This window comes from Silurus meridionalis, chromosome 27 (genome assembly GCF_014805685.1).
Source record: "Silurus meridionalis isolate SWU-2019-XX chromosome 27, ASM1480568v1, whole genome shotgun sequence".
NCBI lineage: Eukaryota > Metazoa > Chordata > Actinopteri > Siluriformes > Siluridae > Silurus > Silurus meridionalis.
In genome coordinates, this window is record NC_060910.1 from 16,157,421 (window position 1) to 16,445,778 (window position 288,358).

The 288,358-nt window shown below is 39.1% G+C and overlaps 7 protein-coding genes and 2 long non-coding RNA genes across 14 annotated transcripts; 5 read left to right on the forward strand and 4 right to left on the reverse strand.

Annotated features, from left to right (window-relative positions):
* Nucleotides 1-322: 322 nt before the first annotated feature.
* On the reverse strand, nt 323-4,324 carry c27h9orf85 (chromosome 27 C9orf85 homolog). Its single transcript, XM_046841420.1, has 4 exons — nt 4,132-4,324; nt 3,929-4,035; nt 3,079-3,192; nt 323-1,152 (listed from the first exon to the last, which is right to left on the reverse strand). The coding sequence occupies exons 1-4, from the start codon at nt 4,231-4,233 to the stop codon at nt 999-1,001; spliced, it is 477 nt and encodes a 158-aa protein (XP_046697376.1). The 5' UTR covers nt 4,234-4,324; the 3' UTR covers nt 323-998.
* Nucleotides 4,325-4,982: 658 nt separating this feature from the next.
* On the forward strand, nt 4,983-20,007 carry abhd17b (abhydrolase domain containing 17B, depalmitoylase). 3 transcript variants are annotated; one of them, XR_006924706.1, is made up of 5 exons: nt 4,983-5,407; nt 8,801-9,268; nt 17,548-17,727; nt 17,821-19,754; nt 19,875-20,007. XR_006924706.1 is itself a non-coding variant. In XM_046841758.1 (4 exons), exons 2-4 carry the CDS (start codon nt 8,802-8,804, stop codon nt 18,038-18,040), a joined length of 867 nt encoding a protein of 288 aa, XP_046697714.1. In that variant the 5' UTR covers nt 4,983-5,407; nt 8,801; the 3' UTR covers nt 18,041-20,007. The 3 variants fall into 3 exon arrangements, 2 of the variants coding, with proteins under 2 accessions (XP_046697714.1, XP_046697715.1); XM_046841758.1 differs by having other exon boundaries at nt 17,821-20,007; XM_046841759.1 differs by lacking the exon at nt 4,983-5,407 and adding an exon at nt 8,142-8,694 and having other exon boundaries at nt 17,821-20,007.
* A 4,117-nt stretch (nt 20,008-24,124) lies between these two features.
* cemip2 (cell migration inducing hyaluronidase 2) lies at nt 24,125-51,454 on the forward strand. The gene is made up of 24 exons (XM_046841654.1): nt 24,125-24,367; nt 26,541-26,868; nt 28,225-28,365; nt 28,507-29,077; nt 34,356-34,525; nt 35,895-36,083; nt 38,034-38,203; nt 38,291-38,488; nt 38,584-38,789; nt 39,174-39,243; nt 40,008-40,136; nt 40,896-40,984; nt 41,867-41,998; nt 42,088-42,123; nt 42,381-42,536; nt 43,437-43,614; nt 44,722-44,937; nt 45,239-45,450; nt 45,537-45,719; nt 46,795-47,011; nt 47,282-47,383; nt 47,483-47,628; nt 48,135-48,241; nt 48,682-51,454. Exons 2-24 carry the CDS (start codon nt 26,562-26,564, stop codon nt 48,867-48,869), a joined length of 4,113 nt encoding a protein of 1,370 aa, XP_046697610.1. The 5' UTR covers nt 24,125-24,367; nt 26,541-26,561; the 3' UTR covers nt 48,870-51,454.
* On the reverse strand, nt 48,096-59,418 carry LOC124380555. Of its 2 annotated transcripts, none has more exons than XR_006924696.1 (3): nt 59,276-59,418; nt 58,513-58,634; nt 48,096-48,228 (listed from the first exon to the last, which is right to left on the reverse strand). It is a non-coding gene; the product is annotated as an uncharacterized LOC124380555 (long non-coding RNA). The 2 variants fall into 2 exon arrangements; XR_006924697.1 differs by lacking the exon at nt 48,096-48,228 and adding an exon at nt 48,709-48,845.
* An 8,252-nt stretch (nt 59,419-67,670) lies between these two features.
* trpm3 (transient receptor potential cation channel, subfamily M, member 3) lies at nt 67,671-232,711 on the forward strand. The gene is given in 28 exon segments (XM_046841693.1): nt 67,671-68,142; nt 165,530-165,609; nt 166,845-166,913; nt 166,915-167,044; nt 167,163-167,376; nt 168,218-168,342; nt 170,243-170,414; nt 183,913-184,087; nt 186,153-186,276; nt 196,505-196,577; nt 199,881-199,981; nt 200,436-200,570; nt 200,746-200,796; nt 204,811-204,846; nt 205,043-205,183; nt 207,015-207,044; nt 208,017-208,309; nt 208,854-209,082; nt 210,407-210,610; nt 212,318-212,458; nt 217,243-217,371; nt 220,404-220,655; nt 220,742-220,916; nt 225,341-225,448; nt 227,031-227,181; nt 227,615-227,808; nt 227,992-228,124; nt 228,356-232,711. Coding segments are annotated over 28 exon segments (5,340 nt in total). The 5' UTR covers nt 67,671-67,965; the 3' UTR covers nt 229,854-232,711.
* Nucleotides 150,580-154,785, reverse strand: LOC124380576 (protein NYNRIN-like). 3 transcript variants are annotated; one of them, XM_046841697.1, is made up of 3 exons: nt 154,551-154,785; nt 153,341-154,381; nt 150,580-151,419 (listed from the first exon to the last, which is right to left on the reverse strand). In XM_046841697.1, exons 2-3 carry the CDS (start codon nt 153,791-153,793, stop codon nt 151,417-151,419), a joined length of 456 nt encoding a protein of 151 aa, XP_046697653.1. In that variant the 5' UTR covers nt 153,794-154,381; nt 154,551-154,785; the 3' UTR covers nt 150,580-151,416. The 3 variants fall into 3 exon arrangements, with proteins under 3 accessions (XP_046697653.1, XP_046697652.1, XP_046697651.1); XM_046841696.1 differs by having other exon boundaries at nt 150,580-151,422; XM_046841695.1 differs by lacking the exon at nt 150,580-151,419 and having other exon boundaries at nt 151,439-154,381.
* Nucleotides 232,712-234,592: 1,881 nt separating the features above from the next.
* Nucleotides 234,593-236,670, forward strand: LOC124380710. The gene is made up of 3 exons (XR_006924717.1): nt 234,593-234,686; nt 235,002-235,092; nt 236,226-236,670. It is a non-coding gene; the product is annotated as an uncharacterized LOC124380710 (long non-coding RNA).
* A 23,101-nt stretch (nt 236,671-259,771) lies between these two features.
* On the forward strand, nt 259,772-265,148 carry klf9 (Kruppel-like factor 9). The gene is made up of 2 exons (XM_046842145.1): nt 259,772-261,060; nt 262,284-265,148. Exons 1-2 carry the CDS (start codon nt 260,724-260,726, stop codon nt 262,547-262,549), a joined length of 603 nt encoding a protein of 200 aa, XP_046698101.1. The 5' UTR covers nt 259,772-260,723; the 3' UTR covers nt 262,550-265,148.
* Nucleotides 265,149-266,837: 1,689 nt separating this feature from the next.
* Nucleotides 266,838-275,454, reverse strand: fam219ab (family with sequence similarity 219 member Ab). The gene is made up of 6 exons (XM_046841128.1): nt 275,107-275,454; nt 271,019-271,118; nt 270,538-270,640; nt 269,338-269,418; nt 269,178-269,232; nt 266,838-268,017 (listed from the first exon to the last, which is right to left on the reverse strand). Exons 1-6 carry the CDS (start codon nt 275,161-275,163, stop codon nt 267,859-267,861), a joined length of 555 nt encoding a protein of 184 aa, XP_046697084.1. The 5' UTR covers nt 275,164-275,454; the 3' UTR covers nt 266,838-267,858.
* Between the last annotated feature and the right edge of the window lie 12,904 nt (nt 275,455-288,358).

Here is a 288,358-nt window from a genome sequence, read left to right on the forward strand (position 1 = left end):
GTAATGCAAATATGTCAAAAAGAGGAAATTAGGAAGGTGCAAAGACGTTTTCACAGAACTGTATACAAACTATTGAAACTCCAATGAAGGAACAAAACAATTAAGCACCCAAAGGAATAGAAATTATTGGAATATAAAGGTCTAGAAGAACATCAATAGCCTATGCTGTTTGAATTTTTTTTTTTTTTTAGTCACATGGCTTATTCCAAGTTTCCACAACTAAGCACGAGGAGGTGACTTTTGCTTAAAATAGTAGCATCAGCTGTGAATTGGTCATACCCTGTCATGAGGTAAAGCCTCAAGATCACACGTTACATCAACGTACACTTTTTACACATTTTTTATTTTGTATGGTAATTTAAATATAGACTTTAAATACCTTAAAAACAGAGATCCCCAACCATCAGATAGCAACCAAGTACCGGGTATTGGAAGAGTTGCTAGAACTCCCTGGATGAAATGCCTTCCATAATTAAGCCTTCTTTTTTATTTGATTTCTTTCAATGAAAAGTTTGGTATTTCTGTTTTGTTATAAAACATTTTTCATATTCTTTCAGTTGGAATCTCTTGAACATTCTACTGGCAAAACATTAAACTTCTACTACTAACAATTAAAAAAAGAAGAAGAAAAATAATCTTAAAATCAGTTGGAAATCAAATGGAAATGGGTATTTTTAATAATAACAATATACAGAATATTTAAGCCGAGTAAAAAAAAAAAAAAAAAAAAAAGGAAGTAGCCCTGCAATAGCGATGGAGAAATTGTGAGATCAAATCCCCCATCACTGGTGCATCTCTGGGCACATCCCTTTAACTCTGAACTGCTCAGCTTTGTGTGTGGATTTAGGCACTTTTAAGATGCGTTGTACAAAAGCATACCCCAAAATACACAAGTCTTTAAGTCTTTCAGCTCTGCTATAGCGAGACGCCATGTTCAGGGTTCATGAGTCCTCATCTGTGTGACACCGAATTACATTTCCACTGGACGTGACGACATCTTATTTTTCAGTCTCCTCAGATTCACAATCGCTGTCCAGTTCACCGAAATCGTCCAAATCGTCCTCCTCGTCAGGTTCATGAGCGTCTCCCTTTTTCCTCCTCCTGTTCCCTTTTGGCTCTTCTTCCTCCATGACTTCTTCCTTTTTGTCCAACCTGCAACAAGTAAGCGTTATGATAATTTTTCACAATTACTGCGAAAACATCATTGGATTTAACTGAACAGACTTTAAATGAATGCAATACGCGATCGGTCCACTAGAGGGCAGTTTATGTACACAGCTCGACACTTCACTACATTTGACTCTACAGATCACCATCAGCTCGTTATCAAACCCTTTGTGACATCAAACACAGTGGCTTTTTCTCCATATAGTGTAGGAAAAAAAAGCATTAAAAAAAATACTATAAATCTAATTGAACATTTAAAAAATGTCTCTGAGAAAAAAAAACCCCGCAAACAAATGAATACGTTTTCGCAAAATTTCGCATAAGCACAAATAATCATGTATAGTGTCTATATGATGTATAGTCATTCTTTTTTTAGTTACCCTACGGCTGACCGTCAGCTTGGTGTGTCCCAGGCTTTAAGTTCTTATCCTTCATTCTTAATCTAGTCTTATATACTTCATTGGTTAAATATGAAGCTACTTTTGGAGAGAAAATGAAAATAACTAATTGGACCACAGCGGATCATACGTCTCCATACTACTCATTCCTCTTCATCTGCCTCTTTCAAATCTTCCATCTTAGCCTTCCTCTTTTCCTCAGCATTCTTCTACAGATATACCTCATGTCCCACCTCTGGACACGACCAAACCATCTCAATTGATCCTCTCTCTTTGTCTCTAAAACATCCTACATGCAGGATGCCCTAAAATAAACATCCTCGTCACTCCCAACGAAAACCTCAACATATTCAGCTCTGCTACCTCCAGCCTTTTACTCAATGCCATTGTCTCTAAACCATACATCTCAGGTCTCACCACAGTCCTATAAACTTTCCCTTTCACTCTCACAGATACTCTTCTATCACAATTTACTCCTGCTATCACTCTTCTTTACCCACTCCACTCTGCCTGCACTCTTTTCTTCACTTCTCTAACACACTCTCCATTAATTTGCACTGTTGACCCCAGGTACCTGAACTTCTCCACCACTTCTCCCTGCAACCGCACCATTCCACTGCCCTCCCTCTCATTCACACACATGTACTTTGTCTTACTCCTACTGACTTTCATTCCCCTTCTCTCCAGCGTGTACCTCCACCTCTCCAGGCTCTTCTCAACCCGCTCCCTACTCTTACCACAAATCACAATATCATCCGCAAACATCATTGTCCATGGAGACTCCTGTTTGGCCTTGTCCATCAACCTGTCCATCACCACTGCAAACATGAAAGGGCTCAGAGCCGATCCTTGATGCAGTCGAACGTTCACCTTGAACCAGTCTGTTGTTCCTACTGCACACTTCACTGCTGTCACACTGTCCTGACTTTCTCTATACTTTTCCACCAACATTTTCAAAGCAAATTTTGCATCCATAGTCACATTAAGTTCCTTTCTAGCTGTCTCTCATCACTTCTGCAGTAGTTGCCCAATCATCCAGCACCTCTTTACCACCACAGAGACCCTGTCTGACCTCTTCCCTGAATCTCACACTATAGTCTTCCTTCTTCGGTTACCACCATATTATTTTTCTTTCAGTCCTCACTCTCCTCCTCTTCTTCTTCATCTCCAAAGCCATCCCACAGACCACCATCTGATGCTGTCTAGCTATTATCCACTAGATTTAATAAGATGAAGGTGGAAAAGGAAAAAAAAAGGCAAACATACAAAAATGAGCATATCAACCATTGGCCGCCCTGATTTTTTTATATCTGTATCGGTCAGAGAAAAAAAAAAAAACAAAGAGCGACCTCATCTTAATTTATCCGTACTTTCCCAAAAAAATATTGACACAATAGACAAGAACTGAACATCACGGAAATACCTTCGGCGGTACCTGTGGCAGATGATTTATTTTATAAAAAACTTTTAATAAAGTTAATTAAGAAAAATCCTGCAGCTGTAAAATACTTACGGAATAACCACTTCTTCGCTTTTCCCACATTTAGCGCACAGCTGCAGCTGGAGTGCACACGACCTACACATGACGTAATACGCATCCGTCACCGTCTTTTGCAGGCACTTGACACTAGGGGGCGACAGAGCACCAGCAAAGAACATGGTATTTTAACATTCAAATCCTGTATCAATCGACAACCTTTAATATCAAGACAGATCAAGCGGGATTTACAGCTTTACACACACTCTGCCTCCAGAGAGTAAAATACTTTGCCATGCATCTTGACAAAAATGTTGGTTGGAGATTTTTTTTAAGCTTCTGATTCAGTTCATCCCAGAGCAGTTCAATAGAATTTAGGAATTTAGGACTTTAGGTGCAGTGACCGGGTAGATCATTCCATGATAGAGATCACTCCGGCTGACTGTTTGCTGTCTAAATAACAAGCTCGGATGTACACTTTATCTTGTTGCATGCTGAAGACGGTTCCAATGAGCCGCAGTCCAGACGGAATAGCATGGTGATGAAATATATATTCTCTCGGTTATTGTGGAATCAAACATATATATTTCAGCTCATGCGGTGTGTGAGCTTTCTGACCGTCCGATCAAAGGACGTGAAAATGTCGATGTTATTGTACGCCCGCTAGAGGGCTCCAGTGACTCCAGCCTGCAATCTGATTGGTTAAAGCGACCAGTTGCAGCACAACCAAAAAAAAACAGCTATGAAGAGAATCGAATATTAGGAATAAATTAATAAACATTCAAGAATGAATCATCTGAGTGTATTTTACTTAATATTATAATTAATAATTAAATGTCTCTTAATAGATATGTTGGAAAATAAAAAAGAAGTTTTCGTGTCTGACCATTTGCGAGGTTGCGTGAGGGACTTGTACTTGTTGTATTTGACCTTCCACTCCAGGATTTCTTTACAGCGCTGACACACTCCATCATGAACCTTCGCATTGGCTTTCTGCAGAACATCAGGAGAGAGAAGACGCCATGAGCTCACACCGACCAGCTCTGCATGCTCACTACCAGATCACGTGTTCACGTTAGAACCTCTTACCTTGACTTGAGGACTCGCGCCGTATTTATCATTCTTAAAAGCGGTGGCGTTTTGAAATTTTTGAGCTCGAGCTCGAGACCCAGAGCCTTTCTGAGAACTCATTTCCGGTCACTTAGTAGAAATACTGTAAACGACCAGGAACCACACGGCATGGTGTTTCACTCGGTGACGTAACGCACACATACCGGAAGTACACATTCTGACAAATCCCCCGGATGTACCCTCACGCGTCCGCCATATTGGAAAGGTCAACAGAGGGTCATCCCTGATCAATCCGATCAATTCAAATGACAGCAGCTCACTTTGTTTAAAACATTAATTAAAAATAAAGTGATTATTATTAACCATCAATTATTTAATTAACAATCGGATTTTTTATCAATCAACGAATGTCCACAAATATTTTATTCTTGAACCACTGCCAGCAATGATTTTTTATTTCTTCATATTAAATGACATTATATTTTTTCTCTGTTATTAAAAATCTGTAGCTTCTTTCAATATATTGTAGAAAGTCCATCAAATAAGTTCATTTTATCAGGTCCATTATAACACAGACCTGTTTCCCAGTTTGTTTCTCTCTCTCTCTCTCTCTCTCTCTCTCTCTCTCTCTCTATATATATATATATATAATTTCATTCTTTTACACACACACACACACACACACACACACACTATATATATATATATATATATATATATATATATTTTTTTTTTTTTTTTACCTTTTATTCTGTAACTATTCGTTTTTCCCCAGTAGTAAATGATGATTGGTTCGCCGAATCAACTCCCACCTCCAATGCCTTCTTATCATTGGCTGGAGCGAGCTGTCAATCATGTGATGTAGACATCCGGTACATTTCGGAGTAAAATAAGAAAGAACCGGAGCAGAGCGGGAGCTGAACGGAGTTCCTGTGGTTGTCACTGGTTTGTGTGTCGGCCGCGTCTCGAACGGAACACCGCGTTGGTTCTGTTTGAATTCCCCCGTGCTGGGACTGGGGTTTACTGTCAGATTTCTATCCGGATCCATTCGGAACACATGTTGTGGATCTCTTTACAGCTCGGCCCGGCGGAAAGGTTACCGAGGCGGCGGCGGCGGCGCATCACCGCGTCCCGAACGGAGGAGTGAAGAACCGGAGCGATACCGCGATCACGATATCCTTCATATCGTATCACTCGATACATCTGATAAAAAACAAAAAAAACAAAACAGTGATATCAGAAGATTTTTTTGCTCATATCAGGAACCAGAATATTTTGAATATTTCGTGTCCAGGTATGTAAACAATTATAATCAAATAATAATACTAAAAATATTGACACGTTAACACATTTATCAAGAAACACTATTACAGTGAAAAAAAAAAATATATAGCGGATCCTCCGCATGTTTGATTTGGCACATGTTTTTACGCTGGATGCCCTTCCTAACGCAACCCTCCCCAAATTATCCGGGCTTGGGACCGGCACTGAGAGTGGCTGGGGATGGTTCCCTGACCGGGAATCGAACCCGGGTCGCAGCGGTGAGAGCGCCGCACCTTAGAAGCCGAAAGAAAGAAAGAAATATATATATATATATATATATATATATATATATATATATATATATATATATATTTTATATATATTTAAATATATATATAAAACCACAAAAGTCACAGGACACCTTCGAGGAATTGTAGAAGTATTTATGGATGGAAATTATTTACTGATTGGAGCAACTCAAGAAGCATCTAAAGAACTACAATAGGGCTAAAATGACCGTTCTCTTGGTGTGTGTGTGGTGGGGGTTTATACACACACACGCTCTTTCTGCAAGTAAAATTTTTAACTAGTGGATTTAAATTGAAAATCAATCCGGGAATAAACTGGAGGTTTGAAAATGCTACAAGTCATTTTCTTTGAATCGCAGGTTAAAATCAAACTGTCAAAACTGGCTTCGTTCTGCTTCGTTTTGGTGTTGATGATAAAAGGTTAATGAATGCTTGTCAGTTTAGTCATTATGATGTCACTCTCGGGCGATGCTCTGAATGAAGATCGTTCGGAGATACGATCGAGGTGTTTCGCTAGCGTCGCCGTCGGCAGGACTTCGTTTCCTTGGTTGCCTGGTAGCTTTACCAACCTGAACCGCACAACGACGCTTTTCATCTAGGACACGAAACGTGATGCGTGACGAGAGCTGTAAAAAAAAAAAAGATATCACTTTATTAACCGTCTCTCTAAGTTGCGTAGCAGGTGTGTGTGTTTTTTTTTTTCCTGCGTCCAATCCAAATATGTACAAATTGAATCACGTGTGTCCAGCACTAATTTCCCCAATATACTCGCTCTGACTCTTAATGTAGTCAGCAGATTAAGTGTGTGTTTCCCCACACTTTGCCTTCAGGGCAGCGTTTTACACACACACACACACACACACACACACACACACACACACACACACACACACACTTTCAGTTTTATTATGATTGAAAGCAAGAGGTAATTCCTGTATGTCAGGCCTTTAACCCGGTTACATGACCACAAGCTTTCGGTGCTTCTGCTTGAAAAGCATTCTTTTTTTTAAACGGTAGAACCGTTGAGGCGGAAGGTGGAGATGAAGCACCTCGGGAAGGAGCGATCAGCTGAATCCTCAGACAGACTCTGCACACTTTAAGTATCAAGGATGTGACATTTAAACTCTCGTTGACTTGCAAAGTGTCTCGGTGCATGCACAAGCTCCACACCTGGGTGTCATTGTGTGCGTGTCCCGTCACATGACCATACATGGAGAGCTTGGAGCAACGTCCAGAGGGACAGGAAATATCCGGAGAAAGGGTCAAATCCTTTTTTTAGTTTTTCGTAGAGACGAAACGGGTTCACATCCGACTGCTTCCTGTTTACGTCTTCGCCTTCATCTGCGCTTTCTCTTTACGCTGCCAAATGATGTAGCTCAAGGTCCCAAAAGTAGCAGCCTAGCAATACTGGGGCTTCACCCCCGACCTTTTGATCAGTAACCCAGAGCCTTAACCACCGAGTTACCACCTTCCCCATGGTTTACCAACAAGCTGCCAGAGACATATAATATAATATCCCAATCCTGGTGATGGTGGGAAATAAATCAAGCGTATACATCCAATTCCACATTTAGTCCTTATTTCCTGTTAGGAAAAACCTCCACTCTTCTGGGAAGATGTTCTAGATTTTGAAGTGTGCTTTTGGAGATTTGTGTGAGATTCATTCATCCCGATTCTTTCCCAGATTCTGTCGGAGCATTTACACGCTTCCCTCGTTTCAAAGCGATTTCCCGCACGTCATTTTTATTTCCTATCGCATTAAACCTCGTCGTTTTCTTTTTTTCCTTTCACGAGTACGAGATAAGCGTCACGGCCACGTTTCTCCGAGACTCTGCTGTGGTTTCTCAGTTGTTTGTGTCACACGGCGTGGCAGGAAAAACACATTTCTAATCCGTAGTTTCGAATAAAGACATCTTTTATAGCATTTGCACGTCTTTGGTGTTTGGAATGCGACTACAGCTAGTTTGACGACTACGGCGTCTTGTGACTTATTTTACTTCAAAATGCATGACGCCGTCATTGCATGTTTGTTTGACAGAAGACTGTGGAACGTGGGGGGACAAACCTTTAGCTTCGGTGCGTCAAGATTTTCCATTACTTGTGGTAGAGAGTGAATAGGAAGCCTTCTTGGATTCAAAAGGCACTTTGCAAATCCCAGCTTGTTAGGACGCCAGAAGTGTCCTGTGCACAAAGCCAGGTCCATGAAGATACCATGGGGGAAATAATCATTTGAACCCCTGCTGAGTTTACCCCTTACACGTTTTTATGGCAGGGTTATTTTAACTGAGAGACAGAAAGGTTAGAAATTGAATTGCATTTGAAATACTAAATTAGCAAGAATTCTGCCTCCCACACACCCAAATTAGTCCTGTCCCTTTAAGAAAACTCCTAATATCAACTTGTGTGAATAAAAGTCACCCGTCACAGAATCAACCTCTCCACCACCATGGGCGAGACCAAAGAGCTGTCAAAGGACATCAGGGACAAGTTTGTAGACCTGCACAAGGCTGGAATGGGTTAGAAGACCATCAGCAAGAAGCTTGGTGAGAAAGAGACCAGTGTTGGCGCGATAATTCGAAAACCTACCATAAAAATCCTAGACTTTATTCTTTGTAAGCGGGTAAATTTACAAAAGCAGCATGGAATCAAATAATTATTTCCCCCACTGTGTGAGTTAAAGCTCTGACCTCAACATTTGACTGCACCCCAGGCCTCCTCACCTCACCTACATCAGTGTCTGACTTTATGAGCACATATTTTCATAAGCCAAACACTCCAAAATCTAGTGGAACATCTTCCCAGAAGAATGGAAGTTAATAAACAGCCAGGTTTGTGTTCGCCTGTAACATGAGCAAAAGCAGATGTTTAGCAGAACAGAACATGTGAGCCAACGAACTGACTGGGATCCTGCCTCAGGTGATGAGACAGTTGCAGTGTAGATGATTCACAGAATCAACATGAGAACTTGTTCGATTGTCGCGATGTGGGCGTGATTTCTTTTCTACTCCCAGTAAGTTTCCCAGTAAGCCGTGAAAGAATCACAACCGCATATCCTGGAAACAAGTGTGTTTAGTAATTAGTGAATCTTTGGTATGTTTATTTCTTCCTTTTATTAGAATGAATCACTTGTCGCTGAGTGAGCTGTGCTGCCTGTTCTGCTGCCCGCCGTGCCCGAGCAGGATCGCGTCGAAGCTGGCATTCCTGCCCCCAGAGCCGACGTACACGCTGCTGAGCGACGAGAGCGGCACGCGCTGGACGCTGCACCTGTCCGAGCGCGCCGACTGGCAATACTCCGCACGCGAGAAGGACTCGATCGAGTGTTTCATGACGCGTACGGTGCGCGGCAACCGCATCGCCTGCATGTTCGTGCGCTGCTCGCCGAGCGCTCGCTACACGCTGCTGTTCTCGCACGGCAACGCCGTCGACCTCGGCCAGATGAGCAGCTTCTACGTAGGCCTCGGCTCGCGCATCAACTGCAACGTCTTCTCCTACGACTACTCCGGCTACGGAGCCAGCTCAGGGAAACCGTCCGAGAAGAACCTGTACGCCGACGTCGAAGCAGCGTGGCACGCCCTCCGAACCAGGTGAGCGTTTACACCCGCCCACATTCACCAAGCCCCGCCCCCAGGATTTGCCCTGGCTCACAGCATCACGTATCTGAACACAGTATTCCAAATTGGAAGTTTGTATTCCAACAAGACCCTTAGAAAAAAAAAGAGAGATGGTGTGTGTGTGTATAATGTCAGTAAGCACAGCTGCGCCTCTCGGACCCTGTGTGTCCTTATTTCACAAAACATGTCTCAGAGGACCTGCGGACAAACACGCACAAGCAATAAACAGTGAAACTGCTGATGGGTGTTGTGTACAGTTTCAGTTCATCCTGAATGAGGAAGTAAGAGTTTAAAACTCTACTTCTTTAAATGTGCTTAAAATGTATTTAATAAAATGTAGGTCCAGTAGGCGGAGCTTCATGAACAATGCGTGGGAAATTGCTCATTACTAATACACTACAAAAATGTTGTGGACACCTGACCATAAGATCTGTATGTATGCTTTTTAGAAATCCCGCATTTTATAAGAATTTTCACTGTTCTAGGAAGATGTTCCACTAGATTTTGTGGAGATTTGGGCTCATTCAGCCACAAGAGTGTAAGTAAAGTCAGGTACTGATGTGGGAGGAGGTGAAGAGGTCTGGCGGCGTCAGCATTCACATTCATCTTCAGTAGGACTGAGCTCTAGAGCCATTTAAGATCTTCCAACCCATGTAATGCATATTGTCATGGAGATGTATTTGGACACAGGGACAGTGTCCTGCTGGAACAAGTTTAGGTCTCCTAGTTCAAGTAAAGAGAAAACTTCATGCTCCCACCTTCAAAGACATCCTATACAATTGTGGGCTTCCAGCTTTGTGGTAACGGTTTGTGGAAAATCCACACATGGCTGGAAAAGTCAGCTGTCCTAATAGTTTTCTCCAAAAAGTCCATTGTCCATTGCTGTATGACAAAGTAATAAAACACGTGTGGACATGTTGTTCCATAGAAATAATCAACAGCCCGGAAGCAAAGCGGAGAAACGATTCCTCCACAATTTCTATTAATTTTAAGTTACAGTTAACATTCTAGAAAGTCTGTGGGGGAAAAAAAGACAAACATTTCTGTGGAGCATCTGTCATAGGAGGGAGAGAGAGCGAGGGATAATTTATCTGACAGCTGGAGGAACGGCATAAGCGTTCAACATAATGCCTGTGATGTAACGTCCCTCGAAAATCATCTCGTCACTGTCAGGAGAAAGAGAGAGGCAGAGAAGATAAACGTGCAGTGTATTCCGTGCTCCACATGAAAATATAAAAAGCCAAGGCTTTCAGTTGCCAGTTCTTTCAGATCATTGGAGTGTTAGAGTGATCTCTAAAGCTCAATCAGGTTCTCAGACATCTCTTGCATCCCACTATCTGTCTGTTTTGAGGGGCGGGGGAGTCCTGGTTCGTCCAACGTCTGCTATTTAAGAATTATAGAAGCCATCATGCTCTTGGGAGCATTTCGTGCGGCAGAATAATTATTTTGTAGCCTCTGTGCCTCGGAGACACAATCATGTCTCCGAGCCCTGTACTCGGTTCCTTTACTGTGAGCAGCATTTGCACCCAATACAGACTGGTGCCTGCCTTTTCAAAAACCTGTCCAAATAATGAAGTAGCATGGAAAAGATAAGAGAAATAAAGGTGGTAACAAAAAGTATCAAGACTAGTAGTGCTAACTGGCCTTCTGACCACGTCTGCAATTTTATCATGATCAGGAAGAGATCTTCAACGAGATCAGCCGCCGGGAAAACATAAAAACCATTCAGCAACTTGTGCACGATGATCCATTTGGCGACTTCGCCCTCTTCCCGAAGAGGAAGATCCTGCTTAATGGTCACCATTTTGACACCATTGCGGAGATCCAGTGCCAATTGCAGAAGCTGCTGGACACGGTCCGAAAACTTTCAGGACACATTCCGCTCTGTAAAGACACAACTTTCCTAATGGGTCATAAAATTACTCAATTCAAAAATCCAATTAAACAAACTGAAACTTTAGCAAAATGCATCAATAGAGACAATTGGTCAGTAAACAATTAATAGAAATGTATTACCTTTTGGGAAATAAGTCACTGCAAAGACAAGGATTTTTAATCGCCTGTTCGATTTGCATTAAACAGACCAAGTTGACAAAACTCAAAGAAAGTGGCAGGAATGCTAGGGGCGCTGTATTTCTGTGCAAGGGGACCTTTTTGAAGGTGATGTGTAAATGTAGATAAATAGAGTACTTTCTTGTAAACGGGGCTTGTCTCCAAAACTTTTTTGATACCACCTCGTAAGATGCACATGTGCAAGGTTTTTTTTTCTTTTTCTTTTTTTTCTTTTTTTAAAACTGGGTTTATCCACCAATTTGTTTTTCTTTTCTTTTCCACAGGATTAATCCATCACCCTGACACCACAGACCATAATCCATATGAGAAAACTCCGGTACAAAAACGGGAGGCTTTAGGGAGAGCAGTTACATCTGCAAATTGCCACCGGGTGACGACGTAATACGAATTGCACCACGCTCAGCAAAACCCAAATGGTTACCTGTGAAGTTGCTCTATATAGAAATGACGACCCAGAACTGTTACGTGGTGAAATATGAAACGTCGCCGAGTCTTCTTTCAGCCGCGGCCCTTTATAATGTGCGCTGTAAAAACGTCTACTTGCACGACTTTATTTTTGTCCCCTGGTGTTGAAAAACAGGAAACCCGCAAGCGACGTTTTCTAGATTGGCTTGCGGTGCGTTAAATGCGATATACAAATAATCGCATGTAACGCAGCTGCCGAGAATTTAAACACATTTACACAGTGACAATGATGACTTCAGGAGAGAACAGCCGATAAACAACCCAGTTGTAAGACAGAGAAATTATTCGGGGCTCACTGATCTTCATCAGACGTTTTCATAGAAAGTACACCTTTAAATATAACACTTTGGTAACGGGGTGTGTGGCTAACTCTGTTCCATCACATTCATTTGAGCTGCATATCCTGTCTCTTTCTTTTTTTTATTTTATGCCATTCCTATGCCAAAATTCCTGTCTTGTCCTTCTTGTGAGTGGTGTCTTTGCTCCCTCTGAGGCCTCCTCCACAAGGGCTGGGGGTTCAAGGGGCGTTGTTGTCATTCCTGGCGGCTGGCGGAGCCGCTGTTCCAGTTTAGGGGTTGCAGCCCCACTGGGACGTGTTTGGCTTTAACCTAGCTGTGCTTTGAGTCCCTTATATTTCTCCTGCTTCTCATATTACTTCCTCTGGGATGGTTTCTGTGTCTGATGATCCTTTATCTAATGTAAAGTTCCCACAGGATTATAGCTTTGTACATGTGCTGCTCCCTGTGGTTTTGCGCTTTTGGCCCCAGGAGTGGTCAACAATCCATACACAATGCCTGCTATACAGTTCCTGGCCACATCTCACATGTATGCCGTATTTGTCTCCACCCAGGTACATTATTTAATTGTCTCTCGGTCTGTTTCATCTCTGATCCAGTCTGGTAGTAAACAGTGGAGACATCTGAGTATAGCTGAGCAGTAGATTTGAGCTAGTGGACTGGAGGTTGTGGATGGGGACATGTTAATGTGAAGACTGTTAAGAATGCAAGTTATACCGAATGGTGGGGTTGGTGGATCTTGAGGGTGTAAAGCAGTTGGATGGTGGGGTTGGTCGATCGTGAAGATATGAAAGGGTGGATGGTGGAGTTGATTGATCTTAATGGTATGGAGGAGTGGATGTTAGGAATAGTGGATTCTGAGGGTTTAAAGGGGAAGATGGTAGTTATGGTGTTTATTGAGGGTGGGAAGAGGTGATGTGAATGCGTGGATGGTAGGGATAGTGGATCTTGAGGATTTGGGGTTGGTGGAGCTTCAGTGTGTGGTTGGTAGGAATGGTAGATTGTGAAGATGTGAAGGGTAGATAGTAGGGTTGGTGGATCATAAGTTTGTGAAGGGATGAATGGAGGGTTGGTGAAACTTGAGGGTGTGGTTGGTGGGGTTGATGGATCTTGAGGATATAATGGGATGGACGGTGTAGTTGGTTGATTTTGAGGGTGTGAAGGGGTGGTTGGTGGGAGTGATTAATCTTTATTTTGGATATTGTACTGATTGGGGGGCAGTGGTGTGTCTGGTTGATTCAGGGATTTGTAGATGGGTACGATGTGGATGTGGATTAAATGATGCGGAAGGTGGCAGTGCTGTGGACAGTAGATTTGGTATGGAGACATTGTGGATGGCTGAGGCGCCGTGACTGGTTGAGTTAGTAGATGACTGAGTTGGGATGAATGTTGGATGTGATCTACATTAGACAGTTGTTGATTGAAGTTGTGATTTTTAGACATTTCTAAGTTGCCCCACAATAAAGCAACGTGGAATCACGTTTAAAGAGAAGACGTGTTAATAGGAATTCGATGCTCCGCTAGGGCATTTTTGCGGACCTCATCAAGTTTCGGCTCTCAAACTTCTAGTGATGCATGATGTTTACGATACAAAGTGTCCCGTTGTGTTTTTGCGCATGGTGTGCGTGGATGAGACTCGGACCTCTGTGTGTGTGTGTGTGTGTGTGTGTGTGTGTTCATGTAGTCAGGGGTGTTGCCTCAGTGTACACAGGATGTTCATTGAGCGAGATGGATCCACCCTGCTGCCTGTCTGTACAGGTGAGTCAGCCATGAGTAAGCAGGCGTGTCAGTTAAGACTGAGCATACACACACACACACACACAATTATAACATGCAGACACATTGTTGTGTGTATCTGGAGAACAGGTTCCTGTAAATGCACGATGGTAGAGTTTAACCAGCAGATACGCTGGAGTAAGTCTCATCTTGGAGGAAGTGAGAGAGAGATGCAGAGAAAGGAAACAGCTGAGAGCGACAGAGTGAACAGAGATAATGGGTAAAAAGTGAGTGAGAGATGGGGGAAAAAAATAGAGAACAAGCAAAAAGGATAATGTAATGATAGATTTTAGCATAGAGAAAAAAGAGATACGGAAAAGGAGGTTTTTGTTCGAGATCGAATAAAAAAAATGGGAAAAGAGAAGAAGGGGTGGGCCAGGAATAAAGGTAAGCAAAAAAAAAACTGTATAAAAGTAGGACATAAAAGGGCACTAAGGAATAAAAAAAAAAGGGGAAGAAAGAAATGACAAAGAAAAACGGAAATAAACAGAATTTGAATGGGGCAAAAAAGCATAAAATAAATTCTGAGATAGAAAACGAAAGAAAGAGAAAGATTGAAGAACGACATAAGGATAGGGGAAGAAATAAAGTGACAGACATGCATAAAAAATGACAAATAGATTAGAAGATGGGGACAGAAGACATAGTTGGGGGATGGAGGAAACATCGAAGATGGAGGAATAGAGAGAGAATAGATAGGGCATGTTGAGTCAAATATTGATTGGTTGCCTGGCAACCGATTTCCCGATGAGAAAGTTTTAATGGGGAGGGAGGGAATGGAGTGGAGGGGTCCTTTTCCAGAAAGTAGAGGGAGGGAAAAAAATCTTATTTGTACTGTTTCCCACAGCACACAGGGGGCAATTAAGTGTTCCTTTATATCTGAGACAGACATTCTGAATACATCAATGAGGAATTTGATGTTTCCTGGTGCTTCAAGCGAGTCTGTTCACTCAGGAACATTACATAATCACTTGCAGATAAGAACTCGCACACACTTGAGCGTAAAAAGAATATATTCGAATGAGATGTTCAAAATATTAAAAAGTTCTGCCATAATTTTGGTCAAAATCTCCAACCAGGATGTCGAATCAGACTCCGACCCCCTGTATCTGCTGAGCAGTTTTCATATTTTATACAGCAGGAGAACTTGAGAAATGATCAACAGATCTGAATTTCTGATAAGCCCTAGTGATGCAAGAGAAATTGTAACATTTATTGGCTAATGACTGGATATTAACACATGACTCATTCCTGCTAACTGGCACAAGGAAACTATTTTATCTAAAGATCTGTAAAGATCCTGCATCACTAGGATTGTCAGGATTACTTCCTTGTGTCCTCTTACAAGAAAGTGTAACTGATGATGATAATAATCATAAAGTAATAATAAAGAATAGCGAGCACTGGGGATCTGCGGGTCCAAGCGCTTTTTGCTAATTTGACGTTACGTAGATTTGATTGATACATGGTGGCCATGGTGTTTACGTTTTAAACAAGGTTTCGATTATTACTGACGTTTCAACCTCTTGCTTTGATTGGGTTTGGCTGGACTAATCATTTTCCCTCTGGCTTTTTTGACACCCTACATGTAAATAAAATTATTTTCGATTGGAGTCCACTGGCTGCAGCTGAGGACGGTTCCACATGAACAGTCTAAAGACCCCCGAGCTACTACTCATACACGTTTTCCAACAGTGAACACTTAATAACCTCAACACTGATGAAACAACAATGAATAGACATTCAAAGTCAATCCGTTTTGAGTCTGGTTCCTCTTAAGGTTTCTCCCTTGCCACTCTCTCCACTGGCCCATTAATAGGTATCTATCTGTCTGTCTGTCTATATTAATATCTATCTATCTATCTATCTATCTATCTATCTATCTATCTATCTATCTATCTATCTATCTATCTATCTATCTATCTATCTAATCTGTGCATACATGGAGACTTGGGCTAATGAATTAACAAGAAAAAAACATTTACTTACTAATTTATAGACCCTATCATGCCAAATATTGACACATCTGGAAGGAAAAAAATGTCAGTCTCTAAATTGCTTTGTAGAAAAATCCCAGCATGCGCAGTAGCAGGTCTAAGGAACGTCCAGTATTTCCCTGGAAGTAGCTGTTTAGACAAATCACTGAGATGTTTATTTTTTCCCATTGAATGCACATCAAATTCATCAGGTCCTCGTTTATAAAACGCAAGGCCGCGTTTCTTGGTTCGGATTTGTTCATGTGTCGTAGCTGTTGGCGTAGAAAAGTATGAAGCAGTAAGACTGGAATTTAAATCTTTCTAAACACCACATTTGTCCTCATTTGCTGTTATTAGTAACGGCCACTCTTCTGGGAAGATGTTCCACCAGAGTTAGGATTGTACTGGTAGAGATTAGTGGAGGTTTTTATAAGACACAAGGTTGTTAGTAAAGTCTCAGGTACTAAGGTAGGTGAGGTGATGAGGCCTGGAGTGCAGTCAGGTTTGAGGTCAGAGCTCTATAGCAGGAGATCTTCCACTCTAAATCATTTAAAGTGAAGGGAAAAGTTGATGATACCGCATCTAATACTACCTTAGTTCGGAATAAAACCAGATATGGCTAGAAAATCAGGTGTCTCGATACTATTGTCCATATTTTGCCTGATACTCGAGAGCGATCTTTCTGATTTAGCGCATACTTTCTGTAATGTCTTCTCCTGAACGCTGTACATTAGCAAATCAAATTAAATCAAATCAAATTTTATTCATCACATACATACAGGGTACGACATGCAGTGAAATGCTTTATACGGCGGTCCGGCAAGAGGGGAATAGGGTGGGGAGAAAGAAAAAAAAGCAGATAAATAAAGTATAAAAACTATATAAAATAAAATATAAGGTATAAAGGATATATAAAGATAGGTATGTAAACAAACAAAGAGAAAAAATGTATATACAAAGAAAATCCTTATGGCAGTAGACAGTGAAACAGTAAACAATGTATACCAAAGTGTAAACAATAGAAAACTTTAGTGGTGGGTTGTCCATAAAGTGTCCATGTGCAGTATGGTGTGGTGTAAAGTGTCCATAAAGTGGCCGTGTGCGGTATGGTGTGGTGTAAGGGTCCGTAAGTGTCCGTGTGCAGTATAGAGTGACCATAAAGTGTCCATGTGCAGAATGGTGTGGTATAAAATAAATAAATATAAAGTGCACTTTGCTGTGCAAGTCCAGAGTTTAAAGTGACGTGGTGCGAGAGGTGAGGTATGTACAGAGAAGAAGTGTGATGATGGAGAGAGTGGACCAGCTTTTAGATCCTGGGTGTTTCCTGGTTTAAACACCGAATGGCCTGTGGGAAGAAGCTCCTCCTCATTCTCTCTGGCCTTAGCAGCTAATACGACTGGCTTTAAAACTGGACGTGTGAGACGGAGTCTTTTTGCGTGACGTTTGGTCTGAAGGTTTACTTTTTATTTGCATGTCAAGGACAGTAACGTTTGCCTACCGGGCGTCGACCCATGCTCGTGATCAGTCAGTAATCCTCTGGCGTTCAGTAGCGTTGAAGGGCTTATTCACATTCAGGCATGCGATCGAGATGAACGAGGAAAACAAAATGATAATTTTTTTTTCACCGGAATAAAAAAATTCTTATTGGGTGTGTTTCATTTCTCAGGTACGGTATAAGGCCTGAGAACGTGATCGTGTACGGACAGAGTATTGGGACGGTGCCGTCCGTGGATCTGGCGGCCCGGTACGAGAGCGCCGCCGTCATCCTTCACTCGCCGCTCACCTCGGGTATGCGGGTCGCCTTCCCGGATACCAAGAAGACCTACTGCTTCGATGCCTTCCCAAAGTACAGCCTTTATTTCTATTCCAAAAAAGGCAAGGAAACTAATAATGATGTATTTTTTTTTAAGTTTTTTTTTTTTTTTGCTCCGTTCCACAGCATCGACAAGATTTCAAAGGTGACGTCACCGGTGCTGGTGATCCACGGCACTGAGGATGAAGTGATCGACTTCTCGCATGGCCTGGCCCTGTACGAACGCTGTCAGAAGCCAGTGGAGCCGCTGTGGGTGGACGGTGCAGGACACAATGACGTCGAGCTCTACGGCCAGTACCTCGAGAGACTTAAGCGGTTCGTCAGCCACGAGCTCGTAAACTTGTAGGACCGAATGGACAGAAAAACACACACACACACACACACACAGCTCCCGACTGCACCAACACTGACAACTCCACAGCAGCCTTTTTTTTTTTTTCTTTTTTCTCTTCCTCCTCTCCATTATAGACATATAGAGGAGTGACCCAAACTGCCTTTTCAAGTGTGTGAGAGAGACAAAGAGACAGGGGACGGGTCCATCCCAGTGAGGGTAACCATCTGTACAAGAGCTGTGTGTGTGTGTGTGTGTGTGTGTGTGTGTGTGTGTGTGTGTGTGTGTGTGTGTGTGTGTGTGTGTGTGTGTGTGTGTGTGTGTGCGCTGATAATCATATTTCCAGTGATGTCTAACACAAGATCGCTACATCAAACAGAACATTATTTCTACCTCTGTTTTTTTAGTTGGGATGGGGGGTTCCTGATGGGGGGGGGGAAATATCCCATAATTTCATTCTGCACACAATTTGGAGAAAACAGGTTGATAAAACAGTGACACTGATACAAGCTACTTTTTCTTTTTTTCCTTTTTTTTTTTTTTCTTTTTTTCTTTTTTAATGCAATATCATGTCAGTGTCATATACTGTGATGAAACTTGGTCCTGGTGCTGGCGTACACACTGTCCTGCACAAGTTAGTGTTCCTAACATGCATCAGCTGATTAATAGCGTTTCCTGATTTGTGTGTAAGTGTATGTGAGAGCAGGGAGTGTGTGTGTGTGTGTGTGTGTGTGTGTGTGTGTGTATATTTATATATATGTGTGTATATGAAGCAATTTGCATCAGAAATCCCCCATGTCTTTAATACTGTATTTTCATTTGTGTGTAAAACTCGCTGTGTAATATAGCTTGTGTGTGTGTGTGTATGTCTGCAGAAGTATTGCGAAAAAAAACTAAATGCACTCTCAGGTCGACTTTTTGAACCATGAAAAAGCTGCATGATTTGGTCGACGTTTCGAAATTTGAGCCGCACTGACTTGCAAAACAGTGACGTTTCAAAACTGTGAACTTCGCACGCCGAACGCTACTCTGTTTTAACGTTTCAGTTTAGTGAATGCTGCTTGTTTGGTGAAATGTTTCGGATCAGTGAACACTGCACATTTAGGGTGAGATCAGTGTAACGTTTTGGACCGGTGAACGCTGCACAGTGTAACGTTTTGGACCGGTGAACTCTGCACAGTGTAACGTTTTGGACCGGTGAACTCTGCACAGTGTAACGTTTTGGACCGGTGAACGCTGCACACTGTAACGTTTTGGACCGGTGAACGCTGCACACTGTAACGTTTTGGACCGGTGAACGCTGCACATTCTCTGTAGGGTTTCGGATCGGGAACAGTGGACATTCAGTGTAAAGTTCTGAATCAGTGAACGCAACACATCTGTAACATTTCAGATCAAATCTCATTAACGTGAGCAGATAAACGAGGCGTAGAAAGAGCAAGCCGAAGACTCTTTCACCTGCTTTAACCTGATAACGATGGCTTCATTATGATCCCGTTGTTTGGTGCGTTTCATCAGTTTAAATGTGGTTCAAGAGTATTAGAGGCTTTATTTTATCGAGACGCACCACACTGTCCGATTAAAACTCTTCGCCGTTCGCATCGAGGGTGCTGGAATTCCGAACACTCTGAACATGTTCTTATGTAGCTACACCCCTCTGGCTGATCCCATTTTGAAGATCTCTAGATGAAATACTGAACACGCTGACGACTGTTTGTACATAGCTTTGGTGTGTATGCTTTTCTTTTTTTAAGTCTTAAAAAATTGTAACAGAATAAATTGACTAATATTAATAGAACTTGAAATGATTCGTGTTAATAATAATTACAGTGCAGTGATTTTGTTCCAGGTGGACTCGATTATTATTTTTGAATTTGAAGACACCTTTCAGTTTTGGACGCAACGTGTCCCGTAGGTGCTGACGCTCTTTACGATAGTTCTAATAAAAGATTTAAAAAAATGGATGAAGGATGAAATTTAAACCTTTTGTTCACTCTCCTCTTTTGTTCATTCGCATTTGTGTTTCTAAGTGGCCCATTTATGTCATTATTGTGGGTGTCTTAGAATTACCCCCCACCCCACCACACACATTTTATACTCAACACACAATCATCCATAACCTAATAACAACCTTCCTAATATTATATAGTTCCTAGTTGTGCCACCAGAACAGACTCTTGGCTCATCAGCTTGGCCTACACAAGATCTCTAAAGGTTGTGCTGTGGGATCTGGGATCAAGACGACAGCAGCAGAGCTTTTAAGTCCTGTAAGTTTTCCTCCAGCAAAATGGAGATCTGTGGAATTTGAAGGGCAAGTCATCACCTTGACTCCCTTAAGAATTTGGGTGAGGCTGAAGGCATTGTCCTGCTGATAGAGGAGACATTGGTTAACACCATTGCTATGAAGCATCTGCCCAATCTCTGAACTGTTATTTTTTGTTTGTCTGGAATTCAATTGTATTTCGAAACGCTACTTTACATTCGGGAAGAGCTGGAAAATATTGACTGTAATTGCATGCTTTCATAAGTGCAGGTTTATATGGTTGGGGTACAAAATGCTTCGAGGCAAACTCTGTTTACAAGAAAGCACTTTGTTTATAGACGTTTATACACAATCACCTTCAAAATAGTCCCCTTGCACAGCAATCCAACTTTTGAAGAAGCGTATCAAGCACCTTCTGCGATTCACGCCAGACCTTCGCAATGGTGTCAAAAAGGCGACCTTCGAACTGGATCTTTATCTTCGGAGAGAGGGTGAAGTCCGCAGGAGCCGAATCCGGGGGTGAGATCATGTGGATTGTTCTCCGACAGTCTACGTCCACATTTGAGCATTTTTGTGGGTTGAGCTCGTCATCTTCAAGCGATGTTCTTCCACTCTTGAAACGCGTGTTTTGCTCAAAACAACTCAAATCGCCGAATTTCAAGCGTGTCTTTTCATGATGTAATCCCAGACGTGGTCAGAACAGCACCAGTTAGTGCCAATAGTCTCAAAACTTTTTAAAACCACCTCATATTCTGTACACAAGGGCTAAAAATGAAACCACTACTTTAGTCTCTGTGTTAAAAACAGCTAAAGATTGTGCTTTTTGAATTCCAAATTAAGTACCCATTTGCTGTTATTAAAACCTCCCCCATTTCCTGGGAAGATGTTCCAATAGATTTTCTGGAGATTTGTGCTCATTCAGTTACAATGGTGAAAGTAAAGTCATGTACTGATTTAGGTGAACTGAGGAGGCCTGTGGTGCATCCCAAAGGTGTATTAATACAGTTGAAGTCAGAGATCTATAGCAGGAGATTTTCCACTCTAACCAACATAAAGCATAGCTTCCTGAAGCTGGCTTTGTGCACAGGGTTATGTCATGCTGGAACAGATTTTGTGTATAGTTGTGTGTATCTATATGTAATCTTAATAGCAAAAAACGAAGAATTGTAGTAGAACATCTCCCCCTTGTGGAGAAGCTTCAATCAACCTAAAATGTGACCATTTTTTTATATATTATTTAAAAAAATCTTTAAACATGCAGAGAACAAATTCAACTAGTTTCACGTTTATTTTACAACCCCGAGGTCAAAAGGGTCACTACTTCATCAGCCTGAAAGTGCTGGCCTTTAAACTCTGGAGCCTGGATGATGAATGGAGATGAAGAGAACAGGAAGATAAAACCAGTTCTAAAGCTCTTTTTTGTGGATTACCTCTGGAGTTGCTGACTCGTGTGTCTCCTGAGGGTTAAGACTACCAGCAGGGTTCAGTAAAACAGAAGAGCAATGAGCTTATAGCAGTTTTTTTTTTGAAGGGCATTTTAGAGAGATGATGACAAAATCAATACTAACGTATCCCTAGCATGTATAGAGTTACATTTTAAATGCACAATCTCGACAAAAGAATTGGGACTCCTGTTTCCCCCCAAAACTGTTGTGGCTGAATGAACACAAATCTCCACAAGAACAGTCCAATATCTAGTGGAACATCTTAGAATATCTAGTTTACCATCTTGGGTGTCCACAAACTTGTATCTGTAGACGAAGATGTGTAGTAGACGTGCTGCTTAATTCACACACCTATTATGTTTCTCATCGTTTTCTAGGTCATTAAATCGACCATCTTATAGATCTACAAATCCTGGCTATAGATATCTGATTGGTCAGAAGGTGTTGGTTAGTTTACTATAGCAGCGGACCTAACGATGATAGAATTTCAAGGCAAATCGCAGGTTCCTCTGGTAACACAAACATCTTTTAAATGTATATTATAAATATGAAGACATTATATGTAAAAAGTCATTTATTTACCATGTATGGAAGAGGTCTCTAGTGTCAGTGCTTTGTAACACTCATTCACGATCAGTACTTGATCCTAGTCAGGGTCATGGTGGATCTCAGGTACAATGGGTTTGAAGCAGGAATATATATGTTTAGGGACGTATGCTCACCTCAGCTCTATATGCACACAAGTTCATGGCCAACTGTGATTCATTTTAACCGAGCCAGGTATTAGTTGGGAGTTGGGGGGCTGAGAATAAGAAAGAAACAAACATGGACATGGGAGAAACCTGCACAGAAACTCCTTACAGACAGTAACCTGAGCTCGGAATTAAAACGGAGCTGTGAGACGCCAACACTCTCAGCACTCCCCACTGGCAGAGGTAAAGCTGTAACTAACATTTAATGGGAAAGTCTACAGGACCAGTGTGGGGGGTTGTATGGGGTGAAAGGGGGGTCACTGCGGTTTCTCAGTAACACTATCGGGTTGTTTTTTTTGTGTAAACACAGAAGCTTGGCGAGGGGACGAGTAAATTATAGCTGCTATGAGGTAAGTGATAGTTTGCTTCACAGACATTGCGCAATGTAACCGCAAACAGATAAAAAAGTCGATTTTTTTTAGATGAAAATATTTAAAACTGGTAATTTGCTCCTGGGGATGTGTTATTGGAAGTCGTTTCATCACATCAACACATTTATGATTATCTTCTTATAACAGCATAAGATTGGCATGTGCTGTTTGAACATCCGGTTTTCCAATCCCTATTTTGCTGTTAGAATAACCTTCACTCTTCTAGGAAGATGTTCCACTAGATTGCGTGAAGACGTGTGCTCATTTAGCCACAAGTAAAATTAGCTACTGATGTAGGTATGGTGAGGAGGCCTGGGGTGCAGTTTAAATGTAGTTCAAGTGAAGGGAAAATTTCATGCACATTCAAAGACATTTTATACTTTTGTTCGCACTCCAAGTTTGTAGGAACAGTTTGGAGGAAGAACCTCATATTGGGGGACGTTATCGTGAAAAAAGCTTACCTTGGCTTAATAAAATGCTAATGTTTTTTTTTTTTTTTAAATGTCTCTCAAATTGGTGGGAAAACCAGATGTCCTGAAACATCTTTGTCCTCATAATGTATGAATGACAAACAAACAAACACACAATAATTGATATACAACTAAAATAACAGAAAAAAAAAAATGAATCTTCTTCTTTCGGCTTTTCCCATTAGGGGGCGCCACAGCGGATCATCCGTCTTTATACCCCCCTGTCCTCTACATCTGCCTCTTTCACCCCAATTACCTGCATGTCTTCCTTTACCACATCCATAAACCTTCTCTTTGGTATTTCTCTTTTCCTCCTTCCTAGTGGCTCCAATCTCGTCTCCCTCACCTTGTCACCAAAACGTCCTACATGCAATGTCCCTCTAATAAACTCGTTTCTAATCCTGTCCATCTTCATCACTCCCAACGAACATCTCAACATCTTCAGCTCTGCTACCTCCAGCTCCACCTCCTGTCTTTTACTCAATGCCACTGTCTCTAATCCATACAACATCTCAGGTCTCACCACAGTCCTATAAACTTTCCCTTTCACTCTCACAGATACTCTTCTATCACAAATCACTCCTGCTATCACTCTTCTCCACCCACTCCACCCTGCCTGCACTCTTTTCTTCACTTCTCTAACACGCTCTCATTTCATTCTTCTTCTTTAGGCTGCTGCCATTAGGGGTCGCCAATTATTTTCAATATCAATGACAATAATAAGAAAGACCCCGCCTTCGAGCTACGTTTAAGCACGTGTTGTTGTACGTGTGCGTTACAAGCTCCGCCCCCTGCTCGAGACGCTGCGCGCGGCTTCGTTCCGCTCATTTCCTCTCTGTAACGCTGTTGCGGAGACGCCGCTGCTCCGGGATTCAACAATAACCTACTCCAATAACACGCAACAACAACATGGAACCGAAATGAACAAATAGACACATAGAAACCGCATCGAAATCCTTTTTATTTGTGTCTTTTTTCCTCTTTATATTGGGTTACCAGGAGGCCTGCGGATGGTGAGAGCGGAGTGAGAGGTCGCGAAAGGTAAGAGGAGAAAGCGTGGGGTCCAGTCAGAGCGTCTCTGTAGGACACAGGGAAGTTTTACACTGCGGTCTAGGGGTAAAAAACCACACTTCCTGGGGTTATAACTTGGGTTTCAAGTTTGAGTTTGAATGAAATGTTTTGTGATGGAATCACTGCAGCTGAGCAAAAACCCTTAAACTGAAACAAAATCATCCAAAACTGACTGCTGACTTTAATATATGTTTACACACACACACACACACACACACACACACACACACACACACACATGCATACACTTGATTATTTTTGGTTGATTTTCAGTGCTTCTAAATTCTCCATCTCAATTGTTTCCAAAACACATGAAAATTTCTCTCATTTATGCAAAAACAAACAAATTTCAACGACTCATCCTGCACTAGTGTTGTTTTTGTCCAATAAAACACTCTTTAAACCGTGAAGCCCCGCCCATTTGGGCGTGTCTCGCCCTACATTAGTAGCTTGCAAACAGCCAGTACGGTTTGTGTGTTTTGCACACGCGCATCTTTTTTTTTTTCCCTCCAATTACGCCACAAGTATTTTTTTTCAATCAGTTTAGAGAAGAAACGTTCTTTCCGATATGCTCTTTGTCTCTCCGGCCGACTTTGGACGGGCAATCGCAGGATCCGTCAATGAGAAATCGTCAATAAGCTCTCGTGATCTCTTTACTGTGCTCAGTAAGCCTTCGGCACTCTGTCGTGTCGCTCTGACTTCCTGTATCAAAAGGAAATGTGTCGGCATACAGGCTCAAAAAATGTCTTCGGAGTTTAGGACCACAGTATAGGGATGAGCTGAAACCATTTACATTTATTGCCATTTGACAGACGCCCTTATCAGGAGCGACGCACAACTAAGCGGTTGAGTTTTTTTAGCCTTGTTTCAAGGCCCATCAGTGGCAGCTTGATGGTGCTGGTATCGTATCTGCACTCGTGAACTGTCGATGCCTAAACCCGTGAACTACCATTTTTTTTACAAACCAGGTATCCAGTTTTGATTTCAGATATCAGAGATAGAAACCGTATAAATTTGTCCTCTGATTCTGATGGGCCTGTCTGTGTTGATGAATCACCACAGCGACACGTCCTGACAGATATGAATCATATTTCCGAATAATCCCCAATAGCACTCGGGGACGGTTGGTGAATGTGTTTGCATTCTCAGCGTTGGACAAAACCGTTTCCTGAGCTCCATCCTTTTCGGATAGGATCTAATTGAATCCAGATGATCAGATTGGATAATTATCTGCATGTGACCTGTCCGATCAATCAGCTCACGTGAAGCACGGTTCATCTTCCATTTCCCCTCAGATAACTGGTATTAAAACATCGGCCTGCGCTGACATGTTCGGTAAGCATTTTTCCACAGAATCCATGAGGTTAAGGTTCAAGATAATTAGATTGTAGTGACATTGGGCGTCTGTATACATGTAGAGGCTTGAAATTACCAGCGAGGGAAGGATTAGATTTTTTTATTTCATTGTCTAAAACGCTGATCCAAGTTGTTCAAACATGTCTCTTAAATATCACATGCAGACGTGTGCCTTATAGGTCCAAAGAAAAAAAAAAAAAAACTACAATAGCTGCAAAAAGGGAGACCATTTGTGAATCCTTGATGAAACAGTCCAAGACTTGGAGAGCAAAATCATTGCTGAAGGTTTGTGACGGCAGCTTGTTCGTTTACCTCAAATATGACGTTTATTTTATTCTAACTACGTGCACATGCCACGTGAACAAGATGGTTTTTCGTTTGGAAAAGGCAGGTCATTTGAGGGCAGAGATCTGTTCACAAAGCAGGAAGGTTGAGTTTGAACAATCGGGAGAAAATCTGAACTGAGCAATAATGTGACCGTAGCCTTGGAGTGTGTTCGTCTAGGACTGAGGGAGTGTACTGTTTCTCTCTCTCTCTCTCTCTCTCTCTCTCTCTCTCTCTCTCACTAATGGGTGCCATGTGTTTGTGTAAATACTTTAAAAATGTAAGAAATCCCCAATGCCATCAAAAAAAAAAAAAAAACGGTGCCAAACAGCAGCCTGAAAACTGAGAGCCATTTAGCCACAGTAACGTTTCATAACCATCTGGACTGAATGTTCAGACTTGAAAACAAAAAAAGAAAAACAATAGAAAGTTTAAAATGCATTGTTTCCTTTTAATCCTGTAGAAAGTGCCAGCCGGCTTCACCATGCAGGGGAACAGAGGCCCCGGGCGTCTTCCCCAGTTAGTGACTCCGTCCAACGGGTCGACACCATACAACATGACCCGGGTCGTTCCTGTGAGGTCTCCTCCCCCTGTCAAGGCCTTGCCTCCGCCACCAGCACGTCTGAAACCGTTAGCTGTGGCACCAGAGCAACCACCTGCCATTCAACCCCCGGATTTCCAGAATCGGCAGAAGAGGAAAAACACGTACATCTGCACCGGAGTCTTTTTCAGCATGTTCTTCTTCGTGCTCATTCTTTATCTCTGCCTGAGCCCTGGCCAAGTCCTCGACGGTGAGACACCACTGTTGTCCTGCAAATACTGGAATGTCAAAATAGTCGTATGTTTTTTTTTTTTTTTGTTTTTTTTTTTTTTTGAGAATCTTCTGCATATTACAGTTATTCCACCACCACCATGCTTCACCATAGGGATGGTAATAGCCAGGTGTTTAGCAAAAGCTAAGTTTTCTTATTTGGTGCAGTTTTTGTCGCATCAGTGTCTCTCTGGGTCCACCATGACCACAATAAACTTAATTTTACTGTAATTTCCGGATTATTAAACGCACCCAAATATAAGCCGCACCCACTGAATTTTATGCCTACATTTAAACTTATGAACTTTACACAGGCTTTACTGAAAGACAGTGTCTGTTACATGGCTTGTATCTAAACAGTAGCCTACTAAGAAAGTCATTGTTCACTGTCTTCCTCCTTCCTTTCACAACTATTTCTCTTGAGAGTTTATCTTTTGGCATCATCATGCGTTTAAAAATCACCATCGGTGGAAGCTTTTCTCCCACTGCCGGGCAGCTCAGAACATAGGTGAAGTGCGTTTTTTCATGCCCGTTTTTTTTAGCGTGACGGCACCTTTCCTGATGACAGTCCAAGTAAGCGGCAGGTCAAATGTCAGAGGAACCTCATCCATATTTATGATGTGGTGCGGCCCGATTCAATGGGAGCGCATCTTATTTGACATAAAGAATTTCAATGGTTCACCTTAACCCATTTGGAAAATGTTAATTGGTCTAATGTTATGGGGCTCAGTATTTTGGCTTGAAGCTTATAAAACCGGGAAAAACCCAGGAAAAATCCATAAATTACCCGCTTCATTGTTTAAGCAGCGGGGTTCAAAGCGTGGGAAAAAAGTAGCGGCTTATAGTCCGGAAAATACTGTATTTATCTTTGTTTATTCAGTAATTCTTCCATAAAGTTCTGATTTATGGGTATTTCTGAGATGGTTGGTACCAGGAAGTTGAATTAAGCTTTATTAATTCTCACATACACCATCTTGGGAAGCAAAAGTCAAGAATTTGTCCCCAAATAGAAACATATGCTCCCCACCCCCGCATTTTAGTACGAAGAGTTATTGCAGGTTTTCATTAGCTCCATAAACACTCGGTAATCTCCCTCTAAATCCAACAGACAAAGCAGCACAGATTACATTTGCACACAGCACGAGAGACGTTTCATCCACCGAGTATTCAAAACGTGTTTGTTCTAATGAAGTCCAGTACTTTGTACCGTAAAGCACTGGTCTAGCGATGATGGTGATGGATGCCTAGTTTCTGACCCAAAAAAAGTTTCAGTTAAAGTCTTCTGTAACTATAAGCTGTTGTGATGAACATGAAGAGTTGTTTCGGTGTGTTACAGAGAACTGTCCTGACCACAACCTGAAACTGAGGAAATGGAACCCGGGACACATCCCAAAAAAGGATATGGTGGTACACAAGGGACAACTGTACAAATTGACAGCGTCGGCCACCTTCCACTCCCTGACCATCAAATCGGGTGGTAAGGCGTGAACATGTGACTTTGGACTCTGAAGCCTGAGTGATGTCTAATACAATGCAGCTGTGAATAAATGAGTTTTCACTCATCTTTTATTTTGCAGTCGTGTTCGCTTCATACTCTATCATTTTGGTGCCTTTACAGGGTTGGTGGTGTTTGCTGATAATCAAGACGGTTCAAACAACATTACTCTTCGTACCCACTATGTATTAATCGAAGGAGAGGGTGCGCTTCACATCGGTGCCCCGAAGTGTCGATATCGATCCCACGCCACCATCACGCTGGTGGGCCGTTCGGACGACGCCTCGGTTCCAGCTGTGCCCCATTTCGGACGCAAATTTGTAGGCGTGCTTCCGGGGGGCACTCTGGAGCTCCATGGAGTGCAGCGGCCATCCTGGACTCTACTCACACGCACTGTACCTGCCACGGGCCTGGAAGCAGGCAGCTACGTTTTCCAGAAGAACTTCAGTCGAGGGATCAACATTCGTGTAGTGGACCAGGACACCGGTGCTTTGTTAAAGTTTCCCGACCGTTTCGACACACACGACTCGCTGAATGACAGCAAAAGTCTGAACCAGATGCTGCAGTTGCTGCCAAAGGGTCGCATAGTTGCTCTCGCTGTGGGTGACTCGGCTGCCAAGAACCTCGAGAAGGATACCAGGGATACCATCCAGAAGCTTCTGGGCAGCCACTACGTTGGCCAGCTTAAATACAGGTAAGGATTTATATTGTGACAGACAAATTATAGTGAAAATAAAAGAAGCGTGAGCAAGAAAATGGAAGTATGGACACCCACAAGGTCCTGACAGTTTAGGGCAGGGGTGTCCAATCTTTTTTACAAAGGGCCAGTGTTAGTGCAGGTTTTCATTTCAGGTCTGGCCCTTGATTAGTTGGAATGAAAACCTGCACCCATATTGGCCCTTTGGGAGAAGTTTGGACCCCCTGGTTTAAGGGGTTTAAATACACTATATGTACAAAAGCACTGGGACTCCCATTGTTTCCAGCCAGATGTAGTTATTCCCCAAACTGTCACCACAAAATTGGAGACACAATTGTATAGGATGTCTTCGGATGCAGTAGCATGATTTTTCCCTTTAGATTAACTAGGAGACCCGAACCTGTTCCAGCCTAAAATAATGTCTTTATTTGTAGTCTAGTTGTAATCTGCCGAGAAAAGTAGCGAAGGAAATGAAACCAGCAAGTTTGCTTTGATATCTGTGGGTGAGGCTGAACGTGGAAATTTTCTTATTTTAACCATCCGGTTTGCTTCATTCAGTCCTACACACTTTTATGAATTATTGTCTCATTGTTCTTTTTTTTTTTTTAATGTCCCAATTCAAATAATCAGGTTTGACATTTCATTTGCAGACTTGATAAGCATTACACTTTTCACATACAGCTCTGCAACACTGCTCAGAAATACGTTAGAAGAGCATCTTGAAAATGACCGACATTCACGTATAATTGTATAAAGTATAATTATAACATGCAGCTTCCTGACACCTCTCATCACTGGCGTGTCGCTAATTTTGACATGAAATAGAACGGTACTGTGTGTTGCATTATCAATCACTTTTTATTTTTTTTAATTTTTTTTGTATATTGGCTTGAAAACGCTAGGCATAGAGATCTCGCTGAACTACAAGGACATCAAAGTGTACACACACGCGTACACACACAGAATCACAAAGTCCTCCAATGTGGAACCAATTGAGATATTTGCCATATCCGTGCTCTAATGTGTCGCTAATGGGCTTTAGATTCTCTGCAGCACAAAACCTAACCCCATCCTGGCATATTACCTTAAAAGGGGGGGGTGAACAGAAAATGGATTGGCAGCCTTTTCCATCTTTCCTCTCGGCATATTTGTACAGGAAAAGCACTGGAGGGTTTGGCCAGCGTGTTTCCAGGATGTGTACTGAAAAATGAGCTGACGTGTGTAAATTTCTGAACAAAACACACGGTCTCTTCTGACCTGGCAGTGTAAGGACAAGCTAAAAGGACACACACACACAGTGTGGAGTGACATTAAGGGTCTTGACGCAAACTTTTTGTACCCATTGAGCTCTAAAATGCTTACGCACACCCGGCCTTCATGCTTGCACTCTTTCCTTTCTCAGAAACTCTTTTTGTTTCTTTCTCTCACTCTTCTTCTTTTCTTCCACCCATCTTAGTAGTTCCAGTGTCTTTTGAAGGCTTGGCATGAACCCTCTCCTGTGACCCCCACCCCCCCCGCACAAACAGAAACATCTGGCTCAAACTTGTGTAACTCACAGGCCAAGTTCCCTCCTCTCTTTTCAGTTTTTGCCACACACACACATACGGATACCTCACTACACACCAGGGGGTAGTGTGTGTGTGTGTGTGTGTGTGTGTGTGTGTGTGTGTGTGTGTGTGTGTGTGTGTGTGCGCGCGTGCGGGCGCGCTTCATGAGCTTTCTGGTCAGAGAACTTAGATTTGAGTTTTACTGTGGAATAAGAAAAAAAAAGTCCACTACAGTTGTTATTATTAGAAGTTTTTCAACAGCTCTCTGGAAAACCGATGTAGAAATGTCCTCAATGTCCAGAAGGCAACACAAGATGTTGGGGTGTCTGCAGTTTTTTCATTATGATGCACAGATTATATTTCATCTGCATTGTAAACATTGTAACCGCACGTCTAATCAAGCTAAATCCGGCTCTGCTCGCCAACACGATGCAGTATTTAGATTAAAGCAACAATTTGATGTTTGATGATACCCCAGAACATGAGATGGGACCAGATGAGTGTGTGTGTGTGTGTGTGTGTGTGTGTGTGTGTGTGTGTGTGTGTGTGTGTGTGTATATATATATATATATATATATATATATATATATATATATATATATATATATATATATATATATATATATATATATATATATATATATATCCTGTTACATTATAGCAGCTATAAATTTCGTTAAATTTTGTCCTGAGGACTTTCCTTCAGCATTAAACATAAAGTTACAGCTTTACCTCTGGTTGGTGCAAATCACAACACTGGAGACTCCTCCTGTAAATTGCCATAAATGTTTCTCTGGTTTTTGTGAAGCCTCAATCACAGAAATCAACTTATTACTAACTGGATTAAAGTCTGGTAAAAAAAAAAAAAGAGAGATAAATTGCCAGGCAGTTATTGTGGTAAGAAACTGTAATGTTCACCTATTTCATTTGACATCTTTTTTCTTTTTTTTGAATATATAATCTGTTTAGAGAAACACTACACCTTTAAAAAATTAAAAAGAAAAAATTCCTGGCTCGCTGCCAGAACTATACCCAGGTGGCTCTACTTTTCATTAAACAGGAAATGGTTGTCATTGCGTTTTGTTGGACTTTGATGGGAAAATTTACCCTTTTTTTTTTTTTTTTTTTCCCCTTTCCTCATGATTTTTTCCTGGATAACCCCAAAAAAAATGTTGTGATCGTCAGAGGAAGGGCGTTTGCTTTTATTCTTTTGGAAGATCCACTATATAGACAAAAACATTTCCTGTGTGCTTTTTGAACACCCTGTTCAATATTTAGTCCCCATTTGCATTTATAATATCCTCCTCTCTTCTAGGAAGATGTTCTAGATCTTGGAACGTGCTTATGGAGATTTGTGCGAGATTCATTTAGACAGTAAAGTGGGGTAGTGATGTAGGTGAGGAGAGGAGGCCTGGGGTGCACTTAGAGTTCCAATTCATCGAACTCTATAGGCTTGAATCAGAGCTCTGGACTGGGCCACTGAAGATCTTCCAACCCATGTAAAGCATACTGGAGCAAAACAAGGTATTTGTGCATAGGGGTGTTGTCATGCTGGAACAGGTTTTGAGTCTCCTGTTTGGTGTGAAGGTAAAATCTCATGCTACCACAATTGGAAAGAGAAAAAACCCCGTGCTTACAAATGCTAGTCTTTGTCTTGCTGGAGACTTTCTACTCTTTGGTACTAGTGTTTCTGAGGATTGTAGCTGTTTTTAGGTACCCACAGAAGCAAAAATAAAGCATGACTAAGAATCATGTGTGAATGTTTAAAATAAGCATATAATAAAACTCACTCCAGTGGCACTGAACGTAATCATGTTGCTCTCTGTGTGTGTGTGTGTGTGTGTGTGTGTGTGTGTGTGTGTGTGTGTGTGTGTGTGTGCGCATGAGAGATGATATCCTGAAGACGACTGTGTAGCGAGTCTGGATTTCTACCCATGAAGTCAAGCATGATTACAATTTGCCTAATTTGCAGTTTATTCGGCATTAAAACTATACGTTACACCACGCTTATTTAAGCTGTGTCAGCTTTAGAGGAAGGAAGAGACTAATCTGTGTGCTTCATCTGTCATGAATTGTGGTGCTTGTGGTCACCCAGGGCCGTTTCCTCTTTCTCGTCGCGGACCGATCGACGTCAACACTTCGTAGCGCAGGGATCTGTGCGTGGCTCGGCTTCATTATAACTATAAAGAATGGGCAGTTTCTGTCGTCGGAGAAGCAGCGGGTTCACTTTCCCATATTCGTGATGAGAAGGAACAGAAATCATGCAGAACTGTGGAGTGAAAAGTGAAATGCTTAGATTTATAGGAGTCGTCTTGTGCCCAAGTGTTCCTCCACTGGAAGGAGTTCTAGTGCATTGTAGTTGATTTGGGGTAAAAAGGAAAAAAAAAGAAAAAAAAGAATGAGGCTGGTGAGGCTGGTGGCGTGGAGTTCTGTTAAGAGTCACATGATTTCAATAGAAACAAATCTGTTCCTGAAGGGTTTTAGAGAACATAAATAAACACCCAACGAGAAGAGTGGGATGAAGTTTAGGATTTACAACTCAGGGTTTGATAAAAAAAAAATGCCCCACTGTTAAACATGCTGTGGAGCACCATTAAAATCCATTATTTAAAAAAAAAATAGAAAGAATACGCAACCAAGCAGGCCAAGTGTAACTCTGAAAGGGACTAAAGAGATTCAGGACCCATAACCCAGACACTCAGGCATTGATTTATTTAATAGTGGAGAAAAGGATGCCACTATTTACACAAACTATATGAAATCTCTTTTGGTAAACAATTCGGTTTTATTTGTATAGCATATTTAACAATGAACAGTTTAGCAGAAACCCGGATATTAGACACTATAATGAATGAGCCGGAAAAATTCCTTAAGATTAAATGAGGAAAAATCTTTGAGAGGAACCACACTCAAAAGGGAACCCATTCTCATCTGGGTGACACCAAATGTCCATTCATTATAGTTCTCTTATTCTTGAGGTTGACACATCAGTTCAAAATCGTTAATGACAACTGCAGCCTTAATCCAGTGTAGGAACTGTTTCTATTAATTACAGTCCAAATCCATCTTCATGGTTCTTCGTAGTAACCTCATGAATCTTCAGGCTGTGTATGTGCAGCCTTTCTCAGCAGCGTCGACTGGTTTCCAATGTATAAGGACCATTTTGGCAGTGAAGCATGGTACTGCTTATCACCATTCGCATAGTGAAGCATGCTGGTGGTAGTGCACTGGTGCTTTTTATTAGAACAAACAAGTAAATTAGGCAGAATAAGGGGTAAGAAGGAAGGAAGGATGGATAGATTGTGGCAGGAGAATCCTAGAAGAAGCCATGTTCCAGTCTGCAAGAGACTTTAAACTATGGTGGAGGGTCGCCTTCTAACAGGAAAATGGCGCAAAACACTTTGTTAAATCTACACTTGAGTTGCTGCTCAGCAACTGTGCTCTCCATACAGTTGACAGCGGTTTAGGCGAGAAGAATCGAGGACAATTATATTCCATCAACCATGTTAGATCAAGATAACAGGCAGAAACAGAGCTGCATGATATGTACACAAATAGCATCGTCATTGTTTTGCTATACACCGTGATTGTGATGGTCTTGTGATAAAGTAAACCAGAAGATAAATACCAATACGAGATGCACTCATGATCAGACTGTAGTAGTTTGATTTAAGTGAGGGGAAACACTGATATTTTCCTTGGGGTTAAATAATTTTTTTCTTCTGCAGGCAGGCGTGGGCGCTGGTGTCGGTGGTCGGTGAAGGAAACAGCTTGTGCTCGGAGGACGTACGGGAGCACGAGAACCACGACACCGGGGGAAAGGCGCTGGCCCGTTGCGAATTCATCACCGTGGATGGCGGGCGCTTTTTTGTGTCGGCCTACAGCGAGTGGTGGAATGGCAAGTTACAAAATGCCATTGAATTGCACCACTTTTACTAACTTTAAATGGGTTTCAGCTGTAAATGACAACGTCGGTTAAAAGCATCATCACGATTCAGGGGAGCGCAGAGTTACCTGTTACTACTTGTTTAACCGTGTTCCATTGATCATTAGTGCTTCCAGAAGAAAACACTAATGATCACTGTGGCTTGACCTCAAGGTCACATACACACTCGCATGCTCGTTAAACACTTTTTTTTCTTCAAAGTAGACTTTTTTTAAGATTGCACTGCTTCTTCGTTCCAGCTGTATGCATGTTTTACTACCTATATTTGGCTTTCCTGCATTTCCAGTAACACTCCGGAGTTAGCATGCACTAATATTTAATGAACCGACCGGCTTTTTAGCATCTTATAATATAATGTGGGGCCGTTACATTTTCCATTAACACCATGGCCCCGATGTGTTTTATTCCTCTCATTGTTCTTGTTTTTTTTTCTTCATTGATGTTAAAACCAAAGAAATTTAAACCTATATGAATAAAGTTCCTATAGAAAAGAAAACGAATAAAAAACGCATATTACGCACCTTATTTTCTCAAACCAACGCCAAAATCGTGACCAAAATTCTGAATTGATCAATTGTTCAGACCCAGAGCCAGCGTTTCTCTTTAATAACGAGATAGTGTCTGTTTTATACGGTCAAAAATAAACCCCTTGTTGAAAATCCTGATGTCATATAAGTGATTACTGGAAGTGTCCTACCAAGACACAAAGAGCGCTCTGTGCATCAAGCTGTTTCTTCTCTACACTGAATTTATCCACCTCCAGCTTTTAACGCTGAATTAGGTCTAAACAGCATCGCTCTGAGCACTGCTGTTAGAAACGACGATGAAGCAGGCTGACCCGCTCGGAACGACGGCTCTTTGGTCTGGAAATGTTGCTTGTGGCGACAATTATGTCCAATTATATCCATTATAGGGTTGCCTCTGGGCTGAGAGTCAGACGCAGCGTTAAGACAGTTGTGGTTGATCTGTGGCTTCTCGAAAAGTACTCTTTGAGCAACACGTTTTGTATGCGTCGTGCAAGTTCCGCTTTTCGTTGCTCAAAATTTTCCGCTAATACCGATACGACTTGAGTATCGAGTCAGAAGGCCACAAAAATGGTGATTTCATTGGCACTGACACTCCATAAGAGCTTCTGAACCCCATTCATAAAAGACAGAATGTAATTCTCCCATAACCCTCATGTTTGACAAAAAAATCCCAGGAGCACTAAATGAGCAGAGTACATGCAGAGCTGATACAAATTTCTCCTGAGGAACATCATGCATTACTCCAGAGTCCTTTGTCAGCTGGCGTATTGTTTTAAAACCCGTTTATCTCCCAGGCTTCGCCACATCGGGATTCCAGGTGGACGTGGTGGACCAGATGGTGCTGAACGTGCAGGACAATGTGAGCAGCTGGAAACCAGGAGACAGGATCGTGGTCGCCAGCACGGACTATTCCATGCACCAGGCTGAAGAGTTCACACTGCTGCCCTGCCCCCACTGCACTACAACACAGCTCCGCATACAAGGTGAGAGAGGAGGAGGGGGTGTGTGTGTTTCTTTGTGTCTGTTTCTCTGTGTGTCTCTCTCATTGTATCTGAGTGTGGGTTTCTCTCTATGCTTTCCTCATTGTCTTTGTATCTGTCTCCCTGCCTGTTTATTTCGAGTCTCTTCTTAATGACGCACACATTTCACTTCGAGTGTCTGGAGACTTTTCTTGGGTGTTCCCTGGGTGGTTTTCTTTTTTTTTTATTTTATGAACCGCCTTTCTGTTCATTTAGTTCTGTACTTGCCTTCTGGGCGAGCTAATATATTTTTGGTTCGTCCACCTGCTATGTGTGTGAGAGGGCGTTGGCTTTACTGCAGGACGGGGATGTTGACAAATCAACTTGTTGGAAACCATTTTTTGGCAGATAATCAGCTTTTATCGCTGTGTTTTGGACGTAGGACGGCAGCTTTATGTCTCGATTAAAATGATTAAACGCTGGGAGAAAGGAGAGTTTCCCAGGGCAGGAGAGACATGCACTATCGACTACTGACTTAAACAGTCTTCCTAAGAAACAGGAAAAGGGTGTGAGGTCCATAAGGACCAATGTCCCGAGATTGTGAAGAGGCCACGATCTCTCCAGAGATACGCTTTGATGTTTTGGATGTCGCTGTGTGTGTTAGTGTGTGCATACACGCATGCAGTATGCTTTCTGTAGTATGCCGGAGTAATCGCAAATAGACATCGTATTTGCACGTGTGGTGAAGCAAGCTATGGGTGGAAACTAGAGTCACAGTTTCAACATGATAGCTCTATGTTTGCTTCGAGGCTGCAGCTAACAGTGCTAGCGGCCATTACACATCATCTCCACATAACAATGAGCCACCTGGACATTTTTTATAGCAGACTTGGTTGGTATGACCAGATCAACGGGACCCCAGTGGAGAGAGTAGAACGTTTCTGGTACCTAGGTGTTCACATAAAGCAGGATCTGTCTTGGTCCTGTCACATCAACACCTTGGTGAAGAAGGCCTGGTAGCATCTGTACCATCTGAGAGTCTTAACTGACTTTAAACTACTGCAGGTGTAGAAAAGGACCTTCTACACCTGCACCATTTGAGAGTGTCCTCAGACATCTACACCAAATGGGGCCAGACCAGGAAGATAGTGAAAAACCTCAGCCATCCCAACATTGCCTTACTTTTTCTTTCCTTACACAATTATCTTGCACAAATTATACAACTGTCACTTTAACGCTGGGCTGGCACAGCACCATTTTAAGTCGTTTCAAGTTTATTTCTATTGCGCTTTTCACAATGGATATTGTCTCAAAGCAGCTTTACAGAATTTAACAGTTAAGGTGAAAGATGTGTATTTATCCCTGATGAGCAGCCATGGCGACTGTTGCAATGGAAAAACTCCCTTAGATGTTATGAGGAAGAAACCTTGAGAGGAACCAGATTAAAAAGGGGAACCTCATCCTCATTTAGGTCATATCAAGAGTGTGATGAAGAGTGAGAATTAACATTAGCACTGAAATGTAAGATTTTGTGACCATCATAAAGCCAACACCAGCTTCTCCATGCCAGAGCCTTTAAACACTCAAAAAGGTCCAATATCCAAACTCCACATGAAGTGAAATCTAAATGGCGCTGGTACGTCTCTAGATGGTGACGGTATCAGTGTAACTTAAACATTAGCACATGGACACTTTTAATATGTACTTCTGTCAATAACATACATATAAATATCCACCCCTTCTGTCTAATTAGTTTGTTTATATTATATTATTTTTACCCCTATTGGATTTATTTTTAATCTTATCCTGTTTATACTTTTAATATACTTTATATATTATATGTGAACATGTAACGGGAGGACAAAAAGACTTTACACTTTTTTTGTCAAGACAACTTTACACCTGGTTTAGCAGCACACTGCTGGATCCTAACAGTGCTGTGTGTGTGTGTGTGTGTGTGTGTGTGGTGTTTAGGCAAGCCTCAGTTCACTCATATGGGCGAAATCGTGGATGGTGTGGACATGCGTGCTGAGGTGGCTCTGCTCTCCAGGAACATCTTGATTTACGGAGAGATGGAGAGCTCCTGCTACGGCAACAACTGGTGTCAGTTTTACAGCTATGACACCTTCGGAGGACACATCAAGGTTGGAGAATCAAACATGAGGAACACAAAATACATGTATTGCAGGATATTAGTTATCTCATCAATTGTATATAATTCTCTTGTGTAGATCCTGGGGAATGTCTCCTCAGTGCACATCTCTCAGGTGGAGCTGAAGCACATGGGTCAGCAGGCGGAAAGGGACAGCCACCCAGTCCACTTCCACATGTGTGGAGACGTGGACGAGAGCCACGCCTACCTCGACTCGCTCTCCATCCACCACTCGTTCTCCCGCTGCGTCTCCATTCATGCCACTAACGGCCTGCTGGTGAGTCACTAACTTTTAGGGGTCGTGCTGAACTTGGGAGACGTTCGCAGAAACACGCACGGTAGTGAAGTGCTGCTGTTCTTGTGTTGTCTTAGGTGAGGGACACTGTGGGATACGACACGCTGGGACACTGTTTCTTCCTGGCAGACGGCATCGAGCAGAGAAACACATTTTATCATAACCTTGGATTAGTGACGAGGCCGGGGACCATCCTGCCCACCGAGCGCAACGACACCATGTGCACCAAAATCCGAGACCGGGTGCACGGTGGATACACACCATCACCTGCCACTGAGTGCAAGTACGAACACACACACATTTATATCCACACTCGCTTTTTATATATGGTCTCTCCCACATAATATATCACAATAGGAGTAATGAATGTTTTAGAGCCAGTAGAAATATTATGTATAATAAACCAACCCCAGGAGTAAAACTATTCATCCTAGAGCAGTACTTTAATATGCAATAAAGCACACATCAGTGTATTATAAATTAATATGGGGGGGGGGTTATCCCAGAGGTTAAGATGTTGGACTTCTGATCGAAAGGTTGTGAGTTCAAATCCCAGCAACTGAGCGAGGCATTGTAGTAGACTGTTGATATTAATCACATTCCAAATCCATCCTCAAAGTTCTTGAGTTGCTCAGTAGCTCACTGTGTGTGTGTGTTGTGTTTCTAGGGCCGTGTCCACGTTCTGGATCGCCAACCCTAACAACAATCTGATCAACAACGCAGCCGCTGGCTCACAGGTAAATAGTCACCTCTGTTATCGCTGCTACCTGAATGACCTGCGAGTCTGTTGTATAGAACAGACATACAGGAAGTCTGACTTACCCTTCTGGTTCAGTTTTAGTAATCAAATCATAGCTTGAGGTTGTGGAAATGTAAAAGAGGTGCCTTCAGGAAAAAAAACATTAACCATTTATATTTTTAATGTGCAATGTGATATATTGTTTACTGATTCAATATGCTGCAAGACAGACAGCGAGTTCTTTTACATGTGCCAGACCACTTATAACTAAAGGAAAACAAGAATATAAAAGTTCTTCACTATCTGGGGTTTAAGAAGATACACATGTATGTTGCAAAATATTTATAGTAATAAAGAGGGTTACAGTAGGGTTTAAGGTCCTACGACTGTAATATTGCATGGTATTAATGGAGATTATGAGGACGCTGCGTATATGTTTCACTCTCTTATTAAAATTTTATTTGGCAGTAAACATTGTGTTGCATTCCCATGTCGGTTACTCTGTGCTTTATGAGCAAAAGCTTATGTAAACTTCGGCATGTGGCATCAGTTCATCCTACGGTTATTAGACTGTAGGCGATGAAAAAATGAGTAAAGAGCCATATGATTATGATTACAATAAACGATGAGGTTGGTGGTGTGTGTTCCAGTTTCTCCTACACCCCATGTGTTTGGCTGTTGTGCTTGGTGATGTCATTTCAGAATATTTAGTGTTGTACTGAAAAAGTGAGAACATGACTTGTATTCTTCGCCTCTCTCTAGGATGCAGGAATCTGGTACATCTTTCACAATTCTTCCACCGGAGACTCTCACGGGCTCGTACCAGAGACCAAAGCGGAACTCACTCCGCTGGGGATTTTCTACAACAACCGGGTTCATTCCAACTTCAAGGTATACCGGCGCTCGAGAAACAAAGCAGCTCCGAGTGCGTTAGTGTATAAATTCGAATGCTGAAGCGATCAGTGTTCTTATTTTTTGGTGTTGTGAAAAAAGCCCGTCTCGCTCGCTTTCTGGAAACCCGCCATTGTTTCCGATCGAACCGGGTGGCAGTTCCCCAGAGTGTAAACAAACACGCTCACTCTCTCACTTTATAATAGTCCTCTGTTTCAGCGTGCATTAGTAGGTCAGGAAATGGAAACGCGGTGTAACTAAGCCGCCTTTCTTCATATGCATATTACTTTGAATAAAATGACATTTAAAACGAAATCCTAATGACATCTGTAACATGAAAATCGACTTTTTACAAATCTCCACGTGACCTTGAGGTACTTGTCCTGCTGTGCAATCCGTTCCCAAGTTAAAAACCGCTCCAATCACTTGACTGGGCGTGTCACGGTTAGTCATGGTGTACGATCAGATGATTACCTCACAGCTCACTTTTTTCAGAACACAGATTAAAACACTTTTCCACCCATTACCATACTTTTATTTCCCTTAATCTCTTCTGGGTCCAGCTGCAAATTCCCTGTGGGCTCGGCCAAATAGCTCAACTCGGAGCAGAGGAAACTCCAGCGCTGAAAATCTTTGGCTGTTGTTCAGCCTGCTACTGTTGTAAACACGCTGTAAACGCTGATCATGAGTCCTTACCGTGTGAACACATAGTAGAATAGTAGATTTAAAAAGATCTAAATTTGCTGTCTTCTCCTCCAGGCAGGTCTTTTTATCGACAAGGGAGTGAAGACGAGCAACGCCAGCGCTGCAGATCCTCGCGAGTATCTCTGCCTCGACAACAACGCCAGGTCGGACCCTGATCACGTTTCAAAACAAAACACGCACTGTGAAAAATGCTTCTGTAAATACTTAACTTTGGGGGGAAAAAAGCTGCAAAACCTCACCAAATATTCCATTCCAGATCATTCTCAGCCCTTCATTTGGACTGGTTAGAAGGTTACAGGTTATTGATATGAATATTAAACCAAAATGAAATGAAAATAACTGAATAAATCCCATTACATTAAGTTGTCTAATAGGCCTGATTACTATTTTCCAGTAGTAAAAAAACGAGTAGTTTGTTTAAAGATGTCTGAAAACTTAGCGATGTGTGATTTCCTCCCACAGGGTCACCCTTTTATTATTTATAACTAGAAACATACAGTACCTGCTGTAGTAAAATAGACACACTGAAAGTATGTAATCTGGTACTTCGTAACACTGTGCCAGTACGAGGAAAACCATTTATTTCGGCAGACGATCAAGAAGGAAGGAAACAGATGAAGGAACGTACATTTCACAGCAGCTGAGGGAGAAGTGGCTAAAACCGAGATGTGATTTTTGGCAGCGTGATAAATGCGCACAAAATAATCACATTTTTGAAATAAAACCACAGTGAATCTAAGCAGTATTTTTAGATGTATTTATAGATTGTACCTTGTAAACTCGTATTCGCAACCCCTTGGGCTATTATTGATTTCTATACCTGAGAAACTTCGACAGTGTTCGCTGTAAAAACAAGTCGATGTAGAAGGAGTTTCCTCTGTGCCACTCACTGTGAAGTGTGTGAAAGTAAACAGAAAACCCCCCAAAGCCTTATGTTACACTGGTTTTGCTCTGTGGGTGTGTATTTGTGTGTCTGTGTGAAATAGGTTCTGGTTTAACCAATTTATAATGTGCCTATGCCTCAGGTTTCGTCCCCATGAGAACTCTGACCCGACCAGGCCACGTGTGGCGGCTCTGATTGACACACTGATCACCTTTAAGAACAACGATCTTGGCGCCTGGATCCGTGGCGGTGACATCGTCATTAGGAACTCAGGGTTGGTGACATCAAATTAACAGCGGCGTGATGTGTGTATGGGCTATAAAACAAAATAAAACATTGCACTTTTTTTTTCCACTGCCACAGATTTGCAGACAACGGTGTTGGACTGTCATTTGCAAGGTAACGTGTGTGTGTGTGTGTGTGTGTGTGTGTGTGTGTGTGTGTGTGTGTGTGTGAAGCATTTATCAAAGTAAAATATTTTAACGAAACGTCATAAAACGTCACCCAAACTGTACGGAAAAAAATGGTCATGGTGGGTCTGGCCTAATATTCTAATAAGCACACTTGATTGACAGTCCAAGGCTCCTCCTGTCATTAAACCTGTGATTTGTTATGTAATGAATGCATGAACAAGTGTGTGTCTGTATGTGTGATAGTGATGGCAGCTACCCTAAAGACGTGGGCTCCAGTCAAGAGGTGTCCGAATCTCTGTTTGTGGGCGAGAGCCGCAACCGCGGCACCAACGGAGGACAGAATAAGTACTGGGGTGTTGGAGGAGTGGACGGCATCCTCAGGACTCTACCCCGAAACAAGTGAGTGTGTGTGAGAGAGAGAGAGAGAGAGAGAGAGAGAGATATTTACCACCAAAAGACCCTTAACATCTATTTTATATATTTATATTATATATAATATATACACATACATACACACACTATATTTCCAAAAGACCTTTCCTGCTATACGTGGTCCTTTTCCGCTAGACACACTTAATCTTACAGGACGTCTTTAGATGCTGCTATAATATAAATTTTGCATTTACTTGAACGTGGAAACCCAAACCTGTTCCAGCATGGCGATGCCCCTGTGCACAAAGTGAGCTTCTTGAAGATTTGGTTTACATGCTTTGGAGAGGAAGATCTTGAGTGGCCTGCTATAGATCTTTGAGCTCATCCCTACTGAACACCTTTGGAATGAATGTGAATGCTGACTGCACCACAGGCCTCCTCACCTACATCACATTTCATAACGCCCTAGTCCCAGAAGAGTGGAGCGAATTATAAAAGCAAATTGGGACTAAATGTGAAATGCAATGCTCAAAAATCGCATACCGTGCTTATGACCAGGTGGCCTAATACTCCTGGAAATATAGTGTATCTTTTTTCTCACAGCAGTAGGGGAACTGGTGTTGATAATTAATTCTCATCTACCTGTTCGGGGCGCACTGGCAGCTGAACACACGTTCATTGAGAAAACCCTCTACAGGGTCCCCAAGTAGTGCAACTACATAGTCTGGTGGTAAATTTTCATGACAGACAACTGAAAGTAACAGAGTGATGCCAAGCAATGACGGGTGATGAATTGCTGCTTGTTGTAGTTGCAGGAAAACCACAAAGTGGGTGGTTAGGTTTTTTTTTTTTTTTCTGTGGAAAAAAGAAACCTGCTTTATAACATTTCAGAATTTTTTTTCCAAATGGGTGTTTTGTCGTGAACAGGACGTTCCCCATCCGGGGGTTTCAGATCTTCGACGGACCCTTGCGGCTGATGAAGAGCACTTTCAGGTCCTACACGTCGACACTGGATCGTTTCAGCAGTGCCATTGGCTTCAGCCTCAAAAACGCCTGGCAGCTCACGCCGAGGAACAACCTGTCTTCGCTGTCCTTCCTGCCCAGTGTAAGTCTCTCATACACACACAGAGTCATAAAAACAACATGTAAAATCCATTAATATACAGTTTGTGTCTCTAATGTCGCACTGCTGGATTGGACGGCTTGGGAAAGAAATGCACCAGAATGCTTTATGTGAAAACAGCAGGCCAGTGGAGACAGTGTGAAGCTCTAGGCAATGTTCTGCTGGGAAGTCTTGAGTTCTGGCATTCAGGTGGATGTTCGTTTGACACGTACCACCTGCTTAAACACCTGTCAAAGACCAAGTTACACCCCGTCATGGTAACGGTATACCCTAGCGAACTCTTTCAGCAGGATGATACTGCTTGATGCACTTAAAGTTCAGGAATTATTTGAGAAACATGGGTACAGGGTGGCCAGTAATTTCTTTGGATCTTTATCTAATTAAGCATCACAATCCAATCTTTGGAGGTTCTACCTCTCAATGAAGGATCTGAAGCGAATGCCTTATCAGATACCACAGCACCCCTTCAGAGGTCTTGTGGAGTCCATACTAAATAAGTCAGAGCTGCTTTATTTGGCACATGGTGGAACTGCACAATATGAAGCAAGTTGGTTTAAATGTATGGGTGTGTAGTGTTCGAACGTTTTCACTCAATGGCTTTCACAAAAAAAAAAAAAATCAATCCACACCGCCATCTAGAGGATTTGACTATTCAGTGTCACAGTCCATCCTTTTTCTGAATGGTGTTTGTACATCATCCATGCTTTAGTAGTGAAACTTTTTAGTAGTGATTTTGTAAGTGTAATTTTGTGAAAATAAAAATATTTTGCATATATTTTGGTGCTAAACTGAATGAGATTTCAAAACTTTGCTTATATTGGATCAAAAACTAAAATTGACCAATGCAATTTGCATATAAGTACATTTTAAATTTAATCATCTAAGAAATATCACAATACATATCCCTGTGAAGGGAACACTGGAAGATTTATCAATATGGTTTGAATTAAATCCAGATGTCAGTTACACACTCCTCCAAATTTGCCACACGTGCACTACACTACAAGTACCCAAAGAAACCCAAAAGTCAGTTTGCTGATAACCTTTGGGGACTTTAGTGACCCATTGCAACACCTCCTGTGTACCCAGGTGAGCCTTAGGGCGTTTTTTGGCCGTCCTGGTCAGTGGTTTGAGGATAACGACTTAGACGGAGATAAAAACTCGATCTTTCACGACCTGGACGGCTCAGTGACCGGCTACCCCGACACGTATGTGGTGAGAGCAGACAACTTCCTGCTCCAACACCGTGACTGTGTTAAAGTGCCGGAGTGGAACGGGTGTGTGTGCAGCGGCCGCTACGCTCAGGTGAGGACGAACAAAAAATAGATCAAGACACCATGGCATAGACTTAATGTACTGTTGTACCGCTACAACAGTTTTCATTTTACAAATTTGACTTATAATAATAATACAAATTATAGCATAGAGGTATAATCTTTGTATAAGCCTGTACAAACTATATACTGTTGATGTGCTTGTATTAGGGACTGATATAATCAGTTCTTTCTGTTATACCCAATGCAACTTAATAACATGAGCTAAAAATCTAAAGTGCATAAATGTTATAAATACCCTTCCTTTATGCTCCATTTCATTTTTGTACTAGGTGTACATAAAGACACAGGGCGTGCCCAACCTGAGCTTGTCGATCATCAGGGACGAGTATCCTGATAAGCCCTTGGTGCTAAGGGGCATTAACAGCCAGACGGCACCCTCACAGCAGTACCAGCCCGTTTTGATGCTGAGCAAGAGTTACACGCTGCACTGGAAAAACACAGCACCGAAAGAAATCGTCCTCTTACTCGCCAACTTTGACCCGTAAGCACTGGAGAACATGTGTAGCGTGATACAGGGCATCCCGAGCAGATGGTGTGATATTTAAAAACCGTGTTGTGTTCTTGTAGAGGAGAGTGGGCGCTCTTTGGTCTCTGCTACCCCTCAGACACGGTTTTCCAAGTGATGTCCGACATTTACGACCGTCAGAACAACGTGTTCGATGGCATGGAGGACTACGGAACCGTCTCCTCTCTGGCTGAACTGGAAAAGCGGCAGCAGGACAGGAAGTACTTTTTCGACCGGGAAACTGGGTAAGTGTGTCAAACTATTTTTTTTTCTTCTTTTAGAAGTCACATATACATTACAGCAGAGTGAAATTCATTTATTCCTATATCACATCGATTTTTAGGAAGCTGGGGTCCAGAGTGCAAGGTCAGCCACGATACAGACCCCTGAATCACAAAGGGGTTAAGGGCCCCAAAAGTGGCAGTTTGGTACCAGGGCTTGTACCCCCCTGACCTTCCCATTAGTAACCCAATATACAATTATGTAGCAGAGAACACTTTTAGACTCTACAAACACAATTTCCACAGACTGATTAAATTCCAGCAAGTGCTGAGGCATCAGTGAAAATCTAAATAAAGTTGTATTTAAAGTAATGCAATTAGAACATTCCTATCTGTATAATTCAATTAAACAGGATTATCTGATTAATAAGGATGATGTTCTCGAAGCTCTAGAGGAATCAGTGCATGAGGTTTAACCTGTCCTGCCACTGTGCTACATCAGTGGTTCAGGCTCTGGGTTACTGTTTGGAAGGTTGGGGGTTCGAGCCTCTGTATCGCAAAGCTGCCACTCTTGGGGGCCCTGGAGCAAGGCCCTCAATCCTCTGTATGCTCTGGGGGGCTGTAACATCGCTGACCCTGGCTCATCTTTCTGTGCTGTAAAGTACATTTGTCATATAAAGCAACTTTGTTTTCTCGTTTTCACAGCATCAAATATACAAGTAAAAGCAGACATACCTTTTAAATACTGATCACATTTACATTTAAAGGAAACTCCTGAGGAAACCTACACACATCCAGCTTTCATTTGCTTTCGTGATTATGCTTCATGATCCGGGCGGTTGGTAGATCACTCTGATCCGATCACAAAGTCCAGCTCACAACACCGTCGTCTTTTGTTCTTATTAAAACGTTGCTGGATGTTCGATATAACAGTATTAAAATGACTGAACTACACAACAATCAAGATTTCCTTTAATAGAAACACCAATTTTCCCACCTCTTTTAAATGTAGGTCTTCTATCATCGTACAGCGCTCAACATATATACGATGTAATAACCACCAGCCATTACACTTGATGATTTTCACTGTTCTCCCCAGTTTGCTGTGGCTGTACACTCGAGCACGGCATCCCCGTAACGGCCACAGTTACTGCTCTATTCGAGGCTGCGAGCGAGTGAAGATCACCGCCACCATGAGCAAACAAACGCACCAAACGTGTAACTTCACTACTGCTGCCAATGCCAAGGATCCCAGGGCGACAGTGCCCATGCCTGCAGCCGTCACAAAGCCCTGCGACAAGTGTGGCGCCTCAAAGGTGAAGATTCTCAAGATTTGTCCAACATAATTTCTCAAACAAGTTGCTGTTTATAGCTTATATAACAATTAATAACAAGAACGAACCTGTTCTGCTGCGGTACCGTAACATCTCCTGTATTTGCATTACCCTTAGCAAATTGCTGCAATTAAAGTGGAGCAAAACACAAATAATTCACTTTTCACATTTCTCCACCGTTGTTGATTATTTTTCAGTTGTTGACCACTGCTTTAAAGATGCATTTATAATCTGGTATTGGTCTTTGTGCAGCTGATCATTTCCAGTGACCCGTGGAACAACTACCTCCAAACACAGATCAAATCCCTCAGTGTCGCTGATGTGCAGAAAAACGACACGCAAGCCTTCATCACTGTGAGCTGCCACAATTTTCACCTGTAGTGTAGAAAGCAAAACTACATTATATAGCTGAAGATGCTTTATTTCTCTGTCTGTCTATCTATCAATCTATAGGTAAACAGCAAACAATTTAACCTCAGTACAACGGGTTTCCTCGCCGTCACAGTAGACGCCTGCACTGGCAAAGTCATCAAGAATACGTTTTTTCTGAAGCAGGACTCCAGAATGGCGCAATATTTCGCAGCAGGAATTCCAGCACGGTAAGCTTTATTGTAGTACAGTCATCTTCTAAAATTGATCAGGACACTGACAAGAGTTCTACTTCTATTCAACCCTATCTTTCCACCACTTCTATAAACATACTAGAGGTCAACCGATAGTGGACTGAAGCCATCTGATCAGCTCAAACGAGTTTTTCTGCTCTTCTGCTTCGATTCTTGATTTGACTTCTGTTTTCAAGTCCTAGAACTTTTATGAGAAATCAGTAAGTAGGTGAGTTGTGAGGCAGGACAAACGAGTTTGTAGAGGGGGTTTAAAAGCACTTGAATTACTCGGGTTGGCAGAACATCTTTTGGAGCCACATATGAAGCACTTCACTTTCTCAGCTGAGAATAACTGTGCCTCTCATCTTCCTCTGACCCAAATCAGCTTCCTGCAACCCAGTTCAATTTGTTCAGCTCTGCCCATTTCCTTGAATCCGTGGATGCCTGTTTCGCTAACTTAATGTAAATGGACAATATAAAAAAATGTCTAATTCCTCTCTCAGGTCGATTGTCCTGCTGGCCTCAAGAGGACAACCTGATGGATTTGCTGGTGTTGCGGCGTATCTCATCCCCCTGGGAGCAGCCAAAGTGGCAGATCTGCAAGGGAAAGGTTTGTTGTGAATGATTGTATGTGTGAAGCTGATCCTGTTCTCTATCTGGGCAGAGGTTACTTGTGTTTAGGTTGCACAAAGTTGTCTTGTGTATAATTATCATTTTAGAATTGGTGCCTTGATAGCCTTCATGAAGTTCGGAGAGATGTTTAAACTTCACAAAAATACATCCCAGGAGAATAAACGCATAAAATTGAGAGCACAGAATAAAACTGCCACAAATAAATAAATCATCAAGACAGTTGACAGGTTTGTTTTCTCTACAGTTTTATATTCCTCCCCTGAGAACATGTTTTCATGCTACAGGGTCTGCTCACGAGGGCTCCAGTGTAAAGAAGGGGGAAAATAAAAAGCATTTCAGTGCCATTTGGAACACATTTCTATGGACTGCCAACAGATCTGTATTTTTCTTTCTTTCTTTCTTTTTTTTTTCCTTCAGGGAGTCTGTCATTTTTTGGCTTCAAAGGAGCATTGTCGTCTCCGGCGTGGGTCTCCCTCCTGATGAATCAGGGTCAAGAGGTTGTGGAAAAATATATCCCTCTCGCCCTAGACGAATATACGTGCACTCCGGACAGGGAGGAACCACAGCGCAAAGATCTAGAACTGCTTAAGAAAGCTCTGAGTTAAAACCATACAATGTGAACAAGACAGATGACCCCCACACACACACACGCACACACACACAACCCAGAGAGAGAGAAAAAAAAAAAAACGATTGAATGTGAACTTTATTTATTTATGGCAAACAAAACACCATGGGGGTTATTATTATTATTATTTTTTTTATAGAATACACTGTGCGTTTTTATGCGTGTGTTTTGTCTCGCTGTTGTCTCATGTCCTCGGCACCGCGTGTTGCACTTTTAGGAAATTCAAGCAAACTGTCAGCAGAAAAGATTCAGATAAACAAAGAGGACATGGACAACCATTTCAAAGTACAGAAATGAACACTTCAATGAGCCTAAACAAGTCGAAAGCGAATAGCTGCACAGTAGACACAAGCAGGAAACCAAAACTAGTGAACAGCACTTAACCTGGAAAAAGCTAGAAGAAACACTTCACCAGTTCGAGCTCATTAAAAAAGAGAACATGAACCTCGGTAGTTACAGCAGGTTTCAGTTCAATTTTGCCTCAATCCTCATTTAATTCAATGCCAAACACTAGAGGGCACAGGGAAACCTTCTAACCATACTCTTTGAAGGTGTTTCAGTCGTGTCGTGTCTGTGGCCGGACTGTGTCTCTGGCTAGTTCCATTCGGGAGTGCGGATGTTCTTCAGGTTCTCGTTCCTACTCTGAGAGATGGCGTGTGAATGTTTGATTGTTGTGATCGAGGAATGTATTGCAGGATAACGTTAGCAGTGTATCTGCAACATCCAGCTAGAGATTGTATTTATTTAGTGACGTAATTACCAAAGCTGTTCCTGCAGATCTACTTTCTTACAGAATTGCCTAATCCAGTGCAGCAAAGTACATCAGAGTTCTGCTGTCCACGCAAATTCAAGCGGATATCCGACAGACGAGTGAAGAGCTGTATAGAGCTGGCTCAGGTCGCAGGCTGTTAATAAATCCACAACATGGCACAACTACATAACGCTCACTTGTGAGGAAGTGACTTCGCAATGGATTGGAACAACTTTTCCTCTAACACTAGTGTTTCTCTACTGTCCACACAAACTGCTCATCTTCCTGAAAGTCGTTGCTGTATCTATACTTAACGGTTCGGGTTTTGTTCGATTCGATCCTTTTATTTTTTTTTATTTATTACTCTGTATGTCATTTTTCTACTCAGACAGTATAGTATAAAAGAAATGCTGCTCAAAAAAAACCTTTCACACCTAATGCATCATTTCATAGTAGGACATAGGGTGGTATTACAGTTCATATCCTAATCATTGCCAAAGATCTGCAGTTGGAAAAAAAAAATTTTTTTTCAAAAGGTTTTCATTGTGTACAGTATTAGGAAATGCTGACGGAAAAATTATCTCCAAAATGAGGGTATTTGAAAGTGTCCACAATAAATATATGCACTGGACTCTTTTCTCATTAAAGAACCCCTAGACTGTCATGTTACAGAGAAACATCTCTGGTTGCAGCTTTACCTCCGTGCTGGCACAGATGTCTTGTTGCAGGAAACATCCTAGCATACATATTATACTGTTAAATAAACAGTATTTCACCGTTTTCTGCCCAATTAAATGTGAGAATTCAGCAGCGATAGTGTATAATTTATATAGTGTAACTGATAATTGGTGCATGCCTACTTTACAGTATTTAGAATATAATACACTGTGCTGGAGCGTGAAATCTAGCACTTTATACAACCCAGATTTTCATGCCGGATCGGAAATAAAACCTTCTGATGTTTTCAGTGTTCCTTTTATCGTAAATGAAATGCCGACTTGTCCGTATTGCTTTAAGAGAAATTGCCTGTTTGCTAACCACTGTATTGTTAAAAATAGTTGTGTCAATGTTTTTTTTTTTCTTTAGTTTTTTTGATCGGTGTTATTGTTAAAGGTATAAAGAAGCTTGCTCCGGTTTAAGGACTTGACATTATATACCAGTGCCTTTTGCCCCCTTTTCAAGTATTACTTATACTTTTTAAATGTTCAAATGCTGAGTTTGTTTTCTATATAATTGCTTTTGTGCTGAAATTTTGATAAACATTTATACTTTCTCGTAATTTTTGTAAACGCGTTTTATTTACACTGTTTTTGGCACGGTGGGATATTTTAGGGTTTTGTCCCCCTAAGTATTTATTAGTAGAAATGTAATTACAGACACTTTTGAATTTTAGAAATGGTCTGCATCTTTTTATCCGATTTATGACCATATTTAGAATATCCAACAGTTTAGAGCCATCCGAGGTATGACTAGGTGTTACTAATAAAAAGAAAATCCTTGTAGGTGACGTGCAGAGGCCATTGACATTAACAAGAGTTAGCATTTTTGGTATAATTTTACACAGACATTTATAATACTATTTATTTGTAACAGAAATTACCTAAATATTATAGTACAGCTGATAAAAAAAAAAAAAAGCCAAGGAGGATCACTCATCTGTGGTTGAAATGAGTTATAGAAAGCTCAGGTTGCTTATCATACAGGACAGCTTTCCTGTACTTGCAGGTCTGTTCTTATCCAAATGCAGCATATTTACATGTCAAGAAATGTCTCTGTTCACAGAAGGCGAGAATAAAGTTTTCTGAAATCTATTCAAACTGCTCCCCTTTCTTTTTCCTGTTCTGTCTCCAGGAAGATGCAGCTCTACCGCTGCCATGTTAATCTGTATTTTATGTGACTTTCAGGACACGCCTCGGTCTCCGTAGTTTTGTGAAAAGTTATAAATGTAGCAGCAGTGGTGCTGAGGGAACGCGCTCGAGAAACAGTTTAGCAAGAGGAAATCGATCTACATATGAAATGTAGGTCACTTTTTAATAATAATCGACTAATAATTATATATAAATAATTTGGTTTTACCTGATGTTACAAATGCCAACTTCTATCTGATGCACACTTTTTCAAAATCGATGCTTCACATCGTTAACTTTTATGCCGATGCGCCGATGAGAATCTTACCGTTCCTTATGTGACATAAACCCTTGTTACTTACTAATGCCCAGGACTGTTAAATGTTTTTTTTGCACTAGAGGGACATAAGTGTTTTGGAAATGATTTACCACTAAATGCCACTTGCGTATATAATACAATAATTCAATGGAAACATGCACTCATATTACTAAATGTTACTAATCTTCAAAGTAATGGATGTGACAAGTAGTGTAGCATTTTATATTGGTGAAAAATAAAATGACACTTGGTAGTTAAAGGACATGAATGTTTAGGCTGAGGGGTTTGCATGCGTTTCCTTTAGAAGGAAAAATAACTAGAATTTAGGATCACCACTGGGGGGCAGAGTGGTTTGTCTTTCTCAAAGGAATCTCTTCTCTCCCCCTTTCTCAGTCGCACAGGACACAACAGGTCTTCAATTCAGACCAAATTATCCTTCTGTATTACCTTCGAGGCGTGCGTAGCCTGCAGAGCGAGTTATTAATTTGATTTATTAATTCCTGAATGGATGTTGACAGGCGGTCCGCTTCGGCTCCATCAGACCTCGTTGCTTACATTTCGCCTGGTGATGGTGTTTTGCTTTGGCAGCTACATTCCCCCACATGCAGTCTGAATCCTATATTTTTTACATGTTTAACCTGGTAGGGCCCCAGACACTGACATCTGAGTTAGTTAGAGTTTCTAAGTCTGTTGACCTTCATCCTGTCATGAAACGTTGAAAAAAAAAAAGAAAGAAAAGCGACGTGAATAACACTTATCTCTTTACAATGGCACCTATCAAAGGTGGGCTCTATTAGGGAGCAGTTGATCAGTTAAAACATTGAAAAAAAAAAGAAAAGCGACGTGAATAACACTCATCTCTTTACAATGGCACCTATCAAAGGTGGGCTCTATTAGGGAGCAGTTGATCAGTCAGCGCTCAGTGTTGATGTGTTGGAAGCAGAAAAAAGAGCAAGAGTAAGGCTCTTAGCAACTTGAACATGGATCGAATTTTGATGGCACGACGTCTGGGTCGAAGCATATCCATAAAAAAAAAGCTCTTGTACCTGGTATGAAGGGATTAATACTTATGTGATGGGAGCAGAGGAGCACAGAATTCACAATGTGCTGCTATAATGTAAGCAATAACAGGAACATACAATTTACAGAGAGTCCACACATGAAATATAAACAGCTAAAAAAATTACAAATATAAATAGTGTTGGAACTGTCGACCAGTGGTGGTGTAAAAGAGCAGTAAAAGTAGCTCTGCTTCATGTTTATCCATGCCACTTTACCCCCCTCTGTTAATTTTTTTTAATTTTTTTTTTCTGTCCCCCAAAATATGTTTTCCAAATTAACTATTAGACTGGTGTAGTCTTTAATATTATTAGTATTGTATATGTTAGTAAAATGGCTTGAATCAAAAATCACCCTGATGTATACTGGAAATAGGACACTTTTCTTTCAGTTTTTTAGCTACAATAAACAAAATAGCGGACTCCATATTGCCAGCAATAAGAAGTTTCACCAACATTGAGAGTAATGCCACTAGCTAGTACCTGGCATGAGTGCATTTGTGGTGCTTTGTGCCTTTGTGTCGAAGTGTTCTAATGCAGGCTAATAAAATAGTAAAAGTGTCAATCAGGCTTTAGTTTAGTAAAAACCCATACAGTCTGACAAACCAGCCTCCTGCAGGTTATAGATAAACCGGTGCTTTTGTTGAAAAGACACTAAAATTCATTTGTATAGCTATAATGAAAAAGCTTCTTTTTTAAAAATAAATAAATAAAAAAGGAAGAAAAGAAAAGTCAGTTCTGATTGAACAATGCACACATTTCCTGACTGTAATTAAGGCTTAAATCAAAGCTCTCCAGGAACCAATATTAAAGCAAAAGGCACACCATGTCTTTCAGGGATTATGGCCAAATTAAGTTTGCTGTCAGGTGAAAGGTTTTAAATCGCGTTTGATTACACTGCCCTAAACCCACGGACTACATGGTGTAGTTATGTAATATATTCCATAGTACATATCATTATTACTAAACACTATTATTACTATTAATGATGATTACATATTGCAAACAAAATGAATGTTAATATAATTCTTTTTTTTTTTATATAAACAGGGGCATTGAAAGAAAAGAAAAAAGAGCACCAAATCATTTCCATGGTTATGGACTATAATATTTGACTTGCTAATTATCATAGTTGTATATGTGGCCATAGGGGAAAAAACCTTTGCCATGTTTACTGTCATTTTGAGCTCGCAAATGACCTTTACACACTGTGGGCCAAAAGAAAAACGCAACCTATAAAGCCTCAGTAATGGTGTTTCTTTAACGTGAAACCTGATTGTAGTGTGGATAATTAATAAAAGCGCTCTGTCGTGGAGTAAATGTTAACATACGTTACATTTTTTTTTTATTCTTAGCAACCAAAAATCAAAAGTGACCGCAGTGTTCGCACAAAGAAAGTTACTAATAAATTAGAAATGGGTTAAGTGTGTGTGAATGCACCGTTATTGCTTATGCAGGTTGTCCCGTATAGGGTTTGCTGTTTGAACCCAAGGGGTTTAAGACCACTGACCATTAACTCCTCCAGAGAAGCCCCCATATCCTAAAGCCCCCTTGAAGTCTCTGATTTTAAACCCTATAAATTATGGATTTCCTATATATTTCTATAAAGGGGGAAAAAAAGAGTGTTCAAGGATTTGGTGTCATGTGTGTGTTTTTTTTTTTTTTTATTGGATTCCATATTTCGAAGCATATTTACAGTTCAAAACATGAAGACGAATGTTGAACTTGCTACCCAATATCATGCAGGATGAATGTACTGGAATTTAAAGTCAGAATTTTACTCACTTAGCAATGTGTGTAACTCTGGCTAATTCCATATAACAACACAGTCTGCAATTTGGAATACTGCAGTGCATATATGGACAATTTTACTATACATGCCTGACACAGCTCGGTTTGCTAATAAAGCTGAATAATGTACTATAGATAGTTTGTTTTAATTTTATTAGTACTTATAGATCTTTGATTTGCCTTGTGAAAAACAGAGGCAAGACTATGGATCCTAAACTTGAGCATTTAATATTCATGCAATGTTGCTACAAGGTTGTAATATGACCAATTGTCTCTCATGCAAACAATGTTCTACTGACTCGTAATGAGTATCCGGGGATTTCACCCCACATTTTTGCATACATACTAACATCAGGACATCAGGGTTATTAGGAAGCTTGTTTAGTCTGTTTGTTCTATTATGCTGGTGAATATAGCCGACTTTGTACTGTGTGTGTGTGTGTGTGTGTGTGTGTGTGTGTGTGTGTGTGTGTGGTGCAGCAGTCGAGGATGTTCCCGCTTAGCCCAGGCATGGGGTTGTGAATAATTAAGTGGCCCTGAAAGCAGGATAAGGGGGCGCTGCCATGGCAACGACCTCCCATAGCCCTGGCACTTGGTGGGGTAATGTAAATGCCGCCACCTCTAATGTCAGCCAAGGATTTAATAAAACACACAAACTACTCCGTTAATCCTCCAAAAAATAAATCGGAATTATCCCGCTAAGGATCTCGGAGTTCATGTGTGCAGGAGATTCCTGGTCGGCTTTAAATGGCACAATCTACAGGGGTTTTTCCCTTTTCTGAAGTCGAAGATTTTCCAATAATGGCACACGCGCTTTATTTCCTCTTACACAACAGCAATTCGCCATCGAATTACAATCATATTCATAGAGCATCACGGATTTTTTTCTGTGTAGGATAAAACTACAAAATCCTGTCAGCAAGTCCACAAAAAGTTTGAAATATTTGCTGCCTCTCATTTCTCTCTCACTTTAGGTAAGAAGAGAGGCAAGTCCATGATATATACTTTTTTTTTTTACATTTATTTTATTCAGATCATCAAGCAAATTTTACTATCACACACAGATAACCCGAGTAAATACAAAATGTTTTTTTCCCCTCAATGATTTTATTTCTTTTAGTTGTCCGAACCTGCCTGGTCTTGTGTGAAAAGTAATTGCCCCTAAACCTAATAACTGATTGTGCCACCCATGGCGGCAACAACTGCAATCAAGCTTTCGTGATAACTGCCAATGAGTCTTTCACATCGCTGTGGATGAATTTGGGGGCAATTACTTTTTCACATCGGAGCAGGTAGGGTTGGACAGTATTCCCCAGCATATATATAAATCAGAATCATCAAAATCGTTTTTTCTAGTAATGCTGAAACGTGAATGAAATGTACACATAAATGTACTTTACACCACCTTCCATTTTGCTTCTGCATGCATTCAGGAGTGTAGGAGTCTGTGTGTGAGTGGGACACGTCTCATGTGGTCAAACACCTCTGACTGTGTTGTCATCATAACTAACAAGACCCTGGTCTTAGCAAAGCTTTCAGAGTCATGTCAGTATGCGGGATATGAGTGTGTGTTATGCTAGCTATAGTTGGCAGTATCGACACTGTGTAACTGTTTTCTGAGCTGAGAATTTCAGCCCTACGTGAATCTATCAAGAACCTCTAGGAATCCTTTTCCTTCGCCCCGGAAAGCGCCTGTTCCAATTACGGTTGCGCCGTGAGTCAGTAGCACAATGCCAGCTGGAAATGTAGACACAGTTAACATGGGCCTGATGCCACACTCCCATACCAGGCTTGACTCATCTTGTCTGCACCGAACTGTATCCACTACACGACCTAGTGATTCTCTGAATCACAAGTTGAGGTTTTCAAAAGAATTATTGTTGATACACTGTTCAGTGATGGGGCTTATAGGTGATGGATTTTATTGCCTGTTGCCATGGAGCCGTTCCTTGTATGCGGGTTCGGCGTTGCTCCATTTGGGCCTCTGATGGGTTATGGATTTTTTTTTTTATTTGTTGTTGTTTTTTTTTTTTTTGAGGTGGTTAGAAAAACACTCAGTGTTGATTGGATTTGGCATCGTTTAAGAGCTTCAGCTCACTCGCGTTCACTTTGCCTCTCTTGATTCATTTCATCTCGCCACGCTAATGTATCCGAGTCATCTAATTATGGAAATCACTAGGCACAATCGCCACCAGTTTCACTCTCGACGGCATCTTCGAAATGTTTCGGGAAAGGACCGAAATGATATCGCAGTAAGCGAGTTTTCCTTACTGCTTTTACGTTGCCACTAACTACAATTATATGGACACTTCAGAACTGATTGGAAGATTCTTTTTTTTTTTCTTTTTTCAGAGATTTAACGATTTCCGTCCTAAAAGAGACAAGAACTCTCTGCTGGATCACAATACAGCATTTATAATGCCAAATTATGCATTATAAAAGAGCACTTTTAAATTTGCATATAGCTCGGACGGTAGTTCTGCATGTAAATCAACGTCGCAAAGGTTTATATTAACGCTCTCATCCTCATAACTTATATTAATGTGTTAACACGGACACACTGAATTCGATGTTCCACATCACTGCATAACCAATAAGAATCAACCGCATGTGGGAGAACATCCACTTTACTGGCAGGAATTTGATCTTGCCAGCGTACAAATGGTAGATTTTATCAGCAGGAGGGTGCGTGTGTGTTTCCTAAATCAATAAACAATTATACAAATCTGCAAACTGCTCCCAAGCCAAACTCTGAGTGGACACAACACAGGCTCTATGAGGCAAAACAAAACAGTGCTAAACTCACTGAAACCCTTCTGAAGGGCTTATCGGATTTGGTAACGAGCATGTAAACACGGCTATGTGGAAAAAATCTGGCAGTACAATACACTAACACTGCGATACGATATTCTTCAATACTGTAAACAAGGTGATATACTGGGATATTAATATCACCAGCACTGAGCAGAGAGGGAGGAACTGTGCAAGATTCACTGAATTAAACTGAATCGCGTGGCAATATGACAATTCTGTAACAGATCTCGCTGGTTCCGGGTTGGAAGAAAGAGACAGCAGGTGACAGTTCAACAGACAAGAGCTTTCGTTTACTTTTCATTCACTTTTGCCTGCTACTTTTTTTCCTCAACGCCAAAACATAACCGACCCACCGTCACCTGGCAACCTCCGGTTTCCCACACGCAATTTCCTCGATAACCAACCAAGTGGACTCATGATTTTATTTACTATATCGCAATCGAATATCGCAATATAACCCACAACCCCAACTCGTGCAGCCCTGAGCAGCGCCCCCCAGGGAACTGGCGGATATCAATTAACGCTTAAGTAAATTGAAATATCAACAGTCGCAGAGAACCAGAGCGCAAAATTTTTCATATATTTCTCAAATGCCAGCACCATATTTCCATGCGTTCGATGCATCAGAACTACGGCTGTCAAAAGATTAGAATATTTCGTCGCAATTAATCGAAAGTAACGATGGTGTTATAAATCACGATCATCAGGACACCAAACGGAGCTTTTGCTACGTTTCCACACGGACTGAGGAAAGAAAGGACGTTGTGAATAAATGTGTGTTGCATTGAAAGTTTTCAGTCTGCCTCTTTTTGATTTATTTCTATTTTGAATAAAAACTAACTTGCGTTCGCGCATTATTAGCGCGGTCATTTTAATGGCCCTAGTCAGGAACCTGCATCTGAGACAAAGTAGGACTCAGAAAGACCAGCCTGTTACATCAGTAAACCAAAACTGCCTGTTGGTAAGGGTCATAGCTTTGTGTGTGTGTGTGTGTGTGTGTGTGTGTGTGTGTGTGTGTGTGTGTGTGTGTGTGTTCATACCTAGCAGTGATTGGTAAATGTCTTCAGTCATCAGTGGACTTGGTCAACATCCCTAGTGAGTGTATGTCCCCAACCGACAAGTCTCAATACTGGTGATCAAGTCATGAAGCGGTTCTCTGAGGCTGTGTTGAAAAAATGAACAAATTAAATCCATATTCAAGCAAATATTTTTTATTACTGACCCGAATTTGTTTATTTTATTATTTTTTTTTGGGGGGGAAAAAATGTCCTTCTTCACCACCTTAATCAATTCTGCAATGTATCAATGGCTCCACTGACAAATAAAGAATTAAATAGTTCAATTCAAGTATTTAATAACATTTACAACCTAAAGAATTCTTTAGAAACACTTTCTCCCAACACACTCAGTCACTCCTTTAAAATATCCACCAATGGAACAAAAATGGCGGCCGTTCTGAGAGAAAACTGAGAAAAAAAGTAACTTATTAGCTTTTTTGGACCACAGAACTCACAGTCAAGTCTCCCACCTTCTTTAATAAGTTTAAAACGATGTAAATCCACATTGCAAAGTGTTGCAGAACATTTCAATCAATTTTTAACTTGGTTTTTTTTTTTTAACACCTAAAACTCAGAAGTTTTTAGAAGTTTCCCTCACGGTGGACCCTAACAGGACTGATTAGCAACCAGGGCTAACAGTTACACAGGGGAAAAATGACAACTAAACGATGGAATTGAAACAAAAAAAAGACCTTTTATTTTTCAAAACAACCTTAAAGCATTTATATATATTATTTTACAATACCTGTGACTCAGAGAAGAAAGTATTCCTCATGTTCAAGCAAACGTCAGGTTAATTAATGAGCTGCGCATGCGCATAGCATCTAATTGAGCCACAGTGGGCGTAGAAGCGCCATCTATAGCCTAAACGGTGTAATTACACATTGGGCAAAAATATAAGGTTTAGCATGAGGTTCAAAATAAGAAAAATTGCTTGTTTTTATCTTTCTTTCGCTACATGCAGAATAAAGTCTTCTCCTCCATATTAAAGGATTATGCAGTTTGCATTTGCAAAATCTTTGAAATCGCAGTTGATCGGATGAAATAAAGGTTTTTATTTTGGTCCGTTCTTCTTCTTACATAAGGCCTCAGTAATAAAAGGGGCACAGAGGTTTTTTTTTTTTTTTTGTTCATCCAGAATTTTGTGGACACGACGGATTTAGAAGCGAAGTGAATCAAAGCCGAGGGATGCACTACAGTCAGCAGAGCATGGAAATGAACAGAAAAGCAAGAACGATAAAGAGAAAGAGAGAGAGAGAGAGAGAGAGAGAGTAAGAGGTGGAGAAATATTAAAGAATTTTTTTAAACTGAGAGAATGCAGTTAGTTAAGAACTAGTGCATAAATAAACGTAAATCGAACATATTTACAAATGCGGTCAAACTAATAGAAGCTTACTGTGATCATAGTATGCTGTTAGTCAGCAATAGCCAATCATATCCATCTGTGAGCTCCTGTATGTAAAAGAGGGCAGATAGCAAGTACCCTGTTTCTTTCTTTTAGCCATATTCCTTCCTTTCTTCCCTTCTTCCTTCATCCTTCTCTTTTTTGTCACAACCTCAACCTCACAAACCTTTTTTAAGGTTTTCTCGATTCCTTCACTTCTTTTATCACTCCATCCCAATTTATTCCATATATTTTATTAATTTATTTACTTTATTCTTTCTTTCTTTCTTTCTTTCTTTCTTTCTTTCTTTCTTTCTTTTGAAGGAGACCCCTTTTTAGGCTGTTATTATGTTAATAACGTCACACGACATCCCTGTCAAAAGTCCAGACGTTATCAAATGTGTATTGGTTGATCGTTTTATTGGATTTTGAAAATATCATGGTACTATTTTGTTGACCAACAAATTGATGCGAAATTGGGCATTAAAAAAAAAAAAAAAAACTCTAATTTTAAACAGCTTGTTGAAAATCGTTGTTGCGTATTGACTGCTGGTTGGACTTAAACACTGCATCAAGTCCCTGTTTTTAATAGACCATCTCTTTCTCCCTCTCTTACCCACTTATCCTCCTTCTCTCACAGGTCAGCAGGGAGCTCGTCATTTATTCATCACCCGATCCAAATTAGCACTCGTTAGCCTCCGACTGTTTGCTTTATTTTATTTGACATCATTAGCCCGTCCTCCTCCAAACAGGAGTGCTTATGACTCCCTCACCTAGCAACCTATACCGAGGTTGTGGCTTTTCCCCCCCTTGCCGGCTTTCCCCTGCACCCTCTCTGGGTGTTAAACGCCCATGTGCTGCCCAGGTGCCACCTCCCAATGACGCGTGACACACGTTCTCTCAGCTTCATCCCTCCTTTCCTGTCTCTCTTCTTCGTTTTCCATCTCCGGTGCAAGATTTTGCGGCCTTCTCAGCACGTTCACTGTACAGTAGAATGGGCCAACTCCAGTTAAAGTTGTGATGGAGATAAAGAGAAGGAGTCGACACTTTTAAACTTGGTATTTTTCACGATCGGACGTGACGCCGAGTCGAAAGGACACCTGCCAGTGTCATGGGGTCGGCGTGAACCTTTTTTTTTTTTAAACAATTTTTCGCCACAGCGAGGCCGTGACCTGTGGCCTTTGAACCAAACCTGCTGCCATTTCGCACACTCTTTTCTAGGACCTTGTGTGGGATTCACGAGAGAAGACTCGTGAATATTAAATAAAAAGAAGGACTTTGATACTGGTAGGTAGTCTGAGTTTAAATATATTAAAAAAACTATTGGGCGTAAATCATCAAAATCATAATCTCTGATATTATTTTAAAATATGAATGATTTTTGCTGTTTGCACTTGGCTACTCGAGTAACGCAATTCGCCCGGATGAGTCACGCGCCGTGTCGAATTCACAGTTGGGTCAAAAGAAAATCTGCTCCTGTTGATTAACCATCGTTGATTTTCCCTGTTGTGTGCGGTAAATAAATGATAGCTGTTATTCATTCACCATCTGTGGCAATGTGCTGTGTGATTAGAATGAGGGCTTCTCTACCATATGCTTCGTCTTGAGGAGAAATCACTCCATCCTAAGACTTTCCCTTTTAGCTCCATGACTAAAGCAGAAAATTGGTTATGATGTGTATTTATGTTGTGAGTCAGCAGCCTGACTGGAAATGTCAACGAAGATACGAGCATCTCTCTATTTCTCTTTCTCTCTTTCTCTCTTTCTCTTTCTCTCTCTCTCTCTCTTTCTCTCTCTCTCTCTCTTTCTCTCTCTCTTTCCCCCTCTCCCTCTCCTCCACTCATACACACAAACAGACACATATTTGTACACATGACTTCCAATGAGGAATGTCAAAATTCTTTTATTTTTTATTTTTATTCAAATCCATATAATTCCATACCCTGCTGCTGATATTACATCCATAATATCTGAGGCAAAATGTTTAAATTCTGGTTATTTTTGTTTCTCTACCGTAACAAATGACAAATTGTTTCACATCAACACCAGCATTTCCGTCATAGAAACAAACTATAAAACCAACGACTTATGGGTATAGTTTTGTTGCCATGACAACTCTCAAAAACTATTAGTTATGATCTCCAAGCCAGAAAATACAAATTTGTAAAAAAAAATCTTTCAGGTTTTTGTACTTTGGTATTCAGTTGTCCAGTTCTAAATGTGTTGGTTTTTGTCGTTGCAAAATTAAGTAGTTATCGAATTATCTGAGACGATCACGAACTGTTGGGAGGAGCGTTACCTCGTAAATATACGTCATTAATCGAGCACGACGTGAGCACTTTTTGAAAAATGGAAACCTGTCAAAAGTTTATTAGGCATTTGTTTTTCAATAATTGTATCAAATCGCTGTAGAATGTTTTCACGCTTTGAGCTACAGTGGTCCTTATGAGCAATTACTTTGTGCTTATATTGTAAATTGGGTACTATATCTCAAACTTAGAACTTCTAGTATTACCCATTGTGTAGTAATATGTCATTTGTGAAAAATTCGTCTGTTTGGGAAACTTTGAGAGCCAAATCTTTGTACAGATCTAGACATTGTTTAATATCAAAGATCTTACATTGTGGTGTGTCAATCAGATGCATGTAAGGATACTTTCCATAGATGCTTTCATAATTCCTTTATCGCCATAAGTTAAGTATTTTTTCGAATAGTAAAAAAATAATAATAAAATAAAGAAAAAAAAAATTAAAAATCAAAATTTTCATTAAATGAAAACAAAAGAAACATAAACATTCACAGTTTTTAGTGTAAAAAAAAAGTCACGTTGTGAAAAAAATACAAATAAATGAGTCATTTAATGATTTGTATTCATTAATTAAAAAAGAGCCTGAATTAAAAAATTTTACAGTATAAAATGTAGATATTTGATGACCTTGTTCAATGCTGATAAAGAAACTGAATGTGCATTGTTGACATATATGTGCATGTAACAATATAATAGCAATTACATACCAATAACTACTATTCATTGCTATATATTTCATTCTAATTCATGTCACCACTCTTTCAGAACTGCCGATCATGGACTCAGATCTTTTGAACTCTGCATGCTTTATTTATAAAATAAATATTCTTAGGAACTTGAAGAAAAAAAAAGAAAAAAATATATACTGTATATACATTTATATTATAATCCGAAAGACAATCAGAGCTCAACTGATTGAAAATCAGCAAGTGAGAAAAACAACTGTGTCCAATTTCATTTGCAATCGGAATGGTTTCATTACAGGCTTGCGCGAACATGCCGCCTTGTCGGTGAGGCCCCTGAATTATTGATGGCTGTACACTGTTCAAAAATGCAGCCCCAACCTCTTTAATCGTTCATCAAAAGGATGTGCCAATTAGACTGGCTGTTAGAAAAAGATAAGGCAATCGTACTTAAAGCTTGTGGATTGTGTGCTTGTGGATGACACAAATTCCTTAACACCGAAACGGCCGCCGAATCTAAAACAGAGCGAGGAAAGCGCAGTTTGTAATTAACATCAGTGCCGAACGGTACTGTCTGAGTCCTCGACAGATAATTGAGCTCGGAGGGCTGATCACCTGACAACTGTGTATGTGTGTGTGTGTATTTGTGTGCTAGGTAAGAGAGGAAAAATGACAGAAAAAGGGGAGATACTGTATAATGAGGGAGAGGAGCTGCAGAGGAATAAAGTGGCAATGGAGGTCGAGGGTCATGCACCCAACAGAGAGAGAGAGAGAGAGAGAGAGAATGTGAGTGATGAAAGAGATGAAGAGAAGTGCGAAAAAAAGGGGAAAAGCAGCCGAAAAAAAGACAAAGGGAAAGGCGATCGAGCACTCCCAGGTGTAACACCCACACTGTTCGCGCACTGAAACACAATTCTAGTGATGCCAGTGAATGTGGGTGGAAACTGACCACACACACAAACACACCTAAAACAAATTGTTGAAATATTAGAATTAGAAAATGAATCCAAAAGGTGACAAGAACATGTACATTTTATACACTGTGTATAGCAATTTTATATGATAGGATACATACAAATCGCTAGAACTGATCAACTTGGGTAGACTATGCAATGATGACATATTGTATTGTAGGCTACGACGCTAGCTAATTTGCAATTTTATTGGCTAGTCAGTAGATGTAGGCCTTAGAATGTCTGACACAAATCCAAGATCGTGACATAAGAAGTATTGACACCCATCTTTTACTGCCTCAGAAACCGCCTCTTGAAATCGGGAAGCTGGTGTTGACTGTAAACGTCTTTCTGCAACAAATTTAAAGAAAAGAGAGAAAGAAAGAAAATCTAAGACCAGCAATAACAATGTCAGGTTTAATGTTATAGTAAAAAACATTAGTTATACTACTGAAGTAACGTTATATTAATGAACCACAGTCATATTCCTGTTTGTAAATGTCGTAATGCAGTAGATATTGCAATATGTAAAGGAATCTTTAATGCAAAAACTGCGATACACATATTTTATTGGCAGGTTATTCATTAAATATAACTCTTTTGACATTTTGAACCTGGATTGCCAGGATTTCTGTTTCAAACCCCTTCTTTACTCCTACATGTTGCAATATCATCGAAGGTTCTGCTATGCAAATAACTTTGGCCTTTTGAAGTAAAACAAAATAATTTGCCATTTTCCTCTCATAATCCACTAGAGAACGAGATCCGATGAAAAGAAAACCCCAAAGCCGAAGAGTACTGCAGTCTCACGGCACCGACATGAAGGTAGGAAAAATGTCCAAAGCTTCCTGTTGGCATTGTCGATCCTGAGTGCCTTTTATTCAGCAGATAATATATTTTTTATGCTGGAAGATCAACAGGTTTACGAAAATTGCTTTCTGACTAAACACTTCCATTGGCAAACGTCAGGTTTTTTTTTTCTAATGGCAGCTGACCAACATCACCGAAGGGAGCTTAGCTGTTGTTTTGGTCTTGTATTCTTGGCTCTGACAACCACAGTTTTTTGTTTTCTTGAAGTAAAATGACTTCCAAGTGAGATGAATTAGACCGTCATCGAGGGATTAGCAGCAGGTTACTCGCACAGGTTAGAAAACAAAACTTTCCAAATCTTCAAACACACACAGACACCTCCTGTAGCTAAGGCAAGATGATGTGTGAGTCGGTCCTTTATTGCAATTGCCTTATGAGTCTTATTGAATCTCGTAAACGCAGCGCTGAAAGAAATGCTTTATGACCCGATATATGAAATCTTATCACATCAACATTGTAGCCTGGAAATATCTTAATATTCAAGCTGACATTTGAGAAAGATCTCAGGGAGATTATTCCCAGCTTATTTGTAATGTGTATGTTGAAGTGTTGAAGGGTTTATTGGTTAAATGGTTGATCTTTAACGTAATCAGTTCAGAAAAAAAAAATACTTTTCCCCCCAGTGGTCATCTGTCCAGTTTCGGTCAACGTTGTTGCATGAGATTCCTGTTCCTCAGCTGCTACAGCCTAAAGATTCAAAGTGTGCATTTTTGAATATTTTTCTGCTCACCACAGATGTAAAGAGTGTTTATTTGATTTACTTTAGTCTTCCTGTCAGCTCAATCCGGCCTGACCATTGAACTCTGGTCTCTCTCATCAACAAATCGTTTCAGTTCACAGAACTTCTGCTCACTGGAAGTTTTTGTAGCATTCTATGAAGAGATGGTTGCCAGTGTGGTCATAGTTACAGAGATCAGACTATTTCCCCATTCTGATGTCGGCTTGATTATATCAGAAGTGTAAAAGTATAGCCAACTTACCGCGAAACTTAGAAGTCACTAATTCCAATATGACTTGACTCTTTGACTCCAACATGCACTACTCCTCAACACCAAGGCACATGTTTAAAAAACAGTTGATTTGTGAGGTTTTATTTCCTAAAATACCAATTAAATTGTACACCTCAGCACTGCATTAACCAACACAACAGCCTCTTTAACATGTCAGAATGAAACAGATATCAAACAAGTCGGTGAAAAAAAATTCAAAGCAGCAAAGCAATCATTGAAAAATGTATCTTTAATTAACAAATACAATTACAGAATCATGTTACATAGTAAAATAACCATTAGTATTCAATGGACAAATACAATTAAAGTGAATCGTTTCAAATAAAGTAAAAACAAATATTCCGAGCTGACTGGGATTCGATGCAGCTCTCAGTCTTCAACAAATTCAACAAATGCTGGTTCTCAAAGTTTTTATGGTTCTGAAATTTATTATAGCACTTATTGGTTTGAAAATAAGGCCAGCAGAGTTAAATTGTCACTCACAGGGCAGCAAATTCAGGTAGGAGAGTGTTGACCCTTGATGACATCTTCAACAGAGGTGCAAAATGTAATTGGTTTTGAGTTAAAATATAGTGAACCATCTATTAAACCATAAATGTAGTGGACTGGAGAGTGAATATCTTTCAGACTCATTAAAAAAGTAGTAAAAAATAAATACACTACAGTAACGAAGAACATTTACAAATACTTTACCCCATTGGATTATATGCATTGTGCTGCTTCTATACAATTGGCTATTTAGAGTCGGAACAGACGTTATTCATCTGGTAAGGTTAGATTTTATGGCTATTTAATACACTAAACATATTATATCTGTTGAAACATGCAAAAGCAGGGATACATGTATTTCTGTTAATGGTAAGTGTACCGTTACAGTAACAAAGGTTTGAACATCTTTGCATGATGTATCAAAATAGGACCATCCAGTTCCAGTGGTGTTTTATTCTTTCCAACTTCAATGTTAAATTTTTTTGACAATTTTTTTCTCATTACGATAAATATACAATACAAACTGCAAACAGTTGCTTTGCTCCCTTCTCTGTTTATATCTCTGCTAATCTGTATATAATAATATAAGTATTAACTATAATGTTACAGAGATGAGGAAAAACCCCTCAGCTCACCCCTCCCGCCCTGCCTTGTTGTTATCTGAGACCACAGCACCAATCCCAATGGAGGGAGTCGTTTCTGTTTTCAGAAGGTAATGCCAGGAGGTCTTGAGAGACCCGTTCGGTAATAATAGCAACGGGCAGGCGAGTTTTGGGAGTTTTTGAGAACGTCGATGAATTGTGACGGCAGAAGAAGTGTTCATCGATAAATACTACTAGGGACGTCTTGGCTGGAAGGGCCTCTGTTTTAGGCAACTCCCAATCGAGGGTCTTAACTTTGGTGCTTAAGATTTGTTTTACGCAATCGGTATCCAGTGGGTTTTTTAATACAGGGAAAGTCTTGCTAGCTTTACAAATGGTTGGATTGCATTCTTGTGACGATTAAAAGCAACAGAGACACAGGAGGAAGCAAAGGAGACCGGTCAGGAAAACAACGAAGCAGAAACCTTATGGAACTGGAAACATTAAGCTTCCAAGCATCTGTTGTGAAGAACCCCTTGGATCTGAGTAAGGGATGGCAAAGCAATATGCAGGTTAAAAACTACCCTGAGGAACCGATGGAGTGGCAGGGAGGGGAGTAAGGGAAAGGGAAAGAGAGAGAGCGTAAATGAGGGTGGAGAGAAAGAGTGGGGGATGCTGCACTTGGATCACAAGTGACTTGCTCAAACGTGAAGATCGTCTTTGCCCGCTCAATTTGAAGACATCGGGAGGCTGAGGCGAGAGGAAATTTACCTACCTGGCAAGCCTGCAAACACACATACACTCACTTTCCAGGACTCTCTCTTTTCCTCTCTCTCTCTCTCTCTCTCTCTCACACACACACACACACACACTCTCAACCACATGCTCCCTTTTCTCTCTTACTCTCCCTCTGACTGAAACGATAACCGAGGCAGCAGTGGCACATGCAACAGGGTGCGGAAAGCAAACTCATCTCATCTTTTCCCCCTCTTTCCAAGAAGAGGAGGGGAATGAGGAGAGACAGAAGGAGCAAGAGTGGGATGCTGTAACACCCCTAAGCCAGCTTCAGGGAAAGAATTAACAAGATAAAAGTGTTAGACTGCTTTTCGAAACGATTCCAGATTCCGGTTCCAACGGCGCCTCGCCGTTCAAGGCCATGACCAAGCGCAAGTGGGAAGGAAGAAGAGAGGGTTTCAGGGTGAACACCACCCGTGAGGAGGCACAAGGGCCGGGCCGCCCCACCAGCAGGGGGCGTTTTTCCGAGTCCTGGAAGAGGCTGAGCTCCAGACAGGGGTCCACCAAGAGGTCAGGACTGGCAGCGCAGCAAGCAGCGGTAAGAACCGGAATGGCATCTGTCTGTGGCTTGACAGGTGGCTGGCATGGGTATGGCAAGGGAATATCAAGCTAATGTGTGAGGAAATGAGAGAAGGCGGAGGGCAAGTGGTGTGGTTGTCACATGGCGTGAAGGTCTGCAAGGGGGGCAGGAAAGAATCTGGGTTAGGCAGTCTCTCCTAAGGGTCCCTGATCATGCCTGATCAGTTTACAGGGCTGTATTTGGAGTACTGCCAATTTTAATTTTAATTTCTAGAATGCACATCTATCTGCAGAAAGACCAACAGGGTAACTGTTTAAAAAAAGCCGAATTCTTGGTCAATTTGTACATAATTTAGAGACGCATCAGAACCGAAGTTTTAAGGCTTGGCATGTCGATTGAGGAAGGGTGATAGAAACTTGAGCGAATGAATGAATGAATTAATCTATGTACACTATATTGGCAAAAGTATTGGGACACCTGACTTTTTACAGGCACATGTCGTTAGCACAATGTTGAAGATGGACATTTGGATGCGGTAGCATAAAACATTTAGTTCAAATGGAGTCCCAAACCTGTGTCAGCATAACAATGATTGGAAGTGTGTGGACGGTTTTAAATAACCTTCTATAGAACTCCAGACTGCATGTTTCCTCACCTCACCTACATTAATACCTGGCGGTTTACTACTGAATGGGCACAAATCTCCCTCAGAAGAGTGGAGATTATTATAACAGCAAATGGGGATCACATAGGAATATTATGGTCATGTGTCCACAAACTTGTGTCCATATAGTGTATGTGATCTAGTTTTTTTATGTATATCAGAAACAGATTATTCTTATTTCTTCAGAAGTAAAGCTTGTTGTTACATACCTGCAGATTTGCTTTGTACTTAAAACAAACCAAATGACAGTCACACTCTCTCTGCTGAGATTTAGAGTGTTGTGTTGAGTTATGTAAAGACACAGACTATCTTTTCTTGGAGTTGGGGGTTGTGCAGTGCTTCTTTGCTGGAATCCATCCTCTGTGAATTCGTTTGAAGTGTGTTCAGTCAGACCAGTGCAGCACGGGCCCTCTGAGTATCGCCGAACTACAAACTCAAAGTTTTCCCTCCAGTAACATACGATGCACTTCTCAGGGTGTTTATTGTGTTAGATGTCATGTGTTTGTGTGTGGATCAAAAATGTCCCTCTGGAAGATTTTGAGAGTCGACTGTTTAACTATATGTACCTGGAAGTTAGAGAGGGCGCCATCTCTCTTCAACTCCTTCTCTCTTCATCTTTTTTTGATTCAAGATCATGGCTAATTATAAAAAAATAAGTGTTCTCTCTCTCTCTTTCTCTCTTTCTCTCTCTCTCTCTCTCTCTCTCTCTCTCTCTGTGTGGTCATACCCTGCAGCAGTCCATGCATCCAGGACCATCTGTCTCGCATCATGCCCTTCAGCTTTTCTTTTCCCTCTGTTCCTATTCACGCTGTTCCACATCCAGCACTTTGCATTAAAACTTTATAGTAATATGTAACTTTATAGTATGTTGTTATTTAGGATTTTGACTTCATGGATTATTATTTCTGTGTAAAAGACCGTTAAATTGACTTACCTATTTTCGTGCTATTTCAACTTAACACCTCACAATCTATCATTAACACTAAATTATGTATCGTTAGCTGGCAGTTTTATTCCACATCCTGTTTCTCGCATTGGCTTTGACTGTTAATGTTGTACATAATGTCTGTAGGAATCATTTGGACCATTTCACATACTTATTTATGCAATACAATAACAAAAAAATGCGACAACTGATGATGATATTTTTGCCACACTGCTCAACCGAAATTGTACAGAATAAAGGGAATCAAATATGGGGGTGGTGTACTAAATGACACCACCCAACATTGTCATTTGGAGACATTGTAAAGAAAAATGCAAACATTTTTGAGAATCTTCACCGAAATGGTTGTGCCTCCAGATGCCATGCGAGAACTTTACAAGCTAGAGGAAAACCATTAGGTTGGAAGAGTCTTACTAAGGTGTCTTATGTTCTTTAATTGGCAGACTTATTTTATTACACTGTTCATATTATAATAAAATAATATGTCTAGAACGTGCCCACAAGCAAGAATGTAAGCATCAAGAGACTTCCATGCCTCCAATTTGTCTTTATTAAAAATCTAACTGATATATATGTATGGCATCATTGCAATTTAGGTGTAAACCATAAAGATGTTCAGAAGTTACGCCACTTGAAGGTGTACATGTAGACAAATAACACTGCCTGCATTTTACTGCTTATCAATAATAAACGACAACAGTTTAGTTAACTGGTTGGTAGCTGTTGTATAATAGTGAACTGACTGATGGATAGAAAATGTCCAAGTTTTGTCAGCACTTGGTATCGAAGATGATGTAATTGGAAATGATGTGACAGTGAAGGGGTATAAACATACATGAAGTCAGGGGGCACCTCGTTTCCGTGACCTTTAGTGCAGGAAGTGTGATTTTATGCTCAGCAGACTGAAAGAAAGTCATGAGCACTAAAGTCAACAGTAAAAAAAACAAGAAAAAAAATGCAGCATGCCAACACAGCTATGCTCAAACAGCACAAGTGTGTGTTTGTGTGCTATTCTTTAAAGGAGGAATGTGTGTATGAGAGTGTGTCCATGTGTACATACGTGTGCTAATAACGACCTTAGCAACTGTAACTTGGAAACTAGAGTTTTCCATGTACCAATTGTTCCTTCATATTAGCTAAGCAGCACATCATGTTGCATCGTGGGATGGTGTTATAGTGAGCAGTAAATAGGAGAACATTCTGTTTTAAAGGCAGCCACCTTTTTATGTACCAAAAATATCACACTGAGACAAATATTAGCGTGTCAGAGAAATGCAGAATGTGCAGCTAAGCTTTAGACCCAACAGGTCTTTCTCATCTCTGCTTTATCATATGATTCTAGCATTGGCAATTGACTGGATGTTTTTAGCTGTTTAAAGTAGTAAAGAAGTGCCACTCTGATTGACATGATTTATGATTTTCGCTAGCTCACACAAGTAAAAACTCTAGTGTACTGCCCAGCTTCGTCTTTGTGTGGGCTGGAATCTGACTGAGCTAATATAAGCAATGAAATAGTGTATTGTTAGCTAGTTGGCTAGTTAAGTTCATTAATTCGAGATAAGCTGTTAGTCTCTCTCTCCTTGCATCGAATCCAAAAGTCTGGCAAGAAATGACAAATCAATGGGAAAATGTTTATATAATATGTCCTGAATATAGTTTTGTTAAAATAAGATTGTCGTCTACATACAAACACACTAAACGTTAAATAAAAGGGAGGTGGGAGCTCAGTGGTTAAGACTCTGGTTTACTGAAGGTTGGGGGTTCAAGGCCCAGTATCACCAAGCTGCCACTCTTAGGCCCTTGAGGCTTCCTAACATAAAAATACAAAATTTCATACAAAAAATACTATTTCAGTGTTCTATAATGTAAATGTGACAAATAAAAGGCACCCTTTAAACTGCAATTCAATAAAGATAAAGGACCCAAGGGCCCAATCAAATTCCAGAGGGTCTAATAAAACCGTAACCTACTTTAACCTGTGTTACCCCTCTTTATTTACCCTCCCTCACTTTTGCTCCCTCTCTTGTTCGTTAATCCCTCTCGGTTCGATCGCAGCGAGGGGTAAACGGATCAGTTGGGAATTAGCTGCAGGTGCCCCCTGGAAGATTTGGAGTTGGGCTGCTACAGGGCATTAAGCTGGTTTGGATGTAGGCTACTTCTTTGTTGTCATGGAGACCATCTGGGATATAGCCCAACACAACACGACATTTTAATAGTTAGTCGAGCGGTGGACTCGCAGACGATCTTTATAATGTCTTAATAATAACGTTCTAATGATTTCTTCCGAGCCGTAATGCTTTATTCTCCGTTCACTCTCATTTTCTTCTGTGGTTAAAGATTCTCTGATTTATTCATCCGCCTTAAATAATTAATTTCACTCGACAAACAAATTCACATTGCTACATTTTCCCCACACAGAGCTCAGATGAATGATTGAGTATCTTACAAGATGCAACAGTTTTTAAATAAGTCAACATTTGGATTTTTTTTTCTCAAATTTCCCTTTTAAACTAGGCAAAGCAATAAATAGGTTTAGAATTTCTGCATCATTTTTTGTGTGTTGCTCAGATGGACCTCATTCTAATGTACTGCAGTTAGCATCTCAATTTCATTAAAGCACTGGACTCAATATTAACAGGAGGCATCTGATTATGTAATGTGAATATATAGTTACTACTTGCTTGTTGATGTAACACTAGACCACTGTACTTTTCTATAACAACAGATTGAACTAGCAGCCATCTCTGCTATGCTAGGGTTGTCGGATTGTATGCTGATTAGCATCTATGCTGGAGTGAAGACTACCTCCATTGTCAAAGATATATAAATAAATCTAATGTGAACTTGCTGGGACTTTGTTAAGACCTCAATAACTTTCTAGGATTGCTACATGTTTCTTGCTAATGTGCTATCTAGTACAATGCTTTCATGTTGGACAATATAAAAAGATCTGGCTAGCTAATCTAGCTCACTCAGATAGATTATTTCTAGCCTGGAAAACGTGTGAAGATTACAGGTGGGTCACTTGGGCCAGAAATGCTCATGTGTCTACATTGTTTCAGACATCAAATATAGATTTTATGCTTTATTTTGAATGGGTTTTTAAAATAAAATAAAAAAACCCCTAAAACTAAACAATTCTTGGGTTTGGTCCATACTTTATTTTTTCGTGACTACTACCTTGAAATGCATTATTCTCTTTTTACTTTGTAAGAGTGATCACAAACAAATTATTCTGTGAACCATGTAATTAAGTACAGTACCAGAAGTACTTTTTAACTTTCCACTGTGACACTGATGATGTTGTTTAAATTCACTTGACTTTCTTTTTAAGTCCTTTGATTTAACAGTGGGAAGCTAATCCGATGTAGGTTTTACCAGCTCCTTTTGGGTGTCAGCTCAGTTTTCACGACACGTTTTTTTTTTTTTTATAACAGGCGTGAATTGGAGAGTTACCCTGTGCTGCAAGAGGCTCCTGGTATCTAGAGACATAGAATCTGGCTTCTAAGCTGGTCCATTGGGATGCCATTGGTGCTCGTGGCATTCTAATGAGCTTACAGTCCTGCCAACACACTGTTGATGTAAGCCTCATTTGGAAGTCCAGGATCAACCACCAGTGACAGAAATGACTCTAGGCTTGGACACTTAGATAATTGGTTGTGGGCATATAACCTGCACAAACATAAAAGCCTGCAGTCAAGAGCTTCAGCCAGAAATATATTTACATTTATGGCGTTTGCCAGACACCCTTATCCAGAATGACTTACAATTATCTTAAGTCGTTGAGGGTTAGGGGCCTTGCTCATAGGTCCAACAGCTTGACATTGTTTTGAGTTGGGCCAGTGCACTTCCAATTAGAACCTTCCGACCAGAAGTCCCACATCTTAACCACTGAGCTACTGAACTAGACAGCTTATGATTACTGTTCTTGGCTAACGGGATGTACACCTGATGCAATTGACAAGTCTGTGGTAACTCAGATAACCAGAAATGTATCTCAGAACTTACAACAGGTGAAATACAACAATCATGCCCTAGTCATATTCTGTGAATCTTAAACAAAGCTCTTGACTTGAATCTATATGATTTTATGTGATGCTACCACGTGATTGACTGATAGTATAAATGACTAGATATATGGGGGTGTTGTTTAACTGGTCTATTAACAGTGGCCAGTGAATGTATTGTTAAAACAGACTATTTTTCAGCTGTTTTATATGAATTTTCCATCAACGGTGGAACGGCTATGGGGTTCGTACCCTGCATATCAAGCTTGTGCCAGAGACATTGCCACAGCTAATTATCCAGTGTCATTTACTGGTATGTGAGGCTGCTTTAGTCTGAGCCGAAGCAGGTCAAGTTCATATTAACATCCCTGCTAAATTCTATGAATATCTAAAAGTTAGTTTGCATATTCTTTCCTCATACTAATTACACACATTGCAAGACATCATGAAGTGAATTTGCATTGATTAAGCAAGGTCAAGGCTTATTTCCACATGGACCGTTTCGATTTTGATTGTGCCAATTAAGCCAAAGAAATGGCTAATGATTTCTGTCTTGACAACGAAGTACACATTAAATAGATTCTACTCAAAGAACAACCGGTCCAGCAATGACAGCATAATTTGTTGTTTTTTTTAAAGAACCTGATTTAAATAGAAATAACAAAAAAAGTTTCAAATGTAAACATAAAAAATTTAGGCTGATGCCTAAATTATTATTCAATTATAGACAAAAATAGTCAAATTTGGCTCGCCAATCCAATTCCTGGAAGATAATTAGCAATTTCGGCAAAAGAAAATTGGCTGCTGTGCCATCACATCTGCCTCCTGATTACTGGAAAAATGAAAAATCTAAGGAAGCCCCTAAAGGAAAGGGAAACTTTGGTCCTGGATGAACTACAATGATGCAGATTTTAGTTATGGAATTAAGTCATTGATTAATAAAAGTGAATAGTGACTATATATTGATTATACACAGGTCAAATGTTATACTTCACAGGATCAAATCGCGGAGTATAATAAAATTTTAAACTGCATAGCCGCAGATGTGGGAAAAGTTCATTCTTTCCATGCTGTTTAACAGCTGTTTCAGAGCTGAAAAAAAAAGTATGCAATTAGTTATTTAGAGTGAAGGGGTTTAAGCCACTGTCGATTTAAATGTTGGAATACTCATAACTGCAGGTCTGCTGCAAGTTTAGTTAGCTTGTTTTGCTAGCCTAAGTTTAGGTTAACATGAAATACAGTTTTATACCAAAATGACTACAATTTATATAAAAAAAATGGGGACATTATGAAAATTAGTCCCAATCAACATTAGCTTAAGCCAGTAAAAAATAAAGGCTTAGTGATAATCTCTGAGAGTCAAATTTGTTTTAAATACATTTTAAATTATATTTGATTTACACCATAATCACCTTATGGATCAATGATGTTAAAAAGGTGCTTATGTACTTTAATGTACTTTATACCAGGGCTTGTCCTAAACCTTAATTGCTGGTGCTAGAAGCAATCCTAAAGACCTGTAATGTACACTATATGAACAAAGGTTTGTAGACACCTGACCATAAGAATCAGTGCTTTTTTAAACATGGGAGGTTGTTTCACTAGATTGTAAAGTGTAGAGATATTCTGGTTTTGCTAGAAAATAATTAGTCAAGTAAGTAATGTAAGTCATACATAAGTCATGTACTGATATTGGTGATGTGAGGAGGCCTGGGGTGCAGTCAGTGTTCCAATTCATCCAAAAAGTATTCAATGGGGACGAGCTCAGAGTTTTGTAGCAGGCCACTCAAGATCTTGCACTCCAAACCAGAGGTCATCAACCTTTTGAAACTGGTGGCTACTTCTTGGCTACCGATTAATTTGAAGGGCTACCAGTTTGATACACACAAGTCGAAATAACACACAAGTTCTGAAATAACAAATTTGCTCAATTTACCTTTAATAATATGTTATCATTGATAATTAATGATATTCATCTATATCTAGTCATCTATATTTTAATATTGTCATTTTCAAATTCACACCAATGCGAGTGTGATTTTAAAGAAGGATAGCAAAAAAAAAACAATTTGATGCAGCTCACTGGTAAGTGGCGCTATGGTGAGCTATTTTTAGAAAAGGCCCGTGGGCGACTCATGCGGTGGGCGACCATGTTGGTGACCCCTGCTCTAAACTATCATAGAGCTGGCTTTCTGCACAAGGGCATTACCATGCTGGAATGTGTTTGAGTGGTAACAGTTTGGGGAAGGGCTACAAATGGCTTGGAAAAGTCATGTGTCCCAATATTTTGTCCAAATAGTGTATATAACTTTGAAACTTTTTTACACTTGGTCTAAACACTTCCGTTCAGCACCCAGGACCAGGGGCATATAATGCCAGGATTTCTTTTATCAAAGAATCCTGTCTAAACTATAGATCAATTGTGCAATTAATAATGACTACAGCGTAGATGCGATTTTTGAGCCTACAGGTTTCCAAAATGGTAGCGACTAGTTTCATACATTTTCTCTTATTTAGTATTTTCCTTTATAACACACTGAACAACCAGAGAACAGTGATTTTGGATCTATGGATCTACATATGGTTATAAATCAGTTTATGAATCATTCCAATTTTTCCACCAACCCTTTTCCTCAGATTAAGATACATGAAACAGGAAGTAACCTGCCAGGATAAGCGAATCCTGTCAACATGCAATGCAGCTTACACTTACCTTAATGAGTATCACACCATGCTTTGGTTGAAGCAGAGCCTAGACCCTAGCCTGGATGTACATTCAGTACGACCCAGATGAGGACAGGTTCCCTTTTGAGTCTGGTTTCTCTCAAGTTTTTTTTCCTCATACCATCTCAGGGAGTTTTTCTTGCCACCGTCACCCCTGGCTTGCTCATTAGGGATAAATTCATTTGAATTGAAAAAAAAATCATTTGAATGGAATAGACTCTTTTTTTCGAAAGGACCAGGGATTAATTCTGCCCCAAACCTTGAAACTGCTTTCACACTTCAAAGATTGTAGGAAACACTTTGGGGACATGGTCTCAAATCCAGATAAAAATGTGAAAAATGACAAATGTGCCCTGTCACTATAAGGGTTATCAGTGGACAAATCTGGGGTGGTACTTCTGGGTCTTCTGGTGACTGATGACCTCATAACTCAAAACGGAGATATTGAACTTATGGACTCACTGGTTGCAAGATGTAGGGTGAGATGTTGATGTGATGGACAGTTTTTGCCAGACCCTTGCAATGGAGACAATTCTGAAATGATTTCTCCCGGTGTATTTGAGTTTACACCACCGCTGATGACATTCACTTTAAAGCTTGAACAACCCAAATACTGATGACATCAGTGTGCTTTTGCCAGCAGCATGACTGGAATGGCCATAAACACCATTACATCCACCACATAGGTGCTGCAAGGGCTGATTTATTGTCCCTTGCCCCCATTATGGCTAATTGCATGGTTGCTTTGGTAACATGTCCAATGTAGGTAATGTGATGTAAAACTGATGCTAGGTGAACGTGGTATTTCCATGCAAGCCAGTGTGCCACAGGGTGGATAATTCCATATCTGAGGGTGACAGACACAACACTATTTGGATGTTTCCCTGCTTTTAGAGCTCAGCAGAAGTTAAACTGTTAGAGCATAGTGAGAATCGGAGCACTGCAGCACAGATGCACTCTGGGAAAAACATCTGCGGTTCACTGGCTGCAATATGGTGGAGATTGATCAATTATGTCATTTCCTTTGGGACATGCAATACATAATAGACACTTCAGAGATTTTCAGTCCAGTAGCACTGCTTTTCAACAAAATATATCTGAGAGCACATAGTTTCCTTGCTTTTTCTTTTTTTTCTTCATTTGTTCACTTCTTTTTTTTCATTCCTGAACTTTTTTATCACTCCAAATATTTTCTTTACTTCATTATTTTTTCTTCATTTCTTAACTCCATCTATCCTACTGTAACTTTCTTTCTTTCTTTCTTTCTTTCTTTCTTTCTTTCTTTCTTTCTTTCTTTCTTTCTTTCTTTCTTTCTTTCTTTCTTTCCATATTTAGATTCCTTCCTTTCATCCTTCCTTCACCCTCCTCTTTTTGTTCACAACTTCATTTCTTTTGCTTTTCTTCATACCTTCACTTCATTTTTTTTCTTCTTCATTATCATTTCTTTATTTTTAAATCCATCCATCCTATTAAAATGTTCTTTTTTCTTTCTTTGCTTACTTTCTGTTAAACCATATTTACATTCCTTCCTTCCTTCCTTCCTTCATCCTCCTTTTTTTTGTCACAACCTCATTCCTTCACTGTTTATTATACTTTGTTTCTTTCTGTATCTTCTTTTTACTTTTCCTCCACACCTTAAATTCCTTTATAATTCCTTTATTCTTCCTTCTTTCCCTTTAAATTATATAGTGTGCCTTATATAGCATTAACTAGCATTGACTGAGCATCACACATTGTTATAGAATTAATTAGTAGATGTACTGTTTTGTCGTATTATACAGAATGACATGCTGATCAGCTTTCCATCCCTTTCCATGCTGCATTAAAGTAAATGAGCCCTAACCTGATTAACTGACAGTTACGCGGTTCATAATCTTCACATAATGTCACAAGCTAAATATATTTGCATATTATTAAGGACCTGATTGCTCTTAATGGAGGAGAAGGAGCGCTGGAGAAGAATAGGGCAACAAAAACGGCTTCAAAGTCCTTAGTGCACTTAGAGCTCGAAAAAGTCAATTGATTTACACAGTAAACATGATCATTTTGTATTTCCCTCGAATGCATAAAACTCATGTCAGGTCAAATTAGTTTGCACAGCTCATAGCGACGAAGCAGAAGAGCAGCCGTAATTAAACATTTAACACTAGAACTGAACTGATGTCCACTCGAACGTGACCGAGTTTGCATAATGAGCTCAGTTGGCACTTCCGATTTATAATCAGATCCGTGATTAATTTTGAAACATTCTATGAATTTGGTTCTCGTGGACAGAGTCAAGAAGATGCATTTTTTTCCCCCTGACATATCAATCAAGTCAGATTAACGTTTAAAAACAAAAATATATGTAGCCTGTGCCATTTTTCTGCCACGATTAACCCAAACTAATTTGACTCTCAGAGATTATCACTGATCTTTTGTTTTAACGGCTTCACCTAATGTTGATGGACACCATTTTCAGCATGTTCATATTTAGTCAAATAGAATAAGATATCAAATACGATTCCTAGGTGTCTGTCATTTATGACACAATGTCATTATTGTAAGATATGAACAACTTCTTCAGTTATGGAAGGAGAAATATTTGAATATTTTTGTGTGTTGGGTTTTATTAATTAATATTGGAGCGACAATATTTCCAGAACTGACAGTAGGAATTTGGCTCGATTGGCTTTTGTTGCTTTCCAACTAATACTTTTACTATAATATCATGTAATTAAAAACGGTATTTGAGATCCTTACTGATTACAGAACACCTGTCACTTGGCAAAATGTGTGTTTCTGTGTGTGTGTTTGAGATTTTGACAGATTGTATCCTCCAGAGCGATCAGATATTACGGAGCTGACAGCTAGCCGGGGAAAGCCGATCTTTCCGAGCTCATGTTCAGAATGGCATCTATTGATTCTGTGTGCTTGGGAGGGAGAAAGGAAAAAGAGAACTAGAGAGAAAGTGAGAGAGACAGACAAATTCACAGACTTCTGTTCATCCCTCTGTGTTACACAGCTGCTACCCACCTACACACACGGGTTTCCTTTTTTGCCGTCATGCTTTTCATCTGCTAATTTATTGCCCTCTGTACTCTATACTGTCTCTTTTCTCTACTCTTTTTTTTTTTGTCTGCCTGTCCCTAGTCTCTGCCTTTTATCACCATCTCTGACCTGCTTCAGCTCTGGTTGTTTATACCACTACTAACATTCTCTTTTCCCATCAGATCTTTCTTCCTACCTTCAAAATGTAATGATCTGTTTTCTCTTCAGACCTTTTTTTTTTTTATCATTTTAGCAGAATGCTGGGGTGCTGGGGGAAAAAAGAAAAGAAAAAAAAAACACCACACAGAGCTTGGAATCAGTTTGTCGGTAATGAGATGGTCCAAGTCGAGGCACTGGAGGACAAAAAGGCAGAGCGCTAACCTGCTGTGGTCAGACCAGCTGTGAATTAAGTTTTGGATGTCCTTTGGGCAGCGTGACATGGCGACAGTGTTGCATTATTCACATATTCAGATACCAAGATTGCGCTTCATTATTTTAATCAGGCGCAGTCATTGTGCTGTTCTGCTTCCAGTGAAAGCTGATTAACATTTAAATTTTAGTATTTTTTTGTAGTGCGGAAAGTTTTATTTGGCAATGCAAGTGGACTGTTTTACGCACTACGTTGTGAGTGAGTGAAATCGGAATGCAACGTGAAATCATCTACATGACACGAGTGATTAAAAAAAACCTGTGATTTTAATGACTTGAGGTAGAAAGTGAAAAAAAAACTAGCCTCCGGGAACAAGATGAGTCGAAGTGCTGGAAAGTTAATAGCAGAAATTAGCAAAGAGTCATTAGCAAAAAGTTTGCTAATCATGTCCAAATTGGTTTATCAGATGTACATAGCTTTATCTTTTGTTGTCTTGGGGATTACATCAGCTAGTAATTATTCCAAAAGGGATTCAGTCTTAATCCAGATGCATGCTTAACACATGATTTTGGCCATGATTTGATAGTCTGAGACTAATTTAGCAAATCCTAAATGATTTCTAAAATCCTAAGCTAAAATCTGTAGTCTTTAATCGCTGGTTTGTTCGCTGACAGCCGATTAATGGCCAGTGTGACAATTTTTTTCCTCCGATGGAATTCTAGCAGTGTCAGAAGGTTTCAGGCACTTTCCTCCTACGACAACCGTCAAACTGAGAACCAATAAGAGCGCTGAACCTGATTAACACGACAACTTTAAACCACCTCAGGAAAAATGTCGAAACAAGTTGAGTGGACGGTACAGCAAGAAGTGAAATGTTACGGTATGGAGGAAAAACAGTGTTTTATGACGTTTTTATTATGAAGGCATTTCATTAACAAAATCAAAGCTACAAATTAGCAAGAGAACGCAGGTCTGAATGTGCCACGGATTGATGGCAACTTCGGATGATTGTCTTTCTTGTTTGTCAGTTTTTGACTGTCTGACACCGACAACTGAGATCCTACAGCATGACATGGCGATCATGTTCGTACAGACTGACAAGCAACAATCGCAAAGGACTATTAAAAATCGCATAGTGTGCACCAAGCATTAGATGCAGGAGAAATTGTTAAGCTAAGCTCATTAGTTCAATTCCAAACCAATACAATCTACTGTAACGTGGAAAATATAATCGAGGTTAATTCTATGTTTATATTAATGCAGGTCTTTTCAGCAATTTTTGTCCTGAAAGTTAATTGAAAAAGGACATCAAGGTGTATCCGTTTCCTCTCTCACAAATCTTATAAGGAAGCACTTCGATATCTACCAAAGGAAACAGTTTGATCTGGTAGTTGAATGCATCATTTGAACATCTCACCACATTGCCATGTTACTGATGTAGAGTATTACTTTGTTAGAAAATAATTTGTCCCTCTCTCCTAGGTTTCTGACGGGTGAACGCTGAAGGATTATGAGATATGTAGGGCAGCCAAGGACGCGAGTTTGCTGCTTCAAGAATCAGACAGATTAAAGCACTTGGTGATAGCAAATACGGTATTTGACCTCTCGCTTTGGTGATACAGGAGACACAGGAAGTCACGCAGTGGTCAGATTAAAAGTGGACACAATTGTCCTGGATGAAAAGTAAGTTCACTGAAGGGGAAAGGACATGATGTGGAAAAAAAAAAGTGCTTTATCTGTTCGACCTAAGACTGTGCAAGCCTCAGTCTTGGGGGAAAAAGAAGTCAATCAGACAGGGGGCAGTGTGATTTCCTTGTACGGAAAAAGCCTAGGGTAGAATGTGTTTTTTTGTTTGCAGTGACTCTCAAGTCAAGTCAAGTCAAGTCAAGTTTGTTTCTATAGTGCTTTTCACAACAGACATCGTCTCAAAGCAGCTTTAAAGAATTTAACAGTTAAGGTGAATGATGTGTATTTATCCTTGATGAGCAGCCATGGCGACTGTGGCAAGGAAAAACTCCCTTAGATGTTATGAGAAAGAAACGTTGAGAGGAACCAGACTCAAAAGGGGAACCCATCCTCATTTGGTGTCATCATTTAGAAATCACTGACTCTCCACTGATGCCTGTGGTGATATTCTGCATTGATTTGTTTCATTAATCATGTTTGCATCTGGGATGAACTCCAGTCTTGACCTGAATGGCAAATCTCATTAACTTGATACTGGTAACACGGTTTATGTCAACCTCTGATGCCACAACTCATAACATGTTTGATAATGCTCTCGTAATTTGAAAGTACTATGGTTCTGGCAAATAACAGATCAGAATATACACACAGGTGGGTGGTACTTCTTGATGGATATAGCATGTTTGTTTCAAAAACAAGGAACCAAAACATTAGTGACTACAACCTAGATCACGTCCTTAACCAATTGGATGTGGTAACTCAATTGTTTAAATGCTGGACTTGTGAGCAGATGAGGTTGTGATTTCTAATCCTAGCACCACCAAACTACCACTACTAGACTTGAGCAAGGCCTTTTAACTGCTCAGTTGTATAATTGTGATAATTATCAGTCGCTCTGCCAAATGCTATAAGTGAAATGTAACCGAATGCCATCGCATGGCTGTAAAAAGAATTATGACTGGAATTATTACTGGAATTCCTTCTTCATGACTTGAGCAGAAGTGGTTGAGTTAGACAATGTTTCGAATTGGAAAGGTATCGAAACATTGTTCACTTGTTAAAAAAAGAGAGATATGTATGAATTTATAGTTAACAGCACCAAAGCGGGGCTTCAGGCAGGGTCTTTCTGTCAAGCTTCAGCTATTGCGTGCTGCAGATGAAAATCTGATGCAATATGCGACAGAGAACACAGCAAGATGTTTTGCACTGACAGCCCATGATAAAATAGATTTGTTCAGGGCACATTTCTATCTACAATCTGACTAACCTGATACTCAGGAGTGTTTTCATGGTTCTTCTAAAATCATTTAATCCAACAGCAATCCAGGAAGTACACAATACGTGGATAAGCCAATCCTAACTTCACTGTGGGTTATACTGACAAAAGCGACAAGAACTGAATGAAAAGAATGGAGATAATAGTGAGAAAAGGAAAGGTACAGGAAGGGGGTTGTTAGAAAAGATCAACATAGATGGAAGCCAGAAATGATGCAAGTCACAGGTGAAGACCAATTTATTTTTTTCCTCACAAAAGGTTTTCTGAAGACATCTTAAGTAGAAGGTACAGTGTGATCTATTGCCAAGCTAAATACTGTTCTAAAGCATGTCACCATGTAATGACCTACAGGGAGATAAGTCAGAGAAGCTCAGAGATGCAGCCACCACCAGAATTATTGGCACCCTTAATAAAAATGAAATGTTTCAAATAATTGTTTGAACCTCCCCCATTTTTTGGGGGGGAGAAGGTTCCTCTGGAGACAATAACAGCACTGAGCTTGTTCTTGTTATGTCTTATAAGAAACGGTTGTTGTAAGGTATGTTCAACTCTTAAAAATACACATTTACCTCATTTGGCAGACACCCGTATCCAGAACGATGGAGCTCCTTATACGATTCAACAGTTTAGGGTCTTGCTCAAAGGCCCAGCACTGATGACATTCCAATCAGACGTCTAATCAGATTTAGTTTTGTCTTTATTGCCAAGTGTCATGGGTTGCATATACAAGCAATTTGTCATGGTGTGAAAGAGCTATAAAAATATGAAAAACTATGTATATAAAAAAAAACAATACAGTAATAACTCAAGAGAAACCTATAGTTACACCAACTATACAGTTGGTCCAGGGTATTTAAAGTGAGGCAGTGGAAATAATAATGTAAGTGAACCAGACGGTCCCCTGAGTAACAATGGTTCGACTAATGATTTTTTAATGTTTTGATGTCGTTAACGATACGATAAAAGTGCAGCATATGCTCCGCCCTTCACTTCCGAACCCACACTGGTCCACATGCCCGCTGCCACACACGTATATACTGTATAGTTTACACAGTACGGTACTGTAAATTGATCTGTTTAGCTAAATTATGTACTGTGATTCTAATAATAATTTATAGCAATATACAGTTTCTCACAAAAGTGAGAACACACCTCACATTTCAGCAACCATTTTATTATACCTTTTCAAGGGACAATACTATATAAATAAAACTTGGATATATTTGAATGTAGTCAATGTGCAGCTTGTACAGCGGTACAGACTTACTGTCCTCTGAAAATAACTCAAAATACAGCCATTATTGCCAAAATACCTGGTAACAAAAGTGAGTACAAAAGTGATAACTGCTGCACGTCGTGTAACAATGCGACACCACATCTCCTATTTATCATGTACTGCTATACAAGCTGCACATTGTCTAAAATATATCCGAGTTTCATTTCTTTTGTATTGTCCCTTAAAACGATCTACTAAAAAGGTTGCTGGAATGTAAGAGGTGTACTCTCTTTTGTGAGATACATTATTTAGTAATAAAGCATTATAATAGTCCTTGTTTGTGTTAATGTAACACATGAAATATACAGTGTAGGGTTTACATTATTAATATTAGTGTTTATGGAAGAAGGTCAAAGATGTCCTCATCAACAAGTACCCACCATGTGTTCACGTTTGTGTTTGTAAGTCATTTCTCAGGATTTCACTATGGCTCAAATCAGTTGCAGTACCCAGTGGAATCATTATGCGACATTGCCCTTTATGATTGGACTGGTTTGTCTTTTTTTTTTCCAGTGCTAGATAATTGTGGTTTGAAGAAAGTGTCCTTCTGTTTAAGCATGATGATGTTCTTGTATGCAAAGTAAATAAAATAGAAAAATGAACTTACTTGAGTGTACTGAGCTCTTAACCTCAACCCAAACAAATAGCTTTCGGATAAAACCGAGAGCCATTTGAGAGCCAGAAATAATTGCTAATAAACAGTGCTTGACTCGATGTTCTGCCTGAACGATTACAAATCATTCCCAAATATTAATGTCACGGTTCCAGTGGATCACAGAGTCTGCTAACCGGTTTACCATAACAATAATTACAAAGCTGCTGTTTTGAATTTACATACTTCACATTTAATTATTACTCATTGTCTGAATGATTGACTGTCTGATTGTTTGAATCTTTGACTGACCTACTGTCTGACTGACTGACCAACTGTCTGTCTAATTGCCTAAATATCTGTCTTATTGTCTGTGGGACTGTCTGATTGGCTGGCTAACTGAGTGTCTGACTCATTGCCTAATTGACTAACTGATTCTCAGACTAAATGTCTGACTATCTAACCAACACATCAGGTCACATGGTGTATTTCCCATCTCCTAATATACCAAACAATCAGCTAATTAACATTTACATTCAATATATTTAGCAGATGCCCTTATCAAGACATTTATCTCAGTTATACAGCTAAGCAATGTAGAAATCAGGACCTTGCTTAAGGACCAGCAGCATCTTGGTGGTGCTGGAATTTAAACCCATGACCTTCTGATTAGCTGAGTGTGTAAGAGCATGCAAATCGCTATGTTTTAATGATTGTCTGATTGACTGTCTGATTGTCTACTTAACTGTCTGACTTACCTAATTGTCTGATTGCGTGAATGCCTATCCAACTGACTGTCCGATTATCTGACTGACTGACCCTGATTGTCTAATTCACTATCCTTTTGACTGACTGACTCACTGGAAAGATCTCGACTGTAGACACATGCATCCAAATCATGAAAAGTCACATGAACTGAGTTGATTAAGCAAATGTCTTGTGACATTATAGAAATAATAAATAATAGTATTTTAGATACTTAAGTACACTTTGAAGGCAAATACTTTTTGTACTTTTACTCAAGTGAAAGTTTAAAGGAACACTTACATTTACTGGAGTAATATTTTAGCAGTGTATCTCATCCACCACTTGTGTATGTAAATTAATGATCCGCTGTGGCGACCCCTAACGGGAGAAGCCGAAAGAAAGTTTAGGTTCCCTGGTGGTCTAGTGGTTAGGATGCGGCCCGGGTTCAATCCCCGGTCAGGGAACCAACCCCAGCCATTAAGGTTGCACAAGTCCTAGTGCCGGTCCCAAGCCCGGATAAATGGGGAAGGGCATCCAGCGTAAAAACATGTGCCAAATCAAACATGCGGATGGTCCGCTGTGGCGACCCCAATAGGAGAAGTTGAAAGAAAGTTTAATATAAATTTTAATGTACACATTTGAGTTATAGTTAAAGAGTACAATTCGTTTTATATTAACAAGTGACAGTCCTACCTATCGGCTGTGTAATTCCCTGAAAAAAGAGCTGATGCTGTACTTCTCTTGGCCTACACACACACACACACACACACACACACACACACACACACACACTGCCTGGAACCACAGAGTAATGAAGTACTAATGACAGATTGTTATGCTTGTACAGGGACTACTGTCAGAGCCAAGCATGAGTGTGCATGTTCATGTAGACACACTTACATATTTCGATTAATGTGCAGTCACATTCCAATTTAGAGACAAAATACACCCACACACACACAAACAAATTCAAAAGTCTCTCAATCTCAGAAGTCATTCATGGTTCAATTGTATAAAAAATATACAGTATACGCAAAATACGGTACGTACCGAAGCACATACCTTTACACTGAGGATGACGCACTTGCGGTCAATGTCAGAACTTGTTCCATAATACATCCGAGATACCCTTCTAAGATAAAGCAGTGTTTTTTTTATCTCTTTTTTTATTTATTCCACCTCACACATGCACGCACGCACCGCAGAATATGAGGTGCGAGAAATTGATTTTCAAAAGCACTTCGCTCGAAGTCACCGTGAATGACAGGTGGGAATTGCTTTTTGAATTCACGCTTGTCATTTGCAAGTCCGCCTGGCATCCTCAAGTTAGTATTTCCTCAGGATATAGGGTTCAGCAGTGGCAACTTGACCTCAGGGGATTTTAGGGTAAAACTGTAGCATATATATTAGATTACAATCGGAGGGCAGTGTTTTCACTACCCCAGTGAGTTTCATAGTGATGCCCATTGAGGCCCATTGAGGCAGGAATCATGCTGTCCTGATGCCTTGGGTGGAGGGAAAAAGGTATAGCAACAGTGTAATGGTACACTAGTTGTTCGAACTACACATGTACCGAATGCAATTCTTGTTTTACATGTGGAACATAGTAAAAATCTGAGTTCCCTCACTAACATATTAAGGGGCAAACCACAAGTATGTTTTGTTTCCGCCTCGACACTCGATTAAATTGTTTTAAAAATGTAAATTGTTGATTTTCACAAATGTTAATAATAAAAAAAAAAAACTACAAGGAATTGAATGTTTTGCATTTCTCCCCCTAACTGTAATTAAACCGAACCGTTACTTGAAAACGTACACGAACCGTGAGTTTTGTGTATCGTTACACATATGTAACTTTACTAAACCTTTCATAAACCTTTCATTAGATTTGCATTATTCGAATAAATACGCATCAACTTGTCTCGCTTTTAATAAAAAAAAAAAAATACGAATGCCATTTGTATGTGTGGAATCTATAAATAAATGAATAAACACTCGTAATCAACAAATTCTGGAATATTAAGTATCATCTTAATAACATTCTGCATTATTGTTGGATAGCGAAATGAAAAACACGGTTGTTATAGGATCTTTATAATGAAAACCCGATCCTACAATAGAGCTCGCATTCTGAGGCTCTTTATGAGTTTCGCTCCAATCGGGACAACCGGATATTTTTAATTAGGATACGGAGCAGAAACGGGTCCTCCATGGGCACAGGGATGAGCTTCATAAATATTCAACCACAATCAGAGTATCCTTTCAACAGATGCTGTTCATTTGGATAGAACGCAGGCTGTGTAAAGTGCAAGTGGTCCTTGATGATTGTGATAATGACCTTATTTCTGGTCTTAGAACAGGGTGTACGGTACGGGATTTTTGTTAAAAGGAATTTATAATCTAGTGTTATTTTTTTATGTCTGAATTGAAGAAAGTTAGCTAATTAAAGCAACACTATATACACCAAAGTATTGAGACAACCTGACTTTTCCAGCCATATGCGGTTCTTCCCCAAACTGTTACCACAAAGGTGGACTTCGTCTTTGGATGTAGAAGCATCTAGGAGACCCAAACCTGTTCCAGTACAACAATGATCATATTTACAAAGCCAGCTCCCTGTAAATATGCTCTAAAAGAGTTGAAGTGGAAGATCTAATTGGTCTGCTTTAGAACTCTAATGGAATGTTGACTGCACCCCACATCTCACCCGACATCTGACTTTTCCAACACCCCGGAGATAGAATGAGCACAAATCTCCACAAGAACACTCCGAAATCTAGTGCTACTTCTCTGATCTTCTCAGAAGAGTGTAAATGGAGAAGAACACAGCAAAAAACAGTTTATAGTGTATTATAAATGTAAAATTCAACATAAAATAACAAAGAAACAAAGGAAAAAAATGGATATAGGATATAATTGGTACAAAAATGCTCGAACATCACCTCATAACGTAGTCACATTGTTTAGCTATCAAAAGAACATGGCATTTTATGATCAACAGCAATCTTCGTAAAAAAAATCCTGTCAGATTGTGCGCCACCTGAATCACTCCTACTTGTTTGAAAGTGGTTTTGTTGTACATGTCCTTTGGGAAATCATCACATGCTGCAGGATGGGAATTGTTTTTGGTTTAAAAGGGAAGCTGAATATTTTTTTTCTGAGTAAACGTAGTCAAGTCGTATCTATTTTTCCCTCACAAATCGAAAAACCATTACTTATTTCTTGTAATGTGTCTTATCGTGACTTGATTTTGCTTTCCCACCTGTTTTTCACCTTGTTAAACTACTACATTGTTCATCATTTTTATAAAGCGTTTTCATAAGTGATAAAAGACTTTGGGATGTGCTGGTATTGGAACATAATGAGGTATCAGATGAATGTAGAAACTTCTTCTTAACTTTTTTAACTTTAAGTAATCAGAAAAAAAATTGTATATTGCTTAATTTCTGAACTTCCAATTTATATTCTCACTCTATTTATTTCTGCTTATCAACGTCCACAAATCAAATGCCTAAGTAAAGCATACAAAGCCACATGACTTTCAAATCCAATTGTAATATTATCAGTGAATAAGTTTGATAACTGTGGATTCTTTAGTTAACCATATCCTCAGAGCTTGTACATAGATATAATACAATTCCCATTGCCATTAGTTTTGAACAGCCGTCTTTACTTTCGCTTGCTTTCTTGTTCTCTTTTTCTTGATGATAATAATAATAAAAAGTATAAAAGTATATTAAAAGTATAACTAAAGTATAAAAAATAAGGTTGAAAAGATGCAAAAATATATGTATATACGACAGAGGGTATGGATGTATATTGTATATTGCTAGAAGCCAAGATTTTGTCAATCATTTACCTGCTTCATTCTTGGTCCTGTGCTCATTGACATTATGAAAAAAATTGGTGAACTGGCAAGAGCCTCATTGGTGCACGTGGGGAGGGAAGGCTGGTCGGTGTGGTCTGATCCAACAGACGAGCTCCTGTAGCTCAAATTGCTGAAAAAGTTACTGCTGTTTATGCTCCATGAGTCAGGATTATTTTGGCGACAAAAGGGGGACCAACACAATATTAGGCAGGTGGTCGTAATGTTATGCCTGATCGATGTTTATTGATATGAATATGACAACATCTCAAATAAGAATTCTTTACTAATAAAAATAATGATCTAATAAGGCTTTATGAGAGGTATAATTATTTCTTTGACATACACACTTATAAGATTGTATGTGCTAATTTCTGAACATCCCATTCCACATTTAATTCCCATTTGCTCTTACAATAACCTTTACTCTTCTTGGGAAGAGGTTCCATTTTTGCATCCACAAGGGTGTCAGTAACATCAGGTACTGATGTAGGTGAGGTGAGGAGATCTGGGTTGCAGTCAGCATTCCAATTCATCCCAAAGTTGTTCAACAGGGTAACTCTATAATGGGAGATCTTCCAGTCCAAACATGCTGGAAGAGTTTTGTGTCTCCTCATTTAAGTGAAGGGAAATACAACTGTGTGTGTCCATATTTAAGATACTTAGAAGTATCACATACAGTATGGATGGAGAAGTCAGGTTTCCCAGTACTTATCAAGTATATAAATGATATTAGTGGAAATCATCCCAACATGTGTAAGATTAAAGCCTGATTCATATTTAAACTAAATTGAGTAACACCATTGATTATTCAAATGAATCATAATTTTAAGGGTTTATAAATTATCATATCAAGTACATTTTATTTTTACAGTTTACAGTACAGGATTCTATATTGTAACGGAAGACCTGCATATCCTTTGGCGTAACTCCTTCAAGAGCCGTATACTGTCAGTACTTCGTCTATGCTGTGGGGCATCATCAGATATTCATAGCACCCCGTTAATGTGGAGAAGGCTTTGACTCATCTCCTTAAGTTATATCCTCGGTATACTTGAAATAGCTCCACACAGTGACTGCGCTGCAGTAGCCACGTGACCTGATGCTAAATTCCCTGGTGACTGATGCAAGAACAAAGTTTTCCATCTATTTCTTTCTTTAGTTAGGGAAGAAAAAAATCCTTCAGAAATCCTGCAAGAGAGGCTAAAGACCGGAGGAACTCATGCCTCAGGGCTTCTGTGATGTATTCCTCTTTGGCTGTCTTTCTGTGATAAAAAAGAAGGTAGGCTCCGGAGAGTCAGAGAAACTCCTGGCATGAGGTTGACAGCAGATTCAAATTAACATGCCGCAAGACTACCCTGAGTGGAACGTACCGAAGCGCATAACTTCACCTAAACAATCTAAAAAGATTTTGCTAGGGTTATTCAGGCATTCTTGTACCTGTGTTTTAAGTGGTTTATAAAATTCATCTATAAATGGAGGTATTTTTTCAAATGTTCTCACCTCGAGCAAGCTGCTCCAAATCCAAATCCGTAGTGCTCTCCATGCGTTTCCTTAATATATGTTGGCAAATCCCTCCTTCATCAAAACCAATTCTAGAAAAGAAAAGCTTTTGCGAAGCCAATAGAAGCGTTTCATATTAAATGCGATACCGTCACCGTTTGATCACGTTAACGCAGAGATTAAGATCAAATTTGAATGAAAGTCCTTTGTGTTCAAATGTTTGATCCAAGAAATGGATCTACTCGATTCATTCTGGTGCTGTACTTCTGCAAGGATATTTGTACTCATTTTACATTTATGGCATTTTGGCAGATGCCCTTCGTCCAGAGGGAATTACATTTTGTCATCGTATACAACCAAGCAGTTGCAGGATCAGGGCCTTGATCAAGAGGTTCAGCAGTGACAGCTTGGTGGTGATGGGATTTAAACTCATGACCTTTCAATCAGAAGTGAAACATTTTACCCATTGAGCTACCACTTCCCTCTTGACTCACGTTCTGCTGCTGCAGATGATCACACGTGGAAGACTTGTGCTTTCCGAGGCCGATGACTTAGGAAAATCTAAATTAGACACTGTAAATTAGTACTTTCTTGTATATTCCAAGAATATCCTCTTTTTCCTTCTTCGTCTGGTTTTTGTTGTTATTAATAATGATATCAGGTTCTTTGTAGCCTGAATGTATTCAGACTCAGATTGATTATTTGTGTGACATCTGTTGATAATGTCAATTGCTCTATGTGTAGTTCACAATGTGGGTTCTTCCCAAGGTTCTGACCAATGTATAGTTCACAAGATTCTTCTCCAGTTGAAGCGTCAGAGATGGGATTTTTCAACAGCATCACAAGCACCCACTTATGCGTTTAGTAAAATAATGGCATCTTGCAGCAAAAAGAAACAATCTGCAGTGTTCATTTTTATTCATGACATGCCTTGATAATAAAAAAAGTCCTACAAACACTCCTTTTCCCTCTATAACCCAATACGTTTCTCTTCTTGCTATAGTGTACACCTGACTTGCTTCAACATTTTCTTGAGGTGCTTCGAAGTTGTCACCCTTATTGCATCATCTTAGCTTGGTGTACCTATTTGTTCTTGGTTTGACGCTCGTCGTAGGAGAAGGCGCTCTGCAGGAAAGAGTCTGAAATCTTCAGATCGCAAAAAAAAAGATCTAAGGTCAACAGCTGCTGGTGAACATGTCAAAAGAGCAATCAAAGACTACAGATTTTAGTTTAGGATTACAGGAATCTTTTACGCTTTTAAAGTAATCATTCTTTACTTAATATTAGACCCCAAATTGCATTCCACTGGTTATTTTTTTCTATTGACAGCTCAATACATGATATTCCTTGTGACATATTGCAAACTGCCCCACAGTTGCACAGGATGTAATCGTGACATATTGTAGCTACAAACTGTCAGACAGTAATGGTAGACTTTGCCTCTCCTTGCTCCAGGTGGTATCATGCAAGAAAAATGTGCTTTAGAATCACCTGTAACAGAGACGCACCACTGGTTCACCACTCCATTTCACAAATGGAAGCGTTTGCTTTACTTTCACCTGGGGTTTGCTCGTTAGACACTAAGGTTTACTGTACATCAGAATATCTTTAAAGCTGGTTCGGGAAAAAATATACGTGAATCGTGGTGAGCAATAACTTGTCTGTATTTTTGATCTCAGATTAAAGAGATGCTTTATTTTCTATATATATTTAGACATAATTTTTATATTGTATTTATGCTAATTATCGCATTTAAATGATGAGCGGTACCGAGTACCGAGCAGCTGCGAGCTAAGAGCTTTGAACGAGAGCCAAATTTTCAGGGATTTGAACTAACACACAAAATAAACCACTTAGAGGGAAAAAAAATTGTTTCACACCTTTTGGTTAATACATTTTGTAAACTGACCACATCAATTGTTTCACTGAACAAAAAACAAACACAAAATGTACATATTGCTTAGGTTTTTGGGTTATTTTCTCAAGTATGGTTGGTTTTAGGTGAATATAGTTTTTCCATCATCCTCATTCCCATCATCATCATCATCAGCTAAATAGGGTTTTGGTGTGGTCTTGAACACCTTTGAAAGATTTGGCAAGTGTGTGTGTGTGTGTGTGTGTGTGTGTGCAAGCGTGGGTGTGTGGGTGTGTTTTAGAGAGTATGTGTGCATAGGGGACAGGATTTGTTTTAGATGATTGCCATCTAGCGTTTGGAATAAAGTAGCACACTTTTTATTTAAAAAAAAAAAAAAAAAAAAACCTATGAGGAGGCAAAAGGAAACGACAGAAAATGGAGAAAGGTCAATGGAATGACAAGGGGGGAAAAAAAGAAAAATGTTTCAAAGGTGGTTTTAAAGAAAGACAGAGGACACGTTGGCATCCCGATGACATTTCTAGACGCCTACGTTGCGTGTGAAAAGCAAGGGAATTGACAGGATGAGTAATCCTTTCGAGCTTGAGGAAAAAAGACAAGGTCATAAAACATGCTTCATCCATGTGTATGAACAGCAACATGGTTGTATTTTTGTATTGTGGAAATTGTTCACATTTTTGGACTGATTGAGTGATTTTGCATCACAATGAAACCCGGCATTCAATATAACTATAAGATAAAATCGCAATGATACTTAAGATGGTGTTGCTTTTGAACATGTCTACCTTTTTTTTATTTTTTTTTTATCTTATGTTAAAGTTTTACTCTTATTGACAGCATGCTGCTTTAAAAAAGAGCCAATTGCATCAGATTCAGTAAAGTTCTGCTTTTGACATTTGCTATTAAATCGACTTGTTCCCATGGCGATCCAAGAGGTCTACCAAGCATCACCTGAGCAGACAAAATGCTGAAATATTTAAGGGAACTGCTTCGATGGGAAAGTTTCAGGTCAAATCAACAGAGAAACACTGACAGTACACGCCTGGTCACGTTTCAGTCATCGTCTCATCGGCTTGGAGTTAATTATCTCAAATTCGAAACACTACCCTTCTTTCAGGTTTGCAGCATCACCCATCCCCCTATATATACATAAATGGGGCAGATGCGATTCGCATTTCTATGCATAGCCAACGATATGATACATTAAAGATACCTATAAAGCAGCTACTGATGTGATACGATTCACCCCTATTACGATGTGGCGTGATTCGATTTCGATTTGATTCAACACAGATATGATATGGTACAGATCTTTGGTAAATAAAACCAGACATTCTTTTCCTGCTGTGTCTCCAGGAAGTTACAACTCTGTTTCTGCCATGTTAATCTCTATTCTATGTGACACTCAGGACACGCCTCGATCTCTGTAGTGTTGAATCATAGAAATCAATCGCAATCGCTCGATCTACATAGAACATGTTGGTCACAAATTATTGGTCACTTTTTAAATAATAAAAGTATAGCGAATCTGCTAATAATGAGATATAAATAAATCGGTTTTTACCGATGCAAAAATGTTCAAAACAAAGCATCGTGATTCAAATGCCAACTTGTATCCGATGCACAATTCTTAAAATGGATGCATTACATTGTTGACTTTTATGAACTGGTGAATCTTACCATGCCTTATATGCCATGCCATATATATATATATATATATATATATATATATATATATATATATATATATATATATATATATATATATATATATATATTCTGTCGGTTCAGTTATTACTTTTCCTCAACTGTAAGAACTTTATATCAGATGATGTCTATGATGTCCACCCGGCCGTTTCTTGCTTTCCCCATCCAATCCTGCTCCATTCGTTCCTCTCGGCTCTGAGCAAGAGAAAAGCAGAATTACAGATCAATATGGCGTTATTGAGCTGAGTGAGTGAGCCGTCAGAGGTGTTTCATTAGAAAAGCTCAAGGACAAACGCCGGGCTTCAGTGTTAGAGGATTAAATAGCAATGTACATGCTTGCAGATACAGTATACAGTCATACAAAAAAGACATAATTATATACGAATTTTTTTTTTTGCGATGTTTTTTTTTTTTTACCAAACAATGAAATGTAAATCCCTCCCCCAACATTTTCTTCAATGTTTCCAAAATCGAATGTATGGACCAATTTTTATTTAAAACATTTTCCATTTACCTTAGAAGAAAACCAGGACACAGCGGCAAAGCATGTTTCAAAGCAGGTTGAGATGTAAATACGAATACTAACGTGGAACAAGGGGGAAGAGGGTGGAGCTTTCAGAGCATCAGTTAATACCAGTTTGGTTAAAAAATTATAAAAAACATTAATTCATCAGTCCAGAAATCCACCCAGTTTTATATATCAGAAGTACTGGAGTCTTTTTAAGACAAAACGTGTAGGAGTGTACACCAGTGTTATAGAGCATTCTATGCATAATTCTTTCACTTGTTAAGACTTTCCAAGACTATAGCTTCCCCTCAGACTGACTCTTATACACTCAATCCTGACAGCTGCTTTGATGAATTTGTTCACTCCAAAGATCCATTTAAATCACACCGCAATCAACCTCAACCATGTGTAAGCTTACAGATCCGTCCAGGCATCAATCAATGAAACATGATGGTGAATACCGCTTTGGTCTGAGAACAAAACCTGGGTTAAGGACGGCTTATGTATGGCACAGCATTTGTCATTAATCTGATTAACATTACCTCTGCGTGTGAAATGGAATTGGCAGAATTGTGGAATGAGAAAGGCTTCGATCAGAGATTGCACAGGTGATGTGCTTGGGGTTCGCCGTGTCTTTTATTGCAAAATCAATGGTAATTTATGGAAAAATTCAGCTCAGTTTAATTGTATTTTATTTGTAGCGCTTTTAACAATTGTTCCAAAGCAGCGTTACAGAGAAGAGGTTATAAAGTTGAATGTATACGTTTTTTTTGGATGAGTTTGTTGCTTGTAAGTTTATCCCTAATAAATAAGCCAGTGGTAAAAATGACAAGAAAATACTGCCTTGTACCAAGTGGCCCAACTCTGAAAGGAGTAATTTTTCCACTTCAAAGTTAATAAAGTTGACTAATAGTCATTTCTAATTCATTAAGAAAAAAATTCCTTCAGGAATAATTAATAATATAAATAATATCGTATCTTATCTTATTACAAATGACTTTTAATCCATTTATAGTATATAAGTAAAGAAAAAGGAAAAAACAACTACACACTCCTTTATTCTGAAGACTTCCCCATCTCAGAAAACTGCCTGTAACAAAGCACTGGCACTGGAGACTCATTCTATAAATACACCTTTGTAGAAATCCAGTTCTCATCAGCCATTATCAAGGCCCCTAACCCACTGCTCTGGATAAGGGTGCCTACTATGCTGTAGGAAGTTTGCAGTTGAAATAATCGACAGTTCAAACCTGTGAGTTACTGTTACAGGGTTAATATTTTTCTTCTTTAATGAAACATTACTGTACATACTGTAGCTCTTCACTGAACCAAAAAACCTGCACTGACGTTAAATGCAGCCGAAGCTTCCCATTTATTAAAAAACCTGATTAAGCAGTCAGTTCAAGCTGGCATTTCTGCCCTGTCACCCCTGGCTTGCTCATTAGCTGTCTGAATCCACATTGAGTTTTTAGAAAAATATATATTTTTTTACACTGTTTATTGCTAGAAGCCCTGTACAAATCAGGCAACATTTAATCTAATCGAGTTCTCTGTAAGAATGAGCAAATGTTTTACTGAATGTATTTGCTTTTCCATTTAAAAAACTAGAGTGGTTTGCCAATGCAAGAGAATGCATTGAAACTTTAAATCATCATTTTGTCATTAACTACACTTTTACAAATTTTTAGCCATGAACCTTTATGGAACCATATTGGAACCCCTGACTTTCCCAGCCATATGTAGTTTTTTTATCAAACTTGCAACACAAATTTGCAGGCATACAGTTGTATAGGACTTCTTTGGGTGCAGTAGCATGACATTTTCCCTTCACTTGGACTATTAGACCCATACCTGTTCCAGCAAGACAGTGCACAAAGCCAGCTCTATGAAGATATGCTTTACATGAATTGGAGTGTGGGATCTTCTGCTTCAAAACTTCATCCCATTCCTTTTGAATTAATTGGAATGCTAATTACACCCCAGGCCGCTTCACCTCACCTACATCAGTACCTGACTTTGTTAACACTGTTGTGTCTGAATGAGCAAAAAAAAAAAATCCACAAGTCCAAATGTCCAAATCCTTCATTATGTATAAGTGATTTGTGCATGAAAATCTAAAAATCAATAAACCTCTGGTAGAATTATTATATAGAGTGGCTAAAAAGACTAAAACATTCTATTAACTCATTACGTCACAGTTTCTAATACTACAATTGTACACAATTACACAACTAGATTATCACTTATCCAACTTATAGACAAAGACACGCTGTGTGTGGGTGCACAGACCAAAGTGGCCTGAAAATCATCTGGGAAATAAAATCTATTTAATAAAATTTTTCCATTTCACACATCCAGGTTGTTCTGACCTGGAAAAAATGGTATGTCAGTTTGAATGTGAGGTTCCGTTTATGATGTGTGTAGCTGCAGGAAATATAAGTATAAATATCATACACAGTGGTACTCAAAAGGATAAAATCATGGGCCCCAGGAAGGTGCAAATTCAGTGCGCACGTCGACGTTGATGAGTTTATTCGAGAGTTTTCTCATTCCTATGTGCTTTTTGAACATCCCGTTCCACATCCATGTTCCTCGTTTGCTGTTATAGGAACTTCCATACTTCTGGGAAGATGCTTACTTAGATTTTTTGTGGAGATTTGTGCTCATTCAACCCACAGTCAGGTCTTGAATACAATATAGATTAGTGATAGTCCAGTTGTAATATTGTGCACAGTTATAGTAGAAACTGTGTATTATGTAGTGATGAATGAATGGGATGATTACATGATCTTCATGTAATAATGGTGATACATTTTCATGCTCAAATGAAGAAAATTAATTTAGTTATTTATACCAATTGTTTTTAAAATCTTAGAAACTAGTTTATTAGAGGGACAGCGCATGTAGGACGTTTTGGAGACAAGGTGAGGGAGGCGAGATTGAGATGGTTTGGACATGTGCAGAGGAAGGACATGGGGTAGAAGAATCTGTAGAAGAATGCTGATAGAGCCACCAGGAAGGAGGAAAAGAGGAAGACTAAGGAGGAGGTTTATGGATGTGGTGAAGGAAGACATGCAGATAGTTGGGGTGAAAAAGGCAGATGTACAGGACAGGGGGGTATGGAGAAGGATGATCCGCTTTGGCAACCCCTAATGGGAGAAGCCGAAAGAAAAAGAAGAAACCAATTTTTTAAATCATCGATACTTATTGGACAACTGGCCATGATACTGGTATGTGTTTTTTGATCATTTCATTTTTAACATTTCATCCCATTCCACATTTAGTCCCCATTTGCTGTTTCTGTGGATATTTGTGCTCAATCAGCCCACAAAGTATTAGTTAAGTCAGGTACTGATGTAGGTGAGGTGAGGGGGCTTGTGGTGCAGTCATTGTTCCAATTCATACCAAAGTGTTGAGGTCAAAGCTCTATAGCTGTGGAAATGGTATTAATAAATATTGTACATCAAGAGATGATTTGACCACAATTGGTGCATCAGGTTTACATTCCTGCCCATTATTCTTTAATTTGCATATCATTTGCATATAACATCTATATATACACTCTGGCCACTTTATTAGGTACACCTTACTAGTACCAGGTTGGACCCCCTTTTGCCTTCAGAACTCCCTTAATCCTTCATGGCATAGATTCAACAAGGTACTGGAAACATTCCTCAGAGATTTTGGTCCATATTGACATGATAGCATCACGTTTTTCCAATCTTCTATTGTCTAATTTTGGTGAGCCTGTGCGAATTGTAGCCTCAGTTTCCTGTTCTTAGCTGTCAGGATTGGCGGTGTGGTCTTCTGCTGCTGTAGCCCATCCGCCTCAAGGTTTGACGTGTTGTGCTTGTAGAGATGCTCTTCTGCATACCTCGGTTGTAACAAGTGGTTATTTGAGTTACTGTTGCCTTTCTATCAGCTCCAACCAGTCTGGCCATTCTTCTCTAAACTCTGGCATCAACAAGGCATTCGCGCCCTTGGCAAATGCATTTGGCAAATGCATTTGCGCTGTTGGACAGGTGTACCTAATAAAGTGGCCGGTGAGTGTATATTCACACGAACCAGATCCGAAAAACAAATATTCACCATAATAATCCCCATGTTTTATTTTTGGTGCTTTTTTGCGGGTTCTACTGTCCTGTCATTAGTTTGTTACCTGATTGTGTTCACCTGTTTTATGTTAGTCCATGATTCGTTTATTCAGATGCATTCCTTGCTACTTCTTCAGAGCATCCTGAATGACACTGTTTGTTCGGCAAGACTCAAAAACGATAGTATGCACTGCATTTCTTAAGGTGCTTTAATAATTTAACCCAGCGTCCCTCAGGGTGTCCAGTCGCCACTCATGCCCAACATATAATAATTTCCCGCTGGATGCCACCCGTGTACCAGTGAAATGAGTGTGCCCACTTCGAACTGGATTCTCTTTTCCTCCCTTCCACCTCGTACAATTTCTTTTGCTGTCTTTATTATTTCATGCTGCTTATGGGCACCTGAGGGATCACTTCTCCTGGTGCACCTCGGTAAAGAGAGAATAGAAAAGTGCAGAGTGTTTGTGAAAGCTGTGAGGATTCGCTGGTTTCGGTGAAATCCTGAGCAGGGGGAAGCTGGCGCTGGTTTCTCGGCTCACCGTCTGCTGGCTCTTGTTCTCAGAAAACAGCAATGCAGCATACGCTTGAAGAGGAGGAACTGTGTGGGTGGGTGGAGAGGAACGAGAGGTGGTCCGAATGCACTATGAACCAAACTTTTGTCTGTTTAGACCAGTCATGAAACTTGTATTCAAATAAATCACCTGTTCACACACAATTTGTGGTTGTACCCCAATAAATCACCCATTAGTTTTGCCGTTATATTGACACTTAGACTGTATCGTGTGGTATAGTTTCTAAGATTAATATGAAAAACATCCTTAGATACACATTTAGATTAAAAAAAAACTGCAACAGTCACAAAATGACCGCTTAGAGATTTCTAGAATTGTGTCAACAGTCACTTTTTATTGCTTAACCACTGTCCATTAACAAATATTTGAGGACCCCTGACCATAAGATTTGTAAGATTGGTGGTCATTCCACATTATTCATTTGCTGTTATAATACCATTCACTATGAAGATGTTCCACTAGATTTTGAAGATTTGTGCTCGATCAGCAACAAGGGCGTCATTGAAATCAGGTACTGATGTAGGTGAGAAAATGAGGAGGCCTGGGGTGCTGTCAACATAAACAATTCATCCCAATGGTGTTTAATAGGGTTTGTAGATTTATAGCAGGCCACTTAAGATCTTCCACACAATTCCAACCCATGTATGTTCATGGAACTGGCTTTGTGCACAGGAACATTGTCAGGCTGGAATAGGTTTGAGTGGCTTAGTTCAAGCAAAGGGAAAATTTCATGCTCCAACATCCAAAGACATCTTCTGCAATTGTGTGGCTCCGGCATTGGGATAAGACTTTGAGGAAGAACCACATATGGCTGGAAAAGTCAAGTGTCCCAATACTTTTGTGGAATACTGATCAAGCATGCATTTCTGTTTAGTCTTGTTTTAATCGTATGTTTTTCGTTGGACGTGTGTCGGTTGCGAAAAGGTTAGGTTGTGATCACCTTTACTTCAAAGTGAAATATTTGGAAAAGTTGCACTGTTGAATTTTTATCTGAAAGATCACTGGATGAAGAAATGCAAGATCTGACGTGGTGATTTCGAAAATGTTAATTAAGCAAAAATTTGCAAAGAATCTAAAGATCTTGAAAAAACATGATTTTAACCTGTTTATAAATATTTGCAGAGTTCCAAAGGCTAAATGGCTTCTCCAATTATGGAATCACCCTCGAAGCCTTTGTTAAATTTGCAGTTGATGATTCCGAACTTGACGAGTACAGTGGACTTTTTGGACTCAAACGTACAGCGGATCTGGTGGATCAGAGGCAGATGGAGCGAGGAGGGGGATCAAAGAGCGACTGGACATGTGAGAATTGGGGAGAAATAAAAAGAAAGAGTAGGAGTAGGGGAGTGGGAGAGCAAACGCAGGAAGCATTCATCCTTTTATCTTTGACCTCAAAGACACGGAGGTGGAAAAAAAAGGTCTCTGATCAGATGGGACAGAGGGAAAGAAGGGCATTTAGAAACGTTAGTCTCATATTAGTGCAATGCTTTTCATCATTTTTGTGTTAAAAAACTCATAAAAGGGGAACCCTTGTTAGTTTTTCTATCATTCCTCTTTTTTTCTCCTTTACCCTCTCTCTCTCTCTCTCTCTCTCTCTCTCTCTCTCTCACTCTCCCTCCTGTTCTCCATCTCCCGTCCCTTCCTTTCACACATCGTTCATGGAAAGAGCGCTCCGCTGCTCTACATTACAGCTGCTCTCCTGTTTCTCTTCGCTCTCGTTCGCACTTCCTCCCTCCCTTCCCCTCTTTCTTTCCTTGCCTCTCTCTGTCTCTTTTTTCCATCTCTATTGGCTTTTATCCGTTCATCTTGGTTCTCTTGGAAAGACCAAACACACGCATGCTTCCATTCGGTTCTGGAGTCGAGACGCTCCTCTGGGATCTAGCGCTTCTCCAGGACCCGCTGCTTCTTCTAGATCCAACGCTCATTACGGATCTTTCTATCTTTGGATCGAGGGAGGGTCATGCTCCCTGAGCCAAGCGGGATTATCAGGATTTGGCCGGAGCGATGTGGGGCCCTTTTCCGGATGCCGGGAACGGCCAGCTGGATGCTCCGCGCCCGCTCAACTGGACCATCCGAAAACTGTGTCATGCCGCCTTCCTGCCTTCCGTACGCCTACTAAAGGTATTATCAAAGCTTCAGGGAGGGAACTTGTGCGACTCATTGCTTGATTTATGCCTATTATTATCGTGCTTATGGTTAACGAATGTGCAATTTCAACTCTAAGGAAAGTTGTTCCATAGAAGCCTCAGAGACTCCTAATTGACCATTTTGTTTTTACTCTAAAACCTGTGGTCTCTTAATGCTTGTGTTGGGCTCGGTGCATCTCAGTGCCAAAACTTTGACTTGTAGAGAAGATTGAAAAAACGTTCTCGCTCGTGTGGTGTTCTAGATTTTTTTTTCCCTCTTCATCTTCTTCTTGCGAGCGTTCTAAAAGTAAATCAGTGTCTCTGAGGTCTGCCAGAATGCCCCTAACGCACAGATAGGACTGGAAACTGGGTTTCTCACGCTCATCAGAGCGAGGAATGTCCAGGCAGAGAAAAAGAGAGAGGGACAGAGAAGAGAGGAAAAGAGGGGGCAGGTGAAAGCGAAGCTTGTCTGATTATTGGCCGCCCAGTTTTCTTCATAATTGAATCCTATTCAAATATGCCCAATTATACATGTCCATTAGAAACGTCTTACGGTCTGTCAGGTTCGCTCGCCTACCTGGAACAAGCTGTGCATTCCTACACACACGTCTATTTTTGTCCTCACACACTGCAGTCGCAAAAAAAAAAAAAACCCACAATAATCCGAAACAAAATAATTATCTCACAGATTCAAGCTTTGTGAAAATGGACGAATGGTTTGCTTGTTTTATTATCCATGCGATATGGTTACTTTTGTGCTCCTGAGAAGAGACGTGCTTGTCATTGCCCTTGGGGGATGAGTGTGAGAAGATTGAAAATAACAGCCATGATGCAGGTCATGCGTCAGAAGATGAGAGAAGATGATTCTTGAGATTGAATATATATGTGTGTGTGGGGGTGGGGGGTATCAGGATATCTCAGGATATCAGGGTTTCATCGGCATCATTCCTTCTTGGGTGAATTAAAAAATGTATTCTTGTGAAGTCTTTCAATTTCAGCAACTACATGCAATTTAGATTGAGGAGATATTCTGAAATTTGGCATCATACATAAACATACAGGCAGTGGCTACATAAAGAATCACTGCTTATTAGGGGGTGTAACAATACACTTTGGTGTTGATTCAACTTTAGAATATTTTGGGAAAAGAATGCATTGACGAAAATGGGTGAATGCAACCATGTCTTAAAAAATAAATCCATAATTGTATATATTTTCCCCCAACTTTTTGAAAAATCAGCAAAGCCTCAGTGCTTCGGAAAATGATTGAACTAAAACATAATGAGCTAAATTGCCTCACTTCCACTGCCTTGTTTTTAGCATTATAGATCTCAGCCACACTGAACTGGTGTTAATTGTGGTTAACTGGTTAATTGTGTTAACTGGTGTTAACTGGTGTTAAAAGCTACTGAAGGACTGTTATAACTTTTATAACATGGTTGTGTAATATTATAATCTATAAGGTTTGTCATTCACAAGGAGCAGTCATGGTGCAATCATGTGATTAGCATGCTTACTCTCTATTTCAGCTACATGAGTTGTGAGGTTTGGGACCTCTGTTGTTCAAACAGTGCAATTGCATTAGAATTGTAATTAATGTAATGCTGATTAAATGGCAAATTTCCACAAAAATTTAAAATAACACTTTGACTTTTAAAAAAGTGTCCAAAGATCTTCCTGAATAATTATGTTTTTATTCCTTTTAAAAAGTGGATCCAAGGCTTGAGGTACAGATGATATTGACATTTCAAACATGGGAACCGCAGCCAGGGTTTGTGCTCGACCCTTTCCAGAGACTGGTGTAACCAGATCTCCGTTCACAGTGGGTATTGGCCAATATATTGTTACACTGTTAGAGGTGGAAAACTCTCAGTCTAACAAGGTCCCTCTAGAGGAACCATGTCAGGTTTTATGCAGGACCTTACAATCAGAGAATAGAAACAAAGTTCTGCCCAAACAAACCTTAAGGAACTATTTCCTTAAGTGTAATTTTATCACCTTAACATATATTTTCTTTAGCAACATATGCTGATCCTGATACTATTGATTACTAGGTTTTAGCTGTAGATCTGTAAACACTGTTTCACGCCAATATTCGAATCATCACTGGATGTGATATTGGCATTCATGGTGCATGGGTAATGACTTCTTATGTCATTAGCGGTGATGGTGATGGGAAAGCATTGATGGCTTTATGACTCCTGTCTAATCTCAATGACCCAAAAACTGTGTGGGATGAGCAGGAGAATGTGGGTGGCATCATAAATAAGGCCAATGAAAAGTCAAAAAAGCCTTTGCTGATTAAGCACTAATGAAGATACAAGTGAGGAAATTAAAGTTAAAGACCTGGGTGGAAGTCACCATCACGGCACAGTCTAATCTAATTTACGGCATCTTTCATTATTAATGAAGCATCGCTCGTGATAAATCAACGGTCCTGATAGGGTCTGTGTACAAATACTCATCCCAGGATGCTTATCAATGTAGCACAAAAAACTCAAATACCAACTCTCTGGTTAAGTGCCTTGGATCCAAAGATCTTAAGATTTACCAAATCAGATCCTGGGCTTATTCAAGGGTAGGAAGCATTTGATTGGCTACATATCACAGCACAAAAAAAAAGGTCAGACCTCTACAATAGGATGATTAAGCCATCTTGTGTATACTGTATTACCTGAAGTCTCATTCCTTTAGCATCAATACACCAGATATCTTTTTTCACTGGTGTGTTTTGCTGATGATGTGATTTACACCAGTAGACATGAAGTTTTGCATCGGATTCCATCATTTCTGATCTAAATGACAGCGTGAGATGTGTGTTATTGCGCTAGTGTTTGGCCAAATCGCCGCAGGTTAAAAAAAAGTCTGTCACTTCCACAATAATTAAGATGAATGAGATACAAGAATATACCTGGATTGTGCCAGGACCCACAGAGAGGAAAAAAAGATTTGGAGCCTAAGAGAGAAATAAATGCTGAGAGAAAAAGAATGTGATAACATAAGAAAGTTTAAGTGGAATTTAAATGCAAGAGCGTAGAGTTACAGATGTGGAACAAGTGAAAGAAAGAGAGAAAGATTCAGAGATGGCACAAGATAGGAAAAAAGTGGGGTAGCGGAAAAAGAAGGGGACTTAGTGGATGAATGCATGGATAGATAGATTAATTGATGGATCGATGGATTAATGGGTGAATGTAGATTTATGTCTTGGTAAATGTGGATAGGTGGTTTGATTGGTAGAAGGATGGATGGATGGATGGGTTGCTAAAAAGATATGAAAGTAATTAGATTGGTTGGTAGATGCAAGAATGGATGGATGGATGGTTGGGTGGATTGGTTCATGGTTGGATGCAAGGTGTAGTTGGTAGAGGGATGAATGGATGGATTGGAGGATGGAATGCGTGATTTGGTTGGCGGTTGGAATGCTAGATAGTTGGTGGATAGATGTGTGGGTGGATGGACAGTGGTTTGGTTGAACATAGCAACTAGAGCAATGAAAGCTCTTCTATATTGTTGAATGAACAACACAAACAGCTAAGTATCATTTCCACCTGCTTCTTGGTCTCCACCATGAAATATAATCTGAACTATTTTGAAAAGCAAACCAAGCTTTAGTTTGTCAGAGAAAAAAAATGTAAATTAATGTTTACTTGCAGCTTTATCTGCTGTTTATTACACCAGTGGAATTTTTGGACATGTTTGTTTTAGTGTTTCGTTTGTACTGTACGTGTGTTGAATGAAGACCCATGTGGTTTCGCTTGAAAGCAAGAAAGAGGACAGGACACAAACCCATACACAAGAGCCAACCTCCTTCTCTCTTTCTCAGTCTTTGTGTATAGTTTATAGTGTAAATAGACTTTATTTCATCCATATTTATATCTAATATGCATTTTTCCCCTAATTGCTCTGGAGATAATTGTATTTGACAGGCACTTTCTATAAAGCACTTTTTAAATGTAACTTTGCCATTTTTCCTGATTATTAATAAGACTGCTAGCGGATGGGGCCTCATTTATTTCAATTATCAATTAGCTCTCGAGGAAAAAGCGACACGCTGAAAATGTCTTGAGACGCTAAAACATCAGCCACTCAGGATGATGAGTAAAATATGGAAAAAACACATACTCATTAAAATTATATTCTGGATGTAGATTTTTGCTTTGAATTTCATGCAGTTTTATCAATTGAATGTTGGACTTTAATTTAATTGGATTCAATTGGATCTTTTAGGCTGAACACAGCAATACATTCGTCTCAAACCCATTGGTTTTTAACCTCAGCACACCGTTCCCATTAGGAAGCATGCCGATGGTAGCATCAAGTTTCCATTGGCATCCTGGTTACAATCCTGTCACCAAACAACTTCAGTATTATTTGTCCATGTTCATGACACATAACGTCTTATTAAAGTCTGTTCCAATTCTGAGTTGTAACACTGCAAAATGTGAATGGATCAAGGGGGTAAATACTTATGCAAACCACTGTAGTCATTCTGTATAAACAGGCCAGACATTAGAATCAATTGGAATAACATTATAAAGTGAATTAAGTGTTATCGAGGATTTTCTTCTTCTTCTTTTTCTTAATAGTCATGTTGTAAGATAATTTAACCAATGTGACTTCCACATCCATTGTACGCTAGAGGCACTGGGGCTACATGGTATAGAAAATGCCTTTGCGCATGACTTTCCTGGCGATTCAAGTAGAAAATAAGGCAGCAGAAATGGACAAGGTCAGTGCAGTGATTGGATACAGTTTTCACTTTTAAATCGACCTGATTTCTTGATTGACAGATTGAAAAAAAAAGTCAATAATTCACCAGAGGCAGTGGGGTGTACTGTACATGCAAAGTCTTTTCACAGAGTATAGTGCACTGCGATGTCGTTTCTTATCATGCAGGTGCACAAGAGCTTGGCTTGCTGTAACTAATTTGAAGTCGAAGCTTCGCTAGCATTAGCTATGTATTTGGGTCCAAAAAAAGCAATTTTAAAGGAAATGACAGAGGTGGACAAAGTACACAAACCAGCAGTGGCTTCTGCAAGGCCTTCTCTGCTGGCCTAAACACAATCAGAAGCACTGACCTACATTTACAACCTAAATTCTAATATTTGTTCCATGAAATTGTATTGTTTTATTCCCAACAGTTGTAGCGTTTCTCTTGGCAGCACTGCTTCCAGTACATGTATGTGGATGTTAGAATAATTATCCAATCAGATTTCAGCCTTATGTGCAGCCATGTCAATGCTCATGTACCTTAGACTATATTAGAAATAGGTCTGTTCCTTTAACCAATCGGATTTCAAATTCGTCTCACAGGGCCAGCTATCTGGCCCAGAATAGCGTCAGCATTTTCCTGTACTCTGATTGGTTGGTCAGAGGGAAACTGTTACAGCCGAATTTGACTGGCAAAACGCATCTGTAGCGCTCTGCACACAATAATACATCTAAAATACACCATTTTATTCCCACAATGGCTGATGGAGGAAGAGAAATTGATTTGGTCTGGGCAAAAAATTCATTTTGAAGAAAAGCTTGACATTGTAAGAAGTCGGCCAACCCCGAAGCTAGCTAGCTTATCTCATCCCAATAAAGGGTTTGTTTGCCACTTCCCGACAAATGCCTACGAGCGGTACCACTGGCTTACAGCCTACGAGGAGCGGTGCAAATTATGAGTATGCATGTCTGGTGAGTTGCGGTTGTGGTGTAGAGGTTTAGAGGTTGCTTTAATAAAATGGTATTCACCCTGCATATGCCAAATGCCTCTCTCTGTATTGCCACACATTGTTTATTGCGTTTTTGTATAGTATTGATGGTTTCTATAATTGTGATGTGTTGGTGGTATTAAGAGGGGGATTAAGTCAGGTAAGTCCCCACTAAAGGCCCAGGTACCAAATGCACGGCCCCCCACTGACACAAACCATGTAGTTAAGTTAAAGTAGAGATATTCTGTAAAATATTATTCCAGTTAAAGTAAAAGTGTCCCTTTAATCTTTCACTTGAGTAAAATTACAAAAGTATGTCTTCAAAAGTACTTGTCTTAAGACTCTTCCATTAATCAACTCCGCTTATGTGAAAAGACTCTAATGTTACTCTTAACACACCAATCTATTAATGGAATGATAAGTCAAACACTGATTGATATCTATTCAAATTATTATGAGCCCAAAACCTACTTCAAAATATGTGTAAATAAGGCCATAGGTGTTGTTGAGTCAGGAGTTTCTTCCCTCATTTATTCTTTTCAAAATGTTCTGCTTGCTGTTGAACGGACACTGAACTGTATGTTGGTAATAAGTAGATACCACCAAGAGGCAATTTACCCTGATTTGCTGCATATTTGACCAGTTAAGTTTTTATCCACTCATAAATAAAAAGGAACGACTGATTTTACAAAATGTAGGTAAGTAAAGTAAGATATTTGACCTTGAAATATAGTGAAGTTAAAGTAAAAGTCACCCCAAATATACTTTAGTAAGCTAAAGATACGTGTAAAAGCTACTTAGGTATAGTAACAAATTACATTTACTTTGTTTCTGTCCACCACTGGGAAACGAGCAAATGTGTGTTACACCTGACAAGTGTAAACAAGCTCACGTGCAGTTTTCTTGTTCGAAAAGTAACATTAAACAATTTTTCCAGCCACCTATTTTTTTTTCATTTGAGCAAGCGCTCTGCAAAGAACGCCTGGATCAATCAGGCGTCCATCAAGAAAACAAGTAAGGCCATTCGGAGCAATTGGTTTTCAACACTTTAGTTTGGAACAAGCTTACAAATGGCTGTTTTGAGTGTTCGGAGTGAAAAAAAAAGTCCCCTGTGAAGCCTTCAATTATTTGCTATGAAACACTCCAACAGACATGAAAAGCGTATATACTTGGATATACACAGGTTAACAAGATCAATTCTCAGGTAGAAAAGCCAAAGCTGTTCACCGTATTGTTGATAGATCGCAGATCCCAACCATGCCACCATTTCCCATAGACTGAAGTCCAGGAGAGGATAATTGGCCTGGCTTTCTGATTCTGATAGCTGTGCCCTGTCTCCCCTGACAATACAAGCCATACGAGCCAACTGCTGGAGTCAGTGAGCGGTCAGCCGGTCTGTAATGTGTTTGAAAAACATGCGATCTTAGAAGAAGGAGCTTTCATGAGCTCTGCTTGGTAGCTATGGGAGAACAAGTTAGTGGGAAAGAAAGAACAAAGAAACAAGCCTAGTCATTAGGAACCGGGTTGAAAAAAAAAAAAACAAATATTGCTGTTCTCTAGTTTAATATTGTTTTATGGTTGTTCTGTTTAGACGGAAATAGTACAGGGCTTCTGTTTAAACAAGGCTTTTAGTTTGGTTAATTTATAGATTTTGAGATGAGGCTCTAAAGAAGAATGCATTAAAGTAAAGATGCCTCTTCAAGACACTACTTACATGTAAAATTAGGTACATCTGTAATGAAAGTAAACAAGGAACAAACACATTCGGGATGTTTATCATGTAGTTCATAATTTTCTGACATTCAAATGAATGAATTTATGATTCAGCACAAGTTAGTGAAGGTAAGTTATATCAGAAAGATACACTATAGGGACAAAAATATCGGCTTTTCCACCCATGGTTCTTCGCCAAACTTTTACCACAAAGTTAAGGGCACATAATGGTACCGGATGTCTTTTAGATGTGGTAGAAAGAAAATTTCCCTTCACATGAACTAGGAGATCCAAATCTTTTCCAGCATTTAAATGATCTTGAACATATTGAAAGCCTTTGGGATGAATTGGAACTGATCTTGTGGAACATCTTTCCAGAAGAGTGGAGATTATTGTAACAGCAAATGGGGACTAATGCAAATCTTATGGTCAGGTGTGCACACACATTAGTTAATGTAGTGTATGGTAATTAAAAGTGGAAGTGTAGGTGGATTTCCATAAGTAAAAGCTGTAATACGAATATAATCAACATTATAAAAAAATTAAGCTACATAATTACAAATGAAGAAATCCAAATAAAAATACAAAGCAAAAAAAAAGTGGATATTTGTTTCTTCTTTGTTCATTCAATTAGCTATTGATCCCCCAAATCAAACTTTCTGAGGACACAGTTTGGCCTCGTCTTTGATCAGGAAAGTCTAAATAATAAAGATCGGGCCTTTTGATGAGTTATTCACAAGCTTTGAATATACAGTATATACATTGAAAGTAGCATAATCCCCATTCAGCGTACAGCATAGTTGCATTACTTCCACGAATACACGCTTGTAATCCAACACTACGTGTGTGCATTTACGTCTTTTAAAGTATTTTTTTTCTTATTTAAGAGTTTAGGATCTAGAATTTTATAATCCCAAGCTGCAAACATATTATTGTCTTTAAAAAAGCAACAGTTTGTGACTTATCAGAATTCCTTCCAAATGATCCCCCATAAAAACTGACGGAGGAACCATAATGCCAACTCCAGACGATTTGCCAAAAACCCAATATGAACATAAACCCCCATAAAACCAACATCAAAATCATAGAGATTCTTCATTGTATAATAAAAATTGTATTGGTTTAAATGGAAACTGTAATGACCTCTGTGAAGTCTTTAGTGGTAAATATTATATTTTAATTATTATATAATAGTATTATATACTGTTAAAGACCAAATAAGAACACTGGCGACTTATAAATCACATGTTGAAAACTACTGCACACCAATAGGAACCATTTAAACTCCATGGATTATCTGAGTTTCTACATTGGTTTCCTTTGGTTTGATTGTTCAGCCTGAATGATTTAATGATGTACGCAAACACACTACATAATAGAAACTATTCGGAAATAGTTTAAATGGTTAATCGCTCATGGTTTATAATGATAATTGTAGTGGAAATCATTAGAAGCTCTTTGATATAATACAGAGTGAAAATATATTGCTTGTGTATATTAAACACAAGAAGCGGAATTGGCATTGCTTGATTGAAAATTGACCAAAGTAACATATGAATTTAATAATAATAATAATAATAATCTTATATGATTAGAAATAGAACCAATATAAAATAAATAAAATCCATGCATTTTAGCAATTTACAATTACAATATTGTCAAAAATGTGAAGCCTATACACTTTTCTACATTTCTAGATAAATATATAGTATTTTTTTTGGGTGTAATATTGTGAAATGAATGTCAGATTTCAGACTTTAACCTTCATTCTATACTATTAAATGGCAGGAAACATGCGATCTGTTCAATATTTGCTTGGAAACAAGCTCCAAGAGCAGCTTGGAAAGCGGCCTATTTAGTCTTCGAAATTCAAAATTCTGTCTCTAAATAGACAAGTTTAATTTGGTGACACTTCCAAATCATTGGATCTTAACCTACCGTATTGACCAATCATATAGCATATGCCACTTCCATCAACTTTTAGTCCAAATGTAACATTTATTTGTAAAAGTGAAGATTTTTTTCAATTATTACAATATTAATGTACATTTTACACAAATACAATCATGTCGATATAGAAAGTGGGGCTGCTACTGCTTTTTTATTTTCTCAAGCGGACTTTACACGGTCTGTTGCACTCATTAGCTTTTAGATTCGCAACTGAAGAACAAAAATGTGGATTTCGGTGCCTTCGTTTCTTTTTTTAATTAAATATTATTGACTTTCATTATGATTTGGAGTACACAATATGTCTAATCTAACAGCTCAATCCTAACCTAGAAGTAAAAGGGAAATTCATTAGTGGTCTTTTCTTAGAAAAATCAGTCCACTCTGGAACCATTTGCACAAATGGAAAATAATATGATGCAAACTAGAGCAACATATTCAGAGATCGCAGACAATCTAATGGAAAATGGTGTGGGGTGGGGTTGTTCTGCTAAGAGTGAAGTTTTTGTGCATCGCATAACATTGTATGAATAGGACACGTGTCAGACTCCCATTTCCTGTGATGCTTTTTTTGCTTTTAAAAAGCACATAGTGATCTATATACTTCTCCAGAATGTAGAATGCAGCTGCTGATGGATTACATGCTCATGGTTGACCAAAAAGTAAAAAAGATGGCAAGCAACAAGAAATAAGGTGCATTTGAAATAGCGTACATTCTGAGCAAAATAAGGACTTTTTAAACGTAATGATGTTTAAAACATTACAAAACAAATGAAAGAATAAACACAATGTACAATTCCATTTTGTCCGTTTGGCGTAATCTCTGGATAATTATGTCTGTATATAATTCTGAATTCACATATCTGTATATACACTGTGTATAACCTTTGTACAGTTTTACATACAATGTACATATTCCATATTGTAAATTTATATACAGTATATCCCACATTCTTTACACATATTGTGCCTTACATATATCCTGCTCCAATCTAATTTCATATAAACACCGACCAGGCATAACGTTATGACCGTCTGCCTAATATTGCGTTGGTCCCCATTTTGTAGCCAAAACAGTTCTGACCCATCAAGGATTAACAGCAATAACGTCTTCAGCAATTTGAGATGGAGCTCGTCTGTTGGATCAGACCACACGGGCCAGCCTTCAATCCACACTTGTAATAATGAGCCTTGGCCGGTTCACCACTGTTCCTTCTTTAGATCACTTTTGATAGATACTGACCAATGCAGAGCGTGAACATGCCATAAGAGCTCTGACCCAGTTGTCTAGCCATCATCATTTGTATTAGTTTCTCATTAGGTCATAATTTTATAATGTTATGCCTGATATATATATATATATATATATATATATATATATATATATATATATATATATATATATGCTCCCAAATTACGATGTTTCGACTTACGATTTTTCGATCTTAAGATGAGGATAGCGATACGATAAAATTGTAAACTTGCAGCAGCGTACTATGTACTATATGTTGGATGTGCAGTTGGGATGAGGGTATCTCTCACCCTGTGAGATGCCCAACTCTCACCATGTGGTCGACAGAGTAAAGTTGTGTCAGTGTGTATGTACAGTCTGTTTCAAACTGTTTCAAACAGCAATTTCAGCAATAAAAGCATGTCTTCCAAGCACCCAAGTATGTCACCTGCTTGCAGAGAAAAAAAAGAAGAGGAAAGCCATCGGTTTGAAGCAGAAAATGAAAATGATAAATCAGCATGAAGCAGGAAAGACTGTCACAGTCATAGCACCATCTTTGAATTTTCATATTTTATGTGATGATGGGGTCGTCATAGTGTATTTTTGTTACATATACTGTATATATATATATATATATATATATATATATATATATATATATATATATATATATATATATATATATATATATATATAATTTATTTTTATATTTAGAAGAATAGACTTTATTTGTCACATTAAAATTGCAGCACAGTGAAATTCTTTCTTCGCATATCCCAGTTTGCTCAGAAGCTGGGGTCAGAGTGCAGGGTCAGCCATGATACTGCACCTCTGGAGCACAGAGGGTTAAGGGCCTTGCTCAAGGGCCCAAGAGTGCCAGCTTGGCATATATATTTTGCACAGATCTGATATTTTGCCGCAGAGGGTCTTTTGTATTTGTTTGCCTGAACACAAAACCTCATAGTGGGATCAGCACTGTTAAAAAACAAATGGATGATTTTTTTTTTTTTGCAGTTATTGTTATCCAATGATTGTGTCTCTTTGTATTTTGCCTTAAATTTGCCACTGGAATGTGGATTCTTTGATCCTTGATGTATTTCGGTTTATTTGATGGTTGTTCACCTCTGTGTCAAACACCAGTGGAAATATGGAAATTTGTTTGGTACTCTAAATGAAGCCTTGGACAATGGAAAGTACATGCACGAGAAACAAAAAGACAGTCAACCCAAGGCGTGATATCAGTGGGTTAATGGTTGCTATGGGTTACAGAAATCTTCCCACACCAAGGCTTTCCCCAGTGCAATAGAGTTCTCTGGGATTTGAAACGTCTCAGTGTCCTCTGTCTTTTTTTTTTTTCTTCCCACAAATATATACACTTAATTTCATGAATATGAATCGCAGATCTTCCCCAAAGGTGCAACTAACAAGCATGAACAACATCCCGGCGTCCGGCCCATAGCAATTTAAGACTCGCCGAATGAGGGAATGCGGCGTAGCTAATTTTATTTCCACGTCGCCTTTTTTTTCCCAAGGATAAACCGGTGCGTCTGCATCAAAAGAGGAAATGAAAGACAGGCTGCCCCGTCATTTATATCGATTCCTGTTAAGAGTTCAAAATGACTCATTTGGAGGAACCTCGTCCCGCTCCGGCATTCTTTTTAATGGACAATTTCCCTGTCCTCTCCCTTTCCAGATGTTTAATGGAGGAATTCTAAATCACCTTCTCCTCGTGCTCCTGAAAAACGGGCCACTCTTTGAAGTTTAATGCGTGCTCTGGTGTTTTACGCTGAATGGCCATGTCACAGGTTCTCAGCAGGGTTTTCATGGACAGAGGAAATCCCTCCATTTTTCTCACCGTTTCTTCCCTTCTTATTATTTTTTTTACTCCTTTCTGTACTGAACAGAGTCTCAGTGTCTGGGGGTGGTGGATTGGATCAGGCAGAGATGGGTTTGGGCTGCTGTGACAAGTGTGTGTGTGTGTGTGTGTGTGTGTGTGGTGTTCTTGTTCATAGCCATTGAATATTGCATGATTTGTGTGCTGAGGGTAAATGGGATGTGTGAGCATGGATAACTACATAGGGAGTTTGACTCGGAGCTGTCTCTGACCTACGTGTGTGTGTGTGTGTGTGTGTGTGTCCTAATGGTAGACTTTTATTCAAGTAGGCAGGCAGGTGTCTCACAGCATCCTCCATGCCTGAAGCTCACTCTTTGTTCTATGCCCCCAAACTACACTTCATTTCTACCCTTTAATTCCCTCCCACTGCTACTGCAACACCTTTAAATCCCCATTAGACACTAAAACCTCTCCAAACCTTTACTCTCAGACTACAAGTGTTCTTTGAAGGCTTGTACCTTCACTTTAAGAAGCTCAACACTACTTATGTCTTAGGAATTTTTTCCATTCACCTCCCCACCTTTGCACTCCAATACAGACCCTACAAATCCATCTATCCATCAATCCACCCAGCTATTTACCTACCCATCCATCCATTTAGCAATTTATGTATCCATTCAATTACCTGAACATCTATTCAACCTTCAATCTATTTCTTTGTACCTATCCTTAAACTTATACATTCATCATTTGTTCACCCACCCGTTCAAAAAAGGATTCATTCATCCATTTATTCATTAATTCATTCATAAATCCCCCCAACCTATACATCCATCCACCAAATTACCTCCACATCAATTCACTCAGCAGTTCCTCAACCAATTCATCCATCCATCTATCTATCTATCTATCTATCTATCTATCTATCTATCTATCTATCTATCTATCTATCTATCTATCTATCTATCTATCTATCTATCTATCTATCTGCTTTTCTGAGACTCTGTATTGTGAATGCTTCTCACACACTTTCTAGTTTCATTCCACATCTGTCTGGTGTATCTAAATCTATAACGGAATCACATCAATGCCACAACAATATGCGGATAATCTTCTGAAACTTGTTTATAGTGCAGTAAGTTGCATTCTATTTCACACAAGGCCTGACTGAAAGCACGTCACATGTCATCAGATCCTGAGAAAATCCATTACCTTTGTTTATTTTGTTCGTTTTATGCTGAAACGGACCTGCGCCATGCGTCGAAATAATGCTGTTATCTGGAAATCAGTACCACGTCATGAAGCTCATTCTCAGCAGCTTGTGCTTGAGGGAACTATGTCCATGGGAACATATTCTTATTATAAGTTTTTTATATTTTATTTTAAACAGCAGGCTGTGTTTCAGGTTGTATTAAGTGCATGGTAAGGATTTACATGCTGCATCAGCAATTCTGATCCATCATATACTGTAGTTCTTCTGATATCTGATATATTCTGATAAAGAGTAGAAGTAAATAATATGTCCTGCTTATTCAATGACAATGGCAGCCATGTTTTTAAACCGGCAGCCATTAATGCCATAATTACAATTAGGATTATTTATTTAGCAATCCACAAACAAACTATAGAATCCATTGGTTTTAGGATGTTGCTTCTTAAATTTCTTCAAAAAAAAAAATGTAAACACTTCAATTTCCGAAAGCAAGTTTGAGTATAAATGCTCCAAATTGAGCTTTTGAATTTTTTGTAGAGTCTCATCATTATCAGGATTATTACAGTTTTTCTCAGTCACTTTGGAGCGTTTCTCAGATCAGAAATGAAATTCTTCAAAATACTTTTTAACTCCACATCATTGAGTCATTTGTGCTCATCATAAGAACATTTCTCGTTGCGAATGCTTTGGTACATCATTTAATCGATTGTGTACGAGTGTCTGCTCTTTCCTACATTATCAGTTGTTTATGTCGTGTTGATCGAAATGTATTATACTGGTTTCACCTAAATGGTTTTAACCCCCAAAACATTTAGGCATCAGTTCATTGCATAAGTCATCAAGTGCGAAATGGTTAAACCAGTTGTCAAAATTTGTCAAGCTCTTCTTCTTCGCAGTTCTATTAAACTTTTTTGGTAAATGTGTCTTGAATTGATGAATTGTGCAGATGAACCTTGAATGTCACTAATGAAGGGGCGTGTTCACTTCCAGATCAAAGAATAATACAAATACAGATTTACAATTGTTGAAAATGGATGAACAACTAAGTAACGAACATGGTTCGAGAGCCAAGAATAAGGATGCATGCTGGAAGGGTAAGGAGGCAAAATAGAGAAAGAGGAAGAAAAGGCCAGAGAGACAGACACATTTCAGATGAAATTAGAGCCACTAGTGTGGACCATGTTGTCAATCATGGCCTCACAATGGTATCGCAAGGGATGATATCTGTTGTGATGTGGATGAAAATCTGTGGCCCATCAGACTGGGACGTCAGGGGGTAGAGACAGATTACACTGTATAGTCCGGCATGTGCAGTTCTGCCTAAGAAGTGTTTATGTTAACCTTTTGTTAGTGTGAAACCTGTCCAGTCTATTACAATCAATATCCCACATACAGTAATGTGTAAATCTGTGCTGTTGAAATTCATAGTTGCCAATTCAGCCTCGTGCATTTTCAATACTAATAATCCAAAACATAGTTTACATCAGGAAATACTCTAATAAAGCATTACCATATTGAAAAAATGACTAAACATTTTGACTATCTTATAATAAAAGGACTTGTTATTTTGATGGCAATGATATGTTCATTGACACAAATAGTTACTTTTGAGAGAAGTACTGAGGATTTTGAGCAAAAAACAGGCTTTTGCAAGAAATCCAATGTATTGTGCTGTTTGTACACATTGTTTTGAGAATGCACTTACTGATTGGCAAATCTTAAGGAGGATTCGAGAAATGCTCCAAAGCAACTGAGAAAAACTGTAAGAAAATGTGCAACAACTTTTTTTTTTTTTACCCTGGGAGAATATACTATACACTATATACAATGTCCCAGCTCCCATCAACCCATCAACCACCACAGAACAACCTATTAGAAGCACGATCCTTAACAAGCCCCCATACGTTACATTCACCTTTAAACATCTAGGGCAAAGCGGGGTAACGTGTTTTAATTTTATTTTTATAATTTCTGGAAGGAAAGGACATTCATAAGTTTCAGTAGAAGTGTTAGTTTCCGTTTACTTTCACACATGTACTGTATAATACAAATTAAAAGAATTGAGAAAAAATGCTATTTAGTATGAGAATTGGGGAAAAGCAAACATTTGGCAACTAAGATAAAAAAAAATACAATCAGTACAGTGGTGTTGATCATAAATGTTAAATATTTTATGCAAGCTGGGTCATGCAAATTCCCATGCTGGTGAGGTGTCAAGAAACAGTTTGGGGAATAATGTAAAATACCACTAAAATGCAGTAAAAAAAAAAAAACAAAACTTGGTTATATCCAATGTTTTTGTCGTATATAAAAATAAAGATTTATTATGTTGAACGTTTATATCAAAAGTCTTTAGAGGAGGAAAAAAAAAGGAAAAAGAAAATTAGCAGTTGTATGGTCCACTCAGTGTTCAGTGGTGACTGATTTAATATTATGTGTTTAAAAGAAAGTTGTTTAACAGTGAGCCATTTTAAATTGAATCACTTTACAGTATATGATTTGCAGTGTCATTTTACAGTGAGTTTTTTACATTGAGTTGTTTTATAGTGAATCATTTCACAGTGAGCCATCTGACAGTGAATTGTTTTACAGTAAGCCATTTTTACAGTACGTTGTTTTACAGCCTGTCATTTTAAAGTGAGTTTTTCTACAGTGATTTGTTTTATATTAAGTTCTGCTACAGTAAGCCATTTCACAGCAACTTATTTTTAAGTGAGTTGCTCTACAGTGATTCATTTTACAGTAACTTGTTTAAAAGTTATTTTACAGTGAGTTTCTTTTTATAGTAAGCCATTTTTACAGTCAATGTTTTACATTTACATTTTATTTTGCATTTAGTGGTTTTACAGTGAATAATCTTACATTGAGTCATTTTACAGTGAGTTGTTCTACAGTGAGTCATTTTACACTGAGTCGTTTTTACAGTAAGCTATTTGACAGCAAGTTGTTTTACAGTGAGCGATTTCACATTGAGTGGTTCTTATAGTGAGCCATTTTACAGCAGGTGCCTAACAATGAACTGTTTAACAGTAACTGTTTTTTTACAGTAAATGATTTGAATAGTTTTACAGTAACTTGTTTTAAATTGAGTCATTTTATATTGAGTTGTTTTTACAGTTTGTTTTACAGCGAGTCATTTAACAGTGCGTGGTTTTACAGAGAATCATATTACTTTGCCACTTTACAGATTTCCAATCAGCTATTTTAAAGCAAGCCACTTTATAATGCAGTAATAAATAATATACAGTTTTTACAGTAGGTATACCGTGAACCATCTTGCTGTAAGTTTTTTTTTATACCTGCCTTTACATTCTATCAGGGAGTATGTTTTTGCATACTTTAGATGGCCATGGGTGAGTTTCTCTTTGCAGAGCTCACACTTGATTCCTAGTTATACAACACGAAGTCTGCAGACTATTTAATCAGTCAGCACGTCTCCCCTGAACACACTCTTTCTGATTCTGATTGTGTGCAGGTATGCAGTCCCTGAGCAATAAAGCGCCAGGTTTAGCGGCCATCGCTCTGAATGATGAGCAAGCAATATTATCTCTGTGTCCCCTCGAGCTTTCAAATATTTCAAGCATGCATACATTTACAGACAAGCAGGCAGAGACAACAAGCAAGCGACAGTTATCTCTCTTTAGTACTTTTCAGTTCTCATCTTAAAATATGCCAGCGGGTTTCCTTAATTCACCGAGAAGAGGCTCAGCATGTCAGTGCTGTAACATTGTGTAATATATTTTAATATGATGAAACTTTTATTTCCCAAATGCATTATTGTTTCTGTAGTAACTTCTTATGCAGGGACTTGCGTAGCAGGCGTTTTTTTTCACAGATTTTTTTAAACATGACAAGCAACGTCATAACATGACGAGCGGCATTTGTGTTTTGTCTTTTCATGAGATGAAAAAAAACAAAACATAAATCGAAAGTTTATTTATATAGCACCTTTTATAATGAGCCATTAACAAAGTGCTTTGCAGTTAAAAGTACTACACAAATAGAGCATTCACAACTAAGAAAATAACTGAAATTATCCAGCGCGACTCGCAGAAGGTGCTTGACATGCTTTGAAAAGTCTTCCAGGACATGTTCCAGAGGTTGCAGGAACACTGGGACCACTGTATTGCTGTGAAAGCAGATTATTTTGAAGGTGATAGTGTGAAAGCTAGTCATGAAATTTTCTTTATACCAAATTGTATATTTAACAAAGATTTGTTTTTATGTTGTGTTTGCAAATGTTAGCCAGTAAAGACGCATAGTCTCCATTACTCATACCTACCAAGGCCACCAATACTAATGGAGGCCACCAATACGTCAGGAATTGAACACTGCCTTTAAAATGTTGAGACTTTTTAACTCTTACATCTTGTGAAGAACTTCATTGAAGTTGTAGATGTAAGGAGCCTCAACCATAGTGTCTGGCAATTTTTCTCAGAACTTACATGGGGTGAGATGGAATTACCCATGAGATCTTATAGCATTAAAACAGAGGATTCCTTTCTTTCTGAACTAAAGATTTCATTCACTGCCGAAAGCATTTTTTGAGCAAGTTCTCTGTGGTAAAAAAAAAACCCCCAAAAAATCAAATTAACTCCGGGAACAGGACGGAGCACATTCATTTCCGGTGTGAACACAACCTTTTAGCTCACTGTTGGTGCTTTTATTGTTACTGCAAGGTTAATTTAGAATCCGTAGCCAGGCATTGTGCTGGTCGGAGTGTGCATGTGTGTGTGTGTGTGTGTGTGTGTGTGTGTGTGTGTGTGTGTTTATGTGTGAGTGTGTGTTTCACAGTGGTCACAGGAGCTCTAGGTCTCTGGCACCATGTCTCTTCAGCTAATCCTCTTTCACTGTTGGAATCTAATGCACTGCTCCCTGTCAGACTCACTCACACTCACATAGACTCAAATACACACACATTGGAGCTGTCGCTTGGCTTGGCTAGTCACGCGCTGCAGAGGCTGATGGAAGACAGAAAAGTGTTCTGAGATAAGAAGTAAGGGAGGAGCGAAGATGAGACATGGAGAGACAGGCCAATGAGCAGCGTGTAAAATTAATCATTTATAAAGTCATTTATATCTATAAATACTTTACTTTATATATAAGCATGTGCCATATTTCCAAGCAGAAAGATTACTTTCGATAAGATTCAGGTGCTTAAGAGGCATTCCTTTATTGCACTTAATCCATGATGGTAATCCACAGCCAGGTTCAACACACACACACACACACACACACACACACACACACACACACAGCATACGTTTTTATTTTCGCGCTCGTAATCTAATCAAGGCAGCGCAGCAGGTGGTGTTGCCAAACACAGCTCCAGGATCCGGGGTTTAAACTCGGGCATGCTGTCTGAGATTTGGAGATTCTTATTAAATTGTTAAATTCCATGAGTAATTTTTTCCCCCCGTTTTCTACCCCTTAAAGCGTTTCCATTCCATAAAATAAAAAAATATTTTCAATGTAGCTTTATTAATTCAAGCTCAGAATAAATGGTGGCCAAAGAACCCTTGAGGAACCCTTTGATTTACAGTGCACAAATAGGACCGCCGATTGGTCGAAAATGGAAAGAAACGAATCTTCAATGGTTCTTTAAGGGGTTTTGTGTATTTCTGGGTTCAATTCAATTCTACCTGGAACTCTGTTTGACAAAAATTGTTGAGTTCAGCTGAGTTGGTTCCATCAGAAGAGCAACTAAAGACACTGTAGATTTTAAACCTACTTTTGAGTTTGGTTCCTCTCAAGGTTTCTTCCTTATGCCGTCTCGGGGAGTTTTTCCTTTCCACAATCACCCCAGGTTATCAGGGAGAAATACATCATTCACTTGTGAAAAGCGCTATAGAAATAAAGTTGAATTAAATTGAATTCAAAGACAAGTGGTAGCTCATTGGTTAAACAGGTTGGACATTAAATCCCAACATTGCCAAGCTGGGCCCTGAGCAATAACCCTCAACTGCTCATTTGTATAAATGTGATCAATTTTATTCGCTCTGGATAAGGGCATCTGCCAAATGCCATCAATGTAAATGAGTTCTACATGCAACCTGTTATTATAGGAAACCAGTTAATTTGGGGTTCTCAATCCAACATTTATATAATAGTGGTCCCCAAAGACACATCTGAAGAACCTTTGTTTGTAGATTTGTTTGAATTCTTAGAACAAGGTTCTTCACTGGTTTCCATCAAACAAGTCTCCCAAATCAACTTCTAACCCCTAATGATCATCTTTCTCAAGATGACCAATCACCCTTGAGGATTGAATTTATATGATCATTTAATGGGGTTAGCACTTAGATGTATGTTTGTTTATAAAACTTTAATCATTTACCAGAGGAATCAACTAAAGCAATTTGAAAATTGTCTTTGATTTCGTACAAAAAATACAGTTTCTGGCTCTTTATTGGTTTTTAGGGTAGCCAAGTGTTTTATTTATTTATTCTCATAACCCTTAATAGATTTCCCTGGTGAGACAACCAAAAAAACCATAAAGGTTTGTAGATTTAAATGTTTAATGCTACTTTAGATTGGGCTTTCGCCTTGGACTAAATGATTACATAAAACAACGATACATACTTAACACAAATGACGACACAAAGCTAATATGCAGATAAGAAAAAGACGTGCCGTGAGAGGGAACCTCATTGAAAGTAGGAAAGAGGGAGCCGTTTGTGTAGAATTGCTCGTTATTTGCAATTATTTTCGACGTCGAGTTTGTATTTCTGCGGAGGATATTCGCTCCAACGGTTCTGCAATTACTTTGGTCTATTTAGACTAATGGACCTTGTGGAAGATACACCATTAGCATATTTAGGTAGCTTGGCTAAGCTTGCTTGCTTCAAAGCATTCATAGGAACTTTTATAGCAGATGTGAAAGACTAATAAGACGCTATTGTCAAGCAATTTTTTTTGCCCAAAAATACTGAAGCTTAGACAATTGTGGTGACATGAAAATGAATTAAATAATTAACCTCTTAGGCAAATCCAGAGATTGATGTATAATTAATCTGGGGCACGAATGCAATCCCTGGTTTAATTATCTGTCCAACATTGGGGAGTTTTTTTTTTTCTTGCATGCTCTTTAATCATTTCAAATTCATTAAAGTATATGTTAAAATGTACAGGATGTATAAATACTGATGCTGGTCTGATACAGTGCTCATTCAATTGTACTCTGATACTATGTGATGATAGCTTTTTCTTCAACAGATAGCATGAAATGTCAGCAATCTGGATTTTGAATAATGATGGCCAATTAGAGCAAAGCCAACTGCAAAAACAGTGTTCGGTGTAAATATCAAGACATGGAATTACAGCGTATGGATGCCGAATATTGTGTTCACACATTGGTGTTTGCATGGATCAGTGAAGCAAATGTGACAGCACTGATACACACACACACACCTCCTTTCAAAAGGATCTACCAGGATTGCTTATGTTTCTAAATTCAAGTCTCAGCACGGTCTCAGGCTACATCTTCACTAATCCGGATACATTTGAAAACGGCGTTTTCATCTTAAAACTGTTGCTTTTCCAAAAAGTTGCTAATCTGCACTGAAACATCTGAGATCTCCTACGTCCCTGTACTGCAAAAGAAGAAAAGAAAAATATGCGATTTTAAAGAAAAACCTATCAGTGTAGACATGGCCTCAGTCATGTCAGTTCAGTTTGGTTTTTAGGCTTGGTCATCCAGAAATCATTTGTGGTGTCAATCTCAGTCTTGGTTCCATCTCTCACACCCATTTGGACTTGATTCTTGACTTGACCTCCACCCTTTTAGGACCTTGGCTTGTCCGGGTCTTATATTTGACAGTGGCGGTCACTGCGTATGTACTATAGTAAAGACGTAAAGAGATATATGGTTTAAATGATGAATGTGAATGTAAATATCTCTATAGATTATTCAGTTATTCAGATTTAGTCACTCTCATTCTCACTCCATCAATCATCTATACCATCTATACACTGTGCATAAGATGTTTGAAGGGACACCAGTCTTTCTCTCTCTTACACACACATTTCCTGATTCACACCTAGGGGCAATTTAATGTAGTCACTCTTCTATAATGGGACGTTTTGGGTAGAACCCTGAGGACACAGGAAGAGGGAGAACATGATATTCAGCATCTACTATGAATTATTCAGCAACTCCACTGATACGAATAGGGAGGGATTTTCCAGGTATTTCAGAGAGTACATTTAGTCACTTATGGACATCCTGGTGTTGAGTGTTGTAGAGATGGATGGGCACAGGCAGATGGTGGACGACCATATAAAGCTCGATTTGTCATGAGCAGAAGTTTGTAATGGATGTGGACTAAAACTGGTAGCTTATAGACAATAGGAGTGATGTGCACAGATGTTTATTTTTAAATATGGTAAAGCTGCTGTATGGGTTTTGGCTAAGGACCAATAAAGCAGGGAGCGCAGTATTAAATTCGAGCAGTGCTAAAAAGTACGGCGCAACGTTTCAGCATCTATTGTCTTTCGAAAGTAAAGAAGTGAAGCAAACAATATTATGTTAATGGAAATGACTGGGATTGAGGCCATGATTGGGTTTCCACATATCTCATATTTCTTTTTAGCATGAAACTAGCTAATACATAACATTTCCTAGCATCTTAGAGACATTAAGGATTTTAAAAGGGATTAAAATAGTACAATTGATTTCCAAATATAGTTAGCGTTCTATTTACAATTTGGGTACCAGGGCTTAACAATTTAAATCTTACATAATCATTTCTATTACAATTTCATTTAAAATAAAGAAACAAGATTCATTGAATGTACTTTTCTTCCGCTTATAGTTTTTATTTATGTCTGTACTTTTGAGAGTCACAAACAGCTGGAACCAAATTCCTTGTGTGTGTCAACACACTTGGCCAATAAACCTGATTCTGATTCTGATTCTTATCATCTTCAGAAATTTTATATACTATATACAAAGCACATAATTATTCCATAGCATTGGCCTGATGGGTAATTTATTTCTCCCAGATGTTGCTCAAACCTCCAAATAGGTAATTCTAGTAACTTACATACAATATATTTTTCTTTAACAGAGGTGCTGCATTGCTAAAAAATACATATATAAAATATAAATATTTTTTCTGCAAAATCTGTAATGTCTTACATTTCTAATTCATCTTAACACCTTGACACACTCTTGTTAGGATCTTGGAGAGATAAAATCAAATCAGCACCTTGATCTATATGACACCTGCCCCAGATGTGTGAAGACAACAGAAAGTTTCTTACTTTGACACTTTTGAAAATAATGAAGCCATGATTTCATTACATGACAGCCTTGTTTTAAATGATGAATGGTTTTGGCATTTGGCCCGAAATGCTATGTATTGTGTTGTAACTATTTATTTTGATTACTTCTCGCTTGGTGGAGTCTATTCCTTTAACCCAATGTGTATTAAAAAAACATACAGAGCTGTCAATGTCTCAAGAAACTGCAAAAGACTGTATAAAAAAATATATATATATATATATATATATATATATATATATATATATATATATATATATATATATATATATACGAGAACCAAAGAGTACCATGCCAACTTTTTTTTCTTTCACCAAAGGGTCATGGAAGTGTTTGACATCAACGCTTCTATTCCATCACGCTTAGTAATGAAATCGCTGTCCAATCTCCGGCATTCTGCAGAACCCACCCATGTGTGCAAATGCAATTTGGCATGACGCTCGAGGAGGAGGATTTTGCATGCGCACAATAAGAGTTTATATCCTCCGCCATCGCATTTTTAGGAAACTGCATGTCACAAAAAAAAGGAACGTGTGTGTGTCTAAAATCCACCATTTTCACCATGTGTCTTTTTGTTTTGTTATTTTACCCCATTACAATGGTCATAATTTATTTTAAACTCAATAGGGGCAACAATACAAAATGCTGATATAAGCATGTACAATTGCTTACACACATGATGCTTCAATATACGGTATGACTTTATAACGTCGGTTGCATAATATAATGCAGGTTGCATAATGCATTATAATATTTATTCCTATTTACATCAAGCCAAATGGCTTTTATTGTCATTTTAGCTATACACAGTTGGTACAGTACATCTTAAAATGAAATCTTTATGTGTTAAGATGTAAAATATGTGTTAAAATGGTGCAATGTCCTAATATAAAAGGTGTCCCCTTGCACAGAAATACAGTGCTCCCAGTATTCCTGTCACTTCTGAAATGTGTGCTGGAAGTCTTAGCATATCACGCACCTTCTGCTATTCACAATCGAATGGTGGTCTGTAGGATGGCTTTGGAGGTGAAGAAGAAAAGGAGGAGAATGAGGACTAAAAGAACAATAAGATGGTGGAAACTGAAGGAGGAAGACTGTAGTGTGAGATTTAGGGAAGAGGTCAGACAGGGACTCGGTGGTGGTGAAGAGGTGCTGGATGATTGGGCAACTACTGCATAAGTGATATCTTGGAAGAGAAAGGAAGACAAAGAGACATGGTGGTGGAATAGGGAAGTGCAGGAAAGCATAATGAGAAAGGTTGGCAAAACAAAATTGGGATTGGCAGAGAGATGATAAACGTAGGCAGGAGTACAAGGATATGTGGCAGCAGGTGAAGTGGGATGTGGTGAAAGCCAAGGAAAAGGCATATGAGGAGCTGTAGGAGAAGTTGAACACTAAGGAAGAAGAAAAGGATTTGTACCGATTGGCCAGGCAGAGAGACCGAGCTGGGACGGATGTGCTGCAAGTTAAAGCAATAAAGGATGGAGGTGGAAATGTATTGACTAGTGAGGAGAGTGTGTTGTGAAGATGGAGGGAGTATTTTGAGCAGCTGATGTATGAGGAAAATGAGAGGGAGAGAGGGTTGGATGATGTGTAGATTGTGAAGCAGGAAGTGGATAGGATTAGTCAGGAGGAAGTGAGAGCAGCCATTGAGAGGAAAGTGGAAAATTGGTTGGGATTGGCAGTGGAGTTTTTAAACAGATTGTTAAACAGAATCTGAGGAATGGAGAAGAAGTGTGCTGTTACCGATTTTTAAAGAATAAGGGAGATGTGCAGACCTGCAGTAACTACAGGGGAATAAAGTTGATCAGTCACACCATGAAGTTATGGGAAAGAGTAGTGGAAGCCAGGCTGAGAGAAGAGGTGACCATCTGTAAGCAACAGTATGGTTTCATGCAGAGGAAGAGCACCACAGAGACATTATTTGCTTAGAGAATGTAAATGGAGAAGTATAGACCAGGTTCCCTGGTGGTCTAGTGGTTAGGATGCGGCGCTCTCGCTGCTGCGGCCCGGGTTCGATCCCTGGTCAGTAAACCAACCTCAGCCATTAGGGTTGCACAAGTGCTGGTCCCAAGCCCGGATAAATAGGGAGGGTTGCGTTAGGAAGGGCATCCAGCGTAAAAACATGTGCCAAATTAAACATGAGGATGGTCCGCTGTGGGGACCCCTAATGGGAGAAGCCGAAAGAAAGTTTTAAAGGAGAAGTATAGAGAAGGTCAAAAGGAGCTGCATTGTGTGTTTGTGGCTCTCGAGAAAGCATACGACAGGGTGCCGAGAGAGGAGTTGCGGTATTGTATGAGGAAGTCAGAGGTGGCAGAGAAGTATGTGAGGGTGGTGCAGGACATGTATAAAGGACAGTGTGACAGCAGTGATTTGTGCAGTAGAAATGACCGACTGGTTCAAGGTGGAGGTTAGACTGCATCAAGGTTCGGCTCTGAGCCCTTTTCTGTCTGCAGTGGTGATGGAGAGGTTGACTGACGAGGTCAGACAGGAGTCTCTGTGGACTATGATGTTTGCGGATGATATTGTTATTTGTGGTGAGAGTAGGGAGCAGGTTAAGAAGAGCCTGGAGAGCTGGAGGTACGTGCTGAAGAGAAGGGGAATAAAAGTCAGTATGTGCAAGGCAGAATACATGTGTGTGAATGAGAGGGAGGGCAGTTGCAGGGAGAAGAGGTGGTGAGAGTGGAGGGGTCAACAGTGCAAAGTAATGGAGAGGGTGTTAGAGAAGTAAAGAAAAGAGTGCAGGCAGGGTGGAGTGGGTGGAGAAAAGTGATAGCAGGATTGATTTGTGATAGAAAGGTATCTGCAAGAGTGAAAGGGAAAGTTCATAGGACTGTGGTGAGACCTGCGATGTTGTATGGTTTAGAGACAGTGGCATTGAGTAAAAGACAGGAGGTGGAGCTGGAGGTAGCAGAGCTGAAGATTTTGAGGTTTTCTTTGGGAGTGACGATGATGGACAGGATTAGGAATGAGTTTATTAGAGTGACAGCGCATGTAGGACGTTTTGGGGACAAAGTAAGAGAGGCCCGATTATTTGGACATGTGCAGAGGAGGGACATAGGGGTATATCAGTAGGAGAATGCTGAGGATGGAGCCACCAGGAAGGAGGGTTAGGGTTTTTTGCATAGGAAGCTGAGTGCAGCATCAGCCACAATTCAGCATCCCTGGAGCAAAGAGGGTTAAAGGCATTGCACAAGAGCCCAAGAGTGGCAGCTTAGCAATAGTGGGGCTTTAAATCCCAATCTGCCAATCAGTAACCCAGAGGCTTAACCACTGATCTACCACTTCCCTTATGATGTTTCATTGAAGTACATACTCTGTATGCTTGTGTAGAGCGAAAAGAAGACTTTTGGCCAAGAATGAAACAATTTACAACTCAGAGAAATGTGTGAAGTGTTTTGGGCGTGATGTTTGGTGATTCAGTGACAGCTCACTATCACATTTGGATGATGAAAATAGAGCTGTTGAACAGTTAAATGTTTCGCTATTTAAAATGATGTGTGAAATGCATTCATTTCAACAGTAATTCCACCAGTAATGTTGCTTTATCATTGTACAAAGGTGCATGAGAACATGTTTGACCTTTTGATGCAGGTGTGAGAATTTAGTCAGGTGTTGTTTCTGTTTGTAACTGAATAGTGTAGTCTCATGTTTTAGTGTCTTACATGTTTGTTTTGTCTGCCAGGTCTGAAATGTTTGGTTGCTTTGGTTTGCTGGAACTGTTGGTTTTTTTGTTCTTTCTTGGATGAAGAGTTTGTGTTGCTATGTTTACATCAGAGAAAAAAATAACTGCCATTCCTGTTTAACTCTGCCAGCCAGTTATTGTCCCGAAGGCAGACAATCTATCTGCACGAAATATTCTCTATAAACCAGCATGCGGTCTAGCTCACACTCTGCTCCATGTCATCATTATATACTTGACAGGAAAGGCCGGAGCTCACTTTGCTGAGAGAATGGGGCTTCAAATTGTAATAAATTCACTGATGAACCATGAAAAACAAAACAAAATGATGCGTCTGGGCTCTGCCATCCTTAGTTCTTGTTTGGCTTCACAGTTCTGCACTGCAGTTCACCGTTCCAAATTATTGGAAACAAAAATTACACAAGGGGGCCAAATATTTAAAAATTTATCCAAATTTACAAATATCAGTAAACCATAATATTCAGGACTCGTGAAATTCTAAAACAGACAAAACTTACATGAAATAGACGTTCACTTGCTGCCTAATGGTGATCACCTGTTTCATGTTGGCCTATTAATTACTTTTTCCAAATACTATATAGTACTGTTATTTATACAGTCATGATTTATTTTGGTCTTCTTCTTCTTCTTCTTCTTCTTCTTCTTTCAGCTGCTCTTTCAAACCAACCACCTGCATGTTTTCCTTCCCTTTCATCCTCAGCATTCTTCCACTGCTTTACCCCATGTCCATCTTCTGCACATGACCAAACTATCTAAATCTAGCTTCTTTCACTTTGTCTAAAAAACGTCCTACCTGCATCTTTGGTCTGCCTGTGATTTTGATAATCGATTAAAAAAATTTAATTATTTAACCAAATTTTCTCCTGTTAGTTCTGATTCAAAAACTTGTTTGCACATTTACTTTAAAAGCCCTTTAATATGCATTTAACAGCATTGAGATGAAAATGCACACGAAATGCAACGATTATGTTGCTCATTAGGAAATCGTCTCCGTAAAGTGCCTCGCTATTTTCCCTGCTTGTGGGGTGCAAATTTGACAAAATATGCAAACTTTATGAGATCATACATGCCGTACTTTCTCACTTTTCTTGATTGGATAAATGGTGTCATAGATCCGTAATGCCCACCCGCCCGAAAGAATTGGATATGTAAAAGTATTTATAATTGACTTTTTTTTATTTGCTCTATATTAAACGGCTGCTGTCTTACAATATTTCAATGCAGACATTAACACTGATGCGGGTATTTTCCAGTGTGGAGTTTCATTTGAGCATTCCGGCAGAGCTCCAACTGCCTGTCTACTGTTTGAGCATCTCTCCCACTGACAATTAATTATCAGCCTATCAGGTGACAGCATGACAGTCTAATCTTAGCCAATCAAGACAGCTGGCGATTCCCTTCCATGATGAGAGGTAAAAAAGAAACGAGCTCTTATCTGCCAGGATTCGTGTGGCATCCCTCAACACTGCGGCAAAATCCCTCACGGATTACAGAGAAGGAAAAAAAAAACATTTAACATGATTCACACGACTGATAAACTCAGCTTCATTAGTGTTAGTTCACGGTGCATGTGTTTTTTTAGGGAGTTTACACCAGTCATCTGATCTGGATTCTTTAATGAACTCTAAAAAGGCTAACGGCAAAAATTATTAAGGGAAACACTTTAGGCGCTAATTCTGGCTTGTTGAAACTGCAATTAAATTAGTTTAATAGAATCCTAATTAATGAATTAAGCCCAACCTAATACAGATACAAGGGCAGTGCATTCTTTCAGGAACAAGCCAAATGTTTATGAGGTTTCCCTTGTAGATTATTACCAGTCAAAAGGCAGTTTTACGCTACATGATAATCGACCTTTATGTTATTCATTTTCACGTTGGATGAAACGATCCTATTAAATAACTTGCCGAATGATATAACAGGCTGTACAAATACACGCTTGCATGATCAAGACCTGCTTACGTTATCCCTCAGCTCGAAAAATAGGGCTTGTATGTACAAAATCATTCATCTGGTGACCTTGAGGTAATGAGGTAAATTTGTACTCTCCTATATCACCAAACAACACCTGTTGAACATCTGCAAATTTGTTGATATCAGCATTAGCCTGTTTGTTCACATTTTATATTTATAGGTACTTTGTGATCATGCACTATAAGAACATCCATCTCATGACCAAAGCGTGCACATTTTTTTAAAGATCCCACAGTCTGTAGCCTGTTTAAGAGTAAATGCTAAAATGTTAGAGAAATAACGTCGCTTCACTTCATTGACGACTCGAAAACGGCTTTAAATGTGGCTCCTTGTAATGATCTGTCAAGATCAGGCACTATATAGTCTTCACTTCACTAACGCACACTTTTTTCCCCCTCCTCCTCGCATTATAATAAAGGCTAAACACCTGAGCATAAGCTAGCATTTCAAGGCTGTGTCACTCATGCGGTAAATGCATTATGAGCACTCAGATTTGGGAGGATGTTTCAATTTAGCAGAGCGGATAGTGGCTGTCACAAGCCAAAACGAGCACTCGTCTCCTCAAAAAGATGAGAGCCAATTGATTTTAATTTGAAACCGAGGCCGAAGTATTTAAAGGATGGCATGGGCGGTCTACGGTCTCGGTTTTTACTCCCGCATCGTTGACTTAAAAGGATTTTATTGACTTTAGAGTCTCCAGAGGGTGATTAAGGTACAATAACATTTATGTTTCCGTCTTGAATCCATTCACAACCTAATGATGAACCTGTATGATATCTGCTGATTTCTTGTGGGCTGGATTAGTTAGGTTAACTCAAATAGGGATTAATAAAAAAAAAAAATAGGTGGTGGGAGGTGATGAAAAAGAAAAAAGATTGCTTCCAAAATTGGAGTGAAAGCCTGAGTTCTTCTTGTATTTGTGGGTGTCTGTTTGATCCACTGGTGTCCAGCGTGACTGATGTTGATCTGAGTAATGCTTGTTTAAACTACATTTTTTCCTCCGTTCACTTCCGTTAATTGTATTGCAAATTGTAGACCAGGAAACTTAACTTGAAGAACTTTCGCATTTTAATAGTGAAATTGGGTGACCTGCATTTCTATATCATGTGACCCCTAAAAATGTCATGGCATGACCACTTCAGAAAAAAACAATGGCTGCCCATGTTCACATTGGTCTCCGTGGAAAAGTTCACCTGTTGAAAGTCTTCTGTGACTGTGGCGTTAGCTTAGTTCCACAGGATTAACCTGCTATTTATCGTTCTGCGAATGTTCTTGTCTAATGGCGTTGCTTCATGTAAATGATCTGCGCTGATCCATTTTCTACTAATGAGTTTTTCCTAGCCCACATGTAGGGTTGTGTTTAGCATGCTAACGCCTGCCTCGATAAAAACGCGAACAGACGGAAAAAAGTTTCCCGAACTGAAATGAGGCAGAGCAATTTCATTTCGTTCAATGAAATACAACTGAGCTTCTACCCTTAAGGCTCTGAAATGTAATCTGGCTTCATTTACCAAAATGTATCCACTTAAATTTACATACAAGTTCTTATATAGCTCTTATAAATTAGCATTTGTTTGATTACATCACATTTTCCTACCCCTTTAAACTCCCTTGCCATCATTTACCATAACAGGAGTTGGAGTTCAGTCACATTGTAGAAAAAAGTATCGCCCCCTTATTTGATTAGTATATGAAGAGATAACCATAGGTGTAGGCAGAATTAAAAAAGCATCTCAATGTCTTGGGAAGGTAATTGAGAATACATTCCTTGTTCGATGACGTTCTCCAAAAATCCTTTCCACCTGAACTGAACCGAATCCCAAAACCCCTCATCGGATTTCACGGAGATGTTCCTTTTTCATTCCTGCAGGTCTGGTGGCTTTGTATTGTACCAGCAGGCTTTAGCATTTTTTTGCAGCATTTTCCTACAGATAATGAAAAAATCTGGGGAGCAGCAGATGTTCAAAGCGATGAAATAGAAAGTATGAGTGATGAGATGGAATTTAACAGTGGGAGAGGAGATGAAATTGCAAAGGAGTCAAATGTTATATTAAAGCAGCATTTACAGTGATGGGTAAAGATAAGTGAAGAGGCTTTGGGTGTAATTAGTAGGAAAGATCTGGAGGAAAAGATCTGAAGCTGACATTAATGCAGATGGTTTATCAAAGAGGCAGGAAAGATCGTAGGTTGAAAGTCAGAGACGTGCAAGTAATTGATTGGGTAAACAAATACATACAGTACAAAGCCATAGATTATGTTATATGTCAAATTCTATGGTTTTACATATCAGGAAATAATAAATAACATTGGGTATATACAGTAACTTTCTTTCGGCTTCTCCCATTAGGGGTCGCCACAGCGGATCATCCATATTCATAATCTGCATGTTCGATTTGGCACGTTTTTACGCTGGATGCCCTTCCTAACGCCCATTTATCTGGGCTTGGGACCGGAAGAGGGAGTGGCTTGTGCAACCCTAATGGCTGGGGATGGTTCCCTAACCGGGGATCGAACCTGGACCGCAGCGGTAAAAGCACCGCATCCTAATCACTAGACCACCAGGAAACCCTTGGGTATATACAGTACAATATCTAATTTCACCATGTCATAATTCATTCCTTCAAGTCAAAATTAAAAAATTAAAAAATAATTTAGAATTGGAAAACATTTGTTTTTTCCACGTACATGCAAAAAATAAAGAAGAATAACATGTCTCTCTTGGCAGTGCCTGAACTTTTCAGAAATAAATCTGGAAATTTTACTAAAACCTGACAATTATGTTCATCAGACACGAAAAAATGAACAGGGTGTGTATTTGTATCAAGACATATTCTATATTTTATTATATTCATATTTTATCCCATTCCTTTCTGATTACTTTTCTCCTGAACCCTTTTTAACTTGAATAATCATCACCGTGCTCCTGTTGCCATATTTATGTGGCAGCTTGTGCTATTAGATCATATCTGTAGAGTGGGAAGGTCGGGGGAGGCCTGTTTCTTTCTCTTTCTCTCCGTTTCTTTTTTTTGTTGTTTCTCTTTCTGTCCGCCCACAAGCTGCGTTCTCGTTCGGATAATGTGCTTCATAATCAGACGTGCTTAGCCAGCAGCTGCATCACGAGCCAATCTGTGACCTCCCGAATTTCCCCAAACGTGGGCTGCCCCGAGCGCAATTAAATTAAAAACGACTCTTCTGAAAGTTCACGTAGGCGGCGTCTAATGCGACAATCCGGTACGACACACCGGTTCACAGAGCGCTTTGTTAATTAGCATCGTTTGCAGCTCCCGTTGTGAGGATGCTGTATGTGACAAAACCCTGTAGAGATTCATCCTACACAGGGGTAAATGATTTTTAACAAGGAAAACTAGGAAAGGTGTAGGAGTGCTTGTCAATTTTGCGCCATGCTGATTTGGGTGTACCTGATTTGCTCCAAAAAAAAGCACGACTGTGTACTGATAAATAAAAAAGTAGTCGTCCGCTAATAACCGCATTATCCTCTTGGAGCTTGTTTGACGGATTTACTTCTGCTCTCGGAAAAGTTGAAAAGAAGTACAAAATACTATGCTGTCTACATGAATTATTATGGCCCTCCTACGAGCTAGTGAGCAGTAAATAAAAAGCAGGATCGATTCCCTCTAAGCAAACTCCAGCACAATGTACAATAGAATGCCAATATTTAAAGTTAATTTTACAACTTCAAGCACTGTTTCTGTTTATGAGGCCATAAAATAGTTCTGTAAGCATAAATAGCTCCGTCTACACACTTCATAAGAGATTTGCTTTGAGCTTTTTATGCCGTTAACAGAGACCCTTTGTTTAGTTGAATATTTGGTAGACTGGATGACCCGTTGCTTGGTGCTGAAAGAACAAAAGCATATGTTCTTGTTGGTCTAATGAACGCCTGCCAGGTTTGTTTGTGACCTCCAATTCATTTCTTCTTTATTTGTATAGCGCTTTTACCAATGCACATTGTCTCAAAGCAGCTTTACACAGATAATGTGGTGATAAAAAAATGAATATGTTCTTTATAAGTGTAAGTTTGTCCCTGATGAGCGAGCCGGTGGTGACTGTGGCACGGAAAAACTCCCCGAGACAGCATAAGGAAGAAACCTTGAGAGGAACCAGACTCAAGAGGGAACCTCATCCTCAGCTGGGTCGCACCGAATGTCCATTTATTGCAGATATACGATGTCGCGGGGTGCAGTGATGGTGATCAGAAGCTCCTCCATGGAGATATCTATTATGATGGTGGCTATCAGAGCCAGAGGAAAGCATCCGGTAGTACTGCTTGCACTTTTTACATTTACCCCAACATTTGTTTTCCAATGTTTTTTGTACTAGATTCACAATGCCTATGTAGCTAACAAGTATTAGAAGGCTATAGCAACCCTAATCTCAACTTCAGACTCTCTGCCTACACCACAAAGCCTTTAGTGCTTACGGTTCACTTTTCTTAGCTTCAGAATCGTTCAGGTTGATTATCTGGACTTCATTGATTCTAACAAGGCAATAACTGAAACAATGAACTATTTGAAGCAAATTATATTTTGAGTTTGAATTGAAAAAGTGAATGAATGTAAATAAGGTACTCTTGATGAACTTGCAATGTTAAAAAGCTCCTTTTTTTCTGGGCTTCTGGGTCACATTTATTAACAAAATACCAATATCTTCAAATACTTACTTTTTAAGCTATTCCCAAACAATGTTTTTGCAAGAACAAAAATGCGTCTCCAAATGGTCCCAAAATGTTCATACGAAGAATTTAAAAACTTTTAAGACCCTGACATTATATTAACATTATGTTGTCGCCTAATGCTCAAAGCTAGATTCTTTGAAAAGTCTTTCATATCAATCTGCACTCCATAGCAGACAATGACAAATCACCAAGCAGATGTGTGATAATGTATTCCAAAGAAAAAAAAACATACCTTGCCATATGTGTCCTGGTTTTTTTTTTTTGACCATCTTTGAAATGCTTGTACATTTTTATTCCCAGAGTCCATCTGGAATGATTTCAATTAAATCGGAAAAGAATACACCTGTCTATGTTGGGTCTAACAGCAAAAAATGCACATCACAGCAAAAAAAAAACAAACAAACAAAAAACCTGCGTGCAGAGCCAAAAAGGCCACTACATTCGAGATTTCCAAGTGCACAGTGGCCTCCATACTTTTCGAATAGAACAGGTTTTTGAACCACCAGGATTCTTCGGCTATTGGCCAGGCGAAGCAATTTCAGGGTCTTGGTGGTTCAGAAACTTGTTCTAAGATAGATGCAGTTGCCTTTATAAGTCAACTGAATTTTCCACAATTAGAGTGTAGAAACATCTGAAAGACAAACCAGAGAAATCGGAAAATTCAGATAAGTTTTGAAGTCCCCAAATAAAGGGACTGAATACTGATTCTAATGTGATATTTCTTTTTTTCTAATAAAGTCATTTATGGTTATGGAGTGTTGACTGATAAAAAAAAAAAAAATCAACTAAAGCATGTTAGCATAAGGCTCCGAAAAAAGAAATGTGCCAAAGGATGGGGTCCTTTTTGAGTCTGGTTCCTCTTAAGGTCTTTTCCTCATGCCAAGGTAGTTTTTCCTTGCCACAGTCACCACTTGATCTCTCATAATGGATAAACGTACAAATTATAAGGAACAAACTTGTAGGCACTAAACTTATACACTCCTTCTTACAACTTTTTAACGATTTCTAAAGTTGCTTTAAACAGTGTCCACTGTTAAAAAAGCTATACGATCAAATGTATTGGAAAAAAAATAAAACATGGACTTTCAGCCCATTCACTTGTTGTTTCATTGCCTGCTTCGGTTTCGGCACAAATGAGTGCACAACCGACCTGCACTTCCCGTACACATTTTACTAAATTAATATCATTAAGTTTTAGAGATCAGAGATGCTAAAGAAATTGAATATAACATGCACACTTGTGCACCGTGCATTACTGCGAGCGGCGATCAGCGTAAAACATGGCAACATGGTCCAACCTTAAGGGCACTTTCACCTAAACGTCTCTCTGTCTGACGGCTAAAAATGGAAAACTCCATCCTTTAACATTTCATTAAGAGATACTGGATAAACAATATACGGGCACATGAGCCACTGAACGCTGCATGTCCCAAGCCGAATAAAGACAATAATCAGCTCCATTTTCCAGAAGCAAATAGCCTGGTGGACTTTTGCCGGCTCAGGTGGAGCTGGACCAAGCTGTAATGGGGTGTCTGAAAATAGAAAAGAGCGTTTTTTCTCTCGGGGTTGGATTTCATTTGATTTACGATGGCTCTTTTTGCCTTTCTTCCTCCCACTGCTACACGTTCCACGAAAAGCTTCGCTAATGTCTGTTGTTATTAGCAGTGACAGGCAATTAGGATTTTAATTACAACTTTTCAATGAGAAAAAAACTTTTTTGTGTATTTATTTTCCTCAAATTCAATTTGATCATCCATTTATAGCAGTAGGAGTTTGATTGTTGGGGTCCTGACCTCCATAATTAAGATGATGATAACTATAAAACACTTGCTAGCAAAATAAAGATTTGTGTGTATCCAAATAAATCCAAATATATTTATTACAGGTCATGAAATGAAGATAGCTGGTGTAATATTTCCACGCTTTATGACTCCTAAAGAGCAGCATGGATTAGCAGTGCTAGCTAGCATAAGGTTATCCCCCTTTTGATAGACAAGACTGACATATCCATTAGGCTGGTGAACAAATGACTGACAGGTGCTTCTCTGTTTATCATATTGCACGGCTCTTTGTCGCATCTGTCTGCACGGGTGAAATCTGTTTAGACACACTAAGCATTTTCATTTGTTTCTGTCTTGATTCAGTAAACATTTTATTCATTTAGATCTTTTCGATGTCACTTTATTAGCTTTTGATTTGATCAACCTTTTTTTTTAGGTTTTCTACTCGAGAAGTTTTTACATTTTATTCATTTAGATCTTTTCGATGTCACTTTATTAGCTTTTGATTTGATCAACTTTTTTTTTTAGGTTTTCTACTCGAGAAGTTTTTACACAGGTCTGAAATGTTGACGTCGCAGCTATGAGATATGTTTGGAATCTTAAGTTTAAAAAAAAAAACTGCAGCTACGTAGATGAGTGGACGCTACTGGATTATTGAGTCTAATTGGAATATCGAAGATGTTAGAAAATGTAATTGGAATGTGCTAAGCGAATGATTAGAATTAGACCGGTTTACCATGAACACACTATGAAAATTTAATTGGACTCAATCCAAGTGATTCAGGAACATATTTGGAATACGATTGGTTAGTACAAAGTGTGTCCTTAAGACATTTTCCCAAAATCTAATCTGAATTTTAAATTCTGTAGAATATGTTCGGTTTATTGGCTATGACTTACATCTCTTTGGCTAAAGTTCAATTTAATTCAATTCCATTTAACTTGTTTTTAACATTGGACATTGTCCCTAAACAGCTTGACAGAATTAAATAAACTACATTTAAATTTACGGCATTTGGCAGATGCCCTTATTCAGAGCAACTTACAACTGAGCAGGGGGGTTGAGGGCCTTACTCAAGGGCCCAGCAGTGGTAGCTCGGTGGTGGTGGGATTTAAACCCGTAAACACTGAGCTACCACCTCCCCCCTGAACTATAAATATACATTTTAACATCAAAATCTTATCCATAATGAGCGAGCAAGTGGCTGGAGTGGTGAGGAAAACTCCCTGAGATGAGATGAGGGAGAAACCTTTTGAGGAACCAGACTCAAAAAGGAACTCATCTGGGTGATGCCGAATGTCCAAAATGATAGACATTATGATTGTTAAGGTTGAGGTTCACTCATGGGCACTTGAACAAAACAAACTGTATATTGCAATTATAAAAGAATATCTATGAAACAATTTGATATTCAATCAAGTTTTGTTATTCAAATCAATTTAAATGATTGGATACTAAATTGTATTGGGAACTGAGAGATATTGGGACACAAGGGGAATTTGGTTGTTTATGAAGTCAGGTAAAATCCCCAAAGGAATCCAAATGGTTAAGGAGAATAATTGAAATTTGATTGGATGTACAGTAGATCATAGAAAGCTAATTGAAATCTGACTGGTTAAACACAAACCTGTTGGCGTAAAAAGTCTGATTGAAAGCTGATTGAAATATTCCATCTACTATTGAATCCGGTGCGTTGACAACCTTGTTGATGCAGAAAGTGTATCTACAAACCACATTATGGAAAGTCATGACACCATTTAGAAAACAAATTCCTGTTTTGCTTATAAAATCCTAACATTACTTCTTTTAATTTGTTGTCCAATCTGTGTATTAGAGCTATGTAATTAAAAAATCTTACCAGATTGTCACCTGGAGGGATTTTCCAAAACAGAAGTGGGTAATGTTATCTCATAAAAACAGAAGGCAAGGACCGATTGTTTCAGACAATCGAGCACGGATTAGCAGATTGCCTGGAGTTAGGTTTTTACACTTTGGTGCAGAAATATTAAATAAATAAATAAAAACAAAGAAAACAGCACATTTCTTGAAGACATTCATTCTTATTGACACCTGGACACTGATTTGTTGACTGGTGTGAACAGATAATGGAGAAAACATTCATACTGAATGTATACAATTGAATGATTGTTTCAGCCGCTAGTCACATGACACAGACTAACCAATCAGAGATAATCTCATGTACACTATACATCACTATCTATTTAAATTGTATAGACGTGGATGTGGACGTGGATCGAATTTCGAATTAAATTCGATGCTAGAACTGTTTCAGGACTCACGTAATGGATTCACGAGTAGACATGCAAAGATTACATTTTTTTTCACAACGATTTAGAGCGAACGCACAGTTGCCCGGCCGTTAAATGATTTCACGCCAGCTGCACACCGAGTTTTATTTACTTTAGCCAGTTTTCTCAGAGAAAGCGCTACATCAGCAGGAACTCTCATTTGGACTAGCGCTTTAATGAGGCCAACGAGGGCGAGATTTGTTGACAGAATGCACGATCGGCACTTTGAGGAGTTTGCACAAGTGTTTTCCGAAATCGCAAATGCGCAATCGACAGGTGCATAGAGAAATTCCTGTAGAATGGATATGAAGTTTTTGCAATGCTTATATGAAATATAGAGCTAGTAAATTTTAAGGGGGGGGGGATTCTATTACATTTTGCACCAGTAGTATAGTTTATTAAGCCTCAGAGTCACTGGGCATGTGCAAATGAGTGACTGGTAAGGATTTAATTTGCAAATCTGTTTTTGCTGGTTAAAAACAATTAATAAAAATCCAATTAATAAATATCTGGTTTCGTGTCGACCAAACAATTCTTGCAAACCCATACAGTATCGCCCATAAAAGCCCAGTTGATCCACTTTCAGTGCAGAACTAGTTGTTTGATACCCTTCTGCTCTCGTCTTCATTCTATTTTGCGCCCTAGTAGGCTTTTCACACGTCCTTTTCCTCTCCTTCTACGGACAGACGACGCTTTCTGGGTTGAACACTAACAGACGGAAAAGCCGAGGTGCCTGGCACCATTACAAAGACAGGATAGAGGATTGCATAACACCAGCCATCCTCTCGTACTTCTCATGCTACGCTCTTGTTCGTTCTGTCTCTCGCTCTCCGAATTTGGACAGCTTTACCCACTGTCTCATGTCAGGGGGAAAAAATTGAAGGGGGGGGTCCCTGGTTATGCTTTTGGCTCTGAAAACGATCGGTTAAGTGCATCCTAAAATATATATATTTTTTATAGAAATTGGTTTATTGGTGATTTAATGTATCCTTGACTCAAAAGTACATGCAGTAAATACATGGAAAGGTGGGACGGGGTCATTTAAGGTTGGTCTTTACCCACCTGAATGTGGGAATGTTTTGTTGTGGTACAAATGTATGCTGGTTGTTGGTGGGGTTGGTTGAAATATGGATTTGCATACATATACATATATACATAAAGTATCCAAGTGGTAGCTGCAATAAGACATATTACAGTGTCTCTGGAGCACTAATGGTTAAGGGCCTTGCTTAAGGGCTTTAAGAGTTTCAGCTTGGTGTTACCAGGGCTCGAACCCTTGACCTGTAACCCAGAGCCTTAACCACTGAGCTATCATCTTCACCAAGGTTATTATAGTTCATAAAAACTTCATTAACTGTAATAAAAACATTTTCTTACAGAATTTTGAGGGACATTATATGGAAAAACTATTGAGACACCTCACTTTTCCAGCCATATGTGGTTCTTTTACAAACTGTTACCACATAGTTGTTGCTCACTATTTATATCCTTGCATTCAGGCACATGAAATTTCCCATACACTTCAACTAGGAGACTCAAACCTGTTAAAGCATCACAATGCCCCTGTGCACATAGTCAGCGTCATGCAGATATGGTTTGCAAGTGTGTGGAAGATCTGCCTACTATAGCAACTATACTAGACTTTACTGAAAGTGGCAGAATGAAAAACTCCAAAAGCACACTCCAAAATTGAGTGGAACATCTTGAACACTGGAGGATAGTATAACAGAAAACGTGGACTCTGCTGAAATGATTTTTATACGTTTCCTGAAGATATTTGCACACATCCAAGAGTGTCTGCATTTCAAGAAAATCAATTACTGCATGTCACTAGGCATTTTGGTGGTAAGAAAGTGTGGAAGGATCCCAAATGATCAATACCATCAATACTGGTGTTGTATCCATAAAATATAGATTCTGCATTGGATTGTTCAAACAAGTGTGAATAGGACATAAATAGCTACCAGTTCTTTTTTCTTTGTGGATCTGCTCATTGTCCAAACAAGAAAGTTTTCTGGTCACTCGGTATCATCTGTAGCTTTGGAGGGAATTTTTTCTATTAGGGGAAAAACCAATAACATTCTTTTGTTCCTTCACAAAAACCTGATTAATGATGACGACTTTCAAAAATATCGGTATTAGTATCAGTATCAATATCGACAATACTGGCCTTACCAGATTAGAGTGTAGAGCAGATTAGAGTGTTTGAGTGCACCATGCGCTTTATCATGACTGAACTTGTATTTCAAATATTACAACATGCTTGTTTTTGCTTCTATTTTCTATCTTGTATTTGTATTACTCCATAAATTCTGTGTCAGCTGTCAGGTTCTTGAGTCATTTCTGTTATATGAAGTCATTCAGAGTCGCTGAACCGCTGTGCCCAGGATGCAAAATTTTTTTGGTGCCTGTGTGCCATCAGATGCATGAATGTGGAAATAAATGCAGAAGCTTTCAATAAATAATGCTGTACTAAAAGAGGGTGGCTGTGCTGCACACACTTGTTTCCTGTCTGGGTGCACTTATTTCTGTCTCTATTTATGTGTGTGTGGTGAGGAAAATGATTAAAGTGTTCTCGGCAGTGGCGCGGCCGGCGCTGATTCTATTTCTCTGCCGAAATTGAAACCGCGTCCTAGCTGTCCTGACCGAACTTGACCTGATGAAGAGAGGCGGTCTCTGTGAGCAACAGGAAGTGGGTTTTTTTTTCCTTTCTGGTGCACTGTATGCCATTCAACAACTTGCAAAAATTCCAATTGATACCTTCGATTCCTGTGACCATATCAGAAATCATTAATTGGCATCTTTTTATCCACCATGTAAGTAAATGCGAAAAAAGGTAATAGCTGCTGCTATACCTTCTGACCAATCAGAATGGAGAATCCAAGAATGCATTGAGGTACTGTAACTGTTATGAAGCTACGAAAACAGAGAAAGAGTAACACACTTTTATAGTTTTATTCTTCCAAAAGCAGAATATAACCAGAGGTGAAAAAGTAATAAAATATCGACGGCCTGCATCACTCCATTCCCGTGAATTTTGTGACTCCGCCCATTAATCGATTGGTGCAGTAGTTCCTGGGAATTATTATTATTTTTTTTTTTTACAATTGCATAATTTTTTTTCTTTTTTACTCAGTAATTGATATAATTTAAAATGTAGTTAAGTACAATATTTTAAACAAAACGAAAAAGTGTAGATTAAAAAAAACTTTAAAAAAAGAATGTACACAAAAGAAATACTCTATTACAATAACATAAGCAAATGTAATTTGTTACTTTCCAAATCTGAATGACAAAAAAAAAAAAAAAAAAAGAATATCCACACAAACCCCAAACCTAGCAAGATTAGCACTCCGCATTTTCTTGTCTGCATTTTACTTCATTTGTACGTTATTGCTCTGAAGCCAAGTATGGTCTTGGCTTGTCCTCCGGAAACAAAGCCTGTTTGATAGACATACAGTTTATTCGTTCACCAGTGCTACCTGGCGAGTTTTGCTACTGCACAACGAAATCCTATAGCCTCCAAAATCATGGCTCGCTGATCAGCCAAGTACATTTGAACTAGTGCATCAAGGCATCAAGATTGCTAGCACATACTGTAGGGTGACGCTTAAAGCATCCATGATCAGAATTGTATGTTAAGCCAAGTACATGCTTTCTGCTTTCCTTGGAGCTCCTTCGCTAACATGAAATGGAAGCTTATAGCCTGCAGAGTCAGAATAATTTATTACCCGAGTGCATTTCTGCTTCCCGGATTTGTGAGACTTGTTTTGCTAATATGCATGCAGAGAGTGTATGGAATTAAATTAATAAATCATATATATATATATATATATATATATATATATATATATATATATATATATATATATATATATATATAAAGAGAGACAGAAAGAAAGAGAAAGAGAGATTTTTTGGAAATGGTATCAACAAAGAGCTGAATGTGGTTTTTTTTTCAGTGAGATAAATCCCATTCCTGTATCTTAAGGTCTTGCTTTGAATTGTCCCCAAAATGCTTCCCCGAGGTAAACAGCTTGTTGTTTCATAGGTGAAAAGGTTTGATGGTGGTTTTTGCTTAAGCATTTCCTGGTCCCGGAGATGGATAGGTCGTAGATGATGAGCAGGTTATGACTGATTGTTATCTCTACTTATGAGAAGTGCTCTGATTTTATCCTGTGCCTTCTTGTCAATTGAGTCTGTGCCAGAGGAACATTTAAAAAATTTTGGGATTTTCTATTATTGGATAAGTTCCACATGCTGTACTCGTGTCTATCTTTGTGTTTAAAAAGATTGTTACTGCATCAGGATTACCAACTGATCAAAACTGTTCAATCAAAAAACAGAAATGTTTGGGAACAAGGCGAGGCAATAAACTTTTTTTAACCATTCTCTACCACATTTAGTCCTGATTTGCTAATATAATAATCTGCTATTAGAGTAAACTCAGATACTGATGTAGGTGAGGTGAGGAGCCCTGGGGTGCAGACAACATTTCAATTTATCCCAAAGTTGTTCAGTAGCTTTGGGGGTGAGAGCTGTGTAGCAGGAGATCTTCCACTCCAATCCATGGATCTTAATGGAGCTGGCATTGTGAACAGGGGAATTGTCATGAGGGAACAAGTTTAGATCTCCTTATTCAAGTAAAGGGCAAATGTCTTGCTACAGCATCCAAAGATGTCCTATTGAATTGTGTATTTCCAATTGTGTGGTAAGGTTCCCTGGGTTCGATCCCCGGTCAGGGAACCAACCCCAACCAATCTTAGTGTCAGTCTCAAGCCCGGATAAATGGGGAGGGTTGCGTTAGGAAGGGCATCCAGTGTTAAAACATGTGCCAAATTGAACGTGCGGATCATGAATGCGGATGATCCGCTGTGGCGACCCCTAATGGGAGAAGCCGAAAGAAAGTTTAGTTTGTGAAAGAACCACATATGGTTGGAAAAGTTCGGCGTTCCAATACTTTTACAGATATAGTGCATTTAGAGTGGTAGTTTGGCATTTTAGAATGCAGCTCAAGTTTTAAAGACTCTGCTGATATCATGGTGAAAAAAATCCTTTCAGAGTATACCATGTCTTTTTTATAATTTACAATTGAATATCAAAATAATTAATGAATGTATTATAAGTAATACATAGAAATTTGATCAAATGAAACACATGATAATAAAACACATACTAAATGTTTAGGTGAGTTATTTTAAAAGGTGTGCAACAAAATATTCAGCAATAGGTGCATGGGGGATCATTTTCCCTCAAAGTCCATCAGAGGAAAGTCCATCAAAAGCTAACGGTCTATTTATCAATGAGCGGTTATCAAGAACTTGAGTAAGCCAAGAAGTAGCATCAATGACCAGGGAAGTTAGCTAGATGATAATTTATGAATGAAAAGATATAATCATGATTTCTGTTCATCCAAAACTATGATACACCAGTGTTGAATGACATTCGCTTACTAACCAAAGAAATAAATGAAACCCAAAACACAAAGCTCTTGTATCCATGTGATCTTACCAGAAGTACAATTAAAATCCTCTTATTAAGCAATACACTTTTGCCACCAACATTAGCTAGCTTAAATTTTACATTTTACTCGGAAAATTAATGCTAGTTTCAAGAAACCATTCACTTGATAGATATTTTATGAAAAGAGAAGCATTAGAGTTCCCCTGAGGCAGACTGTTAGGATGTGTTTGCTTTAGAAAATATATTATTTGCTCTTCAGTGTGGACTGATGATAGAGGATTATTTAAGCTTGGTTGGGACAGTTGCAACACCATCAAGAAAAAAACTCCCGAGAGTCACAGTACACTCTGAAATCTATATCTTTTTGTCCTTATATGAGTGCAAATTGGACTCTTACTCTATTCAGAGTACTTTCTTCGCAATTCTTTGTCAACACTTCGAAAGTGTATCCGCCGGCACGGGGCAGGATGAATAAAACAGCTTAAGGTTTGTTCAGGAATAAATTGGGGAGCTCATATGGTTAATGGATTGCCCTGGATTCATCTTTATGAAGAGGACTGTTTGCTCCTAGAGAAGTTTTGGTGCTAAAAGCTTTCTGACGGATGGAAAAGTGGCTCCATTAAAAGTGTCAACACATCAGGCCAGAATACAAAATCATGCCTATAAGGCAGCACATACACTCGAAGAGAGAGAGACAGACTGTGGGAGAACAAGAATTAAGCACGACTTGGCAACTCGACAGCCACTTTCACGCACATTAAGCTTGATTTCAATCAAAGCACCTCGTGAGACGGGTTAAAAGAATGAGCCAATTAGAGTTTCAGGACAGCAGGATACTGTGGGTCAAATAGGTCAGTTATAGATCTGATAGATTAGGAATAGCAAGAGTTCAAATAGTAGAGAGCATTGGCATTTCTGACTTGATTGGCAATGATTATGACCCTTGGACCCTGGAGAGCTATGTTGGACTGAAAATCTAGTTCAGAGTACAAAGGAATCAGTGGTGGCCATGGATAAAGTCATGCAGTAGCCAGTCCTGGTTGTTATTATAGGTGTGCATCAGGACTGAAATCTTGTTGAATGCAACCATGGCCCCCAGTTTATGTTATTTAAAAAAATTTATTAAATCAAATACAGATTCATAGTATATGGACATTGTTAGATTTTTATCATGCCCAAACAGTGTGAAAACCATCTTAACACTAACAGACATTCAAGTATTTGATGCAGTTTGCATTGTACCCAGAATAGCCACGCAAAGAAATAACCACAGTGGGGCAATGAACAGTTTTTTATAGTATGGTTGAATTTTTCACTTATATACTGTATAGTGTGCCTATAGGACTAAAATAGAGAGCCTATACAATACTGAAATAACATTAGAAAGACCTTAGAATAGTTTGGGCCAACACTGTGATAATGGAGAAGCAATAGTGGTACAGATCAGAAAGACCTTTTGATGTGTTTGAACATAGATTAGAATAAGGGACAGGCAATAATTGTTCAGGAGGACAAAGACCTTCAAAGTGTTTGGAGCCAAGACTAGGACAAGTGAAAGGGTACAGGAGAAGGAAGACCTTTGAAATGTTTGAGCAAGACTGGGATATTGTTTATGCAATATTGGTACAGAAGGAAGAAGACAATTTGGACATAGACTATGATAAGGGGCAGGTAACAGTGGTACAGATCAGGAAGACCTTTTAATGTGTTTGGACATAGATTAGAATAAGGGACAGGCAATAATTGTTCAGGAGGACAAAGACCTTGAAAGTGTTTGGAGCCAATAGTAGGACAAGTGAAAGGGTACAGGAGAAGGAAGACCTTTAAAATGTTTAAACAAGACTGGGATGGTGTTAAGGCAATATTGGTACAGAAGGAGGAAGACCGTTTGGACATAGACTATGACAAGGGGCAGGTAACAGTGGTACCGAGAGGGAAGACCACGGAAGTGTTTGGAGCCAAGACAGCCAGCATATTTGGTCCCTACTTTAGGGACAAAATTGTTATTCGGTTCAGAATCAATACACATCAGATAGGATGTGATGGGGCTGACTGGCACTGAGAATACAGTATACTATAATAAGAAACAGAAAGTCATTAGAGCTTGGGCCAAAAAATATTTTCTTTGGTCTTGATTGATCAAATTAATTCAACTTTTATTTAATAATTTTAAGACGCCAAATGTTGATAAACCATGCAGTAGGTTATATACAGCTAGGACACAATGGCAAAGACCCACCTGTTTGTCTTGTACCATAATTTCTTGCTTATGTTAGACGCTGATATGGTGCTTAGGCCATGATCAGGCAATGAAAAACCGCTGTATAGCTCCCATGCCATGCTGCATCTATTTGTTCTGGTACCTGAGTATAACATTCAGTAGAGTAATCAAAAAGGGTAGACTGGATAAAAGGCCACGCAAGCGAAGAAAACTAAATGAGAGGAGGACAAGGCGATCGAGGAAAATCAAATGAAAGGATGAAAAGGGTAGAGAGGAAAAGAGAAGAAGACAGGGTAAAGGGTATCAATTACACTGGTCCTTGTATTATATCTGTTTTATTCGAGGGGATAGAGTCACACCGGCAGGACTAGAGGCAATTTCACAGCCTTTGCCTTCTGACACACTGACTACTGAATCACATAGAAAAAGGACGTGCTTATGAGATAGTCGCAATCTGATTTGTGTGTTTTTTGTGGAAAAAGATGAAACGTGTCTTCGCTAAAGAAGATAAAGAACCTAAGAATCTTTAGATAATATTAATAATATATGATGATTTAAATTACATTTTTACATTCACTATAGAGACACTCTCTAGTATTTAAATGCAGAACTGTACAAGTGATTTGTAATGGCAATTCAGACTTCAGTAGCAGGTTGAGGTACCTTGTTACCTTCTACCAGCTCTAATCAACATTTGGTTTGCTTGATAGAACAGGGACATCGACACCAGTAGGCTTGTAGGTAACAGGGGTTCTATGACTACGTTGAGGATTGCCAGGGTAGTTCTGTTTAGTGAAGTGAAAACTTCATATGTGCTGCTGCCTTGGAAAGTAACCACTTTACACACACACAAATGCACACACTTCTCAATCTGTGAAGTGAAACTAATGGTAGCCGTAAACAGTATAAGAGTGGATACTTAAAATTCATTATAGGGTTTCCACAGAAAATACTCATATGTAAATCAAAATGCTGATCATGCTATGTATTTAGTATATCATTGTCTGAACTCATTGATGTTCTTCAGTTGAGGCCCCAATTTAAGCAAATGTCTTCGTGATGGATTACTGGTTTAACACTCGCTTCAATGGACAATGCTAATATTCTGAGGTAAACATTAAGGATTTCGAACCAGAATCAAATCGGAGCGAAAGCTCACGTGGTTCTCAAAAGCCGATGAATAATGTTATACATTAGGATTCGCCTGCAGGCTACTGCTACGCTCAGCTAATGTTGTTTCTGCTGGATGATTAGGATTTTGTTCCACAGTTAGAGGCTGAGAAGGTTTCTGACTACTTTCATCTTCTGTAATGCTTATCATTTATGAAAAATGCTGCAATAATCACAACTACAGACCCTACCTCTCTCTCTTTCTTTCTCTCTCCCTCTCTCTCTGTGGCACGGGCAGATAGAATTAGCCTTTCATAGCATACGAGGCAAAGAGTTGTTTTGCCACACATGATTCCCTCGTGTAGGCACTGTGCTGATATTGGGATGATAAAGGATCTCACTTTTACAAGCACAAACATGAACCCTCATACTGAACTGTTGAGCAGGGTTTTCATGGTTTTTGTTTATTGGAACTCAGAAGAATAATCTGTAGAGGCTGTGCTCAATATTTAAGACAGGTGAATACACTGGCTAAAGCAGACACTCTCACACTATTAAGTCTGACACGATTAAGGTACATGGAGTGGCGAAACTTCGCGATCGAACAAAATAATATATAAATGCATATATACAAAGATAGTTTTTTTCTTGTTTTAAAGCTCTTTGTTATTGCCAAATATTTAGCAGCCACTCTGTGCAGCTTGGGATGGTTTCTCATTAACGCCTTGGGTGGTTCCATGAAATTCCGGAGTAAGAACAGCCGCTTTGAGGATGGATTGGACTGTAGTTATGTCAACAGTCTGCTACATTGACTCAGGACTACTTTTTGCTTCTGATCATCATCACTGTACCCCACAACATTGTATATCTGCTATAAATGGACATTCGGTGCGACCCAGATGAGGATGGGTTCCCTCTTGAGTCTGGTTCCTCTCAAGGTTTCTTCCTTATGCCATCTTGGGGAGTTTTTCCTTGCCACAGTCGCCACCAGCTTAATCTTTAGGGACAAACTTACACTTATAAAGAACATATTCACTTTTACTCACTACATTTTCTGTGTAAAGCTGCTTTGTGACAATGTCCATTGTTAAAAGTGCTATACAAATAAAAATGTATTGAATTGAATTGCATTTAGTAATATCCCAAGGTCTCAAGGTTCCATATCCAAAGGGTCCCCCCACCAAGTTATACAGTATAGGGCCTAGTCTTTTTACAATCTTTAGTTGTCCAACTTAAGTGACCCTCTGTCCTCCGTAGTGTGAGATTTCGGCAGATTAGCAGACAGGAGTGGTTGTTTTAGCATGTTGTGCTTCCGAGATGCTCTTCTGCTCAGCACGGCTGCAAAGAGTCATTATTTTAGTTGTCTTCCTATCAACTTCAACCACTCTATCTGTCTCACCAACAGTTGCACTCGGATAACTCTCGCTAACTGGTTTACGTTTATCTAATTTTATGTAAATGCTAGAGACTGCTGTGTGTGAAGTATCCAGTGAAAGTACAAACAACTCTATTAAATCACTCATACATCCTCGTACTCAGCCTCCATCACACAGCTCGATTCGTTGTTATTACCAGGCAAATTTGCTACATTATAAAGACATTAGCACTTGAACAAAAACAGCATCAATCTCTTTAACTCCTGTCTTCATTCCCTTTTTTTTCCTGGGTATTTTCTTATTTTGCATAGAGCACATGCCAAGTTCTGGTCATTATTTAATACCACGCTAATCCTACTCCGCCTCTAGGGATTTGCTTCTTCTTCCTTTTTTTTTTTACTCTGGAATTGGCAGAATTTCAAATCAGCTTATCCACTGCATGTGTGAGAGGTAATTTTCCCAGGCAATACTTTCTGATGCAAACTGATTTGCGAGTTGTCATGAACAGGAAAATCGAAAGCGGGTGTGAAGATGACCGCGGTGTGTAACCGTGTAACCGTTTTAATATTCATTGTGGTGAAACAAGCAAAAGATCGAATAAAGGAATACAGTGGTAATGGCAACACGTTTTCCTGCATACATCCTGCATATTCGTTTGAGGCATGCATGATATTTATTTATTTATGTTTTTTCAATATACATAGAGAGGCACTCGAACTTCACACATTTCAAGAAAACGAGTGGGATGTAGTACATTGTGTTCGATTTCATATGAATAAAGAATGAGATGATGCAGAAACGCTAAACTCTGCCCTCAACCTTAACCTGCATGTATTTTCATACAACTCGATTCATGCTAATTTGTACAAATGCGCTAACCACTCAGCCTCCAAATTACACCATGTTCAATGTTCATTACCAGCCGTTAACTTACTTCTCCTTCATCCATAATCCGCTGGGTTCATTTTGTTTAAAAAAAAAATTGAGCCATGCGCTTTTTCCGTAGCAGTACTTGCTAAACCACATAACTAGCTAGTTAGCGTTGGTTATTTTTAACGTGACTACATGGCTAATCTCAATGCTTTTTGTTTGGAAATATGGGATTGATTGGTTCCTATCAAAAACTGTACCCTTATATGATCTATGCACTGTTTTTCTAATGCTCAGTGTCTCATGATTGTCTTCCATGGTTGATATTGTTCATGCTTTACTTTTTCCAAATTTTTTCATGTTACAGCCAAATCAATTCATTATTTCCTCAAAATTCTATAAACAATACCCCATAATGAGAACATGAAGCAAGTTTGTTTGAAATCTTTGTAAATGTATATGTAAGAAAGATCCCCTGCCCTCTCGTCTGTGTCTCTTCTCTGCAAGGCCTTAGGAGCGCTCCGGAGCAATGAAAGAACAACCCACACGATTAAAATCAAGTCTGGTTTATTCAATACAACTGCTCAAAGGACTGGGCCGCACGGCCGGGTAGATATACACATCAGTCCAAGCCATAGTGCGTAGGAAAGGCGGGGACACAGACAGAGTTATCGTGTGTTGACAGAGATAGTCAGAAACATATGTGCGTAAGAAAATATGTGCGTAAGAAAAGGAACAGGATGTGCTTACAGCTATCGTCTAGCTGAACGCCCTTGGTCTTCTATTATCCTGTTCACGCGATAGCACAAAATGTACAGGACAGCAAAGACATAAACATCTAAGTCAGAATATGCGAGGTCAAGATAGGAAGGTTCGCCAAGGCTACTAAAGAATACATTTCAACAATCCCCTCTTTTATACTTAATAACTAATAAGTATAATTACATGAATGTATCAGTGTATTGATCATTAGATGAATTTCGCAAACGCAAAATGTCATGTGGATGGGCTTGGACGGGTAACCCTGTCCCAAGCAGGGTGAGGAGTAGTAGAATGATGGCAGCCATACCGGTCACTGGCTGCGCCCGTCCCAAGAAGAGGTTGGTACTCAGTCCCTTGTAGTTTCTCCCTACACTTCCTACAGTGAGGAGAATGTCCAAAGAGACGACACAGGAACTTCTGAGGTGTAACTGAGGTCATCCACGAGCTGCCTTAGACCGCTTCCCCTCTTAGCAGGCTAGCCGAAAGGTACTCCCTTAGTTCTGTCGGGAGGGAAAAAACTCTGGGAAGGGTCGTCAGGGTTTACTTCTGGTCACAAAAAAACACATAGTAGTTAGGTACAAAGTTTCATAACAATTATCATTGTGGGGCATGTTTCAGTCGTCCGGCATGGATCCACTGTGGAAAGAGATCAGTTAATACAGCCGTACGAGTCACAGCGATCACGTCTGCAGGTTCACTGTATGGGGTGTCACCCAGGGGTGTTCCCATTTTGTCCAATCTTTTCACCAAGACTCGATCCCCTACCCTCAAGGGGTGAGTGTTTTTGATCGGAATTGGGGGTCTCCTTGCATTTACCCGTGTCCAATAATCATCTAATGTTTGTAGCAACCCTGCAGCGTACTCGCTGAGATGCACATCTAGGTCCCCCATACCCACAGCCTGTTTGCCTCGTCGCCATGGGAGGGGAAAGGGTCGCCCCATTACAAGTTCATACGGTGAGAGATGATCAAGGGCCACTTGTGCGGTCATTCGCATATCGGCGAGAACGAGTGGGAGAGCATGCAGCCAATTTTTGGAGCCAGATGCGTGCATGGCTTTACGAATCTTGTCCTTTATCGTACGATTAGCGCGTTCCACAATGCCTGATGATTGTGGGTGGTACGGAATATGGAAATGCCAATTGATTTTCAGCTCTTTGCACAGAAGTTGAGTGACCTTAGAAGTGAATGGGGTTCCTTTATCAGAATCAATTCCTACAGGGATGCCATACCTAGGAATTATCTCAGTAGTTACCACGACTCTAGTGTTTTCTTTGCTACAGGGGAAAGCTTCTACCCACCGTGAAAATTTATCCACCGTTACCAAAAGATATCTGAAAGGGCCCTGTCTTGGCATGTGTGTGAAATCGATCTGCCATTCCTGAAAAGGTGTCTCAGGGACGGGAAGGTGTTGGTTTGGAGATGTTATTTTGTGCGCATGTTAAACACCTATCTAGAATGTTGTTCACGTCTGTGTACAGGTGGTCTATACAGAAATTCTCAGTTAAGTCATGTAACACCCCTCTTCGTCCGCGGTGAGTGTGACCATGAAACTCACGGACGAGAAATGGAGTACAGTGACGTGGGAGGCAAAGACGACCCTGTCCATCTAGAACGATTGGGGAGTCAGTAGCACCCTGACTCGTCCAAAATAGGCGATCAGCAGGTGAAGCCGAAGCCTGCAGTGAAGAGAGGTCCATGTCAGGTAGAACAGCGCTGATCATGGTATTAACAGACACCATGGCTGGCGATAAATCTGGTGGAAGAGGGCGTGGGGCCACAGCTTGCTTAGCCATGCGGTCGGCGAGACTATTACCCCGCACCTCGTCTGTATCACCAGAGGAGTGCGCCTTAGTTTTTACAATAGCCAACGAACGGGGCAGGTGGCAGGCAGTGATTAGATCTTGTACTAATAATGCGTGTGAAATGGGTTTGCCATCAGCAGTAGTGAAGCCCCGAGATTGCCAGATACGGCCGAAATCGTGAGCTACCCCGAAGGCATAACGAGAGTCAGTATAAATTGTGATGTCAGTGTCTTCCACGAGGACACAGGCGCGGGTAAGAGCAAAGAGTTCAGCAGCCTGTGCAGGAGAAAAAGGAAGAGAAAAAGACTCAAGGACAGTGTTAGGCAGGCGACAAACAGCATAACCACAAAAATAAACACCATCACTAGGTTTGGAGCAGGAGCCATCAACAAAGAGAACATCGCCTATCTGTAGGTGAACAGAGGATAGGTCAGGGCGAATACTGGTGTCATTGACAATTTCGGTGAGGCAATCATGGTCGGAGTCCCCCATACAGTCATCCCGTGCGTTAAGCAGGCGCTGTAGGGCGTGAGCTACAGTGTCATGGGAAGACGAGGGACGTATAGTTAACTGCTCAGTGGCCAACAAAACAGTCTCATACCCTGAGCGACGTTGTGAAGACATGTGCTGTGTGTTTAGATTGCGTAATATCTGTGTTACCTGATGTGAGGTGTGCAGAATCAGAGGATGAGATAGAACGATCTTTTCAGCATCAGTTACCATCAGAGCACAGGAGGCCACGGCACAAAGACAGGCCGGCAAACCCTGAGCCACGGAGTCAAGGGATTTTGAAAGAAACGCACAAGGTCGCATGCCTCCCCCATGTTCCTGAGCCAACACCCCTGGTTGAGTTGCCACGTACAGGTGGAACGGAAGGCTGTAGTTAGGCAGTCCCAGTGTGGGAGCCGTACACAGGGCTCGTTTCAAGGCCCCGAAGGCGGCCAGCGTTTCCGGATTCCATGTCAAGGGCGTGGTTGAGGGATCAGAGTGCTTCACTGCAGTGCGCAGACACTTGTCATACAAAGAGCAGTCTGGAATCCACTGACGGCAGTAGTTGATAAGGCCGAGGAAAGCCTGCAGTGCCTGTTTAGTGGCAGGTCGCTGAGTGTCCATGATGACTTGTATTCGTTCAGCAGTCAGTTTCCTGGAACCCTGAGAAAGTTCATAGCCCAGGTACCGGACAGTGTTCTGGCAGAACTGTAGTTTTGTCTTGGATACTTTAAAACCCTCTGCAGCCAGGTGCTTGAGTAGGGCCAGTGTGGCCGCCTGGCAGGTGTCATAGTCGGTAGCAGTTACCAGGAGATCATCAGCGTACTGTAGAACTACTGAATCAGGGGGGAGACAGAGGCTCGATAGGGCGTTCTTGACCGTGGTCGCGAAGACCGCGGGGGAATCGATATACCCCTGTGGCAGCCTAGTCCACGTGTACTGCTGCCCCCTGTGTGTGAAGGCAAAGAGAGGCTGCGTCTCCTTCCCTACAGGAACACTGAAGAAAGCAGAACAGAGGTCAATCACAGAAAAGACTGTATGAGTACATGGAATTGAGGCTATGACGGAGGAGACGTCAGGGACAATTGGTGCGACTGGAATAATCAGTTCGTTTATTTTTTGCAGATCTTGGGTGAATCTTCACGAGCCATCTGGTTTTGGAACAGGATTAACTGGTGTGTTGTATGGGCTGACGCATGGGGTGACAACGCCCTGTTGCAAAAGAGAAGTCAAAATATAGTCAATGCCAGTAGTTTTTTCAGGTGATAAAGGATATTGTTTAATAAACACAGGCGTCAAATGTTTAACCGTGGCCTCATATGGAGGACGTCAACGTTATCAGGGCGTCTGGATTATCTTTCCAGAACAAGGTGGATCTTACCCGTGTTGTTTTCTTCTTTCTACGCGGCCGTACTCCTTCTTCTGCTCCTCCTGCCGCCTCTCCCCCCTCCTCCTCCTCCTTTTTCTCCTCATTAACTACTTCGTCATTCGGATATTTTAACACCGGGACGTGTCCAAGCAAACTATCCTCGTCATAACTATCGCCTAGTTTACTTTGCAAGATGAATCTATAATCTGCGCCAGTCAGCTGACAGTTACGCGAACTTTTGATTAACATATCGGAACAAGGCAGAGGTTTATCAGGGGAGGGCAAGAGACTAATGATATCTTTAAGAGCAGATGGTGAAGGCGGAGTAACCTGTACTCCTGAGGGTTTAGCTACACATACACATGCTGCATTCCACGGGGGAGGATCGGGAAGCGTCCCAGCATCGGGACCAACATCATCAGGGTCACTGTCATCGTCTGAGCTGTCAGAGCTAGAGTCGGAACTGAAATCACTAGATTCCTCGTCCTTGGGTTTCTTTTTTAGCCCCTTCTTTGGTTTTTTCTTAGCTGATGTTTCTCCTGTGTCAGAGACCTTCATCGCGGCTAGCGATGGATACATATTAGCCACTGGAGGTGGTTTGGGGTTACGGTCAGGCGCATTGGGCAATACCTTTTTTCCCTTTCCCGAATAAGGCGGCGGTTTAGCGAGAGAAATGGAGAGTGGTATGGGCGTTAAAAGACCAGAATCCTTTGGGGTCCTGGGTTTTGGAATACCCTTCAATACTCTTTTTGGAGTGTAAATGTTTTTGCGTTCGTCCCAGATTTTCTTCATCTCATACCATCGCCCATAACATTCCCGCATCTAACCGAGATTCCATTGTGGATCTCCGAGGCCTTCATAAATCATGCGATACGCGGAGGCTAAATATCCTGGGTCGAATGTACCCTCTCTGGGGTAAGGTGGAATCTGAGGGGTTGCCTCAGTCCAACCAGCTAAATTGTCAAGATAAGGGGTAACGAAGTATGTTAGACCACAACGTTGCATCCAAACAGAAGGCGTCTCTCCAGGCTCAGGCTTAGGGTATGAGTTTCCCATTTTAAAATACCAACACTAATACTTATCAGCAATACAGGCAAGAGACACAGAGAATATTTTCCTTTTGTTTTACAGCGCTCTGCCCAGTAACTATAATACTGAGGTCCTCCTTCCTTTCAGGGGCTATACAGGAATACCCTAATCCTATACCTGCTCAGTAATACCAATACTGAGGTCTACCTTCCCCTGAAGGAGATATCCTAGTCCAAATACTGCCAACCAGGTAGTCAATCAAACATGTCTTACCTGGTCGAGAGTATCACGTCGGGGTCACCAAATTGTAAGAAAGATCCCCTGCCCTCTCATCTGTGTCTCTTCTCTGCAAGGCCTTAGGAGCGCTCCGGAGCAATGAAAGAACAACCCACACGATTAAAATCAAGTCTGGTTTATTCAATACAACTGCTCAAAGGACTGGGCCGCACGGCCGGGTAGATATACACATCAGTCCAAGCCATAGTGCGTAGGAAAGGCGGGGACACAGACAGAGTTATCGTGTGTTGACAGAGATAGTCAGAAACATATGTGCGTAAGAAAATATGTGCGTAAGAAAAGGAACAGGATGTGCTTACAGCTATCGTCTAGCTGAACGCCCTTGGTCTTCTATCATCCTGTTCACGCGATAGCACAAAATGTACAGGACAGCAAAGACATAAACATCTAAGTCAGAATATGCGAGGTCAAGATAGGAAGGTTCGCCAAGGCTACTAAAGAATACATTTCAACAGTATAAAAAAGAAAAAAAAAAAATCACATAATTATTCACAGCCATTGCCATGTTTCCACTGATCATCCATGAGATGTTTCTAGAACCTTCCAGAAGAACAACCATCTCTGCAGCACTCCACCAATCAGGCCTGGTAAAGTGGCCAGATGGAAGCCACTCCTCAGTAAAAGGCACATGGTAACCCGCTTGGATTTTGCCAAAGGGCACCTGAAGGACACTCAGACCATGAAAAACTAAGATTAAACTCTTTGGTCTTAATGCACCGCTAATCACCTGGCCAATACCATCCCTACAGTGAAGCATGGTGGTGGCAGAATCATGCTGTGGGGATGTTTTTCAGCAGTAGGAACTCTGAGACTAGTCAGGATCGAGAGAAAGATGAATGCAGCAATGTACAGAGACATCCCTGATGAAAACCTGCTTCAGAGCACTCTGGACCTCAGGGCGGCGGTTTATCTTCCAACAGAACAACAACCCTAAGCACACAGGAAAGATAACAGAGGAGTGGCTACAGGACAACTCTGTGAATGTCCTTGAGTAGCCCAGCCAGAGCCCAGACTTGAACATCTCTGGAAAGATCTGAAAATGGCTTCACACTGACCCTCCCCATCCAACTTGATGGAACTTGGGAGGATTTGCAAAAAAGAATGGAAAAAACTGCCCAGAAAATGTGTGTGCCAAGCTTGTAGCATCAAACTAAAAAAACCTTAAGGCTGTAATTGGTGCCAAAAGGAGCTTCAACAAAGTATTGAGCAAAAGCTGTGAATACTTGTGTACATTGTGACAGATGATAGATAGATAGATAGATAGATAGATAGATAGATAGATAGATAGATAGATAGATAGATAGATAGATAGATAGATAGATAGATAGATAGATAGATAGATAGATATTATTGATTTCTCATTTCACATAGGCGAAGCTGCTACTGTATATACTATGAATATTCATAGCTATAAATATTCATGACATGCCAGAGAACATTGTTGAGGTGTGTTTTTGTTCCCATGATGCAGTTCACAGGGAGGGAAAATCTCTTATAGAGCAGTGGAATGTGTGTATATGGTCTTCGGGTGCTTGCACACATACGTATATTCACACCCACACACTGTTAACGCACACTGTTAAGCTGTAGTGAATGAAAGAACTGTGTGTGTGGGTGTGTGTATGTTTAATTAGATACATGCATCTTTGTTTATTTAAATTACATATTACATGTGTCATACATAATAAGGTTTAAGATGCAACTGTTATACATCGAACTCACCGTATAATGAGCAGATCGATGTGTGGGAAATAATGTTGCATTGTGTGTGTCCACACACACTATAATCATCGAAATCATGTCCAGCATGCATAATACACTAATGGCAGTAAATGAGTTTCCTCTGGGACGCAGAAGTTCGAGCTTGCCGTCTCACCCGTCTTCTAACGAAAGCTTTCTCAAGACTAAATGGAACTTAAATGGAAAAAAAAAGTTTCAAATATCCATAAGGTGAACGTTCCTCGTTCCCGCTGAAGGCTTTACTGAGGTGCATTTGAAGCCCATTAGACAGGGGCAGGCATGCGTGATGAACACGTCGGAGGCTTCATTTGAATCTTTTTAGAACCGGCAAGCTGGCACGGAAATGGACGGGTCTTACGTTCATATACTTCAGTTTCCTATTCAACCTCTGTGTAACTTCAGATTAGAATGTTGGGCTTCTGCTCAAAAGGTCATGAGTTCAAATCCCAGCTCCATTAAGCCATTGGCCCTTGAGCCCCTTAACCCTTAACTCAGTGGTATGAATAATGTACTTCTAAACGCTTGATACATTTGTCCTGATTTACGTAGACAAGATGCTTTACAGCTACATTATTTATACATTACAGTATTTCCATTCAGCCCTTCACTTCCTGGTTTAATGTCACTGGTCACATGACTGACTGAAATTGGTTCACATACGTGGATAATTAGCACTTGTAGTGTATATGCACCATTTGGCTCGGTTCTTCGCTCTTGTTTATGGATTTTTCCTGTTGTATGTATTATTGCGGTTTAGATTTTAATGTATGAAATAGTGGTGACCGCAAATGGTCAAATATTCGATACTTCGATAGAAGCAGCCTGATTCAACTACCAATCACACAGTGGTGTTACGAAACGTTGGTGCTACATTATTTTGGGGGGTGCGCAATGTTTGATTGCGCATAGAACTACTGTTTTTTCCAAGTAAATTAATGAACAGCTTATTATCATAATGTGGAAAAAATATATATATATATTTTATTTTATTTTTTTGGGAAAGTGGAAAGTGAAACTTTCCATGATCGACACAGGAGCATTTTGGTGGCAGGGATTTAAATATTTTACATTGTCTGGGAGATTCTGTAAAGGTATATTCGGTTCTTATTTAATCCTGTGAATTAACTTTCAATTGCTTTTCAGTGGCGCTGCGCTTAGATCGCACTCGCAACACTTGACAAATCTGATTCGACTATGTAAATCCTCAGTCAAGGACACCCTTAGTATGAAGAGACAATGAAAACCCCCACACACATACGCTTTTTTTGTTTATCCCATTGAATCCAGTCACGCAATGAGCAATATTCCTTACTACTCTGAATCCTATTTGAGCAACTATAAGTCGCGGTGTTGAAGTGTTTTCTGGTTACAGGCTTTTCAAATGGGTCGCAGGCTAATGGCCGCTCGGTGATGCTGTCACCGAGCTTCACCCCCTGCATTCCTGCACAAACAGTGTTTAACTAATCAGCGTGTGCTTTAATTAGCAGCCACAAATGAACAAGTATAATCTGCTCGAAACGAAGGAATGCCGGCCCTCCGAGTTTTAAACCATGGAGCTGACAGCATGAAGCTGAGTTAATAATAGAGTGTGTGTGTGTGTGTTTGTGTGTGTGTGTGTGTGTGTGTGTGTGTGTGAGAGAGAGAGAGAGAGAGAGAGAGTGAGAGAGAGAGAGATGTGTCAAGAAGTATGTCCAACTGAGAGGAAAAAAAGAGGAAGTGAGGAAATGAGAGTTTGTCAGATGGACAGTCAGGAAGAGCGATGTAGTGTGTTAGAAAGTGTGAGAGTGGCGAGATTTTACACACACACACACACACACACACACACACACACACACACACACACAGTACACACATCCTGGGGAAAAAACCTGAAAAATGTTTTTATGTGTTTTTTTTTTTTTTATATTTGAACAATTATGTAAGTCATCATGTCTATCTATCTATCTATCTATCTATCTATCTATCTATCTATCTATCTATCTATCTATCTATCTATCTATCTATCTATCTATCTATCTATCTATCTATCTATCTATCTATCTATCTATCTATCTATCTAGACAATTTTTTCTTATAATAACCTTCACTCTTCTGGGACGTTCTGGTGAAGATTTTAGTGAAATTCATTGAGCCATAAGGATGTTAGTAAAGTCAGGCACTGATGTAGGTGAGGTCAGGAGGCCTCAGGTGCAGTCAGCATTCACATCCATCTCAAAGGTGTTCAACAGTATCTATAGCTCTATAGCTGTAGATCTTCCACACACTTCCGACCGAATGTAATGCAGCTCTCCATGGTGCTGGATTTCATTGTTACGCTGGAACATATTTGGGACTCCTAGTTCAAAGGGAAAATGTCAGGCATCTTATATGACTGTGCTAACAGTTTGCTGAAGAACCACATATGCCTTAAGGTGTCCAAATACTTTAGTTCATAAAGAGTTATCACATGGTTTTGCCATGTTTTTTTAAATCACGTTTCATGTTTAACGTCCACGTTTTATTTTATTTATTTATTTATTTTTTTAACCTTTCGTTTGAGCCCTTTGAGTACAACCTTTCCATCCTCCCACATATCCAGTGGCACAGAACTGTTACTAGAAGGTGATGAAGGTAGGTTTGTGAGTAGGAGAGATGTTGAAAGCAAGAAAGGCAAGGAGAGAATATGAGGTGGAAAAACACAACCATGCCACAAAAATGTCTTAAGTAAAGCAGTTCTGAAGGAAATGTGAAGAAAACCAGATTAAACCAGTTTGATGATGGCAGGTTGATTGATAATTCTTACAAATACATCATTTTTGAAATAATAAGGTATAGATGTGAAAGAGATACTTAGAAAAAAAGGTAGCGTGGTGGGAAAAATGCATGGAGAGAGGGAGATAACAGGATGCTGTCCATCACTTGCAGCACAGTAACAGCGCAGCTCTATCTAAACGGCGCTAGTGAGAGAATCGATCGATGAGTGCGATTGGGATCGGGCTGTGGGACATTAAACTAGCAGCGCCGTTGATCTGTTCGTATCGACAGGTCTGTTTCTCAACGCTCTGCTCTCCTGCTGAGCCTCCACGTGGCCCTGATTAGCCTGCTTGTTCCTCAGATGAGGATTTTGCACGTGTCATCTACGCTAAACTCACGTGCCTCGCCGCGTCCACTCGGCTGGTTAGGCTCTAGGTTTGCAGGCCTAATCCAATTCCAAATCAGATCCAATCAATGGACTCCTTCCATGCAACTGAAACAAAGTGTATATAAAAAATATACATACATTCTGTATATAAAGAAATATCATGCAGCACAAATAAAATCCTATAAAACTTCAAGAAAAACTTTCTTTTATGTTTTCAAAGTTACTGGAACTAATAAATGTTTTTTATTTTTTTGAAGAACAAAACTATACTGCAAATTGGGTTGAAATCTTGAGCGTGTGCCCGCACACCAACACACAACCTAATAAGATGCAGTTTCACTGCTTCTCTGTACTTTGCTAACTAGGCTTAATAAGCAAGAGAACAAATTACAAGTAGAAACTATCACCTAATATCTCCTAGATTTATTGGACCAGACCAGGGCTATGGGAGTAATGAGGCTTCGATTTACTGAATATAGAGTACAAAGTAAAAAGTGTGGAAACCTAGGTTTTTTATGTTTTTTGAGAAACACATGCATGAACTATATATAAAGATTGACTTTGACCAAATGAATCTATAAATGTCCAGATGTTTCAACTTTTTTTTTTACATTGAAAAAATGTTCTATTAGCATAAATAATACAGTCGCCTTTCCACACTCTTGTCATCTGGACAGTTCGTTTCTGGAAACATTTAGCTGAAGTACTTTGCTGTACCTCTTAAAAAACATGCCAAAGTTGTTCTTCACAAGAGTTTTCTTTACGATTCGGTCCACCCCAGAGCAGTTCAATAGGATTTATGTGCAGTGAATGGGCAGGCCATCTCATTATAGATAACACTCCGGTTGACTGTTTGCTCGAAATTGCTTGGTGTTGAAATATGAAATGGTTGCCATGTTGGTTTTCCTTTCCTCTATGTTTAACTGTGAGGGTGAGGCAATCTGGTTACATCTTCTCTCCTGTTCTTTGTCTTACATAAGTTCTTTTGTTGGAACCAAAACGTCATATATGGACTCATCTGTCCAGAGAACATTCTTTCACTCGTTCGCTGTCCAATTCTTGTGTGTTTTTGTCTTTAACCAAGTTTGTTGCATTGAAAGAGACATGCATGTGTTTGAAAAAAAAACACTTTGAGTGACATTGTTGAATGATATACGGCTCGTATAAAAAAATCCCCTACATATATGCATCCCCACACAAAATCTAATTTCAGGTCAGTAATTAATAGGCAAAGTGTTCCAGTGCAGTTTGCTTATTCCCTTGATTAAACAGACGTGACTCCTCAGGTAACAGCCGACGTGTTTGAACAGGGAAATCAGCACAATGTCCTGGACGCCGGGCCGCACTGCAGTCTGTGTCTTTTCTTTACCGCAGGAAATAAGCAGTAAAGGATGAGTTGGAATTCTAGTAAATAGCTAAATAGGGATCCTCGGCTCCGGTTATTAGGCAGGTGGCCATAATGTTATGCCTGATCGGTGTATACAGTGGCAAGCAATTGGTGGGCATTTGTTTTTTTTGCGACTTCTAGAGACTTCTCCTGGTTGGGGGTCGAGTGATTGAACAAAATATGAAGACACTTGCTCAAAAGACTAGAGTGCAGTAAAAAACAGTAGAGCACATATAATCCGTCTTCTGATTTGTTCTCAAAAGTGGAATGCTAGTGTCTTGTGTAGCATGCGCAAAAACAATTTACGGCAGTCTAGCGATACGGATCCTTTAGCGTTTTATCTACAATTGATCGTTTATGAAGAAATCGATTTAATGAATAAATAAATATCTTTTTTAAATGCAGACATCTGTTCAAGTTCAAATAAGTAGAACAGTTAAGTGGAACAAATCTTTAGAAAATCAAATATTCAATGTAAAACACACCCACACATAGATACACACATCTGGATTGCCCAAATGGGGTCTAAGAAATGTAAAATATTTAATTAAAATTTTCCATTCAGTTAAGTTTATTTAATCAATTTAATAATTTTGACTCAATTTATTTAAAATTAGGTCAGGGAACCAACCCCAGCCATTAGGGTTGCACAAGCCTTAGTGCCAGGCCCAAACCCGGATAAATGGGGAGGGTTGCGTTAGGAAAAACATGTGCCAAATCAAACATGCGGATGGTCGGCTGTGGCAACCCCTAATGGGAGAAGCCGAAAGAAAGTTTTTTAATTGATTTATTTTACTAAAAAAGTGTATTTATTTCAAGATAATCTTTAGGAAAGAATTATATTCGTACCAATCGGACAGTGTCAACTACTAATATAAATACCCGAAACTGGCGTAAATATTTTCTATGTATGTCAGACGGGAAGTAGACTCTAAAAATTGTGTTGCCTATAAGGATCGAGTAGGCACGTGCACCACCCGCTGAGAAAACAGTTACCATGGCAACCGGGAGAAGGAACGGAGAATGGAACTTACGGAAAAAAACGTTGCGGCCTTTTTTGCGATGCAATACTGGTGTCCAATCAGCATCGGTGGTCCTACAAACCACGCCCCCTTGAGAAGGGCTTTTTTTTTTTTGACTTAGTCTTGGGCAGGGACTTAAATCTAGACGAAAGGAATCTTTGCTACTTGACTGACAGCCAGAAAAGCAGAACAAACAGGTCATTTGTGTGTGTGTGTGTGTGTGTGTGTGTGTGTGTGTGTGTGTGTGTGTGTGTGTGTGTGTGTGTACATTTTTTTTATTAAGAAGTACTGGATGGCGACTGTTTTGCTGCCTCCATGTAATGCTATTATAGTCCTCTGTTTATAGAATAATTTCAGGCTGAGTGTGTGAGGGGAGTGTCAAGCCTGCATTAGCATCAACCTCTCATTCTTTGTGTGTTTTGGAGAGAGGGAAAGCAGATAGGAAAGAAAGAGAGAGAGAGAGAGAGAGAGAGAGAGAGAGAGAGAGAGAGAGAGACAGAGGGTGTAAAATCAGTTGTTGCAGTGCAAAACATTTTGCTGCTGATTTAATGGGGAATATGATGATTTCTTTTTTTGTAGGAAAATATGGGACGGGAAAACACTGTGTGTACATGTCGTGAAGATTTTGCACTAAAAAGACAAAATGTCTTCATAATTATGTTAAAAAAAAAAAGAACAAAGTATTTGACTAATAAGAAAAAGCTGAAATATTTCTTTTGAGATTGAGGTTAGATATAGAGGTTAGATCTCTGTCAAGTTAAACATACTCATCTTCTGGATGGAGCTCTTGTCAATTAGAGACCACCCTGTGCAGCTGGGGATGGTTCTGCATGATTCGCTTGAAGATCTATGAAGTTACTGAGCAACTCAAGAACTATGAGAATAGATTTGGACTGTATTTCATATCAACAGTCTGCTACAATGACTCAGGACCACAGTTTGCATAAACAAGGTTCAATGTCATAGTTCAAAGTTCTCTTGTTGTTTGTTTTGGTGAGTTTTTATTAAAGCTTATTTTCATGGTTGAAACTGTTGCCTCCTTTTGTTGCTTGCTTTTTCTGCTCACCATGGTTGGAAAAGAGTAGTTATTTGAGTAAGCCTTCCTGTCAGCTTCAGGCATTTTGACATGCTTTTTGACGTCTCTCAGGAAAAGAATGTTTTCGCACGTAGAACTGCAGCACACTGTAGGTTTTCGTTGTTTTTCACACCGTTCCCCACAACTCTGGAGACTGACGTATGTGGGAATCCCAGTGGATTCCAATGTTTGGCATCTAGATTATGGCTAGTAATAGTTTCTTTAAAAAGGTTCAACATGTGAGCAGTATAATGTAAGACAAATAATCCAATTCAAAGCTGCTCAATTTCAGCCTGGAATTGTCCAATCACTTGCGTTTTTTGGCCAATCATTTGGATTTAGGTCATTTCTTTAGCTGAAGGCAATTCTTTTGGCCGGAGACTAGCAACCGTATAAATGCACTGTATACCTAACCATCTGATTATATATAACAGTATACATTAAAAATAGACATTAAGCTACCGATTCGATACGACCCAAGACTACACAGTGAGATTGAAAAAATCTTGATAGACTATATTTTGCTTAAATTGTGTTTGGTGAAAAAAAAAATTTGTGTAGTTTTTTTGTCTTGGTATCTTTTGTCAAACCGTGATGCTGTTCAACACTTCTGACAGGAAAATCTATTTCAATTAACACTATTTCAATTCTATTAACAATATGAAAAGCTTTGCTATACTCTGGATCTATCTTTTTATACATTTCTTTTTGTTTTACTGCCACCCACATCCCCACACATACACACGCTCTTGTTTCTCGGACGATATCCAGCATTCCTGTTGTGTTAACACATCTCGCTGTCACAGCACATGAACGCTGCTGCTGCTTCTTTCATAAACTCTGTCACAAGCCATCTCGTTCACTTCAGGACTTACTTTTGTGTGTGTTCAAGCTGGCGTGTGCACACCGGGTTTGCTGGCGATCTGCTGATTCGGCGCCCCAGGGTTTCCCGGTGCAACTCAGGAGACCAGGTTTTTATAAGACCTGGGGTTTTGACCGTGGGAAGTTTGGGGTCAGGGAGGAGTGACCTGAACACTGAATCCTTTAAAGCATAGTCCTCATTTGGAGTTGTTCGTGGTGGATTAATAGATATATTTTGGATTATGATTTTTGGGAGATTTCGAGACTTGTTTGTTGTTGGATTTGTGATCCTGCTATAGGCACTGGTTTGGATTCTCAGGGTAGTTTTGCCTTGTATAGTACTTTGCATTGATTGACATTTTTCGCTATGTCAATCAATTTTAAAATATGAGTTTTCGACACTTAGAGGTCTTTTGCTTGGTGTGCTTGACCCTCAAACTCATTTCTTTGTCTCCTCAGGCTCAGAAATCGTGGATCGAGAGAGCCTTCAGCAAGAGAGAATGCGTGCACATCATCGTCAGCGCCAAAGACCCCCATAGGTAAGAATCCTAATTTTACATCCTTAAGAGTGGTTTGAAACATTTGTTTTTTTGAATAAAATATTTTGCCTTGTATTGCATAGCCAATCTGGGAGATGATATAAAACATTGCTGGAGATGGAAAGGAACAGGTAATGACCTGCAATCTTAGGTGAACTGTATTTCCAGAGTAGCGTTGGAAGATGTCGTAAAGTTGTGTGAAGTTCCATAGTGATCAAAAGCCTACTAAAGACACCAAAAATCTAAGAGCACTGCTGTCTTTCGCTTGCGAGTTTGTTCTTGGCAAGAATATCATTTCCAGGAAGACTATGCATTATTTTATCATTATTTTTCTTATTTAATTTGAATCTGCACATAACATACTGCACATATACCCTGATATTAGTGTTAGAGAGAAACCCCTCCCCCCCACCCTGATTTCATCTCTATATTAAAGAGTCTCTCCAGTTGACTGCAGTTGATCCTAATTAAGGACAGACTTTTGTGTGATAGTCACTTTCCAAACACTAAGTGTACTCACTTTAAAAGCTCTGTGTTATAATTTTTAAGAAAAAAAAAACCCGGTAAGCTAATATGACAGGAGTACAGACAGGTCAAATGGAGCTTTTTAATGGGCAGTCAGTCTGAATGAGCAATTATAAATGAAATCATGGTGGAACGGTGGTGCATTGGTGTATTCAGTGATGGTGGTTCAAACCTGAGCCCGAATTTGTTGTATATATACTGTATATTTATATATAGATTTTAGGTTGCTTTCTGGGTTCCGAAAAAGGTTTCCGTAAGTGGGTTGACTAAACTCAGTTGCTTTCACTTCCTGTATAAAATATCATGAACCATGCATTTATCCTCAGGATGGGGGCAAAATTTGGCGAGTAGTGTGGGTGCAGAGGTGAGATCATGTTGTATCCAGCGAGTATTGTCATCATGGAGCACCCAGCTTTTTGCAAAAATTGCAGACGTGGTAACAGACGTTGTCAGAATAGCACCAGTTGCACATCTCCCGATGTTCACAAAACAATGTCTTTTGGTACACAGACGTATGAAGGTCGGTGCTCCCTGTGACTGTGCGTGCAGCCTTGTGCTGCCATCTGTTGGCGTGTTTCAAAACTAGAAACAAAACTTTTGAACCTCGCACAGCTGTACATATTGCGTGTTGTAAGGAATCAGTTGTAATATACCAGTAATAATACCAATCTGTGGAAAAAATTTCTTAGTAGTGAGTTTTTCCTGGCCAGGTGCTGTTGTGGCCGCCTCATTGGCCAGCACGTGGGCCTGCCCCCCAGCATCTCATCTAATCAGAATGATAGATCGGAGCGCACTGAAGAGCGACAGCTTGTCTGAAAAATGGTCCATCAGCAAGCACACGCAGCTGAGTCCCACCGACGCATTCGGCACCATCGAGTTCCAGGGAGGAGGACACTCCAACAAAGCCATGGTACCTGAACACACTGCACACACATTCACACACATGATTGTTGTGTGGTTCAATGTAAGCAGGAGAATGACCCATAAATAAAGCTATATAATTTGCTTTGTGCTTTGTGATTGGTCAGTACGTGCGTGTGTCGTACGACACCAAAGCTGACCTGCTGCTGCACCTCATGACTAAAGAGTGGCAGCTAGAGCTTCCCAAACTGCTCATCTCTGTACACGGCGGCTTGCAGAACTTCGAGTTGCAACCCAAGCTCAAGCAGGTGTTTGGCAAGGGGCTTATCAAAGCCGCCATGACCACCGGAGCTTGGATCTTCACGGGCGGAGTAAACACCGGTGTGTACATGTCGTCTGCATATATAAATAATACATTCTAAATAACAAATATAATATAGCACTTCCAGTGCAGCTGCACATGTAAAAACAAACAGTATGTGGCGTCAGTGATTTGCCTCTAAGAGGCTGCTCTCATAACGATAGTGGACTGGAAGCCGGAAAAACTATCCTTGTATTTTGTCGATCGACGATTGTTAAAGCAATCACCTATCAGTGCCTCGACCTCTATTAATAACTGAGGGAAATTTTAGTTTAAAAGCCAACCTCTATTATCAAATACAGATATGATGTGAGTTTAAAATTAGTCAATGGCATTGTTCAAAGGGTCGTTCTAAATGTAGGGGGCCGTAGTTTGGGGACTCCGGTATAGCCTGCTATTCAGGTGGTTATAAAAGTGAGCTGTGGGATTGCTTAATAGCTCTGAATGAAATTTAATTGCAGTCTCTGAATGTCATTCGAGGAACATTTAGTTAAAGGCTTCTAAGAAAATTACTGTAAAAATCTTTGTAAATGCGTGGACCAAGGGCCAAGGTGGATTAAGCTGTTTGAGCATGGATTAAAGTGTAATCAGGACGCATTCTGTATGAAATATAAATAGAGTAAGAAGTCCAGGGGTGGAACTGGATCTAACCTGACTCCTCATATAATAATTCAACCACCACAACACATTCTTAACACATTTATCCAACTTGAAACACACCAATGTGTCTGCACCCCCTAGACTTGCTCAGGTCTGACTTCAACCCTATGGCTTTTTGTTCTCCAGCAAGGTATACTGGAGTCAATTACTTGTACAGTTTTGTAATAGCAAAATAAATTTTCTTTCGCCTTTGATTTGCAGGGGTTATCAGACATGTAGGTGATGCTCTGAAAGACCATGCCTCCAAATCCCGGGGGAAAATCTGCACTATCGGCATTGCCCCCTGGGGCATAGTGGAAAACCAGGAAGATCTTGTTGGCAAAGACGTATGTATTCAACATTTACTGACATAAGTCTTTTTTTTCTGACATTACATACACAAAAATTGGAATCTGTGAACTACATGCAGATGCATACCCTTATTCTGAATACGTGTAACTTTCCTCACAGGAATAGTTATATAGCTTGAATATGGCCCATATGGACCAGGTATATAATATATTTTACGAAGGTAGACTCCTAGCATAGTAGTACAACTTTTTAGCGCAGTTTTTAAAAAGGAAAAAGAAAGAATATCAATAATAAAAAAAAAAATAATGTTAAATAATAGGACAATCCTATATTTTTTACACACATCAGTTAGTTGAACGATTTACTCATACTTCTATGAACTATCTTAGTCACACAGGCTCGAAAAAGAATCGCACACTTCTCTTTTATTTATGACTGCCCACTTTTACTAACTCTCTTCATATCTTATTCTCTCACTTCGTTCACAGTTTTCTCGTGGTCGGCTGTCATACTGTTAGAAAAAGAAATGAAAGAAAAAGGGGACAGCTAATATTACCGTTAAAAATATATATATATATTACTTCATTTTATAATTAATAATAATATTTTTATTAATACATTTCATTATTTCAACATAAAACAATTCCCTATAAGTTTTTTGGTGTATATATATATATATATATATATATATATATATATATATATATATATATATATATATATATATATATATATATATATATATTTTTTTTTTTTTCTGTTATTGGTTTGTTCCCTATTGTGTTCTGTTCCATGTTTTTGCACTATGCTAAAGCAATTACGATTATTTACTACACTGTGACGTACTAATAATCACACCTTTTGCACTTTTCAAAATCACTTCTTATAATTCTAACAATTCAGGCACCACTTTTACTCACTCCTAACCTCTCAGACACCACCTTTAATCATTAGTCATGTTATCATTAGTCAAGCGTTTGTCATTAGTCAAGCGTGATCATGTTAAGTCAATTGATTAGCCATTAAACAGCGTCTTTCATCTCTCCAAACAGCTTCACTTGATATTGTACCCTCTAGGCCCACAGTAAATTCCCCGATATGACAAACACTGCCTTTATATTGGATTTTGTTTTGTGTTGTTCTACATTGTACATTGTCATGTTACATTGTTTCTATTCCCTGACTTCGATCTTGCCCTGGAGTTTTGTTTGTTACCCTATTGTGATCACCTGTTCTATGTTTAATCTGTGATTTTTTGTGTCTATTTTGTTTACTTGTATTTGCAGATTCTCATGAAAGTGCATCAAGTGTTGTTCAGAGAACATTGGAAACAATGTGAATTCATTTGCATTTATTTGTGAACGTTCTGTAACCATACATTTGTAATCTTTGAATGTTTCGGTGTTAAAAACTAAAGAAAAAACATATTAGTCTTATTTCCCCGTTTCCATGCCTGTGCCTAAGCTCTGATTATGGTCAATCCTCTTTTCAATATTGCTTGCCCATGCTTTGACCCACACTACGGACCACGACGATGAGGATGATCATTATACATGCTAATTAGGCACATCTCGAGCAAATGTACACGACACATTACACACCATGTAACACGTTTTCCACCATCCACAATCACCAAAAATTATAATAATAATTACTCAGCACCTTTAGTCCTCATCTGGCAACCCCGTTCACCTTAAAATATAGTTACAACGCATTTGACAGCTTTTTATATATCCACTAATATCACATTGTAGAGCATCTTTAGGAGCCTAGAAGACCTTTAATCATAATGTGCAATCAGCCAGATTCTATAGGACTAGGTGTCAAATGATCAGACTGTATAGTACATGTAATCACTCAACAGTTTATTGTGTGTGTGTGTGTTTGTGTGTGTGTGTGTGTGTGTGTGTGTGTGTGTGTGTGTGTGTGTTTTAGGTGGTGCGGCCATACCAGACCATGTCGAATCCCCTGAGTAAGCTGACCGTCCTGAACAGCCTGCACTCGCACTTCATCTTGGCCGACAATGGCACCACGGGCAAGTATGGTGCCGAGGTTAAGCTTCGCCGCCAGCTGGAGAAACACATCTCTCTGCAAAAGATCAACACACGTGAGTCTCGGCCCTGCTTATATCCCTGCTCATATCCTCTCACAAGACAGGGCATTTTTAATTGTAATGTATGTTGAGATTCCTCTCATTTCCTCCACATTTAGCTAATATTTGGAACCCATACACACACCTTTTATAGCTATTAGTCAATAGTGAACAAATAAAATATTGAGAAATAATTTAGCACAGTATATCTAGGATGATTTGACCCAAATGGGAATCAGCTTGTCTTTCGGAGGTTTGTATATACCATTTACATGAAGGGGAGCAGGGGATCAAATCCAATAGCGCTCAACTTCCGCATATGAATTATTCAGTCCTCTTGGATTTAATCCAGGTGGGTGCAGGTTGTCTTGAAAGCAATCACTCCTACTCTATGGACCATAAAATCTGACCATGAATCGACTCAACTACAAACTGAAGGTCAGGGTTTTATCGTACTGTAAAAATATTGCAATATTTATTTTTTAACTGGTTATTGGGATCAATTATTCACCACTAAATCCGTGTTCTTACTCATTTGTATTTGTATTCAATATATTATCGATCTGGGCCCAAATTCTTGTTTTACACAGAGGTTTTTTTTAACCCTGTTGCTCCTAATTAATTATTTTTTGCTTTTTGGTTCCTGTACTCACAGTGTGAAACCAAGCCAAGCAGCAAATGAATCGAAGGTTATCAATTTCACTCTGCAAAATGGAATAATAAGTGTGAAAGCACCTTTGGATACACAAAGACCGTGATGCAGAATGCATAGAATCTTGAAACTCTGTTTTCAGGGTTCATGCTTGAAAATGGTGAGATGCTTTTGTTGGTTGAGTTCAGGTAGATGTTGATCAGGTGGATGCCAGGACATAGACATGATGCTGCTTTTTATATTTAATATTGCATGGTTTCAAAGGCCTTAAGGGCTTGAAAGTTGATGTTCTAGAGCTGTGGGTCTTTTACTGTATATTGACTATCATCATTTGGTTGATGGTTGTTGGGAGTTCTACTTTTATTGTCATTTCAACCATATATAACTGTTGCAGTATACAGTGAAATAAGACGATGTTTTTCCAAAACCTTGGTGCTACATAAAACAACATAGAGCTACATCACACAACACAGAGCTAAGGATTAAAGTAAGTTGCAACCTCATGCAAAGACACAAGATAAAATAGTGCAAACCAGAAAAGCTACTGTATAATACTGTATGCTATACAGTACAATGTACAAACTGTAAACAAGAGTGACTTGTAAACATATACACAACATGCAAAACAGCAACAGCAGCAATCGAGTAAGTGTGCAAAAACAGCATGTAAACAGTTATGATATGATATGGGTGGTGCTATAAATATAGCATGTTTATTGAATATTGAGTGTGTTTTTGAGTTGGATAGGGCCTCAAGGGCCACTGTTGGTCCCTTGAGCAAGGCCCTTCGATCCAAGGGTGCTGTATCATTGCTGACCCTGTGTTTTTACCCCCAAATTAGGACGTGTGACAAATGAATTATGTTGTAATGTATAAATGACAAGTAAAAGCCTTTAGACAAAGTCTGTTTCATTCTGGTGGGTTTTAAATTTGAATAAGGTTTGGGGGTTTTATTTTTAGCTAATAGTAATGCTGATATGGGGTTTATATGGTGTTATATGTACGTTCAATTTAATATGGTGTTAAGGGACTGTATGTTTGGTTTGGATGGATGGTTTGGCAAATAACAGCCAGGGCACTGCTCATAAGTTAGTAAGAATCGAATTGATGTCTGTCTGATCCACTTGAGAAAACAAGAAGTCATCATAAGAAACTAAAAAAGTGTGACTTGTGGACTTCCCTTTGTCATCCTATGCCTGGGATTAAAGAGGGGGCTGGGAAGGCAAAGGGACATCCAATTGTCATCAGCAGCATCAACATTCATACATGATAAATAATTAATAAAAAATGAATGAGATAAGATCTAAAATGAAAGCAGAACATGATCTACTACTAGATATGGAAAAAAGGAAGATCTCTCCAGGCTTCTTTTTTATGTCTAGACATTCAAATTTATGCAGAGGTTTCCCATGATGGAATTTTCAACGTTAATTTTGTGTTGTGAGAGGAAGCACAGCCTGTTTCAAATATTCATCTCAGTGCTTATGCATGCAGCCAGGTCAGGTTTATTCATTATTCAAATAAATGAACAAGTTCAACACAAAGATCGACATCGCCACATGCTGGTAATGTTTATTCTGAATGCATCTACAACAAATGCAGTAGAAATATGTACGTGGATGTTTCCTCCGGCACAGTGTATTACAGTATTATTAGAATAAATCTTGAAAAAAAAAAGTAATAAAACTTAAAAACAAAATGCATCCTCCTCAGCAACATTGTGTGTTCATCTTTCAAATAGTTGGCACACAGTTTTAGACATATACTGTTTACATTTACATTTGCGGTATTTAGCATACACCCGTGTCCAGAGCGATGTTGTATCTTTATTGTTGTATAATTAATGGTATTTTTATGGTATAATTTGAAATTTGTTGTTACACAACAAATCAGGTGGTCAATAAGAAGCTATTTAAAAGCTAGCAGGCCAATGAATGTGGGAGATGGAATCTTAGGGGCTAAGGCATTGGATTTGGGGTCTGAAAGTAATGAGTTCAATTCCCAGCCACACCAAGCTCCCATTCTTGGGCCCCTAAGTATAGTGTTTGCTCAGTTGTATGAATGAAATAAATGTAAGTCACTCTTGATATTGCCAAAATGCCATAGATTAATGTGGATGTTTTGCTTGCTGAGAACAGTATCATTGTGTTATTTATTCAATCTTTGATTTTACAATTTTGGGCATCAAAAAATAAATTATAAATCTTCTGAGACTTATTCTTGACTGTCATTTCCCTTGCTAAAGAACCAAGCACAACGTCCATCTTTAAATGCAATTTTATCTTTTACCTATTTCAAATGATTTCCAAGTTGTTCAGTTCTTAAATATTCCCTAAGGCCAGAAAGAAACCTGCAATTAAAAAATGAACGGGTATCGATTACCAAAAGACGAAGCGCAACGAAACTGCGCTGGACCACTTAACGCATACACCCGAGTCTATAACACACATTTTCTCTCAGAGTATATAAAATATAGCACAATTAAAAGTGTATTTGTTGCCCAAAGTGCATCTTTAACACACAGTAACGTCTACTCAGTGAATAACAGACATTTAAAACCAAAGACTGAATAGATTTGGTTGAAATAATCGAAACAGGTGAATACACAGCTGAATGAGGAGCTAACTCACCAACCATCCACTTTATACAAGCAACCTTTTCTTTGCTAGGAAAACCATTGTACATTTTTAAAATCCAATATGCTTTTAGTGTCTATGTGGTGTAAAAACACTCCACCACTCCATGTCAGTGAGATAATGCTACTCATAGTGGTATGAAAGCCACTTGTGAAAGACTCAAGAAGTATGAGCTGGTCCTCTTGTTTCAGCTCTTTTACACTCGATATACACTATATAGAAAGCCTGTGGACACATGACCATTAAATTCATTGCATTCCACATTGAGCCCTAATTTGCTCTTAAAATAACCTCCACTCTTCTAGGAAGATGTTCCACTATATTTTGGAGTGTGCAGCTACAAAGGTGTTAGTAAACGAAGGTACTGATGTAGGGGATGTAAGGAGGCCTGGGGTGCACTCAGTGTTCTATTTAATCGCAATAGGGTTGAGATCAGAGCTATATATATATATATATATATATATATATATATATATATATATATATATATATATATATATATAGTTGGCTGATTAAGTTGAACCCGAGCGCCGCCCCTCTTTAAAATAGTAAATGCACCTCTCATGTGGCTCAATTCAGCACCACGGACAGCTCTGGATTTTGGTTAAAAAAATGATAACCAAAAAATCTGAGCTGCTGGCAAGATCTGTTTTAATCCGAGTAGTTTGTTAGGTGTTGTCATATTGTATGCCAATAACGATGCCAAAATATTTGCACTACTTCTATGGCCGTTAGCCGTAAGGGTGCCAGGCTTTCTAGCCTAAAACCTGCTTAAAGGCTCTGAGTGATGGTGGCATCTGTTGCTCCCTTGGCTTTAGAGGACTATTTCTGGATATAATTTCCTGCCACCTCCTTTGAACGTCTTCTCAGCGGGTTATGGCATATTGGCGTAGTTCCCACTGTACCATATGGGGATAGCCTTCTGAATACTCTCTCTCTCTCTCTCTCTCTCTCTCTCTCTCTCTCTCTCTCTCTCTCTCTCTCTTTTTTCTTTCTCTCTCTCTCTTTCTCGCTTTCTCTCTTTGTGGCTCTAATATATAAATGCAAATTATCAACACATCTCTCCCAGTCTCTCTTTGTTTTTCCCCTACCCCCAATGCTGTGTTAAAAAGTAGACAAAGAAACAACTTGGAATATTGGATTAGATTTCCATCTCAATGTACTTTGGCACCAACCATTGATTTCTTCACCTGTAGCCTCAAGCAGGAATACTCCATAGAGTGGATGCCAGACACAAGGCACTATGCGTAAATATTTACACCTAGGGGCTATTTGGAACAACCAACCAACCTACTGGTGTTTTTTTTGTTTTTATTTTGCAAAGTGGGAGGAAAGTGGAGAACCTGGAGAAAACCTGGCAGTAACCTGGGCTGAGTCCATTAAAATTTTAGTTCCAAAACAAAGAGAACCTATGTAAATAAAGTCAATCAATGTAGGGTTTTTTTTTTAATTAGAGGAAAGATATGACAAAAGAGTTATGCCTTTATAGAGTGAAGAAAACATGTTATCCTCCTTGTTTGTCCTCTACCTAGTTGGTTTACAGCAGCACAGTGTTATTATTGCAAATGTAAGGAAAAAAAATGCTCTGTATTTTCTGTAGATCTTAAAATAGATTTGTCAATAGTATAATTTTAGGTTTAGAAGAATCCAAATTTTTTTATTAATTTTTTTTTATGATCCACCAAACTGCTGGAAAATATAAACTGAACCTTGCTTATTTTTGTCCTTGCAAACTTATTGTGGTCATCATTTTCTCTCTATTGAGTTGAACCTCAATATTTCTCCTACCTGTCTGTGGGGATAATGCAGCTAGACCTTTTAGAGATCTGTTTTTAATAATCCCACTATGTCTCTTTCTCATTTTCTATCTCACCAACCATCAGGAGCCTCGAATCTGAGAACATTATAAAAAATAATACACACAAAAAGCAAAATACCACAATAGTCTTCAATATTAAACAATCTATGGACATACAAATTGCTTTAGGGAAGATTTTCTCCAGATTCTCCAAGGCCCAAAGCTCTCGATCAGTTATTTGAAATTCACTTTCCTTCAATAAAGCACTCAAAATCTCTTTAGGAGCTAAGCCTCATTAATGTGCCTGTCTTAGTGATTAAACTGTAATAAAACTCTAGCCTTTAAAAACTTTTTTTTATTTTGGCGCCACTGTGGATTATTTGAAATGCTTAAATCCTTAATAAAACAATCAGACAGTTTACAAAATGATTAGTAGACATAAAGTGCATCTGGAATGTATTTGCCTGACTTTCGAATTTTGTTCTAAAATGGATTAAATTCATTATTTTTCTCAAAATCCTACAAACAATAACCGATAATGTAAACGTGAAAGAAGTTTGTTTGAAAAAAAAAAAAGAAAGAAAAAGAAAAGAAATCACATGTACAAGCACCTTTGGCCTCAAGTCTTTTTCAGTATTATGCTACAATCTCGACACCTATTTTTGGAGAGTTTCTCCCATTCTTTTTTGCAGAACCTCCCAAGCTCCATCAGTTTGCATGAAGAGCATCGGTGCACAGCCATTTTCAGATCTGTCCAGAGATGTTCAATAGGGTTCAAATCTGGGCTCTGGCTGGGCCACTCAAGGACATTCACAGAGTTGTCCTGTAGCCACTTCTTTGATGTCTTGGCTGTGTGCTTAGTTTTGTTGTTACTGTCGCCCCAGTCTAAGGTCCAGAGAAAACCGCTCTGAAACAGGTTTCCATCAAGGACATCCCTGTACATTGCGACATTCATCTTTTCCTCGATCCTGACTAATCTTTCAGTTCCTGACTTTAAAAAACATCCCCACAGCATGATGCTGCCACCACCATGCTTCACTGTAGGGATGTCATTGGCCAGGTGATTAGTGGGGCCTGGTTTTCTCTAGACCTGTCAATTGGCATTCAGGCTAAAGAGTTTAATCTTTGTTTCTTATGGTCTGAGAGTTCTTCAGGTACTCCAGGCAGGCCATCATGTGTCTTTTACTGGGAAGTGGCTTTCACCGGCCACTCTACTATACAGGCCTGATTGGTGGAGTGCAAAGATGGGTGTTTTTCTGAAAGGTTCTCCTCTCTTCACAGAAAAATGCTGAAGCTATTTCAGAGTGACCATTGGGTTCTTGGTCACCTCCCTGACTAAGGCCCTTCTCCCCTAATCGCTCAGGTTGGCTGGGCGACTTCACTCTATGAAGAGTCTTGGTGGTTCCAAACTTCCATTTACAGTTGATGAAGGCCACTGTGCTCAGTGGGACCTTCAATGCTGCAAAAAAAGTTTCTGTTCTCTTCCCCAGATCTGTGCCTCGATACAATTCTGTCTCAAAGGTCTACAGACAATTCCTTGGACTTCATGGCCTGGTTTGTGTTCTGACGTGCACTGTTAACTGTGGGACCTCATATAGACAGGTGTGTGCCTTTCCAAATCATGTCCAATCAACTGAATTTACTACATGTGGACTCCAATCAAGGTGTAGAAACAACCTGAGATCAATTTTCAGTGACATTCAGTAACAGCAAAGGCTGTGACTTATGTACATGTAATTGTTGTTGTTCGTTTTTTTTCAGGGTTTTTTCTCCTTTCCTGTTGTCATAATAGGGTTTTGTTTGTAGAATTTTGAGAAAAATAATGAATTTAATCCATTTTGGAATAAAGCTGTAACATAACAAAATGTGGAAAAAGTAAAGCACTGTGAATACTTTTCGGATACACTGTACTTCACTTTACTTCGCTTTGGCTGAATGAGCTTAAATATCCAAAAGCACACTCTGAATCTGGTGGAACATCTTCCCAGAAGAGTGGTGGTTCTTATAAGGGCATATAGGGAGTAAATGTGTAATGGGATGTCTATAAAGAAGCACATTTGAGAGAATTTGGAGCCTTGTACAAGTTTTAGTAATGTTGAAGGATTTCTTGTAACTTTCCTTGTCCTTCGGAAATGTAAACGCTGCCATGTTAAGGTTATTCCGCTTTATTGGGTAGTCGAACATCCAGTCTTGGTGGATCGATGACAAGCTCAAAACAAAAGTTTCTTCTATAAATTGTTTTTCCAAAGTTACAGTATGATAAATTACACTCCTTACACTGTCCTTATACAGTTCTGCTATTGAAATGTAATATAAATCGCTAATGCACAGGGCTTTATATTAATAATGAATTTAATCTATTTTGGAATAAAGCTGTATCTTATCTTAGCTTATCTTATACTCCTTGGTCAGTCATGAACAGTAAATTTGTTGTAATTTGTTACAGTACTTAAGTAGTTTTTTTGCACATCTGTACTTTACTGAAGTATTTCCATTTGGTGAGAATTTTACTTTCACGTCACTACATTTTAAGTCAAAAATTTCACTTTTTACTCAACTCCATTTTTGCGGAATCTGTAGTTTTAGATAAACTGAGTTGATTAAGCAAAGAGTTGTGACAAAAATTATAATAGAAACATTACAGACATAATAAATCCTAGTATTTTGGATACTTAAGTACATTTGAAGGCAAATACTTTTGTACTTTTACTTAAGTGAAAGTTTAATGGAAGCACTTTTACTGGAGTAATATTTTACCAAGTGTATTTATACAGTATATTTGCTCAAGTACATGGTATGTGAACTTTGTCCGCTGCTGTCCTTGGTACTTTACAGTCTCTTTTCACTTTTTTGCCTTTCTGTAGTAAATGGATTAGTAATTCGACAATTTCTTATGGGTTCTGACATATCTGGGTGCGACATAACTTTTTAATCCGTTATTATTTCTATAGTAACAACTCATTCATATTCACTTGTATTTCAAAGGTGTAATTAATTAATTTTAGCCAATCAAATAAATTGTATGTAATTGATAAATAATTATATATTGCAGGAAAACACAGGAAAAGGTAAATAAAAGATCAAGTTTAACCCCTATTACAGTTTAAACTCGGCATCTCACTCTCACACACACTCACTCTGAGCCGAAGTGTAAAATTAGAAACTCTCGGACCTCATTTTCTCACAGTCTCATTTTCTCTCCTGGTGTCGCAGCACCAGCTTAACACCTTGCAAGAAATAATAATAATAAAAACACACACACACACACACACACACACACACACACACACACACACACACTGCTGTACACTGGCCATCACTTTTTCAAACATTATGCTATTAAATCTAATTGTTTAAAAAATGTGGTGTTCTTCAAATCTCCAGATGATGCTATTTCTTCGTATTTAAATCAGGATATTGGGCTAATTCAATACAGGTATGCAAGCCTGCAGAATACCACAGCACCATTCTTTTTCCCTGCAATCTGTAATGTAGATCACATCACGTGTTTAATCACAACCCTTCCAAACCAATTCTGCTTGATAGTATGTAGCCCTGGAAGCTGAGTGCAACCATGGGAACACTGCTCAATAAAGATAAGGTAATGTTGTAATTCAGTGAAACGTTTTAAGGAAAGAAAAGGTTTACAGGCGACGCTGCTTTGGAAATATAATATGAAGAGACTGATATAGGACCCTCTGAGAAATAAACCTATGACAAAGGGATTGGGATACCTGACTTTTCCAGCCATATGTGCTTCTATACCAAACTGTTAACACACAGTTTGAGGTAAAAAGTTGGTTTTCAGATGTCTTTGAATGCAGTTCCAGCATGACAATGCCCCTGTGCACAAAGTCTATATAAATAACATGGGTTGGAACAGTGTAGAAGATCTGGAGTGGCCTGTTTTAGAGCTTTGACCTAAACTTTATTGAACACCTTTGGGATAAATTAGTACAGCACCCAGGCCTTCTCACCTAACATACATACTTACTTTCTTTCAGCTTCTCCCATTAGGGGTCGCCACAACGGACCATCCGTATGTTTGATTTGGCACATGTTTTTACGCTGGATGCCCTTCCTAACGCAACCCTCCCCATTTATCCGGGCTTGGGACCGGCACTAAGACTTTTGCAACCTTAATGGCTGGGGTTGGTTTCCTGACCGCGGATCAAACCCGGGCTGCAGCGGTAAGAGCGCCGCATCCTAACCACTAGACCACCAGGGAACCAAACATAAACTTTAAGAACCAGAATTTGTTGAAGTTGAATAAAAATACTCCCTAAAACTAAGAGGTGCATCAAATCATAGTCAGGATATTAGTTTTTACTGTTTCATTTTGGCATGTTGGAGAGGTTGATATGTTGATGGTTAATGCAGTGTTGAGGTGCACAATTTGATTTGCATTATAGGAAATACAACCTCACAAATCAAACGGGTTTTTTTTGGCTTTTCACTAACGTGTCTTAGTGTTGAGGGCTAGTGCATCTTTGAGCCTACGTTCAATACGTCAAATACTCATAAATCAAGTACTGTTTAAATCAGATACTGTAAGACTTTCACTCGTCATATTGGAATTGTCGGACTTGAACTTGTAACGAAGTATGAAGTAAGACTTGCATTAGGGTATCTTCTGTATACTTTTTCCCAAGTACCATTTTCAGGTACTCTTTACTAGAGATGTGAAGATCAGATCATTTTAGTAACTTGGTCTTTGAATCTCGTTCATCAAAATGAGTCGTTCAGTTCATTTCCTTTCTTAATTAGAAATCATATAAAAAGTTCCATTTCCAATAAGCAGATCCCAACAGGTTTACTTACACAAACTTCCAATATTGAAAATCTGACAATGCAGCTAAGGACAGAATAAGCTGGTCACCTCTGATAACCACTGGTATGTGTTGTTGGTTTGTTTGTCACACGTCTCTTATTATTACTGTTCGAACCATAATAATGTAATATAATGTTCGAACCATAATAATGTTCGAACCAAAAAAAATCCCTGATCTTTTGCATTGTGTAGTGTCCATGGGATGATTAATGATTAGGACCCATAAGATGAACTTCCATTCTGTTTCCTGTGTAATGAATTGCATAGCTTCTAAGGGAGTCATGTGACAAAAGAATGAACACCTCTAGAAGAGTGGAAAGATGAACTACTCAATTCTGTTTTCTGTACGTAACCATGGGAGATTTTGTGATGCTTTGCTCGAGCGCGTCCAGTAGAAAATGAACGAATTTCTTTTGAGACGACTCGTTAATGAACGACCCGTCACTACTCTTTACATATCTGGATATTCAAGCAGAAATATTCATGGTCAGGTGTCCCCAAACTTTTTTCTGTATAGTGCCTGGATAGAACATCATTCACCTTGATAAGGTCTGGTTCCCTATTTGAATCTGGGGTCCCTCAAGGTTTGGAAAAACCTTAATAAGTTTGGTAAAGTCATGAATCTCAATACTTGTCCATATGGTGTATAGCTGCATGGTTTTATGCATTGCTAAAAAGGCGTACACTTGCTCCTATTACACAGGTTTGGGTTCTCAGAGCGTCACTTGGTTTAAAAACTTACAGCGATATGCAAATGTGTTTAAACAGGTGGTGTTTCTCCTACAGGAAAGCACAAAAGCCTTTTAGCTGTAAATAAAATCCACTTACACTACATGAGTCTAAACAAGCTGGTCCTCCTGGTAGCTAAAAAAAATGAAAATAAAAAAGAGAGGGATTCATATTTGTTCACTTTTTTTTTATATACAACACTTGAGTCATGTAATGATGTGGCTTTGAAGAGAGCAACGGCTATAAATAGAGCCGCTTTATGTAACTGATCTCGTTTTAGGCACAGTGACAGGCACATGTGGGAGCCGCAGTCTTCCCCACTCTCTCTTTCCTTTTTTTTCCCTTTCCTTTCTTTTGCATTTCTACTTGTCTGTCCAAGTCATTCTCCTCCCTCCTCATCATCTCACCTTTTTTTTTTTTCGACGTTTTTCCTATACACCTCCTGCGGTCTATTCCCCTTTCTCTAAAATCGGTCTCTTTTATTCCCGCACTCCCTTTTTCCTGAATTATTCATGTGCTCGGTGTGGGATCCCACTGCGGCACGCCGTTCGAACCACAGCCACGGTGTTACAGCGTGACAGTCGATGTTTTAGAGAGAGAGAGAAAGAAACAGAGAGGGAAAGAGAGAGGAAGGTTTGACGGGTTCATTCTTGTCCTTTAGACGCAGCTGCTTTGTGCGCCACCTGTTAATCAACTCACAATCACAGCTAATTGTTCACAAAGCGAGACAGAGTGAGAGAAAGAGAAAGAGAAAGAGAGAGGAAGTGTTCACGCTGTCTTCACCAGGCAGATGAAAAGCTACTTGCTATAGGGTCCGACTGAGTTTGTGTCTCTTTGTGTTTGTGTGTGTGTGTGTGTGTGTGTGTGTGTATCCGCATGCATGGTGCCTGACCCTGACAGCAGGATCCCACTGAAGCCATGTGAAAAGGCAGTCACCTGCAGAAAACTGGCCAACTGTCAATCTGTGTGTGCCAAGGCTCATTTTCTCTCTCTTTCTAACTCTCCTCTCTCTCTCTCTCTCTCTCTCTCTCTCTCTCTCTCTCTGTCATTTTTAGAATCTCATCCTCTCTTTGACAGCGCAACATTGTAATGCAAATGCCGACGTGAACCAAAGCCAAGGGCAGAAATGCCAACAGAACAGAGCGAATGATTAACAAAGCTTTTATCGTTAACTAAGAATGAGGAAATCATTATTTGATTTGATGATGTCACATTGTTCTTCATTTAAATCTTTCTTTTCTATTTCTCTTTCTCTGTCTCTCTCAAAAACACGATCACATGAATGCTATGGGGTTTAAATTTTTTGGGATTCGGGGGGCAAGGAGCGTGTACTACAAAAAAATCATCTGGTCAAGACTTGGACTTATTTCTTGCCTTGATCTTATTTTTTAAAAATAAAATACTAAGCAGATGATAGTTTTATGATTATTTATCTTTTCTTTCTTTTTCAGTTATTTAAATTTTGAAGTTGAATATATTACCTGCAAATTGAGCTTAATTACTCTCAGAGACAACATTTACGGTTCTTGTATCTTTTAAGACTTTATTTTTGCTGTAATAAATATGGTTTGCCCAAGAAAATTGCTAAAAAACAATTACACGTTCATTATTATAGTATTTTTTTATTCGAATTGCTTGTTTCGTATCGACGCCAACACATTTATTTACAACCTATTTACAAATCATAAGAGTCTGCAGCATTAAGTCACCATACTCTTTCCAAACATTATACAGTATGCGTACAATATTTTGAAACTTTGTTCTTTATATAAAGCATTTAATGGCTTTTTATTAAGTTGTTCTGTAGTTTGATTTCAGTTTCTCATGTTGAATATTTAGCTTTGTTTTTGCCTCGTATCTGAGTGTTATACAATCTTCATTTGAATAAATACATGTTGACGATACGCATGTATGCGTGATCTTGATTTTAATAATACTTTCGTTTAAAGTTTAAATGTCTCAATTTATTTGATGATGACTTTTAAATTAAGAGGAATTCTCCTGTTTAGTAGTTCTGGTTTTAAGATCTTTTTACACAAATTAAGAAGAGCAAAGTCTTTAAAAAAAAAAAAGAATTAAGCTAGTTTCAGTAAATTTGACTAAATCAACTTCTTGGAATAAATATCTCAATGTTCAGTTTAAGACATTATGTTCTTTTCTAAAGCCTAGATTCAAGAAATCTTACAATGTGTAATTATATTACTGCGCTGGCAGATTATTTGAATCATGAATTTATTTTGTATATTTAGACAGTTATTATTTGCAGTGTCGATCTTCAAAGGGAGAAACGTGCTGAATGTAGGTTAGTAGAGAAGATGATGGATAAGGTCATGGGTTCAAATCACAGATTCACCGAGCCGTTATTGCCGAGCCCTTGAGCAAAGCCCTTAACCCTCAATTGTTTAGCTGTATAACTGGTATAGATAATGGTGAATGCCAAATGTAAATGAAATCCAGAAAATAAATAACCAATAAAAGTATGGGGAAATGTTCAATGATGGAGTTTTCTGCTCTTGGCCATGTCACTGTACTGTTGTTTTATCCTTTTAAATTCCACATTTTTCCACAACTCTTTAACAATTCATTAGAATTTGCCCAACTAATCCATTGATAATCCATCCAGAAATAATAATCCATTAGAACTCGTACATATAATATAAACCTGTGGCTTGCCGGATGGAACGACTGTCATTGGAACTGCTTTGTTGCATTTATAGTACATTAATCAACCCCTTAAAACCATTAGGATGAAAACCATTATGGTGGAATAAATTATAACTGTTGGAATTTTATTTATTACAGTAACTATTACTGATAGCCATTGAATGTTATGCGATAAAAAAAAAACAACTTGTATGTGCGTTTAGGGATCGGGCAGGGGGTGCCTGTGGTGGCGCTCATCGTTGAGGGTGGCCCTAACGTTATCTCCATCGTGCTGGAGTACCTGAGGGACACGCCGCCTGTGCCGGTGGTGGTGTGTGACGGGAGCGGCCGGGCGTCAGACATCCTGGCGTTTGGCCACAAGTACTCCGAGGAGGGAGGGTAAGTAAGGGAAGCGGCGGAATGTTCTAGAGGAAGCCATTTCCATATTTATATGAATGATTTTTTAATTGATATATTTGTATTTGCATTTTAATGTAATATGGCAATTAAAATGGCAATAGGTTTAGTTTGCACAGATTGCAATTCCAGCAATAAAATGCTAATTTTTCTAAAAAATGAAACAAGCTACTTGCTCATTTTTAGAGACCTGTCTAATTTTGTCTTGTATATTTAGTATTGCATTTGATGAAGAAAAAGAACTTATCTAATTTCTTGATTCATCTATGGACTTATTGGTAGAATACTTGATTACTAAAGTAATGAAATAGCATATTTATTACATCATATGAACAAAAGAATTGGGATTCCTGACTTTTTCAGACCTATGCAGTTCTTTCCCAAACTGGTACCGCTAAATATATACAATTGGAGATTATAAACTACATGAACACATATACTTAATTAGAGCACGGTTCATATGGGTCATCTGCTTCATTTTACCAGCTTCAGCTCCGCAAATACAGTGACATCATGATTGAAGCATTTGCATTTACAAACAGTGGAAGACAAACAAGAGGCAAGTGGTGCAGTGAATGGTATAAGTATGCGTATGTAATAAGTAATAAATATGGAGGTGGTTGAGGATCAGACTCTGGATCAGAAGGTCACAAGTTTCACCACCAAGCTGGGTCCTTAAGCAAGGCCTTTAACCCTCAATGGCTTTGTTGTAAGTTGCTCTTGATAAGGGAGGGATTTGGGGGAAGTGGTAGCTCAGTGGTTAAGATCGGATGGTCAGGGGTTCAATCTCCGGTATCACCATACAGGGGGCGCTGTAACATGGCTGGCTCTCAGCTTCCTACGTCTCTAGGATATATAAAGAGATAACTATTTCCCTGTAGGATCAATAAATGTATATGCAAAGTGCATATATGTACATTTAAATATTTATAAAGGGCAATCTGTTATATGGTGTGAGGCCTTGCAGTGGCTTGTTTTAGTTTGTTTAGTTTGTAGAACACAGTTTAAAGAAGGTTCAGACAGACAGAAATAACCTGATGCATCCTGTGACCCTTCTCTTCAAAAATCAGCTCTTGGGCTTCACTGGATGACGTTCCTTCGGACCCCAGGTTAGCAACCGAGGGTAAAATTGTGAGAAATTGTAAGAGCGCAACTGTGTCTACACCAAACGTTGGTTAGATGTCTACAAAAGTGACAGTTTGTACCAAGAAAATTGTCCTTGACGATTCGCAAGTTCTTGCGCTTGACCGCGAAGGAGCTCAATGCAGCGAAGACATCCAAGTCGTTTTACTTACAGCTGCACTCGAGAGCTTTTCTCGAGTGAAACGAAACCCTTTAGTCGATCTGTGCAATCGAATGCAAGTACCATAGCATTATAAAGAATGAGCCTGGTGTCCTTAATACATGAATACACACTTCAAGTAATAGTAAAGTATATTTATATGGTAAGTACTTGGTTTGAAAAAAAAATTATTAGAAAGTAACATTTTCAGAAAAGTCGCAGGATTTACTCTTAGTAGTCCATCGACCTGTTTACCAATCCAATAGAAAATGCAAAAGAAAAAGAAAAAAAACAGAGGGTATAGCAGCTTGTACTGCAGCTTGTGCTCATTCTCCAGAGTGATCCAGGTCTGTGTCAGATGCAGGATGTGATGTGTTTCAAAGCCAACCTGAGATAAAGTCGGCTTTCTGGACAGCAGATTAGCAGCCTGAGAACCCACCTGGGACCAGTAAATGTGACTGAGATAGAGGTGGTGGAGTGATGAGATTAACACTATAGTGGTCTCTGTGATGGACGTGACTTAGTGGTCTGAGAGAGGTGCGCATGGGGAACACCATGTGGCAATGCCAGATGAAGAGGAAGTGGTACAACAACAAAAAAATGTAATAATTTTACAAAGGGTAATGATCAAGGTGTAAGTGGATGGAGTTTCTGCGAATCGGGTGGTCTAAATACAGCTGTTAACGTTTCTGGCATTCTGGAATGTTTGATTTTACGATTGGTTCGATTTAGCTCGAGCCCTGATCTGTGTACCTTTGTGTGCAGGCTGATAAATGAGTCTCTGCGGGACCAGCTGCTCGTCACCATCCAGAAGACGTTCACGTACAGCCGCACGCAGGCTCAGCACCTCTTCATCATCCTCATGGAGTGCATGAAGAAAAAAGAGCTGGTGAGTGCGGTGCCACTCGCCGAACCACAAACACACAAGTTAAAAAAACTCAACAAAAAAACAAAACAAATACAAGGTTCAACAGTGGTAACCTGTCAATAAATTTGATCCAAACTATATAAATTGCTGGACTTAAGCTGTTTTAAGGAATTGGGTGAAAGGAGGATGTACCCTACATACTCATAGTACTGGAAGTGTGGAAAAAAGCCCTTGGGATGATGCAGATATAGTGCAATAATCAATAACGGTGCACTGTGATGAAGCTTGTTTAATTTGTTTCCTATAACATCATGTGCCAATGTTTTACATTCGCCTTATACCACAGCAAAGGCCAATTACTAACAATTCTGTGTAAAAAAAATACCTTCTGAACAACCAAAAATCGAGAATTCAATTCCGTGTTCTGTGGTATAAACTTAAAATGGCTTACATATACTATATGGACAAAGGTTGTTTGCATCCTATTCTACAATGAATCCCTGTTTCCTGTTCGAATAACCTCCACTCTTTTGGGAAGATGCTCCTCTAAATTTTGGAGTGTGTTTTTTGGAGATTCATTGCGATTTCATTCAAAGTAAATTCAGGTACTGATGTCCAATTTATTTGGAAGGTGTTCAAGAGAGTTAAAGCTCAATAGCAGAAAATCTGCTTATTTAAATATTTATGCATATTTATATGAAGCAGGCTTTCTCCATCATGCTGGAACAGGTTTTGGGTCTCCTATTTCAAAGAAGTGAAAATATCCTTCTACTGCATTCAAAGACAAATACAATTGGGTGTCTCCAATTTTTTTGGTAACAGTTTGGTAAAAAAAAAAAAAAACACCCAAAAAGACCCAATACTTTTGTCCGTATAGTGTATTTCCATCCTCTGTCTTCAGCTTCACTTTTTACATCCTATGATTGCATTGTAAATCAGTGTGTCGGTGTGTTGCGATTGGTTTGACCATTAAATCATTCATTTGACTGATTTCTGTGTGTGTTCATTTTTTTCTTTGCTTCCTGTGTCTATTATTTGTTTCGAATCCAACCATTGTGTTTTGTGCTTCACAATCATTCGCCATTTGTGATTCGTGATTTGCATGTGATTTGATATTGCTACTGTATAAATCAGGGAACTGATCAAACCTGAACTGTTTGAATCGATGCAATCTAATGAGAATAAAATGTGATTTGTTGTAAGTCAATGTGATGAAGAACAAACACATAAAAGTCTTGAGTAAATTTAAATGATGGCTTTATTTAGCCTATAGAGTTAAAAAAGAATATTGGATAAACTGATATACTGTAGGTCTTATTTACGACTCAAAATTTTTAAACAATTAATCATTTTTATTATGTCAGACCAGGTTGTTTTTGCTGAGAAACATGCTGAAAGCATAAATGGCATTCTAATGGTGATCTTATTTTTTAAATCTAGTGTATAATTCAAGGTACAGGGTTGCATTTTCAAAGTACCGTAATCATTTAACATACCAAGAATATTTCAATTCCTATAATGATCAGAAATACATTATATCGACAAAAGTTTGTGGACACATCACCACAAGATTGGTATGTGTTTTTCGAACATCTCATTCCACATTTAGTCCCCATTTGCTTTTACAATGGAACAGTTGTGGGTCTCCTAATTCAAGCATCCAAAGACAGTTGTGCGGCTCAAAACTACTGTTGGTAACAGTTTACGAAAGAACAAAATATATCTGGAAAAGTCAAATGTCCAAATATACTGTAAATAGTGTATATGGTTGAGGTCAGAGCTCTATAGCAGACCACTCAAGATCTTCCACCCAATTCCAAACCATGTTAAGCATATCTTCATGGAGCTGTGCACAAGAGTGTTGTCATGCTGGAACATGTTTGGGCCTGTTAGTTCAAGTGAAGGGAAAAGTTTATACTATTGCATCCAAAGATCTGTACATTTGTGTGGCTCCAACATTGTGGTAACAGTTTGGGGAAGAACCACATATGGATTGGAAAAGTTAGAAGTCCCAATATTTTTTTCCATATAGATATCATTTTAGCATAAATTAAAATAAATAAAAAAAAAAAAATCTGATGTAGCCACTTTAGTTCAGAAGTTTATATATGGTTTATAATGAACATTGACATTGACTGTAAACTGTAGTGTTTTCCTCTTATGACCATTGAACCTACTGTTCTTGCTGCCGCTGTCGCACACTGAATGTGAGCTGAATTAGGCGGCGCTGCTGTTTTAAAGACACAAACACAGACAAACACAGGTACACAAACACTTATCTTCCATCCTGCAATGAACAAAACAGATGGGACTGCATTTAAGTTAATTGACCTCAGGCTAAACACTTGAAACAAGTATTCACACTTATTTTGCGATTAAAGCCAAGTGAAGAGACACACTGTGACATTTTGGCTGCATCTGTTGAATTCGCTCCAAAATAGATCTCCTGTGTAAGATAGAATTCATTTACCATTTCCACCAGGAAAGAAAGGCACATATATTTACCAGGCATTTAAGAAATGTCAAGCTTGAATATTCATTTTGTTCTTATATACAACTTCATACAGTTAAAATTCTGTTAAAACACTAATTGCTTATTATTTTCAGTGTTTGTGTGTGTTTTCCATTTACTTAATTGTTTTACTCCTACATTTTGCTCCCGTTCTAGAGTTAAAACTTAAACTGCACCTGCAACAAGGCCCACTGGGGTGCGAATCACGCTGCCCCGTGTTCATTCTATGAACATTTTCAAATAAAACTTTATTCATCACGAGGTGGTATCAAAAAGGTTTGTAACTGGTTTTAATGGCAGCACAAGGCTGCATGCACAGTCACAGGGAGCACCGGCCTTTATAAGTCAGAGTGCCAAAGAAAAATCGTCCTGTGTATATCAGGAGCTGTTCAAACAGTGTTATTTGGACCGTGTGCGTTACCAAGTCTGCGATTTCATCATGGACAGCAAGTTAGAACACCCTGTCACCGAGCTCTCCTCACACATGAGTTTCTCACCAGAAACAACACCATCTCACTTCCGCACCCACCCTATTTCCCAGATTCGGCTCCTGCGGACTTCGCCCTCTCCCTGAAGATAAGGCTCAAAGGTCGCCGTTTTGCCACCGTCGTGGAGATCCAGAGCGAATTGCAGAAGGTGCTTGACATGCCTCGAAAGGAAGACTACCAGGACAAATTCCAGAATTGCCATGAACGCTGGGAGCAATGTGTCGCTGTGCAAGTTGATTGTGTGTAAACGTAGAAAAAAAAACGTAGGAAACTTTTTTGATACCACCTCTTACATACTCAGAGAAGGTTATGCATTTTCAGAGTTGGGTTACACACATAACCGTTAAGATATTTTGGGTTTACTGGGTTGCCATAAGTGAATGGATTCAGCACAGGAGTTTTTCATTATTATTTCAACTACAGCTTTTTAACACCCCTGCATTTTCCTTTATCGTTAAATGTATAACATTATGGTAATATTTTGGTGAATTTGATTCTCTCCTGAAGTAAAAACAAAGACAAGATGTTATACCTGTTACAGTTTATTTTATAATCATTTGTATTCCTAAATATAAGGTTCTTGAGATAGATAATGTCTCAGATTAAGGTTTCAAAATTAGATTCACTATGCCTTGTTATAAAAGTTTCCCAATCCAACGTCTCTAAACTAAACTGCTGGTAGACCGAAATATATATGAAACCAGAACGGATCATAGAGCTAAACACTCACTGGTAGTAAAGGCTGTACTACCAAAGTGTGCGATAACAAGCAATAGAGCGTAATGTATTAGTCTTGTTCAGGGTGTGAATTTATTACTATAGCCATGGATTTAAAAAAAGGTTATCTTTGAATTTCTATACTTTATAGACTTAGACCTTCATCACTGACACTTTGGATATTACAGCAGGCATGTAGAGTGTGGGCCAGTATTTAGGTTTAGTTAATCTTTACTAGTCACAACATTAACATCAGTACAATATGTCTGATACATTTCTCAGGTATCACTGTGACCAATGGACTGACTCACTTCGACCAGCTCTTGAGTGCTTTAATATTGATCTAATTCATATTAAATTGCAAAATCTTACAGCTGCCAATTTAATGAAACACTCAGATGCTAAATTCGGAAATAATAACAGGGAGCTGATTAGGCTCCAAAACTTTGTTCTCCATGCTTGAAATCAGGGATGCACAGTTGAAGGGAGCAGGAAGCAGGATTCATTCTAACATCAAAGTGGAAACGCTGTACCTTTATGACACTTATATAAACACCAATCTGCCGTAACTTTATGGCCACCTGCCACCTATTGTGTTAATCCCCATTTTGCTGCTAAAACAGTCCTGACCCATGGAGCATTAACAGCATTAAATTCGTTAGCATTTTTAGCTTCAGTAGCTAATTTGTTGGATCGGACAACACGTCCAGCCTTTGCTCCCCACATGCATAAGTGAGCCTTGGTCGCCTATGACCCTGTCGCCGATTCACCACTGTTCCTTCCAAAGTTTACACTCACTCATTTTCCCTAATATATAACACCCACTAACAGGTTCCATGATGAAGAGATCACATAAATACAGACTATAAAATGCAATTACAAAAAAAAACTAAAAAGGAAAATCAAAAATCAACAACAATGTTTTTCGTTTATAATGGAATCCATTTTATCCCTTTTAACAATTTTATGAAATACATGGGCTAATGAGAAACGCATATGGAGAATAACTTCCAAGCACAGGAAATTCCATATAAGGGTAGTAGTGTAAAGATAACAGGACAATCAGTGCAGCCTTAAAGGAAATTACAGCCGGGTTCATTCCTGGGAAAATAATAGGAATCATTAAATGGCTCACAGGATATCTAGCTAATTCAGTGAATCATATGAATTTTTCTTGTGTAGCCTGATTATTGGCATCTACCTCAGAACTATGGGTTCAGCATTTTTTTTTTCTTAACTCCTCTTGACTAAAATAACCCCCAAGGTTTGCTCTTATTGATGGATTGTTTGTGAGACAAAAAATATTCATTATTAAATTATAAACTGCGGTATAAACACAGCATTGGGCCCCCGAAAGACATCTTTTTCTTCAGTCCCGAGGCTCATCTTCAACGTACACAGCAGAGTTCAGACTTCTCTTTCGGTCCTCTATTGACCTTTTCACATTAAAGTGTAATGCAGAGTGTGTCTCGGGCTCTCCATGGCTTTAGGTGGGGTATTAACTGTATTCGTTAATTCAACCTTGAAGGAATGAACGTTCATTGGTGTGTATGTAATACAGAAGTAAATAATAGTCTACATGCATCAACAAATCAGTTGAAATGCTTTAAAAAATGATGTGAAAATTATGTGATAAATGTGACAAATTATATATTCATATATCATTTGTTTAATCTGAGGTGTGAAAATTAAAGCTCAATATTCCGCCTCAGATAGACATTTATTTGGTGTGCAATTTAAAAATTACCACCTTAAAAACCCACCAATTAATAACATTAGAGGTTGACTGAAGACTGACTAGTTAATCAACCAATAGTTTTTTTGATGGACACTGGATAAAAACAAACAAGCATAACACTCCATGTAAAATAGTACACAATTTTATTCCAAACATAAAAAGAAAACAGAATTACTAAATGAAATAAATATGAATGCATTCATTAATAAATATCATAACATATAATATAGCACTCTTCATGCAGCGTGCATCATCACGTGTAAAAACAAACACCATGTGGCATCAGTGATTATCCTCTTTCGTAACAGCAGACCAGAACCCGGAAAAACTATCGGTATGGATTTTTGTCAATAGTTTCTGCAATCAATCGAACTCTAAACATGTTCAAATCTTTGTTTTTTTTACTAAATTGGATTGTTCACATGAAATTAAAAGAAATATATGTGGACAAACTATATATCTTATAATATATACTGTATATGGGGTACTTGACTATTTCCAGCCATAATTTGTTCCTCCCCAAACTTTTCCTACAATTTTAAAGGTACACAGTTGTATATTGTCTTTAAACGCTTGAACTAGAAGGCCCAAACCTGTTCCAGCATGACAATACCCCTGTGCACAAAGCCAGCCCCATGACACTATGCTTTATATGTGTTGGAAGTGTGTGGTGATGGTCAAAAAGCCCTGGCTTTTGGAGGGTGAAAATACAGAATTAAAAATACTGTACATATCCGGGTCGAAATGGTCTTTTAACAATTACATGACCTATTTTAGTGTTAATTATACCCTTATGCACTATTATGAGCTATCTACAGAGTCGCACTATTATTGGGGATTTAAAATAGGACCTTGCCCGAGAAATATAACTAGAGGAAATTGCTGACTTGTGGAATATAAACAGTGCAGTTAGATTTTTATGACTTTATCACATCCCACTATAAAGACTAAGAAACAAAAATCAGATCAGCTTATCCGCACACACCCTGTGTTTGTAATGGTGATAAATATTTACATTTTCTGTACATTAAAATGCAAGAGCTGGCAAACAAGAGTGTGTACGATCAGCTCTGGATTTCATTCATTCTCAAGCCTGCTCTGTGTGGAAACCACAAGAATGTGATGATTCGATTCATCAACCTGTCAGAGAAAGGAAGAGAGTCCATTCTTTCTGTCTCTCTCTCTTTTTCTCTCTCTCTCTCTATTTACAGAGACACTAGTTCATTCAAAAATAATAGATGCAGTTTTATAGTATGTGTTTATTACTTCGTATTTATAATCTGTTTGATTATGATCAGGTCAATGTTCGGATGTTAATTCAAATCAGGATGTTTGCTCGCCTGGATGTCTCTACACTCGTAATTTTACAACTACTGATTGCTTCATTTTCTTATTTGAGGGGTTAAAAGCATTTCAGAGCCCATTATTTGAGGCAAACTAACCTCTGATCTGACCATAATGCTTTTTGTCCATTACTGTAAAACGATTTGTTCCAAGAGAGTCAGCCGAGATGGAATAATGTCACAAGCCTGACGTGCTGCTTTCTTTCTTTTTGTCTTCCGGTCTGATGATTGTCTCTGAAACAACCATTGTTTTTCCATACAGCTATATATATATATATATATATATATATATATATATATATATATATATATATATATATATATATATATTCGCTTAAAATGTAGTGTGGTAAAAAGAAATCAATGTACATATAAAATGTTGGTCACAAATATTTTATTGGTTAATTTGTTAATATATCAAAAGTAAAGCGCTTCTACTAAAAATTATAAATAATTTTTTTTTTCCCAATGCAAATATGGTCAAAACAATGCAAATGCCAAATTCACTTTGTTTAAATCTATGCATCATATCGTTAAGGTTTTTATCTCGATGCACGATCATTTAATTCATAATGACTACAAGATGGAGACAAAAAAATGCAAGGTATATCCTGAAGTTTCTTGTGATGATCCAAACCTTCTTGTCCAAACCCCCAAATATTACATCATTTAAATCTAAAGGTTGCCAAAAAATTACAAATGTAATCCACATGTAAATTGATGTAAAAGCAAGTGGAGGGATGGAAAAAGGGTTGGAGTGTAAAAATAAATATGGAATAAATCAGAGCGAAGGTATGAGGAGACATGGAGATTTGCTTGCATGCATATACAGTGTATATTGACAGGGAGGAATTCATCTGCTACCAAATGAAGATTAAATGTTCTTTCCCTCTCAGTGTGACCCTCTGAAACACGTGGCTGAGATTCGTGGCGATAAACGACAAGTGCATTACGAGCCAACACACACATTGTGTCACACTGGACTACACTGCACCATGTACCGCACTGCACCATCCATCTACCGCACTCCATGATCTACCGCACTGCAGCTTCTCTGCGCTGACTGCAGTGCTCCATTCAATCCAACATGGTCTGAGCATCTCACTCCTCTCCCCACTTTCCATTCATTTCCAGTTCATCGTTCCTTCCTCCTTTTCCCAGTCATCCACCTATTCACTCATCTATCCATCCATCCACTGACACTGATCTGCTAACTCTATCTATTTCTCCTTGTGTCAAGGTCAGCACATGCATGTTTTTTGCCAAACACATCCATCCATCCATCCATCCATCCATCTATTATTCCACCCATCTATCCATCTGTCTGTCCATTAACTTGCAAAAGATTCTTCTTTCTAGTATATAGTATATAGTATTCTAGTATACTATCTATCCATCCATCCATCCATCCATCCATCTATCCATCTATTATTCCACCCATCTATTGATCCAATGATTTGCCACACATCAGATCCTATTGTTCATTCTCTCTCTCTCTCTCTCTCTCTCTCTCTCTCTCTCTCTGCTTATAGTGTTTACAGTGTAGAGCCAGCATACTCAGTCATTTTCAGGCAACATATTTGTATGTGTGTGTGTGTGTGTGTGTGTGTGTGTGTGTGTGTGTGTGTGTGTGTGTGTGTGTGTGTGATGTGACATTTAGCATCAATGTGAAATTAATGTTGGAAAGGCTAAAAGCAAATGACACTTGTTCACTCTCTCTCTCACACGCACACACACAAACACACACACACACACACACACACACACACACACACACAGGTTGGCTGCAGTGACTGAGGTTTAATCAGAGAGATATTGTGAAGGTCACAGCTACCGGCGCTTATGGAACAGATACACAGCAGATTATCAGTAATGATCCTGAGTATGTAGTCTCGCCAGGTTTAAGTTTAGGCAAAATGTCACACACACACACACACACACACATGTATATATATATATATATATATATATATATATATATATATATATATATATATATATATATATATATATATATATATATATATTTATATATATATATATATATATATATAAAACACAACATCCATAATGTTCCAATAATAATATACAGACCTTTTTTTTCCATACAAACTCTTGTTAGACTCACTCTTTCTTCTTTCTCTTTCTCTGTCACACTCACACGCACGCACGCACACGCACACACACACACACACATCCACACATCCACAGACTCACTTATTCTTCTCATTTCCTTCTTCCCAAACACCGACACCCATCCTCAATATGCCTTCATTTCATGCTGTGTTTAGAGAATGAAAGTGCCTTCGGGTCGTGGCCACGCCTCGTCAAATCGGCCCTTCCACGCTCTTCCTCATTAGCTTTAACCAGGAACCAGACCTTGGGTTATTTGTATCAGCGCCATCAGATTTGCGCCGATGATCTCTTGCATGCTAAGCATTCTGGGATTGCGACCCCACAAGGTGCCTTTTAAAACAAAACAAACAGCCACACGTTACTGCGTTATTGCAGTTACACTTATTCATAAGAAAAAGTCTTCAGAACAGTGCTGACCACAATTACAAAAATAATTGGAACAATGTCTAAAACAAAAATTAAACTGAGAATGTATATCATTTTGAGGAAAAAAAATAGTTTTTAAATTAGATTTCTGCAACAGATCTCAAAAACTGTTAGGACCGGGCCATGTTTAACACTGTATAGCATCATGTCTTCCATCCGTATAAATCTGGGAACGGAGACCACTTGCTGAAGTTTTGGGAGAGGACTGTTGTTCCTTTATGAGTCTAATACAGGATTCTAGCTGCTCAACAGTTCTGGGTGTCCTTTGTTGTGTTTTTTGTTTCATTATGCATAAATGTTTTCTAATGGTGAAAATTCCAGACTGCAGGCAGGCCAGGTCAAAACCTGAACTCTTTAAATGCAGTGCCTCCTGAGGGCCAAAGATCTCAGGTATCCAATATTGATATTTAACCTTGTACCCCTGTACACAGAGATTTCTCACTATTCTTTTAAACATTTATTCACTGTTTTTACTGTTTTGCAATTTTGTGTTGAACATTATTCTGAAATTTTTCCACAATTTGTAGACACAGTCTTTCACAGATTGGTGAAACTCTGCCCAGCTTTACTTCTGAGAAACTCTGCCTCTCTAAGATACACTATTTATATCCAATCATCTGACCTGTTGTCAATTAACCTCATTAATTCCATTCCAAATTACCTTTTTTTTCTTAAAATGGCACATTTCTTCACTTTAAACATTTGATATGTTCTATTCCTCTAAAATATGAGATTTGCAAATCATTGCATTCTGTTTCTATTTACGTTACACAGTGTCCCAACAGTGTCGTTCAAATAATTTTCCACCAAGTTACAAGTATATAAAATGAACTCTGTGTAAGAATAGAGTGATATGTGATATGATTCGCTGTCTCCCTCTCCCTTTTAGATCACAGTGTTTCGGATGGGTTCAGAAGGACACCAGGACATTGACCTGGCCATCCTCACAGCTTTACTGAAAGGTAATACGTGTCCAACTCAAAGAATTATTTAATTGATAGACATGCCATATGTTATTATTGTATTTATCAGTATTGATTTGAAGAAATACTGCATATTCATATGACAAAAAACGGGCCATAAAATTGTCATCGCTAATTAATAAGTCCATGAATGTCTTTTTTCTGCTTAAAGAAATGTATGGCCTGGTCTCTTGACTGCTTCTCATTGAGCAAAGTACTTATTACTGCCCCCATTTAAATCCTCTGTAAGCTGCTCCTGAACATAATTTTCTCTAAAGTTTTCAACCAATCCCTTTTCAAATCCATTCAAAAGGTACCAGTGCTCCTGAAGATGAGGGTTAATAATATTCTAATAAATTCTACGGGAATGAATATTAAATGAAGGCCTTTCAGCCTTGCTTCATTGTTTCATTGTTATTTAACCAACGCCTTTGATAAAACTGTAATGCAGACTATATCCAAACTTTTAAGTGGATCTGGTTGGCTAAGGAAGAGGGACAGAGTTAAGGAGGAAAGAAAAAGTGAACTAGAGAATGACAAAAAGAAAATTGCTTTTTAGATAGTTGGTATGAATAATGCAGGAGTCTTCCTGCTTATCTAAAAGATTTGGAAGGGAAGCCTCTTTAGCAAGAGATTTATGCTTCTCTGCTTAGGATCGATTGTGCAGCTTTGAGATGAAGTGATTGCACCTCAGTACTGCATTGCATTTGATAACCTGGTTTCAAAAAGCCTGTTATGTAGCAGTGACCAATAAGTACTAAGGAGGGTAAGACATCAGATTTTCCTGAAAAGACAACAGTACGTATTTAGCTCAAATCCACCATTCTACAGACTTGCAACTCCAAAGGTAATACATTTCTGAAACAAATACTAAGTTTGCTGGAACAGCTTTCGCAAAGCACTCGAGTGCCGCTGCTAATACTGCTACGAATAATGAACTGTGTCTGGAACACTGAGTCTCATAAAAGCTATTAGACCTATAAGAGAAGTCTAATGTTGTTTGGCATAATCGGTGCTAGAACTCCTATCCACCCAGTCCCTCAAAGCTATGTAGCCCTCTCACTGATTCACTGGCTCAAATTATGTCTAAGGTATAGGTAATTTTACACGTGAGAGGCACATCTAAATTTACTTGGTGTAATCTGTTTGCTACCAAAGTAACCCCAAAATACTGTTATTAACCTCGGGCTTCAGACTTCAGTGTTTCTTTTAGACATTCTCTTCATTCAGAAATAACAGACATATCATTCAGAAATAACTTGAGAATATATTGTATGGACAAACATTTATTAACACAAACAAATGTAAAGAAGACAAAAGAAAAGAAAACCCCACAAAAGAAATAGTACCCAGCTGGGATTTAAATCTCTGGTTGGCGCGCTACGTTGGAGCTCATGTGAAAATGTGTGCAGTTGCTAGTACTCACGAAATCCAATGGAACAGTGAAACTTGTACACGACACACACACTTGGATTATCCGTTCACTCGATTCAGTTTTCCCATGTGTTTATCCACGAACACGCACTGTACGACTCATACATCCGATGATTTGAACATGGCAGAGATGCAGCATAGGCCACCACGTGTCCTCGGTCTCTCCGGAAAAGTCGCGCGGCCTTCACCGTCTCCGTTGTTCACTCGCTGCATGACCATTCGCGTTGCAAATCGTTCCACACGTTTGAACAGTCAAACTTTATGACTTTGCAAAATGTTCGACTCACGTGAAGCTAACGTAGTCCTGTGATTAAGATAACTGCGTCAGGTTTGTCCTTCACATTAACGCGTGCACCTGAGTCCCGTCACTCTTAAACTCACACTCTCTACATAGAGTTCATCCACATTGTTTCTAAACAGTCTTTTCTCTGTTCAGTGTTCCTGTATATAGTCCACAACCCAGTAGTCAGACTTTACACCTGCACCGAACGATTAGCACACCCCTCTTTTTTTTCCCGGACTCCTCGTGTCGTCCTTCTCTCTCACACTTCACTTCCTCCCCCCCCTCTCACCTCTGACCTCAGAGGTCAGTCAGAAAACACCTTATTCTTTAAACAACAATTTTTATAACAGTTTTTTTTCTTAGTTATATATATATTTTTTTTTAAATGAACAAGTTTGAACTCTGTAGTGTAAAAGAAAATAAAAACCAAATAATTATTAGACCCTAATTTAACAGGGCTCTACAGCTTAAAGAGCCTTTAGTTGATTTCATCTATATCAGATTAATAGCTTCCCATCCAGTCAGCACTGTTGACTGTCGAAGAAAGTTCGACCTCCAGAGGATAGTGCGTGCTATGAAAATACCCAGTCCACGAGGTATTCCAGGATGCTACCCCTACGTCGTGAGTTTAGAACTTCCCAGATGGGGTACACCAATGGATGGCCCAGCATTTCCCGCAGAGGAGGATCTACAACGACTCCAGGGTGCTCAGTGGTAGGGGATGTAAAGGGCTTTAGGAGAGACACGTAAAAGGTTGGATGGATGCGGTACCAAAGAGGCAGGTCGAGTAAATAGGCCACGTCAATGATGAACCGGAACGGCCCAATATAACGGGGACTGAGTTTCTTACAGGGTAGTTGGAGCTGTAAATCTAGGGTGGACAGCAAGGAGAAAACAGTTTCAGCTCGTTTGGTCCTGGTTGCAGTATGACCGGAGGTAGCATCCGAGCTCCTGTATCTTGCTCTGTCTGTCTGTTGGTCTGAGGGTGATATCCTGAGGACAGATTGACTGTGACTCCCAGGAGCCGGAAGAACACCTTCCACACATGGGATCTGAACTGGGGTCCCTAGTCCGACACGATTTCCTCGGGTAAGCCCGAAGTTCCGAAAGACGTGATGGAACAATGGCAGTCTCTAGAGCTGTGGGCAAGCCACGGTGGGGGACCAGCTTGCTGGCCTTAGAGAAGTGGTCCACGGCCACAAGGATGCAGGTGTTACTGTCCGAACGGGGGAGATCGGTGATGAAGTTAATTCCCAGGTGTGACCACGGCCGTTGCGTGATAGGCAGGGGGGACTAGCTTCCCTGCGGCGAAATGTTGTGGTGTCTTAGAGATGTCACAGACGGGGCAGCCTTGGACGAATCTTATACTTGGAGATTATACTGTACAGTCTGTGTAGCAAAACCATCACACTCTCAACTACCAAGCTCATCTTTTCAGAGTACCTTTCAGACAAATAATGCTCAGCAAGTGGCTTGTCACCTGTCATCTTATCACATCCTATTTTTCTACAGTTTTTACCAGCACTTACTTCTGAGTAAGATTCTGTTTTTCTTTTTTTTCTTTCCTATTTTTCTTCTTCTTTCAGGTGCCAATGCATCAGCTCCTGACCAGCTAAGCCTGGCATTGGCCTGGAATCGTGTTGACATTGCCCGTAGCCAAATATTCATCTACGGGCAGCAATGGCCCGTAAGTATCCATTGAACAGTTTATTTTTATTATAATTAAGTTTGCATCTCAATGTACAGCCAACAATAAAGATACATATGAAGCAGCTACTGATATGATGTGATACGATTCACATCTATTACGATGCAGTGCGATCCAATTTCGATTTGATTCAACACAATGTGATTCAATACAAAATGATGCAATGGAAAAAATATGATGCTCTGCAATTCAGTATGTTGCTATTTGACAGCCGCCCTTATCCAAAGCCACTTACAACTGAGCAGCTGAGGGTTAAGGGCCTTGATCAAATGCCCAGTGGTGGTAGCTTGGTGGTACTGGGATTTAAACAATACCTTAACCAATAAGCTACCACTACCCCTTTAAAAACATTTAAATAACAAGTTAAAAATATAAAAACAGTATATCCATTTGATGATGTAGTCTATGATGCAGACTGTGGTCTGTGTTCCAGGTGGGCTCTCTTGAGCAGGCCATGTTGGATGCCCTGGTGCTGGACCGTGTCGACTTTGTGAAGCTGCTGATTGAGAACGGCGTGAGCATGCACCGGTTCCTCACACTCTCTCGGTTAGAGGAGCTCTACAACACGGTAATAAACTCTTATATATAAAGTTCCCAAATTAGACTGAGATGCAGTAAAAAGCTGACATGACTTTATTCACTAACTGACCCTATTTGAGGAAAAATGCCATCGGTGCTATGGTGGGTTATACCTCTTTCTTGGAATAAATGCTAAACAAATGTATGTTTTTCCCCTGCAACAGCGGCATGGACCATCCAACACGCTGTATCATCTTGTCCGAGATGTCAAAAAGGTGAGACTCCTTAATGCATGCTTGTATGTGTTAAATGGAGAAATTGTGTGAATGCCTGTGTGTGTGTGTGTGTGTGTGTGTGTGTGTGTGTGTGTGTGTGTGTGTTTGTGTAGATGGTAGAATAGTACAGAGTAGATTCTTATTATGTCTTTCGCACAGTAGCTGGATTGCAAACTTTACTTCCAAGCAGTGTTGCATGGTAGACACCTAGTCTGTCTCTGTCAGTTACAGTATGTCAGTTGTTTAGAGTCTTTTTTTAGCAGTGGGAGTCAAGCCAGTGTATCTTTGCTTTTTGGCTTCCCCAAGCTGAAGAAGCTTGTTGTAGCTGTTCTAGAGTATCTCACTGGCAAACAGCTTGTATCTAGGTACCTAGTGTATGGGTATTTTCGTTGCCTTTGCTTGCTAATGTGTGAACTTTTGTGGGAATCTCTATTAGTCTGTCATTTGTTGTGAAACGTTAGCATGAGGGAGTACTCTTGTATTTTTATCTGTTTCCCATCACAAATCTTCAATTCTTTATTCAAATCTTCAAATAAATCTTTATTTAAATTTAATACTGAAGCTTTTTTTCCTCAAATTAAATACAAATCGCACTATGCACCAGAAACCTTCGACCCAAGAGGTGGATTCAGAAACACTCTTAGCATGGTGTGTGAATTTTGGCTTTGACAGCTCCTCATCCTCAGCTCATCACTCCAGTTCATAATTGGTCTAGAACTAGAAATGTGTGCTCTATTATTATTTCTGCTCTCACCAATAGTACCAGTAGAGGTCAGCCGATTTATCAGTTTTTCCAGCTTGTGTCAGTTTTTGGAACGGCCGCGAAGGTCTGCTTTCATTACGAGAGCAGCCCCTAGAGGCAATTCACTGACGACACATGTTTGTTTTACGTGATAATTATATTCATCATTTGAATATACAATTTATCAGTTATATAATTCAATGTATTAATTCATATTTTTATGTTTATTTTAATTTAGCACATTTTCATAATTCATTACTCTTTTTTAAATGTTTTATCTTTCTAATAAATTTCAGTACTATTTTACAGTACTACTTTACTTTTTCTTTATACAGTATCTTTTTTAAAAACTATTGGTTGACTGGTTATCCAACTGATCGGTATCAGTAAAATTCACTATTGGTCAAGTTCTAAGTACCTGCTTGCAATGTATTTTAAATAAATAAACAAATTTTCAACTTAAAACGTGCGGAGGATCCGCTGTGGCGACCCCTAACGGGAGAAGCCGAAAGAACACCACCACCAAACAAATTTCCAACTCGACAATCCCGACCTTGTCAATGCATTTCCCTGCACTGCTATTTTTTATCCTGCTAACTTTATATCTATATATATATATAGCATGCTCCCACATCATTTTTCTCAGTTATTTAAACACCTCTAACCTTAGCTTGGCGGGCTTGTCTATTTGTATCCCTCATGATGTGTTTGTTCCAAGGAAAGTATGTGCATTTGATTACATTCCTAGTATACAAGCTGATTTTATTACTTTTTATGGGTCAGAACCCCAATGCGCATACCCAGCATACTATTTTCTATCGATTCCCCCTTTCATCGTGCATGGTAACCTTTTTGGAAGCATACTGAAACTTGCCCATGGTAATGTGTGCTAGATTTAAGGCTGACACTGTGGTCTGCAACTGACGAGTGCAAAGGCTCTGGGGGTTATACTTACATAGGAGCTGATAATGACATTAAGTCCAAAATAGACACTGGAACAGACACTGTCAGAATCAGACCCTTGAGCAGACAGAACCTTTGAGTAAATACTAAGTTATGGAAATGAATAGCTTAAAACTGTCTTGAAACTTTATGGGTGTTATTATATATCGCTGGGACCTCTGTGTTATTTGGTGGTATGGCTAATCCTATAGAGGAAACACTAAAAATCCAACCTTCTGCATGAAAAGGGGTGTTGAAGTTTCAAGACTGCCCATCCAGACTATTGAAAGCCAGTGACAGCAGAACATCACAGTGATGGGCTAGAATAATAAAGCCACACATTTACAGCATTCACATTCACAAACACCTTAAAATGGCTTTGGAACCTTTGCCTGTAGCAGAGCAAATGTTGTTTATACCTCTAACAAAAAGGGTTTCCTATAGCACACAATCCTCCAAACTGAGCAAGTAGTATTTCAGAAAATGTTCCATGATGTCAGAAGAAGTTGCTCACTCACAAACCTCCCCAAGAAGACATTAGATCATTAAGATAAACGTTGGTTTGGTGGACACACGTTTTAATAACTGTATACTCAAATGAGTGAAACAAAATTGCCCTTCTAAATGCCAGAGCAGGGCAAAAGAAATGCCAGCTGGAGAGGAATATCAATGGTATTGCCTCCCCAGGCATTCTTAAACTCTAAACTGTTTTAGTCAAACTCCAACTCCTGCACTCAAAAAAATGATATGTTGGCCTTACTTAACTTTTTTATGTCAACAGGTTCCACGTAACTCAGTTAGGTTGCATTTAATTAACAATATTGATTTCAGTAAACTTAAGTTAATTACATAAAGTTAATGTAATGTTGTTTAGTTAAATCAACTTAACATTCTTAATTTAGTTTTATTTAAAAAAAAACCTATCTTTCAGCTTGTCCCGTTAGGGGTCGCCACACGTTTGATTTGGCAAATTTTTATGCTAGATGCCCTTCCTAACGCAACCCTCCCCATTTATCCGGGCATGGGACCAGCACTGAAAGTGGCTGGGTTTGGTTCCCTGATCGGGGATCAAACCCGGGCCGCAGCGGTGAGAGCGCCGCATCCTAACCACTACACCACCAGGGAACCTGAAATGGCCTACTAATATCCGATCACTTATTTGCGATTAACCAACTTGTTTGGCCACAAGGAAAAGTCTTTGCTTGTTTTCTCTTTTTGCACTGTGAACTTTGTTTAAATTGATTCCCATTAAATGGCGCCGATCAAAAACAGAGCAAAAAAGTTCGCATTGAATCTGCTTTTCATCTGCGCATGTGCAGATATTAAATAGATACTCCACCTGTTGACCAAAGTGTGGTACTGCAGAAGCAACACAACTCTGTTTCATTCGTTTTACTTAAATTAGTTGTGTTAAACTCAAATTTTGATTAGAAATGTTAAAACTAGCGTTTTGACCAGCTCACGGTTGCTCACGAGCCGATCTAAATGAGAGTCGCCGGTCGGAATGAAAGTCGCGAGCATGCGAGGTCGCGAGCGCTGAGGCCGCGAGCGCCGAGGTTCCACTGTATTTAATTTAGACATAGTTATATTCTTTGGGCCAACAGCAGCCACATTTCATTTTTTTAAATGTGGGCCTTAGCCTATGACTTTAGCATTTGTCCGGACACTAATACAGTGTGTGCAGCGTCTCTATAAAAGGACATAGTAATTCTGGATATAGTTTAAACACACTAACAAGACATAATGAGACTAATCAGAAGAGACAATTGCAAACAATGACCAGAAGGTGTGTTTAGGGCACAGCTGGAGAAGGTAGTGGAAACTGTTGAAAATAATCAAGTAAACAGGAAGCCTGGAGTGACACTGATGGGACGCAGATTGGATGCGGGTTTTAGCCCAATTTACAGTATGGTCCAATTTTATAGTCTCATTCATTAATCAAACAGGCTAACTAGATCTTTTTCTTCCCTTTACCGTCATGTGTGTTTACAATAATGTTTCATTTATAATGCAATGAATGAAATAACAGGCCAGATGTGGTATAGTTAATTAAAGCATGCAGCAGTGTGAGCCAAGATCTCTGTATTAGTCTGAAAACTTCAATGTGCTGCTATGAGACAGACCCTTGTGCTTTGATTGTTTTGGCTTGGTTTGTCCTTACACAAGGTCCTTGTATTGTAGCTCAGTGTATATCAGCAGGGTGCTTTGTCTTTTGTGTATGTTAGCTGACTACTGTTGTATGTTTGGCATACCACTGTTTCAGTGTGTGTTCCTTACCAAAATCCCACTCGTGCAACCCTTTCTCACTTACCTTGTGTGTTCTTTCCAAGCAAGAATATCCAGGGTTCAGTTGGATCTACCTCAAGGTGAATCAGCCAGTCACTTCTCTTTATAGTCCTTTTAGCATTACAACAGTGTCTGTACTTGTCTGTCTGTATGTAAGAATGTATGTACAGTATGTAAGTAGCGTGAATGTGCAAAATCTCTCATACATTTTCTACCTTTTTTAGCCGACCTTTTATGAAAACTTTGCACAAGTAACACTATAACTACTGCCTTCAGGGTAACCTGCCACCTGACTACCGTATCAGCTTGATCGACATCGGATTAGTAATTGAATACCTAATGGGTGGAGCCTATCGATGCAACTACACACGGAAACGATTCCGAACCCTGTACCACAATTTGTTTGGGCCTAAGAGAGTAAGTAATTCAAGCCATGTCCACACTAATAAATTTTGGTTTGAAAACACATATATTTCTCTTCATTTTGGTTTTCTCTCCACACCGAGATAGCGTTCTTAGTAAATGAAAATGTAGAGTGTAACTCCGAACTGGAAACATTAAAAAAAAAATGCAGATCTCGCATTGCATGTAATTACGGAGGCTATTGAAAACGATGACACATTTTTAGTCGTTGCCATGATGTTACAAAGAGCAGGAAAGTAATTAAACACCATGTGGAAATTAAGCGCGTCCAAGCATCTTACGTTTTGCTTATGCACACTACAGGGAGGTAAGTGTTTTTGGATTTTTCAGTATGTATAAGCAACTTTTGGGAAACGACTGAAAAAAAAGGACACGGAGAATTTATAGATGAAAATGCTGTTTGTAAATGTATCCATATGGGTGTAGATGTAGCCTTCTCTCACCGCTGCGGCCCGGGTTCGATCCCGTCAGGGAACCAACCCCAGCCACTGTTAGTGCCGGTCCCAAGCCCGGATAAATGGGAAGGGTTGCGTTAGGAAGGGCATCCAGCGTAAAAACATGTGCCAAATCAAACATGCGGATGATCCGCTGTGGCGACCCCTAACGGGAGAAGCCGAAAGAAAGTTAGTGTAGATGTAGCCTTAATTATTCCAAAAGTGTTTTCAGATGTTCCCTGTCAATGTCAGCAACAAAAGTCAATCATATGAATCAGTGAGATCATTGATCGGGGTAAGGGGGGAAATAGGGCTTTCCTCCGAGAACGTTATGCTACCCTGTGACAGAGCATTGGCAGCAGATCAAAAAAGATGCAGTTGGCTGGCTTCATTTGTCTTTGAGAAAGCATGTGTGAGCCTTTATCCTTCCCCATCTGGTAGCTTTTGTATAATGAGGAGAGCTGGCTGGTGAGTGAAAATTGACAAATGAACAAAATAACTGAAAAGCAAACTGGGAAAATTTTTTTCCAAAATAAAAATAAAGTTTACAGTAGAATTTTTTTTTAACATGATTGCTACAGTGCTAGTTTTAGAAATTACTTCCAACCTTGGCATCCCACCATAACCAAGTAATAGTCTGCAAATTCTTCAAGATCACAGAACATCCTTCCACAAGTATTTTACATACTAAAACATTTTTGCAGACTAAGCTATTACACTAGTTCTGATCAGTGATAGAGTGTATAGAGAGAATTTACTCTGCATCGCAACAAATTTAAGCACTAAAAACAGATTTAATCAAAAAAAAAAAAAAAACGACGCCTCTTCCAGGTGAGTAGATGTATGTTATCTTGTGTGTTTGTACTAACCAAAGCAGGAAAGTAGTAAATCAAATAAACAAACATAAGGGGCTATAGATTTATTTCCAAAACTCTGAACTGCTAAGATTAAAGAAGATGAGATTCGCAAGGCGAAGATAAAACACCTCAGTGATGGTATGGGGATATTTGATCTGCTTGTACAGCAGTATGTGGATATCTTCTGCACCAGGGATCAGATAAGAAGAATTTGGATCAGAATGAGAACGCTTTGTCCTACCAGTGCAAATCCAGCAAAAAACATATACCCAGGCAGTGCAGAAGGTAAAGCCTAAAATAGAGAAGGATGAGCAGTGGAGCGGGAGAGCTGCTCCAGATTTCCAGCTCTTCTGATCATTATGCAAAAATCACCTACTTAACAAATGTATCTCACTTTAGCCCTCACACAGCAACACACACTGGTCTTCACAACCGCCCTAGTGTCTCTATAATAGGGTAATATAAAGCATATGTTTGCATGCATGTGTGCACATGTCATTTTACTAAATGATACTGTCTTGTCATTATTCACAGCCAAAAGCCTTAAAGCTGCTTGGAATGGAGGTAAGTATACATTTCTGAAAATCTTTAACTTATCTCTATATAAATATTGGTGAAACTTTGGAATTTAGGTTGCATACTATAATTACAGGCCACTGATAAAAAAATTTAATCAAATGTAACAATCTGCAAACGTGACAGAATTATTCAGATGTAACACATAAGTAACAAAATTTAAATAAAAGTAACAATACAACCTATACTAGATATGATGAATATAAATAGTTAGTTTTAGAACTACAACTCCAATTTGAATTCAGTGCAAAATGTTAATAAAAACAGAATTCAATGATTTGCAAATCTCACAAATCCATAATCTATTGACAATAAAACCAAAAACCAAAAAGTTTAAACTGAGAATATATACCATTTTAAGGAAAACATTTGTTTATTTTGAATTTGATCGCTGCAACAGATCTAAAAAAGTTGCTGAAGTTTTTGGAGTGTAATGTTGTCCTATATGAGTCTGATACAACTGTGCAACAGTTCTGGGTTTCCTTTGTTGTGTTTTTTGTTTCATGATGCACCAAATATTTTCAAATAGTGAAAGAGTCTAGACTGCATGCAGGTCAGTTCTGAACTCTTCTATTACAAAGTCATGCTATTGTAATAGATGCAGCATGCAGTTAGTATGGGCTCGCTCAAATACTGTTTGCAAGTATGAAATTGTTACACAATTTGTAGACACAATCTATTCACCTTATTATTTTCTTAAAATTACACATTTCCTCAATTTAAACATTTTCGGTGTTATGTTAACTGTATATAAAATTGTTCAATCATGTTGTATTCTTAGACAGGGTAAATTACATTTTCATACCAGTTTCCTATGCAATTGGATTGATCCTTATCTCAGAAGAGATTCTTTATTTAACTGCCACTGATTAGTCTACACATGATTGCTATTAAAAATGTCAACTTTGAGGTCTAAGCCAATTCATATAATAAACTGACTAAAATTCCTTGCTGGGACAGGATGACATGCCAATCCGACGAGGGCGGCAGAAGACAACGAAAAAAAGAGAAGAGGAGGTGGACATTGATCTGGACGACCCTGAAATCAACCACTTCCCTTTCCCCTTTCACGAGCTGATGGTGTGGGCAGTGCTAATGAAGAGGCAGAAGATGGCCCTGTTCTTTTGGCAGCATGGTGAGGAGGCCATGGCCAAGGCATTGGTGGCATGCAAGCTGTGCAAGGCCATGGCTCATGAAGCCTCTGAGAATGACATGGTGGATGACATCTCTCAGGAGCTCAACCATAACTCCAGGTGCTGGAATGGATCTGCATGAGCAGATCATTTGACCTATTTGTTCTTTATTACTTTACCAGATCGTGGCTTTATGTGTTATATAGGCTGATTTCTTGTCCATTTCCTTTCCAATTGCTCCCCATCCTTTAGCATATCTATTTTAAGTAATAACACAAAACCAAAGTAATAACAGCTGCATAAAAGGAACACCCTGTAATACGGAAGTTGTCTAGCCATTACAGCTTCCAACACATCAACTCTAAAACATTCCTATTCAATTGCTACTTACTATATTCCAGCCATTGAAAGGTGCCATTGTAACAAGTCAATGTTCCTTCATTCCTGAGTTTAATCTTATGGCTAATCTGTGTATCTATGTGTAGATCATTTGTCATGTATCTTATCTGACTCTATACAGCTCTATGACATGCCCATTTCTAATCCAATTCTCAACTAATTTGCACTTTGGTCTTAGTATTTTGAAGTGTGTATGTGCAGACATGCATTTGTCTGTCACATTATCTCACATCCACCTTTATTCTATAATGTAATTCTCTCTCAGGGAGTTCGGCCAGCTGGCGGTGGAGCTCCTGGACCAGTCCTACAAGCAGGATGAGCAGATGGCCATGAAGCTCCTTACCTATGAGTTAAAGAACTGGAGCAACGCCACCTGCTTGCAGCTGGCTGTAGCCGCCAAGCATCGTGACTTCATCGCCCACACCTGCAGCCAGATGTTGCTCACTGACATGTGGATGGGGCGTCTTCGCATGCGCAAAAACTCCGGCCTCAAGGTTCAAGTAGCATTATTGTATCGTTATGAGTATCATTTAGACCAAAAGTTTTTTGACAAATTCCATCATCTTTGTGTTTGTTTGGTTTTTTTGTATACTTGCCTTAACTTGCTACTGATAGCAGTTCCTTCTTTTTGAAAAATTCAGTGTTTGTCACATGTGATAACAGTATAGTGATATTCTTTTCCTCACGTATTCAATCTTTTTATGAGCCTGGAGGCTAATCTCAGGTTCAGCTATGATATGGCACACCTGGAGGTTTAAAGCCTCAACATTCTGATCAGTAGCGCAAAGCCTTTATTGAGACACCACTGCCCAACCATGACAAATTTATCTAAATTAACTTAATCTGTGAGCAGCAATTTTGTGAAACATCAAAACACAAGAGAATAAAGATATTTTATGCTCTTAACATGAATCTGTCTCACCAAATATATTTAATTCAGCATGTTATTATATTATCAGTCATTTATTGACATTCAGTAACTGTTTTATCCGGGTCAGGGTTTTAGTGCCAAATCTTGGTAACGCTTAGTGCAGGCTAGGAAAATTCACCCCCAGCTAGAATGCTAGTCCTTTGCAGGGTATCATTCAAGCACATGATGCTACACAACCTGGGCAATCTAAAGTAGTCAACTCACCTCTCTTTTCGTTGTTAGACAATAAAACGAAACAAATCTAGGACCCTTTGAGGCAGCACTGGACTACTAGAGTTATCTTATACTAGGGTTTTATTCTGCTAGGATTTTCATGTCAGTAATGTTTAAACCTTTGACCTCTTTCTGACCATCAGCTATATAGAACTACATTTGTTGTAGGGTTAGGCGTAGAACATCCAGAGGTAACCCCTCATGGACAAAACGGATAACTCATATGGTGCAAGAGGACCCCTTTTCTCCCCAAGGGTTTTATTTCTCTTTTACTGACAATCCATTTGTATTCACCACACTATTTTCTGTTGTCTTGTCATTCCATATCAATAAACTGTTTCATTTTTTTTTTAAAAAGAGAATAATAGCTAGTCATCCTAGCAGAAAAAAGACACAGCATGACACAAACCTTTTAAACATGCATTCATCAGATGCTGAAGCTCAAGGAATTTTTTGTGAGCCTAAGATCTACTTTCAACCGAAGTTTTTGCATAGAAAACACATACTGGAGAATGCCATAAAATGTGCAGTGTTTACACTAGTGTTGTCTGAGTCGTTCAGGAATTTTGGCACTATTTCGAAAAATCAGACTAAAGAGATTAAAGTCCCTTGTACATGCTTGGAATGCACAGATGGCTTACCTCAAATGGGTGTGTGCACTTGCTTCTTTTCAGGTAATCCTGGGCTTACTGCTGCCTCCCTCCATCCTGAGTCTGGAGTTTAAGAACAAGGATGAGATGTCATACATGCCTCAGGAGCAGGAGGCCTACCTGCAGGAGAAGGATTCGGATGAGGCTGACAAGCCAGCCAAGGACAAGGAAGAGGAGGACATGGAGTTCACCGTAAGAGCATACTGTGAGGCGCAGTACAACTCCGTGGTGAGAGCACCCACCTTAGCTCCGTTCATTAGCCTGTAGTCCAGCTCACACACACACCCAACATGATGCTGCTGAAGAAGTCCTGCCCCCTCCCTCCCAAAATCTGGCCTTGATTCTCTGCTATTTTACCAATTTATGGATCCTGCCTTTGAAGAATATTTGTATGTCCCAACCCTCTCTTTCGCCACTGCTTCTCCCCTTTTCCTCGTTGTCCTAGCAAAGATGTGTGGTCGTGGAGTTGTAGCGTGTCTCTGTGTCGATTTGTCTATCTTCTTGTCTTTTGGGGTGTCTGTCTTCGTCTTCTCTTTGTCTCTTCCTTTTAGCGACGGTCTCGTCCGAAGTACGGTACTGTGAGAGATTGCTGCCTGTTCCTTCACTCATTAACACGGTTCCTGTCATTTCTGCGCATGCTATGCGAATGAGCTCTTTATTGCATTCTGTTTGGTGCCTTCATACCCAAAAACCCTTTGTGCAAGCTTCTGTATGCAAAAAAAAAAAAAAGTACTCTTCCTTTTCCTTTCATTCACACGAATAGCTATCATCTGATCTCTTTCTTGTCATGATTGCATTCAAAGAAGAAGTCATCCCAAATGACCCATACGAAATGAAGTGCAGACACAGTATATGACACAGTCTTTTGACTTGGTAGTATCTAGTTTCAGCTCACGACATGAAGCCCCACGTGAGGTGGAAGGAACTTTTTTTTTTTTTTACAAAAGGAATTTCTCCTTTATCATTAATTGTATCATATAACCTAAATAAGCATGAGCTGAAAATGCTAATCTGAAAAACCCCAAACATAAGTAAAAAAAAAAATATGTTCATGTAACATTAATATTATGATACAAACAATACTTAATCTAGTTAGCTACTTCTGGCTAGCTAGCTAACATTAAAATAAAGAATCCATTTGACATACCAAATCATTGTGTAGCTTTTCCATCTTTAGTGATCAAATTTCAACTTTCTGAAATGTTCTGACACTTTGCTCAATGTGTTGCCTAAAACAAAACATGGCTGAATAGGCGTGGCTGCAGCTAGATGTTACTAAAAAGGACCTTTTTTTGCCCTATTGTATATTTGTATCACTGTGACATTGTTAAACTCTGATCTGCAGTTCATATTTTCACTTGCTACTATGAATCTATTACAGATTTATAAGGTTATGGCAACAATTGTATTGCAAATTAAATGCCTCTGAATGTTTCTAATGGTGCCACTGAAAAAAAGATAAAATGCATAGATTTTAATGTATTAGTCAGGGGTTTGCCTTTTTCTTTTTGTTTTTTTTGGTATTTGGTATAGCGCCTGGGAGGGCTGTTGAATGCTTCATTTAATATAAGTTTTAGCTGACAGGTTTAATAATAAAACAGTCAAAGGGTTGCAATACAATTGAGACACGTCAAAGAGTGTACCATGTCCTCCATTCCTAAGTCCCCACTCTTGGCTTAACAATGTGTTTCTCTGGCACATAGAAATTGCATTAATTTCAAATTCTACCCTCTCTCTTCCATTTTCCCTACCATTTTACAGCAGTATCATCAAGCTGCTACATGTGCCACCTGCCTGAGTGCTCAGAATTGATTGGCAGTTTTTTTTTCTGTAACTGCCTAACACAATTCTGATTGATAAGAACATTTCCTGTCTGACTTGCTTTACAAAATGTGCCCTCTTTCTTGCCTCGCTGTTTCTCATCTCTTCTTTAAGGCTATGTTGGGGAATGTGAGCTCAGAAGTGTCTCGGAAAAAGGAAGTAAATGAAGCCCAGAACCGCCATCGCCTAATTCCGTTGGGACGCAAGATCTATGAGTTTTACAATGCCCCCATCGTCAAGTTCTGGTTCCATACGGTGAGAGATACATTACTGCAAAGCAGACATTGTAAACTGTTACAGGCAATGGTTCTTAAGAGTCACAACTCTGGGTTACACCTTACTGCCTTTATTCTCACTCTTTTTTATTTTTTAGTTTATTATATTTTCAGTTGAATTTTTTAAAATATTGCCATAAAGCAGGCTTTAACAGTTTAGCTAATGCACAATCTGATAATCAGATTACAGCAAGACAGATTACAAGTTTGAGTTATTGTACTGTCATTTCCAAAGCTACATTTGTTTTATTTATTGGGTTGATATTAAACTACCTGAGAAGATCGCACTATAATAAATATACATTGGGCAGCTAAATGACCCAAGTTGGAAAAAAGTTTTCTCACAGCTAACAAGGATACAATTCAATCGCTTGCGTTAAAAACTAATTTTTTAAATGAGCTTCAAGTCTTGTTTCAATGTAAGTGCATAGAATCAAGTGGTCTACACTGACGGTATGGCATACAGTACCATCCCACAAGGCAACTAGAAAACAGGAGGCTTTCCTTTCATATAGAATAGAGGAAGATAGTCTTATCTTCAAATGAGATGGTATCAAAAAGGTTACGGATTAGCTCTGTTTACAAGAAAAGTACTTCATTAATCTGCTTTTACATACAATCAACTTCAAAATAGTCTCTTCCACAGCAATACACAGCACTCAGTGTTCCTGCCACTTCTTTAATGTGTCCTGGAAGTCTCCTTTTAGAAGCTTGCCAAACACCTTCTGCGATTTGCACTGAATCTCCACAATGGTGTCAAATGTCGACAAATATGATGCACTTGGTTGAGCTGTGGACCTGCCTTGCATTTTTCTCTCTGTTATGAACTCAGGACAGTACAATGTCTTTTAACACACTCACTTATGAAGGCCGGTGATTCCTGTGACTGTGAGTGTAGCCTTGTGCTGACATCTGTTGGTGTGTTACAAAACCAGCCTTGGCCCAAAATGTTCTGATCTGTTCAGCATTCCTGGTATTAGGCATGTACTGTAACTATATATATATATATATATATATATATATATATATATATATATATATATATATATATATATATATATATATATATATATAATCATAGCAAACAATATTAACAAATAGCAAACAAAAGTTGTGCATTATAAATGTAACAAAATGAATCCATACCTGATATCGGTGGTGTAACTCATAAGGGGGCATGAAGCATAGGGCTAGTCACAGTCTGCTGTCAGCTAGTGCTATTAGAGTCACATAGCCCTCTACAGCACTTGATGTATTTTTGAATCCTGCATTATTCACCAACTAATATGATGCTCAATCCCCCAAACTAAACCGAAACCTAAACCCCGCCTGAATGCTGCAGATATTTGACTATGCATGCTCTATATGTTTGTGGCATTTTTTTACCAATATATTGCACAGGTGGGTTTGTATATATTGTTTCAGTCACCCACTAACTTGTTGTCAGTGTCTAAAACTTATTAGGAATCTGAATGCTTTCCAAAGCCATTGCAGTTTTTCTGAAGCTAACACAAGCTAATAAGTTTCTAGTTTATTGTCTCTTAAAAACAGAGCATTAGGGAGAAGCAACCCCCTGTAAAATGGCTTTGTAGACGTCATTGAAATGATGTGATTAAAAACATGCTAAGAACATGAGATAGTTACTCTAACACAGAGTAACATAGTACACAGCATGCAACATGGAACAGAGATTGGACAGACATATTATGTAATTATCAGTATTAGATAAAGCAGATGATAAGAATTCGCCCAGGTAAGGACGCCTCAGTAGGAAACCCAAATAGTTTTTGTTTTAATGTTCTTTCAGCCTTGTACCTTATCTCATTGGCCTCTGGGCCTTTTTGTTGTGTAAATCCTCTCTAGGCCAGTTTTTTCCCTGAGAAACCTAGTGAATGCCTTGCACTTGGATTTCCTCCTCCCTAAAGTTTGTTGGCCCTTTCTTGTTTTTCTCTTCAATAAATAACTTAGTGGTTCTATTTATAGGGAGCCTGTATAATGCGGGTTATGCATTTTTATCAAAACATGGGTGCTTCGGTTCAAATTGAGAACTTCTTGCTGAAGTAGTCTAGTCCAGACAGAAATTGGAGACACATAAACAAAAAGGATGGATGAGAGGATGAGAGAAAAACAGTGCCATAAGAACCTATGAACCCAATAAAAATTAATGCATGGTACAGATCATATACAAATGTTTTGAAATTGTTTAATTGTTTAAATCTGCTCAGCCAATCATACGGGAAAAAGGACAATATATGAAAACCACACAGATACAGGTTAAGAGCTTCACTAAGTGAGTGACAGATCAGTCTTTGAATGTCCAGTGTCGGTGAGCCCATTTCACCCATCATACAGTTTGAAGTTCTGTGTGTTAGATGCTTTTCTGTTCTGTTCTGCTTCTTTGAGTTGCTACTGATTTTTTATCAGTTCAGACCAATCTGGTCAGCCTCCTCACTATTACGCTGATTATCTCTTTACAATGGTACCTGCCAGGAGTGGGATATATTAGGCAACAAGTAAGCAATTGGTTCTCAAATTTCTTTAGTAAGCACTGGGTAAGCATTGAGTAAACATAAGGCACACAAGCTGAGGCACTTTGACAATGGCCAGATTGTGCTGATTATACATTTGGGTCAGAGTATCTACAAAACAAGTGTTGTGGAGTGTTCCTGGTATGCAGTGGTTAGTACCTACCAAACAGTGGTCCAAGTAAGTACAACCAGTGAAAAAGTTACATGGTCATGGCCACTCAAGATTCATGGATGCACACAAAAGCAAAGGCTAGTCCATCTGGTCTGAACAGAACAGCAATGGAACATTGTAGCACAATTTGCTGTAAAAGTATGAAGACCCGTATCCGCCAATGAAAGCACCTACAATAGGCAAATGAACAGCAAAACTGGAACATGGAGCAATGAATGGCACCTTCACAATGTATATTTGCTCCCCTCCATTTTTTGAGGGACCAAAGTAACTCAGCATCCAAGTGTGTGTTATTCCAACTTTATGTTACTCACAAGTAAGCAGATAGAAAGTCTAGTATTGATTTCGAATGTGGCATTTGAATTTGGAATCTGCTGCTGTTCACTCCCCACATGTTCCAAGTCCCATCACTGTGAGTGATGCGAGTCTTTAGGCTAAATATTGAAACAAAGACATCATAAAATGCAAAGATAACATTATACATTGCCAGATCAACCAAGAAAGGGCACAGGAGCACCAAAAGGCCCTAAATGACAACAAAAAACTGTGATGTATGATAGTGGTGTATTGTTTTTTCCTAGAAAACTCCATGATGAATAAAAAAAAACTATATGCTAAGATGCTGGCTTGCTCCATTACACCCACTTCTACATTGAAACCTGTCAACCCCACTACTGTCTGAAATGTCTGACACTACAATATTGTTTCTGAATTTTGCAGAGATTATGGAAACATGACTAGGAGGGTTGTGCTCATTTTTGTACAGTACAATCAGAAGACTCAGCTGGAGCTTCTTTTTTCCTTACATAGACATGTATTGTGCCTATTTTTAATCATCTGCATTACCATCTCTCTGAAAGTCTACTTCTTTTCCTCATGAAGTGTGTTTATCTCAGTGTGAAAACACCCCGAGGGCTGATGTGGGGGATCTCATGCTGTGTTCTGTACAAAGCATCAATTTAATCGGCAGCGTGACTGGAGAAAGCCAGCATGTGTCGTTAAAGACATAATGCAGGAAATGAAAGGAGGAAGAGAGAAGTGTAAATAACTCAGCCATGGTGTTAAAAAAAGACAGGAGATGAACTTTGTTGTTGTCCAGAATTGAGGTTAGTCATACATTCTTAGAGAGTAATGTGCCACCTGAATGAGATTCTAACATGCACTTTAATGGAGTTATATGATTAGCTAATTGTGTGGCAACAGCCTCAGCTAATGTTTACATCCAACATTAGAATGGGGGAAAATGGCCAGTTTTTTAGGTACAGGATTTACTATGTCAGTGTCAATTTGTGCTGAGATTTACCACTAAAATAATACAAGGTAAGCATTATTTCCAAGGTACCATTAATTCTACAAAATTAAATAAATAATAAACTGGCAGATCTTTAGAGCATTGGAAATTGTGCATTTTCAATGAAAATAACTAGGGGTGTAACATGTATTTGTACCATATTTTTTGGTACAGAGCTTTCATAATCCTGTATACGTGTGGAACATAGTTTAAATCTGAGTTCCCTCAGGAACATATTAAGTGGCGAACCGCACGTTTGTTTAGTCTCCTCCTTGCACTTTGAGTAAATTTGTTTATTGATTGTTTACATTTATTTAATTTTATTTAATACATTTAATTGATTACTTGATTTGATCAATATAATAGTAAAGTGTATTGTATTGATTTGATTTATTCTATTTTAGTTTTATAAAATAATATTTTATATATTATTTAACCAAGCAGGCATTGAAAATTGTTTTAAAAATGGAAACTGTTGATGTTTACAAATGTTAATACTAATAAACTGTGTTAAGAAAATACTATAAGCAATTTTATGTTTCGCATTCCCCCTTACCGTACCGAAATTTGTAAAGAACCGTGACTTAAAAACTGAGGTAAAGTACCGAACCATGAATTTTGTGTACCGTTACACCCCTATAAAATAACGAGTACAATTAGTTACTACAACTGTTCTTTTAAGTGGTTTGCAGGCATAGCAATGCTCACTTTAAAGAATCTTTCAATTTTTAAAAGAAGAATCACTTTTAATAAACTCTGTTTTTTTTTCCCAGATGGCCTATGTGGGATACCTAATGCTCTTCAACTACATTGTGCTGGTAAAAATGGACCTCTGGCCTTCTCCTCAGGAGTGGATTGTGATCGCCTACATTTTCACCAATGGGATTGAGAAGATGCGGGAGGTGAGATCAAAGACTGGATGAGATCTGAAAGATTTTTGGGGTATACAGTATATGGGCAAAAGTATGTGGGTTCTTGACCATTGTGTCTAAGGTGCTTGTTGAAAATCCAATTTTAATTTTCAATTTGCTGTTATAACTGCCACTTTTATGGCAAGAATTTCTAATCAGCATGGATGTGGGGATTTCAACCATGAGAGTTGAGGGGTCAGGCAGTACTCTCAGACAGGAAGGCCTGTATTCAATTCAATTTTAATTCATTTTTATTTGTATAGCGCTTTTAACAATGAACATTGTCTCAAAGCAGCTTTACACAGATAATGTGGTGATTAAAAGTGAATATGTTCTTTATGAGTAAGTTTGTCCCTGATGAGTGAGCCGGTGGCGACTGTGGCAAGGAAAAACTCCCCGAGACGGCATAAGGAAGAAACCTTGAGAGGAACCAGACTCAAGAGGGAACCCATCCTCATCTGGGTTGCACCGACTGTCCATTTGTAGCAGATATACAATGTTGTGGGGTGCAGTGATGATGATCAGAAGCGAACTGTAGTCCTGAGTCAGTGTAGGAGACTGTTGACATTAACTACAGTCCAATCCATCCTCAAAGCGCCCGTTCCCATCCTCAAAGCGCCCCTGTATGCATTCTTTCAGCCCAAATATATTTAATGGGAGTGAGATCAGGGCTCTTTGTATGTCACTGGACACCAACCTTAGTAAACCATGTCTTATTAGAGCCACTTCACTGCTTTGAATGTTGGAAAATAATATGAACATTTCCCTTCATTGGAACTAAAGGGTCTTGCCCAAATACAGGTCAAAAAGCACATATAGGTATAACATGTGTCCACAAACATTTGGCCAAATGTATAGTGATTTATGCACACGTCCTTACACCTTTTATACACATTTTTGTTCTTGGCACAACTGTTTCTCCCTTACTTATATGACTTAAACTGATTAGAAAACGTATCTTCATGCCTACAGCAACTTCAAATGCGCAAACAAGTGTTAAAATCCCAGCTGGGGTTTTAAATAGGACAGGGCTGAGTAGAAGCTCACTGGGAGAGATCAGACAAGCTGAGCTCCTGAATGTCAGGCTTAAAGTCTTCCTGCAATATTGTTCTTAACTCCACTGTAAAGGAGTACCAATGTAATGCCTTCTCTACCTATACAGATTTATATAATACTGCATATGAATTATGTTCCTATATATTGAAAAAATCACTTTCCCATAGTTGTTATTATTAGAAATCTGACAGAAATGTTGGTCTCATGTAACATACTGAAAATCATGATTTCTCCACACAGCCCTGTTTTTGGAACGCACATTTATTATTTCGAGGAAATTTCGATCTTTCTCTCTCTCTCTCTCTCTCTCTCTCTCTCTCTCAATCTCTCTCTTTCGCTCGCTTTCTTTCGCTCGCTCTCTCTCTCTCTCTGTGATGAGAAGGCTAACACTGCCCCATATTGGACGCAAAACTCATGCACACTCTAGCTGCATCCTACAAGTCCCTTTTGTAAAATACACATGAAGTCCGTTCGATATACAGTAATCCCCCGCTTTACCGCCGTTCGAATCTCGTGCCCCCCGTTTATCGCAAAATTCAATTTGCCACATAACGTTTTTTTAAAGTACTGTATATATAAAAAATAGCATTTTTGGGGTGGTGTCCGTTTATCGCGGTTTTTCGTTTATTGCGGGGATGGGGGATTACTGTATTACAGAGTTACAATCGGAAATTCTGTAACTGATCGGTTTTATCTGAACACACATTACTTAAATAGAATATTCATATATATGAATTATATATATTAAATTATAATAAAAAAAACAATTGGGAACATTTTAATAAAAAATAAAATAAAACACCACCCTGATTGCATAAGTCTACACAGCCTCTAATAACATGGGCTCTAACTGTCCTCGTAGTTAACTAGTCACAATTAGGCCTGTAGGTGAATTAAATTCACCTGCCATCAATTAAAGTGACTGTGATTAAGAGCCATGAGCCACAGAGATTTGGCAAAGAAACTGCAAAGCTTAATTGTTGAAAGCTACCAATCAGGAGGATGATAGAAAAGAATATCAGAAGAACTGAATGTATCATGAAGCACTGTCGAAACTTACATCAATAAGTGGAGAAATTGTGGCACCACAAAGACATTGTAAAGATGAGAGGACTTCAGGGAGGCTACCAAGTGGCCAACAGCAACACTGAATGAATTACAGGAATTTCTGGCAGGTGCGAGTGACGTCTTTCATGTGATTATCATCTCCTGTATTCTGCACAAATCTGGGCTGCAAGATATGGTGGTAAGAAGAATATGCAAGGCAGTCTGAATTATGCCACAAGATTGATTCATTCACCCCAAACCAAAAGTTGAACATTTTAACCATAATTCTAAGAGGTATGTTTGGTGCAAAGCAGGGAAGCATGGTGGGGGTAGCATTAAGATGTTTGGCTGCTTCTCTTCAGCTGAGCCAGGGGCACTTGTGAAGATTGGTGGGAAAATGAACAGCAAATACCAAGATATTTTGGTAAAAAACCTTCTGCCCTATGTCATAAAGTTGAATGAAGAGGAATTTCAAATTTCAACATGACAGTGGCCCAAAGCACACATAAACATCAACAAATAGCTTCAGAAAGGGATAATCAGTGTTCTGGAATGGCCCAGCCAGAGCTCTTAATTCCAGTAAAAATCCAGATCCTCTCACAATTTTAAGTATTTTTTTTTTTTTTTTTTTTTGCAAAAAAGAGTGTAAAGTTAATGGAGACTTATTCACAAGATTTGATGCTGTAATAAAGGCAAATGGTAATTCCACAAAGTAGTAGTTGGGAAGGGATTGAGACTTTCTTTGCTGGATTTTTGTTTGTTGTAAGATCACGTTAAAGATGTAACAAGTCTGACATTTATTTATGTTTTTATATATTAAAAACCTGCAATTATTGTATTTGTCATGTGATTAAAAGCTTAAACTCGTAAAATTGTATGATGGTTGATTTGAAAATGTCTTTATTTAATCTCGTTCTCAGATCCTGATGTCAGAGCCTGGCAAACTTCTGCAGAAAGTTAAAGTATGGCTGCAGGAATATTGGAACATCACAGACCTCATGGCTATCCTTATCTTCTCCATTGGCATGGTGCTCCGTCTCCAGGAGCCACCCCTCATGAGCTATGGTCGGGTCATCTACTGCGTCAACATTATCTACTGGTACATCCGCCTTCTTGACATCTTTGGGGTAAACAAATACCTCGGACCCTACGTAATGATGATTGGCAAGATGGTAAGAAATACGGTCTTATTAATTAGCCAGTATCAAGATGGAAGGACACGATGTATGTTGCTTTAACAATTTCTCTTTTTGTGCAGATGATTGACATGATGTATTTTGTGATAATCATGTTGGTCGTGCTGATGAGTTTCGGTGTAGCACGTCAAGCCATTCTAAACCCTAATGAGGATCCATCGTGGATGCTGGCTCGCAATATCTTCTTCATGCCCTACTGGATGATCTATGGCGAAGTATTTGCTGACCAGATTGACCGTAAGACATCTTTTTTTTTACCAGATTTTAAAGATCCTTTCAAATAATCAACAGCTTTAAGTTTGAGCATGGTTTTGAATCTCCAGTCAACTCCTGCACCTTTTCAAATTACCCTGCCCCTTCACACCTTATATATAGACTAACTCTTGAGCACTACTGGGCAGAAAGCCTCCAATACCAGAATTCAATTAAGATGGGTACCAAGAACCAACAGATGATTATTTGTAATAAAAACACACTGAAGCTTTGAAGCTAAAATACTGTCACAAATGTGACTCAGTAGCTATTACTATTTTTTAGAGGACAGGAAATTTGATCCAGTAAAAAAAAACATCTCATCATTTGATCATTTGATTCAGTAAGCATGAATTTGTCAAAAAGTGGCTCTGGGATACCAGCAGTAGCACTCATGGTATTAGACAGTGGCAAAATGGATTTTGAAGTATGGTGAAAATGGAGATAAAGGTGGAATCAAAATAATAAATATCTATGTGATTTATAAAATACGATCCCACAGTTAGCTCCTATAATTGAAGGTATGCTATTACGTGTGGGCAGCTGTCCATCTGATGTGGGGTCATAATGCCCACTTTTTAAAAAGCCCTCTGTTCTGTCAATCTATGTGCCATATGAGCCAGTGGTTTAACACTCTTATTAAGCAAACCTGAGATGCCATAGTGTACGGCTCCCTTAGCAAAAAAAAGCTAGGTCTGCTTCCATTAGAACACACAATCTAGATTTATTCATGTAGCAAATACATTTTAAACTAGATAACCTTTAATAGCCAGTTGAATGAAAGTCATCTTTAAAAATTTTTGTAGCTAAAAGTGTATAATAAAACAATCAGCCTGGGGGTGTTGTTTTAGGGTTCATTGGGTATTCCATAAACAAGGATGCCTGGAGATTTGTTGACTTGAACAGTAAATACAAAAGGATAAAATACTTGAACTTGAAGGCCCAGCTATGGCAGCTGAAGTGCTATAAATTGGTCTACCACCTGCAGTTTTCCAAATGGTGCGTTAAGGGATAATTTGGTATTGGAGCATAAATGTGAGCTGATCTTTTAAAGAAAAGGTTTTTTTACACTTTTAACTTTTAAAAGCACAGTTTAACACTCTTCATACCATGGCTGACCAGAATATATTTGAAACACAGATGAACTAGTTGGTGTTTGTTGTGCAATGTTAGAGATTACCACAAAAGTGGCAAAGATGGTACAGCAATCCCCCCGCTTTACCGCGGTTCCAATCTAGCACCTCGGGTTTATCGCGGACAGCACGATAGATCAAAAAACAAATAGGGAATTGTTCTTATGGAGTTTTATGTTAAAATTAAGTAAAATGTTAATACAGTACTGTATGCATAAAATAGCAATTTTTGGGGTGGTATCTGTTTAGCGCATTTTTCGTTTATCGCGGGGCGGTTTTGGAACGTAACCACGGCGATAAATGGGGGATTACTGTACTATAAAACTAGTACACCTTTGACATATAGAATTTAATATTAGATAACTATTCATTGCTAGCATCTTTCAGCAACTCTTAGATTTTCATACTTATTTAGGGTTTCTAGCTAAAACAGAAATAAATTCACGAGATTATACTCTGTGGGCCATACTCTTTACCTCCACACTTGTACATGTTGCGACAAAGTACAAGTGCACAATTGTAAAATACTAGAATGGTTTTGGTATGACATTCTTTCATTGGAACTGATGGGAATATAACAGGGCAGAACTGTTACTGTTCCATGAAAATGTCCCTGTGTGCAAGTGAAGTCCATGGAGACATGATTTGCCAAAGTTGGTTTGAAAGAACATGTGCAGCCTGCACAGAGCAACCTCAATCACACAAGATACATGGGCTGGAACACCAACTACATGCCAGGCTTTAGTGCCCAACATTAGCAGCTAACTTTTTGTGGCTAAATATTTCAAGATTTACTGAAGAATGTTATAACATTAAATGTGCATATTAATGCCCAGAAAAGCCCAACAGCTTTATAAAGACAATTGTCCAAGATATGCACAAGACAAGCCCAAGTTCCAGAAATGTACCATTCAGGGTTTGGGATAAAAATGAGGTGTACCTCTATCTAAATAATTAAATAAAAGAAATATGGTACAACCATAATATAGAGGAGGCTGTCCACCAAAGCGATTTACCACTGATTTACTTTATACAATTTGTAGTGTTACGAGGTGGAGCTAAAAAACATTTAATTCACACAATAGCCTTAACATGTAATGGTGACTATTTTTTTTAATTATTGTTACACAAAGAGTTATCAAACCAAGAAGCAAATATGTTTTGGCTCCATAAGTATTCCCCACCTAGGTCAATATTTAGCAGAATCACCTTCAGATGCATTTACATATTGTTATTATTTACTTATTGCTATTTTTCTGCCCATTTCTCCAAAGAAACTAATTCAGACTATTGTTCAAGCACATTTTTCACAAACACAGTGTTCATGAGGTTGCCCTCTATTTGACTCCATTCATATTTCCCTCAACCCTGACCAGTTGCCCAGATTTTGCATATGAAAAGCATATCCCTAACATGACTCTACCTCCACTGTGTGAGTTTCTGTGCTAAGGTTGTCATGTAAACATCTGTTCCATTTTGTGCTGCTGATCTCTCCAGCACCTACAGAATTTTGTTGGGTGCTTGGGTGCTTCTCTAACTAATGGCCTTTTCACATTAAAATAAAATATGTTTTATTTGCAAATAATTTAGCCCACCGTTTATGAGAATATTTCGCAAATATTCATGACATACAAGTCCATTTAAGAATTTCAGTTCCAGGTTGTAACACTACAAAATGTAGACAAGTTCAATCGGGGCTTATGCAACAAGGCATGCAGTTAAAAGTTTGGACACATGTTCTCTTTTAGTGGTATTTCTTTATATATTTTTAATTTCCACCATTGTACATTAATTCTAAAGACATCCAAACTATAAAAGAACACGTATGGAATTATGTAGTAAACAAAACAAAACAAAAAATGTTAAACAACCCAGAATTTGTTTCAGGTTTCCGATTGTCCGAAATAAACTTTGACGACAGCTTGGCAAACAAATGACATTCTTTCATCAGATTCATGAGGTAGTCATTTGGGACATTTCTTGCCTTTTTAATGCACTTTAGACCATCAGTTGTCTTGTGCAGAGGAAAGGGTAGGTACAGAGTCAAAAGTCCTATTGGTGCTACTACAAAAAAGGTCAGTGAATCTGAAAAAATCTCAAGAACTTTAAATGTATTCCTAAGTGCGGTCTCCAAAACCATCAAATGCTATAATGAAACAGCCTCTCATGAAGACCATGAAGACCACCAGGAAAGGAAGACCAAGAGCTACATCTGCTGCAGAGGATAAGTTTATTAGAATCACCAGGTTTAGATGCTTCTTGGACTTCAAGTGGCAGATATATTTCAACATCCTCTGTTCAGAGGAGACTGCTTAAGTCAGGATTTCATGGTTGAATTGCAGAAAAGAAACCATTAATTTGGAACAACATGCAGAAGACACACAATGGAATGGGCATTAGATCAGTGGAAAACTGTTCTTTGGTCTGACGAGCTCAAATTTGAGATTTCTGTTTTTAATTGCCATGATTTGTTAGACATAGAGAGTAAACGGACAGTTCCTGACTGTAAAGTGTGGAGGTGTGATGGAATGGGGGTGCTTTGCTGGTGGCACTGAAAGCACATTTTACCAGCATGGCTTCAACAGCATTTTGCACCGACATGCCATCCGATGTGGTTTGCACTTAGCGGGACCATCATTTGTTTTCCAACAGGACAGTGACCTCATACACACCTCCAGGTTATGTAAGAGCTATTTGTTCAAAAATGAGCATGATGAAGTGCTGCATCAGATGACCTGGCCTCCACCCAACCTGAATCCAATTGACATGATTTGGGATTAGCTGGATCAGAGAGTAAAGAAAAAAGCAGCCAACAAGCACTCAACACCTCTGGGAACTTCAGAAGATTTTTGAAAAACCATTCCAGCTGATCTCATAAGGCTGACTGAGAGAATGTCATGAGTGTACAAAGCTGTCATCAAAACAATAGGTGGCTGAAAATATAAGACATATTCTGGGTTATTTAACATGCATTTGTTTATTACATAATTCTGTGTGTTCTCTGTGTGTTCTGAATGCCTTCAGCCTAATGTACAATGTTGAAAAATAAAAAAAAATAAATTAAAAAACAATGGTGTGTCTAAATTTTTTGATTGGTACTGTATGCTTGTGTGTACATGTTTGTATTATTTGGGAGTTTTGTATGTGCGTATGCATGTGTGTGTGTGTGTGTATGTGTGTGTGTCTGTGTGTGTGTGTGTGTGTGTGTGTGTGTGCTCATAGGTGGATAGCCCAAAGACAAGAGAGCTGAAATAACACTGTCATTTTTTGTTGCAGATGTGAATAGTAGGAAGCTACAGAACAGGCTGAATGAAAAACTCTGGCCGGTCGAATATTACGTTCGAACTCAAGGAACTGGGCGTAACAGTGGTCCATCCCATATAGGCAAATCCAAATCTATATTACTGAACAAGAGTTTCCTTGCCAGTTCCATTCCAATTTCACTATCACGCCATCTACGTCACCATATTCCCTTTAGTAACCAAGACACGTATGACCGTCAAATTGACAAATTAAATGTTTCCATGCCAGAGCTTCTAGTTAGCATTGGTCTTCTCTCTTACATTTTCCATTTAACATATTCCCATAGGAGAATCTTGATGGTATTTTAATGATCATTTTTCCAAATATGACCTTGGGGGACAAGATGTGATGCGGTTTTTCTTTTTTTAACGGCAAAAAAACAATAAAGGGAAAACAGGAAGCATAAAAACTACTACATTGCTCTGCTAGCAAACCGCACAAATGCATTTCTGTGTAGCAAGTAAATAGCCTATAGAATCTGAAGACTGGCCTAAGCAAAACACTTTAACAATAATGTTTTTGCTGCCAACATGAAATGTGTTTTTGCTGACCTCTCTAATTCTTCCTTTGGGGTGAACTAAAACACGATCAACGCATTAATCATGCAAATAAGATATTGTGCAATTGAAACATGGGCTGAGGTAAAAGGTCAGCATTTTATTTTTAATCTCTGTCATGGAAACTTGATCATCCTGAATGCGTGCTTCATTGCCCATCCATGCTAACGATTGTGGCATTGCATGGTACACCAATCACACGGGCATATGCAATGCTACCGCCATGCATTCTAACACACATACTCAGATGGCTGAAAATCCAAAACCACAAGCAATGAATTGGAAATACTATTAGTGTCTGTTTAGGCTGCAGATATCGACATACACAACCTTAGATCTAGAAATAGTTCTCAATTAAACATGAACCCTTCAAAAATATTTTGTTGTGAAAAGTTTGGAAGCAAATACATTGTGTGTATAATATGTGAGAAAAACTGATACAATCAATAGAGGTTCCCTCTTTTCAGAATCCTCCATACATTTGCCACCTATCCTCATCACCAAATGTTTTTTCATGTGGTTCAGTTGTCAGAGTTTTTTTTGACAGATTTTGTACAAAATAAAAAAAAATAAAAAAATGTTCTGAACACAAATTGGTGTTACTTCAGTTCTCTATCTTTGGGCTTCCACGTGTGATTGACCACAGCAAACAAAGGATATCCACAAGCACAAACAGCTTCAAGAGTGATGACTGTCTTCTTGTCGAAATCCACAGCAACTGAACCATCACTACCGGAAAAAACGAACAATGTATTTTTGATACATTCTGCCCAATCATCTTGTTCGAGATTGCTACACTCTCACATAACAATATATTTTAAACATTGAGGACATGTTTAAATATATTGCAATTGAATGCAATTGAACATGAATGAATATGCTTTAAAAGGTATTTTTCGATCCACATCTCTATGCATATAGGCTTGCCATTTGGCTTCTCACTCCTTATTGCTCATCATTTTTTGGATTGTGTGCTAGTCAAGGTTAGAGCAATAAGGACTGTCAGATGTGGGTTCTGCTCGTCTTTCATTTCGCTTTTCATTTTTTTGTTTGTTTCATGAATGCGAAGCTCTCTTTTGATGACAACTAATGCAATCTTTCCATAGCACCATGTGGGCAGAACATCACCACAGAGGACGGTGCTATTGTGCCCCTGCCCCCGTGTAAGACTGGCGCGTGGATTGTACCAGCCATCATGGCCTGCTACTTATTGGTTGCCAACATTCTTCTGGTCAATCTCCTCATTGCTGTCTTCAAGTATGGCCGATTACGTCTATGACTATTATATGAATGTGCACGTACATTGATGTCAGCATATGACAATTGATTTCCGTTTAAAAATTTTTATTTACAATGAGTATAAGAGAACAAGGTATTTGTAGATAGTCCTGAAAAGTTAGAAACAATATGTATCATGGAATCCAAAAATGGAGTTCACAAAATAGAACTGAAGGAATTTTAATCTTTATCGGTGCATATTTTTTTGCTAATTAAAAATGTTTGATAATATTTTGGGAAATTATGCAAGAAATACAATAAGGCAATTCATCCAGAGCAACTTACAAAGTGCTTTCAGGCCTTTTAGTTTTTCTTATGTGGTAAATTCAACTTGAGTGTAACTCAATCTCATTTCTGTGCTTGGCGTAACTACAAAAATGTAAACTACTAAGATTGTATGTTGTCTTTTCAGCAATACTTTCTTCGAGGTGAAGTCTATCTCCAACCAGGTGTGGAAATTTCAGCGCTATCAGCTGATCATGACATTTCATGAGCGCCCTGTTCTTCCTCCTCCTCTCATCATCTTCAGTCACATGACCATGGTCCTTAAGCACCTGTGCTGTCGCTGGAGGAAGCATGATGATGATGAAAGGGACTTTGGATTAAGTAAGTGCCCCATATTGCAACCTTTCATTATAGCCAATAAGTTCATTTTAAAGTTGATTTTGAGCTATTTATCAAGGTATATAGGACTATATATGTGATAACCCTGCTATGTTGTACTGTATGCAGCCCAGAAACTTACCTGACATAAAATTAACTAATAAATTATCTATTTTATACTACTAGAGCTCTTCATCACAGAAGACGAGCTGAAAAAAGTCCATGATTTTGAAGAACAATGCATTGAAGAATATTTCAGAGAAAAAGATGATCGCTTCAACTCTTCCAATGATGAGAGGATCCGAGTAACCTCTGAAAGGTTTGCAAAACGTACACAAATTTCAGATTAACCATATTCGGACAATTGTAGCAGTAAAAATATTACAGTTACAAATAGTACAAATATTCAAATACATTCCTTAAAGTTGTTTCTACTTAAAAAACTTTTTTGGTTTTAACTGTGCTAATATTGAAGAAATATTGAAGAAATGGAAACCTTTGCAACCTTTTTTTCAGGCTTCTTTAAACGCTAAATTCTTGTTTTCATTAGGGTAGAAAACATGGCAATGAGGCTGGAGGAGGTAAACGAACGGGAGCACTTTATGAAGGCCTCATTACAGACAGTGGACATTCGGTTGGCACAGATGGAGGAAGTGATTGGCCGCATGGCTGCAGCTTTGGAGCGGGTTACAGGTGTCGAGCGGACGGAAGTAAACAAGGCACGCTCAAGGACATCATCAGACTGCACTGACACTAATTATATCCTCCGTCAGAGCAGTTTCAACAGCCAGGAAGGCAACACCTACCGGCTGCAAGAGTCTTTGGAACAGGGTGGGGAGGAGTCAATTTCTCCAACATCACCTACCGCACTGGTCCCAAGGGTAAGAAGCCACTCCTTCTACATAGGCCATTCATCCCGAGACAAGTGTGGGACAGACCGAGTTGAAGGATTCTTCAAGGAGCGCTCTTTGAGCTTACACCGTGCCAATAGCTCACAGTCGGTTGCATCAGGAGCTGCCCAGAAAGAGGGCAAACCTGCCCCTCTGAATACACTGTCTGTACAACAGCAGCACCGACCATCATCTTGCATTGATATATATGTGTCCACAACAGAAGAGGTACAGGCGCAAGAGAGCTTCCTGGAACCAATTCGAATGCCTCAGACACTTGCTCGAGACCCATCACTTCATTCCGAGATCATGGAGGCAGTGTTATCTGGAGAACCTGACTACCGTGGTAGGGCAGGGACAAGTGAAAGACAGTCAGATGGCCCTGTCTTGTTCGAGGACAGCGCTGCTGCAGACCTATCACTGTGCACCACCCATCTACCACCAGATTCCATGCCTTCGTGGGACACTGAACCATCCCCTCCACCCTCGGCAGGCATCCTTGAGCGCTCTAAGAGCAGTCGCTTTTTATCAGCAGCTGGACCCTTGTTCTTGGATGAGACATCAATGGTCAAGTCCCACAGCCTGGTGTTCATGCCACGCACCTACTATGGTGGCATTGGCATGCAAGTAAAGGCAGCTGAGTACACCAGCATCACAGACTGCATTGACACACGCTGTGTCTCAACATCATACCCAGTGCCCGAGCGCTCAGATTCACCTGGGGGCTCCTTCACCTTTGAGAAGCCCCAGGAAGTGTGTGCCTCACACCCAGAGCGTGATGCTGAGCTGAGCCATGCTGAATCTGATCCTGAGGAACCTCCTGAGGGTTTAACTGAGACCAGCAAGCCCTGTTCAAGTGGTGGTGGTGGTATGGGGATTGATTTGGCCCTGGGCTTAGCCTTGGGCCCCTTCTGTTCTCCAGCATCTAGACTGGAACGAGCAAATAGCTGCTCCTCATCAGAGGACTCCCATTCCAATGTCTATGCCAAAAAGAGCTTTTCTATCAGTGAACGCATGGACAAGGGGCGTGCGAGGAATCCATTTCAAAGGAGCAAGTCTGGTATAAGGCCTGACAGCAAGACAGACACACTCTCCTTGAGGCGACTGGCCAAGCCATCAGCATTCCAAAGCTTTGATGGCCGACACAATTACACGTGATGGTGGAGGAGAATAAGGGAAATGGGCAGAAGACATTGTAAATCTACTGTAGTATGCATAGGATGGAAAAGCTTAAAAGTGCAAAAATTATGTGATGTCCAAAGGCCTGTCCATTAAGCAGTTAGCACTGTCTGGGTAAATTTATGTGCTCTACATTGTAATCTGTTCTGGACAGCAAACTAGCACACTTTGACACCTTTAGCACCATAGTACAAATCTGGATTACAACTTTGCCATTTGGCAAAAAATAGTTTTCTGCTCTTTTTGAACTGGTAATTCCTAATGTTTATTCTTTTCTGTGCGTTCAGGTGGAAATAGAATAGGGGAATATGTATCAAATGAGCAGACTGAGGGTATTACCATTAATAAGTAGATTAGCAAGACTTCTTTTAAACATTGAGTTCCCCCTCTCTACATTAATCAACCCAAACATCTGTCTCAATATTTTTAGTTTTACTATCCATGTTGTAGTCGTTACCAATTTTGTAGTGATGACTTAAATCCAAATCTAAGAATAAAAAAATGCAAAGGGAAATATTTTTAAGAGCCAGACAGATGTGAGATGGCATTTAACATTTGTTGTATATAATTAGCCTCGTCACACATGCATAGACACGCTTATAATAAAAAAAAATGCAAATATATTTTCTAAGATGTCTACTGTAGTTTTAAAAGAGCTTTTATCATGTAATTATAAATTTTTTTCAGCCCACAAGACATTTGCTCTTAGACACCCTTATGGTGCAATTGCAACCACAGCTCTCCTGACCTGACCTTACCCTACTTTATTTCATATTGTTCCCAATATCTCTTGGTCACATGTGTGGACACTAGTCCAATGTCATGTCGAACATCATGTTTTCCAATCACACATAATACGACACATGGTACACATGGTCATGATATTAAAATAGAGTTGGCCTTCATTTAGCACAATTTTAATTAATAATCATATGATCTAAGTTGTAATTTACTAAACCCTGACTTTGAAAGTAAATTCATGAGATCAGCTGGAGTTTCAGAAATGAGTGAACCAAGCTTTTTTTTTGCTTTCAAGATTATCGATGTAGACTTGCTATGCAAGAGGCCAGGGCAGCAGGGGATAGGGAGTGATTCTTATGCACTTTAGAACGTGTTGATTTCAGGTATGCACGTCTATAAGCATTGTGTTTAAGGCTGGCTGAGAGATTTTAATCCTATATTCCAAATCATTATACTGTACAAGTATTAACTTAATTGCAATTTATTCTTTCTTACGGCTTCTCCCATTAGGGGTCGCCACAGTGGACCATCCGCATGTTTGATTTGGCACATGTTTTTACGCTGGATGCCCTTCCTAACGCAACCCTCCCCATTTATCCGGGCTTGAGACCGGCACTATGGCTTGTGCAACTTAATTGCAATTTATTACTACATGTATATACAAACTTTCTTGCATTATTCTACATAATTACTAATTATTTGTGATTACACATATTGGTTTTGAGAATCTGAAATAGATTTTAAATAACTGAATCTCAATTTTGGAGTTGTGCGTTTTTCTTTAAACGAAGGCATTATGTAAGGAATCAATCGAATTCAAAACAAATATATTATTATAATTTCATGTTCCAGAAAAAGGAAACATGAATGCCCCTAACATTAATGTAAAAAGTAGAAACTAAGATTTCAAAGCAATATGAGATAAAAGAAACATTTCGTGATTTATTTGCCAGCTAAAATCAAGATGTTGAAAGTATAATTAGTTCATGAGTTTTACGCCCACTTCTACTATCAGTCTTGTTCTTTTGTCTTATTTATGTGCAATAGCACCAAGAGACAAAACCAAGAGATTCTAACAGACACTCAGAAAACAGAAATATGTGTTAATGTAAAGGGAATAAATACTACAGTCTGAAAGTACAAAATGCAAACATTTTCTGCATATTCAGATTACTGTGGTTTTCATAAAATAATGCAGACACTCATATTATTGAATAACATCAAATCATATGACATCCTGCCATCAAAGGCTGTACAGGACCGTGAGAAAATATGTCTCTGATAAGTGAAATGTGAAAACTTGCCTACTAGACAATGCTTAAAATATAATTTTGCTTAAAAAAAAATTGAGAAGCAATTTCTGGCTGCTGGCACTATTGGCAGTGCTTTTATAGGCATAACACAATTGAGTCCTCCATTCTTTAACCACGTGTAAAGTATGATTCACCCCAACATGTGGTCTGGGGATATGTATGGCTAGATAACAGGGCCTGTTAACTTAATCTACACATTTCAGCTAAACATAGTTGTTTGATGTCCTAAAATATAAGTGAGCATCACTTAGGCATCGAGTTGTCACATGTAAAAGCACTGTATGTGTTCCATAAATGTTGCTGTGGTAAGGTCACTACATTTTGAGAAAGGGGCCAAACAAGGAAAAGACATGTGCCGTGCCAAATCAATGAGGAAACTTCACGTGTTCTTAATCTTTTTTTCCTACACTATAGCGTGCAGGTTTACGAGTTATATTCCACATTTTCCAAAACCCTTCCTTTTACTTTTATTTTTACTTTTATATTGTGAGCACTTGTATGCTAATGAGACGAAGCACATGTTTTTTTTCTGCAATAATATTGTAATTTTATCAGAAGGGGTCATAGTTAATTTAGTGTCCTTAAAAATAATTGCATGTCGTTCTTCCAGAAGGATGTGAAATGAATTCTGCGAAATGAGAGAAAATTTGTAAGGATGAGATGAGTCCCGTCCTCCCACTGTAGTAGGCTAAGTATTTGAATGCAAATACAAAGATGTATTCTGTAATATTCCTCAATGTGAATAGGATGTTTGGCATGTATTATTAAATAAATTAATATTTAAGTGAATTTGGTCTGGATTTTCTTTTTTTTTCTTTTAGCGTAACATAAAGGATCTATGTATCAGCATAAATGACTTTTTTTACAACCCTATGACTGTAGCGATTCTACACCTGCATGATAACTGATTAGTAAAAATGTCAATTAAGTTGAATAACTAAATAAATAGTTGAGATAATGACAAACTGAAATACCTTGCTACAATAAACATATATGAAATAAAAAATATCCAGCTAAAATAAGCTCAAGTGAAAGTTTGTGCAAAGGTTTGTGCGAAAGATTGCCTGAGCGAAGTGAAAACTTTTTAATGTATTGAAGTATAAACAAATAAACAGAAAATGTGTTTAAATGATAAAATTAACTGGTCATATTTTCATTTGAAAGTAACTTTTTCTTTTTACCCAACTCTTTTGAAAAAACACTATATGAAGAAAGCTTATGCACACCCGACCATTAAATTGGTATGTGCGTTTTAAACATTGCACATTTAGACCCTATTTGCTGTTAGAATAACCCTCTTCTGGGACAATGTTAAACTAGATTTTGGAGTGCACTGCTAGGGATTAGCGTTCATTCAGCAACAAGGGGGTTTGTAAAGTCAGGTACATATGTATTAGGAGGCCTGGGATGCAGTCAGCATTCCAATTTATCCCAAAGCTATTTAATAGGGTTGAGTTCTATAGCAAGATCTTCCACACATTTCCAACTTCATACAGCTGGGTTTGTAAACAACTGGAATCGTAATTCAGGAACATGTTCGAATTTCCAAGTGATGGGAATATTTAACGCCACCACATCTATTGACATTCTATACAATTTGGTGCCTTTAAATTTGTGGTAAAAGTGTGGGGATGAACACATACTTTTGTCTTTTTAGGGTATGTTTATTTTAAAGCAATTATGCTGTCTGGTGTCCTAGTCATTAGATTATGCAGTTTGCTAGTGGCTTTATTTAAAATATAGTGTAAACAATATTTTCCAAGCCTCTCCATGCATTTTGAACATGCCTTAAAGTCATTGGTTGGATGAGAGACAAATAGACCTTTAAGATTTGTATCAAGATACTTGTTATTATTAATAATAATAATAATTCTAATTATTATTTGTAATAAATATAAAAAATGTAACTGAACTCGCCGCAAAAGAGAATCAATGTGAGTTAAAATTATCAATGCATAGAAGAAAAGAAAAAAAAAAAAACACTGCAAAATTAGAAATTGGCATAAACAGAAATGGTCTCTTTTTTATATAATAAAACACTGTGCAGATTGCAAAAGTCAATAGTATGTCAATATATAAAATCAAAAGTGTGTTATTTTTCTGTGTGGCCCGGTATTGGCAGCTCCAATGATTGGGGACCCCAGCTCTAGAATTTATTTTATCTTCACCATGCTATTTTGAAAAAAGAATATTTTGTATATAGAATACTGCTATGATGTAATACGATGCTGATCATTCGAATCTTGAAAAAAATTATTAAAAAGAAAAAAAAAAACAGATTTGACTGTAAATGAAACAATTTTGTTTTGCAAGAACCTTATAGGATTCATACAGTGAAACCCTGTGGGAAATACAATTCTGCAACACTTTTCCAATGATGAAAACCATAATCTGAACTGAACTAAATATTCGAATTGAGTCTAAATTAAATTGGTTTTGCGAACCAAATCGAAATGAAGTGTGTTGAAATGGTACACCTTTTTTTTATTGTATCATCTGCTATCATATCATCTCTTAAGAGCTACTTGATTTCAAGAAAATCCTCTGAACATTATGTTCTTGAAATATATTACATTTGAGAAGGATATTTGTTTATTTTTATCTTAAGCTTAATTCATTTTGTAATTATTTTATTTTATTATTATTCAACTGCCTCCCGCCTCCCTCCGCCGCTGCCCGCGCATGCGCACATACGCGTGCTGTAGCCACCTGCTAACCCGAGACTTCGAGACGTTCTGATGAAATTTCGGCGTCTGAGGTAAACTTTTTTTTTTTTTTACCTGTTATGAATTTTTTTATTTTTACTATTATTAAACGTTCGCTACAGGAAAATAATGTGACTATCTTATATAATAAGTTTAGATTTATTTCACAGTGTGTTAAATTTACCTCAAATATTTTTTTGTTAACAGGGAAAATGTACGAGTCATCACACAAAATTCATTTGTTATTCACAGTGATTATTTTTGTGTTTATTTGTAAATATAAAAGCGAATTAATGTTTGTTTGCGAACAATAGTTCGTATTAGCTTTTTTTAATTTTATTGTTTGCTTTTTTAACATGTAACTAAAGTCTCCTCAGCCCACTGCACGCGCATGCGCGCACACGCGCGCTGTAGCCACCTCAGACCTCGAGGCGTTCTGAGGAACCTTCAGCGTCTGAGGTAAAATAATAATAATAATAAATAAACTTTAACCTTTTACCTGTTGTTGAATAATTTTATATATTTATCGTATGCTGTTAATCTGACTCTTAAATGATCACTTTGTCAGTGTGGTTCGTTTAATTTGGCCCTAATTTCAATGTTAATAGGTGAAAGGTTGGAGTCGTTCTTAGTTCATGACAATGCAACTGTTAATTTCTCGTCCAAAGTGGACTTTTTTGAAAAACTATTTTGTTTCATATTTGTTAAGAGTGATTTAGTGTTTAATGATCACATTTGCCCAATTTTTCCCACTTTTTTTTGGTTAGTGTTAAAGCTTTAAATTTGATTTAAGTAACGCAAATTCATTTTAACGCTACAAATCTTTATTAACGCGCGATTAATGCAGCATTTCTGTTTGACACTGTTTGTTACAAATATAAATAAATACATAGTAAAAGTTTCACATTCAGATAAGAGCAACATAACGTTCAAAGTAACTAATTATAATAAACCAATTAACAGAAAACAAATGTGATTATTTAATTAATATAAAAGTTATGAGGTACAGTTTCTCTGATATCACCTTGTTCTATAAATAATTGAAATTTTATGTTGCCTGACTATTACCAAGGGGTATTAGAATGCAACTCATAAATACATTTTATTTTTATTTTATTCACTATACAGTACTAAAATCTATGGTGTTACGGGTCAATTTTGACATTTTTACTCCCAAGGCAAAAAAAAATGATTTTTATTTTTTTTATTTTTTTTTATAAAATAAATGGGGTGGGTCTGCATGAGTACTGCTCGTCCTGGGGAGCTGTGATTCATTGAAGTAAACATGGACCTCCTGGTGAATTCCATGCCCAGGAGGATTAAGGCAGTGCTAGATAAAAATGTTCACACTAAATATAGACACTTTGGACACATTTTTTTTACATGTCCTCTTGGGGTGTACTCACTTTCGTAGGCAGTTATTTTTACAATAATGAATGCATGTTATTTTCAGAGGACAGTACTGCTATACAAGCTAAAACTATATCCACATTTTATTTCTATAGTAATGTCCCTTGAGAACATTAAACAGTTGCCGAAATGTGCGGGGTGTACTTATTTGTGTGAGATTTTGTGCATGTGTGTGTACACAGTATATGCGGACCGACGGTTCTGGCAGCTGGAGCGGGTTCCCGGTCGAGGTGAGAATGTGGTGTGTGACGGCTCGGGCGTGTCTGATTCCAGCGTGCTCCCTTCAGCTCTTCACTGTGTGTAGTAGAGTCTCGGCCCCTCATCCGGAGAACTTTAATCAGCAGCTGGATCTGGAGATCTCGCCTGCTGAAGCACTGGACGTCTCCAATGCTTTACATCTCGCCAGCCTTCACATGTCCTGATTCAGCAATTTAGATTCCTTTTACAATCACAAATCAAGGTTTCTTGTGTAATTGATTGTGCGTCAACTTCTGTCTGATCTCTCAAATTCATCCGATTGTTTCAGAGCAACTCTCACTGTTCTATATTTTTAGATATTATAGATAATTTAATATTAACAGGCATTTTAATAAATTAACATCTGTGTGTGGCAGAAGCTTTATCACACTCTGCTTCACTTTGTTCACTTGTGTAATGCTCCAAAGGGGTGAGAGAGAGAGAGTGAGAGAGTGAGAGAGAGAGAGAGAGAGAGAGAGAGAGAGAGAGACACACACGCACACGTTGCAATTACTTTTATCAGCTTTTTCTGTTTTAGTAGTGTTCAACACACCTACATTATCTTCATTTGAAGATCTAGTAAACAAGGGCTCTCTCTTATTATCCCCCTCTCTTTCTTCCTCTCTCTTTCTGCTCCTAATACAGTAGAGTTACTTGTAGAAGGTGGCAGGTCTGGTACAGCCTTTTAAATATGTATTTTCTCACCTGTTCTCTTCCACTGCTATTCTGTTCCTGTGCACCAGGGGGAGTGTCTCTCAGAGTCAGACCCTAAACCCTGTCTCAAGACTGGACACTTGCAGAACCAGAAGTAGATATGATGATCACCCAGAACACGCCTTCTCTCAGGACATTCATAACAAATCAAACATTCCTCGTTATTTTAACGCATTAAATTGCACTAATTTCTCTGTCCAACAATGAGGAGGAAGTGCTCTCCAGCCATACGCACTCGTCTCATAAACTTCTCTTGATAAAGTGGTGCCTTGTAAGAGGGGTTAGTGAGGGAACGTCCATGAGAGAGGGGTGTGTGTGTGAGAGAGAGTGAGAGATAACAACTGATAGATAATGGCCTGCTCACTTGTTAGGACACTAAACAACTAGCCTGTTAGCGAGCTAGTTTTATGATAAATTGGCCCACACATCCTTGGGTGCAATGGCATTTCTGTGAGTGATAATTGTGATGTAAGAGTAAGGGGATGAGGGGAGCAGTTTAACTTTCAATTATTATTTTATTTCAATATAATTTATTGATCTTGTGGGGGGAAATTATTGTATTACAGGTGGTTACAAAAACACCAGTCGGGGGTGGGGGGATGATTCTACCTAAAAGAGTGCAACTGACAATTCAAAAAGAAACTAAATGGATGGTGCAGAATCTGTGTGTAAAGTGACAGTGAATAATATAATGTGTATATAAGTTGATACTAACATCCGTTACATAGAGGTGAGTGATTGTACAGTGCAATAGTATATGGTAGGAATAATTTGCTGAACCGTTCTTTGTGACAGAATCAGTCTGTTGGAGAATGAACTCCGCTGCCTCTGTATGTTATCATGTAAAGGGTGGGCTGAATTTTCCATTTATCCCAATTTAACAATTTTCCCCAGTTATCAGTATTGTTAGTGTTGTTTTAGAATAGTCACATAAGAATTACAGCATAGTCAAATTCCTTCACATATCTCAGCTTCGTATGGCACAGATGGTTGAGGGCCCAAGCATGGAAGCTTGGCAATACCAGGGCTTGAACCTCTGACCTTCCGATCAGTAACTCTGAGCCTTAACCACTGAGCTACAACTCTCCTACATTTATGCTTCAGAATAGAGAACTTTTCCAGATCAGGGTGAACATATATACTGTATAAATGTTTGGAATCTGTGGTGATCTGTGTTTAAAAAACTGCAGCTATTCGAATATTCAGTGAATTTTACATTTAATTCTGATGGCTCTAATTTTGAGGTTTATTACAAGTTTTTAGAGGGTTTGATTTTAGAAGATAAGCCCTGCCCAGAAATGTAGTGTTTCAGGCAGGACTTGGTGGTTTAGTGGTAAGAGCCTGGCCTCTCATGTGTGAGGTTCCCGGTTTGAATCCGACCTCGTCTCTGCGCTGTCATTGTCATGAACATTCCAATTACAAGTAAATAGCTTTTCCTTTTTATTCTACATTTACCTGATACACGTTTTCCCAAACCAACACTACCAACACAAATACGAGCAACACTAACAAAAAGTAAGCAACACCAACAAATACTACCAGCAGAAATACTACCAACCCAAATCTCACCCACCTGAACAAAAAGGACACTTGTGTACGAATGCTGTTTATAGACTTCAGCATTCAACACAATCATCCCTCAGCACCTGATTGAGAAGTGAAGCCTGCTGGGCCTGAACAACTCTCTCCTGACTGGTTACTCAGTCAGTCCGGATCAGGAACAGCATCTCTAGGACCACCACACTGAGCACTGGGGCCCCTCAGGGCTGCATGCTCAGCATACTGCTGTTCACTCTGCAGCAATGCACAGCTCGAATCACATCAATTTCGCCAAGGACACGACCGTGGTGGGTCTCATCAGCAAGAACGACAAGTCAGCATACAGAGATAACAGTTAACAGCCTGGTGTAAAGCCAACAACCTGTCTCTAAACATGGACAAAACTAAAGAGACGGTTGCTGACTTCAGGAGAGCACAGAGTTGCTATTCTCCACTGATCATCGATGGATCCCTCAGTGGAGATCGTCAAGAGCACCAAATTTCTTGGTTTACATCTGGCAGAGATTCACCTGGTCACTCAACACCAGTCAAAACAAAGAAAGCCCAGTAACATCTTTACCTCCTTAGAAGGCTGAGGATAATTCATCTTCCTCCCCCCATCCTAACCATGTTCTACAGACGGACTATCAAGAGCTTCCTGAGCAGCTGCATCACTGCCTGGTTCGGAAACTGCATCGTCTCAGATCGCAAGACCCTACAGAGGATAGTTAGGACAGCTGAGATCATCAGAGTCTCGTACACTCATTGTGAATGACCCCCCGCCCCACTCACACACACACTGACTTCACCCTCCTGCCATCAGGAAAGAGGTACTGAAGCATTCGGGCCATCACATCCAGACTGTGCAACAGTTTTTTCCCCCTCAAGACATCAGGCTCCTTAACACACATACCTGAACTGAAACTCGCACACTCACTCAACTGTGTGTTACTGAACTGTACAACCTGATCTCAAAACACACTCATTACTCATCTCAATCCATTCCACCACTATTTATTATTTGTATTTAATCATACTATACTGTTTACATGCTGTTTTGTGTTCTGTGATGTAGCTTTATGTTGTGTGATGTAGCTCTATGTTGTTTAATATAGCACCAGGGTTCTGGAGCAACATTCTATCATTTCACTGTGTACTCAGTTCTCTCTCTCTCTCTTACACACACACACACTATATATATATATATATATATATATATATATATATATATATATATATATATATATATATATATATATATATATATATATATATATACACATACATATATATATATACACACACACACATATGTATGTGTGTAATATATATATATATATATATATATATATATATATATATATATATATATATATATATATATATATACACACACACACACTATATATATATATACATACAGTGAGGAACATAAGTATTTGAACACCCTGCTATTTTGCAAGTTCTCCCACTTAGAAATCATGGAGGGTCTGAAATTGTCATCGAGGTGCATGTCCACTGTGAGAGACATAATCTAAAAAAGAAAAATCCAGAAATTTCAATACTGTATATGATTTTTTAACTATTTATTTGTATGATACAGCTGCAAATAAGTATTTGAACACCTGAAAAATTCAATGTTAATATTTGGTACAGAAGCCTTTGTTTGCAATTACAGAGGTCAAACGTTTCCTGTAGTTTTTCACCAGGTTTGCACACACTGCAGGAGGGATTTTGGCACACTCCTCCACACAGATCTTCCCTAGATCAGTCAGGTTTCTGGTCTGTCGCTGAGAAACACGGAGTTTGAACTCCCTCCAAAGATTCTCTATTGGGTTTAGGTCTGGAGACTGGCTAGGCCATGCCAGAACCTTGATATGCTTCTTACAGAGCCACTCCTTGGTTTTCCTGGCTGTGTGCTTCGGGTCATTGTCATGTCGGAAGACCCAGCCTTGACCCATCTTCAATGCTCTAACTGAGGGAAGGAGGTTGTTCCCCAAAGTCCTCTACTTAATACAGTGCAGTCGCCCTGTCCCATGTACAGAAAAATACCCCAAAGCATGATGCTACCACCCCCATGCTTCACAGTAGGGATGGTGTTCTTGGGATGGTACTCATCATTCTTCTTCCTCCAAACACATTTAGTGGAATTATAACCCAAAAGTTCTATTTTGGTCTCATCTGACCACATGACTTTCTCCCATGACTCCTCTGGATCATCCAAATGGTCATTGGCAAACTTAAGAGGTGCCTGGACATGTGCTGGTTTAAGCAGGGAACCTTCTGTGTCATGCATGATTTCAAACCATGACGTCTTAGTGTATTACCAACAGTAACCTTGGAAACGGTGGTCCCAGCTCTTTTCAGGTTATTGACCAGCTCCTCCTGTAGTTCTGGGCTGATTTCTCACCTTCCTTAGGATCACTGAGACCCCACGAGGTGAGATCTTGCATGGAGTCCCAGTCCGAGGGAGATTGACAGTCATCTTCTTCCATTTTCTAATGATTGCTCCAACAGTGGACCTTTTTTCACCAAGCTGCTTGGAAATTTCCCCATAGCCCTTTCCAGCCTTGTGGAGGTGTACAATTTTGTCTCTAGTGTCTTTGGACAGCTCTTTGGTCAGCTCTTTGGTCTTGGCAATGTTAGTAGTTGGATTCTTACTGATTGTATGGGGTGGACAGGTGTCTTTATGCAGCTAACGACCTCAGACAGGTGCATCTAATTTAGGATAATAATGTAGTGGAGGTGGACATTTAAAAGGCAGACTAACAGGTCTTTGAGGATCAGAATATATATATATACATATATATATATATACACACACACACATATGTATGTGTGTAATATATATATATATATATATATATATATATACAGGAGTGCAGAATTATTAGGCAAGTTGTATTTTGAGGATTAATTTTATTTGAGGATTTAATTTGAACAACAACCATGTTCTCAATGAACACAAAAAACTCATTAATATCAAAGCTGAATATTTTTGGAAGTAGTTTTAGTTTTAGCTATTTTAGGGGATATCTGTGTGTGCAGGTGACTATTACTGTGCATAATTATTAGGCAACAACAAAAACAAATTCATACCCATTTCAATTATTTATTTTTACCAGTGAAACCAATATAACATCTCAACATTCACAAATATACATTTCTGACATTCAAAAACCAAACAAAAACAAATCAGTGACCAATATAGCCACCTTTCTTTGCAAGGACACTCAAAAGCCTGCCATCCATGGATTCTGTCAGTGTTTTGATCTGTTCACCATCAACATTGCGTGCAGCAGCAACCACAACCTCCCAGACACTGTTCAGAGAGGTGTACTGTTTTCCCTCCTTGTAAATCGCACATTTGATGATGGACCACAGGTTCTCAATGGGGTTCAGATCAGGTGAACAAGGAGGCCATATCATTAGATTTTCTTCTTTTATACCCTTTCTTGCCAGCCACGCTGTGAGTACTTGGGCGTGTGTGATGGAGCATTGTCCTGCATGAAAATCATGTTTTCTTGAAGGATGCAGACTTCTTCCTGTACCACTGCTTGAAGAAGGTGTCTTCCAGAAACTGGCAGTAGGACTGGGAGTTCAGCTTGACTCCATCCTCAACCCGAAAAGGCCCCACAAGCTCATCTTTGATGATACCAGCCCAAACCAGTACTCCACCTCCACCTTGCTGGCGTCTGAGTCGGACTGGAGCTCTCTGCCCTTTACCAATCCAGCCACGGGCCCATCCATCTGGCCCATCAAGACTCACTCTCATTTCATCAGTCCATAAAACCTTAGAAAAATCAGTCTTGAGATATTTCTTGGCCCAGTCTTGACGTTTCAGCTTGTGTGTCTTGTTCAGTGGTGGTCGACTTTCTGCCTTTCTTACCTTGGCCATGTCTCTGAGTATTGCACACCTTGTGCTTTTGGGCACTCAGTGATGTTGCAGCTCTGAAATATGGCCAAACTGGTGGCAAGTGGCATCTTGGCAGCTGCACGCTTGACTTTTCTCAGTTCACGGGCAGTTATTTTGCGCCTTGGTTTTCCACGCTTCTTGCGACCCTGTCGACTATTTTGAATGAAACGCTTGATTGTTCGATGATCACGCTTCAGAAGCTTGGCTATTTTAAGACTGCTGCATCCCTCTGCAATATATCTCACTATTTTTGACTTTTCTGAGCCTGTCAAGTCCTTCTTTTGACCCATTTGCCAAAGGAAAGGAAGTTGCCTAATAATTATGCACACCTGATATAGGGTGTTGATGTCATTAGACCACACCCCTTCTCATTACAGAGATGCACATCACCTAATATGCTTAATTGGTAGTAGGCTTTCCAGCCTATACAGCTTGGAGTAAGACAACATGCATAACGAGGATGATGTGGTCAAAATACTCATTGCCTAATAATTCTGCACTCCTGTATATATATATATATATATATATATATATATATATATATATATATATATATATATATTACACACATACATATATACATACAGTGAGGAAAATAAGTATTTGAACACCCTGCTATTTTGCAAGTTCTCCCACTTAGAAATCATGGAGGGTCTGAAATTGTCATCGAGGTGCATGTCCACTGTGAGAGACATAATCTAAAAAGAAAATCCAGAAATTTCAATACTGTATATGATTTTTAACTATTTATTTGTATGATACAGCTGCAAATAAGTATTTGAACACCTGAAAAATTCAATGTTAATATTTGGTACAGAAGCCTTTGTTTGCAATTACAGAGGTCAAACGTTTCCTGTAGTTTTCACCAGGTTTGCACACACTGCAGGAGGGATTTTGGCACACTCCTCCACACAGATCTTCCCTAGATCAGTCAGGTTTCTGGTCTGTCGCTAAGAAACACGGAGTTTGAACTCCCTCCAAAGATTCTCTATTGGGTTTAGGTCTGGAGACTGGCTAGGCCATGCTAGAACCTTGATATGCTTCTTACAGAGCCACTCCTTGGTTTTACTGGCTGTGTGCTTCGGGTCATTGTCTTGTCGGAAGACCCAGCCTTGACCCATCTTCAATGCTCTAACTGAGGGAAGGAGGTTGTTCCCCAAAGTCCTCTACTTAATACAGTGCAGTCGCCCTGTCCTATGTACAGAAAAACACCCCAAAGCATGATGCTACCACCCCCATGCTTCACAGTAGGGATGGTGTTCTTGGGATGGTACTCATCATTCTTCTTCCTCCAAACACATTTAGTGGAATTATAACCCAAAAGTTCTATTTTGGTCTCATCTGACCACATGACTTTCTCCCATGACTCCTCTGGATCATCCAAATGGTCATTGGCAAACTTAAGAGGTGCCTGGACATGTGCTGGTTTAAGCAGGGAACCTTCTGTGTCATGCATGATTTCAAACCATGACGTCTTAGTGTATTACCAACAGTAACCTTGGAAACGGTGGTCCCAGCTCTTTTCAGGTTATTGACCAGCTCCTCCCGTGTAGTTCTGGGCTGATTTCTCACCTTCCTTAGGATCACTGAGACCCCACGAGGTGAGATCTTGCATGGAGTCCCAGTCCGAGGGAGATTGACAGTCATCTTCTTCCATTTTCTAATGATTGCTCCAACAGTAGACCTTTTTTCACCAAGCTGCTTGGAAATTTCCCCATAGCCCTTTCCAGCCTTGTGGAGGTGTACAATTTTGTCTCTAGTGTCTTTGGACAGCTCTTTGGTCAGCTCTTTGGTCTTGGCAATGTTAGTAGTTGGATTCTTACTGATTGTATGGGGTGGACAGGTGTCTTTATGCAGCTAACGACCTCAGACAGGTGCATCTAATTTAGGATAATAATGTAGTGGAGGTGGACATTTAAAAGGCAGACTAACAGGTCTTTGAGGATCAGAATATATATATATACAGGGAGTGCAGAATTATTAGGCAAGTTGTATTTTTGAGGATTAATTTTATTTGAGGATTTAATTTGAACAACAACCATGTTCTCAATGAACACAAAAAACTCATTAATATCAAAGCTGAATATTTTTGGAAGTAGTTTTTAGTTTTAGCTATTTTAGGGGGATATCTGTGTGTGCAGGTGACTATTACTGTGCATAATTATTAGGCAACTTAACAAAAAACAAATTCATACCCATTTCAATTATTTATTTTTACCAGTGAAACCAATATAACATCTCAACATTCACAAATATACATTTCTGACATTCAAAAACCAAACAAAAACAAATCAGTGACCAATATAGCCACCTTTCTTTGCAAGGACACTCAAAAGCCTGCCATCCATGGATTCTGTCAGTGTTTTGATCTGTTCACCATCAACATTGCGTGCAGCAGCAACCACAGCCTCCCAGACACTGTTCAGAGAGGTGTACTGTTTTCCCTCCTTGTAAATCGCACATTTGATGATGGACCACAGGTTCTCAATGGGGTTCAGATCAGGTGAACAAGGAGGCCATATCATTAGATTTTCTTCTTTTATACCCTTTCTTGCCAGCCACGCTGTGGAGTACTTGGGCGTGTGTGATGGAGCATTGTCCTGCATGAAAATCATGTTTTCTTGAAGGATGCAGACTTCTTCCTGTACCACTGCTTGAAGAAGGTGTCTTCCAGAAACTGGCAGTAGGACTGGGAGTTCAGCTTGACTCCATCCTCAACCCGAAAAGGCCCCACAAGCTCATCTTTGATGATACCAGCCCAAACCAGTACTCCACCTCCACCTTGCTGGCGTCTGAGTCGGACTGGAGCTCTCTGCCCTTTACCAATCCAGCCACGGGCCCATCCATCTGGCCCATCAAGACTCACTCTCATTTCATCAGTCCATAAAACCTTAGAAAAATCAGTCTTGAGATATTTCTTGGCCCAGTCTTGACGTTTCAGCTTGTGTGTCTTGTTCAGTGGTGGTCGACTTTCTGCCTTTCTTACCTTGGCCATGTCTCTGAGTATTGCACACCTTGTGCTTTTGGGCACTCAGTGATGTTGCAGCTCTGAAATATGGCCAAACTGGTGGCAAGTGGCATCTTGGCAGCTGCACGCTTGACTTTTCTCAGTTCACGGGCAGTTATTTTGCGCCTTGGTTTTCCACACGCTTCTTGCGACCCTGTTGACTATTTTGAATGAAACTCTTGATTGTTCGATGATCACGCTTCAGAAGCTTGGCTATTTTAAGACTGCTGCATCCCTCTGCAATATATCTCACTATTTTTGGCTTTCCTGAGCCTGTCAAGTCCTTCTTTTGACCCATTTTGCCAAAGGAAAGGAAGTTGCCTAATAATTATGCACACCTGATATAGGGTGTTGATGTCATTAGACCACACCCCTTCTCATTACAGAGATGCACATCACCTAATATGCTTAATTGGTAGTAGGCTTTCCAGCCTATACAGCTTGGAGTAAGACAACATGCATAACGAGGATGATGTGGTCAAAATACTCATTTGCCTAATAATTCTGCACTCCCTGTATATATATAGAATGTAGAAAAACTAGTTCATGCTTTTGCTACGTCTAGATTATACTACTGTAATGTTTTACTGTCGGTGTTGGAGTAAGTGCATAAATAAGCTTGAGTTAGTCCAGAATGCAGTAGCAAGTGTCTTTACTAGATCTAGAAAATATAACCACATCACCCCTGTTTTAATCAGTCTACACTGACTCCCAATTGAATCTCGCATTGATTATAAAATACTACTACTGAAGTATTAAGCACTTAACTACCACGTGCCGCACAATCCTATTGAAGTTTTGTACCATTATGATCCCCCATGCCTTACTTGGATCAAAAGGTGCAGGCTATTTGTTAGTACCTCAAAAAATTAAAACTGAGTAGTCCAACATTTGTGTTAAATTTTTTTTTTATTATTATTATTGGTCTGAAGTAATATTTTCATTTTCTGAGATACTGAATTTTGGGTTTCCATTAGCTGTAAGCCATAATGATCAAAAGTAAAATAAACATAGGTTTGAAATATATCAGTCTGTGTGTGATGAATCTGTATAATATACAAGTTTCAGCTTTTTGTATCAAATAACAAATAAATATCAAATAAAAAAATATCAAATACATTTTTTAATTATATAATAATTTATTGATATGCACCTGCACAAACACGCGTGTGGACATTAGCACGTTTTATAATAAAGTAGTCCGCAGTGCAGTCACCGAAATGTCCGTCTTTATTTCTTCACGTGCATTAACTTTCTTCCTCTTATAATTCTAATAGGTCTTCTTTACCAAACACTTAACACAGTGCCATCTAGAGGCTTCCTTAGATAAGCACAATCATGATATAACCACATCCCCCTTTCTTTAAAGAAAACACTGATTTCTTTTCTAAGAAGTCAAAAAAAAAAATGCACTAATTTAACCATTGAACTAAATGTGTTAGCACGGAAAAAAAAATAATAATTCACCAAATCATCCGCATGCATCAAATGGTTGATAATGGTTTGAGCAACCATACAACCTGTTCCACAACTATTCAGCAGCTTTAATAAGTCATCCATATAAATATTAAAAAGAAATGGAGACAAAATACTTCCCTGTCTAACTCCATTACCTGTTTTACATACATTAAATGATGAGCATGGCAAAAAAAAAATTCTCACCAAAACGTTAGGAACCCCTCTGTCGTGTAGCTTTGTCATGATTTGCACGATCAAAGGCTTTAGATGAATAAATAAAACAAAAAGAAATTGTGGATTTTTTCCTAATATACCAATCTAAAATCTCTTTTAGAGCAAAAACACACATCCATACTATGTTTAGATTCAAAACCAAACTGATCCAACTTCTTTCAAAAACGTTGGATACAATACTGGCCAAGGCTATAGGCCGATAATTATCCATACTATTTATTTTTCCAGCTTTATCTTTAATAATAGGCACCAAGATAACATATATGAAAGATTTAGCTAAAATGCCATGAACTAAAAACACTGTTAAACAAATAGCAAGCAGATGACAGTTTTCTCCTTGCAAATTTTAAATGCTCAGCATAAAACTTATCCATACCACATGCCTCATCATCTTTTAACCTCATGATTGCATCACAAATCTCTTGTGGAAAAACAAACATTATTGTCAATATTACAAAATACAAAGGGGTTAGTTTAAACACAAAGAGCTCATAGTAATGTTTTTCTACAGCTGAGTAATCTTCTCTGCTCCGCATAACCCATCAATATTCGTCGGCAAAAAAGTTTTACAATCATTACGTTTTTTTTATTATTATTTACTTTCGAAAATCGTTTCCTCACAAGTGAGTCGGCCCTCGTTGTGAGGGCATATTTGAAGTTAGCATTTGCTCATTTCTTTTATTTAAATAAAGGACCTTGCTTTCGGTCTCCTCTGATTCAAAAAGGGGAAACAAAAAAAAACAAATAACAGAGTCTACCTGACTCAAAATTTAAAAGCCCTTTTAGCCTCAGCACAGAGCTCTTCAACATAATCCTTCCAACCTGGCTTAGCTCTTGTACAAGGGCCTGCTTGAGGCAAGAAGGCATTCCACAATATTATCATACAAAAAGCATGACTCAAAACCAAGCTGTGGGTTTTTACAATTAATATCATAGCATGCAGATGCATCTTTTTGTAAATCAATATTACTCAACAATGTGTCTGTCTCTCACTCTTTACGAAGATAAGAATCAGCAGGCAGAAGGCAGTAAGAAGTTTGGGGTTAATGTGGATGAGACAGAGGGAGTCAGTGATGTAAACATGACTGAGAACAGACACATTCATGATCATCATCATCTTTTCTCTGCTTGTGTTCTATATGTGGATCTTCAGCCTGGATACATTCATTAGGTAACAACATTTTTAATTTGATATATATATATATATATATATATATATATATATATATATATATATATATATATATATATATATATACACACACACACACATATACATACACATACATATATACACACACACAGTGTTGTGCTAGTTACTAAAAAATAGTAACTAGTTACAGTTACTCGTTACTTCATTCACTCCGTTACTCCGTTACTTTGTTGATTACTTACACCAAAAAGTAATGCGTTACTGTTAAAAGTAACTTTTTAGTTACTTTTTTAAAGAATCTTCTTTAATGTTTCCATTAATGCCCTTTTATGCGTTATGGTCTACAAACACAAAACTGACTTAAACACAAAGTAATGTTTAAACACTTATTAAAGTCAGACCTGCACAAACTGAATATATCACAAGGATTTCTGAAATAAATAACAAAACAAGCTGAATAATATATTCCCAATCAAAAACTAAAGTGGCTTCTGCTGCTGTGTTGAGCTTTTAAAAATGTTCCTTTTACAGCTGAAGTATTAAAACTATTAACAATGTAGAACAGAACGCCGGGTTAGCAGTAAGCTTCTAGCTCCGTCGAGGCATGGAGACTCTGAAGGAGCTTCGGCAGATTGGAGTTGCTGTTTATCGCAGTAGATACGAGCTTCGAACCAAAAAGACACAGCTTACATTTGACAGTTTTTGTCTTTATACTCAACTAAAGTAAAATAATGAGCATATTTCCACTTTGAGAAACTCATCTTGCTCTCGCCTCGACTTGCCATTACTGCCGCACAGACCTGAATAAACGGAGACACGCCCACATCGCGTCTTCGTGTTTAAAGTGGTTTATCCACCAATCCTACAATGCATCGCTGCTGTAAACAGGTTAGACTGTAGGCTACACTTCATTGAAATTAATTCATTTAAAAAAGTAACGGGTAACGCACCATACGGTAACGGAGTTACTTTATTTTTAAAAGTAACGCGTTACAGTATTAGTTACTGTCAAAAGTAACGCGTTACTGCCCAACACTGTGTGTGTGTGTGTGTGTGTATATATATATATATATATATATATATATATATATATATATATATATATGGCTGTCAAAATTTAAATTCTTTTAAACAGCACTAGATGTTAACACGCTATCAATTCAGTGCACATTTCTGCTTCTACCATTTTTATAAAAAGTATAAATACATAAATAAATAACTAAATATAAAAGAGGTGAAATTAAATCCTCCAGCAAAACATACACTTATTCATGACGTCCCTTCTTTACTTAGATATTCAATAAATTAATAAACTCCACCGAAAAATTATTTTAATCAGTAAACTTTTGTTTTATTTTTGCACAAAGTCTCAAATCAAACACCAAATCCGCCATGTTTCACAATATTAACCCTCTGGGTGGCGTTTTGTGGGTTTTTCCCTCATAATGGCGACACGAACATAAATTATTGTATTTATTAATCGTACAGATAAAAACAATACACCATTCAAATCTGTAAAATGTCTATGATTTTATATATAAAAGCTTCTTGACTTGACTTGAAGATGTGCAGTTTCTCCGGTATCACTTCATTAACTGTCCGTGTGGAAACATAGCAAAGGCTCTTAATGATGTCCACACATCTCTGCACTGATATAGCCTTTATATTTAATCACTGTACATATGCATACATATATCACATGCTGCACATATGATATATATTTATCTGCACTATTTGCACAATTGCTGCTTTACTTTCACTTAAGTAAAAAGGTATAATTAGTACTTCAGCTTTTACCCGAGTATTTTAAAACATGAGTATCTGTACTTCTACTTAAGTAATGGATGTGTGTACTTTTGCCACCTCTGCTGTGCGCGATATACTCCAAAATCCTCCTCAGTCACAAAAGACCACTCTATTCGCCCTGATCGCATATTGATATTCCCTGGCAGAAGAGAAGGTAAATTACTGTATAAATTCAGGTAAAAAAGGCACATGATCAGTCGTGGCAAATTCATAACTATTATCGACTTGTTCATTGAACAAATCTGATCTGCAGCAAAATGAGTGGAAGAGGCAAAACCGGTGGGAAAGCAAGCGCCAAAACCGGCATTTGAACCCAGCTTTCAATCAGGTCGATCACTTTCCTTGCTGAAACTATTTTCTTCCCTTTTTTTATATATTATAAAAAAAAAACTCCAACGTGCATAAAATAAGAACTTTTCCCTCTCATGCCTCCGTGAGCGCTGGGAAGCACTGGGCTCATTTAAAGTTCACAGGAGAAGGTGAAGCCCCCAACAGGAGACAGGTGGGAATGCATCTCCTGCAATCAGAGTGGATCCAAGCTGTAGATATTTATTAATTTATAAGTCTACCCAACAAACGTGAACATGAACTTTGCTTTTTTCGTGGACAAACGCTAGAACGTTTCATTAGCGTTTTCAACACTGGTTCTGCAAATGGTTTCTGGAAAAACTGGGAACTGGTTACATCAGCTGCACACGATATCAAGCACTTGGTTGTGAAATTCTGGACTGCAAGACTAGCAGATGAAGACGCTGAGGTTTACCTCAGTCGATTCTGCGAAATAATCCAACCAGTACAAAAACCAGTAGACCAGTTCGGTATCTGGTATGGTGTGCGAAAGTACAAAGTCAAAGTCAAGAAACATCAAGTAGGAGAGCTGATGTGAATCTCCAACACCATCTCCATGGGACCATACAACGGCTCAATAAACTATCCTGGTCAGATATAAAAGGTGTTTCATTTGCAACTCAACAGAGCACCAGGCCAAGGACTGTGATAAACAGAAATGCTGGAAATGTGGCAGCTTCAGCCACAAAGGCAAAGAGTGTACTGACGACGGGACCTGTAATCTGTGCGTTGGAACAGGGCACTCGTACTTCGGCTGCCCAAACTCGTACAGTAACCGAACAAGAGGACTGCCTAAGGAGGGACCACGACAAGACACAGCGGGACACAACACGGGACAGCAGGAAAACGACCCAAATAACGCCAAGCAAGCCGAGGACGACATACCAGATGAACAGACACAGGGAGCAGCAGAGGAATGGAGTAAAGAGGACAGCCAATCCAGCAACAGTGACACAGATAATACAAGTTCAACAAGCGATACATCTTCCAGTAGCTATGAAGATGAATATATCCCGCTACCAGAACCTTCAAAATTAGACAGAGAGAAAGATAAAGGAAAAGACAACATAGATGGGGCAACCTCCACGCATGTACCAACTAACGATGACACATCACCAGATCTTCCAACAGCTACAACAAATGCTTTGAGCTTCAACTCTGCTAATAGGTATGAAGTTTTAGCTACAAACACAGACAATATTGATACAACAGTTGTCGCTAACCCAAAAAGGCGAAAAGGACATCACTGCCATCTACAAACAATTCAAAAAAAAGAAACTAAGAGATGATTACATTATTTTTATTATGTCACTAAATATTGTTTCAATCAATGTAAGAGGTATACGATCAGTGAAGAATAGAGAAAGTAAAATGACCTCCCTTATGGGAAAAAAGTGTGACAATTTGTGCACAAGAATTAAGGCTAACTAGTCAGCCAGATATCGATAGTGTAAAAAATAAATGGAGAAATGATAGTACAATTATATCTATGGGCAAAGATCGAGCTGCTGGAGTGGGTATATTTTTTAGGGAGAATGCAGAAGTTATTTTACATCGGGAAATAATACCTGGTAGACTGCTGGTATAAAAACCAAAAGTTAAGAATAATCAATGTCTACACTCCTCCAGATAGAGCCAGGAAAATAAAAATCTTTCATAAACTATATGAAATTGTAAATGTTGGGTATAATATGTGGTGACTAACACAATTACAAGTAAAAATTACAAAATTCCATCCCACAAAACAACCATAAGTAGACAAGGGAATGTCCTAAAAACAGTAACCGACACATGCGAAATGAAAGATACTTTTAGGGAAAAATTCCCTGATGATTACAGATTCACCAGGTTTGACTCAAAAACAAAAACAAGAGGTTTGGAAACTCAATACAACATGCCTCAAACACAGTGAGGTGGTAAATGAACTAAGGGAAGAGATTAGATGAATTAAAGAATTAAGGATTTTAACAAAAACAAACTCAGAAATGTGGGAAGTATTTAAAAAACAAATAAACAGACTACCTTAAAAAAATGCAAAACAATTAATCAACAAAATAACGAGAAATATAGGCAACTTTTGGCTCAATATGTAGAATTACAATCTAAGAAAATAAAAAACATCGAGGACAATGAAGATTTACATAAAATAAAATCAGAGTTAAATCAATTTAATGACCAAGTCTTTAAAAAAGACTGCTGGTGTCGATACGACATTTACCGGAAACCCACAGAGCATTATAAGACACCTAAAGAAATATAGAGACAGTCACTCAATTAAAGGTATAAAGGAACATTATCAAAAATGAAAAAGATAAAAGAGGCTTAATATGGAGGAAATTCTTAAACGCTACATTAAAAAATATACATTGAAACAGATAAAATTAACACTTTCTTGGGATCCTGTACTGTTCAGAAGGATTCAGATCAACTATCCTTAGAGGATCCAGTTGAGACACAAGAAGTCATTGACGCTATTTTACAACTAAATAATGGAAAAAGTCCCGGACATGTATGACAGAAATAGTAGACATATTAACTGACATGTACAATGAAGGGATACAAATGGGAACTTTTCCCGATTCCTTGTACAAAAGTATTATAACTTTAATATACAAGAAAGGGGACAGATGTGAACAGAAGAGGAAAAATAGAGGAAATGAAATCTGAAACCGAAATTTGGAAAATATCTAATTATAAAACTAGAATTCAAGTTATTAAAACATATTTTACCTAAACTCTTATTTTTAGCTACAATCTTTCCACCCAGCAAAAAATGCATTACAAAACTGAATAAGATTTGTGTAAGATTTATCTGGGGAAATAACAGAAGTGACGACAAGAACACTTTTGTTTAAACCAAAGGAACTAGGAGGGTTAATGCAATTGAGCTCGGCAATAAATTATTAATAGCTTTCTGTAAAAACGTAACAGGCAATAAACAGGGACACAGATTGGATAGGGGAAAAGAAATCTTGGCTAAAAAAGAGGGGAAAAGGAAGACACAATATACCATTCTATAAATTAACATATGGGGATCAGATATTTAAATATGAACATTTAAATATAGACTGGATAAACTCATCCAGCAAAAACATCTACAAAAAAAAATTACTGAACATGAACACAGCGGGTTATACAAACATCTTAACACGGCAGAAAGCGAACAATGCATTCATAACGTTAATACACAAAATATCTCAGTAAATGTGCGCGATGTGGCGTGGTTAATAAGTGTAGGCAGGCTAGCAGTACGCTGCGTTGTGAAATGGAGCCGTTTTGTAACAACTAAAGAATGTCCTATAAACAATTGTACTGAGGATGAAACCGTCGATCACCTCCTTATACACTGTCCACATTCAGAGGAGATATGGATATCCATATAAATAAGAAAACTATTAGGTACAGCATTTTTGAAAAAAATCTGGACAAAAAAAACAAAGGAATTCTTTTGGATGGTGATATGTATTGTAAATGATAAAATATGGAAAACACGATGCATGATTATTACATCCTTGGTACTTGTTAAAAATGTGAATGAGAAAAGTATAGATACTTATGAATATGTATGTACTCGTGTATGTTTATATGTATGTGTATATACATTTGTACGTAGGTGTATATATGTGCGTATATATACAGAGATACTCATCTGTAATGTAGAAAATGTGTGCTCACGAGGAGCCTGAAAGACTATTAAGTTTTTGTAAATTTAAGATTGTTTATACTTATTCTCACCTTTTATGTTAAGAAATGTGTATATGATATGATATATATATTTTTTTTTCCTAGTATGTACTTACTTGTCAAACTGTTTTGCATGCCAAAACTAATTCTCACTGTTTGCATATATACCGTAAATGTTCCATTGTCTTATGTGATACAAGATGTATATATTGTGGATATGATTTATTCAATAAAGTCATTTAAAAAAGCAAATTCATAATTAATCCTCATGGCTTCCAAGGAATCATGTGCATCAGCTTTAACAGAATTAACCCATTATTAGGACAAAACTGCTTTAAATTTTCGGTTAATAAAGAGTTATCACCAGAGACATCTGCATATATATATATATATATATATATATATATATATCCTACAATAAAATAATAATAATAATAATAAATAGCATTATCCTGAATAAAAGACAAAACACAAGCCTATTAGGATATTCCACTTCATTCTGAGAACTCTAGAATGTCTAACCACCTTAACTAGCTGATCTAACTTTTGGTGCCAATTCCAGCACTCAAATCAGTGGTAGATTCCCTCACCCTGTAAAAATCTGCATGTAAGGAGCTCAATCTTTCCAAGTCCTTTTTAGGGGGAAAAAATGATGATCACACAAAACATCACAGGTCTCCAATAATCGATCTACCACAAGGGGGCGTGATTTATGCGCTTCACTATGTCCAACACACAAACCTCGGGTGTTATATGATACAATATTAAGCCAGTCCTTAACAATGTTAATATCCTTCTGAAGGAACAAAAATTTGCTTAGACTTCTTAGTTCACTCTTCAAAATTGTTTGAAACGAACAAAATTATTTCATCACGAGATATTGTTCAAAGGCTCATTTTCTACTATCATTTTTCCATCAGCTACTTTATAGATCAAATTCCCAGATTTCATAAGGGCAAAACAGCACCACCAACACGTACCTCTGCCATCTTGTCATAAGGTTTTTATGCCTATATAGAAGTATAAATATATATATACTTACTATAGCCATTTTGGATGACAAAATTAAGTTACATGGCCGTGTGATTACTCCTATAAAAGTTTCCTCAGAATGCCTCAGGATAGCAGGTGGCTACAGGTGTTCTGCTTTAACGCGGAGCTCAGTATAATGAGACAATTAAATATTGAATAACTCTTTTACTTCACAAATATTACACACAATACACTTATTGTACAAAAAAACACTTTTATATTATATAGTCGCATTATATACGTCAAAAAATATAACAACAGGTAAGAAGGTGGACCGTTGTTTTTGGTTTTTTTACCTCAGACGCTGAAGTTTCCTCAGAACGCCCAGGTGTCTCAAGTTAGCTGGTTGCTAAAGCGGGCGCGTGTGGGTGCGCATGCGCGGGCAGTGCGCGAGGGAGTGGTTTTAATTAGCTGTCAATTAAATACGCGTATAATAAATATCACAAGAATCTTCTAAAACATAACATGGTTCAAAACAAATTACTTCATTTTGTGTTGTGTATAATTAATTATTAACATATTATTAGTATATATTATTAATATAGGAACTAGCAACTGCCTCTTTATTGGGCTTTGGACTTTTTATAGCTCTTTTATAGCTTTATAGCTTTTATAGAGTAGGCTAATGTTTGGCTTTTGTTGACCATCACTGTCAGAATGGTCTTCATCACTTCTGTGGTCAGCCTGATTGATTGGTACATCTTGATCACCCGATCCTCCTTGTTTAAAATAATAATAACAATAAAAGTAGTATAAATGTTTTGGTCCACAAAGTATCATTTTAAGTAAATTCTTAACATTTGGTACACTTACTAGCAGGCAATCTCATGGTCTTTTATGGCGGTGTGCTGCTCTCTCCTTTGTCAAGCATTACATTTGGCATAGGGTGACAAATAAGAGTGGAGGAAGGTGCACACGTACTATGTTCTATGCAGGAGATGCAAACTGAAGGATGTAAGGTGTTGGCAGGGGAAAGTGAATCTAGACAGCATCGAATGGTGGTCTGTAGGATGGCTTTGGAGGTAAGGAATAAGAGCAGGAGAGTGTGAACTGAAAAAAAAAAAGAATAAGATGGTGGAAGCTGAAGGAGGAAGACTGTAGTTTGAGATTCAGAGTAGAGGTTAGACAGGGTCTTGGTGGTGGTGAAGCTACTGGATGATTGGGCAACTACTGCAGAAGTGATAATGGAGACTGCTAAAAAGGTACTTTGTGTGACATTTGGAAATAGAAAGGAAGACAAAGAGACATGATGGTGGTGGTGGAATGAGGAAGTGCAGGAAAGCATAAGGAGAAAGAGGTTGGCGAAACAGAATTGGGATTGGCAGAGAGATAAGAAAAGTAGGCTGGAGTACAAGGAGATGTGGCAGCAGGCAAAGAGGGATGTGGCAAAAGCCAAGAAAAAGGCATATGAGGAGCTGTGTGAGAAGATTGACACTAAGGAAGGAGAAAAGGATTTGTACCGATTGGGCTAGGCAGGGGGAATGAGCAGAGAAGAATGTGCTGCAAGCATGGAAATTTGTTGACTATTGAGGAGAGTATTTTGAGCAGCTGAAGAATGAGAGAGAGAGAAGGCTGGATAATGTGGAGATGGTGAAACAGGAAGTAGATAGGATTAGTAAGGAGGAAGTGAGAGCAGCTATTAAGAGTGAAAAGTCGAATAGACCAGATGACACCAGTAGAAGCATGGAGATGTTTAGGAGAGATGGCAGTGGAGTTTTTAATTGGATCGTTTAACAAGTTTCTGGAATGCCTGAGGAATGAAGGAGTGTGCTGGTACCAATTTTTAAGAATAAGGGAGATGTGCAGAACTGCAGTAATTAAGTTGATCAGTCACACCATGAAGTTATGGGAAATAGGTGACCATCTGTGAGCAACAGTATGGTTTCATGCCGATGAAGATCACTACAGATGCAATATTTGCTTTGAGAATATTGATGAAGTATAGAGAAGGTCAAAAGGAATAGCATTGTGTGTTTGTCAAATTATAGAAAGCATATGACAGGGTGGAGAGAGAAGTTGTAGTATTGTATGAAGAAGTCAGGTGTGACAAAGAACTATGTGAGGGTGGTGCAGGACATGTATGAGAACAGTGTAACAACAGTGAACTGTGCAGTAGGAATGCCAGACTGGTTCAAGGTGGAGGTGGGACTGCATCAATGATCGGCTCTAAACCCCTTCCTCTTTGCAGTGGTGATGGACAGGTTGATGGACGGGATCAGACAGGAGTCTCCATGGACTGTTTGCGGATGATATTGTTATTTGTGGTGCGAGTAGGGAGCAGGTTGAGAAGAGCCTGAATAGGTGGAGGTACGTGCTGGAGAGAAGTGAAATAAAGTCAGTAGGAGTAAGACAGAGTACATGTGTGTGAATGATTGGGAGGAGTTTAGGTACCTGGGATCAACAGTGCAAAGTAATGGAGAGTGTGTTAGAGAAGTGAAGAAAAGAGTGCAGGCAGGGTGGAGTGGGAAGAGAAGAGTGGCAGGAGTGATTTGTAATAGAAGGGTATCTGCAAAAGTGAAAGGGAACATTTATATGATTGTGGTGAGACCTGCGATGTTGTTTGGTTTAGAGACACTGGCATTTAATAAAAAAACAGAAGGTGGTGCTGGAGGTAGCAGAGCTGAAGATGCTGAGATTTTAATTGGGAGTGACGACAATGGACATGATTAGAAACTAGTTTATTAGAGGTACTGTGCATGTAGGACATTTTGGGGACAAAGTGAGAGAGGCCCGATTGAGATGATTTGTACATGTGCAGAGGAGGGACATGGGGTATACCGGTAGAAGAATGCCAAGGATGGAGCCACCAGAAAGGAGGAAAAAAGAAAGGACAAGCAGAGTGTCAATATTTTCTCTTCTCATTGCACGTCATTTTGAGCCCATTAACCTATTTCCTGTCATTGCCTGTCTTTTTCAATGTACCACTGGTGTATTATTTCCTGACTCTCACACATCACAGACGTAGACGTGTTTACGAAGACGATGAGACAGAGAAAGTCAGGAATGAAAACATGACTGAGAACAGAGACATTCCTGATCACCTGATCATCATCATCTTTTCTCTACTTGTGTTCTATATGTTGGTTGTTCGGCCTGGATACATTCAGTAGGTAACAACGTTTAAAACTCGTTTTTGTATTAATATATTATGATTTGAGGTCCAGTTACCAGTGTAACACTAAAACAGTTAGTACTAACGGCTACTTTTTACTTCAGTACATATCAGAGCCCAAACTTCTTTAGTTTAACTTGAGTAAAATATATATAGTTAGCACTTCAACTTTTACATGAGCATTTAAAAACATGAGTATCTGTACTTATACTTGAGTGATTTTTGGCATCTCTGATTTTTACATATTCTTCGAGGCGGTACTGTCGGTTTGTCAGAAAGAAAGGTGGCCGCCAGAACACAAGAACAAAGTGACCAATTTGATTTATTTGGCTGATTCAAAGTAGGTCGATTGTGTTCAATTGCCCCATTGAATGTCAAGCAAATGGCAATAGTGGATAAGAAATTATGATATGATCATATAATATAACATTATTTTGATATTTATTTATCTTGCATTCAATTATTTTGCAGTGACGTAGTTCCTCCTGTAGATGTCACTATTAAATCACTTTTAATCAATCTAGTTGTACTTTGATTTTATAGAATTAGTCTTTTTTTTTTAGTCATACATTTGTATGCAATGTTTTGCCCAGCTATTAGGTTTAATCATAGAACACTGTAAATCAAAGACAAACAACGAGGAAAAGGGCTAGTTTAATTGTTAATTTATTGTTTTATTTAAACTGACTACTATATTTTCACTAAATAACATTTACTTTGAAGTTAATACTGCATAACATGCGTGTGTACAGGAGTAGCAACAAAGACCAGACAGATAACCAACAAAATTGCCTCCCATTCACCCCCACTGCCCGAATTCAACATGCAGTAGCGTGACACCCCCGCTAGACGCCGCTAGATCTCCCGTTCGCATCAATCAGAGAACATTCTGTTCCTTAGACATGCACCGAGGACGCGGGAACGCGCGTGACCTGCACGTGCCCCGGCATTGCGATGGCGTAAGGGTTTCGGATGCTGCTAGAGCTGTTGATAAAAGTTACAAGGGGGCATTTACTAAATAAAAGACCGGGTTTCAGTGGATGCGAACGCGTCCTGTTTTTGAGGCGAGGCGATGAAAAAGAGACAATAAAACAAAGTGCGTGTGTGTGTGTAATGTTATTTCCATGAATGATAGACATGGTTTAATAAGGCATAAGAAAATAATTTTATGTTGTTGAAATAGAAAAACAGGGTTATACAGATGTGTGTGTGTTATTATGATTATGTAACATTAGTTCTAACATGCAAACCAGTGCAATCAGGCAAATAATCTGGTGCCGAAACCTAAACTTCTCCACTTGTGCACATGTATATCATGTTCATTTGTTTGCTTGTTTATTTTATTGTTTATTTGCTTACTGGCAGAAAAAAAAATAAAAGGAAAAACTAATCCCTTATCCAATGTGGGCCTTGTTTGCACATGCCCTATCTCACTTCTTGGATGTAAATAATTTCACTTTCCAAGAACCGTGTCCAGGGGGACTACCGTGAAAGGGGGTCAGGTTACACTCGTTCTCCTCAGTGTTCTCATAGACAACACGTTATTACTATTCGCACGCAGAAGATATAAATCCCACGCCAGAAGTGAATACACACGCCTGCTATCTATCTATATAGTTCTTGGTAGATTTCTGGTTTTTACTACCAGTTGATTCCTAGAATGTAAACGCATATTAAAACCAATGTCCAATGGTGAGTCAATAGAACACCGATTTTAAAGAATGAAAGAAATGAGGGGGTTCAATGGGGTCGTTCCCTCCATCAGAAGATCATACTACCACCTGTATAGAACTAAAACACACACACTACCCTTGTTGCTTGAGCACTCTTGAATGCGGTTCAGGACACGGCGTCTACACCACGGTTTCCGCGTGCGCGCCGGTCCAAGGCCGTGCGTCCGTCCGTCCGTCCCGCCCGGAGTGCACGCGGATTGGCCGTCGCGAGCCACATTTCCGCCCGTTCGCTCGGGGATTCCTGGTAGTGCGCGAGACAGCGTTCGGGATGCGACCAATCAGAGCGCGTGGTGGCGATGACGCCCTGGGATTCCGCGAAATTGTTTCTTTTGAGAATGAGAACGGCGAAAACACTGCGGCGGCGGCGGGCGCGCGCTCTCACGCACACACACACACAAACACACACACACACGCACAAGTTTTGACGCAGTTATGAGGAAACGTTCCAAGGCGACGGCACGACTTCGGGATCTGGTGTCCGACACACGAATTGTACCGCGTTTGTAAAAAAAATTGTTTAGATTACACGGGGACTCGTGGACACGCGTGGGGTGGACACCACGTTTCCTGGAGCGGATTCGCGTCTTCTGATAAACGAGTTGCATAAGAGCTCCGAAGGAGGAAAAGCAAGAAAAGGAGGATTTGGGGGTTTGTTTCTCTGTAACATCTTATCGGTGTTGAAAGTAAAACAGCCCCAGCAGACGATCATGACGGATGTGGTTGTCGCCGCTCCGAGCGCGCTGTCCACCGCGGACGGGACGGATGTGGAGGCGGGGATGGAGACCCAGGAGAGCCGCACGCTTCTGATGGTGGCGATGATCCTACTCGAATTGAACCGGTGCGGCGGAGCCTGTCCCAAGAGCTCGGTTGAGAGCGGCGTGACGGAGCAGCCCAGCGTGCGGGAGAAGTGCCGGGCAGGTGGGAGCGAGCGTCGGCCGCGCAGCCGGCAAAGCGCCGAGAAGAAGCACCGCTGCCCCTACGCAGGTTGTGGAAAGATCTACGGGAAGTCCTCGCATCTGAAAGCCCATTGTCGCGTGCACACAGGTACGTAACGAAGATGTTCGCGATTGATTCCATTATCCAGGTTATTAGTTATTAGTGTTATTTGGGTTCGCTCCTGGGTTGCCAGAGCCCAGTTTTTTACAAACCAAACCTGCACAACCTTTTTTAAATAGACAGCACTACAAAAGAACGATATACTGTTTATTTGTATCAATTTAAGACTAAAATGTGATTTTTGTAAAATTTAACATACATTCTAGACTTAATCCTGTGAAGGGGAAACTCGGACAATCTGGCAACACGTGCCACGTGCTGAAAGCGTGGACTCTTGCTGGGAGTCTTTACGCAGAATACGTTCAGTGCAGGTCGAAAATGGTGTCAGAGTCCTGGTAGAGTTTTATTTTGTATCTATAGGACAAAATTAAACCCAGATTTTTGTTAAATGTCCTTTACTAAGAAAATAAAAAATTCTAGCGCATGGGGCTATGGAAAAAGGCTTGAAGACAGAAAGCAGGGGCGTAACCAGGTGGGAAAGGGGGCGTGGTCGTGGGCGGTAACGGTAGCCGCGGACAGGGCGGTGTTGTTGTGTTCTTGTAACGGGACAAAATGTTACACCAAGAGCGGAACAGTTTCGTAACAGGGTTCTGGCAAGAGTGGGGTGATGACGTCATAACGTGTTGCGTCACAGTGTCGTTATAAATAGGGACAAAACAAATCCTGGTCTGACAGGCTGTGACCCTGCCAATGTGTGTGTTTGCTTCTGTTTGTAATAATTACGTATTATTATTGAATATTATGTAGCCTAACCCTATAAACGGTGCATTATGGTAGTCTGAAAGGGTGACGTCACTCTCTTTGACACACGCACACACGTGCACGAGGCTTCTTATCTGAGTTTTCCATAACAATCTGTGCTTTATGGGTTATAGGTAGCTCATAAACTGTGATTGGTTTATTTACTAATTTTATATTTCTAGATAAAACAGTGGCTCGATTATATCGTAATGCTGTGCATTTTATTGGAACAGCAAATCAGGGACCTTCATCTGTCTGTCTGTCTGTTTCTGGCAGAACTGAATGATCTGTACAGATGCATTCATCACCAAAGTGTGAATCACTATGTCCAGAAAAAAGAAATCTCTAGACAGCCTTGTTCTGAACACTGTGTGCTGAATCTCTCTTTTTCTCTCGCTCCCTCTCTCTTTCTGTCTGTGTCTTTCTCTGACCCACTCTCCCTCCCTCCCTCCCTTCCTCTCCTCTTGTAGGTGAACGACCGTTCCAGTGCACTTGGCAAAGCTGCACCAAGCGTTTCTCTCGATCAGATGAGCTGACTCGCCACTTCCGTACACACACGGGCGAAAAGCGTTTCGCCTGTCCCCTTTGCACCAAGTGTTTCATGCGCAGTGACCACCTGACCAAGCATGCTCGCCGCCACGACGGCTTCCATCCCAGCATGCTCTGCAAGACCAAAGGCCGGCGACGGCGCTCCTCCTCCTCCACGTCCTCTTCCGGCTCCGGCGATCCCGAGTGATCATCGGGACCTCTTCATAGCAACGGGATTGGTATTGGATCTGGACACACTTCTGACATGTGGGCTGCTGGACCCTTCGTGACCATCTCACGAAGCCCTCATGCTATCCAGACGCGCCAAGCAAATCGAAGCGGAAAACTCTTCCACGTACAAAATCAGACAAACCGACAGCGAAAGTATATGTACCAAATATATGTATACTTGTGTCAAGAGATGGTGGAGGAGTGCAATGGCACAAATATGGGTGTGCATTAATATCATCAAATCCAGTCAGACAAACTTTTATAATTGGGATGGCACACCATAATGATCTATGTTCTAAATATCGGACCAAAAACTGTAGATTACAGAACGGATTGATTATCTGCACATGTCCACTCCATGTGCTGATAATCGAAGTGTCAAGCGACGAATCAAATGCAGGGGAGGGGGGTTTACATGGTGGTTCATACAGTTAATTGTCTGGCAAACAAAAAAAAAGTACACAGTTTCCTCCATTAGACCACTTGTAGCAAATCAGCTAATACGTACATTTGTTTTCCTCGGTTTTGCACTGGAGCTTCAACGGTAATATAGATTACAGGTCTTTCTTGAACCTTGAATGGGTTTTTTTCCCTTTTTCCCCCTGAACATTTTATAACCATCATCATAAGGCGGCCATCTTTTATTTGGGGTTGAGTAGAAATGGGGGTGGGGTGGAGGTCTTGTGGTTCCTCATGATTATTGCTGTTTTTGAATGCTTGGTAGCCTAGCGAGTCCTGAACAAAACTAATACGATACCTGAGAGCAAATCCTCTTGAAAGATTGAATACATTTGCGATCAGGGAAGCGCTCGACTATAAAAGTGATGACCAGTTCTGCAGCGAATTAATAAACAAATCCGATCAGCCCGATTCTCAGTGAATAGTATATACGTTACCAGAAGCTAGCCTAGCCTGAAGACTACTTCCATGTAGGAAACATCTACCACTTTCATTTGGAAAAGCTGACTTTAGCTGACATTACAATTGTGAATCTATTCGTGTGGTGGATTACGTAGATCCAATTATCTTTATGGCTGTAAAATAATGTATTTATGTATTCATTTTCCACTCCTCGATCTTTTTTTTCCAGTGACTAGCGTTTTGCTTCTAGAAGGGAATGTGTGGGATCTTTTGTTTGTTGTTTTTACTCATACATAATATAATCTAATATATCAGGCTGTAATTTAGTACTGTCTATAAAGCTGGCTTGTTTGTGACAATCGCCATTTTGATACTGTATTTCCACTGAGCCATTTAAGGGTCAAATAAATCAAGTAGGCATGAGTGTATTAGCCAGTGTAGCAGAATTGACAGAGAAAATAGCATGGAAATAGATGGGACGATGTTGCCCTTGAAGCACAAACACTATAGTTAAATATACAGATATATATATATATATATATATATATATATATATATATATATATATATATATATATATATATATATATATATATATATATATATATATAAAAACATTTAAGATGCTACATGTATATAGGATTCGAATATGGGTACTCCAAAGAAATGCTTCAAGCTTATTTGGAAGCACACAGTTTCCTGTAGTTTGTTGGCCAACTAGGCATTTAAAAACAAGCTCAGCATGTTTAAAAGAACCTGATGCAACTGAATCCAAAAGTAACATGACTTCCTTATTATTCTGCTGTCTAGTTTACAGCCTCGCTAGTCAACAGCATATTTTGGAGGCTAGCAAGCTAGCAAGTTGGAATGATTCGGCAAACAATTAGACAAAGTTGAAAGGGAAGAGGATGTAGAAAGATCTCAAATCCATTTTTTTTTGGCATCACATCACATTTGCATTGAGAGGAAGTCGAGCTTGAGCTTGTTTAACGTATGATAACTAATCCTGGGCTGTTTCATGTTTACTAACTTCATCATTCGGGTTTATTGAGTTAAGTGAAAAGATGCACGCTTTTTTTTTTTTTTCTATTTTTTCTTACTTTTTTTTGAATTTCAGTAACAGATTCATGCTGCACACAGAAGCAAGCCAATTTACATAATTTACTTGAACTATTCAACGCTGTGACTTAAGTCTTTTTGAAACACAAGCAGCCACCAGGCGAATGCCGACAATAGTAATGACTAATATAATGTGAGACAACCTATTCAGCTGTCAATCACCAGAGAAACGGTTGCATCGATGTACTACCCCTCTTCCGTCCCAAGGCTCTCAATTCACATGCACTTTCTATAGAGATGGATATGTATTTTTCTACGTCAGTACGTACAGGAATGGTTTATGCGTTCGACCTGTAAAGATTGTAATACACTGCCTCTTCTCTGACATCATGTAAACTTCATCCTTGGATTGAATGTACAACGGACTGAACTAACCACTGACAAATGCTTTTTTTTATGTTATTGCATACCTACCACATCTGTACATATGGCAAACATCTGAGAAAATCTTTCACTTGAATTTTGCTGTATTATTTTCAACATACTGTAACATTCACCTGTAATTTCTGCTCATCCTTTCATTAAGAATTGCTTATATTTGGTTTTTTTTGTTGTTTTTTTTTTTGTTGCTGAAAATAAAGCACATTCAAACACGATTCCACTAACCTGAAGTTGATTATTTTCCAACAATGCATGATTTATTAATGTTATATATCTTCAACAACAGAACTGATGAATTAGCTAATAATATTTAACAATTATTTATTTGTAAAAAAAAAAAAAAGATACGTTCTCTTTTTTTGATCTGTAGCCAGTTAGATTTAAGGTTATATAACATCCATTCCTTCTGTTACTTAAATTATAGCAGCCATAAGCATTCATTACCTCACAAAGAAATATGTTGCGTCACCAAAGAAACCACAAAACGAAGACAGTCTTGTGGCAGAAAATCTACTGAGTGTTACACTGAAGGCTCCTTCCTTGAATGTATCCTTGCAAGTACAAATCTTTCTGTTTGTTGTTACTAGAAATAATAACCAACTAAAACAAGTGGATTCATAGAAACATATCAATTTTGCTTTCACTGGTATTAATGCCAGATTTTTATATTTGTCAACCCAAATTTTAGATTTTCACATTGTTAGCCCACAAAATGTCAGTACAGCATGTGCACACAGCTCATTGCCCACACGTTTCTCTGATCACCTGCTTCTTTTAGCAATTTAGCCATTTGTGACTTAGCAAATATTATTGCAAAACAGCACCCCCTATTGGCGTCGATTTATTAAATCGCCACTCCAAGTAGGCTAATAGCAATGTCCTTGACAGTATGTCTATGCTAGGAATGCCCAAACTACCTTTGTTTTAGCCCACCATGCCATATATAACTAGAGAGAAAGACAATTTGGTGGGCTGGATGCCATTGGCACAAATTTACATGTACAATTCAACCCTGAATACCAGACTTTAAGTCTGATTTCTTCAACACATGGAAACAGAGAACCAAACTAACCTACCCATCACCTATATATGACTTTGTCAGCTGCAGCCAAGTTTGGACCCTTTGCAAAAAAAAAGGCCCAGCCCCATATCTTTCATTAGAAAACACTGATTTTAATAGCATATTGCTGTATAGCTTCAGAATCTATAGTGGTCATTGAACTCTATTGTACTATAAAAGGGACTGCTCCTATTTTTTCATTGTACTAGAAAACATTTTAAATAATTATTTGAACAGCTTGCAGCCATATTTCCTATTTATCAATGTATTTTTATGTATTTATTGGTAAATATTATGAAGACATAAACAAGAGAAACCATGGCAACATTTATTTTAATATAATACCGGTGTAATGCAGTGTTTAACTTTGGCGTTCAGACCTCCAGACTTCAATCAAGTAGATTTTTGGCCCTTTATAGGAAAGTGCATATATCGAAAAACCTACATGCTACATGGTTCAAACATAAATTGAGTGTGTCATTTAAATTCCATTGGATTAACAAGAATGTTTGCATACACCATCCTCCATTTTGTCACCGTTTTCAATTCAAAAACTGCGTGGAGCATTAAATTAGAGTACAGCAAGCACAAAACCTTTGCCTGCTCTCATTGTATAAATAAAGTACTGACCTTAAACCCAGTTGAAATTTGAATCAGAAATTGAATCTTTTTTAAATCTTATGTAACTTAATGCTAAACGTTTTGTCCACCATTTTGCCACTGTTTGAAAAAGGAAGCCATGTTGACACCCTAGTTTCAAAGGATCATCAGACATTTTTCGTGAAGAGATTTCAAACGCAACAGCAGCAGTAAACACAAAACAGGACACACAAAACGCACAAAACACAAGTAAATAGCCATTTTTATTATCATAGTCATGAAAGTTTACTTCTTGTGTGACGCCACTTGAGTCCAAAAAGCCAAAAAAAAACACACAGCACTTCAACTGAAAATGAGAAACAGTCATTCACACCAAAGTGTTTGTACGCACTTTAGGTAGCATTTTACAGCACACGACCAAATGATGCTAACTAAGTGGCCTTTTTTTTTAAATATAATATAGGCTATATTGCATTTGTATAAGCCAGTTGGATATGCATTTTCTTTTTTTCAATTGATACATTCGTCTCCAATTTATCGAACGGTCATTTGTGTAAACAAAATTAGACTAAAAAAAACAAAAAAAAACAAAGTGCAACGTTTTCCGTACATGCTACACAATGCTGCGTTTTAGTGCTGCGAATGAACAACTAGCACAAGAAATGAAAATCGACAGTGTCTCGGCAAACATCCTTAGCACAATTCGTATTGAAACATCCTCGTACAATTAAGCACATTATTCAGGAAAAAGGAAAAAAACTAAACAAAAGAGGAAGAAAAAAAAACAAACACGACAACATAAAATGTAAAGTACGACATGGAAGCAGGTACTACATTTGATAATATCGGCGCTTAGCATCACCAAGTGTTTTAATGCACAGTTAAATAAATTTTTTTTGGACCTCCAATTGTACAATCATTACACAACGTCCACTAGGAGGTTTGAACACGTAATCTCCTCCCAGCTCACCAGCGTACAGAGCGCCCTACCATAGGAGAACGCTACCAATAATAATAATAATAATAGTCAGAACATTAATTATTATCGCAGGTGTATGTATGTATGTATAGTGTGTGCGAGAGTGTATGTGTGTTTTTGTTCAGGATTTCCTCTACACCATTTTGATCATAACATTACCGGTACATGTCGTGCCATAACGTGGATTAAATGTCTTTATAAGGGTACAAGAAGGAATGAGAGAGGAGAGAGAAGGAGAGAGAGTGAGAGTAACAGAGAAAAAGAGGAAAGAAAAGCGAGAAAAAGTTTACTGGATCTGACAGGCGGATGAAGACGTGGCTTGGCAGCACATGCAGGTTGGGTTGACCGATTTTGGAGGGATGAGGTCCAGATCTTCGTCATCGGGGATCTCGTCCAGCCTGTATCCATCCTTCAGGAGCTGGATGTTCAAATCCTGGTTAATTTGCTGTGGAGGAAAGGAGACAGTGACCGTGTTTCATTAAGCGTAACTCCATACTTGTCCATATACTGTACATTACAGCACATATTCTTTAGATTTCCAGCTTGCTAAGGAACAGAGTGTAGGCAACCATGGAGTACCCCAGGAACTTGGTCAAGTACCCAACAGTGGCTTGGCGCTGGTGATCTTCAATAATCCAGAGCCTTGTCCATTGAGCTAGCAAGTTTCGAGACTAGCTCTGTTTACAAGAAAGCACTTTATTTATCTATGTTTGCACATTATAACCTTTGAAATAGTCCCTTGCACAGCAATACAGCGCTCCCAGAGTTGTACAGCGGTATTCCAAGAACTGGAATGTGTCCTGGAAGTCCTCTTTTCGAAGCGTGTCAAGGACCTTCTGCGATTTGCGATGAATCTCCATAATGGTGTCAAAATGGTGACCTTTGATCCGGATCTTCATCTTTAGGAAAAGGGCGAAGTCCCCAGGAGCCAAATCTGGCGAGTAGGTTGGGTGTGGAAGTGAGATTATGTGGATTGTTCTCTTATGATCATCACGAACAAGTTGCCTAATGGTTTTGACATTTTCAGGGGGTTAAGTTTGTTGAAGGTCTTCCTGATCTCTGGTCATCTTCCAGTGAGGTTCTTACGCTCTTAAAGCGTGCATGCCACTTAAAACACAGAGAACGACTCGTTGCAGCATCGCTGCGTGTCAAACTGATGTCATGTCACACGTCTGTGGCAGATCTGCCCAGTTTCACGCAATATTTCACGTTTGCTCTTTGTTTTAACTTGCTGTCCATGATGAGATCACAGACGTCCTAACGCACGTGGTCAGAATAGAACCAAACCTGTTCTAACATGACAATGCCCTGGTGCACAAAGCCAGCTCCATGTAGATATGCTTTCCATGGGATGGAAGTGTGTAGAAGATCTTGAGTTGCCTGCTATAGTGCTCTGAACTGAATTTTTTTAATACCTTTGGGAAGAATTGGAACTCTAAGGAACTCTCCCCAGGCTTCCTCACCCTACATCAGTACCTGACTTTACGAACACCCCTGTGGCTGAAGGAGCACAAATCTCCACAACTACAGTACAAAATTCAGTGGAACATCTTCCCACAAGAGTGGAAAAAAAAATTACCAATATGGTGTATTTAGAGAGCTTACCTCAGCCGAAGAGTATCCTGATGAGGAGTATCTGGATACGTCAAAGTCGTCATCGCTGAGGAAAGATTATGTCAAAGTAGAAAATAAGAGAGAAAAAGAGTAAACTAAAATGACTAAGGACACTTATTATGTGGTAAGGGACGATTTGTGAGGGACGTACCTGTCTGTATCTAAAGCAACTAATGGTTTCTCATCTGGGCTTTGGTCTAAGGAGGAGTAGCCTTTGTTGGGAACCACCAGCCTAGAAACAGAGAAGTGTGAAATCTTTAAAAAAAAGAGTTGAACAATCAGTTAAGCAAACAGCAAACGTGACTCACTAATTATACGTATATTAACTACAATCAAAATTTTAAACAGAGGGGTGTGTGCCAATTGTTCACCAGTTTTACTGAAACTTTATTTCCAATGGAAATAATAGAAATTGCTTGGCCACACACTCCTTCACTCCATAGTACAGCTGGACAGTAGGACATTATGTGGTTTTCGTTTGAGCAGAAGATCTCAGTGTCTATGATGTTTAAATTATATTACAAGTATCTGCATGTGTTCCATCTAGAATGTAAACTCAAACCTTAATGGTTGCCAATTAACCAAACCCTTGGTTGCTCCTTCAGGATAAACTTATTTAACAGATGCCCTTTTTCAGATCGACTTACAATTAGCTAATTTGTACACTGAGCAAATGAGGGTTAAGGTCTATGCTCAAAGGCTAAACAGTGGCTGCTTTGTACTGCTGGGATTTAAACTTATAACCTACCAATAACCTACCAATCACATATTCATTCACATATTCATTAACCCCTAACCCTCCATCTTGTATTTCTGTAAAGTTGCTTTAGGACCATTGTTAAAAGCACTATATTAATAAAACTGAATTCAACGGATCTTTGGCTCTGGTTGGCTACTGGTTGTTCCACAGAAGTAGAGAGGAAGTGGGAGAGAAAAAGACAGGAAGAGCCAGCTATAATAGTATCCACACAATATCCATCTCTTTATCATCAGCTCTTTTTACCTGGTCACTCCACTCCATTCCATGTTTATATAGGCGTCTATCTGACATCCTAAATGTCTTTCAACCTTTGTCTATATAGAAGGTTTCTATCCTGTAATAACTCTTTAGCCTGCATATCAACCACTGTTTTTTATTATTGTTTCCTGAACTCTGTGTATCCTGGCCTGTTTGTACATGATTTTGACCTTTGGTCTGTATCCAAGTATCTGTTTTTCCTAAAGCTGTCCTGCATCTACTTCCTACTTCTCTGAGTCACTTCATATTTCTTTTTTTTTAATTCACACGCACCATTATGTAACCTGCTGCGATATTGAGAAATCGCAGAGGTAAATTAGTTCCTGCTCTCACCGCGTTCTGGCCATGACGTTGTTCTTCTTGGGCTGCTGGTTGACAGGACTCCCCGCCGTGCCATTCTTCAGAGAACCCTTTCTGGCCAGCTCTCGCTGTTTTTCTAGGAAAAAACAATATCCCTAAAAAAAAGCCTCTGTCAAGTACTTCAGCAATTGCGCCTATTAAAAACAGGCTTGTTCATACATGGATACAAAGTACTTCAATGTTAGCTTTTGCTTTCATTTTAAAACAAGAAATGTGTAGAAATGTGCCAATTTTTTTTTTTGTAAAAACCCACAAAGCCTACCTGATATCTTTGTCAGAAAGAATATAGATTCTTACAGTAATGATACTGGAGACTCCTTCCAGAAATGTGCTATGGTATAAAATGTTAACTTTGCTGCTTTGTGCAAGTCTTCAGTTTACATTGGACACTTTCAATGTGACTAGGGGCCAAAGAGTACATGTAGATGTTTCTTCACTCAACTAGATTATGTACCTATTTTCCTCTGCAGAGGTGATGGTTTGTAGTTGAGGGTGGCCGGCTCGCTCTCTCTCGTATCCGAGTCTCCCTCAGAGGCAGTGGAGGATGCCGGATCCTGAAGTGATGAGATTGCGACAATTAAGGATTTATGAAAGAGTCAATTAATCACAAGATCTGTTCTAATCTAGGGTTGCAAAATTCTGGGAATTTTCAAAACTGGAAACTTTTCATGGGAATTAACAGATATATATGGGAATTAACAAGAATTGATGGGTATAAACTGGGAATTTACAAAATTGCAGGTTAGCCTATAACAGGAAACTAAAATGTACAGGAAGACCCCTACTTACGATGGAAATACGTTACGACGACTCCATCGTAAATCAAAAATATCATAAGTGGAAGATGGTACTATGACTGTGACAGCTTTTCCTGCTTAATGCTGATTAATAATTTAAATTTTCTGCTCTAAACTGATGGCTTTCCTCTTCTTTTTTCCCTACAAGCAGGAGACATACTTGAGCGTTTGGAAGACATGCTTTTATCACTAAAATTGCTGTTTGAAAGCATTTGAAACAGAAAAATATACACACAGCAACTTTACTCTGTCGACCGCTAGCGAGAGTAGGGTGTCTCACAGGGCAAGAGATGGTTTTAGGTTTTAATTTATTGTGAAGAGTAAATAGTCCACCTCATTTTTTGCATTTTTGATTGTGTTAAATGAGGCTGGTTGTGGAGAGACCACAGGTGCAACCCAGAGTTTCTCACTGTACACCTGAAAAAATAGAAATCTCTCTTCACAATAAAGGTCTAAGAATGGAATGCTGAACTCCATCAATTATTTAGGCAATATTATTTAATCTGAGTTTAGTGCTTTTACTTTTAATACTTAATTTGATTCGAAAGTAAGCTCTTTTGTACATTCCCAATTCCAAAAAAGTTGGGACTCTGCGTAAAATGTAAATGAAAGCAGAATGCAATGGTGCAAATCTCATAAATCCATATTCTATTCACAATAAAAATATATCAAATGGTTAAACTGGGAATATATACAATTTTAAGCAAAAAATAAGGTCTTTTAAATTTGATGGCTGGAACAGGTCTTCTTTCAGGGCTAGAAAGAAATCAGTCCAAGCCTCATGTGCCATTCTGTGTGATTTTCTTATGGCTGAGAAATGCTTTTGCATTTTAAAGGAAAGGGGACAGGGATGGGAGGATATATCAACCTGTATGAAATTGAAAAGGTATTTGGGAAGTCTATCTGCACTCCTAAAAAAAAGTGTACTGAATTGAAATAACTCTATAGCCATATCATTGGAGACTTAATGCCACACAGACTGTATCTGATTAATGACTAATTTACTGTTTATTTACAATCATACGCATTTCTGTATCTCAGAGGATGTTCACATCCGTGGATCATCCTTCAGTTCCCAGCTCCTAAATCTATGCTTAGTTTGGTTAGACAGGTGATTTATATAAAAAGTGGCCTCAAAAGCCTATTTGTTTCGACCTCCAGTTTTATGTTCCTTGGTTATTAGAGCCATAAATAAACCTATATGAAAAGAACCGCTAGATTGAAACACTAAACAATCGCAACATAAAAATATTTTACAGTAGCCCTCTGTGTAGTGAGCATTGGTTTAAACAGAAATCCTACAATCCTGTGGGGACGGAACGATTGGATCATTTTAGTGACTTGGTTCTTGAATCCCGTTCATCAAAACGAACAAATCGTTGTTTGAGTCGTTTAGTTCATATCGTTCTTTTAATCAGAAATAAAAATAAAATGTTTAATAAAATCTTCAATAAGCAGATGCCCAAACACGTCTACCTACACCAACTTTGACTACAGTTCCAATAATTTATATATGTATATAGAACTGTATAGCTTCTTTGGGAGTCACGTGACAAAAGAACGAACGACTCGGATCAGAGGATTCATGAAAGGAACTACTCAAATCTGTTTCCTGTACATAACCTACGGAGATTTTGCGTCCAGTCGAAAATGAACTCTTTTAAACACGAGCTCTTTTGATTCACATTAAAGACTGGGTTAAAAACGAACAAATCGTTTATGAACGACTGCTGAACAAATGGTCTTGGAATCACAATTACAAATGCGATTAGACGCAAGTATTCGACCCCCCAACGAAACAACGATATAGAGCAAGAAACAAGTTTTATTTTTTTTTTTTATTAAATTCGTGCACTGTAGCATATTGAAGCCTAATGTTCCCAAAACCGTGTGCATTCATGGCCACAGATTGCTAGTTTAGAAAAGGTCATACTAGCTGACAGTGGCTGATCCACACTCATTTTCAGACATAAAAATGTCATGTTGGGTCCTGTGACCTGAGCTTCTGGAAGCCTTCGTAGACATAACATCATCCAATCCTAACAGTTAATTGATCTATGACGAGGATGCTGTTAATAGCCATTAGTTTCCATGCTGCACGCTTTCAGTTTCAGAATTATTGATTTTGTGCTGTGACTGTGGCTCGTCCACATTTTAAGAATTGGTACATTCTTCGATAACGTAAGATGATACACAGATCTTTATTGATTAACTTTGAACTGTAATGATAATACAGAGTGCAAAGGGAGAGCAACGAAAAATCTGTTTGATACACAGTTACACCATATGGATAAAACTATGAAGATACCTTACTATTACCCCAGCATTTGGGAAACAAGAAGTTGTATAGAATTTAAATAGATTTGGATTTGACAATACTTCTGTGAATGAAAGAAAGCTTTACCACAGTTCACCAAGTATATAGGGCCCGAACCTCAATCACACGGCACACCTTTGGAAAGAAATGGAATACTGACTTCTCTGAAGAACTTAACCTGTTCTTCACTAAAGCCAGGATGGTTGCAAATCTAATGGAAATCCGTTCCAAAAGGGTGTCAACTCTAATCTTATGGGATGTTTAGTCAATGTTCTTGTGTACTTTTGGCCTTATAGCCTAGGTTTTACATTTACAACATTTGGCAGACGCCCCTTATTCTGAACGACTCTGAACTAAGCAAATGAAGGTTGAGAGTCCTGCTCAAGGGCTGGGATTTGATCTAACAACCTTACAATAAGCAGTGCAACATCTTTATCCACTGGGCTACCACTTCCCAATGGCTATGATGTTTTCTTTTTTTGGTAGATGATTCTGTCTAATACGAAACGCCACCACAGCAGGATACAGATGATACAGCTAAGCGCCCTCAGCCATTGAGCTTCCCATAAATCAACACAGCAAGAATGTACCAGCTCATTCAGCACTCTGAGTTTCCCCAAGAAATGGATATTAATATTAATATTAAACAGTATCTTTAGCAGACGCTGGCTTCCTGAGAGATTTTATGAGATTGAGCGAGTTTATTCCAGGATACCGGAGATGTATGTTGTTTGCTTCAGTCTAGTTAGTTAGTTATTTATTTTATTTATTTATATGTTTTTTTGTGTTTTAGCTTGATGAGAGCACAGCGATGAAGTGACAAGATGAACTCAGGAAGATTGAAGACAATCATCTCACCCTGAAGAACCACATGATGGAGCTGTATGGCTGTAAGGCCTTGTGTGTGTGTATGTGTGCGTGTGCGTGTGCGTGCGTGTGCGTGTGCGTGTGTGTGTGTGTGGGTTACAGACAGTGGTGCTACACTCCCAGTCTGGCCTGAATGAGAAGCTGGATGTTAAAGCTTGAAATGAAGGAAGCATCATATGTCGCATATGCCCCCGCTCCAGCCGCCCCGCCACCCCCCACCCCGCAGCATCAGCACCTCCAGCGCCACAGATCTAAGATATCAGATCTGTCCATGCGTCACTCCGATCAGACGAATAGAAATCAAATGAAATCATATAAAACATCAAAATATTCACGTGCATTCATGATCAAACCAGGATGCTCAGCATTTCCAATGGATCAGAGCGAACATCTCAGAAATCTACGCCCCGTGCGATCCAATTCCCCGAACATCACGTGATTGCGATCCGATATTATTATAAGTATCATTATATTATTATTATTATTATTATTATTATTATTATTATTATTATTCCGTTCCATGAGCAATATGTCCCTTGTTGTTATTTGTGATGTACTCACCAAGGCCTGCATCTCTGCCTCGGTCGGCACTTGGAATCGGTCGATCTCCTCCATCATTTTGGCTCCTCTGCTCTTCTCAAGCCACAAAATCCAAACCGCCCTCTCTCACACACTCACACTCTCTCACACACACACAAACAAAGGGAATAAAGAGCAAATCGAAATAAACCTTTTTCTTTATAAATATAAGCTCAAAGCCGAGGATGCCCCCCGTCTCTCCTTCATCCCAGCGGTCTTCTGATAAAAACAGGGGCTGCGTCCCGAATGTCCTCAAGCTCCCTATGTAGGCAAGGAACCAGCCAGATTCAACACAGTACGCAGTGCAGAGCGAAGCGACCAAGAATCGATCCGCCCACTTCCGGTTCGTCCAACCCTCTTCCCTACAGCGGTGTTTCCCCAAAAACCCTGTTCTGCACATCCACACATCATCTTCCTCATCCTCCACTGGACACCATGATGTGTTATTATGCATGTAATGTGCTCCTGCTTGATCATCCCTGCTGTTAGATAGATATGGAGAAACCCAAATCTGTTCTTATTGAATGTCCCATTTCAGGTCTCCCTTTGCTCTTGTCAGCTCTCTTTCCACATGTCAATCTTTTTCCACTAGACTTAGGCAGCTTTGTGTCAATTCAGCTACAAGCGCATTAGTGAGATGAGATGTTAGATGAGGAGGTCTAATTTATACCAAAAGTAATCAGTAAGGTACTCTGCAAGATATTCGAGTTCTACCACCTTTTTCCAACCTTCTCCAACGATGCAAAAGATGAGTGTGATGGTCAGGTGTCCATGTCCTCTAGCCATATATAGCATACTATAAGGAATACATCACTTGTAGATATTTTAAACTCCACCACAACACTAAAGAAACCTGTTTGATTCACACCTGCACCACAACACGATTCAGAACACCAGACAGTCTCTTGTCCTCAATACCTCTGAAAGGGTTACTAAACACACCCCAAAACTGTGTTCAAACCCTTTTTCAGACCTGTCATTTGGTGTTCCAAGTACCATGTCCAACAATTCGACATAAGTGTTGTGATAGAAGAGTATCTGCGAGAGTGAAAGGGAAAGTTTATTGGAATGTGGTGAGACCTGAGATGTTGTATGGATTAGAGACAGTGGCATTGAGTAAAAGACAGGAGGTAGAGCTGGAGGTCGCAGAGCTGAAGATGTTGAGGTTTTTGTTAGGAGTGACGACAATGGACAGGAAAAGAAATGAGTTTATTAGAGGGACAGCGCATGTAGGACGTTTTGGAGACAAGGTGAGAGAGGCCAGATTGAGATGGTTTGGACATGTGCAGAGGAGGGACATGGGGTATATCAGTAGGAGAATTCTGAGGATGGAGCCACCAGGAAGGAGGAAAAGAGGAAGACCAAGGAGGAGGTTCATGGATGTGGTGAAGGAAGACATGCAGGTAGTTGGTGTGACAGAGGCAGATGTAGAGGACAGGGGGGTGTGGAGACGGATGATCAGCTGTGGCGACCACTGATGGGAGAAGCCGAAAGAAGAAGAATTCGACATAAGTGTGCTCCAAGTCTGTCAGTAGATGGAGCTAAAGACATTAACTACTGAACGTCTCAGTCCAATATTTAGGTGGTCATTGGTGTTAAAGCTTTCTAAAATGTCCTACAAAAACAGTGTTGGTCTTAGCGAATGTTCTGACGTTACATTGACAGTTGATGTACGTACATGGCGTAGGTGTTCAATCCATCTGTAATGAATTCAGCACCCGTAGGTATATTAATTAAACACCACAGACTTTGGATGCACTGGTTAAAATGGAAAATGTTCCCCTTGAAGTAATATAATCGATCATGAATGCAAACGCTGTCAAAACAGCCAAAAGTGCATATTTTCTAGGCGGTCCCAAAGTCATGCAATTCATTAAAATATGTCTCTCGGTTTAATGATTTTGATGAAGTGTTGGTGGGCGAATGTTATAACTGGGTTGATACGAAGTTTTAGGGGTTTTTTTTCCACACGTCCAAGAAACTCATTGAACGTTTTGTTTGTTTGGTCCGTGTTAGTTATCGCAGTGATTGTATATATTTGTTTAGAAGATGAATTAGAGACTAGACACAAACAAATTAAGGTGGAGAATCTTGTTTAATTGAAGATTTGAATGGATTTTATTCCTGTGGCTACAGAAATACTGAAATCCGGATGTAAAATCTGGTCCCCAATGGGCAAACCAGAATAAAATAAATAAACAAACCCGTCTCTGAGACGACCTGAAAAGGAACCAGACACAAAAAGGGGAACTTATTGTATTATCAATGTCAGTGGATTAAAAGGATTATGGAATTAGTTATGTAAGATACAAAAAAGGTTATCAATACACCCATGAGGCATCACATTAAACAATCACATCTGTATCGAGAGATCGCTGTAGATATCGGGTAACTTCATTGCTGATTCTGGCTCACTCAGGTAATCAAATTAAATTTATACTCTCATTTTCTTAAATCATCTGTTATAAAAGTTAAATTAGCGATCTACAGGGTGTAGAGCATTTCTGAACACTAGCATTCATCCAAACCTGTAACCTTGAGCCTTGGATCTCTGTGTTTGGATGTGTGTGTGGTCGTTCAGTGCTTCATCCCATATGAGTGTGTATGTGTTGTTCAAAAAATCTATTACAGCACCATGTGTGTGCTTGAAGTGTCTTTTTTTTTTCACTTTTCATTGCCATGAAACCAAACATCCGACAAGGTCAACATGGCATCCTAGAAAGCCAAAATTATGTTGCTGCTTACTAAAAAAAATGGCTGAGAAATAGAATTCAGCTTCCAGAGCCAGAAAACACCTTCACTTATAATGTCTCCGTATTCCACCATGAGTACCAAATCAATCACATGATGGATCCATTTGCAAATAAATCAGATGTTCAGATGCTCAGAAAGGATTGTGGTGGAAGTGAAGAACTATGTAAAGTTACCTGCTTTAGGGTCCTGGAAAAGGGACAAGGTTCCATTGGGATGTGTAGTTATTTTTTATATATACCTTTTAAGACCTCTACACATAGAGTTTATAATTTCATCAAATGTTATTATACTACATATATAAAAACATCTCCCATGGACAATTCACCACCAAACCACCAGAGGGCATCATCCATTGCATTTTAAATTTCTTCCTCTCTCAAATTCATCTCTGTCTTTTTCTACACCTGTTCAGTTTTATTAGTCCCTATATATATATATATATATATATATATATATATATATATATATATATATATATATATATACAGTACAGACCAAAAGTTTGGACACACCTTCTCATTCAAAGAGTTTTCTTTATTTTCATGACTATGAAAATTATAGAGTCACAATGAAGGCATCAAGGGCTATTTGACCAAGAAGGAGAGTGATGGGGTGCTGCGCCAGATGACCTGGCCTCCACAGTCACCGGACCTGAACCCAATCGAGATGGTTTAGGGGTGAGCTGGACCGCAGAGTGAAGGCAAAAGGGCCAACAAGTGCCAAGCATCTCTCGGGGAACTCCTTCAAGACTGTTGGAAGACCATTTCAGGTGACTACCTCTTGAAGCTCATCAAGAGAATGCCAAGAGTGTGCAAAGCAGTAATCAAAGCAAAAGGTGGCTACTTTGAAGAACCTAGAATATGACATTTTTCAGTTGTTTCACACTTTTTTGTTATGTATATAATTCCATATATAATTCCACATGTGTTAATTCATAGTTTTGATGCCTTCAGTGTGAATCTACAATTTTCATAGTCATGAAATAAAAAAAAACTCTTTGAATGAGAAGGTGTGTCCAAACGTCTGTACGTGTCTGTATATATATATATATATATATAATGCATGGTTTTCAACATATTTGCATCTCTAAAAACTTATTTATTTATATATAATTATTAGTGTATGCACTCTACTTTTATTATTTAGAAAATGACCAATAATTTGTGACCAATATAAGTATGTAGATCGATTTCTCCTCGCTAAACTCGAGCGCGTTCCCTCAGCACCATTGCTGCTATATGACGTATTACAACACTACGGAGGCCGAGGCGTGTCCTGAGAGTCACATAGAATACAGATTAACATGGCAGAGGTAGAGCTGTAACTTCCTCCTACATATATATATGTATATATGTGTGTGTGTGTGTGTGTGTGTGTGTGTACATGCTTATTACCATATTCTCATTCAGGTACCTGTATCTTTGTTTGTTTGGTTGATAATTCTTAGCCCATATTCACTGTCAGTAAAGGTTGTAACAACATGTATTATGTAATGCACCATTTCTGCAGACACCAAACCCAACCTAAGTCTGTCAGGACTTCAGCAGCGAAAACAAAAAGTGAGTGTGGCAGTCAGAGTCTCCTGAAGATCTGTGACCAGATTTACCAGATGCTCTGAAAAAAAAAGTTACCACAGAGTTTTTTTTGTAAATCTACACAAGCTCAGACTACCGGTGCATCCGGAAAGTATTCACAGCGCTTCACTTTTTCCACATTTTGTTTTGTTACAGCCTTTTTCCAAAACGGATACAAACAAAACCACATAATGACAATGTGAAAGAAGTGTGTTTAAAATATTTGCAAATTTATATTAAAATTTTACATTAACATAAGTATTAGCAATTACAGCTTCAAGTCTTTTTGAGTATGATGCTACAAGCTTGGTTCATCTATTTTTGTGCAGCTCTCCTTTTACTCTTCCTTTCTTTGTAAAACCACTCAAGCTCCATCAGGATGGAGGAAGCCATTTTCAGATCTCTCCAGAGATGTTCAATCAGGTTCAAGTCTGGGCTCTCGCTGGGCCACTCAAGGAGATTCACAGATTCCTCCCATAGCCACTCCTTTGTTATTGACTGTATGCTTAGGGTCATTTTCCTGTTGGAAGACTGAGGTCCAGAGCACTCTGGAGCAGGTTTTCATTAAGGATGTATCTGTACATTGCTGCATTCATCTTTGCCTTGATCCTGACCAGTCTCCCAGTCCCTGCTGCTGAAAAACATCCCCACAGCATGATGCTGCCACCACCATGCTCCACTGTATGGATAGTATTGGCCAGGTGATGAGTGGTGCCTGGTGTCCTCCATACATGATGCTTGGCTTTTAGGCCAAAGAGTTCAATCTTTGTTTTTCATGGTCTGAGAATCCTTCAGGTGCCTTTTGGCAAAATCCAGGCAGGCTGCCATGTGCCTTTTACTAAGGAGTGGCTTCCATCTGGCCACTCTACCATACAGGCCTGATTGGGGGAGTGCTGCAGAGATGGTTGTTCTGTAAGATTCTCTTCTCTCCACCGAGAAATGCTGGCGCTCTTTTAGAGTGACCAAGGGGTTCTTGGTCACCTTCTGACTTGGTCTATCCAGATTGCTCAGTTTAGCCTGGCGGCCCGTTTTATGAAGAGTCCTGGTGATTCCAAAATACTTCCATTTATGATGGATGATGGAGGCCACTGTGCTCATTGGGTGGCCTCCAATTCTGCAGAATATTTTCTGTACCCTTCCCCAGATCTGTGCCTCAAACCAATCCTTCATAGACTTCATAGCTTGGTTTGTGCTCTCATATGCACTGTGAACTGTGGGACCTCATATAGACAGGTGTTTGCCTCCCCAAATCATGTCTAATCAACTGAATTTACAACAGGTGGACTCCAATCAAGTTGTAGAAACATCTCAAGGATGACCAAAAGACTGGTATTTGCTTCTTTTTGAACATTCCATTCCAAATTTATTTGCCATTTGCTTTTATAGTAATGTCCACACTTCTGGGAAGATGTTCCACTAGATTTTAGAGTGCACTTTTGGAGATTTGTGCATTCATCTGGCACAGCTGGCATTCATCCGGCACTGGCATACAGCATGTGGGCCAAACATGGCCCGGTTTGGCATAGGTGGTACAGATTTTAAGGCGGCTCACAAGACATGGGCCAGATGTAATTTAGGACCAGTTATGGGTATTTAACTTGGCTGAGACTTGTCTGGAATCCAGACCTGGTCCACACTAGGACCGTAATTCATTGCGGTATGTGGGCCAAGCAAAAGCTGGTTGTGTGGGCTGGAGCTGGACCAGAGAAAAATTGCTATGTGGGCCAATGGTGTTAAATAGGGTTGAGTTCAGAATTCTATAACGGAATCCTTCCACACACTACCAACCCATGCAAACCTTATCTCCATGGATCTGGTTTTGTGGAGCTGCAGTAGCTGTGGGAGATAGACCAAACCTTACCTCCACATCATTTCACTCATGCTTTAACAACATTTTACTCATGCTTTAACATTTTCCAATGATTCAGTCTGGCAAATGAAGTGTTTCTGCGTAATCACCTTAGCATGAAGAATTAAATGTTCAACACCTTGGTGTCTTGGTCTCATTAGTATGCATAACAGCTGTCGGATAAAGGCACTACTACTCCACTCAACTCTGCTGCAATTTGTCCGATAAAGCAGCCCAAACAAACATCCCAAGCTTGCCTGAGCAATCTTGCCCCGACTCGCAATTTCTGGGAGGAGGAAACGTGTGCACAGTAATGAGTTCAGATCAAAGACGCGGTTTGTCCAAGCCCCCCTACCACGCCGGTGCTTTGCTTAGGAAATAATTGCACTAACTGTAGTTGTTATGTGTGCCTTGAGGTGCTGAAGCAAACAGATGGACTTTTTGTAGACATTTGCAAGCTCTTCCCTGGAGAACTTCGGCGTCCTCAATGCTCGCACATATGCACCTGCAAACAATGTATGATTGCACAATAAGAAGAATCTCCAATCTTCAGGGGGTTCTTGAGGGTTCAGAACTCCAGGTGTTTCTCTTTTTTGCGAACGGTTTTTCTTGTTTATGAAATTAATTTTGAAATGAAACTTAATATGACTATATATAGAGTGGTGTGAAAAAGTGTTTGCCCCCTTCTTGGTTTCTTATTTTATTACATGTTTGTCACACTTTAATGTTTCAGATCATCAAGCTAATTTAAATATTAGTAAAATATAAAACAAGTGAACAGTTTTTAAATGAAGGTTTTTATTATTGAGGGAAAACAAAATCCAAAACTACATTGCCCCATGTTCATGCTGTCCGTAGTCTACAGCTTCATGTTCAGGTTGTGGTGTCTTTATTAGTTTTCAATAAATATTAGCTGTAACTGCATAACTGTGTGTGTGTGTGTATGTGTGTGTGTATGAATGTTTGTCTTTGAAGATCAGCAAACTATTGGGTTAATTACTGATACAATATTCTACATATTATGATTGACAATGATAAGGAAATTTGTGTGTGTGTGTGTGTGTGTGTGTGTGTGTGTGTGTGTGTGTGAATGTTTGTCTTTGAAGATCAGCAAACTATTGGGTTAATTACTGATACAATATTCTACATATAAAGATTGACAATTATAAGGAATTTGTGTGTGTGTGTGTGTGTGTGTGTGTGTGTGTGTGTGTGTGTGTGTGTGTTTGTGTGTTTTGTGTGAGAGAGAGAGAGAGAGAGAGAGAGAGAGACAAAGAGAGTGTTAAATTACTGATGTAATACTTTACATATTAAGATTGACAATGAATAGGAGATTGTGTGTGTCAGTGTGTGTGTGTGTGTGTGTGTGTGTGTGTGTTGTACATGCAACATACAGATCCATGACGTCTCTAGATATCGGAGACAAGTGTGAGTGGTGCCTGAATGATGCAATGAGCCACTGGGATGATTTAATCATCTTCTGCAGTGTTTTCTTTTCCAGTGAAATCTCCACCACAGGACGGAAGACAGGATTGTCTTTGTTTCTATCTGCAGTACAGCATCCCTCAGCTTCATGGTTCATTATAGTCCAAAAAATACAAAAGTGGACCCAGGATGGTACCTGGCAACCTAAGCCTTGTGTGCTCCCGTGTGTAAAATCGAGGATATTACCGAAAGGATGTAATAAAGCGAAGTGTACATTCAGCACTCCACATATTAAAGACGTATTAAAGCACCAGGTAATTTAGGAGTGAACTTTATTATAGTGTCTGAAGCCATGCTTTAGTCAGCTGTTTACGCCTCACCATGAAGAACTCTTTGAAGACTTTTGGATACAGTTGCATCAGTAGACAGTGTATCCATGATATACACAATCAATAGTATTTAAAGCTACACTACAATGGAAAAACATTTTACATTCAGTCCCTATTTGCTTTTAGAATAACCTCCACTCTTCCAGGAAGATCTTCCATTAGATTATGTAGTGTGCTTGCGGAGATTCAGAAACATTTATGTTGGTAAAGTCAGGTGCAGTACTGATGTAGTAGAGGTGAGAAGGCCTTAACGGGTTTGGGGTCAGAACACTTGAGCAGGTCACTCAAGATCTTCCAAACACTTCCAACCCATGGAAGGCATATCTTCATGGAGCTAGCTATGTGCTCAGGGGCATTGTCATGGTTTGAATCTCCTAGTTCAAGTAAAGGGGTTTCAAAAATGTCATGCTCCTATACAAGTGTGTGCCTCCAGGATTGTGGTAACTGTTTTTGGGAAGATCCCAAAAACCCCAAAGGGTCTGGATATCTAAGTATTACAGATCATTTAATTCAAAAGTTAGCTGTGATTTTCTATAATTTCTAAGGTGGATTTTTGCTTAGACCTGGCAACCTTTCACCCATACCTTTTTCATTTTTGCTTGAAGTCATCTTAGTCTCAATGAGAGCTTTTTTTGTGTCATTTTTTTGTGTCTTTTTTTTGTGTCATTTGTAGCCTAAACATTGATGACTTTTATTAAAGTGACCCAAAATACACAAAAATGAAAATATTTGTAAAATATTACCCTTTTCTACAGGTGCTACAATTTTTCCGGGTTAGATTTGAACCGTATCTTTTAAAATGGATTTTAGATTTACCAGAGTATGTTAAATCAAAGAAACTGGTAGAAATCTTGAACTGTACATGCTATGCATTTGTGTATTTTTTATAAAACTGCCTGGGTTCCAACCACATTTAAGATGTTTTTATCCAAAAACGAGTGGTGCAAAACCTAAAAAATACACTGTCTCTGTTCACTGAAACATTTATTAAGGATTAATTATCTACTTATTAATGTCAAAAAGGCTATTTATACATTTTCAAAAGATCTGTAGTTCATAATTCAGTATAAACACTCATTACGAGGGTCGATTTTGACGCATGGAATAGAGAGAGCATGGAACATGAACAGTATGTAAAGGTTAAGTCATTTCAAGACTTGGGCCTTTGTATTTATCACAGTTTCCTACCTAGACAGCTTGTATTATTTCTTTTTCTCATCATCTCTTCTTTGTCCATTTCCCGTCTTTCAGCGGCTATAAAAGAACTGAAGCCGACAGCGCTCGTGATGGCCCGGATAAGATAAAGTGCTCCAAGTCTTCGTGTTAAGATCACCGTTTGAAAATTCACACATGGTTTTGTATCCATTGTCCGTGTTCTCAGTCTGCTGGTCGATAACCGTGGTGAGGATTAAGTTACTGCAATCTGATCCTGGATCAAGACCTTCTCTTGAATCACGAGCCGCATTAAATAGGCTGGCAGATGGGAAGCATGTAAGAAAAAGAGTGGCGGATAAGAGGCTTTATTCGATTTACGTCATGATCATCCTTCATCCTAGGGCTTTTGGAGACGAGAGGAGGTCAGGACGCAACTTTCAAATGGGTTCACACTGTTTGTTTGCTTTTTATTAATCCAAGTCTACACACATACACTACATAAATTACAACCTGGACCAAAAAATGAACTTGATTGGGATTACGTCTTGGATATATCACTAAATATCCCATAATTTTAACATTAGGGTAATTTCCAAAAACAAAAAAAAATCATTACAGTTTATGCCAACAGAGTCCAAAAACCTTCAACGTGTGGTCCAAAAGTGTCTGAGGCTGTTCATCGTCGTGAAGATACCTCCAGTTCCTTTTTCTTTGCACTGGACAGCTTCTTTCACACTGTCATGGTTGTTCTAACATTTTTTTTTCCATTTATGTATATCCAAGTGTAAAGAAACTGATTTATTTTACTGAACGTGGAACGTGAAAATTTGAACCATTTATTCCAACGAACGTAAGCAAAACAGTTACCACCTACTGTACATATACAAATTTGGTTTTCTTTGTTGTATTTTGATTCCTACTCTTTTATTGCGAGATGAAAACGATGCCAAAAGATACAAAACTATTGTAAGTGGCATTGTGGCATTTAATTATGGGTAATCCAGCTTCAGGAGACTGACAAAAATCTTCCAAAGCGTAAATGAACCTCATCTAGATAAGGACATTGATTTCGGATTATTTAATAGTAAAACGTGTCACATGACCTTACTTTGAGACACCTAACTTAATTGTGCAAGCAAATCTAGAGAATATCAAATTGAATGTAGACCATAGTGCATGACCCCTAAAATCAAAATAAAGCAAACTGGACAATTACATAAGTTTACACTAGTTCTTCCATGGTTCTTTGGAGTTTTAATAGTTTTATTACCTACCAAAATGATTTCACTTGGAAACCCTCAACATCAAGCACTTGAAATTTCCCTCACCAGAGCAAAACAAGAACCTATAAGAACCTCTAAATGTTTATTCTCAGTGTTAAGATAGCATTAAGAGGACACCAAACTACAATTCCCAACATCCACTACATGTCACATGTTATTAACCACTTACACTGTTCCTTGTTTCATCCTGATTGGCAACACTATTTAAATTCTGGATTCTGTGCATCTCATCGTCATGGTTTTGTTCATGTTTAGCGTATTCCTTCCTGTTTTAGTGTCAAGCGACTAATTCCTAACTAGCATATCTGACACTATTACATGATAATTTTTCATATAATAAAACCCTAGTATGTTCTTTAAGGGGTTCTGTAGATGGTAAACTGTACTCGTTTTTAATAGGGTTATAATTCTACAAAGGATTCCATTAGAAGCACAAAATGGTTCCACAGAACTTCATCATCTGGATTCTTGGGCTGTTAAAATTTCCTAGCTTTCTAACAGGGTTCTAGTTGGGTTTGGGAAACACACTGTAATCATGTTGAGAGAAAGGTCCGCATCTGACTCCAACTTTGATACTTTCTCTTCTTTTACGCTCCCATAGTTTCGTTCCAATGACTCATACTGAAGACTTATCGATATGGTGGACCAGGCTGATGTAGAAGCCGTTAATGTCTCCAGCACAAATTCTCTTTTTTTTTTTATCTCCACAGCCACATCATACAGTGCCTCCAGGAATGTAAAATGCCACAATGACATTTTTGGGTCCTTTTAACATCTCAATTGCATATTGTGGTTCAAGTGCCTTTGGATAAACAGTCCAGCCGATTGACCAAATGTAGATCATCGATGAAGGTGTGTCCCACAAAATAAACTCTGGGACAGAGCAAAGAATCAAAATCCTTTTTAACTTTTTATGCTCATTTCTATCGTTCCATTGTCAGGAATCCACTTTACTTTCTCCTGAGTGTGAAACGAAATGTTATAAGAAAGCAATGCAATAAATAAACTGTGGTGTGCTTTAATTATTTTTTTTCAGTGTCTGGGATTGGACTGTATGACAGTTAAAAATCATTTTACTGAGTATTGCACTCCCCAGTGCACGTAATCCAGTGTATGAAGATTCAAAAATCGAATGCAGTCCCATACAAATTGATGCATATCTGTGATCTCAGGCTGTACTCAATAAATATTTTTGTTCGCTCTTTTTCTTGTCTTGCATCTGTGCTAGCACTGGTGCTCTCTCTGGACTGGAGGGCACCTTACAGGCCTTGTAAATGATAACGAAGAGGAGAAGGAGGAGGACAGCGAGCACTGTGTTGCACACGATGGCCACCACTGCTGCTGAAGAAAGGCCGCTTCTCATTTCTATCTCCATTATTTTTTTTTCCCAAACAATCTCAGTTTCTCACAGTGAACATTTGCATTCCCATGTTGGTGTTGATTTATTCAAGGAAGTCATCAACTATCAGATCATCTTCTGAAGATGAAGGAGATTCACTGATCATGAAGACCCTTGTTCTTAGTTTCAGGTTCTTTCTGTAAAATGCAGTCTGAGCTTTGGTTCACACCTGAAAAACACAGGAACATGTTTAGTAAAACATTCATGCCCTGTCTCATTGGATTAAATAGGAATAATAATGTAATAAAGACTCTCTTGGAATTGTAATTCAGTACATTGACTCAAACATAATTAAACGGCTCAGTTTAGTTTCATTTTTAAAAATCCTTTTGTTTTAAATAATGGCAGTCGAGAGACTACTTACATTAAAAACATTACAAACAGAACCACAACTTTAAGACTAAATGCATTACAAGTGGAGTGTGTATGTTTATGTTTGTCCTTTGAGACAGTAAAATGATCTTAGATCATCTTAAATCTTAGATCATCAAGATGAATCATTCAATGTTTACCATAGAGAAGATAAACAGGAAACAGCCAGTATGGTACAAAATGTTGACATTCTTCGAACCAAATGATAATTGTTAGCTTTTTGGGGTTATAGGCCATGCTTCCTTTAGAGGAACTAGCATGCACAGAGGCCACACCCCTTTATTGAGACAATGACGACCACAGTTTCATGTACAGGGACTAACAGGCATAGAGGCCATGCCTCGTACACTGGAACTGAACATCACAGAAACCACACCTACTAAACTGGGACTAAATGGCAGAGAAGCCACGCCTCATACATTGTGACTGAATATCACAGAGACCACACCTTCTGCATTGGGGCTAAATGGCAGAGAGGCCGCACCTCGTACACTGGGCCACTTTAACACTTCCTTCAAGATACTGAACCTACACAGAGACCATGCCTTCTTTAATTTAATTTAAAATCTAATTTAATTGGCCATGCCTCCTACACTGGAGCACTGGAATATCACATAAACCACCCCTATTAAACTGGGACTGAATGTCAGAGGCCATGCCTCGTACATTGAGATTCACAGGACCTTGAAACTTTTTCCAGCTGGCCAACTTGCACCTGTTATTGTTATGCATCTTTCAAAAAGCCCCTAAATCAATGTAAATGCACAGTTGTAAATAAAAAAAAAATTAAAAAAGCAAAACTCATCAGGCATCTGTCCTTCCTTTTAAAGGGGGGCCACAAATTATAAGCATAATTTATGTTTACCACAGAAGGGAAACTGAAAAAGGCCACATCTCCTTTGCTGGGACTGACTGGGGACTGGTGGCGGATTCAAAAGTAACTGGCCGTATTTGATAAAATTCCACATCGGAAAAGTGGCGCACGATAAACAAATTGTCAATGTTCTTAAATAAAATATGTTGTATAGCTTGCT

Bases quoted from the DNA above. Each gene is read 5' to 3' on its own strand.
- klf9 (XM_046842145.1), top strand. From the start codon at position 260,724: ATGACGGATGTGGTTGTCGCCGCTCCGAGCGCGCTGTCCACCGCGGAC. The intron at 261,061-262,283 runs GTACGTAACGAA...CTCCTCTTGTAG, and splicing joins CCATTGTCGCGTGCACACAG to GTGAACGACCGTTCCAGTGC.
- c27h9orf85 (XM_046841420.1), bottom strand. From the start codon at position 4,233: ATGAGTTCTCAGAAAGGCTCTGGGTCTCGAGCTCGAGCTCAAAAATTT. The intron at 4,036-4,131 runs GTAAGAGGTTCT...GATGTTCTGCAG, and splicing joins GCGCGAGTCCTCAAGTCAAG to AAAGCCAATGCGAAGGTTCA. The intron at 1,153-3,078 runs GTAAGTATTTTA...TACTTGTTGCAG, and splicing joins AGCGAAGAAGTGGTTATTCC to GTTGGACAAAAAGGAAGAAG.
- abhd17b (XM_046841758.1), top strand. From the start codon at position 8,802: ATGAATCACTTGTCGCTGAGTGAGCTGTGCTGCCTGTTCTGCTGCCCG. The intron at 9,269-17,547 runs GTGAGCGTTTAC...TTCATTTCTCAG, and splicing joins TGGCACGCCCTCCGAACCAG to GTACGGTATAAGGCCTGAGA. The intron at 17,728-17,820 runs GTACAGCCTTTA...TCCGTTCCACAG, and splicing joins TGCTTCGATGCCTTCCCAAA to CATCGACAAGATTTCAAAGG.
- LOC124380576 (XM_046841695.1), bottom strand. From the start codon at position 153,793: ATGGACACTCAGCGACCTGCCACTAAACAGGCACTGCAGGCTTTCCTC.
- fam219ab (XM_046841128.1), bottom strand. From the start codon at position 275,163: ATGATGGAGGAGATCGACCGATTCCAAGTGCCGACCGAGGCAGAGATG. The intron at 271,119-275,106 runs GTGAGTACATCA...TCATCACTTCAG, and splicing joins AGGCAGAGATGCAGGCCTTG to GATCCGGCATCCTCCACTGC. The intron at 269,233-269,337 runs GTACGTCCCTCA...ATCTTTCCTCAG, and splicing joins GTTGCTTTAGATACAGACAG to CGATGACGACTTTGACGTAT.
- cemip2 (XM_046841654.1), top strand. From the start codon at position 26,562: ATGCAGGGGAACAGAGGCCCCGGGCGTCTTCCCCAGTTAGTGACTCCG. The intron at 40,985-41,866 runs GTCGGACCCTGA...CCTATGCCTCAG, and splicing joins TGCCTCGACAACAACGCCAG to GTTTCGTCCCCATGAGAACT. The intron at 42,537-43,436 runs GTGAGTGTGTGT...TGTCGTGAACAG, and splicing joins AGGACTCTACCCCGAAACAA to GACGTTCCCCATCCGGGGGT.